The 288,358-nt window shown below is 43.6% G+C and overlaps 10 protein-coding genes across 14 annotated transcripts; 5 read left to right on the top strand and 5 right to left on the bottom strand.

The window, feature by feature from the left end:
- Positions 1–56,123: 56,123 nt before the first annotated feature.
- LOC109867545 (potassium voltage-gated channel subfamily G member 4) lies at positions 56,124–60,891 on the top strand. The gene is made up of 2 exons (XM_031802166.1): positions 56,124–56,212; positions 58,972–60,891. The coding sequence occupies exon 2, from the start codon at positions 58,999–59,001 to the stop codon at positions 59,848–59,850; it is 852 nt and encodes a 283-aa protein (XP_031658026.1). The 5' UTR covers positions 56,124–56,212; positions 58,972–58,998; the 3' UTR covers positions 59,851–60,891.
- Positions 60,892–87,130: 26,239 nt separating this feature from the next.
- Positions 87,131–106,447, top strand: si:dkey-246g23.4 (monocarboxylate transporter 2). Its single transcript, XM_031802134.1, has 5 exons — positions 87,131–87,254; positions 89,376–89,648; positions 94,284–94,427; positions 95,367–96,236; positions 105,025–106,447. The coding sequence occupies exons 2-5, from the start codon at positions 89,411–89,413 to the stop codon at positions 105,165–105,167; spliced, it is 1,395 nt and encodes a 464-aa protein (XP_031657994.1). The 5' UTR covers positions 87,131–87,254; positions 89,376–89,410; the 3' UTR covers positions 105,168–106,447.
- A 14,858-nt stretch (positions 106,448–121,305) lies between these two features.
- Positions 121,306–133,541, top strand: LOC109867756 (WAP four-disulfide core domain protein 1). 2 transcript variants are annotated; one of them, XM_020457033.2, is made up of 7 exons: positions 121,306–121,923; positions 130,684–130,882; positions 131,057–131,140; positions 131,231–131,371; positions 131,455–131,505; positions 131,607–131,672; positions 132,147–133,541. In XM_020457033.2, exons 1-6 carry the CDS (start codon positions 121,813–121,815, stop codon positions 131,669–131,671), a joined length of 651 nt encoding a protein of 216 aa, XP_020312622.1. In that variant the 5' UTR covers positions 121,306–121,812; the 3' UTR covers position 131,672; positions 132,147–133,541. The 2 variants fall into 2 exon arrangements, with proteins under 2 accessions (XP_020312622.1, XP_020312623.1); XM_020457034.2 differs by having other exon boundaries at positions 121,330–121,923; positions 132,129–133,541.
- Positions 133,542–133,783: 242 nt separating this feature from the next.
- Positions 133,784–142,771, bottom strand: LOC109867249 (U3 small nucleolar RNA-associated protein 4 homolog). The gene is made up of 17 exons (XM_020456305.2): positions 142,641–142,771; positions 142,110–142,278; positions 141,728–141,916; positions 141,530–141,614; positions 139,513–139,602; positions 139,127–139,338; positions 138,752–138,926; positions 138,552–138,643; positions 138,280–138,376; positions 138,064–138,128; positions 136,762–136,884; positions 135,394–135,550; positions 135,154–135,260; positions 134,941–135,036; positions 134,581–134,766; positions 134,278–134,388; positions 133,784–134,111 (listed from the first exon to the last, which is right to left on the bottom strand). The coding sequence occupies exons 2-17, from the start codon at positions 142,266–142,268 to the stop codon at positions 133,995–133,997; spliced, it is 2,061 nt and encodes a 686-aa protein (XP_020311894.1). The 5' UTR covers positions 142,269–142,278; positions 142,641–142,771; the 3' UTR covers positions 133,784–133,994.
- chtf8 (CTF8, chromosome transmission fidelity factor 8 homolog (S. cerevisiae)) lies at positions 142,769–145,264 on the top strand. Its single transcript, XM_020456306.2, has 3 exons — positions 142,769–142,991; positions 143,723–143,840; positions 143,948–145,264. The coding sequence occupies exons 1-3, from the start codon at positions 142,966–142,968 to the stop codon at positions 144,179–144,181; spliced, it is 378 nt and encodes a 125-aa protein (XP_020311895.1). The 5' UTR covers positions 142,769–142,965; the 3' UTR covers positions 144,182–145,264.
- Positions 144,615–158,283, bottom strand: has3 (hyaluronan synthase 3). The gene is made up of 4 exons (XM_020455771.2): positions 157,504–158,283; positions 149,012–149,662; positions 148,107–148,208; positions 144,615–147,984 (listed from the first exon to the last, which is right to left on the bottom strand). The coding sequence occupies exons 2-4, from the start codon at positions 149,660–149,662 to the stop codon at positions 147,055–147,057; spliced, it is 1,683 nt and encodes a 560-aa protein (XP_020311360.1). The 5' UTR covers positions 157,504–158,283; the 3' UTR covers positions 144,615–147,054.
- Positions 158,284–160,795: 2,512 nt separating this feature from the next.
- On the bottom strand, positions 160,796–193,071 carry tango6 (transport and golgi organization 6 homolog (Drosophila)). Its single transcript, XM_020456031.2, has 18 exons — positions 192,895–193,071; positions 191,987–192,636; positions 191,612–191,728; positions 190,488–190,644; positions 190,234–190,340; positions 189,965–190,127; positions 188,313–188,380; positions 188,107–188,219; positions 187,739–187,915; positions 187,361–187,487; positions 187,032–187,226; positions 186,223–186,363; positions 185,432–186,082; positions 184,673–184,730; positions 184,243–184,392; positions 181,894–182,045; positions 179,644–179,757; positions 160,796–161,486 (listed from the first exon to the last, which is right to left on the bottom strand). Exons 1-18 carry the CDS (start codon positions 192,944–192,946, stop codon positions 161,310–161,312), a joined length of 3,369 nt encoding a protein of 1,122 aa, XP_020311620.1. The 5' UTR covers positions 192,947–193,071; the 3' UTR covers positions 160,796–161,309.
- An 883-nt stretch (positions 193,072–193,954) lies between these two features.
- Positions 193,955–194,837, bottom strand: LOC109867109 (interleukin-17C-like). The gene is made up of 3 exons (XM_020456030.1): positions 194,811–194,837; positions 194,411–194,664; positions 193,955–194,204 (listed from the first exon to the last, which is right to left on the bottom strand). Exons 1-3 carry the CDS (start codon positions 194,835–194,837, stop codon positions 193,955–193,957), a joined length of 531 nt encoding a protein of 176 aa, XP_020311619.1.
- Positions 194,838–201,440: 6,603 nt separating this feature from the next.
- LOC109866925 (zinc finger CCCH domain-containing protein 18) lies at positions 201,441–238,757 on the bottom strand. 4 transcript variants are annotated; one of them, XM_031801759.1, is made up of 20 exons: positions 238,596–238,757; positions 229,281–230,191; positions 226,821–226,905; positions 226,172–226,323; positions 225,975–226,070; positions 225,554–225,711; positions 225,419–225,448; positions 225,021–225,138; positions 224,522–224,808; positions 218,630–218,818; positions 218,339–218,464; positions 218,050–218,145; positions 215,186–216,178; positions 205,903–206,013; positions 204,884–204,892; positions 204,421–204,620; positions 204,063–204,292; positions 203,557–203,656; positions 203,208–203,307; positions 201,441–202,499 (listed from the first exon to the last, which is right to left on the bottom strand). In XM_031801759.1, exons 2-20 carry the CDS (start codon positions 230,175–230,177, stop codon positions 202,298–202,300), a joined length of 4,179 nt encoding a protein of 1,392 aa, XP_031657619.1. In that variant the 5' UTR covers positions 230,178–230,191; positions 238,596–238,757; the 3' UTR covers positions 201,441–202,297. The 4 variants fall into 4 exon arrangements, with proteins under 4 accessions (XP_031657619.1, XP_031657620.1, XP_031657621.1 ...); XM_031801760.1 differs by having other exon boundaries at positions 203,557–203,653; XM_031801761.1 differs by lacking the exon at positions 204,884–204,892.
- A 24,560-nt stretch (positions 238,758–263,317) lies between these two features.
- On the top strand, positions 263,318–287,350 carry trhr2 (thyrotropin releasing hormone receptor 2). The gene is made up of 3 exons (XM_020455624.2): positions 263,318–263,703; positions 267,776–268,199; positions 286,487–287,350. Exons 1-3 carry the CDS (start codon positions 263,318–263,320, stop codon positions 287,078–287,080), a joined length of 1,404 nt encoding a protein of 467 aa, XP_020311213.1. The 3' UTR covers positions 287,081–287,350.
- Positions 287,351–288,358: the final 1,008 nt, after the last annotated feature.

Below are 288,358 nucleotides of genomic sequence, written 5' to 3'. Positions count from 1 at the left end.
GCATATAATCTATTTAACTGTGTGTTATTTGCATAGCTCTTTTCCTTTGTCACAAAATACTGACATGAAACTTACAGTATGTGTGTGATTAGTCAAGTGTTTCCTATACTAACCCCCCGGACACATGGAGGGGACAATAAGCTGTGCCTTGGTCACTGTCTGTCTTCCCCACTCTCACTTCTCATCTCTCCCACTAATGTCTCCACTCCCCAGCTCAGCCTGTCAGCCATGAGAATGTATAAATTTTTTTTGCTTGTTTTAGCATTTCCTCAGGCATTCACAACCTAATGAGCCTTCTCAAAGACAAAGTGGGTTTGGGCACAATTTCCCCTGCAACACTTTGTTTGTAAAACTGCACCTTGTGCATGCATAGGCTACTATACTAAACGGAATTATAAACATAACATGTAAAGTGTTGGTCCAATGTTTGACCTGAAATAAAAGATCCCAGAAATGTTCCATATGCACAAAAACGTATTTCTCTAAAATGTTGTGCAGAAATTTGTTTACATCCCTGTTAGTTAGCAATTCTCCTTTGCCAAGATAATTCATCCACTTGACAGGTGTGGCATATCAAGAAGCTGATTAAACAGCATGATCATTACACAGGTGCACCTTGTGCTGGGGAAAATAAAAGGCCACTCTAAGATGTGCAGTTTTGTCAGCAACACAATACCACAGATCTCTCTCAAGTTTTGAGGGAGTGTGCAATTGGCATGCTGACTGCAGGAATGTCCGCCTGATCTGTTGCCAGATAATTTAATGTTAATTTCTCTACCATAAACCGCCTCCAACGCCATCTTAGAGAATTTGTCAGTACGTCCAACTGGCCTAACAACCGCAGATCACGTGTAACCCCGCCAGCCTAGGACCTCCATATCCGTCTTCTTCACCTGCGGGATCGTCCAGAGACCAGCCCCCCGGACAGCTGATGAAACTGTGGGTTTTCACAACCAAAGAATTTCTGCACAAACTGTTTCAGGAAGCTCATCTGCGTGCAGTTCGGTGTCGTAACCAACTTCAGGGCAAATGCTCACGCTGGAGAAGTGTGCTCTTCATCGATAAATCCCAGTTTCAACTGTACCGAGCAGATGGCAGACAGCGTGCATGGCACAGTGTTGGCGAGCGGTTTGCTGATGTCAATGTTGTGAACAGAGTGCCCCATTGTGTGGTTTATGGTATGGGCAGGCATAAGCTACGGGCAGGGAACACAATTGCATTTTATAAATGGCAATTTGAATGCGCAGAGATACCGTGACGAGATCCTGAGGCCCATTGTCCTGCCATTCATCCGCCGCCATCACCTCATGTCTCAGCATGATAATGCACTGCCCCATGTTGCAAGGATCTGTACACAATTTCTGGAAGCTGAAAATGTCCCAGTTCTTCCATGGCCTGCATACTCACCAGACATGTCACCACCCATTGAGCATGTTAGGGATGCTCTGGATCGACATGTGTTCCAGTTCTTGTCGATATCCAATAACTTTGCACAGCCAATGAAGGGGAATGGGATAACATTCCACAGGCCACAATCAACAGCCTGATCAACTCTATGCGAAGGAGATGTGTCTCGCTGAATGGGGCAAATGGTGGTCACACCAGATACTGACTGGTTTTCTGATCTACATCCCTACCTTTTCTTAAGGTATCTGTGACCAACAGATGCATATCTGTATTCCCAGTTATGTGAAATCCATAGATTAGGGTCTAATGAATTTATTTAAATTGACTGATTTACTTATCTGAACTGTAACTCAGTAAAATCTTTGAAATTGTTGCATGTTGCATTTATATCTTTCTGTTCTGTTGGGGAACAGTGCTGATGTTGATACACTGACAAGTGACTCAACTAACTGTATAACCCATGTTGACTGTAATAAAGACACATCCTAAAACATAGGTGGCAAGACATGATGAAACCCTTTACCAGAACTCACCACATTGACCATTCCTTTAGAATGATTTGATGATCGTAGGCTACCTCATACTCCTGCTAAATATGTTACATTTGATATGAGCTTATCTGTACCTATAGGTCTATATCAGATTAATGCCTAGTATTATCAGACTAAGGACCTTATTTCCCACTGCGACCATGATCCACCGCTGCATAAAAACATTATTGGGATCGAAATGATCCGCGCTCCCCAGTGGGAGGTATGAAGAGTAACAAAGCAGCAGAACCGCTTGCTGGCTACGGGATGGGAAATGTTAGCTTGGCGCCGGATTTTGTCAGTCGATGGAATAACCCTATTGCCCGCAGAACAAGACTAGCATAGGCAGTGCTGCACTGAAAACCAAACACTACATCAGGATAGCCTACATTTGTTTTGTTTTTTGCTGGGGCTGTATGGTACGAGAGGGTCCATCGGATCTATCGCATTGTATTATCGTAGCAATTAGCAGTAAAGGGAAAGGTGAAATGTGGTACTCAAAGTTAGTCTTTGTGAGGTGACTTATCTGGTAAGGGAAAGGCACTTAAGCTACTCACGACACTCACCTACTCTTCGCAAACTTGGGGTAAGCTATTCCCTACCCGTGCTCATCTGTGGAGCGCGCGCATCGCAACGCCTCTGCAGTACGGATCTTGTAACGGGACACTCCGCTTGTCTCATTTTCTCTCTTCGTATTTTGAATACTTTTTAATCGCGTTTACAGGTTGGGACACTGTGGATCCCGTGGATACAATATGTAGCATCTGGTATTTTTCGGTGAGAGTGACTGATGTTGAATGATCAAACGGACTGCGAACTAGAGAGCTCTTCTCTTCACTAATATGGTACGTGACAAGTTTATTCAGTCTTCATTCTTATTATTCAAAGTTCACGGTCAAATAATGTAGGCCTATTTGTCATGGTCATTGTGCTTATTGGAGTTTAATGTCAACTACAAATCTGATCATATCTTGGAAGTAATAACATGATTATGATAGAATAGTAAGTAGCTTAGATGTTATATAAAGTACAATCACCTTTAACCTCCTCGTTTGATAAATTGGAATAACCAAAACAGCTGTTTGATCTGTTTAAAAATAAATAACCTATAGTCTATATGATATATAGTGAGAGCAGCCTCCGCTGTTTAACATGATGTAGCCTACAGTATTGCACAGTGACAGCCAATGATTTAGTAGGACGTTCAAGACAATAAGACAAGGCATTCAACACATATCCGATAAGCTTTATAATAAAACATTAAAAGACGATTAGGCTATGGGTTCCATAAAATAGGCTACTTGTTATAATAGTCTGTAATAGCCTATTATTGTCGCCATGTAGCTTTGTAACTTGACGTAGAAATTCCTTTACTTTTTAAAGATTACTTCTATGCAGAATCACCCGTGTGTGTGTGTGTGTGTGTGTGTGTGTGTGTGTGTGTGTGTGTGTGTGTGTGTGTGTGTGTGTGTGTGTGTGTGTGTGTGTGGGACACCTCCGCAGCCCCCGCTAGGCGGGTGGGCCCACGAGTTCTGGGGGCCCATGCGCCTATCATCGTTGTACATTTATTTTACATAGGCTATATATAAATAATTTTGATAGTAACCCTCCAAAAACGAATTCATAAACCTTTTTATTTTCCATATGTAGGCTACTAGAAAAATAGGTGTTTGTTTCTTGGGCTTCAGGAATGTGACTGAAAAAGTGACTCGGGCCTTTCAAAAGAAACAATTCAACAGTTTGAAAGAATAGGGGGATATTGGTGAAGAAATGCCGTGGTCAAGGTTATGACGGCGCCAGTGCAATGAGCGGAGTTTACTCACGTGGTCAAAGTACATATCAGACTGATAGACTCATCCTTTTTAGGTAGGCCTAGTTCTTTATGAGTTTTAGTTTATAAAACGATCAGTTCGCAGAAGCGACAGTTACGGTGATGTAAAAACAGTTTGATTGCCATAGCAACATCAGGTAAACTGGGTTGTGCTTCAAATACAGCGTCTCATTCTCTTAACTGCCGGCCTCAACACGTTACAGAAAGAGATTACATGTATAGGAAGCTCTGGGGACAGGTCGTCTGGGTTCTGGACAGACATTAAATTGGCAGATGCAAACAGATTATATTTAGCGGACAACAGTTCTTGAAGGCTTGAACAAAAAAAGCGGTTTGTGCTTTCGTGCATAGGCTACTGGTGAATCGGAGTTTGAGTTGTGTGGTTGCAGTATCAACAGTCTATGCTATATCTTAGCATGCATCATGCAAGACTACCTTTACATTTTGCGCAGTGCAATGGACATATAATGCACAATGTCTCAGGAAAGACCGTCTGGGTCTACATTATTGCCACCTGCCCACAGTCTAAAAATGGCAGCATTGCGAGACAGTTTCGTGAAATGTTAGGCTTAACATTAGAAAATGTTGACCAAATAGGCCTACCAATAAACATGTATCCGTTAACTAATGTATCCGTTAACTAAAGCAAGTATATACGTGCAGTGGCAACAGAAAGCCTATAATCCATTCAATTTCAGCACCTTGGACAGCGATTGGTGGTCTATACGGGCCTAACTTCGACCTCACAGGATTCCAGAGAAACTGTGTTATGCCGGTGGTGTGTGTGTGTGTGTGTGTGTGTGTGTGTGTGTGTGTCTCAGGCTACATGGTTCTTAGGCTATTTCATGAAATGGCACGCAATGGATTTGTAATGGACCTATAGCAGATGGGAACTTGTGTCTCCTGTGTCTGTCACTAGTGAGCGCAGTGGAGGGAATGTTCCTGATAATGCCACTGCGCCGCTAAAACACTTATTTCAATTAACTTTCCACTCGGCAAAGCAACCAACCATCAGACGGGAATACTGTATTGCCAGTTATTCTATTAATAAACAGTGTATAATTCTCTCCCACCACGATGGAAATGAAACACCTTGACAGGAGTGATTTATTGAATCCCCTATGCAGAACTAGAGGAGTTACATTATGTAGCCCACCGCTGATTTAAACTGTAATTATCCACCAACTATTATCCACCTCCCTAATGTTCTCGAATGTATATGCTAATAGCCCCACATGCTAAATCAACGGTGGCATTTTATATCACAATTAAAATGTGCAGTAGTAGAGTTGTGAAAAGCACTCCACTGTGCAGCAAATCTAAGTAGTAGTCAGATCAGTTGGAGTCATAAACATCTTGAGAAAAGAGTAGCCCTGTTAGATATCTGTCACTATACCATATGGCATAAACATGACCACACATTTCAAGCTTAATCCTCAGCTTTACTCATCCTCACAGGTAGAGATTCACACCCATTCATTATGACAGGTGATGTGTCTGGGCTAGTTTGACGGGAAGAGTAGAGGTGTTCTCTGAAGGGTGATGTCTGATGAGGATAGTCAGTGACTCTACTGACCATTTTCTTACATTCAGCAAGTCAGTTAAGAACAAATTCTTATTTTCAATGATGCCCTAGGAACAGTGGGTTAACTGCCTGTTCAGGGGCAGAACGAGAGATTTGTACATTGTCAGCTCAGGGAGTTGAACTTGCAACCTTTCAATTACTAGTCCAACACTCTAACCACTAGGCTACACTGCCACCCCACACCATACTGCTGTACTGTACTGTACTACAGGAAACGGAGGGCAGAGCACACCACCATCCACATCGTCAGTGCTATAGTGGAGCGCGTCAAGAGTTTCAAGTTCCTCGATGTCCACATCACTAAGGAATGGTCCACACACACCAACACAGTAGTGAAGAAGGCACGACAACGCCTCTACCCCCTCAGGAGTCTGAAAAGATTTGGCATGGGCCCTCAGATCCTCAAATAGTTCTACAGCTGCACCATTGAGAGCATCTTGACTGGCTGCATCATCGCTTGGTATGCAACTGCTTGGCATCCTACCGCAAGGCGCTACAGAGGGTAGTGGGGATGGCCCAATAAATCACGGGGGCCGAGCTCCCTGCCATCCAGGACTTCTATACCAGGCGGTGTCAGGGGAAGTCCCTAAAAATGGTCATCCAAGTCACAGACTGTTCTTTCTGCTCCCGCATGGCAAGTGATACTGATGCACCAAGTCTAGAACCAACAGGATCCTGAGCTTCTACCCCCAAGACTACTAAATAGCTAACCAAATAGCTACCCGGACCCCCTGCATTGACCCTCTTTGCACTAACTCGTTTGACTCATCACATACGCTGCTGCAACTGTTTATTATCTATCATTATCTAGCATAGTCACTTTACCCTTACCTATATGTACATATCTACCTCAATTACCTTGTACCCCTGCACCTCAACTTGGTACTGGTACCCCGTGTATAAAGCCAAGTTATAATTACTCATTGTGTATTTATTCCTTGTGCTATTAATATATTTTTTTTCTCTGAACTTTGGGAAGGGCCCATAAGTAAGCATTTCACGGTTAGTCTACACCTATTGTTTACGAAGCATGTGACAAATACAATTGTATTTTATTTGACAGTGCAGTACTGAGCTCTGATCCATTACGGAGTCACTGATGTCAGTCTCTGGACTAGGGATGTACTGTAGATGAGGAGGAGCCTCTACACCACTGCAGTCTAACTGAGATTTAATGTCCTTCTTCTCTTCTCTCTCTCTCTCAGTGTCTGCATGACGCCACCAGCCTGGGACCCACTTGATCCTTCTGCAGAGCCTGAAGGGACTCACCTGATCCCCAGCCCCGGGATGCCCAACACCAAGACCAGCCACTGAGCCCCCAGTGTGACCAGCCCAGCCGGCCACCCACCCCGATGCCGCCATGCCTATCATCAGCAATGCAAACCACGACTTCAGCAACCTCTCGGCCAGCGATGATAGCAGCCTCGATGCCATCTTCACCCAGATCCCTGAGACGGAGACGGTCAAGGGTGTCTACTACCAGAGGGCCCAGTTCATCAGACGACCAGAAGACCTACTGTCGGTGGACCACGGTCTACTAGCGGTCATCAACGTGGGAGGCAACCGCTACACTTTTCCCTGGAGCACGCTGGAGCAGTTTCCCTTGACCCGGCTGGGACGGCTCTGTGGCCTCAGCAGCCCAGAGGAGATTGCCGGCGTGTGTGACGACTACGACGAGACACGGCGAGAGTTCTTCTTTGACCGCAGCCCCTCTGCCTTCCGCGTCATCCTCAACTTCCTGGCGGCGGGGAAGCTGCGCATGCTGAGGGAGATGTGTGTGCTGTCGCTACATGATGAGCTGCTCTACTGGGGCGTGGAGATGACCTACATGGAGCGCTGCTGCAAGAGGAAGATGTACACGCGCATCGAGGAGATGAAGGAACACGAGCGGCAGGAGGAAGAGCAAAGGCAGAGGCACGCCATGCTGCGCCCCCCAGTTGAGGAGACACGCTATCGAAAGTTCATGAACCAGCTGAGGGATATGGTGGAGAATCCCCAGTCTGGCCTGCCAGGAAAGATCTTTGCCTGCCTGTCGGTGGTGATGGTAGCAGTGACCGTCATCAGCCTGTGTATCAGCACCATGCCAGACCTCAGGGAGGAGGAGGACAGGGTGAGTGAGGCCAATCCCCCGCAACCCCCCGCAACCCTCAAAACATTAACAATGACCTCCATAGTGCCGTTAAGGCTGTAGCTTTAGAAATATCCACCAAGGTAACTTACATTTGTCACCCTCACTGGAGTGTGTCTCGTTTATGTGTGTGTGTGTGTGTGTGTGTGTGTGTGTGTGTGTGTGTGTGTGTGTGTGTGTGTGTGTGTGTGTGTGTGTGTGTGTGTGTGTGTGTGTGTGTGTGTGTGTGTGTGTGTGTGTGTGTGTGTGTGTGTGTGTGTGTGTGTGTGTGTGTGTTTGGGGCCTCCTTGACAGGTTAGTTTTCCTTGGACTCATGATTCCTTGTGATTAAGGACATTGCTTAAAGCCACAGTGATTCATCCTCACATCAGATTTATTCTGAAATACAGTATGTCCATTAACAACAATTATCAATATGCTGGCCATAGCACAAACAGGGCATGAACAAGCTCCGAAATTACTTCTCACTTTATTACCCTGCACCCAATGTCAGGTGTGTGTGTGTGTGTGTGTATGTGTGCGCGTGTGTGTATGCATGCGTGTGTGTGTGCAGTATGTGTATAGTTTTTGTCGTGTTTGTGTGCGTTTCAACTGATTCATATTCTTCTCAGTTGGCTGCATACAGTATAATGCAGCTAAATTGGTCTTTCAGTCACTGACCATCAAAAGTTGCATGCAGGACACGCTTTCCTTCACACACACACAGGCACACACTCTCCCTCTCACACACATATTGACACACACTCTCCCTCTCACACACACGCATTGACACATGCTCTCCCGCACGCACACACACACAAACACACACACACAAGCTCTCTCTCTCACACACACACACACGGACTGGGATATGTTCTGGGTTGCCTCTGAGAATAACATTGACGTATACACTGACACGGTGACTGAGTTCATCAGGAAGTGTATAGGGGATGTTGGCAGGGAGTCCAGACAATCAGGGATTACAAGTGGAAAACCAGCCACATCGCGGACACCGACGTCTTGCACCCAGAAAGGCTAAACACCTACTTTGCCTTTTATTGAGGATAACACAGTGCCAACGACGCGGGCCGCTCCCGAGGACTGTGGGCTCTTGTTCTCTGTGGCTGAATTGAGTAAGATGTTTAAGTGTGTTAACCCTTGCAAGGCTGCTGGCCCAGACAGCATCCCTAGCCTCGTCCTCAGAGCATGTGTAAACCATCTGGCTGTAGTGTTTACGGAGATTATATAGATCTCTCCCTATCCCAGTCTACTTGCTTCAAGATGTCCACCATTGTTCCTGTCACAAAGAAAGCGAAGGTAACTGAACTAAATGACCATCGCCTCGTAGCACTCACTTCTGTCAACATGAAGTGCTTTGAGAGACTAGTTAAAGATCATATCACTTTGTCGTGACTTTACTTTCATTAATCTGATGACTGTTATTTATCATATCAACTAACTATGTTTAATTGTTACCTGATTAACTTGTTGAGTGTAGGGGGGCAGTATTTTGATGTTTGGATGAAAAACGTACCCAAATGAAACTGCCTATTTCTCAGGCCCAGAATCTAGAATATGCATATAATTGTCAGATTAGGATAGAAAACATTCTAAAACTGTCAAAATATTGTCTGTGAGTATAACAGAACTGATATTGCAGGTGAAAACCTGAGGAAAATCCAACCAGGAAGTGCTGTTTTTCCTGAAAGTTCTCTGTTCCATTGCATGCCTTCCCTCCATTTAAAGGTATATCAACCAGATTCCTTTTCCTATGGCTTCCACATGGTGTGAACAGTCTTTAGACATAGTTTCAGGCTTTTATTCTGAAAAAATGAGCGAGAAAGATCACATCGCGTCATTGGATGGCTGGGTGCCAGCAGCGTTTTGCATGTGCCAACAGAGTGGAGCAGACATTTTCTCTCTCTCTCCTATTGAAGAAGCTACAGTCCGGTTGAAATATTATCGATTATATATTGTAAAAACAACCTGAGGATTGATTATAAAAAACGTTTGACATGTTTCTACGAACTTTACGGATACTATTTGGAATTTTCGTCTGCCCGGTTGTGACTGCTCGAGCCTGTGTATTTCTGAACATAACGCGCCAACCAAATGGATGTATTTTGGATATAAAAATAATCTTTATTGAACAAAAGGAACATTTATTGTGTAACTGGGAGTCTCGTGAGTGCAAACATCCGAAGAAAGGTAAGCGATTCATTTTATTGCTTTTCTGAATTTCGTGACCAATCTACTTTGCTGCTAGCTGTTTTTTTGAAATCTGACATGCCAGGTGGATTAACAACAAGCTAAACTGTGTTTTGCTATATTGCACTTGTGATTTCATGACATTTAAATATTTTTAGTAATTTAATTTGAATTTGGCGCTCTGCATTTCAGCGGATGTTGACGAAAAAAGATCCCGCTAACGGGATGGGTGCATCAAGAAGTTAAATTAATCATGTAACAATTAACTCATTAGGAATTTGGGGCACTACAAGAGCGATTCTTTAAAGAGTTACCCATCTCCCAAATTAAACTCTAAAAGGTCTTTACCTATCACATCCATCAAACAGTCAAGGTATTAAATCATAACCTCTTATCATATCATTCTGAACAGTCGTAATCTTCTAAGATCTGCAAAATCCCTAGACTTACTCATGATTCAGTACTACACAGATTGGTTTAATTATTTATTTACTAGCTAACTAAATAATAACACACAATAAACATACACACATAATACTTGAGAAATAGGTCCCAAATAGACTGACAACATATGGCGGCTTGTTACACAGAAAGAAGAAGAGAGAGAAAAAAAGGACACTTATTGTTGATACATTTTAGAACTATTCCCACAGTAATCATATACTTTGCACACGAACCGCCGCCCATTTTAAGTATGAAATCATGAATGTATTTAACGTTAAGTGTGAATGCCTTCGTTCGCCGTTTATCTCTGTCGGAACCAGCCCTCCTTAGGAAGGTTGTTGGCCTTTCAGTGACAAGCTTGTATGTCTCCGAATGTCCGAAAGAGGTCTCCCCTTTTCTACTGTTGTTCACTCTGGAAGATAGCTAGCCAGCCGTGTCGACGGTTCCCATTGGTGATGAGCGTAGTAAGATACTGTGATTTAAGAAAAGCAATACAGTAGGATGGTCCAACTTAGATGAGCTTTTCTAGATATTTGACTTAGGAACAGCTGATCAGCCGTACCAGTGATTGTCTGTTCTAATGTTAATATCTGTTGGCAATCCTTCTATGCACTCTGGCCAAATCTCCGTCAGTCTGACACGCTCTCTGACCTCACTCGGGGTGCGGCTACTTACTATGCACAGTTTTTAAGGGATAGATTCTCTTATGGCTCCTAAAATCACATTCATATCTTAACAAAAATACTTTCAAAATTGTTCATATTTCATGTACAGTATTTCCTTTATACCCTTTTTAAAGACATCACAAAATAAAAACCAATAGGACATTATTTTTCTTTAGATCCCCTCTGAACATTCCCCACATTCTTATGTTAGAAATATATTTCCAGTATTCACTTTTTGAACGTGTTAGAGTTTCAGCGGGAACAGCCAAAGTCATTCCTTTGGATCACACTGGAGGGGAAAGAGAGGGCCTGGCTACTGTCATCCACCGCCAAGCTGATCTGACCCATCCTGATCCTCACAGGACAGTCATTACAGTCCTCCTCTGGTGGGTTCAATCTTGGAAGGATTCTGCAAGTTGCAACTTACCATAAAAATGACCACGGGATGTCCTGTTTTGTGGATCATCGTAGCAGTCCCCCTCTGGTGGTTTACCCTGGTAGGATTTCTGCAAGCTGCAAACCCCCACAAGAATGGCCATGGGATGTCAAGGTTGTGGATTGTCATTCCGGACCTGTCGTCCGGTTGTCCAGGCTGGTGGATCTAGGCAGTAACTTAGACAGACGTTATTAACACACAACATTAACATTGGGGCAGCATTGGGGATGCAGGTAGCCTAATGGTTAGAGCGTTGGGCCAGTAACCAAAAGGTTGTTAAATCAAATCCCTGAGCTGACAAAGTCAAAATCGGTCATTCTGCCCCTGAACAAGGGACTTAACCCACTGTTCCTAGGCCATCATTGTAAAAATAATTTGTTCTTAAACTTGTTATGGCTGCAATCCCGATACCGGGATCGATATGACAACTACCAGTGAAAATAGAGGGCGCCAAATTAATTTCTTTGTATTTTCTTCTACCAGATCTATTGTGTTATATTCTCCTACATTCAACTCACATTTCCACAAAAGTCAGAGTGTTTCCTTTCAAATGATACCAAGAATATGCATATCCTTGCTTCTGGGCCTGAGCTACAGGCAGTTAGATTAGGGTATGTCTTTAGGCGGAAATTGAGAAGAAGGGGGGTACCCCGAATAAGTTAACTATAAATAGTAATTGCTATTAGCATATTGTAGCTTCTGTCAGCTGAGTGTTATAAAAATATGACTGCTTGTGTTGTCAATCTTTCCTCAGTTAGCGCTAGGACAAATGTAGCCTACATTTTTCCGGTTTGGATGATTGTGTTATGCTGAAGCTACTTCTGTGAATGTCTGAACATTGCATCCAAAAATAAACTGCTCACATTCTGGATATAACTTTGTAAGGACTGTGTTTGTGAAAATGTTTGTGAAAAAACAGTGTGGCCAGCTCAAATGCTGATTGTTGAGTCATTCGAAACTGGACGTTCTAATCACACCGGTTTGATCTTACGCTACAGGGACCACTGTAGAATGATCACACCCATGTGTTGGTACGTGTGAAAAGGTTAACCATCAGAAGAGTGTTTTGGAGATTCCTTTCTATGTGTTGCAATCTGAGTGACTACTACCTCCTCTGTCGCTGTTATCAAGGGCAATTTGTTCGGTCTCTAACCTTCTTACTGACTGTGGCCGGACTGACCGTTGCTGGCATTGGTACTGGTACCCAAGGGGACCAGCTATCCTACCAATTCATTCAGAAATGTTATCCTATCGGAACACATGATGAGAGCATTTTACTAGTTGCATTATAGTTAAGACTACGCATGGCAAGGAATGTTACCATTTGTTTTTGGAGGTGGAAAGTCCACTGGACTTCTTTAACGACCAGTGTGGTACACATCAGTGATATCTCAGGTGTATTTTAATGTTATCCCCATTAAGGGACTTGTCGGCCCGCTCCTCTCTGTTCTCGTGGGGAAGTTTACACCTTGATTTGTTTCCTGATCGGGTGGCCTCGTAAAGTGTTGCACGTAGTCTCGACCCCCCCACCCCCACTGGCCTAGTATTCCCCCCTCCCTTTGTGCTAGTATTCCCCCCACCAGTGGTTGGTGTTGGTGTCCAAGGCACAAACAAAACAGTTGAACCCTTTGTACGAGTTGTCAGCAGCCGAGGTGTTCGTAGATTGGCTGTAACCTTTCAACCAAATCTCCTGGTGTTTGTGCTTCAAAACGTTCAGTGGCTGTTGTGGCCTGCCAGTCACCACAGCGTCCACGTGTGGCAACCATTCCAGTACCTGCCGAACTGAGACAAGGATATTTGTCTGCGATATCGACAGTGTTTCACCAGTGGGAGTCATCGGGTCAGTGGTGGGACTGACGTCATTAGTTTAGTAGAAAGGGGTTTCAGTCCCTCTCAAAGCAGAAAATGTATAATCGGAAGCAGAGTCCACTCTGTACGTTGATTCTTTGTTTCTTGAGACGGACGGGGCGCATGCGGATATGTGTAAAGGACAAGAGAAGTTAATCTTAGCAACAGCATCGCATGACTCCAAGGAGGATGGAAGTTGCTCACTCACAGTGACTGCTGGCTCGAAATCATGAAAAGAATAGTCAATCAGGTTTGCTGATTGAATGTAACGAGATATAGTAGTATTCTGCACCAAGAGCTGTTGAAACGTCTGTTTCCCAAGAGGTCCTGTCGACAGATACTCCTTGTGGATGACTGTGTTGCAGCCAGTTAGGAGAAGACAGTGTGGTCAGTGGCGACGGCACGGTTACCTGTGACCACAATTGGTTGTTTTTTCAATCCATCAGTGGGATCAACCGATCCATCAAGTCTACTTCAAGTAGCAGGTGTTCAGTTTCAAGTCTGCTAACATACACAGGATGAACAAGCGATACGTCTTGGGAGTGTAGTTTCAGCATGAATTGCATTGTGAGAGGCAAGGTAGTCTGAGTGAAACCTTGAAGTGTAGTGTCGCATCGTTACATTTTTAACTGACGTTTTGCTGGGTGCAAAGCCCTTTTGAGATCATTGAACAAAGTTTTAGAGATGAGCGATATTGTCGAACCGGAATCAATTAGCGCATCACGGGATATGCAGTCCTCCAGGACTGTTTCCAGGTATGGCCTCTTTGAGTTGCATTTTGTGGTCATATTCCCCACAAAGTGGAGTGATTGTTCGCAATGACGAGATGTGTCATTTGTGTTCATGGTTAGAACAGATCGACTTATTGGAGTTTGAGTGGAATTAGCTATTGCGATGTTTACCTTGTGCGTCGCAACATTTGCAGTCTATAGTCAAAGCCCATCCAAAACCGCCATTAAAAAAGACAGACTACGGTTTGCAACTGCACATGGGGACAAAGATTGTACTTTGAGAAATTTCCTCTGGTCTGATGAAACAAAAATAGAACTGTTTGGCCATAATGATCATCGTTATGTTTGGAGGAAAAAGGAGGAGGCTTGTAAGCCGAAGAACACCATCCCAACCGTGAAGCACAGGGGTGGCAGTATCATATTGTGGGAGTGCTTTGTGGCAGGAGGGACTGGTGCACTTCACAAAATAGATGGCTTCATGAGGGAGGAAAATAATGTGGATATATTGGAGCAACATCTCAAGACATCAGTCACGAAGTTAGAGCTTGGTCGCAATTGGGTCTTCCAAATGGACAATGACCCCAAGCATACTTCCAAAGTTGTGGCAAAATGGCTTAAGGACAACAAAGTAAAGGTATTGGAGTGGCCATCACAAAGCCCTGACCTCAATCCTATAGAAAATTTGTGGGCAGAACAGAACAAGCGTGTGCGAGCAAGGAGGCCTAAAAAAGCTGACTCAGTTACACCAGCTGTGTCAGGAGGAATGGGCCAATATTCACCCAACTTATTGTGGGAAGCTTGCGGAAGGCTACCCAAAACATTTGACCCAAGTTAAACAATGTAAAGGCAATGCTACCAAATACTAATTGAGTGTATGTCAACTTCTGACCCACTGGGAATGTGATGAAAGAAATAAAAGCTGAAATAAATCATTCTCTCTACTATTATTCTGACATTTCACATTCTTAAAATAAGGTGGTGATCCTAACTGACCTAAGACAGATAATTTTTACTACGATTAAATGTCAAAAATTTTGAAAAACTGAGTTTAAATGTATTTGGCTAAGGTGTATGTAAACTTCCGACTTCAACTGTATTTACACACAGTGCATTCGGAAAGTATTCAGAACCCTTCCCTTTTTCCACATTTTGATAAGTAACCAAATTGTACCCTAAAATGGATTTAATAAAAAATAAAAATAAATCATAAATAGACACACAATTACCCCATAATGACAAAGCAAAAACCTATTTTTTTTTTTTTTTTGCAAAAGTATAAAACAAAAAAACCTGAAATATCACATTGACATGAATATTCAGACACTTTACTCAGTACTTTGATGAAGCACTTTTGGCAGCGATCTTCTTGGGTACAAGCTTAGCACACCTGTGTTTGGGGATATTCTCCCATTCTTCTCTGCAGATCCTCTCAAACCAGGTTGGATGGGGAGCGTTGCTGTACAGCTATTTTCAGGTCTCTCCAGAGATGTTAGATTGGGCTCAAGTCCAGGCTCTGGCTTGTCCCAAAGCCACTCCTGCCTTGTCTTGTGTTTGTGTTTGTCCTGTTGAAAGGTGAACCTTTGCCCCAGTCTGAAGTCCTGAGTCCTCTGGAGCAGGTTTTCATCAAGGATGTCTCTGAACTTTGCTCCGTTCACTTTTCCCTCAATCGTGACTAGTCTCCCAGTCCCTGCCGCTAAAAAACATCCCCACAGCATGATTCTGCCACCCCCATGTTTCGCCGTAGGGATGGTGCCAGGTTTCCTCCGGACGTGACGCTTTGCATTCAGGCCAAAGAGTTCAATCTTGGTTTCAGCAGGCCAGAGAATCTTGTTTCTCATGGTCTGAGAGTCCTTTAGGTGCCTTTTGGCAAACTCCAAGCGGTCTGTCATGTGCCTTTTACTGAGGAGAGGCTTCCATCTGGCCACTCTACCATAAAGGCCTGATTAGTGGAGTGCTGCATAGATGGTTGTCCTTGTGGAAGGTTCTCCCATCTACACAGAGGAACTCTGAAGTGCTGTCAGAGTGACCATCGGGTTCTTGGTCACATCCCTGACCAAGACCCTTTCCCCAGATTGATCAGTTTGGCCGGGCGGCCAGCTCTAGGAAGAGTCTTGGTGGTTCCAATCTTCTTCCATTTAATAATGATGGAGGCCACTGTGTTCTTAGGGACCTTTAATGCTGCAGAATATTTTTGGTACCCTTCCCCGGATTTGTGCCTCGACACAATTCCTTCAACCTCATGGCTTGTTTTTTGCCTTTCCAGATCATGCTCAATCAATTGAAATGACCACAAGTGGACTCCAAGTTGTGGAAACATCTCAAGGATGATCAATTGAATTTTTAGAAACAGGCTGTAACAAAATGTGGAAAAAGTCAAGGAGTCTGAATACTTTCCGAAGGCACTGTATATACTCCGGACTCCGACACTGCTCGTGCAGTTTATATATTTATATATTTCTTAATACCTTTCTTTTACTTTTAGACTTGTGTGAATTGTTAGATATTACTGCACTGTTGGAGCTAGGAATACAAGCATTTCGATACACCTGCAATAACATCTGCTAAATATGTGTATGCGACCAATAAAATGGAATTTCATTTTGACACACACGCCACTCTAATGCCCCAGGAAGATTGCCTGTGGAGGTCTGTTCCCTAGCTTAGCGTGTGCTCCCATCTGTGTCTGCTCATAGCAGCAGGGAATAATAAAGTCAGCCCAGCGAGACCTCCCCAATGTCAGTCAACAGTGGGAAGTAATGAACTGGGCCCAGCCAGACCTTCCAATGTCAGCTAACACACACACGGCTAATAATGAACTCGCTGCATTGTAACCAGCGGGTGCTGACACACTGTGGTTTCCTCAGACACTGGAGCTCTATGGGCAAAACTATCACATCATCACGGCAGAAGTCACATTCACAATCATATCATAGTATTCTCTGGCAGTGACCCCAGTATTGTTCAGAGAGCGAGAGAGAGAGAAAGAAAGAGAGAATGTTCAGTGTGTGTGTGTGGTGTGTATGCTTGTGTGCCAGCGGGGTGTGACGTACTGTACACGTGAGTGAAGTTGTTTGTTTGTCTATCTATATGGAAAAGATCTGCAGTCTCATTTATATTTCCAATTGAGGGAGGCTAGAGAAGGTCCAGCAAGATTGGTCTTGCAGGAGCTGCCGGCATGTAATATTTAATTCACACAGTAGGGCTGTTAGTCACTGTCTCTGGCTGGCGTGGTGGCATGGGCCAAACTACCCTATTCACTCAGGCATCTCTACTCTGTGTGTATGTGTGAGTGTGCTATTGAGGGTAGTGTGTGTGTGTGTGTGTGTGTGTGTGTGTGTGTGTGTGTGTGTGTGTGTGTGTGCTATTGAGGGTAGTGTGTGTGTGTGTGTGTGTGTGTGTGCTATTGAGGGTAGTGTGTGTGTGTGTGTGTGTGAGAGAGAGAGAGAGAGAGAGAGAGAGAGAGAGAGAGAGAGAGAGAAGAGAGAGAGAGAGAGAGAGAGAGAGAGAGAGAGAGAGAGAGAGAGAGAGAGAGAGAGAGAGAGAGAGAGAGAGAGAGAGAGAGAGAGAGAGAGAGAGAGAGAGAGAGAGAGAGAGAGAGGGAGGGAGGGAGGGAGAAAATCATACACAAAATTATTAATCATTTGACCAAATATTTAGGAAACCATATGGAAAATGTGGTAAGCAAGTAATGTCGAAAAAAAAAGATTTTCAAATTAATGTATTGTGTTAAGAGTTTTGATCATGCTTGCATCTAAACCAAAGTAGATACTTTTAAGTTTGTTATATATCCATCATTTGGGGTCTCTATAAGCTTGAATATGAGGTCCTAAACCTAGCATGAAAGTGCATCCTTGTATTTTTTGGGGCTAATATAGTCCAAATGTTTGCCTTGGGGTAAGTTGAGCCCACTGGAGGCTCCTCGGAGGAAGAAGGGGAGAACCATCCACCTCAGTAAATTTCATAAAAATACAAAGAGTGAAACATTAAAAAAGTTATCCTTTCTAGATAAAACTATACTAAATATATTCACATCACCAAATAATTGATTAAAACACTGTTTTGCAATGAAGGTCTACAGTAGCCTCAACAGCACTCTGTGTGGCAGCACCATGGTGTAGGCAGAGGACAGCTAGCTTCTGTCCTTCTCTGGATACATTGACTTCATTACAAAACCTAGGAGGCTCATGGTTCTCACCCCCTTCCATAGACTTACACAATAATGATGACAACTTCCGGAGGACATTCTCCAACCTATCAGGGCTCTTGCAGCATGAACTGACATGTGGTCCACCCAATCAAAGGATCAGAGAATGAATCTAGTACTGAAAACATAAGCTACAGCTAGCTAGCACTGCAATGCAAAAACTGTGAGTAGTGTGTGTACCTAAGTGTATGTAAACTCCCGACTTTAACTGTAGCTAGCAAATGCAACTAGCTAGTTTAGCCTACTCAAACACCTGGCGTAAAGAGCGGGATGCTATGTTAGCTAGCCGGCTATGGCTATGCAACACTGGAACTCTTCCAAGTCAAGGTAAGCTTTTGGTTTATTTGTAAAACGGGCCCGCCGGTGTAACTGCTAAACTGCACACTGTACCACATGATTGTAGCGGGTTTACTAACACATTAGTTCTATTTGCTATGTTGACTATGATGTTACTTTAGCTAATATGGTGACAACGATGTAGGCTGTGTGTAGCGTTCAGCTGTTATGATATGGTTTGGCTTGGAAAGGTTTTTTCGCCTTGTGTTGTGCATTGAAGTCCACAAGTGAAGGGAAAAAGAGCGCGTAGATGGAGAAGAGCGCGTAGATGTGAGAAGGAATACAACATGGCTGCTATGAAAGTGAACTGTGCTTACGTGTAATCCGGGGGGGTATTCATTCCACCGATTCTGTTGAAAAACTTTTCTTAATTGGAAGGAAACGGAACAAAACGGGGATAGACATAGCTGAATTTGGCCAATAGAAACTGTCGTTTGTAACTGTTGGTCTAATGATTATACCCTAGATCAGCTAGATTCAGGCAAGAGTGTGCAAGGTGACTGTGTCAATGTTTGACCATGTGTCACTGTCTTTCACCTCAACTTTTTCTCTCAACCTGTGTGCACCTACGTTCATAGGCTAGGTTGTAGCAACCTCATGATGGGATGGGGACAATTTGAGTATCATGTTGCAGTCTAAAGCTTTCGATGTAACATTGAACTGGATGAATGGAATATGAATGACAGTCATCTAGTATGCTATAATAGAAATAAAGCCATATTCATAAAACAATTATCGTCCTCCCTCAACTTAAAAGGTGCCGACCGCCACTGGTTGAGCCAATGGCCAAGTTGAGCCAATGGTTTAGCCAATGGCAAGTTGAGCAAATGTTCTCTTCCCAGGCGTAATGCAATGCATTATCTCTGGGATATGAGGTAACAACAGGGCCTGACCTATATTAGGTGTTAAAAAAAGTACAAAGTGTTAAAATATGCTCAAAATGACAAAATGACAAGAAAGTGATTGTGATTGTGTTGAATTGTGTTTGGGAAATAAAGATAGACATGAAAAAGGTAGTAGAAATATTTCATTCAGTACAGAAATGTGTAGGTGGCTTGACTTACCTTGTCTCGTGGTTCAACCTATACCATACCAGTGTAAATTGTGCCAAGAGACACTTTTTCTGGACAACCTATGTTTTCAAAACGAATGTTTACATGAATTCGGATTATTTCAGGGAAACATAACATCCTAAAATATATACAGATATGTTTGTTAGAAAAAAATACTACATTTCCCTTGAAAGAATGATGCTGAATTTAAAGAATTGCTCAATTTAACAAGGCAAGTCAGTTAAGAACAAATACTTATTTACAATGACAGCCTACTCCGGACAACGCTGGGTCAATTGTGTACTGCCCTATGGGACTCCCAATCACTGCCAGATGGGATACAGCCTGGAATCGAACCAGGGACTGTAGTGACGCGTCTTGCACTGAGATGCAGTGTCTTAGACCGCTGCGCCACTCGGGAGCCCAGAAATTCAACATAGACCAAATATTTAGGAAACCATATGGAAAATGTGGTAAGCAAGTAATGTCGAAAAAAAAAGATTTTCAAATTAATGTATTGTGTTAAGAGTTTTGATCATGCTTGCATCTAAACCAAAGTAGATACTTTTAAGTTTGTTATATATCCATCATTTGGGGTCTCTATAAGCTTGAATATGAGGTCCTAAACCTAGCATGAAAGTGCATCCTTGTATTTTTTGGGGCTAATATAGTCCAAATGTTTGCCTTGGGGTAAGTTGAGCCCACTGGAGGCTCCTCGGAGGAAGAAGGGGAGAACCATCCACCTCAGTAAATTTCATAAAAATACAAAGAGTGAAACATTAAAAAAGTTATCCTTTCTAGATAAAACTATACTAAATATATTCACATCACCAAATAATTGATTAAAACACTGTTTTGCAATGAAGGTCTACAGTAGCCTCAACAGCACTCTGTGTGGCAGCACCATGGTGTAGGCAGAGGACAGCTAGCTTCTGTCCTTCTCTGGATACATTGACTTCATTACAAAACCTAGGAGGCTCATGGTTCTCACCCCCTTCCATAGACTTACACAATAATGATGACAACTTCCGGAGGACATTCTCCAACCTATCAGGGCTCTTGCAGCATGAACTGACATGTGGTCCACCCAATCAAAGGATCAGAGAATGAATCTAGTACTGAAAACATAAGCTACAGCTAGCTAGCACTGCAATGCAAAAACTGTGAGTAGTGTGTGTACCTAAGTGTATGTAAACTCCCGACTTTAACTGTAGCTAGCAAATGCAACTAGCTAGTTTAGCCTACTCAAACACCTGGCGTAAAGAGCGGGATGCTATGTTAGCTAGCCGGCTATGGCTATGCAACACTGGAACTCTTCCAAGTCAAGGTAAGCTTTTGGTTTATTTGTAAAACGGGCCCGCCGGTGTAACTGCTAAACTGCACACTGTACCACATGATTGTAGCGGGTTTACTAACACATTAGTTCTATTTGCTATGTTGACTATGATGTTACTTTAGCTAATATGGTGACAACGATGTAGGCTGTGTGTAGCGTTCAGCTGTTATGATATGGTTTGGCTTGGAAAGGTTTTTTCGCCTTGTGTTGTGCATTGAAGTCCACAAGTGAAGGGAAAAAGAGCGCGTAGATGGAGAAGAGCGCGTAGATGTGAGAAGGAATACAACATGGCTGCTATGAAAGTGAACTGTGCTTACGTGTAATCCGGGGGGGTATTCATTCCACCGATTCTGTTGAAAAACTTTTCTTAATTGGAAGGAAACGGAACAAAACGGGGATAGACATAGCTGAATTTGGCCAATAGAAACTGTCGTTTGTAACTGTTGGTCTAATGATTATACCCTAGATCAGCTAGATTCAGGCAAGAGTGTGCAAGGTGACTGTGTCAATGTTTGACCATGTGTCACTGTCTTTCACCTCAACTTTTTCTCTCAACCTGTGTGCACCTACGTTCATAGGCTAGGTTGTAGCAACCTCATGATGGGATGGGGACAATTTGAGTATCATGTTGCAGTCTAAAGCTTTCGATGTAACATTGAACTGGATGAATGGAATATGAATGACAGTCATCTAGTATGCTATAATAGAAATAAAGCCATATTCATAAAACAATTATCGTCCTCCCTCAACTTAAAAGGTGCCGACCGCCACTGGTTGAGCCAATGGCCAAGTTGAGCCAATGGTTTAGCCAATGGCAAGTTGAGCAAATGTTCTCTTCCCAGGCGTAATGCAATGCATTATCTCTGGGATATGAGGTAACAACAGGGCCTGACCTATATTAGGTGTTAAAAAAAGTACAAAGTGTTAAAATATGCTCAAAATGACAAAATGACAAGAAAGTGATTGTGATTGTGTTGAATTGTGTTTGGGAAATAAAGATAGACATGAAAAAGGTAGTAGAAATATTTCATTCAGTACAGAAATGTGTAGGTGGCTTGACTTACCTTGTCTCGTGGTTCAACCTATACCATACCAGTGTAAATTGTGCCAAGAGACACTTTTTCTGGACAACCTATGTTTTCAAAACGAATGTTTACATGAATTCGGATTATTTCAGGGAAACATAACATCCTAAAATATATACAGATATGTTTGTTAGAAAAAAATACTACATTTCCCTTGAAAGAATGATGCTGAATTTAAAGAATTGCTCAATTTAACAAGGCAAGTCAGTTAAGAACAAATACTTATTTACAATGACAGCCTACTCCGGACAACGCTGGGTCAATTGTGTACTGCCCTATGGGACTCCCAATCACTGCCAGATGGGATACAGCCTGGAATCGAACCAGGGACTGTAGTGACGCGTCTTGCACTGAGATGCAGTGTCTTAGACCGCTGCGCCACTCGGGAGCCCAGAAATTCAACATAGTAAGACTTTGAGGAAGAGGCGGGCATTCCCTGATGTATTTATTAAATGCAAATGCATAGTGTATAAATTCAGGGAGAGTAAATTGAGTGTGGTTGTGTAAACCCCCAGTGAGTGCGTAGCAGCAAAATAAAAAATCCCAACAACACCCACAGGGCCAGAATGCTTAACCACGCTCTGACCCCAACAACACAAACCTTGATTGAATCCCACTTTGTCAGACAATGTTGGAATGCTTTGGATTATACTGAAAAACTATTATAATTTGATCACACGGACAAAGAACTAGGTCTATTCTCAGCATGTCCAAGTGAACATTTTATTTCCTATGTCAGACAACTATTGGCCTTTTCTCGAGTTGTGTGTAGGACACTAAAGTATCTCTCTGATTCATGTCTCCTAACTTCATGGCCTTGTAGCACCAGAAAAGCTTCTAAAATATGCTCCTGTATTTAATTCAGCAACTCAGACAGAGGGAGTAATTGAATGGTGGTTTATGTTCTTATTTGCAGTATATTTGAGTGGGATTATATGTGATGTTTAATAGCATCCCTCCCAGGACATTAATCAGAAGAGGCCAGTGTAAACCAGACGTGCATCTCTCCATCTCCGCAGAGCAGTTTTTTTTAACGACTGTCTCTATCAGAAATAGCCTTCTATCACCTGTGCACCACAAGCTCTATGGTAGTAACTCTGACCTGAGCGAGAAGCAAGCGTCAAAGCACACTTACAGTCACTGAACAAAAACATAAACACAACCATTTCAAAGTTTTTACTGAGTTACAGTTCATTTCAGGAAATCATTCAATTGAAATAAATGAATTAGGCCCTAATCTATGGATTTCACATGACTGGGAATACAGATATGCATCTCTTGGTTGCAGATACCTTGGAAAAAGGGTAGGGGCTTGGATCAGAAAACTAGTCAGTATCTGGTAGGACCACCATTTGCCTCATGCAGCGCGACACATCTCCTTCCCATAGAGTTGATCAGGCTGTTGATTGTGGTCTGTGGTGTGTTGTCCCACACCTCTTTGCAGTGCATAGTTGATGGATATCGTCAGGAACTGGAACATGTCGATCCAGAGCATCCTTAACATGCTCAGGGAAGTCAGGAACCAATACACACAGTCGGTTAGGAAAGCAAAGGCTAGCTCATTCAAACTGAAATGTGCATCCTGTAGCTCTAACTCCAAAAACCTTTGGGACACTAAAGCCCATGAAGAGTAAGAGCACCTCCTCCCAGCGGCCCACTGCTCTGAAGCTAGGTAATCGAGAATTTCAATAAGAATTTCTCTACGGCTGGCCATGCATTCCTCCTGGCTCCGCACCCCCCGCAGCTATTCGCCCAAGCCTCCCCAGCTTTTCCTTCACCCAGATCCAGATAGCAGATGTTCTGAAAGAGCTGCAAAACCTGGACCCGTACAAATCAGCTGGGCTAGACAATCTGGACCCTCTCTTTCTAAAATTATCCGCCACCATTGTTGCAACCCCTATTACCAGTCTGTTCAACCTCTCTTTCATATCGTCCGAGATCCCTAAAGATTGGAAAGCTGCCGCAGTCATCCCCCTCTTCAAATGGGGTGACACTCTAGACCCAAACTGTTATAGACCTATATCCATCCGTCCCTGCCTTTCTAAAGTCTTCAAAAGCCAAGTTAATAAGCAGATCACTGACCATTTCGAATTCCATTGTACCTTCTCCACTGTGCAATCCGGTTTCCGAGCTGGTCACGGTTGCACCTCAGCCACGCTCAAGGTGCTAAACCATATCATAACCGCCATCGATAAAAGACAATACTGTGCAGCCGTCTTCATCGACCTGGCCAAGGCTTTCGACTCTGTCAATCACCGTATTCTTATCGGCAGACTCAACTGCCTTGGTTTCTCAAATGACTGCCTTGCCTGGTTCACCAACTACTTCTCAGACAGAGCTCAGTGTGTCAAATTGGAGGGCCTGTTGTCCGGACCTCTGGCAGTCTATATGGGGGTACCACAGGGTTCAATTCTGTATACATCTGGCCCTTCTTTAGACACTGTGTTAACTAACCTCCAAACGAGCTTTAATGTCATACAACACTCCTTCCGTGGCCTCCAACTGCTCTTAGACGCTAGTAAAACCAAATGCATGCTTTTCAAGCGTTCGCTGCCCGCACCAGCCCGCCCGACTAGCATCACTACTCTGGACGGTTCTGACTTAGAATATGTGGACAACTACAAATACCTAGGTGTCTGGCTAGACTGTAAAATCTCCTTCCAGACTCATATTAAACATCTCCAATCCAAAATCAAATCTAGAATCGGCTTCCTATTTCGCAAACAAAGGCTCCTTCACTCACGCCGACAAACTTACCCTCGTAAAACTGACTATCCTACCAATCCTCGACTTCGGTAATGTCATTTACAAATAGCTTCCAATAATCTACTCAGCAAACTGGATGCAGTCTATCACAGTGCCATCCGTTTTGTCACCAAAGCCCCTTATACCACCTACCACTGCGACCTGTATGCTCTATTTGGATGGACCACGCTACATATTTATCTCCAGACCCACTGGCTCCAGGTCATCTATAAGTCTATGCTAGGTAAAGCTCCGCCTTATCTCAGCTCACTGGTCACGATAACAACACCCACCCGTAGCCCGCGCTCCAGCAGGTATATCTCACTGGTCATCCGCAAAGCCAACACCTCCTTTGGCCACCTATCCTTCCAGTTCTCTGCTGCCAATGACTGGAACGAATTGCAAAAATCGCTGAAGCTGGAAACGTATATTTCCCTCACTAACTTTAAACATCAGCTATTTGAGCAGCTAACCGATCGCTGCAGCTGTACATAGCCTGTAAATAGCCCACCCAATCTACCTACCTCATCCCCATATTGTTTTTATGTACTTTTCTGCTCTTTTGCACACCAGTATTTCTACTTGCACATCACCATCTGCTGATCTATCACTCCAGTGTTAATTTGCTAAATTGTAATTACCTCGCTACTATGGCCAATTTATTGCCTTACCTCCTCATGCCATTTGCACACACTGTATGTTATCTTTCTTTTTTTCCCTATTGTGTTATTGACTGTACACTTGTTTATTCCATGTGTAAGCCTGTGTTGTTGTTTGTGTCACACTGCTTTGCTTTATCTTGGCCAGGTCGCAGTTGTAAATGAGAACTTGTTCTCAACTAGCCTACCTGGTTAAATAAAAGTGAAATAAATACAAATAAATACATAAAACACACAAACAGTAAATCCTCCATATGATCTCATAGGACTTATAGTAGAACTCTTTTTACTTGAACACAATATATATATATTTTTTTAAACGTCCTCACTGTCAACTGGGTTTATTTTCAGCAAACTTAACATGTGTAATTATTTGTATAAACATAAAAAGATCAACAACTGAGACATAAACTGAACAAGTTCCACAGACATGTGACAAACAGAAATGGAATAATGTGTCCCTGAACAAAGGGGGCGTCCAAATCAAAAGTAACAGTCAGTATCTGGTCTGGCCACCAGCTCTTCCACCAAAGCACCTGTAAGTTCCCGGACATCACCCTCCGAGACCAACAGGTCCCAGACGTGCTCAATGGGCTCGAGATCCGGCTCTTCGCTGGCCATGGCAGAACACTGACATTCCTGTCTTGCAGGAAATCATGCACAGAACGAGCAGTATGGCTGGTGGCATTGTCATACTGGAGGGTCATGTCAGGATGAGTCTGCAGGAAGGGTACCACATGAGGGAGGAGGATGTTTTCAATGTAACACACAGCATTGAGATTGCCTGCAATGACAACAAGCTCAGTCCGATGATGCTGTGAGACACCGCCCCAGACCATGGCGGACCCTCCACCTTCAAATCGATCCCGCTCCAGAGTACAGGCCTCTGTGTAACGCTCATTCCGTCGACAATAAAGGCGAATCCGACCATCACCCCTGGTGAGACAAAACCGTGACTCGTCAGTGAAGAGCACTTTTTGCAGGTCCTGTCTGGTCCAGTGACGGTGGGTTTATGCCCATAGGCGACGTTGTTGCCGGTGATGTCTGGTGAGGACCTGCCTTACAACAGGCCTACAAGCCCTCAGTCCAGCCTCTCTCAGCCTATTGCGGACAGTCTGAGCACTGATGGAGGGATTGTGCGTTCCTGGTGTAACTCGGGCAGTTATTGTTGCCACCCTGTACCAACCTGTGATGTTTGGATGTTCGGATCCTTTGCCGGTGTTGTTACACATGGTCTGCCACTGCTGTCCGTCCTTTCTCATTGTAGCGCTGTCTTAGGCATCTCACAGTACAGACATTGCAATTTATTGCCCTGGCCACATCTGCAGTCCTCATGCCTCCTTGCAGCATGCCTGGCGCATTCACACAGATGAGCAGGGACCCTGTGCATCTTTCTTTTGGTGTTATTCAGAATCAGCAGAAAGGCCTCTTTAGTGTCCTAAGTTTTCATAACTGCGACTTTAATTGCCTACTGTCTGTAAGCTGTTAGTGTCTTAACGACCATTCCACAGGCGCATGTTCATCAATTGTTTATGGTTCATTGAACAAGCATGGGAAACAGTGTTTAAACCCTTTACAATGAAGATCTGTGAAGTTATTTGGATTTTTATGAATTATCTTTGAAAGACAGGGTCCTGAAAAGAGGACTTTTCTTTTTTTGCTGAGTTTAGATGGGTCGCCCTGTCCTGTCCCTCGGGGTCCACCACCCTGCAGCGCCCAAGCCCAACACACCCCACTCAGCTTAAGGATCTTAGTGAAACATTCATTATTGGTTCGGGTGTGTTAGGCCAAGGCCAGAGTGACAACACAGAGGACGGCAGAACTCCAGGGCCAGGACCGAGCAGCCCAGCAGCTAGGTATCTCCCCTGACGTGGGCATGTTTTCAATACAGACTTCTTTAGTCGTCCTGTATTCCATACAAGGTCTGTCACATACACCTAAAAAAAGAACATTGCAGGACTGCGGTCTGGTTTGGGCGGACAGAAAGCCAGAAGGTGGGGGTGTAGAGGGATGAAGAAATTGGTCCAGCTTAGACCTCTACTGTGCACCATGACAGTGAAGACTGTAAAGTTAGAGCTGTTTATTACTGTGTCAGTGTGAAAAGTAAGGAATTAGCTTGGGAAACTGCCAGATCAACAATGTTACATTGCCATTCTGACTCTTAAACTCACATTGCACTGAAAAAACGTCATAATATCTATTTTCAATCGTTTGGCCGATGGTTTCATCGTTTGATTCGGGTCTATTGTGATTGAGGCAAAAAGAATAGCTAACGTTAGCCAACTTTTGACCAGATCTCTCTCTAATGGTACATCAACTGGCGAAAGCTAGCCAAGTTCATTTACCTCTGAAACGGGACAAAACATTTCCATACAAACAACAGCTGTTAGATAGTAATAATAGCCACCTCATATCGCTATCTGACAGATAACTAGAGGCTAGAGCTGACCTGGATGAGGTAGCTACTAGCTAGTGTAGCTTATTCATTCACCTCATTCGAGAGGAGATGAAACATTAGCTAACGTTACATGTCAGTTACAATACTAGCTCTGCACTACAAATAAAATGTTGTTTATCTCTGTTAAATTAAACAGCAGATACTTTGCTAGCTACATCAGTAAACTAAATAGTAGCCGTTTTTTTCTCTGCTTTCTATTACAACTTGGTGAAAGAGCGCAACACATACACACTGAATTATGCTCAACTCTCCCATTCTGGTCCAGTCAGTGTCACATGCGTTGAAATGAGTGGACCAAGCCGCAGCGTGTGTAGAGTTCCACATATTTTAATCCATCGAAACTCACCAAACAAAACAAACAAGCACAAACGAAACGTGACGTTCTGGGCTGCTCACAGGCAGCTACACAAAAACAAGACCCCACAATCTAAGGTGGGAAAAAGGGCTGCCCAAGTAAAAGACTCCATTTTACACTCCGTTTGACTCTCCTGCGCCTGACTTCCCTGCCACCTATTCACATGTCTCTGACAGAATCTCTGACCAAAATATATGAAGTCAGCAGGAGAGGACACTACTCTCATGGAGGTGGAGGAATGCGTCCGGGAACAAGCGGAGGAGATTGACTGTTTGAGCGCCGTCATGGATCGCATTGTCCAGAATATGGACCGCTGGGAGAAGACAGGGCGTTTCTCCAGCACCTCCACCACAACAACCGGGATCTCCCTTGAACGCTTTTTCCCCTCCTGAACCGAACATGATCCATTTACCCCTACCCACGGGATACAACGGAGATGCTGCCAGGGTTTCTCCTTAAACTGAGTTTGTATCTGGCCACGGTCTCCCCAGTACCATCGGACCGTGAGAAGAGTTGCGCCCTCGTCTCTTGCTTCACCGGGAAAGCCCGGGAGTGGGCCAGCGCTGTGTGTAGAGAGGAGGATGCGGCGTTGGACCATTTTGAGGAGTTCACCCGCCATTTCCCACCTGAAATGGTGGGAAACGCCACCACCCACCCGAAGGCAAAGCGGCGGGTGAGCGCCTCTATCATCTGAGGCAGGAGACGAGGAGTGCACAGGAGTTTCCTTTGGAGTTTAGGACCTTGGCTGCCGGTGCTGGATGGAGCGACAGGGCCCTGATCGACCATTACCGTTGTAGTCTAAGCGAGGACGTCTGTCGGGAGCTGGCCTGTAGAGACACCACCCTCAACTTTGACCAGCTGGTGGACATGTCCATCAGGCTGGACAACATGCTGGCTACTCGTGGACGTCTAGATCGGGGTGTTCCATCCTCCCGCACCCTCTCTCCCGAACCTATGGAATTGGGAGGGATGGTGCGCAGGGAGACCGGAGGGGGTTCCCGCTCAAGCACCATCTATGGACGCAGAGATCACACTGCTGGTCAGTGCCGGGTTGGTTCCTCTGGGAATAGAGAAGGCAGGCAGGGCACTCTGGCATCACCCCAGGTGAGTAGGCACCATTCTCATCCAGAGTCCTCTGTTGCACTAATGTTTGTCTTTTCCTGATTTTTCCCTGCATTCCCAGTATAAGGCGCTAGTAGATTCAGGCGCGGCTGGGAATTTCATTAATAAAAATGTAGATCATAGTTTAGGGATCCCTATTGTTTCTGTGGATATGCCTTTCCCTATTCATGCATTAGATAGTCAACCATTAGGGTCAGGGTTTATCAGGGAGGTCACCGCAACTTTGTGTATGATAACGCAGGAGGGTCACAAGGAGAAGATGACACTTTTCCTTATTGATTCACCTACGTATTCTGTGGTGCTAGGCCTACCCTGGTTAGCTTGTCATAACCCCACTGTTTCTTCGCACCAGGGGACAGGGTCTGGCTCTCGACCCAAAACCTGCCCCTCCGCCTGCTCTGCCGGACATTTATTAAAAGACTCCATTTTACACTCCGTTTGACTCTCCTGCGCCTGACTTCCCTGCCACCTATACACACACGTCTCTGACAGGTTGCTACAATTTTATCACAATGCAATGAAAAAACTGTGGGGGGGGGGGGGAATTGCAACTTCAGAATGTGTGAAAGTTGCGCCCCTGCTAAACAGTGCCAAAGTGGAAAAAGCGACATGCTGGGAGCTCGACTGTAGTTTAATTTCCTCATTGATCAGCGATGATTCGCTAATTGAACATCAATATGCATGCAATATGATAACATAATGTATAGCAAGACGCGTGGTCAAATAAAAAAAATGCATGGATAAAAGCGACAATCAATAAAAAGGAGAATGCATGTTAGCAAATTGCTTTATGAATTAATAAAGTGTCAATATCCTGTAAAAGTAGCCTAAAGAGTATTTTGTATTGAAGCCTACATTATATTGGGCATTGGCTTCGCTCATGCTTACAGAAAGCCATGTGCCTTTATTTACAGTTTGGACATTCAATCACAGTGCCAGTAGGCACTTAGTTTCTAATGAAGAACTATGATCTTAACTTAACGTGCCAATCTGATTGTTTTGAGAGGACTTGCCAACTGTGACATTGGCCAAATATACAGTTGAAGTCAGAAGTTTACGTACACTTCGGTTGGAGCCATTAAAACTTAAAATTTTTCAACCTCTTCACAAATTTCTTGTTAACAAACTATAGTTTTGGCAAGTCGGTTAGGACATCTACTTTGTGCAAGACACAAGTAATTTTTCAAAAAATTGGTTAGACAGATTATTTAACTTATAATTCACTGTATCACAATTCCAGTGGGTCAGAAGTTTACATACACTAAGTATGCCTTTAAACAGCTTGGAAAATTCCATACAATTATATCAAGGCTTTAGAAGCTTCTGAAAGGCTAATTGACATAATTTGAGTCAATTGGAGGAGTACCTGTGGATGTATGTAATGCCCGGGGTGTAGTGGAGGAAGAAGTCAGGCGCAGGAAACAGAGAGTTCAGGGTAGCGATACTTTTAATTTACCACACAGGTGAAATCGACGCCAACCCAAACAAATGCTCCAACACACGGGGAACTAAACAGTCCAGAAAATACACACATACACAGACAACCGTGACCTACAGTCGTGCACAAAATATACACAGTGAATAATCCCACACCCAGTAGGCGGGCCGGCTGGATAATAAAGCCCCACCAATAAACCTAATTAAACACAGGTGTAACTAATAAACAGACAAGGGGGGAAAAAGGATTAGTGGCAGCTAGTAGGCCGGTGACGACCGCCGAGCGCCACCCGAATGGGAAGGGGAGCCACCTTCGGTAGGAGTCGTACCCCACCCTGACGCATGGCTCCCACAGCGCGCCGACACCAGCCTCGAGGGTGAGGCGCATGGCGATCCGGATGGAGGCGATGGAAATCCCTCAGCATTGACGGATCCAAGATGTCCCCCACTGGTACCCAGCACCTCTCCTCCGGACCGTACCTCTCCCAGTCCACGAGGTACTGCAGGCCCCTCACCCAGCGTCTCAAGTCCAGAATGGCCAGTATCGTGTACGCCGGGGACCCCTCGATGTCCAGAGGGGGAACAGGGACCTCCGGCACCTCACCGTCCTGCAGGGGACCAGCTACCACTGGCCTGAGGAGAGACACATGAAACGAGGGGATAATACGATAATAGGGAGGGAGTTGTAATCGATAACACACCTCATTTATCCTCCTCAGGACTTTGAAGGGCCCCACACACTGCGGCCCCAGCTTCCGGCAGGGCAAGCGGAGGGGTAGGTTTCGGTTCAAGAGCCAGACCCTGTCCCCCGGTACAAACACGGGGGCCTCACTGCAGTGGCGGTCAGCACTCCTCTTCTGCCATCCACTGGCTTGTCTGAGGGATTCCTGGATGGCCCTCCAGGTCTCCTGGGAGCGCTGCACCCACTCCTCCACCGCAGGAGCCTTGGTCTGACTCGGATGCCAAGGTGCCAGGACCGGCTGGTAGCCCAACACACACTGTAACGGAGATAGGTTTGTCGAGGAGTGACGGAGTGAGGTTTGTCGAGGAGTGACAGAGTGAGTTTTGGGCCATCTCCGCCCATGGGACGTACCTAGACCACTCGCTGGGCCGGTCCTGGAAATACGACCGCAGAAACCTACCCACCTCCTGGTTCACTCTCTCCCCCTGCCCATTACTCTCGGGGTGATAACCGGAGGTCAGGCTGACTGAGACCCCCAGACGCTCCATGAACGCACTCAATACCCGGGACGTGAACTGGGGACCCCGATCAGAGAAAACGTGGGTGAATAACGCCTCCGCAGTCTGTAGGGATGTAGGCAGACCGGGCAACGGGAGGAGACGGCAGGACTTAGAAAACCGATCCACAACCACCAAAACCGTAGTGTTCCCCTGAGACGGGGTAAGATCGGTCAGGAAATCCACTGATAAGTGAGACCATAGCCGTTGTGGAACGGGGAGGGGGTGTAACTTCCCTCTAGGAAGGTGCCTAGGAGCTTTACTCTGGGAGCACACTGAACAGGAAGAGACATAAACCCTAACGTCCCTAGCCAAAGTGGGCCACCAATACTTCCCCCGGAGGCCCCGCACTGTCCTCGCCACCCCAGGATGACCCGAGGAGGGTAGGGTGTGAGCCCACCGAATCAGTTGGTCCCGAACACCAAGCGACACGTACTTACGCCTAGCCGGACACTGAGGAGGCGCAGGCTCCGCCCGTAACGCCCGCTCGATGTCCGAGTCCACCTCCCATACCACTGGTGCCATGGAAGGATGGGAGTAGGCTCGGTGAACTGCTCCTCCATGTCATAAAGACAGGACAGTGCGTCGGCCTTTACGTTCAGGGAGCGTGGTCTATACGACAGAGTAAACCTGAATCGGGTGACGTACATGGCCCACCTTGCCTGACGTGGATTCAGTCTCCTAGCTGCCCGAATATACTCCAGATTCTGGTGGTCGGTCAAGATGAGAAAGGGGTGCTTAGCCCCCTCAAGCCAGTGTCTCCACACCCTCAGGGCCTTTACCACCGCTAACAACTCCCGGTCCCCCACATCATAGAGGAGGAGACGGGTGAGATGGAGGGCCGAATGTACCCCTGTCCCAGAGATTCCGTGACATATGTCTCCATAGCCAAAGTCTCCTCCTGGGACAATGGTTACACGTGACTCTTGGGAAGCACAGCGTTTACCTGGAGATCTGTCGCACAACCCCCCCCCCACTCCTCTGACCACCCCTGGAGAACCCCCTGACTCCACGAAATCTTAGGATTGTGACTAGCCAGCCAGGGAATCCCCAGCACCACTGGAAACGCAGGCGAATCGATAATGAAAAGACTCATTCGCTCCCTATGATTCCCCTGCGTCACCATGTCCAGTGGAACCATGGCCTCCCTGACCAACCCTGACCCTAATGGCCAGCTATCTAGGGATTGCAGTTTAAATGTAGTATTTGGCTAAGGTGTATGTAAACGTCCGACTTCAACTGTATATGCTTTCATTGTCCAGATTTGTTTTCACTTCAAGGATATACATGCAAGATGTGTCTTCGACTACCTCCGGAAGATCTCATTACAATCATATCACAATGCATCTTTTGAATGTCTACACCTGTCAACCAATGTGGGCACAATCAGAATGTGGACGAGATCAGGACAACAGACATGTTAGAACCAGGTATAAACAGGGCTTAATAATAAGACCCTGGTTAGGGTCCTGTCCACCTCCCATGCTATCATTTTCCATTTTCCAAATGTAGAAATACTCACTGAAGCAAACAGTATCATCAATCAACAGCCTCATTTTACATGTAAAAACAGCACCTAATTAAAGATGCATGTTTAAATTTTACATGAAATTGGGTATAAACAAGTCTCCCTCTTAACTTTCTGTGCCGTGCTGGGATGTGGGAGTCGAGCAGACTAAACTGGTGGATGGGACGGCTGAGATAGGACAGAGTAAACACACACTGGGCTGACCTCTTCTACCTCTCCTCCACAGAGGTGTTTATGAGTCATTCTCTTATGAGTCACACACGCATACACACACGTACACCTACAGAGGCACTCAGGCCTGCTCGGTGTCTGCATGTCTGGGTTTAAGAGCTGAGATGGAGCTGGAACAGGGGATTTAACCCTCTATAGAGCCGTGGAGAGCCACAGAGGAGTAGAGGAATGAGGTGCCTTAGAGAGAGGCAGAGCTGTATGGAAGGACTATTATGGATATTACAGCCTATCTGGTCATACATTCAGTATGTAAATGTGTTTTACGGTTGTCAAGTTGTGTTTAGATAAAGCGTAGTAGCACATGACGTGTCTATTCACAAACAGTACAGGCACTGCACATATTTCTGCAGACAAGCAGTCATACACAGACAGACACTATAGAAGTAATAGTGGATGTACTGTGGTTTGAAGGTGACCCTGGTCGTGGAGGCCCAGGCTCAGGCAGGTGTATTACACTTGTGTTCACTGAGACAGATAGGGTAGACAATGAGAGAGTTGTTCCCCATGTCGCCTTCTCTCCCTCGGGCCATACTCAACAGCAGGCAGCCCCCCTGTAGTGCTGCTGTCCCCAGCTAACCAGAGCAGCACATTAGAATCTCATTCCGCCAGGAGCTAGACCGAACTAGACCGCAACCAAGCGCCTCCTCATTCTGCCAGCAGGGCGCCCTAATGCCCCTGTGGTGATGTAGTGTGTGTGTGCGATTGCTCAAGGGTGTGTGTGTGTGTGTGCGCATGTGTGTGATTGTGTTGAGAAAAAAAATCCACGTGCCTGATGAGTGTTTGGTAAAAAAAAAAAAATAGATAACTTCCAGAAGTGTGCTTCTATTTGAGGAGATTGTACATAAAAGAGAACAGAAGTTTCAGGTAAGGCACCTGCTACTGCTGTTGCTACTGCTTCCGCCGCTGCTGCTGCATGACTGAGTGTCAAAACAGAAATGGAGACTTATGTGTGAAGGGGACCACATGCTTTCCATGTCACCTCATCTTTATCCATCCCCTCATCCCACTTCTCACCCTGAACGAGCCATTTTTCTCCATTAAGACACAAAAGGCTGTTGTTAAGGGGAATGCTGTTCTCTCCTGTGGGAGCCCGGATGCTCTCCAGCCTCCCAAACAAGGGAGATTGAGATGAATGCCTATGAGGCTGGGCTACTATACGCTACGCTCCAGGTTAACATAAATTCTACACTACACTGACAGACAGGAAAGTATAGAGGCATTAGTGTCGGTCTGCCTCATCTCCTGTACACTGCGTCAAGTCGGGATTATAAATATTCAAGATTTTAAGATGGGTATGTGTGTGCTCAGTCTCTCAGTGTGTGATGATATTTGTCTGTTGAGTTGGTCATGTAACAGTTTGTCATCTGGCTGTAGTATTTCCTGTGTGTGATGCTAACCTAGGAAGTGAACAGACGAGTGGGGACATGAGACATTAGGGCACTCAAACCCCCTCCTCTTTGTGCTTTGGAGATTGAAAAAAGAGCACAATACAGTGAAGTCTATAGATGACACCCATGATAAAAACGAGCAAAAACAGACTGTGTAAAATAAATAATTCAAAAACTGAGCTATTGTATGCTATACTAATACAATTGCTCAGAGAAAGAGATTTTGTTTAATAATTAATTTAAATTATTGGCACCCGTTTTCAATACTAGCAGCTTCCCTTGCGAGGATAAGAACACTAAGGATTTTTTCTGAAATGGTTTATGAGATTGGAGAATACATTGAGAGGGATCTTAGACCATTCCTCTATGCAGAATCTTTCCAGAACCTTGATATTCTTCGTCTGCGCTTTTGGACTTCAATTCAAACCACAGGTTTTTAATGGGGTTCAACTCCGGAGACTGAGATGGCCATTGCAACATGTTGATTTTGTGGTCAATTAACCACTTCTTAAATGTGGATTTTGATTAGTGCTTAACGTTATTGTCTTGCTGGAAGATCCTCTTGCGGCCAAGTGTCAGCCTCCTGGTAGAAGCAACCAGGTTCTTGGCTAAAATGTCCTGATACTAGGTAAAGTTCATGATGCCGTTGACCTTAACAAGGACCCCAGGACCAGTTGAAGCATAACATCAAAGATCCACCACCATATTTTCCCTAGTAAAAAAATCCTCTATAAAATCCAATCAGATTTTGGAATCTATCCTATAGGACTGGTTACAAAATCTGATAGGATTATTCTACTAGGTATCTACCAGAAATCATGAAAACGTGGTTTATTTACCTATAATAAAAAGGCACATATATTTAGTAATAACAAACCAGAAAAAACATTTAGCATCTGCTATAACCATACAGTGACTCAAAAACATATAAAGCTAGTCAGATGACAGGCAAAATGTGGCAAAAAGATAAGTACTTGAAACAATAGAACACTATGAAAAATCCAGGAAACCAGGTCTGTTAGACTTTTGATAAAGTACAAATAGAAGTTATATATAAATGCCTGGACTATTTAAATTTTGGAGAATCTCTTATACAATGGGTTAAAGTTATGTATAGTAACCCCAGGTGTAAAATAGTAAATCATGGCTACTTCTCAGAAAGTATTAAATTGTCAAGAGGAGTAAAACAAGGTTGTCCACTTTCAGCATATCGATTTACGGCAATTGAAATGTTAGCTATTAAAACCAGATCCAACCATATGAGGGGCTAGAAATCCAGGGCTTAAAAACAAAAGTGTCATTGTACGCTGATGACTAAAATGTCATCAGGATCGGGATCCCTGCACACCCTAATAGAGGATCTAGATCATTTCTCTAACCTCTCTGGATTACAACCGAACTATGATAAGTACCATATTATGTATTGGATCACAAAAATACTTAACTTGTACATTACCGTGCAGTTTACCAATAAAATATATTAATGGTCTGACAATGAAGTGGACATACTCAGTATTCATACCCCTTATGAAATAAAGGAACTTAATATAACACATTTTTACAGAAAGTTAACAAAAATAGATATATTGGTGCCATGTATGGGAAAAAATAATAATCACCCTGATATATACACACACACACACACACACACACACACACACACACACACACACACACACACACACACACACACACAGTACCAGTAAAAAGAGGAACATCTTGGCGCCGTAGAGAGAACACGGTGTTTCAGCGAGCTCTCGTGGCATTCGTAAATTTCTATTCTTACATTAATCTCCTAGCTTGAAAAAGTGGTAGAATTGGCTAAATAAGATTAAAAAAAGACTATTTCGCAAAAATCTCCGACAACATGCCCAATAGAACTACTAAGAAGTCGACCAAAACCACCACCCCTGTGGATGTGCATGAGGAGCTAGCTAACGTTAGCGAAGCTAACACCATTGCGGATCCAGGCACAATGTACCTGATGATTCAGATGACTGATAACATTACTAAAGTGATCGATGCTAAGATAAGAACGGTCTTGGAAGCAATAGCAGGCCATTCAGCTGAAATACAGAGGGTTGTGAAACGTGTTGTTGAGGCGGAAGGAAGAATTGCTGCAGTGGAAACTTCAACTACATCTATGGACGCTAAGATAAAAGAACTTGAGAAACAGGTGCGCGAAATGGCGGAGCACATTGACGACTTGGATAATCGAGGACGCAGATGCAATATTCGTGTTGTGGGACTCCCGGAAAATTCTGAAGGGACACGTTCAGTTAAATTCTTTGAGGAATGGATCCCTGGCTACCTACAAATGGACACTAAGGCCGGTGGTTATAAAGTTCCACAACTTCACCGACAAGCAGCGCGTCATGGATGCGGCTAGAAACATCGGCTCTGATGGTAGTCAACATAAAGGTCCAAAGGTCTCATTCTTCAATGATTATTCCACAGCGGTTGTACGAAGATGCAAAGCGTTTGATGAGGCGAAGGCTCAACTCAGGAGAATTAAGATGGACTACGCACTGTTGTACCCGGCCACATTGAAGATTATGGTCAACGGATCAACTAAAAAGCTCTACACACCTGAAGAGGCTGCTGCGTTTATTGACTCTCTCGAGTAAATAACTTTAAGCTGCACCTCCACAGCATTGGATAACTTTGTTTATTTTTGGTTGAATCGGATCATGAAACAGTGGTGTGAGTCCTCACGTACTCCGGCTCAGTAATATTCGTATCTTTATTATTTTTCTTGCTAAAGTAATAGCCACTATAGCTCAGGCTGAGATATGTGTGAATCCATATTGGTGCCCAGGCTTGGTTTTAGGTGGAAGAACCTCAATCTTCTTCTATTGATTTTCTTTTCCATACATATAAAGGATGAGGCTATTGAGCGGCAATGCGGACTTAAGAGTCTACATTGGAGAGTTGAAATCCCCTGCATGTTAGCTAGTGGGAAAACACCCTTTTGGATCTTTACATGTTTAATTTTTGGGTTTAGTATAGTTCGAGTTAAGGGTTCATATCGTTTGTTTATGCTCAGTGTGATAGAGGAGAGTTCAACACATGGAAAAAGGTACCACCCCACTTTTACAGTAGGATCCAGTCTGGATATTGAATAGTGAAGATACAATGGCATGTAACAGACTGCGTGTATGTACATGGAACATTAGAGGGAGCCATAACCCCAGGAAGAAGATACTGTCTTTTTTGAAAAAAGAAAATATTGCCCTGTTGCAAGAAACTCATTTGGATGATAAGGAGCACCTGAAATTACAACAAGGGGGGTTAGGTCAAGTGTTTTTCTCATCATTTACATCCAGAAGTAGAGGTGTAGCAATTCTGGTGAAAAATAACTTACCACTTGAGGTCTTGAATTGTGTGAAAGATAAATTTGGTCGCTTTGTTATAATTAATGGTACTTTACAAGGGCAGAACATTTCCATAATGAATATTTACTTCCCCCCCTGCTCACCCCCCTGATTTCCTCACTTAGGAATTTCTAGACTTTTCAGATTTAAACTCGGACACTGCAGTGGTTGGAGGAGATTTTAACTGCTTGTTGAACCCCCTTATTGATAAGTTTCCCAGCGGTATAGATTCACTCTCTCCTCAAGTCACTTAAAGCTATTTGTGATGATCTGGGGTATGCGGATGTCTGGAGAGCTTTTCATCCCTCCAACAGAGAGTTCACTTTTTTCTTTGCACCTCATGGATGTCAGACTAGAATAGATTATTTTTTTATGCCCAGGACGTCTTTGCAGTCTGTTTTATCCGCTAGGATAGGAAGCATAGTCATATCTGATCATGCTGAGGTGATCCTGGACATAAAACTCAACGGGGCATTCAATCGGTCAAGACATTGGAGGTTGAACACAACCATTCTTAAAGACCATACATTCACATCATATTTTATTACAGAGTTTAAAGCATTTTTCTCTAATAACTCTCAATCAACAGATAACCCCTCGCTCCTTTGGGAGACCTGTAAAGCGTATGCCAGGGATCTGATTATGTCATTCACAGCTACTAAGAGACGGAAAAAGCGGGAAAAGCAAAAAATGTTAGAGGGTGAATTAGTAACTAAAGAGAAGGACTACATTAAAACGCCCACTCCTGCCCTATTAAAGGAAATATCAGTCATTAGATCAACGTTAGACTCTCTCCTAACACAGGACGCTGAAAAGAAAATGAGATTTGTCAGGCAAAGGCTATATGAACATGGCGATAAGCCAGGAAAGTACTTGGCATACCTAGCTAAAAAGAGGGCTGACTCTCAGTCAATTGCTACTATTACTGATTCTGATGGTAATCATTTATATGAAAATAAATTGATAAGTGACTCATTTAAGAAATTTTATACAAACCTGTATGCCTCAGAACTGCCAAAGGATGCACCCAAATTAATGGAGAACTTATTTTGTAAGATTGAGCTCCCTACTATCTCCGAAGAGCAGAGGTCCCTCCTTAATGCCCCTATTACCAAGGAAGAGATAATGTAGAAGGGACACGTTCAGTTAAATTAAGAATCTGCAAAATGGTAAGGCCCCAGGACCAGACGGGTTTTGTAGTGAGTTCTATAAAGAGTTCATGGCCTGATCCTTGAGCCATTGCGTGATATGTTTAACCACTCATTTTCAAATGACCAACTCCCTCAAATGCTGAGAGAAGCCAACATTTCACTTATTCTCAAAAAGGGAAAATGTCCAGAGTCTTGTTCCTCGTACAGACCAATTTCCCTTCTGAATGTGGATAGAAAATTGCTTTCTAAAATTCTAGCCACAAGATTAGAGGACTCACTGCCACTAATTGTGAAAGGAGACCAAACTGGCTTCATTAGGGGCCGTAAAGTCATGCAACAATGTCAGGCGGCTTCTTAATGTAATTCAAGCCTACCAACAAAGTGCTGTGGATGGTCTTGTGCTCTCCCTAGATGCTGAGAAAGCATTTGATTGTGTGGAGTGGTCTTACCTATTATTTGGTCTAAATAAATTTGGTCTGGGGGACAACTTTATAAAATGGGTGAAAGTTTTATATGATGATCCTCAGGCTGATGTCCTTACTAATGGGCTAAGGTCAAATAGCTTCTCTATACACAGAGGTACCAGACAGGGCTGTCCTTTATCCCCCCTCCTCTTTGCACTCGTTATGGAACCACTGGCCGAGGCCATCAGGGTAACGCCTGCTATACAGGGGCTGCTCATTGGTGATGTTCACCATAAAATAAGCCTGATGATGTCCTGATATTCATCTCTAGTCCCGAGACTTCAATTACATCTCTTATTAATATTATTGAATTATTCAGCGAATTCTCAGGCTACAAGATTAATCTTACTAAGTCAGAGGCTATGCCACTTGGTAGCCTACACTCTGTACCTAATACTTCTCCCCCCTTCCCTTTTAAATGGTCTCCCTCAGGTTTCATGTATCTGGGTATATTTGTAACTCCTAAATTCCAGCTAATGTACAAAGCCAATTTTGTTCCCTTGTTTGATACAATAAGACAGGAACTGGAGCGCTGGAACTCTCTCCCGATTTCTTGGTTGGGTAGAATATCCCTCTTGAAACTGAACATTTGACCTAGTCTACTTTACCCAATCCAAATGATCCCAGTATTACTCTCCAATAAGGTAATAAAGGATGTAAATGGATGGCTAAGTTCCTTTATATGGAGTAAACGCAATCCAAGACTTAAGATGGCAATATTGCAGCTGCCAAGTTCTATGGGCGGCTTGGACCTGCCCAATATCAGGTTCTATCAATGGTGTGCTCACCTTTGTTATATTTCTGACTGGATCACAAATGATGACTCCTCTATTTGGTTAGACATTGAGACTTCTCTTTCAAAATACCCCTTACAGGATCTTTTATTTTTCAGAAGTTTCAAGTCTGTAGAAGATCACTGCAATAATCGCGTTACACTTAACACACTCAAAGTATGGAGGTCAGTTCAACGCTTCCTGGGAAGGTCCAAACTAACCTCTGCTCTTTACCCCAATTCTTAACAACCCAGATTTCAGTCCAGGATTGCTGGATGCTGGCTTTAACTTATGTCTTAATAAGGGCATACACAGGCTAAATGACTTATTTGCTGATAAGATTTTGTTGTCATTTGAGCAGATGGTCGAGAAATATTGACTCCCAAAGCAGGACTTTTTCCGCTTCCTACAAGTAAGACATTATATTCTGAAGAGCACCACCTTAATTGGTAACCTAGATGTGTCTGTCATTGAAAGAATGCTTTTTTTCCCACAAAGGAAAATGTCTGTAAGTCTGTTTTATGATACTTTAAGGTCCTTTTCTGCTGTCAACACACAGAGGGTGAAACAAGTGTGGGAGAAAGAATTGTCTGTTACTATTGACGAAGAGATGTGGGAGGACATTTGGAGATATGCAAAAACAATATCTATATGTAACCGTACTAGAGCAATCCAATTAAGAATAATACACAGATTGCATATATCCCCAAATCGCAGACAGGCTTTTAGCCCCACTTCCTCTTCCCCTCAGTGTCTTAAATGCAAAACTGATACAGGCACCCTAACACATTGTTTATGGTCATGTACCAAAATACAAAGAAGTCTGGTGTTCTGCAAGAAATTGAAAAGATCCTAGGGGTTGATCTAGAATTGGACCCAGTTTCTTTACTGTTAGGTCTCCCTAGTAGGCATGTTACTTCTGTGGGTAAAAGGAGGCTTTACAACATCCTTACCGTCGCAGCGAGGAAAAACATCCTTTTACAGTGGATTAATGATAAGGTTCCTTCTATTAAAGATTGGCATAAGATACTATTTGAATGGGTGCCTCTGGAATATCTGACATATACATTGCATTCTAAAACAGACCAGTTCTACAAAGTATGGGAACCTTATCTAAATTACCTAGAACCTGAGGTATCAGCTATTATGCTGCAAGGATTCTCTTAGAATGGCGGGGATCTATGTATTTCAGAACTACACTGTACGTTCCATGTGTGGAACCTAACCTCTTGGTTTAAACTGAGCTTTTTTGTTTAATTTCTGTTTGTTTAAAATGTATGTATTGAGAGACGCAATGATGGTGATGGGGTGAAAGAAGCACCAACCGGGAAGAGGAAAATGGTGTACGTATGTATGGGTGTGGTATTGTGGTACACACAGTGATACAAAACAGGGGAATGAGTATTTTCTCTATTCAAGCCAGTTGAATTAATGATTTTTATATTGCAGGTGCCTGCAACACAATTCCAAAGTAAAGGAGAATCACCTGCTTGAGATCTTCCTTTCCTGTGGAGGTCCTCATGAGAGCCGGTTTCATCATAGCACTTGATGGTTTTTAGACTGCACTTGAAAAAACTTTCAAAGTTCTTGAAATTTTCCGCATTGACTAACCTTCATGTTTTAAAGTAATGGACTGTCCTTTCTCTTTGCTTATTTGAGCTGTTCTTGCCATAATATGGAGTTGGTCTTTTACCAGGGTAGCGGCAGGGTAGCCTAGTGGTTAGAGCGTTGGACTAGTAACCGCAAGGTTGCAAGTTCAAACCCCGAGTTGACAAGGTACAAATCTGTCGTTCTGCCCCTGAACAGGCAGTTAACCTACTGGCTGTCATTGAAAATAAGAATTTGTTCTTAACTGACTTGCCTTGTTAAATAAAGGTAAAATAATAAATAAAAATAGGGATCATTTCTGTATACCACTCCATACTTTGTCACAAACACATTATGCCCAAAAACATTAAGGAAAGATATAACACAAATTAACTTAACAAGGCACACCTGTGAATTGAAACACATTCCAGGTGATTACTTCATGAAGCTGGTTGAGAGAATGCCAAGAGTGTGCAAAGCTGTGATTTCTTTAACACTGTTTTGGTTACTACATGATTCCATGTGGTGCTGAAACTTGAAGCAGTAGCTGCACAATCAATCGGAAATGGACAGCTCATTTCAACCATCTTCAATTTAATTAGAATTTTACTAACAGCAAGAGGGCTTTTTGTTGGAGCCTTTTTCTTCCTATTTAAGATATAAGAGGTAAGCCTACCTGTTCGACACGAAAGTAGGATATAGGCTGCTATAGCCATAGATTTGTCGGTCAATTCCCCGACCCACCATGGACTCTTTAAATAACAGCCCTTCACTGACACAGAGGTAGGCCAAGTTAAAACCAAGACTCTAATTGAGGGTGAATAAGAGTGTACGCCATAGGTCTACCTTTTATTAAAGAAAATGTCTAAAAGCACAGGCCTACCCCTTGTTAGCTTAAGATTGAAGAAAATAAAATGGATCCGATTATAAACTCAGCAAAAAAAAAACAACGTCCCTTTTTCAGGACCCTGTCTTTTAAAGATAAAAATCTAAAAATAACTTCACAGATCTTCATCGTAAAGGGTTTAAACACTGTTTCCCATGCTTGTTCCAATGAACCATAAATAATTCATGAACATGCACCTGTGGAACGGTTGTTAAGACACTAACAGCTTACAGACGGTAGGCAATTAAGATCACAGTCATGAAAGACTAAAGAGGCCTTTCTACTGACTGAAAAACACCAAAAGAAAGATGCCCAGGGCCCTGCTCATCTGCGTCAACGTGCCTTAGGTATGCTGCAAGGAGGCAGGAGGACTGCAGGGCAATAACTTGCCATGTCCGTACTGTGAGACGCCTAAGACAGCGCTACAGGGAGACAGGATGGACAGCTGATCGTCCTCGCAGTGGCAGACCACGTGTAACAACACCGGCACAGGATCGGTACATCCGAACATCACACATGCGGGACAGGTACAGGATGGCAACAACAACTTCCCAAGTTACACCAGGAAGGCACAATCCCTCCATCAGTGCTCAGACTGTCCGCAATAGGCTCAGAGAGGCTGGACTGAGGGATTGTAGGCCTGTTGTAAGGCAGGTCCTCACCAGAAATCACCAGCAACAACGTCGCCTATGGGCACAAACCCACCATCGCTGGACCAGACAGGACTGGCAAAAAGTGCTCTTCACTGACAAATCGCGGTTTTATCTCACCAGGGGTGATGGTCGGATTCGCGTTTATCGTCGATGGAATGAGCGTTACACCGAAGCCTGTACCCTGGAGCGGGATCGATTTGGAGTTGGAGGGTCTGTCATGGTCTGGGGTGGTGTGTCACAGCATCATCGGACTGAGCGTGTTGTCATTGCAAGCAATCAATGCTGTGCGTTACAGGGAAGACATCCTCCTCCATGTGGTACCCTTCCTGTAGGCTCATCCTGACATGACCCTCTAGCATGACAATGCCACCAGCCATACTGCTCGTTCTGTGCGTGATTTCCTGCAAGACAGGAATGTCACTGTTCTGCCATGGCCAGCGATGAGCCCGGATCTCAATCCCATTGAGCACGTCTGGGACCTGTTGGATCAGAGGGTGAGGGCTAGGGCCATACCCCACAGAAATGTCTGGGAACTTGCAGGTGCCTCGGTGGAAGAGTGGGGTAACATCTCACAGCAAGAACTGGCAAATCTGGTACAGTCCAAGAGGAGGAGATGCACTGCAGTACCTAATGCAGTGGTGGCCACACCAGATACTGACTGTTACTTTTTGACCCCCTTCCTTTGTTCAGGGACACATTATTACATTTCTCTGGAACTATATCTGGAACTATATCTCAGTTGTTGAATCTTATGTTCATACAAATATTTACACATGTTCAGTTTGCTGAAAATGAACGCAGTTGACAGTGAGAGGACAATTCTTTTTTTGCTGAATTTATAAAGTTATCTATAACAGCACTTTGGTCAGCAGTGCTTTAAGCTAGAAACAAGCAGTAAAATATTGGGGAAATTGGTGACTCCAATGTAATTGGGGATATTATGGTTTCGTTTCTTTGACATTCAGAGCATGATTTTGCTTGGGAAGTAATTTCATTCGGTCACAATTGTACTTTCTGTACAATACACAAAAAAGTATTGTTTCAACTTATTATATATCCAGTGATCTAGTTGCGTGGCCTTTTTCAAGCTCAGAGTACTTCACATTTCACGTTATCCTAGCTTTATTACATTTATTCTGACTAACAAGAGATTATTAATTTGATGTTTGTTAATTTAACATTATTTGAAGCAACTTAAAACCTTTGTTATGTTAACAGTAAATGTGGAGTTCTAATAACTAAAGCTACATTATTGTTGACAAATAAAAGACAGTTAAGTCCACTGCTTCATTTCAGTGTAACTTCTCACAGCAAGAACTGGCAAATATGGTGTAGTCCAAGAGGAGGAGATGCTGGTGGCTGCATTAGGTACTTGTATTACATTAACAATAAATGTTGAGTTATCATAACTAAAGCAACATTTATGTTGACAAATAAGAAATTTAATTCCACATCATGACAGTATAACCGGCCATTTTAGTTGAATTAATTTCACATTTTGTTAAGTCAAGTTTAAATTAAGCTATTGTAACTAGTAACACAGTTATCATACCTATATTTAAAGTTTACATAACAAAATGGTCTAAGCCAGGATAACGTGACATGTTCAGTGCTCTGCGCTTGAAAAAGGCTACTCAACTGGATGACTGGAAATAACAAGTTGAAACAACCTTAAAGCTTGAGTTCTGAACTAAAGCCAATTACTTCAATTCATAAGAGTTAACCATTTGCCATAAGTTACTATTCTAAGTTGAATCTTTTTCCAATTTCAACTGTCAACTGTTAATAACGTTAACATACAGTGAGGGGAAAAAAGTATTTGATCCCCTGCTGACTTTGTACGTTTGCCCACTGACAAAGAAATTATCAGTCTATAATTTTAATGGTAGGTTTATTTGAACAGGGAGAGACAGAATAACAACAACAAAATCCAGAAAAATACATGTCAAAAATGTTATAAATTGATTTGCATTTTAATGAGGGAAATAAGTATTTGACACCTCTGAAAAAATAAATTGTTCTTTGCGCACTGAACTTGATTTCTTATGTTTACAGTTTTTATTGAGTTGAAGTCAATTTAAATTAACGTGATTTGTCAAATCAACACATTTTGCACATTTAGTTGACTTGAATATATTAAATAAATTATGTTGATTTAATCCCCAAAACTTTTTTACAGTGTAGATGATGTTTAAACCCAGACAGTTTTTAGAGAAACACTTGTGACCTTCTCTCGTTGGGTTAAGCCATGGAAGAAGAGTAGCCAGCAGTTAAAGCTTACCTTTTTCTGTGTCGGTAGGCCTGCTCTGTCTAGGGTGGAAAGGTAGGCATAACTTTTGAAAATACCGGGCTCAGATTAAATCTGTCGCTGTTTTCATTTCAGAGGTCGATTTTTGTATGAATAAAGTTCACTGCCTTATGGGTAGGGCTGTTACAGTGAGTCATGACCACAGTCAAGTTCCATGTCATGAATCAGGTCAACTAAGCTATTTGAGTAGGATCAACTGTTGTGCAGCGAGAACTAGCTCCTCATTGCTGGTTAATGCATGCAATGAAATAAACGTTCCTATAAGCCCATGTTGCGCAACATTTCTACAGGCTATGCTATGCAACGGTATGAGAAAACAGTGTTTTTGATGGCCTCTATTAGAGGTCGACCGATTATGATTTTTCAACGCCGATACCGATTGTTGGAGGACCAAAAAAGTCGATATCGATTAATCGGCCGATATATAAAAAAAAATGTATTTATTTATTTGTAATAATGACAATTACAACAATACTGAATGAACATTTATTTTAACTTAATATAATACATCAATAAAAACCAATTTAGCCTCAAATAAATAATGAAACCTGTTCAATTTGGTTCAGCATTTTACGGCTAGGGGTTCCGCTAGACAACATCCTGTGAAATTGCAGCGCACGAAATTCGAAATAAATTATTAGAAATATTTAACTTTCATAAAATTGCAATACACCAAAATACAGCTTAACTTCTTGTTAATCCAGCCACCATGTCCGATTTCAAAAAGGCTTTACGGCGAAAGCAGACCATGGTATTATCTGAGGACAGCACCCCATCAAACAAACACATGACAATCATATTTCAACCCGCCAGGTGCGACACAAAACTCAGAAATAACTATATAATTCTTGCCTTACCTTTGAAGATCTTTTTCTTTTGGCACTCCAATATGTCCCATAAATGTCACAAATGGTCCCTTTGTTCGATTAATTCATCGTTATATCCCCAGAATGTCCATTTATTTGGCGTGTTTGATTCAGAAAAACACCGGTTCCAACTCGCCCAACATGACTACACATTATCTAATAAATTACCCTTAATCTTTGTCCAAACATTTCAAACAACTTTCCTAATACAACTTTAGGTATTTTAAAACGTAATTAATGTATAAAATTTAAGACGGAATAAGCCGTGTTCAATAGCGGATAAAATGAAAGTGGAGCGAGCGCTAGGTCGCATGCCCCAAACACAACAGTACACTAGACTCAACACTCATTCTGAACAGCCGTACTTCTTCATTACTCAAAAGAAAAACATCAACCAATTTCTAAAGACTGTTGACATCTAGTGGAAGCCCTACTGCAACCAGATGCCTCCGAAATCTAGATTCCCATAGAAAATTAATTGAAAACAGTCACCTCAACAACAACAAAGATTCCTGGATGGTTTGTCCTCGGGGTTTCCCCTGACAAATACGTTCTGTTGTACTCACAGACATAATTTTAACTGTTTTATAAACTTAGAGTGTTTTCTATCCAAATCTACCAATTATATGCATATCCTAGCTTCTGGGCCTGAGTAGCAGGCAGTTTACTTTTGGCATGCTTTTCATCCGGACGCCCCCTATCCCAAACAGGTTAAATAATGCAAAAACAAAGTGTTGGAGAAGAAAGTAAAAGTGCAATATGTGCCATGTAAATAAGCTAACGTTTAAGTTCCTTTCTCAGAACATGAGAACATATGAAAGCTGGTGGTTCCTTTTAACATGAGTCTTCAATATTCCCAGGTAAGAAGTTTGTATTTATTATAGGAATTATAGGACTATTTCTCTCTATACCATTTGTATTTCATATACCTTTGACTATTGGATTTTCTTATAGGCACTTTAGTATTGCCAGTGTAACAGTATAGCTTCCGTCTCTCTCCTGGCTCAAACCAGGAACACATCGACAACAGCCACCCTCAAAGCATTGTTACCCATCGCTCCACAAAAGCCACAGCCCTTGCAGAGCAAGGGGAACTACTACTTCAAGGTCTCAGAGCGAGTGACATCACAGATTGAAACGCTATTAGCGCGCACCCCGCTTACTAGCTAGCCATTTCACATCGGTTACACCAGCCTAATCTCTGGAGTTGATAGGCTTGAAGTCATAAACATAAATGGTTAAAGCACAGCGAAGAGCTGCTGGCAAAACACACGCAAGTGCTGTTTGAATGAATGCTTATGAGCCTGCTGCTGCCTACCACTCAGTCAGACTGCTCTATCAAAGAGCATAGACTTAATTATAACATAATAACACACAGAAATACGAGCCTTGGGTCATTAATATGGTCAAATCCGGAAACTATCATTTCCAAACCAAAACGTTTATTCTTTCAGTGAAATACGGAACCGTTCCGTATTTTATCTAAGGGGTGGCATCCCTAAGTCTAAATATTGCTGTTACATTGTACAACCTTCAATGTTATGTCATGATTATGTACAATTCTGGCAAATAAATTACGGTCTTTGTTAGGAATAAATGGTCTTCACACAGTTCGCAATGAGCCAGGTGGCCCAAACTGCTGCATATACCCTGACTGCTTGCACGGAACGCAAGAAAAGTGACACAATTTACCTAGTTTAAAAGAAATTCATGTTAGCAGGCAATATTAACTAAATATGCAGGTTTAAAAATATATACTTGTGTATTGATTTTAAAGAAAGGCATTGATGTTTATGGTTGGGTACACATTGGTGCAACGACAGGGCTTTTTTCGTGAATGCGCTTGTTAAATCATCACCCGTATGGCGAAGTAGGCTGTGATTCGATGAGAAATTAACAGGCACCGCATCGATTGTATGCAACGCAGGAGCTAGATAACTAGTGATTATGTTAAGATTGATTGTTTTTAATAAGATAAGTTTAATGCTAGCTAGCAACTTACATTGGCTTCTTGCTGCACACGTGTAACAGGTAGTCAGCCTGCCATGCAGGCTCCTCGTGGAGTGCAATGTAAGGCAGGTGGTTAGAGCATTGGACTAGTAACCGGAAGGTTGCAAGATCAAATCCCTGAACTGACAAGGTGAAAATCTGTCGTTCTGCCCCTGAACAAGGCAGTTAACCCACGGTTGTAAAGGCGTTATTCGTTTGTAGAAAGAGAGGACCGAAATGCAGGTGGTGGTTACTCATGATTTTAATGGAAAAAATGACTGTACATGAAATAACTATAAATACAAAAAACAACAAATGGAACGTGAAACCTAATTACAGCCTATCTGGTGAAACTACACAGAGACAGGAACAATCACCCACGAAATACAAAGTGAAACTCAGGCTACCTAAATACGGTTCCCAATCAGAGACCACGAGAATCACCTGACTCTGATTGAGAACTGCCTCAGGCAGCCAAGCCTATGCTAGACACACCCCTAATCAGCCACAATCCCAATGCCTACAAAAACCCCAATACGACAACACAATAACCCATGTCACACCCTGGCCTGAACAAATAATTAAAGAAAACACAAAATACTAAGACCAAGGCGTGACAACGGTTCCTAGGTCATCATTGAAAATAAGAATGTGTTCTTAACTGAATTGCCTAGTTAACTAAAGGTTTAAAAATATATATTTTAAAAAAATTGGCCAATGTGACCAAAAATGCCGAATACCAATTGTTATGAAAACTTGAAATCGGCCCTAATTAATCGGCCATTCCGATTAATCGGTTGACCTCTAATTCAAATGCATACAGATGACATCTTTTCCCCCTGTTCCAACAGGTGCATTATATTATTTAGTAGGCTATATGTAAATACAAGATTAAATTGAGAATAGTCTGATGGGTGAGAATATCATCACTTGTGAATGATGCCCAGCTTGTGCAGTCTAAGGCAAGAAACAGCAAATGCATTTTTTTGCCACTTTTTCAAATCATAGTCACATGCATCATGTAGCCTTAGCCCATAGGCCTATATGTTTTGATAAGGTTAGTGTTACAGCAAAAGTGGCCAAATAACTCCAAGCAAATAGGCCTAGGGCCCCTGGAACAGGGTTGGAGAGCCCATAGCCGGTACAGAGCCTATTGAAACATGTTTTGACTGGACACTATTTAAATGATGATCCTAGCTTTCTCTGCTGCTATATTTATTACTCAATTCATAAAAGTAAGCACATTAGTCTGCTTTAAAACTTGTGTAGCCTATCTGGCATATTAAAAATGTAACCTCGCCTCCCAGGTTGCGCAGGGGTGAAGGGCACTGTACTGCAGCGCCAGCTGTGCCACCAGAGACTCTGGGTTCGCGCCCAGGCTCTGTTGTAACCGGCCGCGACCGGGAGGTCCATGGGGCGACGCACAATTGGCCTAGCGTCGTCCGGGTTAGGGAGGGTTTGGCCGGTAGGGATGTCCTTGTCTCATCGCGCACCAGCAACTCCTGTGGCAGGCCGGGCGCAGTGCGCGCTAACCAAGGTTGCCAGGTGCACTGTGTTTCCTCCGACACATTGGTGCGGCTGGCTTCCGGGTTGGATGCGCGGAGGACGCATGACTTTCAACCTTCGTCTCTCCCGAGCCCGTAAGGGAGTTGTAGCGATGAGACAAGATAGTAGCTACTAACAATTGGGTAACATGAAATTGGGGAGAAAAAGGAGTTAAAAAACAAACAAACAATTTAAATAAATAATACAAAAACGTAACCTCCATTCGCTATTATAGTGCAGGCAACAGATTACATGTTGTTGTTTTTTTGTGGCCCATTCCAAATAAAAAATTATTCCACACATGTAGGCTATATCTAAAGACCAGATTAAATTCAGAATAGACTGATGGGTTAGAATGTTATAAAGTGCTTGTCAAATTGTGAAGAGACTGATTAGGTGTGTGTAGCCTGTTCAAGAAACAGAGCCAAGCATATGCCTTTCATGCAACATCATTAGTTGCATCATGCAGCCTTAGAATACATTAGAAATCAAAACATATAGTTTAAGGTTTGTATCACAATTTAAGTTCCATAAATATTTCTAAATTAACCATATAAGAGGACCTGTTTCAAATGATCACTTTGTTAACTGCTCAACACAGAATAGTTACATGTGCACTCCCTCGGAAATCGTTTGGGGAAAAATATCCTTTCTTTTTTATTCAGCTATGTTCAATTGTATTCTTGTTACTATAAAATAATTCCATGGCAATTATAAGAAAATCTTGTCTGCTAAATTAACTAATGTAGCCCACTGCCATATGGCATAGACAGAACAGGGCCCAACATAAGGAGGAATTCCAGGTCTGTATCAGTGACTTGTAGGCTATGCACTAGCCCAGAGATGCTAAACGTTTTTATGTTAATTAACGGTCAATTACCGTGAGACCCGCAGTTATATACATGACAGTTACCAGCTGACAAAAAGAGTAGAGGCAGAAGCCAAAGTATAGACATTCTTACAAGACCTTCTTCTAAGATAAAGCAGCAGCCCCTGGTTTGTGATCTATCCACTGTGCTTCCGGCCCTGTCTACTGTCTTCACTTATTTATACTGCAGTCTTACTTCAATAAGAGGAGCTTGTTACTCAGGGTGTCTCTGCACAGAAACACGCACGCACGCACATACACAGCTCTTTGACAATCTGCCCAAATACAGTACTGTATTCACATTCACATACTGTATGTACACAGCCATAGACACAGACAGTTATAATAGCAGACAAGATAATTTCACTGCAAATTTCCTTGTTAGGGCCAGAGAACCTGTGAAGACAAATGATAGAGGGAGAGAGAAATATGGACAGAATCATACAGTAAATCTACATGAGCAATCACAAAATCAATACCTCAGAATATTTTATTTCTCTTACACTACTCAAGCTTCTATTTCAATGGGTAATTACTTTGTGGAAGTCTTGACTGTGACAATGAGACTTGAATGTTTTTACAGGTGTTTTGCAATAGCCACAGAGAAATTAGGCTAGTTTTACCCAATGATTTAAACACATCTTTACACCCAGAACTGAATCAGCTAAGGCTGTCACAAGAGACTATATACAGTTGAAGTCAGAAGTTCACATACACCTTAGCCAAATACATTTAAACTCCGTTTTTCACAATTCCTGATATTAGAATCTTTCGCGCATCATGTTCAAGTAATTTATAAGTGATTTTGTTGAGGTTCACAATCAATTTGAAATACTTTTTAATGATTTGGACATGATGCACGAAACATGCTAATATCGGTCCCATGATTTGAATGGGATTTGCGGCACAAATGCTAAAATGTTAGCATGTGGATACAATGCCAGGGAAACTAAACCAAAGCATGAATTGTTGTCATATGTTGTATAATTCAAGATGAGCTGCTGTTCAGGAAAACCTGTTTTTTAACATCTGAGGTTAAGAGACAGTGAGACAATTCTGATCATGTTCAATGTATTTATTAAGCCTTTAAGCCTTTAAGCAATGGAGAGATGATGAATTCAATCTTCATCCACATGGCTATAGAATCTATAGTATAGCGAGTGAGGAGAATAAATAGGAAACCTTGTAATTTTGTAATTTGGGTGAACTATACCTTTAATTTTTTTTTTAAATGGTTTTGATCCAAAGCCTTGGAAATGAGTAGACACATTTCACACTAGAAATTGTGGTGCCATTGAGTGATACAACACTGCTATTCTGTTAGAAGCATCTCTGAGAATGTTGCTAACCCTTTCTGACTGAAGCCAAGTAAGCTGTCATACATGTCAGGCAGTTGGTTGTACACTATGTTACTCCCATTGGCCCTTTTTAATTATTCAATTCCGTCACTACTTGTTACATTCTGACTTTGGAATTTGTCAATACTGATCTTGATGATTTGTTTTCCAGTCAGAGGCAAGTTGGCAGTAGCCGCATTGAATTGACTGCTGCTGTTAAAATGAGATGTCATTGACATTTGTTACAGAACAAGTCAGTGAGATAAGATTAGAGGGAATGCCTTAGCTCTGAGAAATCAAGCATCATGCAGATGAATGGGAGGGCATCCCTCTGCCTTAATGTGCTCAAAACCCCAGAGCAATATTAAGGAATATTTATTTACCTCTTAGCCCAGGTCAGCCCTCTGGAAAGAGAGGAGGGGGGAGAATGAGTGAGGGATGAATAGATAGGGTAGAGGTTGAGAAGTCCCAGGGGTTGAGAAATGGGCAAGAGATGGACTGAATGTGAGTGAGAGACAGGAGGAGTAGAGATTAAATATCCATTAGTTGGGAAAGATTCCCAGATCCCTTTGGCTTAGGAAAGGTAAAAGTTCTACTGAGAGAAGTACAAATCTCCCCTCCAGTGGCCAGGTGCATGATCGCCTGTAGGAGCGGGAGGGACAGTGAGTAACCTCTCTACATTGAGGCTAATAACCCTACAGCAAGCTTCGGGTTAAAGCAGCTCTAACTCTACCGCCACTGTACTGACTGAAGAAGGCACGAAGTACACACAGAAAGATAACAATGACTCCCGCTCTGAGAGAGCGAGAGAGAGAGGGAAAGAGATTAGGGGGAGGGATGTGTGAGAAGGAGAGAAAGTAAGGGAGGGAGGTGAAAAATGAGGGTGAGAAAACAAGTGTTTGTGTGAGGGATAAAACAGGGAATGTGTGTGTGTGAGAGGGATGGTGGGAGAGAGATGGTAGGAAGAGAGGAAGAGGGATAGAAGCCAGCCAGGGAGGGAATGAGGGATGAGAGGGCTGCTGGGAGAGGCAGGGACAGGTGAGAGTGAGGAATGAGGCGTGTGTGTGTGTGTGTGTGTGTGTGTGTGTGTGTGTGTGTGTGTGTGTGTGTGTGTGTGTGTGTGTGTGTGTGTGTGTGTGTGTGTGTGTGTGTGTGTGTGTGTGTGTGTGTGTGTGTGTGTGTGTGATCAGTGGATATAGCTGGTGGCAGTTTTTTTCCATTTGGCCTATGGGTGTTTAATTACCTGCCCCTCTTAAGGCGGTTAAAGGGGATTCTGGCTTTTTTGTCTTTTGGGGTCATGCCCAGTGTGTCGAATTAATCTTTGATCCTGCGTAATTAATTGATTGTGTCCCACTTAGCTATCAGTGTAGCATGCAGAGTAGGTGTTAGCTGAAGATTTATTAATTACTAGGGGCCCAGTTCAGAATTCTAGGACTTTTTTTACCATTCTTCAACCCATGGTTATGATGGACTGTACATTGAATAATAATAGGGAGCATAGTGTACAATAGTATAAATACAGTGCATTTGGAAAGTATTCAGACCCCTTCCCTTTTACCACATTTTGTTACGTTTACAGCCTAAAATTGATTAAATTACTAGTTTTCCTCATCAATCTACACACAAATCCCCATAATAAAAGCGAAAACAGTAAAAAAATATATTTAAAAAAATACCTTATTTACATATGTATTCAGACCCTTCGCTATGAGACTCAAAATTGAGCTCAGTGCATCCTGTTTCCATGACCCTAAGCACAGGGCCAACGAAATGCAGGAGTGGCTTCGGGACAAGTCTCTGTATGTCCTTGAGTGGCCCAGCCAGAGCCCGGACTTGAACCCGATCAAACATCTCCGAAGAGACCTTCGAATAGATTTGCAGCAACACTCCCCATCCAACCTGACAGAGCTTGAGAGGATCTGCAGAAAATAATGTGAAAACCTCCCCAAATACAGGTGTGCCAATCTTGTAGCGTCATACCCAAGAAGACTCGAGGCTGTAATCGCTGCCAAAAGTACTGAGTAAAGGATCAGAATACTTATGTAAATTATATTTCAACATTTTCTAAAAACCTGTTTTTGCTTCGTCATTATGGGGTATTGTGTATAGATTGATGAGGGATTTTAAAAAACATTTTAGAGTAAGGCTGTAACGTGGAAAATGCTGTGGAAAAGGTCAAGGGGTCTGAATACTTTCTGAATGCACTGCATATACCGTATTGCCCGCACTGATCATGGAACTGTGTAATGACAACCACCAAGTATTGCACCCTGCGTCAGGTTCAAACTGGAATAACAGTTTGGTTTGCGCTCCATAATGATTTAATATAATTTTTCCATTTAGAAAAAGCTCTTATCTAGAGCGACTTACACAGTGCACTCATCTTAAGCTAGCTAGGTGGGACAACCACATATCACAGACATAGTAAGTACATTTTTCCTCAATAAAGTAGCAATCAACAAGGTCAGAGCTAGTAAAGGGGAAAGTACGAGTGTTAGTTCACGAAAGGCTTATTTTTTTTAAGGTGGGGGAGGGTAGCTCTTCAAAGAGTTAGGGTTTCAGATGTTTACGGAAGATGGCCAGGGACTCTGCTGTCCAAGCTTCAGGGGGAAGCTGGTTCCACCGTTGGGGTGCCAGAACAGACAAGAGCTTGGACTGGGCTGAGCAGGAACTGGGGTGGGGTGGGAGGGCCAAGAGACCAGAGGTGTACTTAGTACTTAGTACTCGGGTTAGGGTGTAGGGTTTGAGCATAGCCTGAAGGTAGGGAAGTGCAGTTCTTGTTTCTGCTTCGTAGGCCTTCATGTACAATTTTTATTGCGTTAAAATATTATCCACTATTACTAGTGATCCTCAGCAACAACCACATGGCTGTGTGTCACGTAGAGTAGGCCAGATGGCTAAACTGGATATCCTAACCTCTATAAAAATAAAAAGATGGCGGAACCGCAAAAGTTCTTCTGTGCAAAGGTGTTTATTTACAAGTGATTCCGGAACAGAAAACAACAGTACTGCCATCAACGTCTACCTTATGGGACAGCTTAACAACAATGCTGCCCCATCCACAGCTCAATCCAAAAAATCCCCCCTTAGAGACTGGAGAGAGGCTCCTTTTGTAGGGCTAGCCCCTCCCCTCAGAACAATTAACCCTAATTAATTAATCAATTAACAATACAAACCTACATTTTCCATGAACTAAACATACTAAAGGATATACATTGCAACACGGTTTTAAACAATATCACAACATAACATTTACAACATTACATCACTACTGATAATATCTTTCAATATGCCCATATGCATTAATGAGCCATTTGGGACAGGCACTATAAAGCCAACCCAATTCCCTTAGCTCGGGTCCTTTTCCAGCATACCCAGAAGCTACAGAGATGGAGAGAGAGGAACAGAACAAACAAACAATGCGCTCATCCACAACATTGATAAGTATAATAATTATTGTATCTCTCAAATATGAACATTGACAAGTGTGAAATGCATGCACCAAGACAGAAGTTAAATTGTGTGTCGACCCACATTGTTAACTTATGGTATAATGGCGCAGGGAGGAGTGATGAATATGTGTATATATAAGAACCAAATGCTGCCCGCGGCCAGTGACGGACTTCTACGTCACACTGTGACAGAATTTACAGGGAAGCAAATTAAGTTAAACGAAACATTGAATGGAATGATACTAAATGTAGGCTACCAACTGAATGGGAACTAACACTAAATTGGCAGTTAAATGTGTGTTTATTACTCACAGTTGCTACTGATAGAGGCTAATAATATTTAGCATGACACAAATAGTAGGAAACAGAATGTCAGGGTATATAATTAGAACATTCAAGAGTGCACAAAGGTTACATTTGGCTTACACCATTGCCCACATTAAAACCACATTTTGTACTTCACTGTGGGAAAGGGGCAGAAATACAGTGCCTTGCGAAAGTATTCGGCCCCCCTGAACTTTGCGACCTTTTGCCACATTTCAGGCTTCAAACATAAAGATATAAAACTGTATTTTTTTGTGAAGAATCAACAACAAGTGGTACACAATCATGAAGTGGAACGACATTTATTGGATATTTCAAACTTTTTTAACAAATCAAAAACTGAAAAATTGGGCGTGCAAAATTATTCAGTCCCTTTACTTTCAGTGCAGCAAACTCTCTCCAGAAGTTCAGTGAGGATCTCTGAATGATCCAATGTTGACCTAAATGACTAATGATGATAAATACAATCCACCTGTGTGTAACAAGTCTCCGTATAAATGCACCTGCACTGTGATAGTCTCAGAGGTCCGTTAAAAGCGCAGAGAGCATCATGAAGAACAAGGAACACACCAGGCAGGTCCGAGATACTGTTGTGAAGAAGTTTAAAGCCGGATTTGGATACAAAAAGCTTTAAACATCCCAAGGAGCACTGTGCAAGCGATAATATTGAAATGGAAGGAGTATCAGACCACTGCAAATCTACCAAGACCTGGCCGTCCCTCTAAACTTTCAGCTCATACAAGGAGAAGACTGATCAGAGATGCAGCCAAGAGGCCCATGATCACTCTGGATGAACTGCAGAGATCTACAGCTGAGGTGGGAGACTCTGTCCATAGGACAACAATCAGTCGTATATTGCACAAATCTGGCGTTTATGGAAGAGTGGCAAGAAGAAAGCCATTTCTTAAAAATATACATAAAACGTGTCATTTAAGACACACCAAACATGTGGAAGAAGGTGCTCTGGTCAGATGAAACCAAAAGTGAACTTTTTGGCAACAATGCAAAAAGTTATGTTTGGCGTAAAAGCAACACAGCTCATCACCCTGAACACACCATCCCCACTGTCAAACATGGTGGTGGCAGCATCATGGTTTGGGCCTGCTTTTCTTCAGCAGGGACAGGGAAGATGGTTAAAATTGATGGGAAGATGGATGGAGCCAAAAATACAGGACCATTCTGGAAGAAAACCTGATGGAGTCTGCAAAAGACCTGAGACTGGGACGGAGATTTGTCTTCCAACAAGACAATGATCCAAAACATAAAGCAAAATCTACAATGGAATGGTTCAAAAATAAACATATCCAGGTGTTAGAATGGCCAAGTCAATGTCCAGACCTGAATCCAATCGAGAATCTGTGGAAAGAACTGAAAACTGCTGTTCACAAATGCTCTCCATCCAACCTCACTGAGCTCAAGCTGTTTTGCAAGGAGGAATGGGAAAAAATGTCAGTCTCTCAATGTGCAAAACTAATAGAGACATACCCCAAGCGACTTACAGCTGTAATCGCAGCAAAAGGTGGTGCTACAAAGTATTAACTTAAGGGAGCTGAATAATTTTGCACCCCCAATTTTTCCGTTTTTGATTTGTTAAAAAAGTTTGAAATATCCAATAAATGTCGTTCCACTTCATGATTGTGTCCCACTTGTTGTTGATTCTTCACCAAAAAATACAGTTTTATATCTTTATGTTTGAAACCTGAAATGTGGCAAAAGGTCGCAAAGTTCAAGGGGGTCGAATACTTTCGCAAGGCACTGTACGTGTCATGTTGATATGCTTTTCAGTTTTCTGCTGTATTCCTGGTTTCGCAATAGTCTCCAGCGTTCATAAGGAAAAATAATCTAAAACAACTGCTATTGTATTTGCAATCCCTTTCTTCTAGCGGATTACTCATTTAACTAGGGCTTATCAATAGCTCTTATCAATTCATACATTGCAGTGAATGGAGAATGCTGTTATTTCTCTCTGGAAAAGAAAGCAGATGTTTTTCCACTTGAAACCGACAGGGTTTGCTCTACCTTTTTCAGGGTTTCCTTGCACGTAAAGGTGGTGGAATTATTAGGGAATCAAGTCAAGATCAGATTATGCTTATCTGTAGACACACCTCTGCCACACCCCCATTTCTGTGATCTCCACCCCAAATGAATAGCTGACTGACACATGCGTTTCCCCATACTAAAGTTCAAGGTCAGAATGCTCGAAGAGAGGAAAGTGCATGAAAAAGGAATGAAGTTCCATTTAGGCACATGTAATTCCTCCCTAGATGATTATCTAACCTGCTGATTTCTGTCCCTCCCCTTGTGTGTGCCTTTCTCTCTCTCTTCCTCTTCAACACTCTCTACCTACTCCTCTCTCTGTTTGTCCAAATCTCCCCCCCTCTCTCTCCCCAATCTCTTAATCTCTCTCTCTGTCTATCTGTGCCACAGGGTGAGTGTTCTCAGAAGTGTCGCCATATGTTCATCGTGGAGACGGTGTGCGTGGCCTGGTTCTCCCTGGAGTGGATCCTGCGCTTCATTCAGGCTCGCAGCAAGCTGGATTTCATCCGAGGGCCCCTCAACGTCATCGATGCCATGGCCATCCTGCCCTACTATGTGTCCCTGGCGGTGGATGAGGATGATCCGGCCCTGGACCATGAGAAGGCCGGGGGGACCAGCTACCTGGACAAGCTGGGCCTGGTGCTCCGGATCCTGAGGGCCCTGAGGATCCTGTATGTGATGAGGCTGGCCCGTCACTCTCTGGGACTGCAGACCCTGGGCCTGACGGTGAGGAAGAGCACCAGAGAGTTTGGCCTTCTGCTGCTCTTCCTGTGTGTGGCCGTCACCCTCTTCTCCCCGCTGGTTCACCTGGCCGAGAGCGAGCTGACCGGAGCCCAGGACTTCAGCAGCATACCCGCCTCTTATTGGTGGGCCATTATCTCCATGACAACAGTGGGCTACGGCGACATGGTGCCACGCAGCATCCCTGGCCAGGTGGTTGCGCTGAGCAGCATTCTGAGTGGCATCCTCATCATGGCCTTCCCAGCCACCTCCATCTTCCACATGTTCTCTAAGAGCTACCAGGAGCTCAAGCAGGAGCACAACCGCCTGTTCAAAGAGGAGTGTGCGGCTGCAGCGGCCCTGGCGGCAACCAGCAGGGAAGGTCAGGAGGGGAGCGAGGACTTCCCTCCCCCAGGGCTGCGCCACATGTGCCCAGACACGGAGAGCACTCGCTCTCTGGAGTCCCTGTCCCTTCTTGAGAACGGTGGCGTGGTCTCAGGGAATAACCAGCATAGCCACAGCCCCAGGCTGCCAGCTGGAGCCTTCTAGACAGACGGACAGACAGGCCTCACCTGCCCTGGCCCACAAACCTCACAGCACACTAGGAACAGGGAGGCCTCAGCAGGCTTACTAATCACAGACTTAATAGAAGATGCAGTAAAAGATCCAATCCAAAGTAATTTTTTCCATGGCTGTCTTTATCTCTCCCACAACATAATTGTTTAAATTTTAGTCTCAATCTCTATCTGAGATCAGAATGTGCAGACCTGGGCCAATGGAAGCCATAGCCATCTGTCTACCCTAGACCCATCTGTACTGAGCTCAACTCTGCTGATTTTATTTCTGAGAGGCTTCGAAAGCTGTACTTAAAAAAAATCTCAAATGGATGCTTCTGACTCTCCCATGCTGAATAAACCCTCTCTCTTTCTCCCTTTGCAACAAATGCAAAGACACACACAGACTAACACTGGATTTGGCTGCTTGAGTGTCTGGAGTCATGGACATGGAGTTATTTGCCACTCCACCACCGTCGTGACCGGCAGGAAGAGGATATTGGATGAGCAGTGATCATAGTCCTTTTATAATCTACAGGAGACAGAGAGCCATCGGCATAGAATTAACTTTGTTAGGCTCCAAATAAAAACACAAGTAATCTCAACTACGCAATTGTCGTAGTTTTTTGTCTTTCTGGGAAGATATATCCTATCTTATTCCCTGAAAAGATCAATCAGAGAGGGTATGTGCAGGGTTGAAACATTAGTCCGCGTAAGTGAGATAAAGCTGCCAAGACGCAGCATCATATGATGCAAAATGCATCAATACCAGCTGTATTTCTGTGTTTTGAAACTTATATATCTTGAAAACTTGACTGCTGACATGCAAAACATTTTGGGACTATATCAACAATGGACTAATGAAACAAATACCAAAAGATAGATGTTGTTTCTTTCTTTAAGGGCCCTCCCTACACACCCTACATAAACAGCCTACGTAAACAGAGTGATGGAGCATCATCAAATCAAACTTTATTTGTCACATGCGCCGAATACAAGTCTAGACCTTACCATGAAATGCTTACTTACAAGCCCTTAACCAACAGTGTAGTTCAAGAAGAGTTAAGAAAAATATTTACCAAATAAACTAAAGTTTAAAAAAATGATAAAAAGTAACACAATAACATAACAATAACGAGGCTATATACAGGGGGCACCGGTACTGAGTCAGTGTGCAGGGGTACAGGTTAGTCGAGGTAAGTTGTACATGTAAGTAGGGGTGAAGTTATGCATAGATAATAAACAGTGAGTAGCAGCAGTGTACAAAACAAACGGAGGGGGGGGTCAATGTAATGGTCCAGTCATATACTGTCCATTCCAAAATCTTTGCGACACAATAGTACATACAGTTGAAGTCGAAAGTTTAGGTTGGAGTCATTAAAACTTGTTTTTCAACCATTCCACCAATTTCTTGCAAACAAACTATAGTTTTGGCAAGTCGGTTAGGACATCTACTTTGTGCATGACACAAGTAATTTTTTACATACAACTTAGCCAAACATTTTATTTATCACAATAGTTTATCACAATTCCTGATATATAATCCTAGTAAAAATTCCCTGTTTTAGGTCAGTTAGGAATACTACTTTACTTTAAGAATGTGAAATGTCAGAATAATAGTATAGAGAAGGATTTATTTCAGCTTTTATTTCTTTCATCACATTCCCAGTGGGTCAGAAGTTTACATACACTCAATTAGTATTTGGTAGCATTGCCGTTAAATTGTTTACCCTGGGTCAAACGTTCCAGGTATCCTTCCACAAGCTTCCCACAATAAGTTGAGTAAAATTTGGCCCATACCTCCTGACAGAGCTGGTGTAACTGAGTCAGGTTTGTAGGCCTCCTTGCTCGTACACGCTTTTTCAGTTCGGCCCACAAATTGTCTATAGAATTGAGGTCAGGGTTTTGTGATGGCCACTCCAATCTCTTGACTTTGTTGTCCTTAAGCCAATTTGACACAACTTTGGAGGTATGCTTGTGGTCATTCACCATTTGGAAGGCCCATTTGTGACCAAGCTTTAACTTCGTGACTGATGTCTTGAGTTGTTGCTTCAATATATCCACATCATTTTCCTCCCCTCATGATGCCATCTATTTTATGAAGTGCAGCAGTCCCTCCAGCAGCAAAGCACCCCATAACATGATGCTGCCACCCACGTGCTTCATGGTTGGGATGGTGTTCTTCGACTTGCAAGCCTCCCCCTTTTTTCCTCCAAACATAACGATGGTCAATATGGCCTTACCGTTCAATTTTTGTTTCATCAGACCAGAGTACGTTTCTCCAAAAAGTATGATCTTTGTTCCCATGTGCAGTTGCAAACCATAGTCTGGCTTTTTTATGGCGGTTTTGGAGCAGTGGCTTCTTCCTTGCTGAGCGGCCTTTCAGGTTATGTCGATATAGGACTTGCTTTACTGTACCTGTTTCCTCCAGCATTTTCACAAGGTCCTTTGCTGTTGTTCTGGGATTGATTTACACTTTTTGTACCAAAGTACATTCATCTCTAGGAGACAGAACACGTCTCCTTCCTGAGCGGTATGACGGCTGCCTGGTCCCATGGTGTTTCCACTTGCGTTCTATTGTTTGTACATATGAACATGGTACCTTCACGCATTTGGAAATTGCTCCCAAGGATGAACCAGACTTGTGGAGGTCTTGGCTGATTTCTTTTGATTTTCCCATGATGTCAAGCAAAGAGGCACTGAGTTTGAAGGTAGGCCTTGAAATACATCCACAGATACACCTCCAATTGACTCAAATTATGTCAATTAGCCTATCAGATGCTTATAAAGCCATGACATAATTTTCTGGAATTTTCCAAGCTGTTTAAAGGCACAGTCAACTTGGTGTATGTAAACTTCTGACCCACTGGAATTGTGATACAGTGAATTATAAGTGAAGTAATCTGTCTGTAAACAATTGTTGGAAAAATGACTTGTGTCATGCACAAAGTAGATGTTACCGACTTGCCAAAACTATAGTTTGTTAACAAGAATTTGGTCGAGTGGTTGAAAAACGAGTTTTAATGACTCCAACCGAAGTGTATGTAAACTTCCGAATTCAACTGTCGACAACGATGCTCCTTTGCTGTGTTTGCGTAGTTTCCCGAAAAGTGTGTAGGGGCCTTTACCTATACAAATCATTAATGTAGCATTACTCTGTTGACAGACATCCTATGTGGCTTTTCTTAATACCTGTCTTTACATACATAATAAAGATCACATCCTCCAAGCCCTAGGTCATCTAGCATGAATGAAGCAGCATGGCCATAGCTTTGTTTTGACCTCGCTACCACTCTTTAACCTGATCTCTTTGTGGCAGAAAGTATGTCTAGGTTAGGTGACCCTCTTCTCCAAGAACTGAGTCCATGGGTTAAAGGGCCACCAAATCTCCTTAAACCCTGGGTGCGGAGAGCAGAGGGCAGGAGTCAGCTAGGGCCCCCTAGACAGCTGTGGCTGTAATCTAGATGATACAGGGGATTAACAGGCAGATCATAAGGACAGGTACTTAGTTACAGTACACTACTGAAATGCACCCTCTGTTGTTTTGAATTGTTTTAGGATCCAATCCACTTCAATCACACGGGACTCTTGTAATCATAGAATTCCTTGTATATGGTCTATCATTTAGAATGATGTAAGACATTTTATAATGTAACAAACTTGCATAGTTGGCATATTATCCTAAATTTGAGTAATGGCATAATGTAATCATAATGGTTCACTTGGGCTTATTTGATCTAGTCTTTTAACTGCACTGGTAGATGGATGCCTCTCTGCATGCACAAAACCTAGCTCTAAAGATTATTTTAGTAGTATATCTCATGAGGTATTGCTCGATAAGGCTATTGACGTAGCACTTCTTCACATTATTTGGTCTATCAAACGTAATAATTTACGTCCAAAGCCCCAGTCATTTAGCATATTGTCCCTCTCTACTCCAGACTTGGAACCATTTGATTGTGTCTGCCTCCATTTTACCTATCTCTTAAAAAGGTCATTTTAATTAATCACCTTTAACCATTTTATTTAATTGGAGTCAACATATAAAGATTGATTGGAAAGTTGGGAAATGAAGGTTGAATGGAGAGGAGAACCCACTAACCGAGGTATGACGTTGGATTTGAAATGTGAAGTGAAAAGTCAAGCTACTTCGGTATTAATCGATGCATGTCGTTCTGTTTCTTTTAATGACACTTCATTACGTTGAGATGTGCCGTCTCATAAGGTGGCTGGCATTGATCCAAACTGTACTGTATATAACACCAGATTTATTTGAAAATCAAACTATTCCTAGTTAAATTGCATTCAATTAGGAGAAACTGATTTCTGCAATCCCCAGTGGCATAACATTCTATGGAGTGGGAGGAGGTCAACCAAATTCCAAGCTCTTTCAACATCTCTACTGTACAGTAGAATAAATGCAATACTTGTTAATGCAATACTTGTACCTCAAATGTAATTGTAATTGTGAGCAGCAGCTTGTATGTATAACGACACAATCGGAAAGCCAAGAAGCTGACACTTTAATGTGTATCTTTTATACTTTATACTTAATCTTACAGTAGAGGAGGATGAACTGAGTGAGTGATATACACTGAGCGTACAAAACAAGAACACCTTCTTAATAATGAGTTGCACCTTTTGCCCCTCAGAACTGCCTCAATTTGTCGGGGCATGGACTCTACAAGGTGTCAAAAGCGTTCCACAGGGATGCTGGCCCATGTTGACTCCAATGCTTCCCACAGTTGTGTCAAGTTGGCTGGATGTCCTTTGGGTGGTGGACCGTTCTTGATACACACGGGACACTGTTGAGCTTGAAATACACAGCAGTGTTGCAGTTCTTGACACACCCCGGTGAGCCTGGCACTTACTACCATACCCCGTTCAAAGGCACTTAAATCGTCTTGCCCATTCACCCTCTGAATGGCAGACATACACAATCCATGTCTCAATAGTCTAAATTCTTTAACCTGTCTCCTCCCCTTAATCTACACCGATTTAAGTGGATTTAACAAGTGACATCTATAAGGGATCATACTTTTCATCTGCATTCACCTGCTCAGTCTATGTCATGTAAAGAGCAGGTGTTCTTAATGTTTTGTATACTCAGTGTATAAGTGCCAAGTGACTTGTCCACATGCCATGTCATGTTTAGACCAGCTGGGGGTGTTATCATGAAGAAAATTTGCCAATGGACTTCTGGTTACTGACAGAAGTAATCAAATGCACCAAAATCAACCAGTAGAAAGCTATTGGAGATATTAGTGGCTCAAGCAATAAACAAAAACTGTATTTAGACTGTAGTTATTATTTTGAGTTAGGTCAACTTAATAACTCTACTCAATGGGACTATTTATACATTTACGCTGAGATTTAAACGTAACAATAACCCTAGCTTCATATCTCATCCTGGTTCCACTCTAACCCGAGTCTCAACCCTAATTCTAATCCTAAACCTAACCCTATCTTCATGTCCACACCCCGGCTGAACCCTAACCATTAACCCTAGCCTGTAACAATGAGTAAATGCAATACGTGTACCTAAACTGTAATTGAAATCTCATTTAAATGTAATTGAGTGCACTATAATGACAGTAGCTTGTTATGATGTGTCCTTATGATAGACTGAGAGGTCTGTACAAGGGATGGAAAGATCCTTGCCAGATCCTGTGAGTGATTACATTTCCCAAAGACAGAGGCAAATAGACAGACAGAGAGACAGGCAATTTATTGCAGTTTATTTCACTTTTGTATTTTATCTACTTCACTTGCTTTGGCAATGTTAACATATGTTTCCCATGCCAATAAAGCCCCTTGAATTGAATTGAATTGAATTGACAGGCAATTATCAGACGTGTGAAACCTCAGCCAGGAAGAGAGATTGGAGACATGAGCAGGTTGTAAAGAGAGATTACAGATTTATGTGAACAATGTCATTGCAAAAGACAGGTAATTAGTTTTAACTCAGAACCCCTAGGTGAGACTTATCAATCAATACTATGTCATTAACTCCTTTGATTGGATATAGGACAGTTCAAACAAGGATATATAGTCAGACACTGCAATGCTGCACATAACATTCTGAGAACAATATGTGTTTTAGAGCTTGGTGAGAGCGGGGTTGTCCTATGGTTATTTTGCATACAACCTTCCCAAAACTTTCTGGGAATGGTGCAGGATAGTTGATTGACTTTGGAGCATTCTCAGCACATTTATAGAACTGCACAAAAAAAAGTGACTTTCTTGGTACAGTGTGTTTCATGACTTTAACAGGAAGTTTTCCTATAAGTTCAAATATGGTTATATTTCATTTCAATGTTGGTAATGTTCTAGGAATGTTCTCCAACTGGTTTGACATTGGGAATGTTATCAAATAGTTCTGACAATGGTCTTCTGTTTTAATTGCAGTATTTCAGCATAACCTTTTCTACAGGTTTCATCGTGGTTCTATTTCAAGTCATGTCTCAAATTGATCAGAGAACTTTAAGAAAACCTTCCATAAAAACCACAAGAAAACTCTATCTGTTTGTTAAGTGTGTTCAGGTGTGTTGGCCCCGAGCCCACTAATTGGCCACACCTGATCTTAATGAGTGCTTGTTTCCTTTGAAATGGGGTCATTTTGAATAGACAAAAATGAGCAGCTTTGTATTAGTAAAAAACATACTATACTGTGTAAGGTTAGAGGTGATTGTTTTAGTGTCAACATACAATCGCATAAGATACAAGTGTTTCCACGGCTATAAGTGGGGACGCTGATATGTTGAGTAAGAACTAATCTCATTAGCCACGGGTCAGGAAACTGAGAAGAAACCTTCTGTCAGAGTATGCATCCCAGTTGGTCTGACTGAGGCTGGAGAGGCTTGCCTCTGTCTGCCCCTGCACCACGAAGACTGACTCTGACATGTTTCTCAACATGCACAGCCTGGTCAACATGCTGATAGACCCAACCACCTAAGCGTAAACACAACACTGGGCAGATGGGAATGATCAGACCATTTCTAAAGGACACCAACTCTTAATAATACACTATATGTGAATACTGTATATATATATATGCCATTTAGCAGATGCTTTTATTCCTAGCGACTCACAGTCATGCGTGCATACATTTTATGTACAGGTGGTCCCGGGAATCACACCCATTATTGATATAGCTTCTCCGTCGACCTGCCCAAGGTGATTTTGTAGGCCTAAAGGACGTCTATCTGGGTGTGTATGCCTTAGTCATACAGGTATTATGCCGACTGACCCTCCAAGTCCCTCTCTGTTCAACACCCGCATCATCTCTTACAGCAGCTGGATAACTGTAGTGAATGACAGAAGACTGGACCACATTGTGTTTTACCACCAGACTTTGGTTTGTTGAAATGTGGTTTCAAAAAACCCTAAAACGTTTGAAAATGTGTTTATGATCAAAAACATTCACATGTACATGTATTAAATTCCCTTACTCTAGAACTGTTAATGAAACAGCATGAGACCAGCTAGCTATAGAACTCAACCTTTGGACCTGTGCTCTTTTGAAGGTCACCTCTTTTTCTCTCCTGGTTTCTTTTCACACAACTATCTGTCTGTTTTCTCTCCTAAATTCCATTATCATCTGTTCTGTCCTCAGAGAGATATTATCTCACAGTGTTTACTCTGGCCTGTTTGCCTATGCTGAAAGAATCAAATGAAAATGGCACGGAATCTTGGAGAATCTGTCTATTGGGATTGTGGCTCACTACAGGGATTCATAACTTTGTACATGAAACTACACAACCACAGTTTGAACTGCGACACAATTACAGGAGTAGAGAGATGAATATCAACAAGTTGATTGAACATGTTCTCTACCTTCAGAGATAAAGGTGAAGGAAAGGAAGGGAGAGATACAGAAATAGAGCGAGGGAGAGAGGTGCAGTAAGAAGAGAGAAAAACTGGGCCCAATTGCATCTTAATCAGCTGCAAATTGTTTGAGACGGAGTATTTACCCCTAATGGGGCTCTAATTTCCCATGATGGAAATGCAGAGAAACCCTATCAGCTTACATTAGACTCTCACAGTGTGCATGCACACGCGCGCACACACACACACACACACACACACACACACACACACACACACACACACACACACACACACACACACACACACACACACACACACACACACACACACACACACACACACACACACACACAAAGCATTGGGGTGAGAAGAGCCACTATGAATTTTCAACGATGTTCCGGTTGAGTGCAAGTAGCCTATGGCAGTCCAGTAAGACCCACTCAGACAGTGTAGTCCAGGAGTGGGATGGATACAGGATGACAATCAATGTAAACCATCAGGGAGGCTTGTCCCTTTTCTGATATGTTATGAAAATAATGAGAATAACCCATGGCTGACTTTGTCATGAATAATACATACAGAAAAAACACAGCGCCACCCAGTAAAGGAGAAGGGCGAGTACAGTAATATACAATGCATTCGGAAAGTATTCAGACGCCTTGACTTGTTCCACATTTTGTTACGTTAAAGCCTTATTCTAAAATCGATTAAATAAATGTTTTGGCTCATCAATCTGCACACAATACCATATAATGAGAAAGCGAAAACAGATTTATAGAAATGTTTGCTAAAGTATTAATCATAAAAAAACAGAAATAGCTTATTTACACACGTAATTCAGACCCTTTGCTATGGAACTCGAAATTGAGCTCAGGTGCATCCTGTTTCCATTGATCATGCTTCAGATGTTTCTACAACTTCATTGGAGTCCACCTGTGGTAAATTCAATTGATAAGACATGATTTGCAAAGGCACACACCTGTCTATATAAGATCCCACAGGTGACCGAGCATGTCAGAGCAAAAACCAAGCCATGAGGTCAAAGGAATTATCCGTAGAGCTCCGAGACAGGATTGGGTCGAAGCACATATCTGGGGAAGGATAACAAAACATGTATGCTGAAGATCTCCATGAACACAGTGGCCTCCATCATTCTTAAATGGAAGAAGTTTGTAACACACAAGACTCTTCCTAGAGCTGGCCACCCGCCTGCCCAAACTGAGCTATCGGGGGGGGAAGGGCCTTGGTCAGGGAGGTGACCAAGAACCCAATGGTCACTCTGACAGAGTTCCTCTGTGGAGATGGGAGAACCTTCCAGAAGGAAAACAACCTCTGCAGCACTCCACCAATCAGACCTTTATGATAGAGTGGCCAGATGGAAGCCACTCCTCAATAAAAGGCACATGACAGCCCGCTTGGAGTTTGCCAAAAGCCACCTAAAGGACTCTCAGACCAATAGAAACAATATTCTCTGGTCTGATGAAACCAAGATTGAACTCTTTGACCTGAATGCCAAGCCTCACATCTGGAGGAAACCCGGCACCATTCCTACGGTGAAGCATGGTGGCGGTGGCAGCATCATGCTGTGGGGATGTTTTTCAGTGGCAGGGACTGGAAGACTAGTCAGGATTGAGGGGAAGATGAACGGAGCAAAGTACAGAGAGATCCTTGATGAAAACCTGCTCCAGAGCACTCAGGACCTCAGACTGGGCAAAGGTTCACCTTCCAACAGGTCAACGACCCTAAGCACACAGCCAAGACAGCGCAGGAGTTGCTTCAGGACAAGTCTCTGAATGTCCTTGAGTGGCACAGACAGAGCCCGGACTTGAAACCCATCAAACATCTCTGGAGAGACCTGAAAATAGCTGTGCAGCAACGCTCCCCATCCAACCGGACAGAGCTTGAGAGGATCTGCAGAGAAGAATAGGAGAAACTCCTCAAATACAGGTGTGCCAAGCTTTTGGTGTCATTCTCAAGAAGATTGTAATCGCTGCCAAAGGTGCTACAACAAAGTACTAAGGGTCTGAATACTTATGGGGATGTGATATTTCTGATTTTTTATTTTTAATAAATGTGCAAGCATTTCTAAAAACCTGTTTTGCTTTGTCATTATGGGGTATTGTGTGTAGGCTTGATTACCAACAACGACGAGACGGCCTACAGGGAGGAGGTGAGGGCCCTCGGAGTGTGGTGTCAGGAAAATAACCTCACACTCAACGTCAACAAAACTAAGGAGATGATTGTGGACTTCAGGAAACAGCAGAGGGAACACCCCCCCATCCACATCGATGGAACAGTAGTGGAGAGGGTAGCAAGTTTTAAGTTCCTCGGCATACACATCACAGACAAACTGAATTGGTCCACTCACACAGACAGCATCGTGAAGAAGGCGCAGCAGCGCCTCTTCAACCTCAGGAGGCTGAAGAAATTCGGCTTGTCACCAAAAGCACTCACAAACTTCTACAGATGCACAATCGAGAGCATCCTGGCGGGCTGTATCACCGCCTGGTATGGCAACTGCACCGCCCTCAACCGTAAGGCTCTCCAGAGGGTAGTGAGGTCTGCACAATGCATCACCGGGGGCAAACTACCTGCCCTCCAGGACACCTACACCACCCGATGCTACAGGAAGGCCATAAAGATCATCAAGGACATCAACCACCCGAGCCACTGCCTGTTCACCCCGCTGTCATCCAGAAGGCGAGGTCAGTACAGGTGCATCAAAGCTGGGACCGAGAGACTGAAAAACAGCTTCTATCTCAAGGCCATCAGACTGTTAAACAGCCACCACTAACATTGAGTGGCTACTGCCAACACACTGTCAATGCCACTGACTCTACTCCAGCCACTTTAATCATGGGAATTGATGGGAAATGATGTAAATATATCACTAGCCACTTTAAACAATGCTACCTTATATAATGTTACTTACCCTACATTATTCATCTCATATGCATACGTAGATACTGTACTCTATATCATCGACTGCATCCTTATGTAATACATGTATCACTAGCCACTTTAACTATGCCACTTGGTTTACATACTCATCTCATATGTATATACTGTACTCGATATCATCTACTGTATCTTGCCTATGCTGCTCTGTACCATCACTCATTCATATATCCTTATGTACATATTCTTTATCCCCTTACACTGTGTATAAGACAGTAGTTTTTTTTGGAATTGTTAGTTAGATTACTTGTTCGTTATTACTGCATTGTTGGAACTAGAAGCACAAGCATTTCGCTACACTCGCATTAACATCTGCTAACCATGTGTATGTGACAAATAACATTTGATTTGATTTGATTTAGATTGATGAGGGGGGGGGGGATTATTGAATCCATTTTAGAATAAGGCTGTAATGTAACAAAATGTGGAAAAAGTCAAGGGGTCTGAATGCTTTCCGAATGCACTGTACAACGAACATTTAACATTATAACATTTGGCAGTGTTTTATGAAATACATTCTCTAAAATGTGAACCACCTCAGGGCTGAGTGGGATGGAAATGATACTCTGGAATATTACCTCCATTTGTCAACTAGATTTACATTAGATCCCGTTTCCATCAATAAGATGAAATTGAATTGAGGTTCCGTTTGAACGGACATAATGATTCATATTTGCTGCTCTCATAACACTCAGATGGCTTGTCTAAAGTAAAAAGCAAATAGTGGAAAAGATGCCTTTTGGGTGGTCAGAAAAGGTCAGACAAACTCATTTCAAATCAAAATGAATGTTTCAGTTGGTGTTCTACCTTCCTACATGGCTGGTTATGTCTTCAAAATGCCATATGCACAATTTAAATGTAAAAGTCATTTCCTATTGAGCCGACATAGGGTAACGTGAGCTTACTAGCCCACCGGTTTAACAATTCTCACAGAAACCACTTTATGTCACCAATTTATTTTTCAATTCTTTCCCTGACTGCCACTGCTCTTGCTCAGCTAAAAATGTAATGTAGCCTTTAGCCGCACCCTCATACTACTCCTTCTCTGTTCCGCGGGTGATGTGGAGGTAAACCCAGGCCCTGCATGTCCCCAGGCACCCTCATTTGTTGACTTCTGTGATCGAAAAAGCCTTGGTTTCATGCATGTCAACATCAGAAGCCTCCTCCCTAAGTTTGTTTTACTCACTGCTTTAGCACACTCTGCTAACCCTGATGTCCTTGCTGTGTCTGAATCCTGGCTCAGGAAGGCCACCAAAAATTCAGAGATTTCCATACCCAACTATAACATCTTCCGTCAAGATAGAACTGCCAAAGGGGGAGGAGTTGCAGTTTACTGCAGAGATAGCCTGCAAAGTAATGTCATACTTTCCAGGTCCATACCCAAACAGTTCGAACTACTAATTTTAAAAATTACGCTCTCCAGAAATAAGTCTCTCACGGTTGCCGCCTGCTACCGACCCCATTCAGCTCCCAGCTGTGCCCTGGACACCATTTGTGAATTGATCGCCCCCCATCTAGCTTCAGAGTTTGTTCTGTTAGGTGACCTAAACTGGGATATGCTTAACACCCCGCCAGTCCTACAATCTAAGCTAGATGCCCTCAATCTCACACAAATCATCAAGGAACCCACCAGGTACAACCCTAACTCTGTAAACAAGGGCACCCTCATAGACGTCATCCTGACCAACTGGCCCTCCAAATACACCTCCGCTGTCTTCAACCAGGATCTCAGCGATCACTGCCTCATTGCCTGTATCCGCTACGGAGCCGCAGTCAAACGACCACCCCTCATCACTGTCAAACGCTCCCTAAAACACTTCTGTGAGCAGGCCTTTCTAATCGACCTGGCCCGGGTATCCTGGAAGGACATTGACCTCATCCCGTCAGTTGAGGATGCCTGGTCATTCTTTAAAAGTAACTTCCTCACCATTTTAGATAAGCATGCTCCGTTCAAAAAATGCAGAACTAAGAACAGATACAGCCCTTGGTTCACCCCAGACCTGACTGCCCTCGACCAGCACAAAAACATCCTGTGGCGGACTGCAATAGCATCGAATAGTCCCCGTGATATGCAACTGTTCAGGGAAGTCCGGAACCAATACACGCAGTCAGTCAGGAAAGCTAAGGCCAGCTTCTTCAGGCAGAAGTTTGCATCCTGTAGCTCCAACTCCAAAAAGTTCTGGGACACCGTGAAGTCCATGGAGAACAAGAGCACCTCCTCCTAGCTGCCCACTGCACTGAGGCTAGGTAACACGGTCACCACTGATAAATCCATGATTATCGAAAACTTCAATAAGCATTTCTCAACGGCTGGCCATGCCTTCCGCCTGGCTACTTCAACCTCGGCCAACAGCTCCGCCCCCCCCTCCGCAGCTCCTCTCCCAAGCCTCTCCAGGTTCTCCTTTAACCAAATCCAGATAGCAGATGTTCTGAAAGAGCTGCAAAACCTGGACCCGTACAAATCAGCTGGGCTTGACAATCTGGACCCTCTATTTCTGAAACTATCTGCCACCATTGTCGCAACCCCTATTACCAGCCTGTTCAACCTCTCTTTCATATCGTCTGAGATCCCCAAGGATTGGAAAGCTGCCGCAGTCATCAACCCTCTTCAAAGGGGGAGACACCCTGGACCCAAACTGTTACAGACCTATATCCATCCTGCCCTGCCTATCTAAGGTTTTCGAAAGCCAAGTCAACAAACAGGTCACTGACCATCTCGAATCCCACCGCACCTTCTCCGCTGTGCAATCTGGTTTCCGAGCCGGTCATGGGTGCACCTCAGCCACACTCAAGGTACTCAACGATATCATAACCGCCATCGATAAAAGACAGTACTGTGCAGCCGTCTTCATCGACCTTGCCAAGGCTTTCGACTCTGTCAATCACCATATTCTTATCGGCAGACTCAGGAGCCTCGGTTTTTCAGATGACTGCCTTGCCTGGTTCACCAATTACTTTGCAGACAGAGTTCAGTGCGTCAAATCGGAGGGCATGCTGTCTGGTCCTCTGGCAGTCTCTATGGGGGTGCCACAGGGTTCAATTCTCGGGCCGACTCTTTTCTCTGTGTATATCAATGAAGTTGCTCTTGCTGCGGGCGATTCCCTGATCCACCTCTACGCAGACGACACCATTCTATATACTTTCGGCCCGTCTTTGGACACTGTGCTATCTAACCTCCAAACAAGCTTCAATGCCATACAACACTCCTTCCGTGGCCTCCAACTGCTCTTAAACGCTAGTAAAACCAAATACATGCTTTTCAACCGGTCGCTGCCTGCACCCGCATGCCCGACTAGCATCACCACCCTGGATGGTTCCGACCTAGAATATGTGGACGTCTATAAGTACCTAGGTGTCTGGCTAGACTGCAAACTCTCCTTCCAGACTCATATCAAACATCTCCAATCGAAAATCAAATCAAGAGTCGGCTTTCTATTCCGCAACAAAGCCTCCTTCACTCACGCCGCCAAGCTTACCCTAGTAAAACTGACTATCCTACCGATCCTCGACTTCGGCGATGTCATCTACAAAATGGCTTCCAACACTCTACTCAGCAAACTGGATGCAGTCTATCACAGTGCCATCCGTTTTGTCACTAAAGCACCTTATACCACCCACCACTGCGACTTGTATGCTCTAGTCGGCTGGCCCTCGCTACATATTCGTCGCCAGACCCACTGGCTCCAGGTCATCTACAAGTCCATGCTAGGTAAAGCTCCGCCTTATCTCAGCTCACTGGTCACGATGGCAACACCCATCCGTAGCACGCGCTCCAGCAGGTGTATCTCACTGATCATCCCTAAAGCCAACACCTCATTTGGCCGCCTTTCGTTCCAGTACTCTGCTGCCTGTGACTGGAACGAATTGCAAAAATCGCTGAAGTTGGAGACTTGTATCTCCCTCACCAACTTCAAACATCAGCTATCTGAGCAGCTAACCGATCGCTGCAGCTGTACATAGTCTATTGGTAAATAGCCCACCCTTTTTCACCTACCTCATCCCCATACTGTTTTTATTTATTTACTTTTCTTCTCTTTTGCACACCAATATCTCTACCTGTACATGACCATCTGATCATTCATCACTCCAGTGTTAATCTGCAAAATTGTAATTATTTGCCTACCTCCTCATGCCTTTTGCACACATTGTATATAGACTCCCCCTTTGGTTTCTACTGTGTTATTGACTTGTTAATTGTTTACTCCATGTGTAACTCTTTGTTGTCTGCTCACACTGCTATGCTTTATCTTGGCCAGGTCGCAGTTGCAAATGAGAACTTGTTCTCAACTAGCCTACCTGGTTAAATAAAGGTGTTCTCAACTAGCCTACCTGGTTAAATAAAGGTGTTCTCAACTAGCCTACCTGGTTAAATAAAGGTGTTCTCAACTAGCCTACCTGGTTAAATAAAGGTGTTCTCAACTAGCCTACCTGGTTAAATAAAGGTGTTCTCAACTAGCCTACCTGGTTAAATAAAGGTGTTCTCAACTAGCCTACCTGGTTAAATAAAGGTGTTCTCAACTAGCCTACCTGGTTAAATAAAGGTGTTCTCAACTAGCCTACCTGGTTAAATAAAGGTGTTCTCAACTAGCCTACCTGGTTAAATAAAGGTGTTCTCAACTAGCCTACCTGGTTAAATAAAGGTGTTCTCAACTAGCCTACCTGGTTAAATAAAGGTGTTCTCAACTAGCCTACCTGGTTAAATAAAGGTGTTCTCAACTAGCCTACCTGGTTAAATAAAGGTGTTCTCAACTAGCCTACCTGGTTAAATAAAGGTGTTCTCAACTAGCCTACCTGGTTAAATAAAGGTGTTCTCAACTAGCCTACCTGGTTAAATAAAGGTGTTCTCAACTAGCCTACCTGGTTAAATAAAGGTGTTCTCAACTAGCCTACCTGGTTAAATAAAGGTGTTCTCAACTAGCCTACCTGGTTAAATAAAGGTGTTCTCAACTAGCCTACCTGGTTAAATAAAGGTGTTCTCAACTAGCCTACCTGGTTAAATAAAGGTGTTCTCAACTAGCCTACCTGGTTAAATAAAGGTGTTCTCAACTAGCCTACCTGGTTAAATAAAGGTGTTCTCAACTAGCCTACCTGGTTAAATAAAGGTGTTCTCAACTAGCCTACCTGGTTAAATAAAGGTGTTCTCAACTAGCCTACCTGGTTAAATAAAGGTGTTCTCAACTAGCCTACCTGGTTAAATAAAGGTGTTCTCAACTAGCCTACCTGGTTAAATAAAGGTGTTCTCAACTAGCCTACCTGGTTAAATAAAGGTGTTCTCAACTAGCCTACCTGGTTAAATAAAGGTGTTCTCAACTAGCCTACCTGGTTAAATAAAGGTGTTCTCAACTAGCCTACCTGGTTAAATAAAGGTGTTCTCAACTAGCCTACCTGGTTAAATAAAGGTGTTCTCAACTAGCCTACCTGGTTAAATAAAGGTGTTCTCAACTAGCCTACCTGGTTAAATAAAGGTGTTCTCAACTAGCCTACCTGGTTAAATAAAGGTGTTCTCAACTAGCCTACCTGGTTAAATAAAGGTGTTCTCAACTAGCCTACCTGGTTAAATAAAGGTGTTCTCAACTAGCCTACCTGGTTAAATAAAGGTGTTCTCAACTAGCCTACCTGGTTAAATAAAGGTGTTCTCAACTAGCCTACCTGGTTAAATAAAGGTGTTCTCAACTAGCCTACCTGGTTAAATAAAGGTGTTCTCAACTAGCCTACCTGGTTAAATAAAGGTGTTCTCAACTAGCCTACCTGGTTAAATAAAGGTGTTCTCAACTAGCCTACCTGGTTAAATAAAGGTGTTCTCAACTAGCCTACCTGGTTAAATAAAGGTGTTCTCAACTAGCCTACCTGGTTAAATAAAGGTGTTCTCAACTAGCCTACCTGGTTAAATAAAGGTGTTCTCAACTAGCCTACCTGGTTAAATAAAGGTGTTCTCAACTAGCCTACCTGGTTAAATAAAGGTGTTCTCAACTAGCCTACCTGGTTAAATAAAGGTGTTCTCAACTAGCCTACCTGGTTAAATAAAGGTGTTCTCAACTAGCCTACCTGGTTAAATAAAGGTGTTCTCAACTAGCCTACCTGGTTAAATAAAGGTGTTCTCAACTAGCCTACCTGGTTAAATAAAGGTGTTCTCAACTAGCCTACCTGGTTAAATAAAGGTGTTCTCAACTAGCCTACCTGGTTAAATAAAGGTGTTCTCAACTAGCCTACCTGGTTAAATAAAGGTGTTCTCAACTAGCCTACCTGGTTAAATAAAGGTGTTCTCAACTAGCCTACCTGGTTAAATAAAGGTGTTCTCAACTAGCCTACCTGGTTAAATAAAGGTGTTCTCAACTAGCCTACCTGGTTAAATAAAGGTGTTCTCAACTAGCCTACCTGGTTAAATAAAGGTGTTCTCAACTAGCCTACCTGGTTAAATAAAGGTGTTCTCAACTAGCCTACCTGGTTAAATAAAGGTGTTCTCAACTAGCCTACCTGGTTAAATAAAGGTGTTCTCAACTAGCCTACCTGGTTAAATAAAGGTGTTCTCAACTAGCCTACCTGGTTAAATAAAGGTGTTCTCAACTAGCCTACCTGGTTAAATAAAGGTGTTCTCAACTAGCCTACCTGGTTAAATAAAGGTGAAATAAAAAATTAAAAAATACAAATCTGTCTCATCTAAAAAAAAACGTCACTCCAACTAAATGATTCTGAGGTAAGTTTAACTGATATTTCCTCATTTAGAAAAGTTACTTACATGTTTACATGTATATACAGTACCAGTCAAAAGTTTGTATACACCTACTCATTCAAGGGGTTTTCTTTATTTGTAGTATTTTATACATTGTAGAATAATAGTGAAGACATCAAAACTATGAACTAACACGTATGGAATCATGTAGTAACCAAAGAAGTGTTACACAAATCAAAATATATTTTTGATTTTAGATTCTTCAAAGTAGCCACCTTTTGCATTGATGACAGCTTTGCACACTCTTGGCATTCTCTCCCAAGCTTCACCTGGAATGCTATTCCAACGGTCTTAAAGGAGTTCGTACATATTCTGAGCACTTGTTGGTTGCTTTTCCTACACTCTGCAGTCCAACACATCCCAAACCATCTCAATTGGGTTGAGGTCGGGTGATTGTGGAGGCCAAGTGATCTGATGCAGCACTCCATCGCTCTCCGTCTAGGTCAAATAGCCCTTACACAGCCTAGAGAGGTGTGTTGGGTCATTGGACTGTTGAAAAACAAATGATAGTCCCACTAAGCGCAAATCAGATGGGATAGCGTATCGCTGTAGAATGCTGTGGTAGCCATGCTGGTTAAGTGTGCCTTGAATTCTAAATATATCACTGACAGTGTCACCAGCATGCATTCCAGGTGACTACCTCCTGAAGCTGGTGGAGAGAATGCCAAGAGTGTGCAAAACTGTCATCAAGGCAAAGGGTGACTACTTTGAAGAACACTTTTTTGAGTACTACATGATTCCATATGTGTTATTTCATTGTTTTGATGTCTTCACAATTATTCTACAATGTAGACAATAGTAAAAATAAAGAAAAACCCACCAGTCTCAACGTCAACGTTGAAGAGGCGACTCCGGGATGCTGACCTTCGAGGCAGAGTTGCAAAGAAAAAGCCATATCTCAGACTGGCTAATAAGAAGAAAATATTAAGATGGGCAAAAGAACACAGACAGAGGACCTGTGAGGTGTCTGTTTCTCAAACTAGACATTCTAATGTACTTGTCCTCTTGCTCAGTTGTGCACCGGGGCCTCCCACTCCTCTTTCTATTCTGGTTAGAGCCAGTTTACACTGTTCTGTGAAGGAAGTAGTACACAGTGTTGTACAAGATCTTCAGTTTCTTGGCAATTTCTCGCATGGAATAGCCTTAATTTCTCAGAACAAGAATAGGCTGACGAGTTTCAGAAGAAAGGCCTTTGTTTCTAGCCATTTTGAGCCTGTAATCGAACCCACAAATGCTTGATGGTGTATATATGCATTATTGCATTTAGATTACTGATACATTATTATTTATGCTGTTATTTGGATTTGTTCTACATTCTTGATGACTTGTTTCCAGTTTTAAATTATTTTTTATTTGCGTACTTGTTTGACATTTTACTGCACTGTTAGGAACTAGTTACACAAGCATTTTGCCGGACCCACTATAACATCTACTAAATTGTGTACGCAACCAAAAAACTTTGATTTGACTTGAAGTTAGATCTACAGTGCCTTCAGAAAGTATTTATACCCCTTCACTTATTCCACATTTTGCTGTGTTACAGCCTGAATTCAAAATTGATTAAATAGGTATTTTCTCCCACATCGACACACACTACTCCATAATGACACAGTAAAAACATTTTTATTTGGATTGTTTGCAAATTTATTGCAAATTAAATTTAACAATTAAATACGTATTCACACTCATAAGTCAATACTTTGTAGAAGCCCTTTTGTTAGCGATTACAGATGTGAGTCTTTCTGGGTACGTCCCTAAGAGCTTTCCACACCTGGATTATTATTTTCAAAATTCTTCAAGCTCTGTCAAATTGGTTATTGATCATTGCTAGACAAACATTTTCAGTAGATCAGTCAAAACTTGAACTTGGCCACTCAGGAACATTCACTGTCTTCTTGGGAAGCTACTCCAGTGTACATTTGGCCTTGTGTTTTAGGTTATTCTCTCCCAAAGTCTGGTGGAAAGTAGACTGAACCAGGTTTTCCTCTAGGATTTTGTCTGTGCTTAGCTCCATTCTGTTTCTTTTTTATCCTGAAAAACTCACAAGTCCTTTAACAATTACACGCATACCCATAACATGATGCAGGCACCGCTATGCTTGAAAATATGGAAAGTGGTACTCAGCAATGTGTTGTATTGGATTTGCCCCAAACCTAACCATTTGTATTCAGGACAAAAAGTTCATTGCTTTGCCACATTATTTTCTGTATTACTTTAGTGCCTTGTTGCAAACAGGATAGGGAATATTTTGATTCTGTACAGGCTTCCTTCTTTTCACTCTGTCAATTATGTTAGTATTGTGGAATAACTACAATGTTGTTGATCCTCCTCAGTTTTCGCCTATGACAACAATTATACTCTGTAACTGTTTTAAAGTCACTAATTGGCCTCATGGTGAAATCCCTGAGTGGTTTCCTTCCTCTTCGGCCACTGAGTTAGGAAGGACACCTGTATCTTTGTAATGACATCCAAAGTGTAATCAACAATATTCAATGTCTGTTTTTTATTTTTTTATCTACCAATAGGTGCCCTTCATTGCGAGGCAATGGAAAACCTCCCTGGTCCTTGTGGTTGAATCATTGTTTGAAATGCACTGCTCGACTAAGGGACCTTAATTGTATGTGTTGGTTACAGAGATGAGGTAGTCATTAAACAGAATGTCTAATCGCTGACACAAAAAAAGCTAAGTTACGCTTTTTCCACATTTTGTTGAGTTACAACCTGAATTGAAAATGGATTAAATGTAGATCTTTTGTCACTGGGCTACACAATACCCCATCATGGCAAAGTGGAATTATGTTTGTTTTTAAAATACAAATTAATAAGAAATAAATAGCTGAAATATCTTGAGTCAATAAGTATTCAACCCCTTTGTTATGGCAAGCCTATATAGGTTCAGGAGTAAAATTGTGCTTAAGAAGTCATATCTTTCTGCAATAACAGTGTTCAACATTATTTTTTAAGGGGGGCTAGTTGACCCGAACTACCCTATTCAGCGTTTACCGTGAGTGCAGTCTGTGCGAATACGTCAACATTGCCTTTAAATTTCAATCGTGCTATAGCACTGGACTTCCTCAAATACGGATAGAATCAAGCCTTAAGGAGTAATATGGCTCATCCAAAGAGAGTTATAATCATTATGCACAAGGAATTGTTAGTTTAGAAAACCTATTTTGTACCTACCTTGCTATGGGCCCAGACGCCACAACCACAACTCCTGATAAATTTGGTGGTTATGGACAGTGCCGGGATTAAATTCATAGCACCGGAAAATTTGGTTTACACTTCAAGTTCCCTATTTAGGGGACTTTAAACTGTTCTGGACCGGTTCCGACCAACCTTTTTGTGTAGGCCAGAATTTAATCCAATCACCAGTAGATCCAATTTAACGTGTGCTTGAAACATTTTTCATTTTCTATTGAGCCGACATATGCAGTGTTTACTGTGAATATGCTCTCCGCAATCGCAGAAACATTGCCTTTAAAATGTGCATCGTCCACAAAGCATGATCGTTTTGAATCCCAGCCTCATAATGAACTCAGAGCAGAGATCCCCACAGGGACTTTACTCTACCTGAGCCACCTTCATTAGGCTCCTTCCCAACCCCTCTGCTGTTAACCTGTAAACACTCTTCTACCATCAGGACACTTAGTGGGAGGACAACTCTTGAGGATACACATGGAGGGCAACGGTGAGCATCTACAGGTAAGACTTATTGTCCGAAACATTTACACAGTGTCAATTTGACTCTAATCTAGTCCCAAATTTCTTACCATGAGATTTCAGATATAGATTTTCTGGCTCAAAATGAATGTTTTGTTTCTTGGTTCGATTGATAACTAAATAACCATGTACCTTTTCCCCAAAGTTGACACCGTTTGTATTTGAATGTGCATGAATGTTATCTCAACTGATGGAAGTGAATTGTGACTACCTACCCTGATGCTCTTAGACGTGTTTTAATGGAAATCCTGCAACAGATTCAAGAAATGGCAACTGTCACCATGGTCACCAAGAGCTGAGCACCTGCAACAGACACACGCACACAACCCATCAAAATCCCCTGTGTGCCCACTGTATCTGTGAGCCAATGAGAGAGTGCTAATTAACTCTAGATGGGGGTGAAAAGATCATCATAGAATCTTACAGCGATGCATAGTTTAGGCTAAAATCTCAGACTTCGTTAACACACCATGGCTTTGTGTTATGTAAGGACAAATGAAAACACAGTAGGGGGGAAGCAAGACAATTCTCCAGTGTCTGTGTGCTCGACCAACAAAGAAGGGAGATCCACATTTAGACTCCTCATCAACAGCAGCTGGCTAACCTTTTCTTTTTGTGTCAAAGGCACATCATCAATTCTTTGAAAATGAACTGTTTCCATATTTGTCATGAGATGAATAGGAGTCACTTAGATACCTCTTATTTTTCAGTGTATAAATGCATGGACAATAGATCTGATATACATGTACAGTGCCTTCGGAAAGTATTCAGACCCCTTGACTTTCTCCACAGTTTGTTACGTTACAGCCTTATTTTAAAATGGATTAAATAAATGTTTTTCCTCATCAATCAACACAATACCCATAATGACAAAGCAAAAACAGGTTTTTAGACATTTTAGAAAACACAGTTGAAGTTGGAAGTTTACATACACTTAGGTTGGAGTCATTAAAACTCGTTTTTCAACCACTCCACAAATTTCTTGTTAACAAACTATAGTTTTGGCAAGTCGGTTAGGACATCTACTTTGTGCATGACACAAGTATTTTTTTCAACAATTGTTTACAGACAGATTACTTCACTTATAATTCACTGTATCTCAATTCCAGTGGGTCAGAAGTTTACATACACTAAGTTGACTGTGCCTTTAAACAGCCTGGAAAACTCCAGAAAATTATGTCTTGGCTTTAGAAGCTTCTGATAGGCTAATTGACATCATTTGAGTCAATTAGAGGTGTACCTGTGGATGTATTTCAAGGCCGAACTTCAAACTCTGTGTCTCTGCTTGACATCATGGGAAAATCTAAAGAAATCAGCCAAGACCTCAGAAAAAAATGGTAGACCTCCACAAGTCTGGTTCATCCTTCATCCATCCGATTTCCAAATGCCTGAAGGTACCACGTTCATCTGTACAAATGCAAGTATAAATAGTACGCAAGTATAAACACCATGGGACCACGCAACCGTCATACCGCTCAGGAAGGAGATGCATTCTGTCTCTTAGAGACGAACGTACTTCGGTGCGAAAAGTGCAAATCAATCCCAGAACAACAGCAAAGGACCTTGTGAAGATGCTGGAGGAAACAGGTTTGACCCGAGTTAAACAATTTAAAGGCAATGCTACCAAATACTAATTAAGTGTATGTCAACCTTTGACCCACTGGGAATGTGATGAAAGCTGAAAAAAAAAAGCAGAGAAAAATCATTCTCTCTACTATTATTCGAACATTTCACATTCTTAAAATAAAGTGGTGATCCTAACTGACATAAAACAGGGAATTTTAAATGTCAGGAATTATTTAAAACTGAGTTTAAATGTATTTCTTCATTGGAAGAACTTCATTGGAGTCCACCTGTGGTAAATTCAATTGATTGGACATGATTTGGAAAGGCACACACCTGTATATAAGGTCCCACAGTTGACAGTGTAGGAGCAAAAATAAACCTTGAGGTCGAAGGAATTGTCTGTAGAGCTCAGAGACAGGGTTGTGTTGAGGCACAGATCTGGGGAAGGGTACCAAAACATTTCCACAGCATTGAAGGTCCCCAGAACACAGTGGCCTCCATTATTCTTAAATGAAAGAAGTTTGGAACCACCAAGACTCTTCCTAGAGCTGCCGCCCAGCCAAACTGTGCAATCAGGGGAGATGGGCCTTGGTCAGGGAGGTGACCAAGTACCCGATGGTCACGCTGACAGAGCTCTGTGGAGACGGTAGAACCTTCCAGAAGGACAACCATCTTTGCAGCACTCCACCAATCAGGTGGCAGTGTCCAGACGGAAGCCACTCCTCAGTAAAAGGCACATGACAGCCCGCTTGGAGTTTACCAAAAGGCACCTAAAGGAGTCAGACCATGAGAAACAAATGTATCTGGTCTGATGAAACTAAGATGGAACTCTTTGTCCTGAATGCATCTAACAGGTCTGAATATTTTCCGAATGCACTGTGTATTTGTCTTTCTATAATCTTGCATTGTAAAACATTGTATGTTAGAGTATTACCAGTCCAACAGCATCTGTCTGGTCCAGCATGATAATATGGAATGCTCTTAGATCAGGTACAGACGAACATGACATGACCCTGACAGGTTATCCAAGTTTGTCTGTACTTCTGGTTTTCCTACACAGCATCTAACAGTAGAACCACCTCTATAAACCGGGAGAAACCTGTGCTTTTTGATATAATGTCACAGGAGTTGAAGGGCTGCCAGACGAGAATGCCCCAGAATGCCCCAGAATGCCCCAGAATATCCAGCTCATTCTCATCCGGAGCGGATAAAAGAGTTTATGACAGGACAGACAGAGGCATTAGTTTTACCATTTCACTTTACAATAGTTACAGGTCATGGTTGTGACACGTGGCTGCTCTCCCTGTCCACCCCTCCCCTCGGAGGGCACGTTCAAAGTTTTGCCATGGATTAATGGTTAACCGCGTCAAAGGTCAAATCCGTTTCCAGAGCCTCAATCCAAGTCTTCCCTGAAGATGCCTGAGTCAGCAGAATTTCTGACAGGGCTGTGGCTGGCGCTGTCAGCAGCCCCGAGCGCTGCAAGTCTTCTCTTCGCTGGCTGGGTGGAATAATTCACACTCTGCTAAAAAACAAATCTGATCTATGAACACACTATGGGTTAGACGAAGCAGAGCAGAAGTATCAGGCTGCTCTGTGTGCTCTGATTATTAAACAGGCATCGGGATGCCGTGGGACCTTCTTGATTGATCAAGGCATTGACTTAGACATTCTGGGGGAGGAAGTGAAAGAGGTGGGGCTCAGATGAGCAGATCAGACTGTAAGCACAAGAACATGGTCATCACAAACACATTGACTGCCCACTGTAACTGATGGGGTGGGAAGAAATACCCTGCTGTCCAAATCTGTATGTTCCAATAATGAAGGGTAATTATCAGATAGGATTTTTCAATTACACATTTGGACTGAATCCAATTTGAGAGCTAATCAAGGATTGTGGATTGTGGAATAACCTGTGAGTCATTAACTCCTCATTGTTCTGTTATCGTGACCTTCTTTTATTAGCCCATGTTCAAGGTTTCCTCGTTGATTGGCTGGAGGTTGGACATTGATGAAGGTTGGACAGCTATTACAATGAGCCTGTCCTCCTATAGCTCCGCCCACCAGCCTCCTCTGTTCTACATGGAACAAAGGAGTTGTACTTGGAACCAAAACTAAAAAGGGTTCTTTAAAGGGTTCTCCTATGTGGACAGCTGAAGAAGTCTTTTAGGTACTAGATAGCCCCTTTTCTTCTAAGAGTGTAGAAATGAATGTGTAGATTCATGATTGAATAGGGCTCTTAGTGATTAGAGCTGACTAAGCAAACCCAAACAGATATGTAGGAATAATGTAATGACATACATGTTTGCACTGCTGATAGAAGACTGCTGATATTATCCTAAACAAAAAATACATATGACCAAGGGTGATCTTGATGTACCACTCAGTACTATAACATGCATTACATTTGATCCCATGAGAACAGGACACCAGCAACATCTGGATACAGAAAACAACCATCAGTTCACAATAATGAACACTGTAGGGGAATAAGACAGAGCTATCCAGTAGCACACATACAGACAACCGGACACCACCACAGGTCCTTTAGTACAGTATATTGCCTCTCCTCCTCCATATTCACCAGGAGGTCATGGGTTTCACCAACATGGATCCATTATTCAGGGTTCGTCCTGTATATGACCACTATCAATCAACTGTATTATTCAGCAGATGTATCCCCACCATATATGTATAATTCAATAATGTCTCACCACTATCAACCTTTTAGTATACTGACCAGCAGTTGAGATGTATTATTTACTGTCCCATCACCATGACCAAACAAGCTTTTCTGCAAAAGCTATTACTATGGAGCCACACAGACTTTCGCTTACGAGAAATCTTGTGTAATATTCAGTAATATGTAAAGATCTGTTGCCATAATACAGGCAGAGAGATCTGTTCCTTTCTAAATTACTATCCAACTGGGGAAGCAGCAGATGTATTTATTTCTCCATTCAAAGCTTTAAACCCCAAAACAGGAGATTCCAGAATAACTTTTACAAGAATTTAGAGGAGACTATCGAAATCCCTCATAGCTAATTATGACATAATTACATAATTACATAAAATATTTTGTTACCAGAATCCCTTGGAGTGAGAAATGATGCTATTTTAGCACTAGTCTGGCTCAGTGGGTTAAGTAAAAGATGTGAGACAGTGGAACAAAGCAAAGATTGACAAAAACAAACTATTTAGCAAAAGCTTCATTAATCAATACTGAAAATACTTAAAATACTAACATAATTACATAAAATATTTTGTTACCAGAATCCCTTGGAGTGAGAAATGATGCTATTTTAGCACTAGTCTGGCTCAGTGGGTTAAGTAAAAGATGTGAGACAGTGGAACAAAGCAAAGTTCGACAAAAACAAACTATTTAGCAAAAGCTTCATTAATCAATACTGAAAATACGAACTTTCTCATCCAGTTCAAAGCTGTATGTTTTCTTGGGGACAGATTTGGCCTTCCTTCCCAGCACACCACGTCACAGTCCCCCTCTGAGGTACAGGTAAACTGCTAGGGTCTAATCTGTGATTAAATATAGCTGGTCTCACAACTGTACAGTCAGTGCTACCAGTAACCCAGTAACTCAGTCTCTATTGCTCATTCAGCTTACAGAACACCATATTATCAGAGGAGAGAGGATCTCTTTCCCTCTGGCGCAAACAGGATAACAGAGTAGAAAAATCTGAAGGCACAGACTTATGCATGCGAGTGTCCTTACACAAAGATATGCTAGGAATGGGTTGAATATGTCTGGCCTGGTTATGAGAGTCCTCTTGTTTGGCTGAGTTACATGAGGTTACAGTTACCGTGCGTAGGGACATTACCAGTGCTTGTGACAGAGGCCCTGGTTTTGTAATCATCAACCTGTGATACAACACCTTTGGAATCATTGGGTTGAATAACAGAGTAGTATGCAAAAGTTATGAAAACACAGGAAAACACTGTACCGATAAAAATACAACAAAATGACTGAACAGGAATGCAAAATGAGACCAATCAATGTCCCTGAGACAGTATACTGACATATTGCATTGCACTTTGGTACTGTGGCAGTCTACACATGGCCTAGCTGTGATCATAACATGTCTCTCTGCCAAGTTTGTATGAACCTGAGGATGACAATATCATTTGCCCATACTGATATACATGTACATGTAAATAACGACCGGCATTTGACTCATTTTTACTAGTGTTAGGCAGCAGAGTGAGAGACTGGTTAAAAAGTAATGGTCACACTGGCCTGATAAACCCCTTATTCCTTTTATAATGCAAAGTTGCCCCTACCATATATGAAGTCCTCTGCAGATGATCTTTGCATGCTCAACTATGTTCATGAACTATATTAGTCCAACTCCTTGTAGAGTGAGGTATTGCAACCCCCCCCCCCCCCCCCCCCCCCCCCTCTGCCCCATCTTTAACCTTTGTATCCTAGCGGAGAATTAATGTGGTGTCTGTGCTAGTGAGTGTCAGTGTGATCTTTCTACCTACAAATCAGGACTGACTGAGCCAACCACTCATCAGACCACTATGACAGCTAAACCATCCATACAGTAGCTCTCATACTGTACTTCTGGTAACGGCAGGTCAGTGACTTTTTCAGGGGGTGTATGTTATCTCATAACACCTGTTGCAACAATTAAAATAAATTGCAATGTAATATTTCAGCTATTTAAAGTTCTGGCAATATCTCTGGAGTTCAGCGAAGCTGGCAACTATTTCAGATGGCAATAATAATGCTGTGTTGAAGGCTGCACTTCACACATCTGTTGTACTCTGGTGTAGATTACTTAAAGGTCGCGAACAGGGAAACCGTGATGTATGACAGGACTGGATGTTGCAATTTCAATTTGTTTGAGTTCTTTGTGTATCAGCAAATTTGCTTGAGGCGATCTTACTGCAGCGTCGAGCACACATTGCTTGACGTAGGCAATTCAAAGAACTGTTAGTAAAGAGTTGAGCTCCCCGCCCATTCAGACTATTTGCTCCCCTCCCACTTCCTGATAGTTTGACATGAAAAAGTACATGAAAATATTATGGGTGATGTTTTGGTCACTCAAAGGCTAATTTACGTGGGAATCAGCATGACTGTGAGAAAGCTTTAACAACAAGACTGATAATTCCACAAAATGGACATTGTAAGGTGTGATAATGATTCATTCAAGTCTTGCTATTGTGAGGCAATAAGTGATGAAACTAAGGTCAAGTTACATGTGTAATAGCACTGAGATCATTGTCTGAGACCACCGTACCTTCTCCGCTATGCAATCTGGTTTCCGAGCTGGTGCACCTCAGCCACGCTCAAGGACCTAAATGATATCATAACCTCCATCGAAAGGTTAGACAATACTGTGCAGCCGTCTTCATCAGCCTGGCCAGGCTTTCGACTCTGTCAATCACCGCATTCTTATCGGCAGACTCAACAGCCTTTGTTTCTCAAATGATTCTCGCCTGGATCACAAACTTCTTGTCAGATAGAGTTCAGTGTGTCAAATCGGAGGGCCTGTTGTCCGGACCTCTGGCAGTCTCTATGGGGGTGCCACAGGGTTCAAATCTCGGGCCAACTCTTTTATCTGTATACATCAATGATGTCGCTCTTGCTGCTGGTGATTCTCTAATCCACCTCTACGCAGATGACACCATTCTGTATACATCTGGCCCTTTTTTGGATATTGTGTTAACAAACCTCCAGACGAGGTTCAATGCCATACAACACTCCTTCCATGGCCTCCAACTGCTCTTAAATGCAAGTAAAATCAAATGCATGCTCTTTAACCAATCGATGCCTGCACCTGCCTGCCCGACTAGCATCACTACTCTGGAAGGTTCTGATTTAGAATATGTTGACAACTACAAATACCTAGGTGTCTGGTTACACTGTAAATTCTCCTTCCAGACTCACATTAAGCATCTCCAATCCAAAATTAAATCTAGAATATATCCTATTTTGCAACAAAGGCTCCTTCACTCATGCTGCCAAACATACCCTCGTAAAACTGATTATCCTACCGATCCTTGAATTCGGCGATGTCATTTACAAAATAGCCTCCAACACTCTACTCAGCAAATTGGATGCAGTCTATCACAGTGCCATCCGTTTTGTTACCAAAGCCCCATATACTACCCACCACTGCGACCTGTATGCTCTCGTTGGCTGGCCCTCGCATCATATTCATTGCGAAACCCACTGGTTCCAGGTCATCTATAACTCTTTGCTAGGTAAAGCCCCGCCTTATCTCAGCTCCCTGATCAGGATAGCAGCACCCACCCGTAGCACTCGCTCCAGCAGGTATATTTCATTGGTAATCCCCAAAGCCAACTCCTCCTTTGGCCGCCTTTCCTTACAGTTCTCTGTTGCCAATGACTGGAACGAATTGCAAAAATCACTGAAGTTGGAGACATATCTTATTCGATATTATGGTCTATTCATTGCCTTACCTCCCTAATCTTACTACATTTGCACACACTGTATATATACTTTTCTATTGTTTTTTGACTGTACATTTGTTTATCCCATTTGTAACTCTGTGTTGTTTGTGTCGCACTGCTTTACTTTATCTTGGCCAGGTCGCAGTTGTAAATGAGAACTTGTTCTCAACTGGCTTACCTGGTTAAATAAAGGTGAAATCACAACACCTGTTTAAACGGGATGGGCAGATATAAGAACAAATTGATATTATCTTATCTATTACTATATCTTACCATAGATGCTTGAGAAGAGCCTGTCAGCCTAAGGTTGGAGATGGACTCCCCAGTGAAGAGTGGGACTGTGCAGTACCGACAGCAGCTTACGGTGAGCCCCCCTGATGGAGGCTACGGATGGTTCATCCTGCTGGCCTGCTTCCTGGTGTTTGGGCTGACCTTTGGAGTGATCAAGGCCTTCGGAGTGTTCTACATGGAGATCCACGGCTACTTTGAGGCCACAGCAACAGGAACCTCCTGGATTACATCCATTGCTGTGGCAACCATACACTGTGGAGGTGAGAAACTTGATCGAAGGCAATTAAAACATGATTTTCCTTGAATTGTCCTTAACTTGTCCAATGAAATCGGACTTTCTTTAAAGTGAAATCTGAGTGAGTTAAACTAGTATTATTCAAGGCAAACATGGATCTAAATATAGGCTCCAACCCTTCTGGACATTTCTTTGACTATTACTACTATACTCATTTCTACTACATGTTTATGTCAGTTTATGTTTATGACATCATAACCGTCATCGATAAAAGACAGTACTGTGCAGCCGTCTTCATCGACCTGGCCAAGGCTGTCGACTCTGTCAATCATTGTATTCTTATCAGCAGACTCAAAAGCCTTGGTTTGTCTAATGACTGGCTCACGTGGTTCACTGTACACTCTCCTTCCAGACTCACATTAAGCATCTCCAATCCGGGCCTCCCGGGTGGTGCAGTGGTTAAGGGCGCTGTACTATCAGAGTCTCTGGGTTCGCGCCCAGGCTCTGTCGTAACCGGCCGTGACCGGGAGGTCCGTGGGGCGACGCACAATTGGCCTAGCGTTGTCCGGGTTAGGGAGGGCTTGGTCGGTAGGGATGTCCTTGTCTCATCGCGCACCAGCGACTCCTGTGGCGGGCCGGGCGCAGTGCGCGCTAACCAAGGTTGAAAAACTTGGTTGACACATTGGTTGACACATTGGTGCGGCTGGCTTCCGGGTTGGATGCACGCTGTGTTAAGAAGCAGTACGGCTGGTTGGGTTGTGTATCGGAGGACGCATGACTTTCAACCTTCGTCTCTCCCGAGCCCTTACGGGAGTTGTAGCGATGAGACAAGATTGTAGCTACTACAACAATTGGATACCACGAAAATTGGGGAGAAAAAGGGGGTAAAATAAAAAAATAAAAAAATAAAATAAAAAAAAGCATCTCCAATCCAAATCTCGAATCGGATTCCTATTTTGCAACAAAGCCTCCTTCACTCATGCTGCCAGACATACCCTTGTAAAACTGACCATCCTACCAATCCTTCGCTTCAGCGATGTCATTTACAAAATAGCCTCCAACACTCTACTCAGCAAATTGGATGCAGTCTATCACAATGCCATCCGTTTTGTCACCAAAGCCCCATATAGTACCCACCACTACAACCTGTATGCTCTCGTTGGCTGGTCCTCTCTACATATTCCCCAAACCCACTGGCTCCAGGTCATCTATAAGTCTTTGCTTGGTAAAGCTCCACCTTATCTCAGCTCACTGGTCACCATAGCAACACCCACCCGTAGCACGCACTCCAGCAGGTATATTTCACTGGTCATCCCTAAAGCCAACACCTCATTTGGCTGCCTTTCCTTCTAATTCTCTGCTGCCAATGACTGGAACGAATTGCAAAAACAACTGCAGTTGGAGACATAACTCCCTCACTAACTTCAAGCGTCAGCTGTCAGAGCAGCTTACTGATCGCTGCAACTGTACACAGCACACCTGTAAATAGCCCATCCAACCAACTACCTACCTTATCCCCATATTTGTTTTTGTTTTTCTGCTCTTTTGTACACCAGTAGTTCTACTTGCACATCCTCATCTGCACATATATCCCTGCAGTGTTCAATTGCTAAATTGTAATTACTTTGCCACAATTGGCCTATTTATTGCCTTACCTCCTTCCTTCATTTGTACAGATGTTTCTATTGTGTTGATGACTGTACGTCTGTTTAGCCCATTTGTAACTCTGTGTTGTTTTTGTTGCACTGCTTTGCTTTATCTTGGCCAAGTCGCAGTTGTAAATGAGAACTTCTCAACTGGCCTACCTGGTTAAATAAAGGTTAAATAAATATATAAACATTTCATGTCAGTCTTCTGAGATATTAGCCACCAGGTGTCAGTATAGAGTTGTAAGTAGCTGACAGCTTTAGCCAGGGTGATGTAGGGACACCTACAGTACCAGTCAAAAGTTTGGACAGACCTACTCATTCAAGGGTTTTTCTTTATTTTTACTGTTTTCTACATTGTATAATAATAGTGTAGACATCACAACTGAAATAACACGTATGGAATCATGTAGTAACCAAAGAAGTGTTAAACAAATCAAAATATATTTTATATTTGAGATTCTTCAAATAGCCACCCATCGCCTTGATGACAGCTTTGCACACTCTTGGCATTCTCTCAACCAGCTTCCCCTGGAATGTTTTTCCAACAGTCTTGAAGGAGTTCCCACATATGCTGAGCACTTGTTGGCTGCTTTTCCTTCACTCTGTGGTCCGACTCATCCCAAACCATCTCAATTTGGTTGAGGTTGGGGGATTGTGGAGGCCAGGTCATCTGATGCAGCACTCCATCACTCTCCTTTTTGGTTAAAAAGCCCAATGTAGAAAATAGTAAAAATAAAGAAAAACCCTTGAATGAGTAGGTGTTCTAAAACTTTGGACCGGTAGTGTAAATATAACTAGGAATAAAGTGACAGATAATTAACAGTATTAGCAGCGTATATAACGAGTCAAAACAGTTATTGCAAAAAGCGTCAGTGCAGATAGTCAGGGTAGCTATTTGATTAACTATTTAGCAGTCTTATGTATGTTCAGGGTCCTGTTTGATTCCAGACTTCGGTACAGTTTGCCAAACAGTAACAGAGAGAACGGTCTATGACTTGTGCGGCTGGAGTCGTTGACCATTTTTAGGGACTTCCTCTGACACCGCATGGTATAAATGTCCTGAATGGCAGGGAGCTTGGACCCCGTGATGTACTGGGCCATCCGCATTACCCTCTATAGCACCTTGCGGTAGGATACCAAGCCGTTGCCATACCATGTGGTGATGCAGCCAGTCAAGATGCTCTCAATGGTGCAGCTGTAGAACTTTTTGAGGATCTGAGGGCCCATGCCAAACATTTTCCTCCTCCTGAGTGGGAAGAGGCGTTGTTATGCCCTCTTCACAATTGTGTTGGTGTGTTTGGACCACGATAGATTCTTAGTGATGTGGACACCAAGGAACTTGAAGCTCTCAACCCGCTCCATTGCACCCCTGTCGATGTGAATGGGGGCATGCTCAGCCCTCCATTTCCTGTGCTCACAATCAACTCCTTTGTTTTGCTGACGTTGAGGGAGAGGTTGTTGTCCTGGCACCACACTGCCAGGTCTCTGACGTCCTTCCTATAGGCTGTCTCATCGTTGTCGGTGATCAGGCCTACCACCGTAGTGTCGTCGGGCAAACTTAATAATGGTGTTGGAGTCGTGCTTGGCCACGCAGTTGTGGGGTAACAGTCAGCACCCTTAAGAGGCCCCCGTATTGATGGTCAGCGTGGCGGATAAGTTGTTGCCTACCCTCACCACCTGGGGTTATCCTGTCAGGAAGTCCAGGATCCAGTTGCAGAGGGAGGTTTTCAGTCCCAGGGTCCTTAGCTTAGTAATGAGCTTGGAAGGCACTATGGTGTTGAATGTTGAGCTGGATAAGGACATCTTCAACAGACCCAACAATCTGTGTTAATTAAACTAGTTAGTTTTGAAATAGAGTACAAAATGGTTTGTTATTTTTTTAACGTTACATTGAAATGCCGGCATGATGCTCTGACTAAGCTATGATCAGAAAGTGGACATGTGCATATCGATGCATTATGAATATCTGAGTATGCAGTGTTGGAAGATAGAATGTAATCTATTCTGGAGTAGGATTTATGTCTAGCAGAGTAAAAACGAAATTGTCTAGACGTAGGGATATGTCAGTGAGATTAAAATCCCTGACCAGGTTGCTAAATGCCACCGACACGGGTGTGAAAGCCAAAGTTAATAAAATGGCATTCATATCCGCACGTATGATCAGAGAAAAACCTGTAATATTTGCCACCAACACGGTTAGATTTTAAAAAATAAATACATTTTAAGTAGGCTCATACTGGGTTGGAGTATATACTGATGTGAAAGTCATTTTCCTACCTAAGATTGCAGTTTTGTTATATGATATACGATTTCCTACCGTCAGCGCTACCATATTTTCTCAGAACAGTCCATGTTAAACTACGTCTCATGACAACAAGGGAGCCACGAGTTTTGGGATCTACAGAAGATGACACTGCAACATAATGCCTTTTTGCAAATCTTTGGGCATCAGATTATTTTAGGTGCGACTCTTGAATGAATATAACATAAACGTTATGTCTACAAAAGGAATCTAAGCAGGCCGCTCGTTTATTTTGGCCATTCATCCTATTAACATTCCATCTTGCTAGCTGTAGTGTTGTTAAGTGATATATTAGAAAGTAATCTTGTGCATGAAATTTTAAGAAAAAGCTAAAATAAATCGCCTAGTCGCCTGACCCCCACTCTAGAAGCACAATGTTTTGCTGAAGCTCACCACTCTCATTTCTGACCTGAGTTTTTGGAGTGTGTAATTGATGCCACCTCAGTCAAAGAGTAAAAACCACAAGAAAACAAATCTATAAGAGAAATGGAGTGTACATGAAGAGCACGAAGATGTGTTGATGAGAAATGGATAAATGAATCAAACTAGTTGCAATCAGATGAGAGCGCAGACTAACAGGATTACAATAGAATATGGAAATGTAATCAGCACTGTAAACTTCACATCAGTTGAGAACTCTTGGCTGCATACGTCTTTCACAAAGTGTTGATGCTGAGTCTGACTGTCTGTCCTGTGTTTCCTTGTCTAGCCCCCATGGCGTCTGCTCTGAGTGCTCGCTACAGCCACCGGGCCGTGGTGATGATAGGGGGTCTACTGAGCTGTGTGGGGATGGTGGCTGGGGCTTTCGCACAGAACCTGGTTCAACTTTACATCACTGTTGGGCTCCTAACCGGTAAGTACAAACACACATAGATCAGGTATGCAAATTATTTAGGACCCAAAAAGTGATAAAACATTTTTTTTTCACTTTTTTTGTTTTTCGTTGTTGTTGTGAATAACAAGTAGATAATACGCCTTTAATTAATCTCAAAACTCCTTACTTTCTAAACCGCAATAGATAGAGAAAATAGTGTCCTAGGGCAGGGGGAGTTGGGCTCTTTAGTCTGCATTTAAGGTTTATCATGACATATAATGTTAATCTCAGTCTCCCCAGACAGGAATACATAGAACATGGTAATTAACATTATTTATAATTTGTTTGCCAAATTCCATTTTCTCAGATTCGTTATTCCAGGTCTGGGATTTTTCCAATTTTTTTTCTGTTTTTCACTTTAACAACATACTTTTTAAAAATGGAAAAATAACCACATTTGATATTATAAGGCCACAAGAATGTTTACACTAAATCAGGAGACTACTTTTGAGGTCTGGGGGGGGGGGTAAAGGTGAAGATGACCTTTAATTCAACTGTGCACCAGCTAGAGACCATTGAGTTTGGAGCTAGCGGTTCTTGCAGCGATGTTTCATGTGATGGGAAGAGTTTGCAAAGCAAATGCCCACCCGATGATACAAATACTCATGATATCATTCTGCTAGGTAGGCCTAGTCAACATTTCATTGAGAAGGTTTTCGGGGAAAGTATTTTTAGAAATGCCTGTTTAGGCATGCTAACTGGCTACACAACTTCACACAGGCGCATTGAAACAGACATTACTTCTTCAGAAAGTTGAAGGAAATACGAATCATTGATGAATTCTGTTCATGATTTATGAGAATTGACTGCAATTTAACTATGTTTCTAATAAGTTCAATCCCCCAATCCCAATCTTTCCTTAAATTAATTATTTCTCCAGTCCCACACACAGTGCTGTGGTCTTTACTTGCCCTGTAGGTTTTGGTTATGCCCTGACCTGGACCCCCACAGTGACCATGGTGGGCTGGTATTTTGAGAAGAGGAGGCCCATGGCCAACGCCTTGGCCAGCGCAGGAGAGTGCATCATCACCTTCCTGTTTACTCCACTGTTCCAGCTGCTGGTGGACCACTACTCCTGGAGGGGGGCCATGTTGGTGCTGGGGGGCCTGCAGCTCAACCTGTGTGTTTGTGGGATGTTACTGCGCCCCCTGAACACCCCCACTAAGCTGCCTCCCAAGGAGGTCAGAGAGGAGGAAGGAGACTTGACGTTGGATGCCTTGCCCCAGACTAAATCCAGCTCTGAGGGGACAGTGGAGCGGACAGGCAAGGCCCAAGCCCAGAAGGCCAGAAAGGCTGAGCTATGGAGCAAAGTCCTGCGCTACGTGGACTACACACTCATCACCAACCCCCGCTTCATGGTCTACTCCATGTTCGGAGTGTTTGCTGCTTTGGGCTTTTTTGCCCCGGCCCTCTTCCTTGTGCCCTATGCCCGGAGCCAGGGAGTGGATGAGTATCAGGCGACTGCCCTCATGTCCATCTCAGCAGTTCTGGACCTGACGGGCCGGGTGTTCTTCGGCTGGGTGGCCAACCTGCATCTAGTGGAGATGGTGCAGCAGCTGACTGCCACTGTGATCTTGCTGGGTATAGTCCTGCTGCTGTGTCCCCTCGCCTCCTCCTTCCTTGAGCTGGCTGCCTTCAGTTCAGCCTATGGCCTGGTGTACGGGGCCACCGTCTCCATCCACATCACCGTGCTGGCTGAGGTGGTAGGCGTGCAGCGGCTGGGGAGTGCCCTCGGCTTCTTCATGCTCATCCGCAGCAGCGGTGGCCTCCTGGGGCCGCCCATCGCAGGTGAGCTCATCTGTCATTAGCTCAAGGGTATTCTCTATGACCTTGTCTCTGGTTGTGCAATTCCAAAAGGCATTTGCTTATAGAAAATGTAATCTTAAGTTATGAACTGTGTGATTACTGTAAACATGTTCTGGTTTTAATTGAACATAACTTCATGTAGCTAACCATTGAGGGATTTGAGCTCTTCCTTCGAATGGTCATCCTCCAGTAGATGATGGCTTTTACTAACATTCATATACAGAGATCCTATATTCAGAGACGGTGCACAAATATACAGTGGGGAGAACAAGTATTTGATACACTGCCGATTTTGCAGGTTTTCCTACTTACAAAGCATGTAGAGGACTGTAATCTGTATCATAGGTACACTTCAACTGTGAGAGACAGAATCTAAAACAAAATTCCAGAAAATCACATTTTATGATTTTTAAGTAATTAATTAGCATTTTATTGCATGACATAAGTATTTGATACATCAGAAAAGCAGAACTTAATATTTGGTACAGAAACCTTTGTTTGCAATTACAGAGATTATACGTTTCCTGTAGTTCTTGACCAGGTTTGCACACACTGCAGCAGGGATTTTGGCCCACTCCTCCATACAGACCTTCTCCAGATCCTTTAGGTTTCGGGGCTGTCGCTGGGCAATATGGACTTTCAGCTCCCTCCAAAGATTTTCTATTGAGTTCAGGTCTGGAGATGGGCTAGGCCACTCCAGGACCTTGAGATGCTGTTGCCCTGGCTGTGTGTTTCGGGTCGTTGTCATGCTGGAAGACCCAGCCACAACCCCTCTTCAATGTTCTTACTGAGGGAAGGAGGTTGTGGGCCAAGATCTCGCGATACATGGCCCCATCCATCCTCCCCGCAATATGGTGCAGTCGTCCTGTCCCCTTTGCAGAAAAGCATCCCCAAAGAATTATGTTTCCACCTCCATGCTTCACAGTTGGGATGGTGTTCTTGGGGTTGTACTCATCCTTCTTTTCCTCCAAACACGGCGTGTGGAGGTTGGACCAAAAAGCTCTATTTTTGTCTCATCAGACCACATGACCTCCTCCCATTCCTCCTCTGGGTCATCCAAATGGTCATTGGCAAACTTCAGACGGGCCTGGACATGCGATGGCTTGAGCAGGGGGACCTTGCGTGCGCTGCAGGATTTTAATCCATGATGACGTAGTGTGTAACTAATGTTTTAGACTGTGGTCCCAGCTCTCTTCAGGTCATTGACCAGGTCCTGCCGTGTAGATCTGGGCTGATTCCTCACCTTCCTCATGATCATTGATGCCCCACGAGGTGAGATCTTGCATGGAGCCCCAGACCGAGGGTGATTGACCGTCATCTTGAACTTCTTCCAGTTTCTAATAATTGTGCCAACAGTTGTTGCCTTCTCACCAAGATGCTTGCCTATTGTCCTGTAGCCCAATCCCAGCCTTGTGCAGGTCTACAATTTTATCCCTTATGTCCTTACACAGCTCTCTGGTCTTGGCCATTGTGGAAAGGTTGGAGTCTGTTTGATTGAGTGTGTGGACAAGTGTCTTTTATACAGGTAACGTGTTCAAACAGGTGCAGTTAATACAGGTAAGGAGTGGAGAACAGGAGGGTTCTTCAAGATAAACTAACAGGTCTGTGAGAGCCGGAATTCTTACTGGTCGGTAGGTGATCAAATACTTATGACATGCAATAAAATGCAAATTAATTACTTAAAAATCATACAGTGTGATTTTCTGGATTTTTTTTTGATTCCGTCTCTCACAGTTGAAGTGTACCTATGATAAAAATTACAGACCTCTACATGCTTTGTAAGTAGGAAAACCTGTAAAATCGGTGTGTCAAATACTTGTTCTCCCCACTGTATATCATTGTGCTTTACAGTTAATTTCATGGGCTATTGACCCCATAATAAATGTATTTCTCTGGGATGGGTTTCCTCTCCATTGACTTCCCCTTCTAGCACACACACTCCACTCCAGCTCTTTGTCTGAATGTAAAATAATGTTTCACAGATCATGATTCTTCAAAGACCTTGTGAACAACTGCATGCACAGCATTGGGTAAAAATATAAATAGCAAAGGTACTCTTAAATGATAACTCTGTTGGATCACAAACCAAAAACACACAATACAACATCGTGGAAGAATACCAACAGTATAATAGACGTGCCCCACTGACTTCAGAAAGGCTCTGATAACCATAGCATTTGGGGTTGATTACTAAGGTGGTGATATTTTGCCTCTCTGGTCTAAACAATAGCAGTAAATATAGGCTGCCAAATCAGGTCTTGGCTTAGCACCACACAGTTCGGGGCATGCCAGAAAGTGTTTTGCCTCAGAGCACCTTCAACACTACATCAGGTGGAAAAACCTCTTATGTCAAACTCTGGCCCGGTCACCAAAGAAAAAACATGACTTTAATTGTGGCTATAGCTATTCCAGGAGACAATTAACTGAGTTTCTAATTTTCCTGTCAGTAATAGAGAAGAGACATGAGTTGCTGAAGTTTGGAGAGGCTGGATTTCAGGAGGAAGGAATGTAGTTCTCACTGTATCATAACGATCCGTGTAATTGCTTTGTAAATTAATGTAGGCCTGATCCAGTTTGTAAGGGGGAACCATATTGTTTCTCGGACAGATTTCAGTTCCACCCAGATGCCGGAAGTCCTTTCTCTCTCTCTTTCTCCATTACTCCTTCCTCTGATTAAACACTACTGCTGAGAGAGAGGGGGGGGGGCTTAGCAGAGAGACTACAGCCCAGGAATCATTATCAACACAATTAAAGCTCTGGATTAGCACAGTATCAAAATATCAGATCACCAAATTTTGTTTCAAGTTAATTTACAAGGCTATTAAGATACAGAAAATGTAGCTAAATCAAAGTGTTATGTTGATTATCCCTTCCCTTATTTTCCGGGGAAATTTGACCTGGAACAGAGTTTGAAATCACTAAAATACTATTTTAAGTAATTATTCCACCAAATCAAACCAAATTTGATTTGTCACACAAAAAAGGTTTGCAGATGTTAATGCGAGTGTAGCGAAATGCTTGTGCTTCTACTCCCTCTGCTGTTTCCCGAAGTCCACGATAATCTCCTTTGTTTTGTTGATGTTGAGTGTGAGGTTATTTACCTGACACCACACTCCGAGGGCCCTCACCTCCTCCCTGTAGGCCGTCTCGTCGTTGTTGCTAATCAAGCCTACCACTGTAGTGTCGTCTGCAAACTTGATGATTGAGTTGGAGGCTTGCATGGCCATGCAGTCATGGGTGAACAGGGAGTACAGGAGAGGGCTGAGAACGCACCATTGTGGGGCCCCAATTTTGAGGATCAGCGGGGTGGAGATGTTGTATCCTACCCTCACCACCTGGGGGCGGCCCATCAGGAAGTCCAGGACCCAGTTGCACAGGGCGGGGTCGAGACCCTGGGTCTCGAGCTTAATGACGAGTTTGGAGGGTACTATGGTGTTAAATGCTGAGCTGTAGTCGATGAACAGCATTCTTACATTTTGATTTATTTGTTTATTTCACCTTTATTTAACCAGGTAGGCAAATGCGACCTGGCCAAGATAAAGTAAAGCAGTTCGACACATTCAACAGCACAGAGTTACACATGGAGTAACACAAACATACAGCCAATAATACAGTAGAAAAATAAGTCTATATACAATGTGAGCAAATGAGGTGAAATAAGGGAGGTAAAGGCAAAAAAGGCCATGGTGGCGAAGTAAATACAATATAGCAAGTGAAACACTGGAATGGTAGATTTGCAGTGGAAGAATGTGCAAGGTAGAGATAGAAATAATGGGGTGCAAAGGAGCAAAATAAATAAATAAATATAGTAAGGGGAGAGGTAGTTGTTTGGGCTAAATTATAGATGGGCTATGTACAGGTGCAGTAATCTGCGAGCTGCTCTGACAGCTGGTGCTTAAAGCTAGTGAGGGAGATAAGTGTTTCCAGTTTCAGAGATTTTTGTAATTCGTTCCAGTCATTGGCAGCAGAGAACTGGAAGGAGAGGCAGCCAAAGGAAGAATTGGTTTTTGGAGTGACCAGAGAGATATACCTGCTGGAGCGCATGCTACAGGTGGGTGCTGCTATGGTGACCAGTGAGTTGAGATAAGGGGGGACTTTAGCTAGCAGGGTCTTGTAGATGACCTGGAGCCAGTGGGTTTGGCGACGAGTGTGAAGCGAGGGCCAACCAACGAGAGTGTACATGTCGCAGTGGTGGGTACTATATGGGGCTTTGGTGACAAAACGGATGGCACTGTGATAGACTGCATCCAATTTATTGAGTAGGGTATTGGGGGGTATTGGCTATTTTGTAAATGACATCGCCGAAGTCGAGGATCAGTAGGATGGTCAGTTTTACAAGGGTATGTTTGGCAGCATGAGTGAATGATGCTTTGTTGCGAATTAGGAAGCCAATTCTAGATTTAACTTTGGATTGGAGATGTTTGATGTGAGTCTGGAAGGAGAGTTTACAGTCTAGCCAGACACCTAGGTATTTGTAGTTGTCCACATATTCTAAGTCAGAACCGTCCAGAGTAGTGATGTTGGATGGGCGGGCAGGTGCAGGCAGCGATCGGTTGAAGAGCATGCATTCAGTTTTACTTGTATTTAAGAGCAATTGGAGGCCACGGAAGGAGAGTTGTATGGCATTGAAACTCGTCTGGAGGGTTGTTAAAACCTGTTGGTGTTAGGGGGCAGTATTTTCATTTTTGGGAAAAAAACGTTCCCGTTTTAAACGGGATATTTTGTCAGGAAAAGATGCTAGAATATGCATATAATTGACAGCTTTGGATAGAAAACGTTTCCAAAAGTGTAAAGATATTGTCTGTGAGTATAACAGAACTGATGTAGCAAGCGAAAGCCTGAGAAAAATCCAATCCGGAAGTGCCCCAGGTTTTGAAAGCGCTGTGTTCCAATGACTCCCTATATGGCTGTGAATGTACCATCAACGAGCTTACGCATTCTACGTATTCCCCAAGGTGTCTACAGCATTGTGACGTAGTGTTACGCATTTCTGTTGAAGAATAGCCGTATGGGGGCACATTGCGTAAGTGGTCACATGGTGGCTCCGAGAGAGATTCTCGCGTAAAGTACAGAGGTAGCCATTACTCCAATCGGTCCTAGAGAAAAAGGAATTGTCCCGACGGATATATTATCAAATAGATACAGTGCCTTGCGAAAGTATTCGGCCCCCTTGAACTTTGCGACCTTTTGCCACATTTTAGGCTTCAAACATTAAGATATAAAACTGTATTTTTTTGTGAAGAATCAACAACAAGTGGGACACGATCATGAAGTGGAACGACATTTATTGGATATTTCAAACTTTTTTAACAAATCAAAAACTGAAAAATTGGGCGTGCAAAATTATTCAGCCCCTTTTCTTTCAGTGCAGCAAACTCTCTCCAGAAGTTCAGTGAGGATCTCTGAATGATCCAATGTTGACCTAAATGACTAATGATGATAAATACAATCCACCTGTGTGTAATCAAGTCTCCGTATAAATGCACCTGCACTGTGATAGTCTCAGAGGTCCGTTAAAAGCGCAGAGAGCATCATGAAGAACAAGGAACACACCAGGCAGGTCCGAGATACTGTTGTGAAGATGTTTAAAGCCGGATTTGGATACAAAAAGATTTCCCAAGCTTTAAACATCCCAAGGAGCACTGTGCAAGCGATAATATTGAAATGGAAGGAGTATCAGACCACTGCAAATCTACCAAGACCTGGCCGTCCCTCTAAACTTTCAGCTCATACAAGGAGAAGACTGATCAGAGATGCAGCCAAGAGGCCCATGATCACTCTGGATGAACTGCAGAGATCTACAGCTGAGGTGGGAGACTCTGTCCATAGGACAACAATCAGTCGTATATTGCACAAATCTGGCCTTTATGGAAGAGTGGCAAGAAGAAAGCCATTTCTTAAAGATATCCATAAAAAGTGTTGTTTAACGTTTGCCACAAGCCACCTTGGAGACACACCAAACATGTGGAAGAAGGTGCTCTGGTCAGATGGGCAGTGTGCAGTGTGATTGTGATTGCGTTGTCTGTGGGCCTATTGGGGCGGTAAGCAAATTGGAGTGGTCCGCGACGGGGATGGTTTTCCTTTTGTAGTCAGTGATTGACTGTAGACTTTGCCACATACCTCTCGTGTCTGAGCCGTTGAATTGCGACTTAACTTTGTCTCTATACTGACGCTTAGCTTGTTTGATTGCCTTGCGGAGGGAATAGCTACACTTGTTTGTCGGTCATGTTTCCGGTCACCTTGCCCTGATTAAAAGCAGTGGTTCACAATTTCAGTTTTGCACGAATGCTGCCATCAATCCACGGTTTCTGATTGGGGAAGGTTTTAATTGCTAATTAAGTCGCTCACTGAATCAGCGTATTCATCAATGTTATTGTCCAATGCTATGTGGAACATATCCCAGTCCATGTGATCGAAGCAATCTTGAAGCGTGGAATCCGATTGGTCGGACCAGCGTTGAACAGACCTGAGCACGGGTGCTTCCTGTTTTAGTTTCTGTCTATAGGCTGGGAGCATCAAAATGGAGTCGTGGTCAGATTTTCCGAAAGGAGTGCGGGGAAGGGCTTTGTATGCGTTGCGGAAGTTAGAATAATGATCCAGGGTTTTGCCAGCCCAGGTCGCGCATTCGATGTGCTGATAAAATTTAGGGAGCCTTGTTTTCAGATTAGCCTTGTTAAAATCCCCAGTTACAATAAATGCACCCTCAGGATATGTGGTTTCCAGTTTACATAGAGTCAAATGAAGTTCGTTCAGGGCCGTCGATGTGTCTGCTTGGGGGGATATACACGACTGTGATTATGATCGAAGAGAATTCTCTTGGTAGATAATGCGGTCAGCATTTGATTGTAAGGAATTCTAGGTCAGGTGAACAAAAATAATTGAGTTCCTGTATGTTGTTATGATCACACCACGTCTCGTTAATCATAAGGCATACATACCTTGTTGTCAAGAGACTGGACATTGGCAAGTACTCGGGAGCGGTGCGCGATGTGCCCGTCTACGGAGCCTGACCAGAAGACCGCGCCGCCTGCCCTTTCATGTTTTGGGTCGCCGGCTGGGATTCGATCCATTGTCCTGGGACCAAACAGAGGATTCGCTTCGGGAAAGTCGTATTCCTGTTGTAATGTTGTTGAGTTGACGTTGCTCTTATATCCAATATTTCCTCCCAATTGTTTGTAATAAACTTAAGATTTCCTGGGGTAACAATGTAAGAAATAACACATAAAAAAACGAAATACTGCATAGTTTCCTAGGAACGTGAAGCGAGGCTGCCATCTCTGTCGGCGCTGGAAGTAGTGACCCTTCGAAACTCAGCAAAAAAAGAAACGTCCTCTCACTGTCAACTGAGTTTATTTTCATCAAACTTAACAGGTGTAAATATTTGTATGAACATAACAAGATTCAACAACTGAGACAAAAACTAAACAAGTTCCACAGACATGTGACTAACAGAAATTGAATAATGTGTCCCTGAACAAAGGGGGGGGTCAAAATCAAAAGTAACAGTCAGTATATGGTGTGGGGAATGGCCCTAGCCCTCACCCTCTGATCCAACGGGTCCCAGACGTGCTCAATGGGATTGCGATTTGGGTTCTTTGCTGGCCATGGCAGAACACTGACATTCCCACCTTGCAGGAAATCATGTACAGAACGAGCAGTATGGCTGGTGGCATTGTCATGTCAGGATGAGCCTGCAGGAAGGGTACCACATGAGGGAGGAGGATGTCTTCCCTGTAACACAGCACTGAGATTGCCTGCAATGACAACAAGCTCAGTCAGATGATGCTGTGACACACCACCCCAGACCATGACGGACCCTCCACCTCCAAATCGATCCCGCTCCTTTATCTTTGAAAGACAGGGTATTTTCTTGCTGAGTTTACTTTCCTAAGTATGTCTCTCAAGCTTGTAAAACACATTATATATATATATTATATATATATATATATATATATATATATACAGTATGTATACAGTATATATATGTATACCGTATGTATATGTATACAGTATGTATATTTCTCTATGATGCTCAGAGGTTGAGCAACACAGATTTGAATTTGACCCACAAGTTTACCTTAGTGTACATAACATTTGAGCAGTGTGTCCTAGAAACAAGCTTCTTTCTGAGCAGGAATGTTGCAACCATGCTGATCACATAGATATATGTTTGATTTCCCTATGATGCTCAGAAGCTCAGCAACACTGATCTGAATCCAATTTTAAGTCAATTTGACCTTGACCTTTGTGCTAGAGACTAACGGTCTTATGTGCAGTAAAGATATATCCATGATGATCATACACATAAATAACTAAATAAGTATGTTTCCCTGTGATATTCAAAGGCCGAGGGACAGAAATTACATAGATGTCATAAAATGTTATAATTTGATTAATTTATGACTTTGGTACAGTAATCAAACATTTAGGAAAAATAATTGAACAACTGGTCTATCAACTCAGGGAAAAAAGCATATGAAAAAGGACATTCTCAGCTACCGGAAAATACATTTTAGGAGATTAAAATCATACATTTATGAGCTTGATGTACTTACTGTACGGGTCAAATTGACCGTAGGCCGAATCGGACATAAAGGAAGGGTTAATAGCAAGATATGCGTTGGCCTGTGGTGTTCTTTAACAGCTTAGTGTGTGGCAATAGAAAGCAATCCTTAGTGAGGGGAACAAATTCCTTATATCCCATAATTACGGAAGATGACAATACATGCATGGACATGGTAATAATTGTGTCCATCTTTCATTCACCCAGGATTCCTTATTGACAAGATGAGTGACTATGGGACAGGCTTCCTCATGGCAGGCGTGGCCCTCCTCATCTCTGCCCTCTTTCTGCTCCTGCTGCACCAGATGAACCGCAGGGCTCAGGGGTCAGCCAGGACGGGACATGTATGATTCGCCTATGGACAGGCAGAAGGGGGAGGAGCTGTGGAAGTGGACGGTATAGCACAGCAAAAAGGACTGTACAGACTGGGAGTACGAGGATGGAGATTGTCTTTGTAACTGTAGGTGAGAGAATGAGGTGGAGAGGAGAGAAGACGGGGGGGGGGGGGGGGGCTGAACAGACAAGGACCTCAACAGAATAGTGACAATCACATTCCTTCTTCTGAAGATTTATCATCTAAACTGTTTCTGCAGAAACTAGTGCCTTATTCACTCACACAACACTGGCAGACACCTCTTTTCTTCACAGAGTTTAAATGAGCTAATAAGGAAAACTCTACCAGATGGTCTCAAGTATCACAACAACTATGCAGTGATTCACTTTTGACTCATAACAAAACACAAAATGTGATAATGACCAAAAAGGTGCAATCCTCCACAACAATGCTTTGTAGGACATGTGTAGTGCTTCTGATATGACTCATTCAAATAGCTGGGACAGGTTTGATAACACTTACTCCCTCTAGTGGAGCTTAGACGTATTTTAAAGTAGAGTCTATGGCTAAACTCAGTGGGGATCATGTCTGAATATATTTATTGCTGGAGCTGGCACTAACTCAAATTAGTTAGATAATGAGTTTAGCAGTTGTAAATAGTTTAGTGGATCAGTAGTAATAGGGGGAATAACCTTTGCAGTAGTAAATTGTAAAATCTACAGCTGAACAAACAATGTACATACACATTAACTCATTGTCATCCTCCCAACATGAGACATTTAAGGGGAAATTAGATTGTGTACTGTGTACTGCAACAAATGAAGTGTTTTCCATTTACTCTGCTCTACAATGTTTTTTGCAAAATATACATCCAAGATAAGTAAACTCCACAAAACTGCAATAACACAGGCACTCTGATAAAAATCTTACCGCTGGACTAATACAAATACGCCTAAATAAACTAGAAACGGAGGTTTAGCTAAAGCCAGCTGTTCCATAAACACTTGCTTGGGAATCTCCCACCACATGCAAACAAACACACACATGCACGCACGTACAAAGGCATACCGTCACGTACACATGCACGCACGTTCACACACCAGGACCCTTTGGGTGCGTGAAATGGCCGACTGCCAAGTGATAGAGCCCACCTATTATCTTTTACAGAAGACTACCAGATCAAACAAACAAATTACCACAGCATTTCCATCCCATGGAACTAAAACTCCTATTCTCTGTTGTAAGTGTCTGTTTCATCTTTTGATCACTTTCCAGTATAAACTATCTAAACCCACATCTCCCTTTCTTGTTTGAGCATATTGTACGCATTGTAAAAATACACGTTGATACTGTATCAGGCAAACATTCTTCAAGGTCCCACATGTGAAAACTTTTCTGAGCATCATATTTCCTCATTCAACTACACAAGCCCTCAGTGCTGTTCTGGAAAAAATGGTACAGTAGGCTCATTCGGCAAATGAAGATAACTGTGGGAATCCGCTTGAATTGCATACAGCCGCTGAAAGGTATAGCGTGACACATATGCTTAAGTTATGATGAAGGGATGGTAAAAAGTAGGACAAATAAAGGCCTCCTGCCTTGTCATTACAGGGAGAGAGGAGAGAATGATACCTTGGGAAAGTGGGACATGGGACCTCAGGTGACCTCAGTCTTCAACTCTTATAAAGCAGGAAGACCGAGTCCTTTGGAGTCCTAAAGAACTCAATAGGATCTCCGATCCATCTCCCCTCCCATTCCCCCCAGTCCCTACCACATCCCCAACCCTAATCAACCCCCCTTCACTTTGACCTCACTGTTGGACTCCAGGGAAGAATGTCGCTATAGTAACTACAAGTTTAAATGTTTGCTTTGACCATGCTTTCAGGGGTCACATTGTGGAATTTCGGGCAGCTACCTGAGTTCAAAGGGCCCCCCGGCTGTAGCTGTAGGGTGAGGGTAGAGAGGGACAGCTGGAGGCAGAGAGAGAGGGGGGGGGGGGGGGGGAGTAAGAAACAGACAGAGAAGTTGGTAAGGAGATGAAAGGAAAATGATAGAGTGGAAAAAGGTGCGCAGAAAGGGAGGAAGGTTAATAAGGCGGAGGGTGAAAATGGTAGGTAGAGGCCTAGGTTAAAGGGGGAAAAGGATACTCCTCCAGCCCAGTGTGGATGGCTCCCTCTCGCCCTGGGGGTGGAAGAGCGGCACTGATTGGGGGAGGTCATGGGGAAATGGTCCTAATGAGTTGTGATTGGGCCAGCTGCAGGGGGTTAGGATAACGAGCTACAAGCACAAAGACCCTCCCAGATGAGCAGTTTAAAACCAGCTATAGTGTCTTTCATTAGTCAACTTGGGGGGAGTGTTCTAAACAAAGTTGTAAAAAATCTAAAATGCTAAAGTTCAAAATCCTAGACTCAAAGTGAATAAAGACTGAAAACTAAACAATCTTGAAAGCCAAGATGAAAAAATATTATTTTCCTATTTTGTTGCATTACAACCTGTAATTTAAATTGATTTTCATTTGGATTTCATGTAATCGACAAACACAAAATAGTCCAAATTGTTGAAGTGATATGAAAAAAAGAACTTGTTTAAAAAAAGTTAAAAATTAAAAGTTCTTGTGCAATCAATTACCTCTAGAAGTCACATAATTAGTTAAATAAAGCCCACCTGTGTGCAATCTAAGTGCCACATGGTGTCAGTATATATACACATGTTCTGAAAGAGTCCCAGAGTCTGCAACACCACTAAGCAAGGGGCACCACCAAGCAAGCGGCACCATGACGACCAAGGAGCTCTCCAAACAAGTCAGGGACAAAGTTGTGGAGAAGTACAGATTAGGGTTGGGTTATAAAAAAAATACCAGTAACTTCGAACATCTCACAGAGCACCATTAAATGCATTACTAAAAAATGGAAAGAATATGGCACCACAACAAACCTGCCAAGAGAGGGCCGCCCACCAAAACCCAGGCAAGGAGGGCATTGATCAGAGAGGCAACAAAGAGACCAAATATAACCCTGAAGGAGCTGCAAAGCTCCACAGCAGAGATTGGAGTATCTGTCCATAGGACAACTTTAAGCTGTACACTCCACAGAGCTGGGATTTATGGAAGAGTGGCCAGAAAAAAAGCCATTGCTAAAAGAAAAAAATAAGCAAACACATTTGGTGTTGGCCAAAAGGCATATGGGAGACTCCCCAAACATATGGAAGAAGGTACTCTGGTCAGATAAGACTAAAATTGAGCTTTTTGGCCATCAAGGAAAATGTATGTCTGACACAAACCCCAAACCTCTCATCCCCCCGAGAACACCATCTGCATGGGGGTGGCAGCATCATGCTGTGGGGATGTTTTTCATTGGCAGGGACTGGGAAACTGGTCAGAATTGAAGGAATGATGGATGGTGCTAAATACAGGGAAATTCTTTGAGAGATTTGAGACTGGGACGGAGGTTCACCTTCCAGCAGGACAATGACCCTGAAGCATACTGCTAAAGCAACACTTGAGTGGTTTAAGGGGAACATTTAAATGTCTTGCAATGGCTTAGTCAAAGCCCAGACCTCAATCCAATTGAGAATCTGTGGTATGACTTAAAGATTGCTGTACACCAGCGGAACCCATCCAACTTGAAGGCGCTGAAGCAGTTTTGCCTTGAAGGATGGGCAAAAATCCCAGTGTCTAGATGTGCCAAGCTTATAGAGACATTCCCCAAGAGACTTGGTGACTCTACAGGCGAATAGCTATGTACACACAAGTTTTCTGTTTTTTGTGTTATTTCTTGTTTGTTTCCCCATAAAAAAATATTTTGCATCTTCAAAGTGGTAGGCTTGTTGTGTAAATCAAATGATACAACCCCCCCCAAAAAATATATTTTAATTCCAGCTTGTAAGGCAACAAAATAGGAAAAATGCTAAGGGGGGTGAATACTTTCGCAAGCCACTGCATTTTCTAGTTGTCCCAGCAAAGATGTACTTAGTTCGGTGGAGACCCGAGGAACCTCGAGTTGATGTGAACAGGTTTCCTTATTTTACTTTTTTATACTTTATCAATGAATTTAGGTAAATTGGAAGCTTATGTAGTAGAGCGTAGAGCTTTGTAAACAAAACAGGAGTAATGAAGTGATCTACAGGACTTTAATGAGAACCTGCCAACCTTTTGATACAGGATGCAGTGGTGAGTATTAAAAGTGTCTCCTGTGATTGCAGTGAGACAGGAGCCCAACAGCTGTTTAGCCTCTGAGCACCACACCTTAGCAGTGTCGGAAATCTGTCTTGCCTGCTACTTACTTAAATGCCGAGTGCAGTCAAAAACATTATTTTCCTGTGTTATATATATATTTCCAGATTATGAGGTTGGAATAATACTGTGAAATTGTGAAATTGATGATAATGACCTTTTTGTGTAAGAGCTGTTTGAAAAGGCCGCCTGAAAGTGCAGTCTGTTGTGGTGGGATGTAGTTTAGGCCTGCCTGGTGACATCACCAGGTGCTAAATGAGTTAATAGACCAATAAGAAAGAGTTCCTTCCCCTCCCCACTCCAAGACAGTCCTAGCAAAATTCTTGAAGCTATTTCTTTTTTTTTACCATTTTAATTGAAAAACATTCAAAGTAAGGTACTTAATTGTCACTCAGAACTGATTTGATATTGAGATAAAAGCGGCTGCATTGAACCTTTAAACTGCTTGCTGTGTACTAATTATACTACACACTATTAGAATGTACTGCTTAGTACAAACTTATGCAGTAAGCAACAATTATCAACATACATACTGAGAAGGCATCATCGATTGCACAATCACGCTTGTTCCCTGCCATTCATTCATTCATTCTGATCATCAGCTGTTGTCGAACACACGTGGGTGTGAAAAGAAGATTCTCTTCCTCAATAGTATGCTGCAATTTCTACTGGATGAAAAGCTGAAATTAGTATGACATCTGATCTTTGAAATTTCACGTTCTATAAAACGTATTTTTTTGCATACTCAAACTGCCTTCTACTTAGGATGCAATATGGATATTCAGACACGGCCCTTGTCTGTCTCCACCTGTCCCCATCCCCTCCTATCTCACTGATCTGCACCGTCCTTCTCATCCAGCACCAGCCCAGCCTGGTCTTGTAGACTAGACGTAACATAGTAAACATAAATCCTGGAGACTCAAATTAATATGATATGTTACATTTGGTATGGTTACATAAGACAGATGGTTACTTAAGTCAAAAACAAAGCAGGGTGGGTGGTTGGTCGGGGTGGATGGGTTGGTGTATAACACAAACTTATAGCAACCCAAAGGTTGTGAGGTTGGATCTCATCACGGACAACTTTCAACTTTCAACTACTTACTACTTTTTAGCTACTTTGCAGCTATGTTATTCCCCTAACCCTTTTAGCTAACCCTCCCCCTAACCTTAACCCTTTTAGCTAACTCTAACCTTAACCCTTTAACCTAACTCCTAAACTTAACCCAACCTTAACCCCTAACCCTAACCCTTAGCCTAACTAACGTTAGCCACCTAGCCAGAATTCATAACATATCAAATGTTTAGCGAATTTGGAACATATTGCACATTTTGCAAATTTGTAACATATTGTACGTTTTGCAAATTTGTAACATATAATACAAATTGTAATTCGTAACATATCATACGAAACGGTTGACAGACATCCACAAATGTATACATATCATACGAAACGTAACATATCATACTAAATGGAGTGTCTCAGATTTACATACAGAATAATACGAAATCCTCTGAAGCCAGGCTGGCTAGCCTCAAAACAGATGTATTGCTCGGCCTCATCAGTGTTTTGGTGTTTCCAAGCTCTCCATCCATCCCAAACACACACACACACACACACACATAATAACCATAGCATAAGCACATAATAGAGCACTCTCACCATGCATACTGCAATCAAGGCATTTGTAGGGAGAAGGGAGAGAGGGGAGATAGAGATTTGTGCACACATTTTTGTTTTCATTACCAACTACGGAACATTTCCCATAGATTTATTTACTGTGAGCGTTGTAAAGCAGAAAGAATGGTGCCGGGCCTCTTGGTTCCTGTATAATCGATAATAAAATGACATATAACACACACATTATTACACCATACAGACTTACAATCTCTCTCTCAAAAACACAAGCACAAATAACATGACATTTCTCACAAATACACACTCAAAAGAGCTTGTAAATCTGTTCTGCTTAGTCTGCTTAGAGATTTACATCTCGGCACTGACATGCATATTAATTACACTTCCAGAATTGAATTCATGCCTGGAGAACTTCTAAATGTCAAAAACTAAAACAGAAGAATGCACGATTTTCATTCCTCCTGATTTAAAAGGTATTAGAAACAATAGTGTTGGAGTAAAGACCTCCAACACCTGGCTTCTTGACCTGAGGGATCGTCTGAGACCAGCCACCCGGTCAGCTGATGAAACTGTGGGTTTGCATAACCAAAGCATTTCTGCATAAACTGTCAGAAACCGTCTCAGGGAAGCTCATCTGCGTGCTCGTTGTACTCACCAGGGTCTTGACTCGTAACCGATTTCAGTTACGATGCTCTGGAATGTTCACCTTCTGGCACACTGGAGAAGTGTGCTCTTCACGGATGAATCCCGATTTCAACTGTAACAGGCAGATGGCAGACAGCATGTATGGCGTTGTGTGGGCGAGCAGTTTGCTGATGTCAACGTTGTGAACAGTGACCCATGGTGTGCCCCATGGTGGCAGTCGGGTTATGGGATGGGATGGCATAAGCTATGGACAACGAACATTTTATCGATGGCAATTTTAATGCGCAGACATACCGTGACGAGATCATGAGGCCCATTGTCGTGCCATTCATCCGCCTCCATCACCTCATGTTTCAGCATGATAATGCACGCCCCTATGTCACAAGGATCTGTACACAATTCCTTCCCAGAAGCTAAAAATGTCCCAGTTCTTCCATGGCCTGCATACTCACCAGATATGTCACCCATTGAGCATGTTTGGGATGCTCTGGATTGACATGTACGACCGTGTGTTCTAGTTCCCGCTCATATCCAGCAACTTTGCACAGCCATTGAAGAGGAATGGGACAACATTCCACAGGCCACAACCAACAGCCAAATCAACTCTATGGAAAGGAGATGTGATGCGCTGCATGAGGCAAATGGTGGTCACAGATACTGACTGGTTAAGGTATCTGTGACCAACAGATGCATATCTATATTCTCAGTCATGAAATCCATAGATTAGGGCCTAATGCATTTATTTCAATTGACTGATTTCCTTATGAATTGTAACTCAGTAGAATGTTGCGTTTATATTTTTTTCCGTGTAGTTTTGCAGAAATGATTTGCCTTCTATAAGTTGAAAAAATATTGCCCTAGTGTCTTGTCATTCTGTTACCAACCCCCCCCGCCATATCTTTAAGATATTTTTATGAAACTTCACAGAAGTAACAAGTAAAGGTAGACCTACCAATTAGTTGTCGTGTTTCTACTGATAACAATTTCGTTTTTGAATTATTAACTGATTAAAACATGTCACTCTGTAACCAAATCGCTAACTGAGTGACAGAAAAATCAGTAACAGAATGATTGCAATTGAATTGGCCACAATGGGAAATCATAGTGGTCACAAACCACAGTCGCAGTAGAGAACAACACAGTACAGTACAGTAGAGCACAATACTCAGGATTGTAAGTTGGTAAGTTGGTGGTTGAAGATATCCCTCTAGTGGTGTGGGGGCTGTGCTTTGGCAAAGTGGGTGGGGTTATATCCTTCCTGTTTGGCCCTGTCCGGGGGTGTCCTCGGATGGGGCCACAGTGTCTCCTGACCCCTCCTGTCTCAGCCTCCAGTATTTATGCTGCAGTAGTTTATGTGTCGGGGGGCTGGGGTCAGTTTGTTATATCTGGAGTACTTCTCCTGTCCTATTCGGTGTCCTGTGTGAATCTAAGTGTGCGTTCTCTAATTCTCTCCTTCTCTCTTTCTTTCTCTCTCTCGGAGGACCTGAGCCCTAGGACCATGCCCCAGGACTACCTGACATGATGACTCCTTGCTGTCCCCAGTCCACCTGGCCATGCTGCTGCTCCAGTTTCAACTTCCACCTGACTGTGCTGCTGCTCTAGTTTCAACTGTTCTGCCTTATTATTATTCGACCATGCTGGTCATTTATGAACATTTGAACATCTTGGCCATGTTCTGTTATAATCTCCACCCGGCACAGCCAGAAGAGGACTGGCCACCCCACATAGCCTGGTTCCTCTCTAGGTTTCTTCCTAGGTATTGGCCTTTCTAGGGAGTTTTTCCTAGCCACCGTGCTTCTACACCTGCATTGCTTGCTGTTTGGGGTTTTAGGCTGGGTTTCTGTACAGCACTTTGAGATATCAGCTGATGTACGAAGGGCTATATAAATAAATTTGATTTGATTTGATTTGAATAGAGAGCCGTACGGTAGAGTACCGTATAATAAAGTAAAGAAAAGTAGAGTATAGTTCTGTACAGTAGACTTGAATAGAGTTCAGTATAGTACAGTAGAGCACACATGAGTAGAGTACAGTAATGTATTATGCTCTATTGTACTGTACTGTGAGGTCCAAACTTGAGAAACATAGACTATGAATTGTACAGATTTCGTCTTGTTAGGGAGCAGAGCTCATTAGAATAATAAAATGTGTAGAATTATATCCAAACATGCAAAGGAAGATATTAAAATATTCTACCTTTGTGTACCTATTTAGGATACATCATCATGAAGAGAAGAACATTAATAATCATGCATTTATGTATAGTCAGCGAGGAAGAGGCGACGTGAGAGGAGTTACTCCGCCCAAAATCTGTCCACGAAAATAAGACCACGAAGTGAGGAATTTTTTTATGGAGGTCAATGAAAGAGTGTCGAATTTGGTCCAGAAATGTTTTTATTGCTTATAGAGCGCAATAGTAATGCATCTTTTTGTAGGCACTAACTCCGCCATGGTTCGTTGAACAAAGTCTATGGGGAAATGGATAAATGCTGAAAATAAGGTCTGTGGTAAACACAAGCTTAGGAGATCTTATATGTTTTGTTCTGAGATAATCTTCACTTTTTGTCAAATTTGAAGCGTTTATATAATTTAAAAAACACAACACACATACATTCATAAAGGTCATGTTAACTGACTGATACTGTCTCATAAAACAAAATGGATAAGATCTCATAAGCCTGTGTTAACCATATCAGCGTTTATTCCAACACCATATTCTTTCCCTATTCATTTTGTCAAAAGGAATGGCTGAATGAACCAGAGGTAAATCATTTCAGCTTTTTAAGGACTACAAGCTGGCGAGCTCTATTTGATCAAATGTACGTTTTGTATTGGTTAGGTTGTTACGAATGCACTGATATACAGTGAGGGAAAAAAAGTATTTGATCCCCTGCTGATTTTGTACGTTTGCCCACTGACAAAGAAATGATCAGTCTATAATTTCAATGGTAGGTTTATTTGAACAGTGAGAGACAGAATAACATAATTACAACGCTCACAGTAAACAAAGCATTTTAATGAGGGAAATAAGTATTTGACCCCTAAAAACATGACATAGTACTTGGTGGCAAAACCCTTGTTGGCAATCACAGAGGTCAGACGTTTCTTGTAGTTGGCCATCCGGTTTGCACACATCTCAGGAGGGATTTTGTCCCACTCCTCTTGGCAGATCTTCTCCAAGTCATTAAGGTTTCGGGGCTGAAGTTTGGCAACTCGAACCTTCAGCTCCCTCCACAGATTTTCTATGGGTTTAAGGTCTGGAGACTGACTAGACCACTCCAGAACCTTAATGTGCTTCTTCTTGAGCCACTCCTTTGTTGCCTTGGCCGTGTGTTTTGGGTCATTGTCATGCTGGAATACCCATCCACGACCCATTTTCCCATCCACGACCCAGTTGACCTGTCCACTTAGCAGAAAAACACCCCCAAAGCATAATGTTTCCACCTCCATGTTTGATGGTGGGGATGGTGTTCTTGGGGTCATAGGCAGCATTCCTCCTCCTCCAAACACGGCGAGTTGAGTTGATGCCAAAGAGCTCCATTTTGGTCTCATCTGACCACAACACTTTCACCCAGTTGTCCTCTGAATCATTCAGATGTTCATTCACAATCTTCAGACATGCTTTCTTGAGCAGGGGGACCTTGCGGGCACTGCAGGATTTCAGTACTTCACGACATAGTGTGTTACCAATTGTTTTCTTGGTGACTATGGTCCCAGCTGCCTTGAGATCATTGACTAGATCCTCCCGTGTAGTTCTGGGCTGATTCCTCACCGTTCTCGTGATCATTACAACTCCACAAGGTGAATGTAGCCCCAGGCCGAGGGAGATTGACAGTTATTTTGTGTTTCTTACATTTGCGAATAATCGCACCAACTGTTGTCACCTTCTCACCAAGCTGCTTGGCGATGGTCTTGTAGCCACTTCCAGCCTTGTGTAGGTCTACAATTATGTCCCTGACATCCTTGGAGAGCTCTTTGGTCTTGGCCATGGTGGAGAGTTTGGAATATGATTGATTGCTTCTGTGGACAGGTGTCTTTTATACAGGTAACAAGCTGAGATTAGGAGCACTCCCTTTCTCAGCTCATTACCTGTATAAAAGACACCTGGGAGCCAGAAATCTTTCTGATTGAGAGGGGGTCAAATACTTATTTAACATTTTTGACATGCATTTTTCTGGATCTTTTTGTTGTTATTCTGTCTCTCACTGTTCAAATAAACCTACCATTAAAATTATAGACTGATCATTTCCTTGTCAGTGGGCAAACGTGCTAAATCAGCAGGGGATCAAATACTTTTTTCCCTCACTGTAAGTGGATGCACGTGGCATTTCGGTAACTTTGAAAATAACTTTTTTCTTATATTGGAGTTGTGGCTGTCACACACGAATCTTCCCTCACATTGGCTAGAATGGTCCCATCTGATCTTACCTCCTCCCATCACAATGTTTTCAATATTATGGATAACCTTTGTTATAGTACAGATCATGTAATTATTTTACTGGGGGGTTGATCCGCTTCACTTACTGTAGTTCAATAACCAAAAGAGATTTGTTCAAACTCAAGGCATTATATCATAGCTGACACCCCATTATTTCTGCAGACATCTTTGAATCTTAATTAAGAGTAGATATTTAACAGAGTTTTTGGAAAACGTGGTCACATAAAAAACTGAGGAAGATTTTACTGTCCTTCTGGTATGCCCAACAGTTAATGTCAGGGGCTGCAATAGAAGCGGATTGGTTTACCAGCCCATCATTGCTAATCTCTGACCAGTGGGGACCAACCTGATTGGGTCTCCCATTTGGGGAACAATATATTAGACTACTGCTTTAACATCATCCCTTCCTCCCCTGTCTATTATATCACCTCCACCTTACCTGTCAACCTAGAGCCACTTCAATTTGCTGACCCCCCAATAGGTCCACAGATGATGCAATCGCCATAACACTGCGCACTGCCCTATCCAATCTGGACAAGAGAAATACCTATATAAGAATGCTGTTCGTTGACTATAGCTCAGCATTCAACACCATAGTACCCTCCAAGCTCATCATTAAGCTAGAGGCCCTGGGTCTCAACCCCGCCCTGTGCAATTGTGTCCTGGACTTCCTGACGGGCTGTCCCCACCCAGGTGGTGAAGGTAGGAAACAACATCTCCACTTCGCTGATCCTCACACTGGGGCCACACAAGGGTACATGCTCAGCCCCCTCCTGTACTCCCTGTTCACCCATGACTGCGTGGCCATGCATGCCTCCAACTCAATCATCAAGTTTGCAGACGACACAACAGTAGTAGGCTTGATTTCCAACAACGATGAGACAGCCTACAGGGAAGAGGTGCGAGCACTTGGAGTGTGGTGTCAGCAAACAACCTCTCACTCAATGTCAAGAAAACAAAGGATATGATCGTGGGCTTCAGGAAACAGCAGAGGGAGCACCCCCCTATCCTCATCGATGGGACAGCAGTGGAGAAGGTGGACATTTTAAATTAATCGGCGTACACATCACGGACAAACTGAAATGGTCCATCCACACAGAAAGTGTGGTGAAAAAGGCGCAACAGAGCCTCTTCAACCTCAGGAGGCTGAAGAAATTTGGCTTGTCACCTAAAACCTTCACAAACTTTTACAGATGCACAATTTAGAGGAGGTTCACTAGTCACTTCAATAATGCCACTTTAATAATGTTTCTATATCTTGCATTACTCATCTCATATGTATATAATGTATTTATACCATCTATTGCATCTTGCCTATGCCACTCTGTCATTGCTCATCCATAGATTTATATGTACAGTATATATTCTTATTCCATTCCTTTACTTAGATTTGTATGTATTAGTTAGTTGTTGTAGAATTGTTAGATTACGTTAGATATTGCTGCACTGTGGAACTAGAAGCACAAGCATTTCGCTACACTCACAATAACATCTGCTAACCATGTGTATGTGACCAATACATTTTGATTTGATTTGTCTCATCACCATACTCAGGTCCCTAATGCCCTGTGACATGGCTATCCACCGTGGTTGTAACGGAGACACAGGGAGTCAGGAAGCAGGTGCAGTTGGTGAGTTTAATAGGATTGAACATGGAGTGAATACAAAAACAGGAGCAGCGTCTAAACATGAAAACAGGAAACAATACTACCTAATGGGTGATACAACAGAGCGCTAGATAAAGGGGAAGTAATCAGGGAGTGATAAAGTCCAGGTGTGCCTCATGATGGGGCGCAGGTGTGCGTAATGATGGTTGCCAGGACCGGTGGTTAGTAGACCGGAGACGTCGAGTGCTGGAGAGGGGGAGCGGGAGTAGACGTGACAGTGGTCCATCTGGGCTGCATTAGAGCAGCAGCACACACTGAGATCTGAAGCATGTGATGTGTGCAAAAAGCCATCTCTGCTCTAACAGAAACATCCCAATCTCCAGAGAACACTGCCTCAGATCAAAGGAATGTATGCCTCTCTCTCTCTCTGTGTGTGTGTGTGTGTGTGTGTGTGTGTGTGTGTGTGTGTGTGTGTGTGTGTGTGTGTGTGTGTGTGTGTGTGTGTGTGTGTGTGTGTGTGTGTGTGTGTGTGTGTGTGTGTGTGTGTGTGTGTGTGTGTGTGTGTGTGTGTGTGTGTGTGTGTGTGTGTGTGTGTGTGTGTGTGTTGTCTTGCTTAATCAGCATGCATCACAGAATATCTGTTTGAGATATCTTTCTACACTGCCTGGGAAAACCAATACGGTCACACTGTAACTTCAAACTGCCACCCATATACATACACACTGTGTAACAAGACCGGATAAGAATCAATTTAACAAACACAGAGACACTCAACATAGTCAGGTCCTGTTGCATGTGAAGGGGGCGCCCAGGTTCCGTGTCAAGGTTATCAGAGTCAAGTTTCTCTGTGCCCTTGCTATAGAAGGGGACAAAGAGTTGCGCTGGTGGTTGGGTGGTAGACAGAGTGGAGTGTACTTGGGTTTAGGCTAGTGCAGGGATGGGCAAGTGACGAATGCAGGGGGGGATGTGGGGGAGGTTGGGCAGTCTGGGGTGACAGGTGACCGTGACAGGGGAAGTGACTCTCTAACCTAACCAGTGCAGAAATGAGAGTGACTGTCATCTGCATGGAGCACAGCCACATGTCTACACTTAGCTGTCTCTAGTCTGGCTATAATCACCATGCCAATAAACACCACTCAACAAGTTTACCACTGCTGTGTTACGTGGTTATAATCAGCTTAAAGCGACAATCAACATGACCAATCAACATGATCAACATATTGTTGCATTATGGTTCTCTGAGGTATGTTATCATAGTTTTAGTTCCTAGCTCCGTAATGTTTGGTTTCTGCTGTTATTACTGTAGCTACTGTATCACCTCCGCTATTGATGCAGTACCATTCCTGGCAGGGAACATCCCATGGTTACATCATCAGGGGTCTTTATAGTAAAGCTACTTTCCCGACCCCATGCCCCATCCAGGCCCCGCTGGCGACAGACAGGCATGTCTTTCTCTCGCTATTCTCTCTCTCTTCATTCTCTCTTTTGTGTTACTATAGCTTGGGCCCCATTGTGGCATGGGCCTTGCTCCTGTAAAACTAATAATGACTGCAGGCTTAGCATTCTTTCCCCCTTTCAATGCAGGATACGGGAATGACAGGGGTTAGGGGGAGTTAGGGAGTGAGAAGGATGAGGGGATATGTCCTAGCTTGAGAGGGAACATGTTTTTTCATAGACAAGTGGCTCCTTCCCTGGAACACGCAACATGCTTTTATTCTTTCTGGTTGACCGTCTACATCATCCTTTCAATATATAACCTTCTCAGGAATTTGCTGACCCCCCAATAGGTCAGTGTCTTTAGATATTTTTGTCAGATGTTACTATGGAACACTGAAGTATAATTACAAGCATTTCATAAGTGTCAAAGGCTTTTATTGACAATTACATGAAGTTGATGCAAAGAGTCAATATTTGCAGTGTTAACCCTTCTTTTTCAAGACCTCTGCAATCCGCCCTGGCATGCTGTCAATGAACTTCTGGGCCACATCCTGACTGATGGCAGCCCATTCTTGCATAATCAATGCTTGGAGTTTGTCAGAATTTGTGGGTTTTTGTTTGTCCACCCTTGAGGATTGACCACAAGTTCTCAATGGGATGAAGGTTTTTGGAGTTTCCTGGCTATGTACCCAAAATATTAATGTTTTGTTCCCCGAGCCACTTAGTTATCACTTTAGCCTATGTCAAAGTGCTCCATCATGCTGGAAAAGGCATTGTTCATCAACAAACTGTTCCTGGATGGTTGGGAGAAGTTGCTCTCGGAGGATGTGTACCATTCTTTACTCATGGCTGTGTTCTTAGGCAAATTTGTGAGTGAGCCCACTGCCTTGGCTGAGAAGCAACCCCACACATGAATGGTCTCAGGATGCTTTACTGTTGGCATGACACAGGACTGATGGTAGCGCTCACCTTGTCTTCTCTGGACAAGCTTTTTTCTGGATGCCCCAAACAATCGGAAAGGGGAGAGAATTACTTTACCCCGGTCCTCAGTAGTACCTTTTGCAGAATATCAGTCTGTCCCTGATGTATTCCTGGAGAGAAGTGGCTTCTTTGCGGCCCTTCTTGACACCAGGCCGTCCTCCAAAAGTCTTCGCCTCACTGTGCGTGCAGATGCACTCACACCTGCCTGCTGCCATTCCCGAGCAAGCTCTGTACTGGTGGTGCCCCGATCCCACAGCTGAATCACCTTTAGGAGACGGTCCTGGCGCTTGCTGGACATTCTTGGGCGCCCTGAAGCCTTCTTCACAACAATTGAACCACTCTCCTTGAAGTTCTTGATGATCCGATAAATGGTTGATTTAGATGCAATCTTACTGGTAGCAATATCCTTGCCTGTGAAGCCTTTTTTGTGAAACGCAATGATGACGGCACATGTTTCCTTGCAGGTAAACATGGTTGACAGAGGAAGAACAATGATTCCAAGCACCACCCTCTTTTTGAAGCTTCCAGTCTGTTATTCGAACTCAATCAGCATGACAGAGTGATCTCCAGCCTTGTCCTCGTCAACACTCACACCCGTGTTAACGAGAGAATCACTGACATGATGTCAGCTGGTCCTTTTGTGGCAGGGCTGAAATGCAGTGGAATTTTTTTGGGGGGGATTCTGTTAATTTGCATGGCAAAGAGGGACCTTGCAATTAATTGCAATTCATCTGATCACTCTTCATAACATTCTGGAGTATATGCAAATTGTCATCCTACAAACTGAGGCAGCAGACTTTGTGAAAATTAATATTTGTGTCATTATCAAAACTTTTGGCCACGACTGTATATCATGCATTTCCTATCTCCACAAATTAAACTCATTATGTACAATGTATGCAACAATATATACAACAATGTATACAACAATCATAACTGAATACAAGCATACATACACATTAACTCTAACATACAGTCCATACTGGAAATGTACTATATGCTGTTAGAATATATGCTGTATGCTGTTACCCAAACTCAAGGATGGATGTCTCTCTCTCCCTCTCTCTAGTTACAGACACATGGGGCAACAATATCTCATTCTACACATCTTTCGGTCTTCTGTTCTCTCCCCTCCCTCCTTAGGGCTCCCTCCTCCCGCTCCCTCCCTCCCTCCCTCCCTCCTTCCTTCCCTCAGTCATAGGCAGACGTGCTTGTCGTGCCAGCAGACCGATTTAACCCTCTCCTCAGAATAACTGATGCACAGACAGCTGCATTTCACTTCCTCTCCTTGACTCCCCTAACTATCTCCCTCTTTCCTTTTCTCTCCACAGTAGCTCTATTCATTCTTTCTCCTCCTTTCCGTTCCTCTTCCTGATTTTCCCTTGCAGTTTTCCCTGCTCAGATGGCTATAAAGACTTGTCCTGTAGCAGAGCTTGTGTAATCGCTGGCTTCACAGGAACACGAGAACAGGAGCCCCTGCCTCAATACCGGCCCAATAAGGAATACCAAGCACTGGACTGAACAACACAGCGTTGGAGGGAAGGATAAAACATAAGACATACAAAGAAAAACAGGCCACCTTTTCTAAACTCCAAGGAAGAAGGATACAATACAGAATACAAGGAGTGGCAGAAGAAGAGACGAAACAGTGTGAGGAGTACAGGAAGAGTTCCGTGTTAGACCATGCCTGGCTGTCATGTCCGGACACCGCTGGTGCTGGTGCTCTGCATGCTGGTGCTGTCCTGTGGGTCAGGAGGCGCCCGGCGGATCAGGAAGAGAGGACTTAACCAAAAGGTGGGGGTTAGTTAGAGCTGATATGAGTACCTACACTGTTTCTGCAGCAATATGTGTGTGTGTGTGTGTGTGTGTGTGTGTGTGTGTGTGTGTGTGTGTGTGTGTGTGTGTGTGTGTGTGTGTGTGTGTGTGTGTGTGTGTGTGTGTGTGTGTGTGTGTGTGTGTGTGTGTGTGTGTGTAGAGAGAGGGAAAGGCTGGTGTAAATACAATACATACTCTGTTTTAGCAGGGTGGCAGAGGGGTGTAGTTTGAAGGTTTCACACTGAAAACAGTTTTGGCGCTGAGGTGAGAGGAGGGTGTTAACAGTGATGTGACTATGTCTCTGTTGAAGAGCTCAGTAGAGGTGTGTATGTCTGAAGATAAACGTACTGAGTAATGTGCTTGAACTCTATCAAAAAAACTTTCACAAGACTACAAAATAGAAGATACAGAGCAGGATGCGTGTGTGTGCGGTACGAGTGTATGTGTTTGTGTGAACCTGGTGTAAAGGATGTTAGGGTTATTGGGGCAGGAATTCAGTGGGCCTTAGCTCGTTAACTCAGCTCAGTGCAGGTTTGATTGATCATAGTTAACGAGGGCCGGTGCACTATGGTGCCCCCCCCCCCTCTCTCTCTCTCCCCCTCCCTCCCTCTCCCCCTCTCTCTCTCTCTCTCCGTCCTTCTTTCTTTCTCTCTCTCTCCCTCTCTCTCTCTCCCTCCCTCTTTCCTTCTCTCCCTCCCTCCCTCCCTCTCTCTCCCTCTCTCTCTCTCTCTCTCTCCCTCCCTCCCCCTCTCTCTCTCTCCCTCCCTCACGACCGATGGCCAAACTGACATTCTTCAAGGACGCTGCTTCAAAGCCACTTTAATTGGAACATGCTGAGGTGGCCGTGACCTAATGCTTTATTCTCCAAGCCTTCCACCTCTTTCACTTCCTTCACTCTTCATTCACAACTCCATGTCACCAGCATGTGCAACACCTGTTGCCTTCCCTTGCCTTTCTTTTTTGTCTGAATAAGCCATTAATGGTTGCAGGATGTTAGGTGAGCTTATCCGACTAGTTTAAATATTTGAGTTGTCTAACCGTACAGTGGATGGGAGTTGGTTTCAGGTTTCAAGTTGTATTAGTCGTTCAGTATGTATGGGATACGCATAGTATACAACGTCCAACAAAATGGTTCCTTCTGTAGAATCGAATATTATAATAGAGGAAGGCACAATATATAGTCCAATATTTACACGTGTCTTGGGGAGGGTGGGGGGTCAGTATAAACTGAGCAGTGTAATAAGTGTCTGGTAACAGCAGTTGTGATGTGTGTGTAGCACAGGAGACGCCCGGTGTATCAGGAAGAGAAGGCTTAACCAAAAGGTGGGGGATAGTTAGAGCTGATATGAGTACCTACATTGTTGCTGCAGCAGTGTGTGTGTGTGTGTGTGTGTGTGTGTGTGTGTGTGTGTGTGTGTGTGTGTGTGTGTGTGTGTGTGTGTGTGTGTGTGTGTGTGTGTGTGTGTGTGTGTGTGTGTGTGTGTGTGTGTGTGTGTGTGTGTGTGTGTGTGTGTGTGTGTGTGTGTGTGTGTGTGGTGATGGCTTGTTGATAGAAACTGTCTCTGATGGCTTGTTGATAGAAACTGTCTCAGATGGCTTGTTGATAGAAACTGTCTCTGAGCCTGTTTGTGTCAGACCTCATCCTTTGATACCTTCTGCCCAATGGTAAGGGATCCAGAAGTGCTTGTCGGTCAAAGGAAATTATTGCCCGGACATTCTGAGCAAACAAATTCGAACAGGAACCGACAAGACGCACACACTCCTCAGTGCTGCAATCTTATCTTTTCCCATTAAGTCGGTAGTCGTGGTGTAGTGTTGGCTCAGATTAGTCCAGAACTGGGGCACTGGGTCACCTCAGGTCAGTAGTCGTAGTGTAGTGTTGGCTCAGATTAGTCCAGAACTGGGGCACTGGGTCACCTCAGGTCAGTAGTCGTGGTGTAGTGTTGTCTCAGATTAGTCCAGAACTGGGGCACTGGGTCACCTCAGGTCAGTAGTCGTAGTGTAGTGTTGGCTCAGATTAGTCCAGAACTGGGGCACTGGGTCACCTCAGGTCAGTAGTCGTAGTGTAGTGTTGGCTCAGATTAGTCCAGAACTGGGGCACTGGGTCACCTCAGGTCAGTAGTCGTAGTGTAGTGTTGTCTCAGATTAGTCCAGAACTGGGGCACTGGGTCACCCCAGGTCAGTAGTCGTAGTGTAGTGTTGGCTCAGATTAGTCCAGAACTGGGGCACTGGGTCACCTCAGGTCAGTAGTCGTAGTGTAGTGTTGGCTCAGATTAGTCCAGAACTGGGGCACTGGGTCACCTCAGGTCAGTAGTCGTAGTGTAGTGTTGGCTCAGATTAGTCCAGAACTGGGGCACTGGGTCACCTCAGGTCAGTAGTCGTAGTGTAGTGTTGGCTCAGATTAGTCCAGAACTGGGGCACTGGGTCACCTCAGGTCAGTAGTCGTGGTGTAGTGTTGGCTCAGATTAGTCCAGAACTGGGGCACTGGGTCACCTCAGGTCAGTAGTCGTGGTGTAGTGTTGTCTCAGATTAGTCCAGAACTGGGGCACTGGGTCACCTCAGGTCAGTAGTCGTAGTGTAGTGTTGGCTCAGATTAGTCCAGAACTGGGGCACTGGGTCACCTCAGGTCAGTAGTCGTAGTGTAGTGTTGGCTCAGATTAGTCCAGAACTGGGGCACTGGGTCACCTCAGGTCAGTAGTCGTAGTGTAGTGTTGGCTCAGATTAGTCCAGAACTGGGGCACTGGGTCACCCCAGGTCAGTAGTCGTAGTGTAGTGTTGGCTCAGATTAGTCCAGAACTGGGGCACTGGGTCACCTCAGGTCAGTAGTCGTAGTGTAGTGTTGGCTCAGATTAGTCCAGAACTGGGGCACTGGGTCACCTCAGGTCAGTAGTCGTAGTGTAGTGTTGGCTCAGATTAGTCCAGAACTGGGGCACTGGGTCACCTCAGGTCAGTAGTCGTAGTGTAGTGTTGGCTCAGATTAGTCCAGAACTGGGGTACTGGGTCACCTCAGGTCAGTAGTCGTAGTATAGTGTTGGCTCAGATTAGTCCAGAACTGGGGCCCTGGGTCACCTCAGGTCAGTAGTCGTAGTGTAGTGTTGGCTCAGATTAGTCCAGAACTGGGGCACTGGGTCACCTCAGGTCAGTAGTCGTGGTGTAGTGTTGGCTCAGATTATTCCAGAACTGGGGCACCGGGTCACCTCAGGTCAGTAGTCGTAGTGTAGTGTTGGCTCAGATTAGTCCAGAACTGGGGCACTGGGTCACCTCAGGTCAGTAGTCGTAGTGTAGTGTAGGCTCAGATTAGTCCAGAACTGGGGCACTGGGTCACCTCAGGTCAGTAGTCGTGGTGTAGTGTTGGCTCAGATTAGTCCAGAACTGGGGCACTGGGTCACCTCAGGTCAGTAGTCGTGGTGTAGTGTTGGCTCAGATTAGTCCAGAACTGGGGTACTGGGTCACCTCAGGTCAGTAGTCGTAGTATAGTGTTGGCTCAGATTAGTCCAGAACTGGGGCCCTGGGTCACCTCAGGTCAGTAGTCGTAGTGTAGTGTTGGCTCAGATTAGTCCAGAACTGGGGCACTGGGTCACCTCAGGTCAGTAGTCGTGGTGTAGTGTTGGCTCAGATTATTCCAGAACTGGGGCACCGGGTCACCTCAGGTCAGTAGTCGTAGTGTAGTGTTGGCTCAGATTAGTCCAGAACTGGGGCACTGGGTCACCTCAGGTCAGTAGTCGTAGTGTAGTGTTGGCTCAGATTAGTCCAGAACTGGGGCACTGGGTCACCTCAGGTCAGTAGTCGTAGTGTAGTGTTGGCTCAGATTAGTCCAGAACTGGGGCACTGGGTCACCTCAGGTCAGTAGTCGTAGTGTTGGCTCAGATTAGTCCAGAACTGGGGCACTGGGTCAAATCCTTCTGGCACTTTGCTCCGCTGTAATTGCAGCTTAAACTGCAAAGTTCATAAGTGCCAAAGTTCTTGAGTGAGATGACTCAAATTAATTGGACTGTTTAATTAAATGATTTCATCCCATTGCCAGGCAGCCCCAAGTGACCCCTCTCCATTAGAGTGCCCACAGAGTGGTGTTTAATGGATGAGGCATGAACTCAGTATTGACTGCATGGACACCTTGTTGTGAGGCCATTTATAAGCTATTGTCAATATCATTGCCCTCGTCATTCAATCATTACACAGCTTTTAAAAGCCCAGGCATCTTATTCATGTAAACCACTCCAGTGTGCTCAGTCTTAGCAATAGCAGCATTATGGTTTCATGAAGGCTGTGTGAGGAGTGGAGGAGTGACAGACAGTCATGCAGAAGACAGACCACAGAGAAACAGAGCATGGCCATTGTCACAGAGGGGCTCCTGTGTGAGAGCAGCAGACAGAGGGAGGGGAGGAGGGAGGGGAAAGATGGGAGAGGTGCAGGGGGCAGAGGGGCACAAGGTGCAGCTCTCTTTCTCCCTCCAGACCAGCAAAGTAGAATGAGCAGCCAGCCAGCACAGCCGGACAGCACAGCCGGCCAGCACAGCCGGCCAGCACAGCCGGCCAGCACAGCCGGCCAGCACAGCCAGAAACATGCAAACATTCTGCTAGCGTGGGGGGGGCATTTCAATAACCACAGCTGCCACTGCTTAGACAGCACCCAGAGAATGTTGATGCAAATTTTGGAGTAACACTCCTCTTATTGTGTCCCATCCAGGGGGATATAGGAATGTTCGTGATGTTCTCAACTGTACTAAATCTGTACAGTTCCATTAATTTCCCTCGATGGGGACAGGCTTTTGTCAGGCTCTGAAATTAGATTGGGCCTGCAGATGCTCAGCAAATCCTTGGCCTTCCTGTTCTGTTTCTGCTCTGGCCCATCTGCCTTGGCCTCTCTCAGCATTTTATGTCCTCCCCAGGTGATTCTCACACCTCTGTTTACCATCTTACAGCTATAGCTCTTTATCCATGGGAGCTATAAGGGAATGAATCCCATGGAATTGGGCTGTCTGTGTGCTAAAACATCAGAACGAACCGAATTGGAACAGGCATCCTAACTTTGCACATTCCAGCATGGTGGCCAAGTTCATTACAGTATAGGCTATCCCCAGATGGCTGGACTCAATATAGCAGACAATCCCTCTATTGTAGCCAGTAAATACCATTCTGTCTATGAGTAGGACAAAAATTGAAAATATTCGTAACAAATACAAAACATATGGCCTTGCCATACAGTAATATATTGGAAAAAATATTCTGGAAGAAATCCACAGGAGGTAAGGTATGTTTTATACTCAGTCCGCTGGCAGAGGTGGTCAGGTGATGTGGACTTTAATAGGCATTCTGAACGTTAATCCCAGTCAGATGATGTGAGCATGGTCTGTACGTTACTGTACACCATCAACTAGATTCAGCCGCAGGCCAATTTTTTCATGAGTGGATGTTCAGGGTGCCGGAACATGGCTACAATTAATTTGTAGACTGCAAATTGAACGCAGGAAGCCCAAACACATATAATATCTGACTAAAACATAATTTCACCCCCTCCCCAGTATTTGTCTGGCTACACTCCATCTCTTTATAGACTAAGGTCAGACCCTGCCAGCTGTCAGTCAGAGTCAGTGCAGGAAATGAACTAAGTGCCCAGGGGCCACACAAAGTCTAGAGCAAGGCTGGTCTAGAGACCTTTCACAGCACAGGAGAACTCTGCATGTAAAGGAGGCGGGATAATGCATGTAGTTATATTACATGAGAAAGGAGGAGATACCGATCCATATAGCATGGCCATACGTATGACTAGTATGAAATAATCAGTGCAATCCATTTGAGCTGTATGACAGTATCACATTACACATAGTCACTGGAGAGGCTGCATGGTGTGCTTCCTGGAGTTCTCGGAATCAGGAAGTGTCAGATCTAAGAACTAGATACAATACAGACCTCAATGGCCTGATCACAGTTTACATCGCAGTCTGCAGCCAAATTTGGTTTCTGATTGCTTTAGACCACAGCTGCAGCGCTCAGCTTTGAAAACCCTGCCCTGGAAGACAATGCTCCCAGTAAACACCAGTATAACAGGGCTGCCGGCATCTCTGTGGCCCAGCAGGAAGATACCAATAAACAATAAATAAACAATGTGGGACTGAACATCAAACAGACACATGCAGCACGGCACAGTGCATCGCAGGGTAGGGCAACTTGGCACTCAGACAGGTAGACTGATAGACTGACAGATAGGATCCAGACACTACTTCCTCTGTTACTGAGATCTGAGGGGAAACGATGGGAACTGAGCATATAATGAACCATGGTCACTGTAACTCATATTATCCATTCACAGAGATAATCAGTCTCACTCTTGTACTTTAAACCTGGAGTTGCATTTGTAAAGATATAGGATGACATGAGGATGAAAGTGAATGGCCTACTTTGCATCCCATAATCATGTGTTTATAGGATTAGAATCATTTTGTAGACTGAACAGCATTATGACATTTGATTAGCTTCTCTTTCACCTTTCCACTGGTTTTGAGATACTATAGGTTAGGTTAATATGACTAGGCCTAGAAACCCTCAGGAGACAGACAGTCAGAAGATCTGAGAGATGCTTGTTCCAATCTGGCCAATGTAGACCATGGCTGCTAAAAGCACACATTCTCAGTATGAAGAGAACCCTGATGAAGTCAAGAGCTCAAAAGATTCACTTTGAGGAAGGTGAATCACTGTAAAAAAAAATCTGGAAGTGGTCCTAAGACGTAGTCAATTGGCGTCAAATCAAGATCAATACCCTAACCAAGGCACAGCCTGAGGACGCAATGTGGTCACACTGACAGGGAGGGCCAAAAAGTAGTGCCTCTGTGTGTTGCCACGCCAACGCCACAAGTTGATTCAGTCACTAAGCCATGGTGAGACCCGGCACCCCACCCACCAGGCTGGCAGCTGATGAAGCAAACGATTTGTGTGTTTATTACAAATATGCATTCTGTGTGTCACAAACACCCATACCAAACATTTGCTTTAATTTTTACAGTTGATTTGGAAGAGTCTGCCATATAAACAGTGCAGTTTTAACAATTTTGATCAGTCTGCAAGCACATTAACTAATTAGTGAGAGGGTATCCACTACGTGAGTAGCAGGATGCACACCTGAGTTTACAGTATCTGCTATGGAGCTCCATGCTATAGATGGGTTTTGGTTCTCTCTAGGCCAGACAATGCAGAATATTTGCATTCTGATTAACTACTGCTTGATGAAGGATGATAGAGGAATTTGTATTGGCAGAATGAGCCTCCCAGATTGTGTCTGGTTGGCACTGTATAATACCTCAACCGGAAACATGACCTCACTGGATCTGCTGCTGGGCCAGAGCAGCTCCTCTGTGGAATAACACTAGAAAATATGAGGAAAGTGGTGTGGTTGAATGCACATCACTTACAGTGACCACAAACTTAAATAAACCTGTGTTTGACCTATGACCTCCTCCAGAGTTTACAGGAAGTGCAGCCTCTAATGGGTGAAGTTCACCACATGGGTGCATGGAAATAGTTGTAGCTTATTGAACCAAGCAAATCAGTAAGCACAGTCATGGCTGTATTACAGATATGATTATGTAAGTGTTTCACAAGCTCTTTACGAGCAATCACAGACCACCACTGTTCCAGAGAGGGGGAGAATGTGTGTGGGTTTGAGGCACAATCACAGACCACCACTGTTCAGGAGAGGTGGGGAATGTGTGTGGGTTTGAGGCACAATCACAGACCACAACTGTTCAGGAGAGGTGGAGAATGTGTGTGGGTTTGAGGCACAATCACAGACCACCACTGTTCCAGAGAGGGGGAGAATGTGTGTGGGTTTGAGGCACAATCACAGACCACCACTGTTCAGGAGAGGTGGGGAATGTGTGTGGGTTTGAGGCACAATCACAGACCACAACTGTTCAGGAGAGGTGGAGAATGTGTGTGGGTTTGAGGCACAATCACAGACCACCACTGTTCCGGAGAGGGGGAGAATGTGTGTGGGTTTGAGGCACAATCACAGACCACCACTGTTCCGGAGAGGGGGAGAATGTGTGTGGGTTTGAGGCACAATCACAGACCACCACTGATCAGGAGGTGGGCAATGTGTGTGGGTTTGAGGCACAATCACAGACCACCACTGTTCAGGAGGTGAAGAATGTGTGTGGGTTTGAGGCACAATCACAGACCACCACTGTTCAGGAGAGGTGGAGAATGTGTGTGGGTTTGAGGCACAATCACAGACCACCACTGTTCAGGAGAGGTAGAGAATGTGTGTGGGTTTGAGGCACAATCACAGACCACCACTGTTCAGGAGAGGTGGAGAATATGTGTGGGTTTGAGTCACAATCACAGACCACCACTGGTCAGGAGAGGTGGAGAATGTGTGTGGGTTTGAGGCAGGCAGGACGTCCTTGACAGTGTATCACTTGTGGAGATCTCTATTTCCCTGCATATTGAGTTACTCTTCAATTCTTCATCCCCCCACATTTTTTGAGTACTGGCAGGCATGACAGCTACATTACACTGAAAACATAAGAAATAGAAGAAGCTGATGGATAATGTTGCAACAAGTATGATACATAAATCAGTTACTGCCACCTGCTGGTCAAAAGGATAGGACAAGCACACTTACCATTATTCATCTTTGTAGGCCTACAATAGCTATTATGTTGGAAAGGATCCAGGTCTCTTTATATTTCAGCAAATTTCTGTGCAAACAATAAAGTAATTATCTCATCTCATCTCCTCTCAGGACTATGAGTATCCGAACCAGCAGTCCCAGTCCACCCAGCACCAGAAGAACGACCGCTGCCCACCCCCACCTCAGATGCTACCGGAGCGGGCCTGCGAGGTGCCCGGCTGCCGCTCTGACTCAGAGTGTGAGCGCCACAAACGCTGCTGTTACAACGGTTGCATCTACGCCTGTCTGGAGTCAGTGCAGCCACCACCAGGTGAGCACCATAGATCTAGTATACAGTAAACTAAATCATACTTATCGACCCATTTGACAACACACATGGTCATATATAGCATGGGCATGGTTCTAACCACAAGGATATGCATTAAAGTCCTGACGATATAATTAGGATCAAACTTTTCAAATGACGTGTGTTTGTGTTGACCAGTGCTGGACTGGCTGGTTCAACCCAAGCCTCGGTGGCTGGGAGGGAATGGCTGGCTTCTAGACGGTCCAGAGGAGGTACTGCAGGGTGAGTAGCCTGGAACCATTAAACCCACCTGAAGTCTACATCATCAGTATGTTTAGTTGACCTCTGACCTGTGTGTCCCCTTCCCAATAGCGGAGGCATGCAGCACCACAGAGGATGGTGACGAGCCCCTTCACTGTCCCACGGGCTACGAGTGCCACATCATCAACCAAGGAAACCCCGCCGTTGGCATCCCCAACAGGGGACAGTGCATCAAGTCGCGTGGTAACTCTGGTAAGGTCAGATTCAGTCAACACCCATTCAATGTCATTCTAAAAACTGCCATAAACTAACTGGAGGTGCTCTCTCTCTTCCAGACGGACGTCCCATGAGGCAAAAGTCCTACAAGGACTATAAGGATTACTTGGGTAGGTGTGATGACCAACTGTCCTGTATACTCAATCATTATTACTGCATTTGGATCAACTACTGGGGTCTCTTTTATACACCTGTCATTTCTCCACCATAGGAACTGGAAGCAGCTCTAATAATGCTGTGGCCTATGAGAAACACCACCACAAACATCTGGGATGAGGTAGGTCTTACTGGGACAGAAAACTAGATCTAGATGGAATTTAGAAAAACAAAAGGGACATAATATAGCCTATATTATTTGCTAGGGCTGAGAATGACCAGGGATTTGATGTTCCAAAGATATTGCTCTCTGTGTCTGCTGCAGAGAGACTAGAGAGAGCATAAGTACATTTGTTTTGATCAATCATGGAAATGAAATACCTGAAAACATGTTGGCTCACTATTTTAAAAGATGGAGAAGAAGCTATAGGATGAAAAATACAAGCATTTTGGCACAGGTAGTCAATTTAGCACCAGCTAAAAATATATATTGTCCAAAATAATATTGCTCTATGTAACAGTATCGATTTTCCCCTCATCAAAATGTTTTGCCTATGCCAGAGCTATCAGAGGACAATCTAACAATCTATAATAACAATTTCTGACAGATAGTAAATGCTCATACTCATCACAACAGATCAATGTCTTTCCTTAGAGCATCGGATACCTCTCCACAGAACCTCAGCTATCAAAGCCCAGATACCAAACCTCTCGGCAACAGAACACAACCAGACCAGGTCAACAGAACACAACCAAACCAGACCTGGTAACCTCACGGTGCGTTACATTTCTCACGTCTGGCCTGGGAAAAGGACGAAAACAAGCCTACATTTCCTACCTCTTCTCTAACTGGTATACTCACTTTTGTTGTAATAATGGTCCAGGCAGGATTAACACATAATACACTACTTTGAGAGATTCTCACACACACACACACACACACACACAGAGAATCGTGTTGTGATTTAGTCATGGGTAAAGAATAATGGCATTATGGTTGAAGCAGAGAAAGGTATAAGACAGTAAACATCAAAGCACTTTTCTTTCCATCTCAAACTGGGAAATTAAAATTAAAACATGCCATTATTCTATACATAATATCTAAGTAGATCCACTGCAAAACACTCCACAACTAGACGCACACACACACCCGCCACCTAGGCAGACCAATGTTTCTCCAACTAATAAGTATTTTCACCAATCAGATCAGCTCTGAAAAAGATCTGTGAAAAGAAATGAGATTGCTCAAAACTAGTGGAAAAAATATCAAAATGGGGCTGCCTGTGTAAACCCAGACATTGAATCCTAACCTGAGGCCCATTGAGGGCTGGTCAATAGAAAATAAGAACCATGTGCTGCTGTTGGCCCACTCACCCTTCAGGCGAGCAGGATGAAGGTCCCATAAACACACAGGATTTATGGTTATCAGACTGAAACCCTGAAACAGACCCAGAAACAGCTGGGGGTCAACCAGAACCACAAACAGACTCCTTACATTCATGTAATAACTTCACAACTACCCTCCACTCTACTGACAGCTTGAACAAAGCCGGTCTGTCTATCATAGTGGGAGAGCAAGCTAGGCCTTACACCAATGATCACATCACTTTCAGAACATCAAACAGTTCAAACTATCGAAAGTGAATCAAATTGATCCTATTCCATCCAGTATTTTCACAAAAATGTGCTTTAGTATAATAAACAGTGAGTGGTTAGGAGTCCACGTCTGTATTTGAGTACTAAATGAAATGGTGCTCAGTTCCAAGGCTGCCTCTTCTAACAGGACAATAAGCGGGTCTACACACAAAGACTGAATTACACAACTAATAAGCTAGAGGTATGAACAAGATGTAACTCTGAGTGAAACAGTGATATCCAAATGTTGTCAAACTGGTGCTGTAATGTTGCTTTGTGTATTCTAAATAAACTTAGTTTGAGGCATGGTCTGCTATTCACATTATTGTACAGACCTAAATAAACTTGGTTTGGGGCATGGTCTGCTATTCACATTATTGTACAGACCTAAATAAACTTGGTTTGGGGCATGGTCTGCTATTCACATTATTGTACAGACCTAAATAAACTTGGTTTGGGGCATGGTCTGCTATTCACATTATTGTACAGACCTAAATAAACTTGGTTTGGGGCATGTCTGCTATTCACATTATTGTACAGACCTAAATAACTGGGAAACGTTACACTAAAACCTAACCATTAACGCAAAAGCACGACTTACCATTCTTACTAACCTTAGGTGACTACCTTGGGGTGGATGACAAAACAGTCTGTACATCACAGTAAATATTTCATTTATTAACGTATCAAACAGTCTTTACAAAGCATGGGTCAGGGGTGAAGACACAGGCTGTGTTCCGATTCCCTCCCCTGCTCCCTGAAATGCCATTCTTTTTAAATCCAATGAATGTATGTCCACCTCAGGGAGAAGGTTAGAGAATTGAAGTGCAGCCACAGACAAACATAAAAACACACTTCTCGGCCATGTTTATGTTGCAAACTTTTTCTGTCGGACTGGAGCAGGCAGCTGAGATGTGATGGCCAGGAGAGGGCGCTCCACCACCACCAGAGACTGGTCATCCAACAGGCTCACACACAGCAGGTCCTACACAGGACATATCATAGGAGCAGACCCATGAATAAAACATACTGATTTGACCTGTTATATTTACAGAATTTAAACATCACTGTATATAGGTTATATCCAACAGAATCCTGATATTGTCCCAGTTTGGGGTTGGGTTCTACCTGGCCAAAAAGAGGAGACTCACCTGGAAGGTTTTGCATATTTTGAAAGCATGGAGGTGACTGGGCCTCTCCTGCTCTGATAGGCTCCTGAGGGTCATCTGATTGTAAAACTGTGTCTTCTGGTCAGGGAGGGGCTGAGGGGGGAAAAGGGGACAGCGTTAACCTCACAGGCCACTTACAGCAGGTGTATTTCTAAACGATACATTCAGTATGATCCATACTAGGCCACTAAAACCAATAAGGCCATTATGACAAGGACATTGATGAATAAACACTTGAAAGAAAAACTAAAAGGAGGATGCCTTTGGGAAATGCAGGTTTCTTACCAGACTTTGGTCGATTATGCAGAACATGTGCATGTCGTGCAGGACAACTTGATTTGGGTTTTTCGAGTTGAAGGTCACGTGGGTGACGGGTGTGTCCCGGTCCAACCACACGTTGTGGAGCCCCTGCTTCTGCAGCTTTCGGCTCCAGTCTGTGTACTGCTTCTCCACTATAGAGTACTCAAATAACTACAGACATGCACCACAGAACAGTCAGCATAACTACACGTGTCAAGAGTACTAAATCCTAAACCTACAGGGGAAATGACAACAACCAGATCAACCCTGTAAAAGGTATAATTGAGAGATACTAATATCTACAACTGCAGTGGCAGCAATGTGAGGGGATGGCATGGTGTTTACCTGTTGGTCAGCGTGCACCACTGTCAGGTTGTTGGTGGTGGGGTGGATCCCCATGGCACTGGGACAGGAACCATAAACAGGTACTATACAATGGAGCTGGAACACAAGAACAGGGCCATGAGCGGCTGTCATTGGTAGAAGGTTATACAACTTTTACAATGTTACTTGTAGTCTAACAAGCAGCTGTAGAGCTTGGCTGGAAAACCCACCCACCTTTAGTTTCTGTAGATTGTAGACGTGAATCTCACAGTCACTATTTGCGGCCGCCAGCCACTTCCCATCTACACTGGTAGTCATTAGGTGAATGGGCTGTCTGGACCCTGGAGAAGGAAACGTCAGAGTGAGACCATGCTGCCACAATCAGAGTTTACAATCGGAATTATACAAAAGAAACCTATGGTTTTCCAGTGAAGAACAACCAAACTGAGGTGACATATCGGAGGATCCACTGACCTGACTTGGGCTTGAGGGTGTGCACATACTTGCACTCAGACTGGGTAAGAGCAATAACGAGGACTGATGATTGGCTGGAGGCAGCAAACATTTTGGAGGAGTCCGAGGAGAAGCAGAGCTGGTGTGCAGAGTGTAGAGCCTTTGGGAGTTTGGATACCTGAGAGGGGGTGACAAGTGAGGTAGTTCAAATATATTCTAAAAATTAAATATTGCTGAACCTACACTATATATACACACACAAAGGTATGCGGACACCCCTTCAAATCAGTGGATTCGGCTACTTCAGCCACACCCGTTGCTGACAGGTGTATAAAATCGAGCACACAGCCATACAATCGCCAGAGACAAACATGGCAGTAGAATGGCCTTACTGAAGAGCTCAGTGACTTTCAACGTGGCACCGTCATAGGATGCCAAGTCAGCTTGTCAAATTTCTGTCCTAGAGCTGTCCCGGTGAACTGTAAGTGCTGTTATTGTGAAGTGGAAATGTGTAAAAATGTGTCTGTCCTCAGTCGCAACACTCACTACAGAGTTCTAAACTGCCTTTGGAAGTAACTTCAGCACAAGAACTGTGTCAATAGCTTATCATAGCCAAGCAGCCGCACACACTCCTAAGATCACCATGCGCAATGCCAAGCGTTGGCTGGAGTGGTGTGAAACTGTGGAAATGCGTTCTCTGGAGCGATGAACCATAGTTCATCATCTGGCAGTCCAACGGACGAATCACAGGAGAACGCTACCTGCCCGAATGCATAGTGCCAACTGTAAAGTTTGGTGGAGGAGGAATAATGGTCTAATTGTTTTTTTGTTTTCATTGTTCAGACTAGGGCCATTAGTTCCAATGAAGGAAAATCTTAATGCTACAGCATAGAATGACATTCTAGACAATTCTGTGCTTCCAACTTCATGTCAACAGTTTGAGGTAGGCCAGTTCCTGTTTCACCATGGCAATGACACCATGAACAAAGTGAGGTCCAAAAAGAAATAGTTTTTCGAAATCGGGCTGGAAGAACTGACCTCAACCCCGTCGAACACCCCTGGGATGAATTAATAATGGCATAGAAATAATGGCTGGTCCATTTGAATGATTGCAAATATCACCATCCATTGAACACAATCCATGATCAGATTCCACAAAATCAAATGACAATCAACAAGAACAGGATCTTATGAATTAGTCAAACAATGAGAAATCAATCCTGGAATATTGACTTAAGATCACAATCAGGGAAATCAGTTCATAACCAGAGATCAAATAGTAGAAGAAATATCTCACATTTTGTTGTCATTGCCACTACTGCCAGAGCGACATGCATGATACAGTAGGTGAGGAAGCTGACTTTATCCACATTCAGGATTTGGTAATACCTTGGTAATACTGATGTTATTATTGTCCGTCTGCAGCCTGTAGATACGCACGCAGGACACGGTGGAATAAGCTAGCCATCCTCCACAGGAGGACAGGGCACTGCAGCAGATATGATCTTCACCCTGGGGGCAAAGGTCACAACAATACTACAGTTAAACAGCATTTCTTTAACATGATAAACTCAGCAAAAAAAGAAACGTCCTCTTTTCAGGACCCTGTCTTTCAAAGATAAGATACTTGAATTTTTACAAGTCATCAGTGCTCAGACTGTCCGCAATAGGCTGAGAGAGGCTGGACTGAGGGCTTGTAGGCCTGTTGTAAGGCAGGTCTTCACCAGACATCAAAGGTAACAAAGTCACCTATGGGCACAAACCCACCGTCACTGGACCAGACAGCACTGGAAAAAAGTGCTCTTCACTGACGAGTCGTGGTTTTGTCTCACCGGGGGTGATGGTCAGACTCGCATTTATCTTAGAAGGAATGAGTGTTACACCGAGGCCTGTACTCTGGAGAGGGATCGATTTGAAGGTAGAGGGTCCGTCATGGTCTGGGGCTGTGTGTCACAGCATCATCTGACTGAGCTTGTTGTCATTGCAGGCAATCTCAACGCAGTGCGTTACATCCTCCTCCCTCATGTGGTACCCTTCATGCAGGCTCATACTGAAATGACCCTCCAGCATGACAACGCCACCAGCCATACTGCTCGTTCTGTGCGTGATTTCCTGCAAGATAGGAATGTCAGTGTTCTGCCATGGCCAGCGAAGAGCCCGGATCTCAATCCCATTGAGCACGTCCGGGACCTGTTGGATCGGAGGGTGAGGACTAGGGCCACCCCCCCCCAGAAATGTCCGGGAACTTGCAGGTGCCTTGGTGCAAGAACTGGCAAATCTGGTGCAGTCCACGAGGAGGAGATGCGCTGCAGTACTTAATGCAGCTGGTGGCCACACCAGATACTGACTGTTACTTTTGATTTTGACCCCCCCCCCCCTTTGTTCAGGGACACATTATTACATTTATGTTAGTCACATGTCTGTGGAACTGGTTCAGTTTGTCTCAGTTGTTGAATCTTATGTTTATACAAATATTTGGTTTGATGGAAAAATTACTTAAAATAGTATTTTAAGCCTTGTATAGCCTTTTACAGAGGACGTTTATTTTTTTGCTGAGTTTATAAACTCGAGACTATGTCACTCAGATTCACTGTATACTGTGCTCAGATAAGCTAAGAGGAAAGGCTAGAGGGTCGGGTGATCTTAGATGGTTCTACTGATCAAGTTGATATGCAGGAGCCACGTAGCTACCTTTCTCTTCAGAAGGAGGAGTTTCTCCGGCATCCTCTCCAGAGGCAAGCGGTCTCCTGGCTTCCCTGAAAGGAAGACATGAGTTGTAAAATACTACACACAACAACTATACCTACTAGACAAGTGTGATGACCACTGCCTTTTGTTTGAAAAGAGTCAACGATATTGACTGTATTTCTCCCATCTTCCTAGACAGTGTGTGTGTGTGGTTCTCACCATGTCCATCACTATCTCCCAGTCTCCACAGCTCCAGCTGACCAGGGAACTGGAAGAGCAGTAGTCCTACCTTCTTCGCACAGGATACTAGATTCCGCTGGGGAAAAAACAACAATAAAACAGGATCGAGCCCAGCCTTAAGGCAATTCTATAAAAAAAACATGTTCCTAGTTAATAGGAATATTCCATTGAATTCACTATTCAGAATCAATGCAATTGATATTATTTGCAACAACTGACACCAGAGTAATTTCTGCCATTTCTGCACTCACATGGGGAAAGTGGATCTTCCGAAGTCCTGAAGCGTGTGACTTCTCATCAAACTTCTCCAAGAGGGGTCTCACTACAAGGTGGGTATCCATGCCTGAGAAAATAATGTATCCAGAATGAGTCTTTATGCAGTCAATATAAAGCAACATTTATTGTACTACAGTAGCATATCATCTTCCTCCATTTGAGCATTAGTACTGACCTCCAGAGACTATGGCAGTCTCGATCTCAGCCAGGGCTCTGACATCATGCGTGTGGTTCTTGAAGGTCCTGGTTCTGACCCACTCCTTGCCCTGCTGCTGATGCAGAGTAGGAGCAATGAACTGGAACTGGATCACAGTGCCTTCTGACGTCCCTGCCACCACACTGCTCTCGTCCTGTCAATCACACACAGCCAAGTCAGGAAGGAAGCTCCATTCTAGTGAAACATAAACAGTAGTTGTGTCAAACAAATACATGCCTTCAGACATGTCACCCTGCTCTCTCCCCTCTGAATAAAAATAGAGTGCACCAATCCGGAAGGAGAGATAAGATATTTGTTAACACCAGGTGTCCATCACAGAGAATATCCTCTCACCTTAGAGACAGACAGTGCCAGCACATCCCACTTGGTCACCAGGTGTGTTTTGACAAGAGTGCCGGTGTGTCCGTCCCAAACTTGGACCTTCCCAGCAGAGTCCCCGCTGACGACAGTATGGTCTGACAGGAAGGCCACGCTCCAGACTACTGTCTCCCGACTCTTAGAGCCTCCAAAGCCCCGGTCCACCAGGAGCCTCTGTACAGCATGACCTGAGACAACAAACACTAGGGGTCAGGATCAAACTACAAGTGGCTACATGGACATCAGAGTACTGACAAAGACTGCAACATAACACCACAACCTCACTGACCCATTGGAACAAGTATGAATTCAACACTACTTTTCGAATGTAAATTGATTATTCAAAGCAGATCATAGCTCACCAGTTGGAACATCAAAGACACGGATCATGTCCATCATGCCAGCAGCGATGTGTGTGCCAGAGGGGTGCCAGGAGAGGGATATGATGCGACCTGAAAGACAGGATTAGAATGTTTAACAGGGCTGCACTACAACAAGAGGTTTAGTTCTCAACACCCATGGGAGATGTCCCTAATCCCATTGACAGTGTGAGTGAGGATGCCCATATTTTACCTTTATAGGCATGTCAGTTAAGAACAAATTCTTATTTTCAATGACGGCCTGGGAACAGTGGGTTAACTGCCTGTTCAGGGGCAGAACGACAGATGTGTACCATGTCAGCTCGTGGGTTTGAACTTGCAACCTTCCGGTTGCTAATCCATCGCTCTAACAACTAGGCTACCCTGCCGCCCCTTGCAATGCTCTATTTTCCGGCTACCCGGATAAAGCACTAAATAAACTTCAGTTAGTGCTAAATACGGCTGCTAGAATCCTGACTAGAACCAAAAAATTTGATCATATTACTCCAGTGCTAGCCTCTCTACACTGGCTTCCTGTCAAAGCAAGGGCTGATTTCAAGGTTTTACTGCTAACCTACAAAGCATTACATGGGCTTGCTCCTACCTATCTCTCTGATTTGGTCCTGCCGTACATACCTATACGTACGCTACGGTCACAAGACGCAGGCCTCCTAATTGTCCCTAGAATTTCTAAGCAAACAGCTGGAGGCAAGGCTTTCTCCTATAGAGCTCCATTTTTATGGAACGGTCTGCCTACCCATGTCAGAGACGCAAACTCGGTCTCAACCTTTAAGTCTTTACTGAAGACTCATCTCTTCAGTGGGTCATATGATTGAGTGTAGTCTGGCCCAGGAGTGGGAAGGTGAACGGAAAGGCTCTGGAGCAACGAACCGCCCTTGCTGTCTCTGCCTGGCCGGTTCCCCTCTTTCCACTGGGATTCTCTGCCTCTAACCCTATTACAGGGGCTGAGTCACTGGCTTGCTGGGGCTCTCTCATGCCGTCCCTGGAGGGGGTGCGTCACCTGAGTGGGTTGATTCACTGTTGTGGTCATCCTGTCTGGGTTGGCGCCCCCCCCCCCTTGGGTTGTGCCGTGGCGGAGATCTTTGTGGGCTATACTCAGCCTTGTCTCAGGATGGTAAGTTGGTGGTTGAAGATATCCCTCTAGTGGTGTGGGGGCTGTGCTTTGGCAAAGTGGGTGGGGTTATATCCTTCCTGTTTGGCCCTGTCCGGGGGTGTCCTCGGATGGGGCCACAGTGTCTCCTGACCCCTCCTGTCTCAGCCTCCAGTATTTATGCTGCAGTAGTTTATGTGCCGGGGGGCTGGGGTCAGTTTGTTATATCTGGAGTACTTCTCCTGTCCTATTCGGTGTCCTGTGTGAATCTAAGTGTGCGTTCTCTAATTCTCTCCTTCTCTCTTTCTTTCTCTCTCTCGGAGGACCTGAGCCCTAGGACCATGCCCCAGGACTACCTGACATGATGACTCCTTGCTGTCCCCAGTCCACCTGGCCATGCTGCTGTTCCAGTTTCAACTGACCTGAGCCCTAGGACCATGCCCCAGGACTACCTGACATGATGACTCCTTGCTGTCCCCAGTCTACCTGGCCATGCTGCTGCTCCAGTTTCAACTTCCACCTGACTGTGCTGCTGCTCTAGTTTCAACTGTTCTGCCTTATTATTATTCGACCATGCTGGTCATTTATGAACATTGAACATCTTGACCATGTTCTGTTATAATCTCCACCCGGCACAGCCAGAAGAGGACTGGCCACCCCACATAGCCTGGTTCCTCTCTAGGTTTCTTCCTAGGTATTGGCCTTTCTAGGGAGTTTTTCCTAGCCACCGTGCTTCTCCACCTGCATTGCTTGCTGTTTGGGGTTTTAGGCTGGGTTTCTGTACAGCACTTTGAGATATCAGCTGATGTACGAAGGGCTATATAAATAAATTTGATTTGATTTGAAGGCAGCAATCTAAGGAAGGAACACATTTTTTGACAATTAAATCAGAAGGACCGTTTCTCTTACCTTTCTGTCTGTCCAGATTGCGCTCAAACTGTATGTGCTCTTCAAGTACTTCAAACAACTTCACTGTCCCATCTTCACATCCAATCTAACAGGTGAATAACACACATTTACATTGTTTTAATAGCAAAATAAATACACCTACAGCAGACATACTTTGAATATTACTGAAAATACATTGATTCTAGAGGGGTAACTGACCGCTAATTGTGTCCCTTGAGTATTGCTGATTATGGTCCAAATGGGGCCCCCATACGCCTCCAGGGAGTACTTGGGTCTTAGGTTTTCCAGGTCATATTCTGCGATCTCTCCATTCAGGCCAGCACTGAAAAGGCGTCCTCCAACCCAACACAGAGACTCAATGGATCGGGAGTCTTTCCCTGGGATAACCTGCAGATCCAAAACAAGTGTTAATGGCAAGTTTAGCAACCCCACACTGAGGCAATTTCTGTCAACAATGTCAATCAACAATGGCCAAAGGAGAGAGGTTCGAAGTTTTTAAAATGTGCTAGAATGTAATGGCCAAACAAAATGTTTCTTTACATTCTGAACATGCCATAAAATAATTAAGTAAGCAACTAACTTTTTCCTGGAAATAGTGGTCAGTGAAGTTGAAAATCTCGACACTCCCATCCATACGTGCAAGGGCTAGTCTCTCTGTGTGGGCATTGAATGCCATGGCTCTGATCGCTGTGGGCATGTAGTCGAAAAACCGAACCCGGTGCACTTTGAACTCCCCCATTGTTGCGTATCTAAGAAAACAGATACATGTTCAAATGAAAAAGAGGAGGAATAGTTTTGCATGGAAAACAGTCATGTTAGCTAACGTTGATGGACTTAGTTACAATAACTTGTTAGCGGATAAACGACCATGTTAAATATATAATTTGAAATGTAAGCCGCAACAAGATAACTATCAACTACAAAACTAGCCTACTTGGATAAAGATAGCTAGCTAAAGTTAGCTTGCTAGCTCACAATTTGGCCGGTTAGCTAGCTACGCTCGCTGTAACGTTACACTGAAAGACAAGCACATGTACATCAACAAATAATTACATTATTGGCAAGTACCGATATATATTGAACATAGAAAGAGTAAAACAAATACGCTCACTTGTAGCACCCCCTTCTTTAGTATTTTCTTCACTTTCACCAAACGTACATTGCTAAGAGTTTCAAACGTTGAATTACAGCAAACACCACGTTGGACACCTTTGAACCGGAAATTCTAGAAGTGAGTGACGCGCCTGTGCGCCGGAAGAAGGTGGTACATGTTGCTGGCGGGAAAAACATGAAAACATTCAGGATTTGTCAAAGACAGAATAAGCGTTAACGCATCATTATATGTACCTAACAATGTCTAGTTAAGTGCCTATGTTGCATCTCCCTTCTTCTCCTCACCCCCTCTGTGTTTTAGTTATATTTCTACGAGCAGTACGATGGTTCAAATAATCATAAATTCAAGGTAAGACTTGTCAATCATCTGAAATTCTTATTACACGGGTTCTGTCTGTCTCGTCGCAGTATAAAACATTGATTCAGAGTAGTGTACCTTACCTAGCTATGTATTTAATTTCATAAGATGTTAATGAACAGAGTTAGATCTGTCAGCAGTATACCACCCTGCATCCCACTGCTGGCTTTCTTCTGGAGCTAAGCAGAGCTGGTCCTGGTCTGTCCAAGTATGGGAGACCAGATGCTGCTGGGAGTGGTGTTGGAGGCACACTTTCCTCTGGTTTAAAAAAAATATCCCAATGCCCCAGGGCAGTGATTGGAGACATTGCCCTGTGTTGAGTGCTGTCTTTCAGATGGGAGGTTAAACAGGTGTCCTGACTCTCTGTGGTCACTAAAGATCCCATGGCACTTATTGTAAGAGTAGGGGTGTTAATCCTGGTGTTCTGGCTAAATTCCCAGTCTGGCCTTCATACCATCATGGCCACCTAATCATCCCCTGTTTACAATTGGCTCATTCAAACCCCTCCTCTCCCCAGTAACTATTCCCCAGGTTTATTGCTGCAAATGATTGTGTTCTTAGTCAAATTACCTGGTAAAATAAGGGTTAAAATAATAAAACATGCGTGTCAATCAGTCTGTTGTAGTGTGTTAAAGATGAATTTATGTTTAGTGACTGCTTGATGTCTAGTTATGTAATTGGTGAGTATGTCTGTTTCTACTCCCCTATCCATCCCTGTCCAGTGTGGATGGGGCTGGTCCTGCTGAGTGGCTTCTGGTTGAACTCCAGGGGGAGATGGTGTCCAGGCAGAACTCTGGACTGGCTGGGAACCTGATGGGAGATCTGCTCTACACCAAAGAGGTACAAGACTACATGGCACTATAATATAGTGTTAGTACACTCTTCTCTTACCTCACCTCTTTCCACTCCGAGATGTTGTTTGTCTTCACCTGTATCCCCTCCCCCAGGGTGTGCCTGTGCTCATCGTGGGACACCACATCCTCTATGGAAAGGTGGTCAAACTGGAGAAGCCCTTCGCTGTCCTGATGAAACACTCCGGCCTCCCGCAGGGGGACGAGGTTCCCATGGACACCAACCATCAGAACCCCACCACCTACTCTGTCGCCGCCCTCATCAAGAAGAAGCTAATCTTCAAGACTCGCCCAAAGCCCATCATCACTAATGTGCCCAAGAAAGTGTAGTAAAGTACTTGGTCGTATGCATTAGGGCTCACTGTCGCAAAACCCTTTTTACTGAAAAAATTGACAAGTTCAGATTGTCCCTCTTTGTTTCAGTGTTCCGTTTTGTGCCTAATTACCCTAGTCACCTCTGTGGGAGGAAAGTACATGCTGCTCTCTTAATGACTTCAAATCCACAAGTATGGAGCACACAGTGCAAGACTGTATTTGGGACACACTCCTCTGGCTTGAGGTTATCGACCACTGGAATTAGACTGTGTACATATTTGTTTAGATATGTCAGTGGTTATGCTCCTCGAATTTGCTGTATGCGGTGGTGAATTAGTAAAAATCAAGATATTTCAATCATTTTTGCATTTTTGTGACATGATTTAATGTGTTGATATGCCATTTGTACTGTGTTTATTTTCAGATGGGAAAGAAATCAGTACAATAGTGGAATGAGCATGTTTTTATTCAGATACAAAAACATACAGTTTTTCAACCGCTGTACAAGTGTAAAAAATAAATGCTCTGATTGAAATTTAAATACAAAACCTTTTTCCAAAAACATGTCTTTTATACTGTATTTAAATATGTTCATAATGAAACACATGGGTGGTTACAATACTTTATTTTCAGCTATTCTATACCAATAAAACTATATGTGTTATGTTATGTTGTGTATCAATAGCCATATGCTGTTGCTTGATTCTGAGAGTTTTTTAAAGTATTTTTTTTAACCATGCTACTGTTAGAAATGTTAACTGTTGGTTAATTACTTCTACATGACAGTTATACCTACCTGTTCTAAATCTACATATCATCCCTAAATGGTCATATAAAATAAGTCTTATCTCTCATCCATGTAACTTCACAAATACCAGTGTAGCAATGTTGAGCTCTAGAGACCAAACCACACTGAATTCACTGACCATGATGCGCTCGCTACATCATACTATAAACATGATGTAAACAGCTGTTTCATGAAATCAGAACTCCATCATTCCTTTTAAATATAAGCCTGTTCTTCACCCCATCATTCTTAATGCATCTTCAAAATATCTTTGTAAATGTTCAATACAGAAAATATATTACTTTGCAATATTCTTTGAAACATTGCCTTTTGTAAACATTTGAATGATGTATGAGCTGAGCTGCCATGGCTTTTTGGTTAGGCTCAACAGTCGTTCTGCGGCATTGAGAGAATGCCTAGAACATTCTGGTATCGATTTTAAGTCACGTTAAGACTTATTGAATAGTTCTATAATTATATTCAAACGAGTTCTATTATAAGAATGTTTTTCCATGTAAGATATGCCTACAAAATATGGGTGGACATCTACTGTCACTCAGCGTTATGAGACCCATTGATTTATTGTCAAACGAGTGGTCGGAAACTGTCACAGCTCAAGGTTCTGAGTGTACATCAGAGGCAGGAAGTATCAAGGAAATCAAAAACGGCATGAACGACAATAGTGTAGACAGCAGATGTTCAGCCTGATAGATACGCTACTATAACAAATATTGTATATGATATCTATTTTATCTCTCTATTTTATTTATGCCTCTAATTTTTTTTATGTAATCCCAATATCTATACCACTGTGAGTCCTATTACACAGTCACATTACATACACCCTTGAAAGTAGAGGGAAACATTATTCCTGTGGCTAATGTTGAGGTTGCAGTTTTGAGCCCCAACAACAGCAAACTCTGATTTACAGCCAAGACAACACTGCAAATGCATATAGATGGCCGACCTACCAAGTTTGTCCTTTAATATCCACTCAGACTGAAAAGGGAAAGAAAGTCATATCACCTTTGATCTCCTCTGTGTGGTCATGGAAATATACTGTACCGTCAAATTGACCTACTGCGCCAGAGGCTGAGCAACCCTGTAAACAAGCGTTGTTTCTTGTGTCTTGTTTGCACTTTCAAGTTATGCAATTCTCACTTAAAAAGCACAAGAGTGGAAACTTCAACGACAGTGTCTCCATTCTCCAACAACAAAAACATGTCAACTTAGACATGGCACCTACACTAATACCAATGGCCTTGTTAAAAGGGGATCATGCTTTTCTATTTCCTTATTCTGGATTTAACAACTAATAACAGCAATTTGGAGTTAGTACTTGTATTATACTAATGGTCAGGCATGCGGTAAAAAAAACAAGTGGTCTTTGGTCATAGCGGTTTACATGATGGAATGAATGATGGATTATCCTCAGTTGGTAAATTATATCCTGTAATGAGCATTGATACTGTATGTAATGTGTATACAATGTGGCACTCATACAATAAAATGCCCACACAAAATTATCTGACTCATTTAATTGGATTTAAATATCCTTGCAGGCATTGGAAGATTGGACTATTACCATATGAGCTAAACTTTTATCTTGGGCACTGTTCAACAGCACCAAAAATGTATTTATGATTTATGTATAAATGTTGGATTGTCTTTAAAATAATGTATTAAAGAAATACAACTGTAGATCATTGTGTCACCTGATTGAGGCAAAGAGGGCCCTCCGTACAAGTGTCTTACTGTCTCTATGTTCAGTCATTCAACTCAGGCTGGAGACATATCAACACTGCTTCATACTGACACATATACTTGTTTTGATAAGCCCAAACCCCCAGGCCTGTGTCATAGCTCTTACAATCTCTTGTAAACGGGTTGTATGATAATGTGCTTTATATCTATGGAAATCACCATGCCCTTGTAACTCATGACCACTGGTAGAGCACTCTACAACACATTCATACCACATATGTCCCTTAGAACCAGAGGTTTAGCACCATGGAGACAGAATGGCATGAGAGGGGTGGGGCCAAAGACTGGCTCAGCTGTTCCAGCAGCACCATTGAAACACTGATAATTGATTCATGTCTTATGCCTCAGCATACGGCAGGTGGTATTGCTCCTCCCTCTTGTTGCAGCGTTTGGCTACTATAGCCAGGTAAAGAACCAGCAGGATGACCCAGTAGCAGGCGTACAGGATGGCCCCAGCGATGAGCAGGGCTTTCTCTGTCTCACTGAAGGGCTCCTGGGTCTCACAGTATATGGTGTATGCCACCCCACCCAGCAGCACAGCCCCCCACACTGTGACAGGCACTGCCCCAATGAAGTTCACCACAATCTTCCTCCGCCCTGATGTGCCCCAGCCAGCCTTGTTGATAGTGAGCAGGGCAAATATTTTGGCTGGCAGCAGGCTGGACATGTAGAGGAGGGAGTAGAGAGACATGAAGATCATGACCAGACTGCCCCTCAGGAAGCAGGCGTAGGTAGCCTTCACCATGCCAACCAGCTGCACTGTCAACAGGAAGAGAAGGATGTTCCACAGGCGCCCACGGTAGAACAGGTGGATCACTGTGGCAACCAGGAAGAAGGGGAAGAAGCCTGTCACCACAGACTCGTAGGTCATCCAGAGGCTGTGCTTGTGGAACCAGAGAGCGTTGTATAGCCACTCCCTGAAGTAGGACTTGCTCCAGCGGGTCTGTTGGTTGAGCCAGCGGAGGTAGCGCGTTGGCGTTTCAGTCTGGCACTGGGAGCGAGCGGTGAACTTGGTCTTGTAGCCGAAGCTGAGCACGCGGTTGGTGAGGTGGCGGTCGTCACCGAAGCTGCACTTGCTGCCCAGGAAGGTCTGGTGATACCAGGGCTCCAGGAACTGCTGCAGCAGGGAGTTACGGTACATGCCCAGGGGACCACTGATACACTGCACACAGCCAAAGTAGGACTGGCAGGCCCGCTCCACGTTGAAGGCCATCCAGTAACGCACACTGCTCAGGAAGGAGAGCCACGAGTCATACTTATTCAGGATCTGAAGAGAAACAATAAGAGGACAGGAGAAACTGTTGCAGATGATTGATTCAGTGTACTAGTATAGGAAGGAAGACAATAACACCATTGTGAAGGGTCTTCTTGGAGAAAGAAGTCTCTCACCTGAACATCTCCACCTACTCCCCCCACCTTTGCATCCTCTTCTAGAATCTTCAGCATCTCTATGGTGCACGCTGGGTCCAGAACTGTGTCTGAGTCACACACCTGCAATAGCACACACATGGGGGCCTTATTTCTACCCTTATAATATAACTGACATGAAGCCAAGTTGGTGGTAATGTGTATTGGTTTAGACAGTGGATTAATCTGATTTGCTTATCCATCACACAATAGGCCATTGATCTTACTATTGACGTTACGATAGCTGTTGGGATCATACAGTATGTTTACAATACACACTGGTCTACATTAACAAACGAGTGATTAACTGTCTATTGATGATTGAGAAATACTCAAGACGGCAGCCTGGGGCCACAGCAGGTGTTTTAGTTCCATTGTGTTTCATCAGATGCCACTCAAGTTACCTGAGATAATTTAGAGACTGCTGACAGCACACAGGTGTTCCAGAAGCACACAGGTGAGGGTCAGCTGAACAACTGAACTTCGACCCTGACAATGCACTAATGCACTGTGTATGGCTCAATGTGCATCTTTGTTTTTATAACAATCCACAAGCCCAGGAGCAACACAGAAATATCAGTCCATTGCTATAATATGTAATAAAAGGGTGTGTGTGTGTGTGTGTGTGTGTGTGTGTGTGTGTGTGTGTGTGTGTGTGTGTGTGTGTGTGTGTGTGTGTGTGTGTGTGTGTGTGAGTATATGTGTGTGTCTGCATGTGTGTACGTGTTCGCAGATTTGTGATATTGTTCTCTAATCGAAGAGCATCAAAACAAGGCCTTGTGCCAATGTCTGTGGAGACTCAGTCCCAATGAGGTTAGATGACCTATTTCTATCAAGCAGGACAGATGAAACACTGATGCAAAATTCAACCACTGAGAGAGACTTACCTGCATATAGTCCACAGAGTCTCCCAGGGCTTTGAAAGCTGTGTACATCACCTCTCTCTTCCCTCCCCACTCCTGCATGATACAGGAGTAGCGACAGTTCCTCACCAGCCTGGCCACACGTGCAGCCTCCTCCACATGCAGGGACGCTGCTCTGGCCCCCCCTCCGCCCACCCCTCCACCCCCGCCCCCGTCACTGTGGTAGTTCCCCTTCCACACCACACTGCCGGCCTGGTCCGCTCCACCCATCACCTCCTGGAAGATGTCCATCATGTAGCCATCCTCCGGCCTGTTCCCGTCCACCACCAGCACCACCTTCAGGCCGGGGAAAGAGATGCGGCGCACGCTGCGGAGGCACTTCCTCAGGTAGTCTGGGTCCTCCTGGTAGGCAGCGATGCACAGGGCCACAGAGCGCCGCAGGTGCTGGGGCTGGGCGGGGCTGCGCATGTGTCTGTGCTCCAGGAAGGCAAACAGGCTCTGGAGGAAGAGGTGCAGAGATAGGATGGCTCCGTACAGGCCGAAAGACAGGTGGTGCTGCTCTGTGTGGATGAACTGGTAGCCAGTCACGTAAGCGAGCAGGATCCCAAAAAGGACCACAGCGGCAAAGAGGGTGGTCGTCACGATATGCAGCACAGTCCTACAGCGAGAGGGCATCTGGAGGGAACAAGAGAGGGAATGGATTCATGATTCCAGAAAGAACGGATGGACGAAAGACAGAGCTCATCCACTGTGCACAGACGTTCAACGTCTAGTTTTTATTTACATTTGGTTGAGTTGTCAACTAACGTGAATTCAATGTGAAAGAAAAAAAATGTAACCACATCAATGGATTTAGGTTCAAAAAGACTACATTTACATTTTAGTCATTTAGCAAACGCTCTGATGCAGAGCGACTTACAGTGCATTCATCTTAAGACAAGCACATTTTTCATCAATAAAGTGTCTATCAGCAAAGTCAGACCTATTAAGGGGGAAAGAATGCCAGTGTTAGTTCACAAGTCTGGGGGGCTGTGGGATTATTTAAGATATCCTTTGAAGAGGTAGGGTTGTTGCAGATGTTTTCAGAAGATGGGCAGGGACTCTGCTGTCCTAGCTTCAGGGGGAAGCTGGTTCCACCATTTGGGTGCCAGGACAGAGAAGAGCTTGGACTGGGCTGAGCGGGAGCTGCCCTCCCGTAGGGGTGGGAGGGCCAAGAGACTAGAGGTTGCAGAACAGAGTGCTTGGGTTGGGGTGTAGGGTTTGAGCATAGCCTGAAGGTAGAGAGGAGAAGTTCCTCTTGCTGCTCTGTAGGCAAGTACCATGGTCCTTTAGTGGAGTTGTCAACCGTGATGGAGAGGTCTTGGAACAGGCAGGCCTTCCCTGGGAGGAAGAGCAGCTCAATCTTGTCGAGGTTGAGCTTGAGGTGTTGGGCCGACATCCAAGCTGAGATATGTGCCAGGAATGCAGAGATGTGTGACGCCACCTGGGTGTCAGAAGGGGGGAAAGAGAAAGTAGTTGTGTGTCATCCCTTACTTAAATGACTTTTTTACAAATTCAATAAGTTCTCAACTTTGATTCAACGTCATCACATTGAATTTTCCCGTCTTATCTGTCACACTCTTCATAACCAGTCTTCTTCTGAAACATAAATAACTATATGCATTGTTTTAACACTAAACATGTAAATATGAAGATCTAAACATTATCTCAAAAATTCCAAATGCATTGACCCCACCTACAGAAAGCTGAATAAACATGGGGAAACAACATAGCCATTTACAACCTTTAAACATTAAATGGAAATGAGACCAGTTCACTGAGTTAGACATCTGCTGTCCCCCTCCCCCCAGGTTAATTACTTTAATTAAAGACCAGGCAGGGCTTGGAAGGCACTCAGGAGTGGCCAGAATGGAGAACAATCCCCCCTTTCATTGATAAAATTACCTCCCTGTGCCCCCTGCTTCGGTTCTGCTGGGGAAAGACGGCCTTCATTCACAGACCTCATATAATAACATCCACTTGTAGGGAAAGCATTGGCAGAAATGGAATTCATAAAGTGAATTTACATCATGGTCCTCAGGCAGTTTACCACTCATCTTTTCTATACAACCTGCATTCAATGTAATAATACTCTGTAAGCTACTTGTAGGCATTGTCAATACTGTACACCACCAGGATAAGTAATACACTACCTGAACAGAATTTCCATAATATTACGTTATTCCATTAATATTCCACCATGCCTGATATTGCATCTAGAATTGCTTATGTGAAAGTGAGTGCAGATTAATTCAGTGTCCACTGACAACACATATACAGTAACTATTCCCCTCTGAGGGTCCAGTCTATGATCTGGAGACCATGGGGGACAATAAGGGTGAGGCAGCCAGCACGCCATTAATGCCCCCTGGGCATACAGGAGATGACAGGCAGGCAAGACAGACTAATTAGAGGGCCACATTCACTTTTGTGGGGGGGGGGGGGGGGGGGGGGGAGGCTGTTAGCAAGCAGGATTAGAGAAGAATGGACTGAAAATCAAACGCTATGGACTGAAAATCATGTTTCAGGTAGAAAGATGGACTTCCAAGTTGGACTGCACAGCCGATGAATAAAACAATGAATAAATGAAACAAAGAGTAGTTACTGTTTTTATGGCATCTTGAAAATGTAGAGCAGTTGAGTAGTGTCACTGATCACTGATGCAGAACTCCATAGAATTCCAGCCTTTGCAGTGGCACATCACCAAACATACTGTATAATCACCTGGAATTTCTGGACCCCCACCCTCTTATTCAATCTCTCATTAACATCTCCTAAATGAAAAGAGAGAGAGAGAGAGAGACGGCACTGGGCACAAACTGATTAAATCATATGTTCTTTCAACGTAATATGTCAACGCATTGTGACGTGGAATCTACATGGAAAATACATTGGATTTGAAAAAATGTCTTCAATGTAAACTGTTGGGAGGGTGAAATTTCAACCATAGCATTATGCCATCATTGGTAACCAATTGACAAACCTTCTATAAAATATGTTGAATTTGTACCTTTGAAACAAAGTCAGATCTTCAATGTAATATCTGCTAAAAGCAAAAAACGATAGGCTGGGAAGCACCTCCTACTGAATCTATCTACAGCCACCCTTTGGTCTCCTATCCAGGGTTTAACCAATCCCAGCTTTGCTTTAATATGTATCACTGACTTGTGAGGATGATTGATGAGAAATATCCACTTATTCACTGTTGCTATCAAAGTCCTTCCAAAAGGTAGATTTAACAGAGCAAATTAAATGTAACTATACTTTATCACTCATATATCATCAATGATGCTATTAATCCTACATAGCATTTGGAAAGTCATCAACAGCTATTGTATAAATTCAACCCAGGGTTCAACTAAAAAGAGACAAGACAGATAGGCCTAAGTTTTCAAGCTTTGGCTGATTTCAAATGGAATCTAAAAGTTAGTAGTAATCTACAAGTTAGTAGTCAAAGTAATTTATGAGACTCTTTACTCAGAGCGACTTACAGGGGCAATTAGGGTTAACCTTTACTGCAGTGGGCTAAGTCAAGGTCACATAGAGTGATTCTTGGTAGTCCTAAACACATCTACTTTGAAACACACCTCACACACATGGTTATAGGCAACAACAACAAAATAACACATCTGTACCATGTCAGATATGGAGTTAAAAATGTATTACATTTTGGGTTTGCATCCCAATATTACACTTTATGTGCAGTGTCAGTCAAAAGTTTGGAAACACCTACTCATTCAAGGGTTTTTCTTAATTTTTTGTATTTAATAATAGTGAAGATAGCGAAACTATGAAATAACAAATATATGGAATCATGTTGTAACCAAAAAAGTATTAAACAAATCAAAATATATTTTATATTTGAGATTCTTCAAAGTAACCACCCTTTGCCTTGATGACAGCTTTGCACACTTTTGACATTCTCTCAACCAGCTTCATGAGGAATGCTTTTCCAACGGTCTTGAAGGAGTTCCCACATATGTTGAGCACTTGTTGGCTGCTTTTCTTTCACTCTGCGGTCCAACTCATCACAAACCATCTCAATGGGGTTGAGGTCGGGTGATTGTGGAAGCCAGGTTATCTGATGCAGCGCTCCATCACTCTCCTTGGTCAAATAGCCCTTACACAGCCTGGAGGTGTGTTGGGTCATTGTCCTGTTGAAAAACAAATGATAGTCCAACTAAACGCAAACCAGATGCGAATGCGTATCGCTGAAGAATGCTGTGGTAGCCATGCTGGTTAAGTGTGCCTTGAATTCTAAATAAATCACTGACAGTGTCACCAGCAAAGCACCCCCACACCATCACTCCTCCTCCTCCATGCTTCACGGTGGGAACCACACATGCAGAGATCATCCGTTCACCTACTTTGTGTCTCACAAAGACACGGCGGTTGGAACCAGAAATCGCAAATTTGGACTCATCAGACCAAAGAACAGATTTCCACCAGTCTAATGTCCATTGCTCGTGTTTCTTCGTCCAAGCTAGTCTCTTATTATTATTGGTGTCCTTTAGTAGTGGTTTCTTTGCAGCAATTCGACCATGAAGGCCTGATTCACAGTCTCCTCTGAAAAGTTGTGTCTGTTACTTGAACTCTGTGAAGTATTTATTTGGGCTGCAATCTGAGGTGCAGTTAACTCTGATGAACTTATCCTCTGCAGCAGAGGTAACTCTAGGTCTTCCTTTCCTGTGGCGGTCCTCATGAGAGACAGTTTCATCATTGCACTTGATGTTTTTTTAGGTCTGCACTTAAACAAACGTTCAAAGTTCTTGAGATTTTCCACATTGACTGACCTTCATGTCTTAAAGTAATGAAGGACTGTCACTTCTCTTTGCTTATTTGAGCTGGTCTTGCCATAATATGGACTTGGTCTTTTACAAAATAGGGCTATCTAATGTATACCACCCCTAACTTGTCGCAATTGCTCAAATGCATTAAGAAGGAAAGAACAAGGCACACCTGACTACCTCATGAAGCTGGTTGAGAGAATGCCAAGAGTGTGCAAAGCTGTCATCAAGGCAAAGGGTGGCTACTTTGAAGAATATCAAATATTTAAAAAAAATTGATTTGTTGAACACTTTTTTGCTTACTACGTGATTCCATATGTGTTATTTCATAGTTTTGATGTCTTCACTATTATTCTACAATGTAGAAAATAGCAAACAGAAAGAAAAACCCTGAAATGAGTCGGTGTGTCCAAACTGTACGGTACCAGTCCAGACTGGTACCGTACATCACAGAAAACTGAAATAAAACGAAACCATTTGACATAGAAACACTGGATTTTTCAGAGGGTTTAATTATTATTTATTTATTTATTTGATTAATTATGAATAACATTCCACATGTGAGGCCACTAGAGAGAGATTTGGTCATTTTACTATGGCCTATGTGCCTTGCTCAAGGGCACATTAACAGATTTTTCATCTAGTCTGAATAGGGGTTCAAACCAGCCTCCTTTTGGTTACTGACCCAATGCTCTTAACTGCTAGGCTACCTGCCACTAGGTAACCTGCCACCCCGTTTAAAGTTTGATTTGATTTAGTCCTATTAATTAACTTAGATGTTTGGTTGGAGACGTGAATCTAACATACTGTACAAATTATTAATTTGTAGACAAACTGGAGTTCAGTGGCACAGACGGAACTATCCAAGGATACATATCCTTCAATTGATGATATTTGGTTGCATTGACAACCAAACACAATTCAAAATCACTTTTGCAGTAGAGTAAATATTAACTTGTCGACCAGTTAACAAACAATATGTTGGATTCAGGTGGAACTATCCAAGCAGTAGATACATCTCCATTGTCAACCAAACACAATTCAATGTTACTCTGTAATACAATAAATAGCCTAAAGTTAGGTCTATTTTACAAACTAACATAAAACTATTTATTCAACTTTAAAATGAATAATACATCCTGGCCACATTTGGAGGCTGTTCTGACAATAAATGTGTTACGTAATCATAGAAAGCGTGCATGTTCAAGTGCATGTAGGTCTCTGGAAATCTTCACAATTGCTATACCAATCTGCGCAGAATCTCAAACGACATTGATCACTTGCACAATGTACTTAAATAATCTCAACTGCAATTCAAGTCATTTAGTTGTGCTAGTAGATGAAGCACAGTGGTAAAACATTAAGTTGTTGTTTTAACAAAATATCTAACATTGTATTCCCATTTGAACTTTGTTGTGCTTTTAATTGGTTGAAAGCGCAGTGATTATCGCATTCAACTGACAACTAAACCAAAAATCTGACATAGATTTTCCGTTGGAATTAGTGTTTTTAGGTGCTTGAAAGCATACAGTACTGATAACACATTGGGAATTCAACAAATTTTTGACTGTCTTTGTGAGTGGATGAAAATAGTTTGTAATCTCATTGATCAAAGTATCAACCAAATATTACCCAATTATTGACATGGTGTGCCCAGTGGGACCCTTCTACTACAATGCACTTTCAAGCACTGAGTATAATTCTACATTTCGACAACAGAGTTGAGGGAATACCTGAACAATATTGTTAAGTCCTTAAGAGTAGTCAGTGGTCAAAGGCAAGTACTCACTGTGGTGGTAATGGTGACAGCTGGAGAAGCAGGATTTCAGTTCATGATCAAGGATTTTTCTGTCCCTGCTACCTAAACATACATCTCCTGGAGTATCTCCTCTATCTTGGATGTCCCATTCAAATGAAGAATCTGCTATGTAATCCAGTGGCTCTAGGGTGAGCTGCAGTTCAGCATTCACAGAGGAGAGCCAAGCATGGGCACAGGTAGCTATTCCCAGGTGAGTCCCAGGTCCCAGGTAGGTATTTGCAGGTGTAATGTGCCCCTCCAACAGAATGAATGGATTGTATTCTCAGGTGTGATGGCAGGCTGGTGCAGACTGAATGAGCATTTGGGCTGTGGGACAGGGGACATCTACAGAGGCTAGTGAAGAAGGGTAGGAGGGAGGGAGGAGGGAGGGATGACAGCAAGCAAAGGAGGGGGAGTGGATGACCATTGTGAAGGGAGAGATGGATGGGGCAAGTGAGTGGAGTCTCTTGATTGCTGGGTTTCAACTTGACTCTTCATCAATCTACTCTATCAATACTGTAACTCCCACAGCCTTGCTTTCATGAGTCATGGTTCATCCAATCAGATACAAGCCTGTGAATCAAAGCCCTGGAGTTTTCTCTGAGAAACCCAGAGATTTTTCTGCTTTCCATGCACAGGAGACTCAGCTTCTTGCAGTATGTATTTCGTAATATTGTCACCATGACTCAGAATATAATAATATATCATCTTCAGTTAGGCCAATGTATAACAATGCACATCTATTCCCCACTAGAGGGCTCTCTTTAAATCTCACAACACATTTACAATGACTGAGGCACTTTCAAGGAGTACACAAAAAGCAGAGACTATATGGCAAAAATACTAATGGAAAATACATTGATCTCTTTTCTTAAATTATTAGATAAAAAGTCATCTTTCACGTTCCCCCATACAAAGAAACATGTGGTTGCAGAGAGTTTTGGTAAAGCAGCTTAAGCACCTCTGTGGCAGACTGAGCTGAGGTAGTTGGTAACTGGGCCAGTTAGTCAAATAGAAACCACTGAGAAACCAGCACCGCTTCCCATAAGGCCTGATGGCAAATCCCAACAGGGCCTTTTCAAATGGCCACCAGACCCCAATTTGGAGTCAACCAGTGATGCCATGGAAAGTCAAACAATCAACGTTTTCCTTGGAGAGGTCACTTCTTCAAACAGAAGTCTGAGGCGTTGCTGTCGTTTCTTTCTAACGTTCCGCCAGCCACAGGGAACCAACCACTGTGCTCGAACACAAAATACATAATTCTGTACCCTACACTTTCAAAACACTAAACTGACACAAGCCGACACGCACGCACGCACGCACGCACGCACGCACGCACGCACGCACGCACGCACGCACGCACGCACGCACACACACACACACACACACACACACACACACACACACACACACACACACACACACACACACACACACACACACACACACACACACACACACACACACACACACACACACACACACACACACACACACACACACACACACACACACACACACACACACACACACACACACAAAGAGACATTCATCTCCTCATAAACAGAATGTGACTCATTCTTTACCCCATGACATACTCCCTCTATTTCTAATACTTACATACAATTAAACATACATATATTCTGAGATGGTAATGTTTGTTTCAAACCAAATGTTACTTTCTACCTTTCGTCTGACATCCTTTTTGGCCATTAGCACAGTGAACAAGCTAATTTTCTCCACAAAATATTCTGCATACATTTGCTATACACAAGGCTCTCTCTAAATGTTTATGTTCTTACTTACACAGAGGTTTCACAAACGTACCACTCTTTCTTTCTTTCTTTCTTTCTTTCACACATAGTAACATAAAACATAGTATTGTCCCATACCTTCCTGATCCAGTGGACCGCTCAGGCTCTGTCTCCCCCACTGGAGTCACCCCTGCAGCTCCGTCAGGCCGCCTGTGTGTCCGTCAGTCCACCCCCTGCTCCCGGTCTGCCCCACTCCACCACACTCTGCAGCACAGCACACTACTTGTTCTGCTTCCCACTCACACTACATCTTTATTCCAGCTCGCTTATTTCGGGAGTCCTTCATCCAAAAATACAGCTCTACCTCACCCTCAGCCTCCTTCTCCCCCACCTCCCCTGTCCCACCTCCCCCTGCCCCTCCTCCTCTCCCTCTCCTCTATCTACCTGGACAGTCTCAGGGCATGAAGGCCCTCAGATCCCAGTCTCACCCAACAGATGAGAGTGTTAGGCAGAGATAAGTGTACAAGAGGATAGCAGATGAGCTGATCCCATCCCTGATCCTGGTTGGATCTCACCCATCCGGTCTTGAGTCCATGTCTGCTCGGTGGTCTCTCCCATGGGCAAGCGGTCGGGCCACAATGTGGTAGAGGTTGGAGGTCTGATACTGGGTCTCCGTAGCCTCCTGCTTGCCTGTCCTTCAGTCACCCTCTCTGTTTCGATCTCGCTTCCCTGCTGCAGTGGAAGCTCCACTCTGCATCCCTTTGCAGCACAGCCCAAATCCCTGCTCCGCTCTCCTCTGTCACACTGTCCCGGCTCGGTGCATAGCTGCCCAGACTGATGCTGCTTTTCCTCCTCTCACCTTCAAGACCCCTCTACCCTCTCACTAGCTCCCCCTCCCTGTCCTAGCTCACTGCAGTGTAGCCAGCCTCCAACAAGACTCGGGACTGTTCAGGCAGACCCCCTCTCCCCTCCTCCACACTGCCTGGCTCAAAGCATCCTTTATGGGCTTATTTATTTACCCACCCCTCCTCTCCTGCGCCGGTGCTGCCGACAGCCTGCAGGTCTGACACAGGCTGATAGACTGAGGGAGAGAAACTGCAGAAAGCTCTGACACACACACTCAGTACATCCTGTAATCACATACACTACTCAAGTCATACCCTGAACACCAAGTTACCAATTATCTTATAACACATACGGTATACAACTGTGTCTGGTCCCACTTACTCTCTCACCCCATCTCCTGCTCAGAGGGCGTGGCAGTACTGTAATTAGTGTAAGAGCTATTTCATGGATAGCAATGGCATGGGGCCTGTGGGGTGGTACGCCACTTGGCTGGCTGTGTTTCAGGGTTACTGTCCTGCGGTGAGCTGAGGTGAATCAGAGCATAGCATCACACTATCAGAGAATCCCACTCACTGTGTGGATGTCCTTGGCAGTCAAGCTGAGGAGACAAACCCTGGCAGGCTGGCACACACATCATTTCTGCATTTCTATGTCCAGCTGCACTAGTATGACTTACCTGAACCTCATGTTGCTTAAAAAGGTAAACTCAGCAAAAAAAAGAAACGTCCCTTTATCAGGACCCCGTCTTTCAAAGATAATTTGTAAAAATCCAAATAACTTCACAGATCTTCATTGTAATGGATTTGAACACTGTTTCCCATGCTTGTTCAATGAACCATAAACAATTAATGAACATGCACACTTGGAACAGTCGTTAAGACACTAACAGCTTATAGATGGTAGACAATTAAGGTCACCGTTATGAAAAGTTAGGACACTACAGAGGCCTTTCTGCTGACTCTGAAAAACTCCAAAAGAAAGATGCCCAGGGCCCCTGCTTATCTGCATGAACGTGCCTTAGGCATGCTGCAAGGAGGCATGAGGACTGCAGATGTGGCCAGGGCAATAAATTGCAATGCCCGTAATGTGAGACGCCAAAGACAGCGCTACAGAGACAGGACGGACAGCTGATCGTCCTCGCAGTGGCAGACCATGTGTAACAACACCTGCACAGGATCGGTACATCCGAACATCACACCTGCGGGACATGTACAGGATGGCAACAACAACTGCCCGAGTTACACCAGGAACGCACAATCCCTCCATCAGTGCTGACTGTCCGCAATAGGCTGAGAGAGGCTGTACTGAGGGCTTGTAGGCCTGTTGTAAGGCAGGTCCTCACCAGACATCAAAGGTAACAATGAATGGGCACAAACACACCGTCACTGGACCAGACAGGACTGGCAAAAAGTGCTCTTCACTGACGAGTTGCGGTTTCGTCTCACCGGGGGTGATGGTCGGATTCGCGTTTGTCGTCGAAGGAATGAGCGTTACTCTGGAGCAGGATCGATTTGGAGGTGGAGGGTCCGTCATGGTCTGGGACGGTGTCTCACAGCATCATCGGACTGAGCTTGTTGTCATTGCAGGCAATCTCAATGTTGTGCGTTACAGGGAAGACATCCTCCTCCCTCATGTGGTACCCTTCCTGCAGGCTCATCCTGACATAACCCTCCAGCATGACAATGCCACCAGCCATACTGCTCGTTCTGTGCACGATTTCCTGCGAGACAGGAATGTCACTGTTCTGCCATGGCCAGCGAAGAGCCCGGATTTCAATTTCATTGAGCACCTCTGGGATCTGTTGGATCGGAGGGTGAGGGCTAGGGCCATTCCCCCCAGAAATGTCAGGGAACTTGCCTTGGTGGAAGAGTGGGATAACATCCCACAGCAAGAATAGGCAAATCTGGTGCAGTCCAAGAGGAGGAGATGCACTGCAGTACTTAATGCAGCTGGTGGCCACACCATACACTGACTGTTAATTTTGATTTTGACCCACCCTTGTTCAGGGACAGATTATTCCATTTGTTAGTCACATGTCTGTGGAACTTGTTCAGTTTGTCTCAGTTGTTGAATCTTATGTTCATACAAATATTTACACAAATTTGCTGAAAATAAATGCAAATTCATTACAGTATTAATGTAACATCCCTCTCTCCATAGAGAATGATAAGCTATTTGATTAAGTGCCTCACGACATAACCATAACTGTATACATGAACATTGATCTAAATAAAGATATGAAAACATATCGTCATGGCATGTTTAGATCGAAAGTATTTTCAGTACAGTCCTCAATTCTATACACTTATAATGGCAAGGATCACATAACTAGCCAACTGCTTACAAGAATTGACCTTGTTTATGGTTATGAATATGGGACTACAGTGCAAGCAGGGTAAGCTCATTGCTGGAAGCTAAAAGTGCTGTGCTGGTGAATTCATGGTTAGTCCCTAGTGGCTCGGAGTCCCTGCTCCTGAGCTACTTTCAGCTCCACTGGGCCATCTGCCTAGAACACAAACTACAACAGCCTGAGGTCACCGTAAAGAACAACACTCAAAAGAACATGCACTTGTTCATACAAAAGGAAACTCATATCCGTTTATTTTATTTCACTGTAATGGGATTTTATTCAGAGGCACACACACATTATCAGCTGATCATCATCACCTCTAATAACCTCTAACCTCTGTTTATAATATTCACAGGCACATACAGGTGTGGTTTCCAGAGAGGGAAAGTTTGGTGCCTCTGCAGAAGGCCTAGATCTGTCATTGTGATAAAATACCCTTCATTCCCTATGGTCACAATAATAGCATGACACAGACTGGCTTGGGGGAACTCCATGTACTGCAAACACTGAGAAAATGACCAAGAGAGATAACTCTCGTGTTTGTTGAGAAAGTCATGTTTTACACACAGTTCAGCTATCATTCAATGCCTGCCCTTTCACCTTCAGCGGGAATTTGGACAAAAAGGTGGAATGTTGTGCCCAGTCTGAAACGATCCCCTAGTTCCTACTCCTGGATACTCCTAAAAATATCTCGTAACACTGGTTAGTTGGTGTGTGTGCTGTTCTGTGGGCTCATGTTCCTAAAATCTCATGGCAAAACCACTATCTTCTTCTCCAGCTTCTGTGCAGGGAAGATGAACCTCCTCATGATATCGTCAAGGTCCTCCAGAGCCAGCTGAGCATGGAGCACTGTGACATCATCAGTGTCTGAGCGCACCACCCACTTCAATGCCCGGTACAGGTCCAGCAGAACATCACTTAGGACCTGGGAGATTAAGAGAGACAAGAAAAGGTGAGAGAAAAAGATGGAGGGAGAGAGATTACAGGGATGTATACAGAACTGAATAAGAGAGTGATCTCACAGAGCCATAATGAGTGTGGTGTAGGTAGGTGATCAGTGTTCCTGGGAGCACAAGGTAGACACAGGTCTTCAGCCATCAGCTGTTTCTTCTCAATCACCAGGTTTGAGTCATCAGGTTTAAGGTCATGTCTGGTCTACCTAACTGATATTTTCACATGGACTCAGTGGTATTGCCACCACAACAGCTGCACACACAGATACAGCAATTAACCAAATAACAGGCCTGAGAAAGGCCTGAGAAACTTAACCAAGGGAAAAGTGTGTTGTGAAGACCAGTTACAGATTTGAAAAGTCATACGACCAAAAGACAGCTAACTAGATATTGGCTAGCCTAGTCGAGAACCAGGCATCTCTAAAATCGGTAAGCCTGGTCAAGTCAATGGCAGAAAGTAGCTCCAATGGGTTGGAAACCAGGTGTAAAATCAGTGGGGGGGGGGGGGGGGGGGGTCCTTGACATTTAACATTCAGTCAAAATGTAGCGACTGGACTATTCTAGCTGTTTCGGCTAATACACAATTCTTCAGACTTCCAAAAGGAGTGGACAACGTGGTTTGGAACTATGCTACGCGGGACTAGATATTGGCCTATACGAAGGAATCAAATGGTCAGTAATGCAAAGGTCGGACAAGCAGCCTAGATAGAATGGAGAGTGAATAACCCTATAAAACAAGGGAGTAAAGTTAACAGGTTCTTTGTCCAGACTGTACTGACCCGTAGCAACACATCAGTGTCCAGTCCTGACTCTCTGGTTGGACAGAGAGTATGTCATACAAGATGAGCATGGACTTTCCCCAGATAACATGGTTGTTACAATGCAAGTCCAAAACAGGATGCTTTTACTAAGTCTCCTTCCTGTTCTTGGTGAGAATCTGCCAACAGTCTGTAATCACACTGTGGAGCATGGTGACACAAGATTAGAGGACCAATTGTTTCAAAGAACAGGCTCTGAACCGATTCTACTGTTGAACACACCTAATGTTTTCACACTTCTACTAGTGTTTTCAGTATGCCGGCCAGTGTAGAGCACCAGAGGTGATAATATGGACATTGTTTTCTTCCTCCACAGAAAGGGTTCCTCTACTAGCCTACATAGTTTTCAGGAATGCCCATATTTGGTGTACACATTCTGAGGCCCTGGCTACACAGGGATGTTGTCTACATGACATCTCTGAACTTTTGGCCTTTTGGGTCTACTGATACAATGAAACGAAGTGTACACACACAAACATTTTCACACACGGTTAGCAGAGAACCAACTATTGAGCGATCAAAAGAACCAGTATTGCCTGTAACCCCTTGAGTCTTTTGCCCAACGTTTTTGTGTACAGTCAATCAATTTAAGATATGGAACTCTCAAAATTCTGAAAGTGTCACAGCATTAACGCACCATTTTAAGACTTTCCCAGACAACTCATCAACAGTGGCCAGTCCCATCACACATTGTGGAAAATCCCTGGCTATTATCATCTATCATTCTGTATTAGTGTGGCCTCGCCATTAGAGCCTGACCAATATATCGGTTCGCTGATATTATCAAACAATATTGGCTTGTTAACGATCTCGGACGATATTTCCACCGATAACCAAAATTCAATCGATAGGATGGAAAAAAGGGAATCTCATGCTTATCTGAACACTTATGGCCATTCTCATAATGTGTCAATATAGTCACAATGTAAGAAATCAACATTTGAAGCATATTTCTTTGACAATTGCTCTTTTGGATGGCAATTTTGAGAAGCCTGTGTTGACAAATTTTACTTATTAAAATCAGAATCAGTCCAAAACCCCCATATCAGTCGGGCTCTGTTCTCCATAAGCAGACTGCTCACTCAGTTTAAACAATCAGGTTAGGGGGGGTGGAGGGGCATCTACCAATGGAAACCAATGTGAGTCACAGTGGCACAGACTGGCACCAAGGTAACATACCTACCACATCAAACACACACCTCCTGAGTGTGGAACCAGGATGGCCACAGTGCAATGAAATCAGTTTGTGTGGAAGCAAACCTACCACACCTGATTCGCATGCTCTAGGGTCACAGAGTGCAGCACACACCAAAATACTAACTAAAAATATCCTGCCTGGGCAGTAACTCCATATTTATAACCGTGCATGACATAATAACAGTTGAATTCAGGGAGCTGTACTGTGGAACACTGGTACTTGCTGTAAACTGTGGTGTGTGTATTGAAGGTTGTGTGAGTGAGAGAATCATGATGTCTACAGAAAGGTATTCAGGGATAAACTATAAAAAGGTGGCTGTCAGACTGGTGTTCCAAATAAGGGAAGAGGAAAAGACAGATCCACTGTTTTCTTGAACTGCTTTCACATAGGAGTTAAAGGGCAATGTTTCTTTCTCCCCCTTAAAAACAGGCCTACTTTTATCACAGACATTATTAATGTTGTAAATGACTATTGTAGCTGGAAACGGCTATTTCTTTTAATGGAATATCTACATAGGCGTACAGAGGCCCATTATCAATAACTATCACTCCTGTGTTCCAATGGCACATTGTGTTAGCTAATCCAAGTTTATAATTTTAAAAGTCTAATTGATCATTAGAAAACCTTTTTGCAATTATGTTAGCACAGCTGAAACCTGTTGTCCTGATTAAAGAAGCAACAAAACTGGCCTTCTTTAGACTAGTTGAGTATCTGGAGCATCAGCATTTGTGGGTTCGATTACAGGCTCAAAATGGCCAGAAAGTAAAAACTTAATTCCGAAACTCATCAGTCTATTTTTGTTCAGAGAAATGAAGGCTATTCCATGCGAGAAATTGCCAAGTAACTGAAGATCTTGTACAACGCTGTGTACTACTTCCTAAAAAGAACAGCGCAAACTGTCTCTAACCAGAATAGAAAGAGGAGCGGGAGGCCCCGGTACACAACTGAGCAAGAGGACAATGACATGGGAGTGTCTAGTTTGAGAAACAGATGCCTCACAAATCCTCAACTGGCAGCTTCATGAAATAGTACCCGCAAAACACCAGTCTCAACATGAACATTGAAGAGGCGACTCTGGGATGCTGGAGCCAGAAACCGATTAACCAAATAGCCTATACAGACGGAGATTCAGTGAAACAAAATCACATTGATTTATTATCAGACAAGTCAGTGAGTGAAGTCACAGGGTTTTGGTTGGGAGTAGGCCTAGGCTACTTACTAAGCGACCGCGAGAAGAGCAAAGTAATAAACTTGTTAAACTACATAACATGGCAAAATGTTCTAATAAATTAAACAAGATGATCATGGGCAGCATTCACCTCAACTTACCATTTCCCATCCCAATATCCCAATTGTAGCCTAACTAATATACAAACTGAGATTTTTCGAAGTCACCGACCTAGCCATCGCTGATCCTCTTTCCATTTTCCTTTGGTTTTGTCTTCAATCACACCTGGTTCCAATCCCATCAATTACATGTTGTGTATTTAACCCTCTGTTTTATTGCTAGAGCGTTAGCCCATAGTTTAGGGATCCCCATTGTTCCCGTGGATGTGCCCTTCCCCGTTCATGCCTTAGATAGTCGACCATTAGGGTCAGAGTTGATTAGGGAGGTCACTGCTCCTTTGGGCATGGTGACACCTCCTTTGGGGGTCACACGGAGAGAATTAGTCTCTTCCTTATTGACTCTCCTGCATTACCCGTGGTGCTGGGCCTACCCTGGTTAGCTTGTCATAACCCCACTGTTTCTTGGCCACAGAGGGCTCTCACGGGGTGGTCGCGAGAGTGCTCAGGTAGGTGTTTAGGGGTTTCCGTTGGTGCTACTACGGTGGAGAGTTCAGACCAGGTCTCCACCGTCAGCATTCCCCCTGAATATGCCGATTTGTCTCTCGCCCTCTCCAAAAAGAAGGCGACTCAATTACCACCTCATCGATGGGGCGATTGATCTCCTGGTAGGCGCTGCACTTCCCAGGAGTCACGTGTATCCCCTCTCACAGGCAGAGATGGAGGCTATGGAAACATATGTCTCCGAATCCCTACATCAGGTGTACATTCGGTCCTCCACTCACCCGCCTTCACTGCACCCGTGTATTGACTATCGGGTTCTGAATCAGATCACTGTGAGGTATAGTTACCCGCTACCGCTCATAGCCACAGCGAAAGAGTCTATGCACAGGGCGCACTTCTTCACCAAACTAGATCTCAGGAGAGCTTACAACCTGGTGCATATCCGAGAGGGAGACGGCTTTCAGTACCACCTCGGAGTACCTCGTCATGCCGTACGGGTTGATGAATGCGCCATCTGTCTTCCAAGCCTTTGTAGATGAGATTTTCAGGGATGTAGTGGTGTAGTGGTGTAGTGGTGTCTATTGATGACATTTTGATATACTCCGCTACACGCGCCGAGCATGTGTCTCCTTCCTAGGGTACCGCATTTCCACCTCAGGGGTGGAGATGGAGAGTGACCGCATTGCAGCCGTGCGTAATTGGCCGACTCCCACCACGGTAAAGGAGGTGCAGCGGTTCTTAGGGTTTGCCAACTACTACTGGAGGTTTATCCAGGGTTTTGGTCAGGTAGCGGCTCCCATTACCTCACTGCTGAAGGGGGGCCGGTACGCTTGCAGTGGTCACCTGAGGGCTCCGTTTACCTCGGCTCCCGTGCTGGCCCAACCGGATCCCTCTTTGGCGTTCATAGTGGAGGTGGACGCATCCGAGGCTGGGATAGGAGCTGTGCTCTCTCAGCGCTTGGGTACGCCACCGAAGCTCCGCCCCTGTGCCTTGTCGAAGAAGCTCAGCCCGGCGGAGCGAAACTATGACGTGGGGGACCGGGAGCTGTTTGCTGTCGTCAAGGCCTTGAACGCATGGAGACATTGGCTTGAGGGGGCTAGACACCTTTTTCTCATCTGGACTGACCACCGCAATCTGGAGTACATCCGGGCAGCGAGGAGACTGAACCCTCGCCAGGCAAGGTGGGCCATGTTTTGCACCCGTTTTGTGTTTACCCTTTCTTACAGACCAGGCTCCCAGAATGTGAAGGCAGATGCATTGTCCCGGCTTTATGACACAGAGGAGTGGCCCATGGATCCCACCCCCATACTCCCGCCTCCTGCCTGGTGGTGCCAGTAGTGTGGGAGCTGGACAAGGACATTGAGCAGGCGTTACGTGCAGAGCCCGCTCCCGTCCAGTGTCCCGCTGGGTGTCTGTTCGTGGCCGGTTCATCTATTGGGCCCACACGTCACCCTCCTCTGGTCATCCTGGGATTGGTCGGACAGTGCGCTGTTTGAGCGGGAGGTGCTGGTGGCCTACCTTGGCTAAGGACATGAGGGTTTATGTTTCCTCCTGCTTGGTGTGGGCACAGTGTAAGGCTCCTAGGCACCTGCCCAGAGGTAAGCTACACCCCTTACCCGTTCCGCAGCGGCCTTGATCGCACCTGTTGGTGGATTTTCTGACTGATCTTCCACTCTCACAGGGTAACACTGCGAACCTGGTCATTGTGGATCGTTTCTCTAAGTTCTGTCAACTCCTCCTTCTGCCCGTTATCCCTACGGCCCTACAGACTGCGGAGGCCTTGTTTACACACGTCTTCCTGCACTACGGGGTGCCTGAGGATATAGTGTCTGATCGGGGTCCCCAGTTCACGTCTAGGGGCTGGAAGGCATTCATGGAACGTCTGGGGGTCTCGATCAGCCTTACTTCAGGGCTTCATCCCTAGAGTAATGGGCAGGTGGCGAGAGTTAACCAGGATGTGGGCAGGTTTCTGCGGTCCTATTGCCAGGACCGGCCGGGGGAGTGGGCGGCGTTTGTGCCCTGGGCCGAGATGGCACAGAACTTGCTCCGCCATTACTCCACTAACCTCTCTCCCTTCTTGTGCGTACCAGGGTACCAGCTGGTTCTGGCGCCTTGGCATCAGGGTCAGACCAAGTTTCCTGCGGTGGACGACTGGTTCAGGCGCGCGGAGGAGACATGGGAAGCCGTCCGTGACACGCCAAATATCGTCCATATGTATATAGTCTTAATTAATTCCTACTTAGATTTATGTGTATTGGGTATATGTTGTGTAATATGTTAGATATTACTGCACTGTCGGAGCTAGAAGCACAAGCATTGCTACACCCGCAATAACATCTGCTAATCACGAGTATGTGACCAATAAAATTGGATTTGATTTGAAGCGGGTATGTTATTGCTTCAAATGTTATACAAGGATTGAAATGCTTTGGGAGTTTCAGTAAGCAACAATTTGATACAAGCCTTCAATTGCATTAGCCTACTGATTGGACTGATCAAACCTGTCTAGGACATACATCCCGCTAGGGGAACGTTTGGCCGGAAATTGCCTGATATGTCATTATTAAAAGTAGGGGGGTAGCCTTAACAGGGTACATCATATTTTCAAAATCTTCGATAGCAAGCAGTCACCATCATGAATCAAATTTGCCCACAGAGATCGCCACACCACCTTCCTGTTCAAGTGAGCACAGCACAAGGTGAGTCCAAAAATGTATTGTATGCTGCTGCATAAATTATGTAATATGCCAGGGAGATATCCATACTGTAGCTAAGAAAGTAAGACTAAATGTTAGTTATGTAGTAATATGTTAGTAGCCCGTGTGCCTCACACTAATCATTTGGTCCCTTTCCCCCTCATAACTTAGCCTACTGTTCTGACTTGGTGGTGCACATGTAGCCTGTTTTCTAGAAATGTAATCATTGAATATTGTAAGAGCTTCCACTGTCTGATTATATGCCCCCTTTATTTCTGACTTGTGTGCAGGGAGAACACTGTAAGAATGGTCCATGTTCTGAATTCTGTCACTGTACGTTTCAAAAGTGCTGAACAAATAGTTATATTGACTACGTCCATCCAAGCTCGCTAATTAATGTTTTAATCTAAATTACGGATGGCCTCTTATTCGCTCATCGCCCCCTTATGCCATAGTTTGTACATCTCAATTGTCAGTAGAAACCACATTTGTTTAAGTAAATCAGCCATAAATCTGCCTTTTAAAATATATTATTTTAAAAGGCAGTAAATGAGGCAGAATTAACTGTTTCGCTGCCAGATAAGGCTCTGCTGAAAGCCAGGTGTAGCGGTGGTAAGGATTCACTCCATGGTGCTGAAAATCAAGCTCTGCTGTTGGAACAGCTTTATGTAGGTCCTAACAGTTGTGGGCACCGTTTATCACCGTTATAGTGCAATTAATGTATTGTTTAGTGTTGTGTTGTGTAGTTGCTTTGCTGGCATGCATCAACAATTTTTGTGGGGAATTTGCCCCACCAAGATTTACATGCTAAAATCACCACTGACTGGGATATTTGTTTCTCCATTCCAGTTGGCTCCAGGATTGCACATGTAGCCTAAACACAGTGATGTTCACCAAGACACACAGAGGTCTGCGCGGGACTGAGTTCTTCATCCAGATCCCACCCACAGCTTTTCATACCGCTCCTGCCTGCTCTCGCTGGCTTTCTGTCCAACTCCCACCCGCTCCTGCAAGAACTAGTCCTGCAATGTTATTTAGGTGTATGTGACGCAGCTCGCTTGCCAGCCATGGTCCCAATAATTTTGTACCCTCTAGGCAATTTCAAATGCTAAAAAAATAACCAAAGAAATAGGTTACATTCAGTGGCGGTCGGTGCAGTTTAAGATGAGGGAGGACAATTATTTTTTTAATGAGCATGGCCTTATTTCTATTACAGCGTATTGGATGACAAAGGAGCTGATCGTGAACTACAGGAAAAGGAGTGCCGAACAGGCCCCCATTAACATCGACAGGGCTGTTGTGGAGTGGGCCGAGAGTTTCAAGTTCCTTGGTGTCCACATCAACAAATTATCATGGTCCAAACACACATTTGGACCATGATTGGTCTACACCTGTTGTATTCGGCGCATGTGACCAATGACATTTGATTTGTCATTCATATTCCATTCACCCAATTCAATGTTGCGTCGATAGGTTTAGGCTACTACATGATTTTAAAAAAAAATCCCTACACCCAACATGAGGTTACTACAACCTAGCCTATGAATGAAAGTTTACAACGTAGGTGCACAGGTTGAAAGAAATTTGAGTAATCAAGGTGACAGACATTGACAAATACCGCCTGCACACTCTTGCCTGCATCTAGCTGATCTAGTGTGTAATTATTAGTCCAACAGTTTGAAACGAGAGTTACTATTGGACAAATTTAGGTCTGTTTATCCCTTTGCTTACATTAAAGAAAAGTTTATCAACAGAATCAGCAGAATGAATACATGTAAACACAGTTCACTTTCAAAGCAGCCAAACAAAAACAGCATGATCCATTTAATCATTGTATAATTCCTTCTCAAATCTACACGTTCTTCTCCTCTCACCCTTTCACTTCGCTTGTGGACTTCGGTGGACTTCACACATCAGCTGTCTGACCAGGCGAAAAAAACTTCTGCTAACCGCTACACACAGCTTACATTGTCAACATATTAATGTCATTGTCAACATAGCTAATTGAACTAACAGTGTTAGTAAACCAGCTACAATCATGCAGTACAGTCAGCAGCAAACAGTTTAGCAGTTACACCAGCAGGCCCCTGTGGCAATACATTTATAAAACCAAAAGCTAACCTTGATGAGTTCCAGTGTTGGATAGCCATAGCCAGCTAGCTCTCATCCCTCACTCTTTAAGCCAGGTGTTTGAATAGGCTAAACTAGTTAGCTGCATTCACTAGCTAAGTAAGTGAAAGTAAACACCCCACTCAAACAGAGGGATGCTATGTAAGCTAGCTGGCTATCCTTCTCCCTCTCGCGTCTCCCTCATTTTGAAGAGATGAATTTGTTCAAAACTGTTCAACTATTGTCTTTCTCTCTCTTTGAGTCAACTACTCACCACATGTTATGCACTGCAGTGCTAGCTATCTGTAGCTTATGCTTTCAGTACTAGATTAATTGTCTGACCCTTTGATTGGGTGGACAACATGTCAGTTCGTGCTGCAAGAGCTCTGATAGGTTGGAGGACAATCTCATAATTACTGTGCAAGTCTATGGAAGAGGATGAGAACCACGAGCCTCCTAGGTTTTTGTATTGAAGTCAATGTACACAGAGGAGGACGGAAACTAGCTATCATCCGGTTACACCATGGTCCTACCCTACAGAGTGCTGTTGAGGCTACTGTAGACCATCATTGCAAAACAGTGTGTTTTAATCAATTATTTGGTGACGTGAATATATTTACTATAGTTTTATCAAAAAAGGGTACATTTTTTAATGATTCACTATTTTTATTTATATGAAATTCCTCCTCTGAGGAGCCTGTCGTGGAATTATCAGAATATGTTGGTAACATTTGTATGATGTTTAATATTCATCAAATGTGTGTAAGTTACTTCTCATCAGAATGGTATTTTTATTTTTAAACCACCCATTCGTAGACGTACGTAGGTTTTGAGTTGATATCTTAAATGGATAATTTGATAAAGATTACGTTTTTAAGCACTATTAAAATAATCTTTTACATCTGGGAAATTGAGCTCTAGAAACTGATTAGAGTGTGTCCACTTTTGGTTATCTTACCCTAATGATGTAACTATAGAACGCATATTGGATTATCTCCGTCTGGATGAAACATGTTAAATTAAACTGCCCTTAAAGTCTGAACATGTTATAATTTTTCTTCCCAGTATGAGAGAAGTTGCGGGATTTATTGAATAACCTGTTTTCCATAAAGTTAAAGAGAATTCGAGGGATGCTCGATGTAATTTATAATGTTGTACAAAGCCTAAGGTTTTCCATCAAACTAATTATCATTGCGTGATTAATGTGATGTAGTAAAATAATTGAAATACGTTGCCAAAGTAAACAATCTACTTTTACTGTTTCCTAGTCATTAGTGTCGATTTTATTATTATGCTAATATGTGTAATTTGGAATTTGACAATCATGGCTGGAATTTGAGAATCATAGCTGGAGTAACGTTTGTACTATTAAAATTGGGCTATTATTCTTCTGGGAATTACCGATAATGACGTGTTTTGATTTTACTTTGTAAATGGGGTTATGGAGTAATTTTAGAGTAATGGAGTAATTTTAGTTATTCGCAATAGCATTGGTGGTTTAGTGGTAGAATTCTCGCCTGCCACGCTGGAGGCCCGAGTTCCGTTCCCAGTCATGGCGCTGGCTGAATTCAGAGTTTTTGATTGTAAATAATCTATTTGAATGTTTGCCTGGAAAGTTGTGTTTGTATAAGAGATAAATTGAACGTTTTCAATAGATTGTTTAGGTTAAATTGATAGGCTAATTAAATTTAAAATAATAACGAAGCGAATTCTGATGCAAGACGATGTCTGTTCACTAAATGATCTGCTGGAATAATGTATTGAGAATTGGCTCGTATTTAAATTACTGTGTCAATGGAGAAGACAGTTACCTAAATTAAAGACATTCTGAATAATAGCGGGGAGAGAATGGCGATAAGAAAGTGGTTACCGAAGTGTTTTTCATTCTTATAGATTGACTGACGCATGTTATGATTTTAGCGCTGCGTGTGTTATTTTTAAAGAAGAAGGATACAATTTCATAAGTGTGGAGAGCAGAAGAGGAAGTTATAAAGTTGGGTTTTAATCTTACGATAGAGGTAAGGGAAAAACGTTGAAATGAGAGGGGTTATATTTTTGCCCACTGGGGGAAAAAGAGGTATGAAAATTTAGTTGAGAGATATAGGAAGAGAGTAAGTTGTTATGTTGGCTACTAATTGTCAGGGAAAGTTGCTGGAGGCAGGTAGATTGTTGTAGAATAACGTAAATTTGGTTATTAGTTTGAATATACAATAACCTTACTCTAATTGTTTTGACCGTTGTTCAGGTACATTTTTTCTGTATTTATAACAGCTGATTCGCTAGGTGGGCAACAGAGATTTGTGGGAGACTGGTTGTCTGGATCATAAAACATCGTAAGGATAGATTCTGATGGTTATTAATTTTTGGTTTGATTGTTTAAGTAACACCAGTTAATTTGAGCAGGAAAGTTCATGTAGTCTAACATTATAGTATGTTTCCATTATGTGGAACAATGTCAGGTCATTAAAGGTGATTGCTGGATTGAATAGTATGAGAGCCTGTTGACAGAAGACTGAATGGGTATGAATGTTGAAAAGCAAGCTTGGGCCAAACTAGTAAAGTAGTATGTTAAGTGGGGGAGTATCATAGATTTGAATTATAGTGTTGTTACCTCAATAGTCAAAACAATTTCATATGTTTTGGGAAATTAGCGAGGTTGAATTTTGTATTTGAGTTCCTTGATAATTTGGTTTTTAAAAGAGAGGTTGGAATCAAGTATGATGCCTTGGCACTTAAAGTCAGATACCACCAGGAGCTGATGCCTTGGCACTTAAAATCAGATACCACCAGGAGCTTTTTAGTAGTAGTTGTTTTTTTGAGGAACATGCAGACTGTGTTTTATTTTATTGAGATGTACACATGAGTCTCTGAGCAATTTTGTCATCTGAATCATTATAGTAGTGAGTTCTTATGTAGTCTGTTATTTGCATGAATTTATCAATGTATCATCTGCATACATTGGAATTTCAAACCCTGTACAGAATAAAAGAAGATCATTAATGGATGTGCTGAACAGTATTGACCTTTGTGGATATCAGTGGGGGAAAGAAAAACAAGTTTATTTGTATTTTTACGATGAAGAGACAGCACCGACTTTTGAAGGATTTTAGATTTGTTTAAAAAAAATCAGGATTGGTTTTTACAAAATGTATATCAACAGATTGAAATTATTAGGTTGCTGATTAAAATGTTTTTTAGGAGTTGATTTAACTTAATTAAACATTGTATCATACATATACATTGATTTGATTAAAACTTATGATTAATGATTTGAGGTACAGTGGAATTATCGTTAGGTTTGGTTTATAGTTTCACGTTTGAGTTTTTGAATCGATGTAGTGTAAATGAATAATAAGTGTTTTTGTGTTTTCTCCGGGAAAATTGATTTTTCACTGTCTCTTTCTGGAGTGTGTCCAGGGAAGATACTCTTGGGGAGAGTGAGTGAAGGGAGGCCATAAACTACCACATTGGAGGGGGCCGGGAAGTTTTTTGTAGTAGTGCAAAGGTATTATTTTCTGACTTTTCATTACACGCGCAAATTCTTTTGATAAAGGAATGTTCTGGGAACATGGAAATACGAAAATGTTTGGAACTAGTTGATTATTGTTTGCAAATTGTTTCATATAGTGCAAAACACTGCTTTGGAGGGTTTAGTATGACCTATGACCTTCTGATGACTTTCCGTTGTGGCTTGATCACCCGCATTGGAAAGCCATTTGGATAATGAAATTATGGTCATTTGTAATACTGCTTTCAAAATAATGTGTAATTGGTAAATATGTTTCTTAACCATATGTGTAATTTGGACCAGTGTGAAGAGGGAGTAGGGCATTGCTTTTAACTAAGGGTATGCTGCTTTAAGTCTATTTTCCTATGACCATAGGGTAAAATAATTTTTCTTTGTGGAGTTTTTTTCAGTTTAGTGATTTTAATTTGATTAGGTTAGTTGAAGTTTTGTTTTACATTACTCTCATACGGAGAGATGTGTGTAAAACATGGGGGAGGATTAAGTTTTTTGAGGGTTTGAATTGAAGTTATACAATTTAAGTGTTTGAATTAAAGTTATACAATTTAAGTGATATGTGAATGAGTGTATTATATTGTTGAGTGTATTGTATTGTTGTGTTTGTTTTGTTCTATTCCCGAGGGGTATAGGTCTAATTTCTTGATCCTTGGATCTACGATGGAGTTGACAGTGAGATGGGGAGTATAAACCAATTTGAAAGAATAGTTTCAATAGAATGTTTTGATATTCTCTGTGAAATATGTTTAGATATGTGTGTTAAGAATAATTGGTAAAAGTAATCATTTATCATGTAGTTAATGAACTGAACTAAACTGTTGTTCTGATCTGTTCTTTCGAGGTTATCATGAAAAGCGACATCAGACGGTATCTTAATGCATGGAAGAGATCATTTGGACCGAATGGTGTGTGTACCTCAAAACCCCCTCTAACTGGCTGAAGAAGGGTGACAGAGGCATTGAAGGAGGCTTTCCAAACCACTTCTACCGAGAGAAAAGAACCAAGCCAGAAATTGGTGTACAGTATCAGATCTAAGCTATCAACTGCTTTTCTTTCATGGTTCTGTCATACTGTGATGAGTCCACTTGGAGTGATCATGGAGAAAGATCTGTTCTAACATTTTCTTATGATGCTGGTATATTGGTTGACGAATGGACAAGACATGAGTGGTAAAGATGAGACATTGAAATTGGGACATTATCATGGGCCGTCCACTTTGAACTGTAAAGCTATCTGAAGAAAAACGAAGATGCCAGAAGATGCCGTGCCTGTGTAGGGGGGGTTTAATCAAACTGTGCCATTAAAATTGTTTATATTTTTGTGGTAGCAGATTGATTGAAGAGGTCTACACCATGCAAATTGAAGTAATTTAGATTAAGAATGCATTGAGATACTGATCTGTATTAAAATCATGATTAAAAAAGTTAGTAGTAGAATTATGGGATAATTATACTGAATGTATGTAAATCTGCTAATATTGATGTGTGTTAAATTGAGGTTTTTACTTTGAGTGATAAGACTAATTTGATTCACTGAGGAGTGCTATTCTAAATATTGGTTGGATAAATAGTTGGGTTGTTACTTATGATTTGTAATATGAATGATTTCAATGACCTATTCTCTATTCCTGAGTATATTTCTGAGCATGAGTACTTAGAGGGATGTCTGTCCTATATGTTGTGAGGAGGCCTGTGTTTAGACACTGTTTCTCATGTAATTTAAAGAGCATTTATATGTTATGTTTTAATTTTTCCTCAAATGGATTATTCTGTGTTATTAAAACATGTGCAAGGTTGTCTTGTAGAATAAGGGTTGTAATCTTAGTTTCAGAAGGGAGAAAGCTTACATATAAGCTAAGGTATTTGACATTAAGGGGATTTGAATTTTTAAATATTGAGTATGTAATTAATATTCTGATTCTTCAAAAAGGAACTTAGTCCCTTGAGAGGGGGATGTCGTGGAATTATCAAAATATGTTGGTAACATTTGTATGATGTTTAATATTCATCAAATGTGTGTAAGTTACTTCCCATCAGAATGGTATTTTTGTGTAATTCTGATGTGAGGTTGCAGTTATCTGTTCTATGTCAAAACTAAGTTGCCTGGGCCGATGAAAGGGGAGAGGTCAAAGTGTCATCATGTGTAAACATATCTTTTACTCCTTACCTTTCCCGGTGGGGAAAGGAGGGGTTGCAGTGTCTGGAATCATTCTATGCTCCCTCTTTGTTGACCTGTAGGGTCAGTCTCCTATCTGTGAGTTTGTCCAGGAGGTTGTATTTTGAGTTGGTTGTATATAAATGACAATTTGATATATGCCTGTTGATATCGAGGATTTGGTTTATGGTTCTGAGGTTTGGGAAAGGAGACAAAAGCTGAACGATGAATTATGTCTGTGCGGTCTGACTATGGGTGTCTTTGCTATTAAAGGAACTCAGTTGCATTGTAAGGGGACTCTCAGAGAATTCACTGGGGAGACACTGAATTTATCTGAGAGTCACAGGATTGTGATAGAGCTCATATAATTAAAGATGGAGTTTTATAACTAACTCTGACGTGTGTGTGTGTGGTTTGCTCCCATGATTTGGTAAATAGAGGAAATTTCCACGACAAGCCTCCACTGGTTACATTACCAGAGATTCTCACATGGCCCATTACTGGGCTATATCTACAGCAATGGGAAGTAGGGGTGTTGAAACATCTGAATTAATCAAATATATATTCATAGAAAAACATATGGAGACTTTTTTCTCTCACAAAAGTAGTGCACTGGGCCTTTACTAGTCCTGTACTAGCAGACCGATATAGTCATCTGTAGAGAGGGCAAACATCTTGCTGCGGCTATGGCTATATCAGCCAGAAGGCTAGACATCGTTTGAAGAGATCAGAGTTTAACTTTCTCTTGAGCTACATTATACATATAGCCTACCTTTTAGGAGTGGGATGATTTTCAGACAGACAAATATGAGTGAGCAATATTTATTTTTAGGCAACGTAGTAAACTATAGCCTCATATTTAGGAAGTAGATTCCCTTGGAAAGATACCTGCCTATTGCTTCTCTTCCCATGAATACTCTATTTAATTGTGGCCACGCGGACACCTGATCTCACACGCTCAATTTAGGAGCGTAGAGGTACGGCTACTGAACTTGAAGCAGCCTGGATGATGAAAGCAGACACTAACCTTTTCTTGAGCCACACTTTGCATATAGGGTAAGGGTACCTATTAAGTCCACCAAAATCTAAGTCCACACATTTCTAACATATGGTGGTGCATTCAAAAGTATTCAGACCCCTTGACTTTTTCCCACTTTGTTACGTTACAGCCTTATTACTCAAAAATGGTTGTTGTTTTTCCTCATCAGTCTACACACAATACACCCAGAATGTATTAAAAATTTAAATATCACATTTACAAGTACTATCAAAGAAAGAACAAAAACAACTCTACTTTCCTGGACTGAGAACTAACAGAGGGAGACGTGGAAATCCTTCTAATATAAAATGTATCTCCCCTAAAGTCATTAGAATAAACTGATCATTGCTATTCATCCTGACAGTCCACAGAGATCATGTGGACTTTTGTTCTTGCAAACCAGTACACACCTGATTCAACTAATCATTGACTTCAATTAGTTGAATCAGGTGTGTTACTGATTGGTTAGAACACAAATCTTCCTCCCTACTGTGTATTAAAAAAAGGTACAGGTGGTGGACCCAAAAACAGAATCACCTGGATGAATGAAAGACAACAATATGACAATTCCCCCACCCAAAAGTGCATGAGCAGTCTTCAAATTGTCATCTTCCTGTCCCTCATTTGTTTGCATTTTTGTCACCGCTTGTAGGTCTTCTATCCTTCAACCCTGATCTTATTCTTCTCTCTCTGCATCAAGGACTACCTGTCCACTCCAAAAGTCTTGGAGAGAGTACATAGGTTTCTATCTTGGTAAAGGCACCATAGCTAGATGCATAATATGCATACCTGTAGTTTTTGTGTGTTTTAACCAACAAATCTGAGAAAAAAAAAGAATGTTTTTTTGGTAATTGAATATTAGGGATATCAACACACTATCCCCATGTGTTTCAATATAAACCAGGCTTAATAGGAGCATACTGGGCCTAAAAGGAGCATACTGGGCTTACAAACAGTGATTTATGGTGAAAAAGACAGAATAGCAAAGTCTACTCATAAAATATTTGGAAACGAATGGGCTGGGCTATAAATATACACTATAGACTACAATATTATGCAAAATTAGTATTGATCATATTGAACAATATTTCTTTGTCGTTTACACTCTGTAATAGAGGGAGTGCTTTTTGTGCTACTGTCCCTTTAAGCCCAACTAAATGTCAATGGCATCTACAGTGGGGCAAAAAAGTATTTAGTCAGCCACCAATTGTGCAAGTTCTCCCACTTAAAAAGATGAGAGGCCTGTAATTTTCATCATAGGTACACTTAAAAAATCCAAAATGAAAATGAAAAAAAAAATCCAGAAAAATCACATTGTAGGATTTCTAATGAATTTATTAGCAAATTATGGTGGAAAATAAGTATTTGGTCACCTACAAACAAGCAAGATTTCTGACTGATTGGCTTCGAATAAAAAAGTTGGGTGTAACAACCAAATTAATTAGTTGAAACGTTAAATAGCAGAAAAGTTGATTTATTTTATTACATTTTTGGCATCCAAAGATGGAAGTGGGCTAAAATGGGAAAGTGGGTTTAATAGGTATGCTTACCCTACCTTTTACAATGATTTGCAGATAGAGACAACTAAATGGGCAAACAATGTTTATTGAAAAGGCGCAACGTTCGCTCACCATGGTATGCACATTGCATCTTTTCCTTTTTAATGATAATCACAATTTTTGACTGTACCTCGACTCACGTTGGTTAAGTGCCCCTCCACTTGTTTCCATTATCAATATTTATTCACAGACACCGTAGTAAACTATAGTGTAATCATATTTAAGTTAATTTCCTTGGAAAGATAACTGCCATGTGATTCTCTGCCTATGCATAGGCGGTGGACACATCAATTCAGGCTACAAGTGAAGGCATAATGACAACCGCAGAATGTCATTACAAAACACATAGGTGTTTTGTAACAGATGTCTCTTTTCATTCATTAAATTGCATATTTACAGCGCACTGTTGGGGTTTGGATGATGGAATGACTTAGTGAGTGGACGAACATGCACAGGAAGCCTACAGGAGCACCTTTTTTAAGTGATTGTTTGACAATCAGATTAAAACATCATGACTGGTTGTGTTTATGCCACATTAAAAAGGTCATACATTGTTTTACTAGGCCTAGGCTAAGACCAAATGATTAGGGTTTTTATTGGCCTATGTAATTCTATGATTAAACCTAGCCTATATAAAAATACAAATAAAAGTGTGTCCCGTACCGGTAAGAAATAAAATCTACTTTTACCCCTACTTTTAATACAATAGGTGGTCAAAAGTTAATGCATACAAAGCAGAATGACAACCGTTTCAAAATATTCTTCAGGACAAAAAAAACCTCCAAAGTTGTCTGACCGCCCGCAGTATGATGACCGCAGTATGATGACCGCAACGATCTCTGTTGTAACCCGCCGGCCCTCCAACACACATCTCCACGCACTAATGTCAACTATATTAGATTACATTCTGTAGGAGGCCATACCAATGACCATTTTTTATGACGGTTCAACAAATGTGTGTAGGAGTGGTCAACAAATGTGTGTAGGAGTGGTCAACAAATGTGTGTAGGAGTGCTCAACAAATGTGTGTAGGAGTGGTCAACAAATGTGTGTAGGAGTGGTCAACAAATGTGTGTAGGAGTGGTCAACAAATGTGTGTAGGAGTGCTCAACAAATGTGTGTAGGAGTGCTCAACAAATGTGTGTAGGAGTGCTCAACAAATGTGTGTAGGAGTGCTCAACAAATTTGTGTATCCGTGTGGTTCTTGTACCTGTACGGGTACAGACAACTGCTCTAGTACTGTACCTCGGTGGCTTTGTCGCTCAGGCCCCTGAGCAGCAGAGCAATGACGTGGACAGCAGCTCGCCGCACCTCTGCCTCCTTCTCGGTCTTTATCAGTGCCGTCAAACAGGTGCTCAACTAAGGAAGAACAAACACATACACAGATAAATACACACTCTCAGAGGATCTATAAAGGAGCAGTGACCTTGCCAAGGTCCACAGTGCTGTGGTTACCGCTAGCACTGGGTTGATTAACATATTGTTAGGATAGACACACACCGACGGCAGGCTGTGATGGACTGAGAGGGATTAGGCTGTAGCAGAGAGCAGAGGGCCATGGCTCTCATGAATAGGCATCCCTGTTACTCAGCCTGACAGAGATGCGTATTCATGAAGCAGAGTCTGCAATGCACAGACCTCGCTGACAGACCCCTGGTCGTCAAAGCAGCTTTATTTAGGACCCTGACCACTGCAGCAGGCAGACAGGCCTTCCACAAGCTGCCCTGACACACACACATTTCTGTCAACTCAAACATAGACTAGAGCGGACAAGCTTTTGAGTAAAGTGATTCCGGCCCCTCCCCCTCATGCTCTCCCCACCAGTGAAAAGCCTGATCTCAGCACTGAGGGAGGGGCTCTTTAGGAGAGGACACTCCAATACACAATACTGCTGAGCTGGGAAAAATGTGTCATGGGCAGAGGCACAGGCTGAGAGAGGGGCAGTAGGACAAGACAGTCAAAGCTCCCTCTGAAGAAAGTGAACCGTGACCTTTAACCTTGGGCAATACCTGCTGTTCCCTGACCCCGGACCCCTAGATGAATCCCACCCTGACCCCAACCATCCTATGGCTATAAGTGTAGCCATACGCCAAGACAGGGGACATCTGGACTCATTGACAGATTTAAGAGAGGGAGTAGTTACGTCACTATATAATGAGTGATTGGCAAATTCAGGATGATTCATTGACAGATTATTTTATTAGTCACATGCACAGGGTCACAGATGCATTTGGAGGGTACAGTGAAATTCTTACGCTCCGAGCTACAACAGTGCAGGTACAACAGAAGTGAATGAAACAATACAAATAATAATACACTACGTGTACAAAACATTATGACATAGACTGACCATGTGAATCCAGGTGAATGATCCCTTATTAATGTCACTTGTTAAATCCACTTCAATCAGTGTAGATGAAGGTGAGGAGACCGGTCAAAGAAGGATTGTTAAGCCTTGAGACATGGATTGTGTACGAGTGCCATTCAGAGGGTGAATGGGCAAGACAAAAGTTATTTTGAACAGGGTATGGTAGTAGGTGCATGGAGCACCAGTTTGTATCAAGAACTGCAATACTGCTGGGGTTTTCACACTCAACAGTTTCCTGTGTGTATCAAGAATGGTCCACCACCAAAATGACATCCAGCCAACTTGACACAACTGTGGGAAGCACTGGAGTCAACATGGGCCAGCATCAGTGGAATGCTTTCGTGATGGCGTATCGCTGCAGAATGCTGTGGTAGCCATGCTGGTTGTGTGCCTTGAATTCAAAATAAATCACTGACAGTGTCACCAGCAAAGCACCCACACACCATCACACCTCCACCTCCATGCTTCACGGTGGGAACCACACATGCGGAGATCAACCGTTAACCTACTCTGCGTCTCACAAAGACACAGAGGTTGGAACCAGAAATCTCAAATTGGGACGCATCAGACAGATTTCCACCAGTCTAATGTCCATTGTTCGAGTTTCTTGGCCCGAGCAAGTCTCTTCTTCTTATTGATGTCTTTTAGTAGTGGTTCCTTTGCAGCAATTCGACCATGAATGCCTGATTCACGCAGTCTCCTCTGAACAGTTGATGTTGAGATGTGTCTGTTACATGAATTCTGAAGCATTTATTTGGGCTGCAATTTCTGAGGCTGGTAACTCTAATGAACATATCCTCTGTGGCAGAGGTAACTCTGGGTCTTCCTTTCCTGTGGTGGTCCTCATGAGGGCCAGTTTCATCATTGCGCTTGATGTTTTTTGTGACTGCACTTGACGAAACTTTCAACTTTCTTGTTTGGTTACTACAAGATTCCATATGTGTTATTTCATAGTTTTGATGTCTTCACTATTATTCTATAATGTAGAAAACAGTAAAAGTAAAGAAAAACCCTGGAATGAGTAGGTGTATCCAAACTTTTGACTGGTACTGTACTTAGAAACTATAGGCAAATAAACTGACAGACATTTGTTTAACCATATGACATGGTTTACTAGTGGTCCTCACCTCCTGAGCCCAAGGCCCCAGGGCATAGTTGAGTCTCTGGCAGAGCTCTCCCAGGTTGGACAGGCAGCTAGCGCGGACACTGCAGTCCTCGTCCCTCGTCCCCCTCAGGAAGACCCCGATCAGAGGCCGGCCATGGTGGGGAGCCAGATCACCTGAAACACAGGAAGGAAGATGATAAAGTTTGTATTCTTATTAATGATTATCAATACTGTACTATTGGCTGCCAGCAAAACTGACTACTGGCTGCTGACAGTGCTGAGGAAACTTCCCCACATCTGGTCTGACCTCCAATGCACCTCAGGAGGACATGGCATCACACTACCTGCCTATTGGTCCAGCTGGTGAAGTTGTTTTAATCTATACAAAGAGCTGACTCGTGTTTTTTTTTTTTTTTACAAAGGTGGTTGCTAAATCTGCAAAGAAACTAAAATAGAGAAGACGCTTTACTCCTTTCAGTGTGTGTAAATCTGTCTTACTAAGACAGCCCCCCACTGACAGTGCAAAACCTGCTCTATTCCACAACATAAAGCAGTGGAGCCATGGAGTTGGCCAGGTGACTGGGTGTCCAAGTAAGACCCAGATGGGTGGACTGGGCCGTGGTCCCTGCAGCTGAGTCTGCTGGCCCAGTCAGATAGACCCACCATGAGAGATATCATTCAGCCTGGCCTCCACCTTCCAGATACCCATACACACCAGTTCAGCTGGCCACTCCTCAGTCAGAGCCATGTTTCAAAGGATGGTATTTTATTAACCGCCTTAATAAAAGAGAAAACGGGTGTCGGTTTGTGAATGATTGTGTGTTTTATCCAGGTCAGCAGGCCTGTATTCGTCTAGTTGCTCCTCTCATGCTTCCCTTACCCATTTACTACTATCTGTTCCTGACTCATTCTAGCTCCTTTGTCCAGTCAAAACTGTAACTGTACATTGACATCACTCTCAGACCAAGATCTGACCTGGGCCAAAGAATCTCAACAATTCTTTTGATGGAAATGTATTCATGTGCAATACACTGAAAAAGCAAAGGTAAAGTGGCCTTTTGTGCACTGGGGATACAGTACGTGGTAGGGATGGGCATGGTTAATCGAATATCCTAATGGATGTTAGTATTCGCTTACTTGAGTGAGTGTTAAATTATTTTTAGGCCTATTTAAACAGCGAAAAAGCTTTACCTGCAAGGATACGGCACAACATTTTAAATTCTTTAAAAAAATACAAATAAATGTACACTTTGTTTTTATCCTTCATTGGTATGCTATGTTCCGCACGTCAAATAGCAATTACAGGCGCGCACCTAACAGTTTCCACAGGACCTGACACAGATCAATACAAAATACTCACCAGAAAACCTTTTTGTATTATAATCAGTTCTATCATGGCGAAAATCTGACTTCTCTTTCGCTGTTGTTGTTAGCCAAAACTACCTGAGAAAAGCAGTCTGTCTGCTGTTGACCTCTGCCATAATTTTGCATTGTAGAGCAAATTCTGTATTATGATTTTGCATTCCGGCTATCCGGATATCCCAGAAAAATATAATGATATTACTTGAATAGTAAAGGAATTTAAAAATGCCCATCTGTTGTATGTGGGGGGACACAAAAAAAGATGGGGTGCTAATATGGTTCGATTCAGAATATAGGGTTTGGCAGACGGGGGTATTTTCCCAGATGCATAAGAAAGGGGAGAATGATCCAGAGGAGTGACAAAAGATTCCTGTGGGTATCTAATGGGACGACAAACCAGCTGAGATGATGTTCTGTTATTCTAGTGGAGCAGGGCCAATTAGAGACCGTCGCTGGTCTGTCTGGGGGACTTTCACATCCAAGATAAGGGAGGGGAAGGGGGGCATGCCGAATAACCCCTCACTTGTCCCGAGAAAATGGTACTATCGAGATCTGGCAGACAAAACCAGGGAGAGGGAAAAACCACAAACAAGGAATTCTAACAGAGGGATAGGTTTCGATATAGTCCCTTCAGTGTGGAACAAGCATGCACTGTCTGTTTTACGACCGTTTTAGGACTTTATAACTATAATTGGGCCCCATACACCGTTAACATAGACCAACACACATGTACGCATAATTAAAATGGAAACACTATCATGAGTAAGCAAATTCACAATCATTCATACACATCCCTCACAAAACAGCCTATGAATCTGTCAAAACCTAACCTCAAAACTGTGTCATTGAGGCTAGCTGCAGGCGCTTCCTTCTCTGTGTGGTCAAATCTACACCCCAAAATATAATAATCTCATTGAGTTAATGAGTGTATTGCTGGAGCCTCTCCCAGGATGTGTGGTGAGCAGGTTTTTAGTAGGTCAGTTAGTTGTGTTGATAATAGTCCACTCACCCATAGCCCTGCTAGCCCTCATCAGCACCTCTCCAACTTTCAGCCGTGTCTCCAGGGACCTCTCCTTCTGTGAGGATGGAACATTCTGGTACTCTTCCTGCAGCCGCAGCAGGATCCTCTCAGGGAAGAAGTCCGCCAACACCGCCAGGCCTGCAGGGAGGAGAGGGACACAGAATAGGTCACTGAGAAACTCTAAGCCCAGCAAAACCTACATACCATGAAGAAGATGCCACTGCAAGTTAATGTCATTCCAGTTTCTAGGGCAAATTAATGAGATACAACAGTTATATCCTAGTTATACTTGCTACAACTTGCTAAAGGAAAGCTAGCCCGAAGCCAAAGGTTAATATCAGCCCACAAAACTAAAGTAAAAGACCAAAGGTTTACACATGTAAGGTTAAGCACCACCTGGAGACCATCGACTTCCTACCTTGAATGGCTGACAGATACACAAACGTGTCCTCATGTTCCAAGTTCTCCAGGAAGAGCTGGAAGACAAAGCCATCACATGACACATTATACCAAAGCTGCTCAACTTTCCCATCTGACATCCTATAAAAATGATAATTTCACCACTACATAATTTTCTTCATAGTGCTTGTAATTTGTCCCAAAACTACCCAACACAAAGAGAAGTACAATAGGATGGAGATTAAGGATGAGGATCCCCACCCCCCACTGGACCCTCTGGCTGAGACGGGATGGGGGGAGGGTCGTGGAAAGTGCACACAGAAGGGGTGCTCATTACACTGAATACTAAATGAGATCCAGACCCAGTGTGATAATCCAGTTCCCTCAACCTCACCACCCCTCAACCAGATTAACAAGTCCCCATAGACCACACTGCATTCCCCCAGGGTCTCTGATCAACTCCCCTCATCTATTAAACATCCTCTCCACCCAAACAGACAGTAACCCCCACAGAGACAGGTTCTGCTGCTACTGTCCACGCCTCCAGGGCCTGCATGAGGCTATGGTGTTAGAGGAAGACCCCTCTCAAGGGAGATGGAGACCCTGGAAGTCAGCGATGGAGGTAGAAAGATAGGTTCCCTCTGATTCAGTGTTATCTATTAAACCCATGACTGCAATGGGTCCCCTGGTTGATACACAGTCAAACCACTGAGTCATATTCTATAAGCTATATTTATTTATTTAGCAATATTTACTGGTTCTCCACCGCTCTACTCACCGTGAGGACTTTCTCCTGATTCTGAAGAGCCTCCCGGTCTCTGTTCTGTATGGCCCGTGTTAAGGTTCTCAGGGCCACTGCTCTGGTGGGGACCTCAGGATCACATGCCCCGAGCATGCAGTCTGAGAAGGCCCTACTGGGGGTACCACTGGAGGGCTCAGTGCTGCTACTGCTGCCACCCCTCCCACCTGATTGCCCCCCATCAGGAGCAGACACCCCTGCAGGACCCTGGCCAGCCCCAGATGATACCCTCTGGGATAGATGAGTTTTCTGGGCCAGACTATCACCAGAGCTGCTCTGTGTTCTGAGGTTGGGGATACAGGTCTGAATTGAGGCTCGAGTGTTAGGCGTTTGAGTAGTGTCTGTGCTGGGGTTGTTATGAAGGGTGGGTGAGCAGAGTCTTGTTAGGGAGACTTGCGAGGGACTTGTTTGGGTCTTGAAGTTTTTCTTAGTAGGCACGTTATTGTCCGTTTTGGGACATTGATATCGAGTGGCTCGTGTCACGTTGTCAGGTTGGTAGGCACCGTGTGTGGCAATGGCGGCTCGCAGGTCTGAGGCCAGCTCCTGGATGGCCACCTCAGGGTGCCTCTGGGAAATCTCCTCCAGAGGTGGGAGGAGCCTGGACATCGAGGAGTAGTCCTCAGCACTCAGCTGCGACAAGGAGAGAGAGACATCAAAACAAAATGCCGCATATCAAACAGTAGGATACCATACTCATCTACAGTAGTATCAAAGGTAAAGCCTGTTGCCTGAACAGAATGGTGTGTGTTCCCTAGCTGTGTGTGCAGTACCGGTAAGGGTCCTGACAGCAGGGTGGCCACCAGGCCCATTCCCATGCTGAGTGTCTGAGTCTCAACTGGACTTGCAGCAGCCCGGACCTGGTCCAAACCCACACAGGCCCTCTGCAGCATGGCCACGATGAACTCCACCACCTGGGAGAGAACACACAGACAGACATATCAGTTCCAAGACGGACAGACAGACAGCTGCATGTATACAAACCACACATTTCCTACCAAGAGGTGCATATTAACTAGTGCTATTAAATTCTCACACCCACAGATTTAAACATAAAAAAAACTTTAAAATGTCTCTGCAAAAACCCCTGGCTGAGGGCCCTCAAGATAAAATGGCTAAAAATACTGCTTATCAACTGAACTGAAGCCAGTTTATCAGAGAAGTTTCCTAATCTGAGAGTGAATGGTTTTCCTCTGGCAAAATGGCACAGGACTAGCCCTGGGTCTTTTACCTAATCAGAGATAGACCACACTATTCTTAGAGCTCTTAAAGTATTACTCATCATGTCCTCATTCCTCAATAAGGAGGCCCAGAGGACCAGTGTTCTGTAAAGCCCTGATGCGGAGAAAGACTTAAAGTTTGATAAAAGCTCATCACAAAACTACAGGCGGAAAAATGGTGAACATAAACTGAGATAATAACGTAAACGATGGGAGACTGAAACTTTAGAGCTGGAGATAAATAGTTAAGCAGTGGAAAAAAAAAAAACTCAAGTCAATCAACTGTTGGCATCTGACATGATCCAATCTTGAACAGGAGCAAGGTCATGGAGTTTAGCTGTGGAGTGTATACCAGTAGTTACCTGGGTCGGCTTGCGCAGCAGTAGAGTGTGTGGTAGGCCCTCACACATGACAGCCAGCACCTGCAGTAGGGCCAGCTTCTGACCCCTCCCTGTGACTTTCCCTAACAGATGCTGCTCCAGCTGCAGTAGTGTCATGGCTGACGTGTCCACTTCCTGCTCCTCTTCCTCCTCCTCTGCAGCCCAGCAAGTCAGCGCCTGCCAGGGAAGAGAGCATCCATATTTACACACCAACCCCACCTGGGGAACGCAGCAGGACAATACTGGCCAAAGCCATAGGCTGTCTCTTTGTCTGTGTCTGTCTGTGTCTCGGTGTGTGGTACATTAGATACCTGCAGCAGCTCCAGGAAGAAGTCTCCAGGCAGGTCGCTATCCTTCATCTCAGCCAGCAGCTGGGCCAGACACTCCACCCTCCACTGCTCCCCAGACACCTTCTCATACAGAGCATCATCCTCATCACTGAGACATGAAGGGTAGAAGAGACCAACACACATGATGGGAGAGACTTGGTGCATGATTGTATATTTAAATGTTTTTTCTAACATGACTGGATAGGTGCACTTGCAGTTTCCACTACATTACATCCATCAATCCCAGTCATCAGATCAGTGATAACAACCCCTCCGCCCAATGAAGGGGTTTTACTAGCATCTTCTTCTCATATGGGAGCATTGGAGACCAGTAACTGTGTGATGCTGAATGCCAGTCACCTGATGGTCTCTGAGGGGTTAAGCTGTGCCCCTCCGTCACTACCAGGGGTGAAGTGGAAGCCAGAGGCCACCCCGCCTGCCCCTCCATCCATGGCACACAGCTGCTGTAGGGTTGAGAGGGCGACAGAAAGCTCAGAGTTGCCAAAGTACCAGAGCAGGATCTCCTGACAGGGGGCGCTGTGGAGCACACAGCATACACATACACAGGGAAAAGTTAGAAACTACCTAAAAAGCAGAGACTGATACAGGTGAAACCATTGTTATATCACTGAAGTAACCATCACAAATAGGGCTTATTGAGACTATTCAGTAATAGCCAGATATTGAAATGCTTCAACTGCTCAGTATTTCTCTAACAGAGAACTGACCGTAGGTGGGAAGCATTCTTCTTGGTAAAGCAGTACAGATCGAAGAGAACAGGAACCACTTCTCCCAGAGCCTTCAGCAAAGGAGCAGACGGGCTGTTCCCCACCACACAGATCTGAGAGAACGAGAGATGGAAGGAGAGAGTGATACAGTAAATCTCTAGGTTTGGCCTATACATGGTTGAGTTAATCGTCTGTGTTCCACTCACCTTAAACACGTCCTCTGCACAGCGCGTCAGCTCCCATTCCTCCACTGTGACCCGGGTTTGACCCTCCCCTGACAAATACAGACATACTCAGTGCCTAGAGCCACCCAAGCTGTGTCTGAACCTAGAGGTTCATGTTCAGCATCACGTAAACAAGCACTCACAGCCAGCAGACATCTTTAATCGTGAGCCAGAATTTTGCGAGCTTAAAAAACACACGCTGAATTCAGCGAGGGACAATACCTACAGAATAGAGGAGAATTGTTTTCACACACACATAATACATGTTAAAAATATATAGTAACTGGGGCAGGATTTAAATAAAACGTAGATACTATTCAAAACAGAAAGAGGCTAAGGATGAGTCTCATAGGGTAGATGTGTCCTGTGTTGGTTAAGTGGATCAATGAGGAGTTCTTTGCTGATGCAGATTTGCTGCGTCTGCGTACTATCTGTCAGAGCAGCAGCCAGACAACAGGCCTGTTAACAGCAGGGGGACATCCATATTCAATTAGCCCAACTTTACAGAGTGCTCCTCAAGCAATACCACAATTTACACACACAGGCATGGATGGGCACCCATACATGTACAAGAAAACAAACACATACAGGCACATATTAAGATGCACGCACATACAAGTAAATAACAAGAGTCTAAAAGCCGGCGGAGTCAATCTCTGCAGCAGTGTCAATTTCCCTGATGCACAGACCAAATCATTTGATAGAAAGCGTTGAGCAGCTGCAATCAGCTCTGCAAGCTAACAACAGTGGTGGATATTTTTCAGTTATATAGCCTACAGAAGTTGTTATTTTTAACAAACCAACATACACCACATGACCAAAAGTATGTGAACACCTGCGCGAACATCTCATTGCAAAATCATGAGTATGAATATGGAGTTGGTCCCCCCTTTACTGCTATAACAGCCTCCACTCTTCGGTGACGGCTTCCCACTAGATGTTGGAACATTGCTGCAGGGACTTGCTTCCATTCAGCCACAAGAGCATGAGTGAGGTCGGGCACTGACATTGGGCAATTAGGACTGGCCTACAGTCTGCGTTCCAATTTTTCCCAAAGGTGTTCGATGGGGTTGAGGTCAGTGCTCTGTGCAGGTTAGTCAAGTTCTTCCACATCGATCTCGACAAACCATTTCTGTTTGGACCTCGCTTTGTGCACAAGAGCATTGTCGTGCTGAAACAGTGAAGGGCAAACTATTGCCACATAGTTGGAAGCACAGAATTGTCTAGAATGTCATTGTATGCTGTACCTCTAAGATTTCCCTTCACGCTACAGCATTTTGCTGAGCCATTGTTGCACCTAGATGTTTCGACTTCACAATAACAGCACTTACAGTTGACCGGGGAAGCTCTAGCAGGGCAGAAATTTGACAAACTGACTTGTTGGAAAGGTGGCATCCTATGACGGTGCCACATTGAAAATCACGGAGCACTTCAGTATGGCCATTCTACTGCCAATGTTGGACTATGGAGATTGCATGGCTGTGTGCTTGATTTTATATACCTGTCAGCAACGGTGTGGATGAAATAGCGGAATCCACTAATTTGAAGGGGTGTCCACACACATTTGCATATATAGTTTAGGCAACTAATTAGTACACTTGTTCTCTCAGAGATACTGCACAGCTTGCACTGACCTGTCATCCGGCCACAGCGGTGAAGGGAGCTGAAGAGGGGAGTGAGCAGGTACTGCAGGGCAAACATTGGGCAGTCCTGCACCATGGTGAGAGCCGCCCTGGTGGCCACACGCTGGAACTGCTGAGCTGTCAGCTTGTCTCTGAAGTGCAGGAGCTCCAGAATCTGACCATTAAGACAGAATATTATTACCAGAACGAATCTAGACTTTTATGCCGGTATGTACAGCAAGTTCAATTTCCATAAATCTTTAAAAACATGACAGGTTTACCTGGGGGCAAACCTGACTGTAGTAGCTGTCTGAAGATAGAGACTGCTGAGGGCAGGCTGCTAGGATCCTGGCTACACCATCACATTTCCTCCAATCAGACTCTCCTCCTATTAGAGAGAGAGGGAACAAAAAGTGAAACTGCATTATCACTCATCACAACAACTGATAATACCTAAGTGTTTGGTAGATGTTTCTTGCCCATCTCATGGCCAGGGTTTTCTAAATGTTCCCCCTACGTCTCCAGCGAAGCTCACCTGCGCCTCCCTCTAGGATAGCCCTCACCACAGACTGGACTCCATTGGGCTGCATCAGCCTCTCAGACAGCAGCTGCCCACACAGACGCCTCAGCCATGGGGGAGCCTGGCTCAGGGGGCTCCTATTGCCACCACTAGTACCATGGCCTGGAGGGGCCTGGAAGGGCAGAGAGACATTTACATTTGAGTCATTTAGCAGATTCTCTTATCCAGAGCGACTTTGTGCATTCATCTTACGATAGCTAGGTGAGACGACCACATATCACAGTAGTAGTAAGTAATGCCATTTTAGTGTAAGAGCTGTTTGGAATTTTGGCTTGACCTTAGTTAATAAACTAATAAGGAAGAGTTCTAAACCTCTTTGCCCAATAACAGATAGTTTTCAGTATCCCCTCCCCACTCAGACACTCAAATTATTGCTTGAGAAATGCTCTTTGCTAATGTAGCACATGGGGATGTGTGAAACTTACTCCTCAGCCTGAAGTGTCCCCACTGTTTAAAAAGACCAGCGCCAGATGACAGGTCAGTGCAAGCTGGTAAGATGCTTGAGGAGGGTGGTCACATGGGCTAGCAAGGCAGGGGTCCTGAGTTTGCGCCAGGTATGGCCCAATTCGGGAGGAAGTGGTACTCGCTAAGCAAGCAGCGTGACTTCCTTTACACTAAGAAGCTATTTGTGTTTATTTTTTACCATTTGAATTGAAAACACAGTAAGGTACTTAATTATTTCCCAGAAATAATTTGATATTGAGATAAAACATTTGCATTGGACTTTTAAGATACTCTTTGAAGATCATACCAGAGTTACCATCAGCAGTGTCAAAAACAACCAGATGTTTACGGTTTTCAGGAAAAATGTATTTCCGGCTTTCGGACGTTAACAAGGTGATACTCAATCTTAACTCCTCCTCCACATTTACTGGATTGGATGAATAGTGCATTAGATAATCTCCCTCTACAGTTTTTTCTCTCTTGTTATGATCAAAAAGAAAGAAAGGCCTCTCAGTTGTTTCTTTTACGCCTGCTACATTCAGTTACACCAGAGAAGACAGACAGCACCATATACAAGTACATAGAGGAAAACATACTGATATGTAATGGTGTACAGATACTTCACTGCGCTCTACCTGTTTGGGACCGCCTTGGAGAATAAGCAGCTCTTTGATAACGATTGGCTGGTAGACTTTCCCCAAGAGTTTTTGAAGAGCCTCCCTGCAGTTCTTGCGTTCCTCCTTACTGATCTCCTACATTATCAAAAGAGTGATCAAAAGAGTGAGCCTGCTTGTTCCTCCGCTTAATACTTCCACCATCTAGTGGCAAAAGGGTGTTATGACAATCCTATCTATCACAAGTTGAATAACCGACTTCATAATGGCAAATAGACAAAACAGGAAACTACATGGGCATCTTATTTTGCTGAAAAACTGATATCCAAATCCATGATATCAAGTTATAATAATACCATACATATTCAACATCGTCAGGCCGGAACAGTGAATTACCTTCTCTTCCTTAGTGGTGCCTTTCTCTGGGCGGTATCCTAGCTGGCATAGCGCTGCCATGACATCTCCCAGGTGGCGAGTGTAGACCATGGTGGCCAGTGATGACAGCACAGACAGCTCCAGCAGAACAGCAGTGGTGGTCAGGAGACGGCGCTCAGGGACAGGGGCCACATCATGACACACCAACCCCTCCACCAACTTCCCAAACGCTGACCTGCGCCCCAGTGGCACCCCCACCCCCAGGGCCAGGTAGGGACAGAGGCCCAGGGAGACAACAAATTGAAGAGCTGCACCAAGTGTCTTCTGTTGGGCCACGCTCAGCACGTCAGGGGGCAGAGGAGGGGCCATCTCAGGGGTCCGCAACCTGGACATAGCAGGACTGGGGGCTTGGTTGAAGAGCTCTAGTTGGAGAGTGAGGTTACGGGCCAGGCTTAGCAACAGCAGCAGACACTCTTGGACAAAGCTCCATGTGACGTCCTCTGTATCGATGCAGATCCAGGGAACCCCTGCCCTCACCTCTTCCCGCAGTCTCCGCACCTCGTACAGGCCCTTCTCCCCCTGCAGACGCTCCTCCAGCAGGGCCTGGTTGGCTTGGAGTGCAGCCAACAGGGCCTCCTGTTCAGTGTATTTAGTACCATGCACTGTGGTCTCTGGAGGGGACATATAGGGTCAGCAGACACACATACATCCAGACAGATTTAGTCAAAGCCAATTGATTGAGCTGATTTACCAAGCTAGCTAGTAACAGCGCTTTTTCTTCTGACATGGATAAAATTAAATGCAGTATAGCGGATCAAATTAAACGTAGACAGCGTTCCCGTATCATACGTGGCTAATCTAGCTAGCACTGTACACATATATATTAATGAGGAACATATTTGGCTAAATCACACTGAATATTAACTTACCTCCGATAGGTTTAGTGAGGACACAAAGTGCAGACAGTATGGCTGAAGTCATATTTATGTTTTATTTCGCTACAGCAGAGGTCCTGCAGTTTTCAATTCAAGACCCGCTAATCATTTTTAGCCATGCTGCTAAAAACACTTGTCGCCGAAAGTACACGTAATATTGTGAGTAGCTCAGGAGTGCATCCGATTGGTCATAATTTCAAAGATTTGAAAGCATAAAATAGGGATAAAGAAATGGCGGACGCCCAGAAGGAATTGCAGCCATGACGTTGGCTATAGATCAGGGACGTCAACTGCGCCGATTCTCAAATCTAAACAAATGTATGGCTATTAATGTAATGTAATAATGCAGCGTTTTCCATTGCGCGTTTTTTTTGTTTAGTCTATTTAATAACGTTAGTATACATTATGACCCCCATGAAGCTAAACCAATATTTAATCCTAAATTAATTAACCTTGTCTACTGATCAAGTGGTCAAATTTATTGGTCAAGTGTATAGAAAATCTGTCATTCTTGAATGTGTAGGCTGGACTAAATAAAGCAAGAGGGGCAGATATTTCATTATGCATCTTTATTAAGGAATCAACAATAAAATCCCATAAATGATGCTACATTTCTATAAATGCATCACTACCAATCAATATCCATGGATATATATATATATATATCCCAATTTTGGCCGGTTGTGATACAGCCTGGAATCGAACCAGGGTGTCTGGAGCAGCTGATGGGAAAACAACAACAGAAGAACACATTGATGTTGAAAGGAATAGGCAGGCCTATTAACAAAAGTCACCAAAATACCATATATAAATTAACAGCTTCAGAACATAGCTAGTTCAATAAATAGTCAATAGATCATTAAATAAATACAATCATGAAACATAAATACTGTACACAAATATTTTTGTCTCTGCATGTATTCTCTATAGCTTATTATCCATAAGCATATTAAGTGTAATACTTTCAATAGCGTAAGTGCATTTTAAAAACAAACAACAAAATGTGAAACATGTCACGACAGTTTGTCTAAAAACGGTCCTCTATGAGAGGCAATCATATCCTACTCCTGACACAGGTGCAGGCAATGGGTACTTTGACAAAGTGTGATGTAAGTGAGTATTTTTCTGGGTTGTTCAGGCATACGGTCTTCATCAATACCATCTGGGTTTGCTCTATAGGCACAGAGTTATATGCATGATGTTGGGCCCCGTGGTGTCCGGGCCCTTTAATGATGAGGCATCCCTCGCATAGACATTCAGCAACAACAATCTTTTCAGGGAATCGTCCCTCCACGCTATCGATGCTAAGGGAAAAGTGGCAATCCAGTTATCAAAATAGCCAATTATTAATCAATGAATAATGCTATCCAAAAATGTATTTCCAAACCATATGGCATGCACATTTACTCAAATTATGTTATTGTCAGACTGGCAATATTATGGATGCATGGTTAAAACAATGTTCGACCTATCAAAAGGTATTTACTTCGAGGAGAACGAGATGCCTTACCTATACCGCCAGGGGGAGACTGAACGATTGTTGTAGTCTACTGACTGTGAACGAAGCACGGTGGGGCAGGTCTTCTTCATACCCAGTTTGTGATACTGTGTTTCATCAATATGAACATCTGTCTGGTACCGGTTTCGTTGAAGGATCTTGAGAGCTCTATGCTCCAGTTTTTCTGTACTGAAGCATTTCTTATACTTGTGTGCCTCTGATGTCCATGTACATTTAGCAATAACAAGTCCAAGTAAAATTAGAGTCTGCAAAGGAATGATGAAATAAATTAAAAACATTTGGAAATTGCCATTTGAATAAGGCCTATCCATAATGATGGATTAGAAGGCAACCCAACATGAATTGAGGTGTATACACTTCATTCCATCAGGGCAGTCAATCTCTCACTTACCTGCATAATCTTGAATAGGCCTGGCATGTTAAAATATCAAATATCTTGGTAGTAGAGGAGCCCAGGTGCTTTTGCTCGGTTTGTGCCATCATGCCCATGATCCTACACAATTTATAGGCAAGTCTACTATCTGCTTGGGGAAATCCACATGTAGGAGGAAATGGAATATTGAGTTCCCTGCATCCTCTTTCCTACAGTGAGTGTCTACATTAAGATTACATTACCTGTTATTACATTCATTTATATGAGCTCATGTGATTTATACTACAGCTTATACACATGGATTTTTTTATCTGATGTAATTACTATATTGACGCTGACGATAGATCTAATATCAGACAACCTGCATCCCCTAGTCATTTATGACTGACAGTAATCTTACTGATATGTTCTCAGTCAAGACAGAAGCTAGGAATTATGAAGAAATGTAACAAAACTGTTCATTAATACATACAATGCTAAAACTGATTCGATCTGCATCCATCTATACATGTAGCCTAATTGTGGCTTATCCTACTACACCTTTTCACAGTTTTCTACTAATAATAAATGTAACATAATGTATTAAATGATAATTTTCTTATATTATGGTTAATTTAGCTGTTAGACCAATGGGCTTTTGCTTTGCTGATGATTTTGCTTTGTTCATCAGAGCATGATGCTTAAATTCTCATTACAGTATATTTAGCTGCTTCACTAGGAAACCTCATCAGCCTTCCCACAAGACCACAACTTTCTCCTGCAACCTGGGTCTTCCCACTCTGATGCAATCAATGGTTTTCATCAGGACGGCCAATTCATCGGGTTATTTTTGTGTGTTATTATAGAGAACAAATTAACATTGATGTGAAGTATTGCTTTTTTCCCTCCAGCTCTTCTCAAGTGATAAACTGTTTTATTTGTCCCACATTTTTAGTTGACACAGGAGTGTATGTTTGTGCTTTTGTGACAAAAGGCTTCTAAATAATCTATTTTGATAAAGCAAAACCATCTGAGCCTTTTCCTTCTCTCCAGGCCCCCCATCGGATCCTTTTCCTTCACTACCATCAAATCAAATCAAATTGTATTTGTCACATGCGCCGAATACAACAGTAAAATGCTTAGTTTACAAGCCCTTAACCAACAATGCAGTTCACACAGAGTCCCGAAAGTATTTTTTATCTGTGTTTTTCCTGATTGAATTCTTTCCAACAAAGGTGGCTCTTGAACAGCATTACGTGTTTGTACAGCAGTGAGAGATAGGCATACAATAATGCCTTATCAGTGCATTGTAATAAATTATCTGGTGAGATTGTCAAAATGCCAGGTATTCTCACCATCAAGCCAATACATAGGCAAAGAGAAATCTGGAAAGGACTCCACATGGTACAGTAAACTGTCAGAAGTCAACATGCTTCATTATAAATAGGTAGTTTTCTTTGTGAAAAAGTAGAAGTTCCCTCCATCTGCAAGCTAATGAGCTGTCATGCAGATAAACTACTAGTGTGTTTCTTCTAATACATTCTGGTCATGATGGAACTAACCCTAGACTATCAATCTGCCACTGAGTAACATGTCTAAGAGATACAAATCTGCCACTTTGAAAAGGCTCGGTGAAAAGATGAGTCTAGCCCAATAAGGGCAAGTACCATGAACTTTCCAATGATCAAATCCCTGCCCCAAAGAGCAAACATATTAAATCAATAGACTTGTACAATGGAACTTTCCAATGCTGGTACCTTGAACTTTCCAATGTCTGTTTCACTTTCCAATAATAAAATGTTAAATCAGTAGATTTGCACCATTTACCAGTTCAGCTGGGCTCACATTTCCACCTTACTAACTTTCAGTAAATTATCATGACATGTCACCTACATGGAAACACATTTAATCTTAACCCTCCCGCTGTCCTCTGGTCATTTTGACCCCACACAGTGTTGACCCTCCCTCTGTCCTTGGGTCATTTTGACCCGGCACTGTGTTGATTAACCCTCCCTCTGTCCTTGGGTAATTTTGACCCGACACTGTGTTGATTAACCCTCCCGCTGTCCTCAGGTCATTTTGACCCCACACAGTGTTGACCCTCCCGCTGCCCTCAGGTCATTTTGACCCCACACAGTGTTGACCCTCCCGCTGTCCTCAGGTCATTTTGACCCAACACAGTGTTGACCCTCCCGCTGCCCTCAGGTCATTTTGACCCCACACAGTGTTGACCCTCCCGCTGCCCTCAGGTCATTTTGACCCAACCCTACACTGTGTTGTTCTCGGGTCATTTCGAACCCACACAGTGTTGACCCTCCCGCTGTCCTCGGGTCATTTTGACCCGACACTGTGTTGATTAATCAACACAGTGCCGGGTCAAAATGACCTGAGGGCAGCGGGAGGGTCAACACTGTGTGGGGTCACAGAGACTGACATTTTTTCCCATTCCTCCTTGCAAAATAGCTCGAGCTCAGTGAGGTTGGATGGAGAGCATTTGTGAACAGCAGTTTTCAGTTCTTTCCACAGATTCTCGATTGGATTCAGGTCTGGACTTTGACTTGGCCATTCTAACACCTGGATATGTTTATTTTTGAACCATTCCATTGTAGATTTTGCTTTATGTTTTGGATCATTGTCTTGTTGGAAGACAAATCTCCGTCCCAATCTCAGGTCTTTTGCAGACTCCATCAGGTTTTCTTCCAGAATGGTCCTGTATTTGGCTCCATCCATCTTCCCATCAAGTTTAACCATCTTCCCTGTCCCTGCTGAAGAAAAGCAGGCCCAAACCATGATGCTGCCACCACCATGTTTGACAGTGGGGATGATGTGTTCAGGGTGATGAGCTGTGTTGCTTTTACGCCAAACATAACGTTTTGCATTGTTGCCAACAAGTTCAATTTTGGTTTCATCTGACCAGAGCACCTTGTTCCACATGTTTGGTGTGTCTCCCAGGTGGCTTGTGGAAAACTTTAAACAACACTTTTTATGGATATCTTTAAGAAATGGCTTTCTTCTTGCCACTCTTCCATAAAGGCCAGATTTGTGCAATATACGACTGATTGTTGTCCTATGGACAGAGTCTCCCACCTCAGCTGTAGATCTCTGCAGTTCATCCAGAGTGATCATGGGCCTCTTGGCTGCATCTCTGATCAGTCTTCTCCTTGTATGAGCTGAAAGTTTAGAGGGACGGCCAGGTCTTGGTAGATTTGCAGTGGTCTGATACTCCTTCCATTTCAATATTATCGCTTGCACAGTTGGGATGATTAAAGCTTGGGAAATCTTTTTGTATCAAAATCCGGGCTTTAAACTTCTTCACAACAGTATCTCGGACCTGCCTGGTGTGTTCCTTGTTCTTCATGATGCTCACTGCGCATTTAACGGACCTCTGAGACTATCACAGTGCAGGTGCATTTATACGGAGACTTGATTACACACAGGTGGATTGTATTTATCATCATTAGTCATGTAGGTCAACATTGGATCATTCAGAGATCCTCACTGAACTTCTGGAGAGAGTTTGCTGCACTGAAAGTAAAGGTGCTGAATAATTTTGCATGCCCAATTTTTCAGTTTTTGATTTGTTAAAAAAGTTTGAAATATCCAATAAATGTCGTTCCACTTCATGATTGTGTCCCACTTGTTGTTGATTCTTCACAAAAAAATACAGTTTTATATCTTTATGTTTGAAGCCTGAAATGTGGCAAAAGGTCGCAAAGTTCAAGGGGGCCGAATACTTTCGCAAGGCACTGTATATATATATATATATATATATATATATAATAAAAGTGATTTTCACTACTGACGTCCGTGGGAGGAGGTGAGGGCCCTCGGAGTGTGGTGTCAGGAAAATAACCTCACACTCAACGTCAACAAAACTAAGGAGATGATTGTGGACTTCAGGAAACAGCAGAGGGAACACCCCCCTATCCACATCGATGGAAGTAGTGGAGAGGGTAGCAAGTTTTAAGTTCCTTGGCATACACATCACAGACAAACTGAATTGGTCCACTCACACAGACAGCATCGTGAAGAAGGCGCAGCAGTGCCTCTTCAACCTCAGGAGGCTGAAGAAATTCGGCTTGTCACCAAAAGCACTCACAAACTTCTACAGATGCACAATCGAGAGCATCCTGGCGGGCTGTATCACCGCCTGGTACGGCAACTGCACCGCCCTCAACCGTAAGGCTCTCCAGAGGGTAGTGAGGTCTGCACAACGCATCACCGGGGGCAAACTACCTGCCCTCCAGGACACCTACACCACCCGATGTCACAGGAAGGCCATAAAGATCATCAAGGACATCAACCACCCGAGCCACTGCCTGTTCACCCCGCTGTCATCCAGAAGGCGAGGTCAGTACAGGTGCATCAAAGCTGGGACCGAGAGACTGAAAAACAGCTTCTATCTCAAGGCCATCAGACTGTTAAACAGCCACCACTAACATTGAGTGGCTGCTGCCAACACACTGACTCAACACCAGCCACTTTAATAATGGGAATTGATGGGAATTTATGTAAAATATATCACTAGCCACTTTAAACAATGCTACCTAATATAATGTTTACATACCCTACATTACTCATCTCATATGTATACATATATACTGTACTCTATATCATCTACTGCATCCTTATGTAATACATGTATCACTAGCCACTTTAACTATGCCACTTTGTTTACATACTCTTCTCATATGTATATACTGCACTCAATACCATCTACTGTATCTTGCCTATGCTGCTCTGTACCATCACTCATTCATATATCTTTATGTACATATTCTTTATCCCCTTACACTTGTGTCTATAAGGTAGTAGTAGGCCGTCTCGTCGTTGTTGGTACTCAAGCCTACCACTGTTGTGTCGTCCGCAAACTTGATGATTGAGTTGGGGGCGTGCGTGGCCACGCAGTCGTGGGTGAACAGGGAGTACAGGAGAGGGCTCAGAACGCACCCTTGTGGGGCCCCAGTGTTGAGGATCAGCGGGGAGGAGATGTTGTTGCCTACCCTCACCACCTGGGGGCGGCCCGTCAGGAAGTCCAGTACCCAGTTGCACAGGGCGGGGTCGAGACCCAGGGTCTCGAGCTTGATGACGAGCTTGGAGGGTACTATGGTGTTGAATGCCGAGCTGTAGTCGATGAACAGCATTCTCACATAGGTATTCCTCTTGTCCAGATGGGTTAGGGCAGTGTGCAGTGTGGTTGAGATTGCATCGTCTGTGGACCTATTTGGGCGGTAAGCAAATTGGAGTGGGTCTAGGGTGTCAGGTAGGGTGGAGGTGATATGGTCCTTGACTAGTCTCTCAAAGCACTTCATGATGACGGATGTGAGTGCTACGGGGCGGTAGTCGTTTAGCTCAGTTACCTTAGCTTTCTTGGGAACAGGAACAATGGTGGCCCTCTTGAAGCATGTGGGAACAGCAGACTGGTATAGGGATTGATTGAATATGTCCGTAAACACACCGGCCAGCTGGTCTGCGCATGCTCTGAGGGCGCGGCTGGGGATGCCGTCTGGGCCTGCAGCCTTGCGAGGGTTAACACGTTTAAATGTCTTACTCACCTCGGCTGCAGTGAAGAACAAAGAACAAGCCTGAGATCCCACCTGCACTACTTGCGTCAAAGGACAGAGAGGTCTTCTCATCAAGGTTTGCCTTCACGCCCACCACCACTCTAGTTTCCTACCTCCCAAAGAAAAACTAAAATGTGTTACTTCTGAGCACACTGCACACAGAGGCTGAAATTAGCCATTGCCAGGACAGGAAGCCAGCCATGATCCTAGACTACAACTGCAACAAAGGAGGTGTGGACCACCTAAATAAGGTGATTGGAACGTACAGCTGCAGAAGGATGACTGCTCGCTGGCCCCTGGTCATCTTCCACAACATCATTGATGTTTCCTCCTACAATACCTTTGTGATATGGAGAGAGAACAACTCTAGGTGGATAACTCATAAGCGCAACAAGAAGAGGGTGTTCCTGGAGCAGCTGGGAAAGGCACTTGTAACTCCATTCATCGAAAGAAGGGAGCGTCTCCCCCGCAGACGCATCTGCAGCAGTTGTGAAAGCTGTTCAGAGGGCCAGCTCTCATGATCAACCTGAGGAGCCACTAGCCACTGCCCCAGCTGGGGCAAGTAAGAGGTGTCAGATCTGTCCACCAAAGGACTCTAAAACGCATACTGTGTGCTGCAGGTGTAAGAAATATATCTGCAAAGGCTGTGCACATGCATACTGCCACACATGTGCTCATTGGGGGTTTAGTCAAGGCGGGTCAGTTTGACCCGGGGTGTATACAGAATATGAGGACAACCGGAGGGGTAAGATAGCTAGGTGGGACAACCACAAATCTCAGTCATTATTAAAGTCAGTGCTAGTAGGGGCAAAACAAGTTAATTGCGAAGCAGAATGCTTACGTGATGTCCTTGCCCCACCATTGAAAGCACCAAATTGTGTCCTCCCCATTGACATGCATACAATCTGCAGTAATCATGAGATAGTCAAGGTGTTTTAATTATATTTGGTAGTGAAAATGTATGTTAACATGCAGTACATGAAGCTCCATCTCTTGTGAGAAACAGTATGAAACAAGCAATTGAAGAATTGATTCATCAAAGTGATGTAGGATCGTGGAAACGTAGCAGAGTGAGGGTGTGGAGAGAAGGAATTGGCTCAGATGGTTTTGCTTTATCAAAATAGTTTATTTAGAAGCCTTTTGTCACAAAAGCACAAACATACACTCCTGTGTCAACTAAAAATGTGGGACAAATAAAACAGTTTATCACTTGAGAAGAGCTTGAGAAAAAAAAGAAGCAATTTGTCAATTTGTTCTCTATAATCATACACTTGAGAAAAAAAAGGGTGCTTGTCATATGCTCACTATGATTGAAAACAGTATGTAAAATACACACTGTAAGATAACACAATGCACAGACCTAGAAGAGGAAAAGTAATTGGTTAAGATGTGACCACCATGAACAAGAGGTCCTTTGAGCGTGTTCAATGTTTCTCAGTCTGAATGAATACAGAAGCTAAATGTTTGTACAGAGAACCAGATGGGAGCCTAGAAGCGGTTTCCAGGATTTTTAGAATCGAACAGGGCAAGACCAACTCCAACCCTAAAATAACAACAAAAAAATGGCTAAAAATAAGACATGAGATATGAGACAGTAAAAGGGGCAGACCGAGAGAGTGGATCAAAAGTATATAAATTCACCTTATCATTGAGACAATGTCAATATTCTCCTTTCTTATTAAACAGACAAGAGAGAGCAACAATGACACCCTGCCACTAAATTTCTTCAGTACTGTAAAATCATCAAGACAACCTCTCTCTGAGGGCAAACAAGCAAAAATGTTTTGGTGGCCATTTTGTTGAGGAACAATGACACAATAGCCTTTACATTTTGGGACAGAAACCTTTTTAAAATCTCCAGAGAACGCTAGGCGTCATGAATGGGATTGGTGATTTTATGTCCCTTGATGCTTGTAGTTGCCTGGGTGACTTGGGCAGACAGGCGGGCGAGCAGGGTGAGGGTTATTTCCCAGGGATCTTGGCCCTCTTGCGGGCGATGGCGTCCTCCACAGCTTTAAGCTGTTTCAGCAGCTCCTCACGGCGGGACAGTGTGCTGCTAGGCTTGGCTGAGCCCGGGCCGCCTGGGGGCTGCTTACCTGAGCCCGATGACAACCCCCCTGGACCTTTCCCGGACGACTTGGGTGGTGGGGACAAAGGACGTTTTCTAAACAGGGAAATAACAAGGTTGGGTTTAGAGCCACATGCCTATGACAATTTACAAGGGTTATCATGAGGATACATCTACCAGGGTAGAGACGATACCTGTAGATTTGGCTCACATTGTGTGAGTTTTCTACATGGTGTGGCACCATGGTCACATGCCCTGTGTATTATTGGTGTTTATAAACTGGATGGTTCGAGGCCTGAATGCTGATTGGCCACTAGATTTCCAACTAAGGAAGTCTCTTTAGCTTTACAGCATTGTGTCAGGTTCACTGTTGCCCTCCTTACACACTTGAACATAAAACAAGTATTGATTTGTCAAATCAGACCATTTCTATGACAAAACATGAAATTACGTGGGTAAACAGTTTATAATAGCAATAAGGCACCTCTGGGGTTTGTGGTTTATGGCCAATATACCACGGGTAAGGGCTGTGTCCAGGCACGCTGTGTCATGCATAAGAATAGCCCTTAGCCGTGGTATATTTGCCATATACCACACCCCCTCGGGCCTTATTGCTTAAATATCATATACTTCTGGGATTCCACTTTCGTGACTTGATCCACATTCAAAACAAAGGCTTGTGGTTGCTCTAAAATCTTAAAATGACATCACTACTGCAGTGGAGAAGGGCAGCACCAACAAAGAGGTGGCAGGTTGGGGTCGTGTGTGTGATCTGGGGTGAGATGCAGCACAGAGGGCACCTACCTTTCTCCCGGTGGGGGCATGGGACGAGGGCCCTGGCCTCTGGGCCGGTCCATTCTAGGAGAGAGTGGGGGCCGTCCAGGCATCCTCCTGTCACCACGACCTGCAGGACATTGAGGGGAAGTCGATTACCAACAATACAACAGGGACGTGTGGACAGATCATAGAGAATGCAGCCTATTGTGAGGTTTCTCTGGTGTTGGATTTCCACATTTGGGTTAACTGAACCACATATTTGTGTGTGTGTGTGTCTGCGTGTGTGTGTGTGTGTCTGCGTGTGTGTCTGTGTGTGTGATTTCCTTGGAAAGAACACATTCATCCCTGACTTTTCTGGACAGTTTGAGGCCCTCACCTCTCTCAGGAGACATTGCTATCCTCTTGCTGAGGGGAGAGGTCGGCCTGTCCTTGTCTGAAGGCATGTATCGCTTCCTGTTACCCCGCTCTGCCTGCTGCTACAGAGTGAGAGAGAGCCATGGTTCGTCAGACATTCAACAAGCACCAAATGCAAAATGGAGTACATTAAATTGAGATCAAATCACATCTTAAATGGTGGTATTCAAATAATGTTTGTTTTTCAGTTAACCTGAGAGTAAATGTTAGCGAAAACAAAAGTATTGTATACAGAGGCTTGATAATAATATATCTACTTATTCAGTCTCACTGATAACATCACACAAGTATGAGGAAGTCAGACACTGACTGTCCTTCCCCAAAGTCAAAACCCTGTAATGACATCAGTGTCACAGGGTGTGATATTAGTGTAACTCGTATCTACATACTCTTCAGAGAACTTCAAAGACTCATCACTTGTAGTCTACCTGGGTTGGGGACTTCCAACAGTAATCCAGTACTAGTCACCTTGTTGAGGAGCGTGAGTTTGATGTCTTTGTGCTGGCCGTAACCTCCAGGGGGACCCATGGGAGGTCCATGCGGCGGGTGCATGGGGTGCCCTCCAGGACCATGGCCCCTGCTGCCAGGCCCAGACCTGGGCATGGGACCGTGAGTGTTTCTGGGAGGGAGGCCTGAGGGATCCATCTTCCTCCGGTCCTCCCTGGGGGGATGGGGCTCATCTTTCTTAGTGGGCTTCCCTGTGTGGAGAGCACTACGTATGTCACCAACAACCAATAAATGCTGCGATTCTGTTATAGCTGTGTCACACCAACCTAAACACAATACAGAGTGAGTCAAGAGTCTATAACAAAAGCCTGACCACTACCTTTGTCCTTGTTGGGGCCCCTGTCCCGTGGGGGGCCCCTCTCCTTGCGTGCATGGGGGTGTCCTGGGGTTGGGGAGCGGGAGCTGGCTGACGACACAGGGCTGGCCAGGTCGGCGTACATGTCATCTGAGTCAGCGCTCCTCACAGAGCTGCTGCTGGAGGCCGAGGACACGCTAGACACACTGCTCACACTCAGAGACCTGCACAGAGACCACACAGAACACAGGGAAAGAGACTTAGTGCTGCGCCACAAAAACACATTGTTTACACGTAGTTTAACTATATATATTTTAGAGTGAGAAAAAAGTTGATTACAACACACACGTACAGAGGGTAACTAATGAGTGAATGGTGGGGCAACATGGAGAAGAAATCAATCAAACAGATGAATTACAGTTAATAGGAATGAAGAGAAGCAGATGTACAGGGGGGGAAAAAGGCTGTGATAAAATTGACGTAGTACCTGGATTTTCTACAAAGTTGACCCGTGGATACATAGCAAGAAGAGAGAAAGGATTCAATACATGTCCGTTTCAAAGTGCTTTACTAAACACCATAATTGCCAGCTTTTAAAGCAATCATATCTGGCATTCTATATGTAGTTTGTTCAGTGTGGTATGAAAAGAAACCAAGTAACAATCATATCCACATCTTGTCGATTTGGAGGATTACCAATATCCTAATAATTAAGCTGTGGGCGAAGGAATACCCGTTCAGCATCACTTCCTCAGACGTTACGTTGTAGTTTATTCTGTATTTGTGTGTAAACCAGTGCAATGCTCATTTATCCTAAGGTGTAAAGTACTAAAAATATTTGAAAGTACTACTTAAGTAGTTTTTTTTGGGTATCTGTACTCGACTATTTAAATTTGACAACTTTTACATTAACACATTCCTAAAGAAAATGTTATTTTTACATTTTCCCGACACCCAAAAGTACTCGTTACATTTTGAATGATTGGCAAAGACAGGAAAATGGTCTAATTCACACACTTGCTTCGTTTGTAAATTCTGATTGAGTGTTGGTGTGCCCCTGGCAATCCGTAATTTAATAATAAATGGTGCCATCTGGTTTGCTTAATATACATTGTGTTTTACCTTTATTTAACTAGGCAAGTCAGTTAAGAACAAATTCTTATTTACAATGACGGCCTACCGGGGAACAGTGGGTTAACTGCCTTGTTCTGTGGCAGAACAACAGATTTTGACCTTGTCAGCTCAGGGATTCGATCCAGCAACCTGGCCCAACGTTCTAACCACCAGGCTACTTGCCGCCCCATTCCCAATATAAGGAATTTGAGTATATTTTACTTAAGTATATTTTAGCAATTACTTTTAGACTTTTACTCAAGTAGTATTTTAGTGGGTGACTTTCACTTTTACTTCTATTAAGGTATCTTTACTTTTACTCAAGTATGACACTTGGGTACTTTTCCACCACCGCATTTACCCAGTAGTGGAAGTAGGATCTGTTATTTCTACCTGGACTTCTTGGACCCGGAAGGTGAGATGGTTGCAGAGGAGGAATGGGATCTTGAGCGAGAGCTGGAGCCAGAGTAACTACTGCCACTCACACTGCCACTGACCGTCTGCCTGGAGCAGGGGAATAGAAAGACAGGAGAGGAAAGATCAGCATACTTTTAATAGCAGATTGTACATCACTGTAACAACGCATCAGTCCCATTGCATACTTGGCAAGGGTTTATAGGTCATATTCATATAATAGAAAACAAACTACTGTCCCTGCAGAGGAGGAATGGAGTGTGGTATCACATATGACGGAAGATTTTAGTCAGAGCAGGAGTGTTGTTGTAGAATGACTGTGAGAAGGCCACTTCTGGTGACTTTTTAAAAGGACATTCTACACCAAAATGCATGAACATTAATTATATTGCCACCAACTGAAATAGAACTGATGGGCGCCTCTTCACTGTAGGGAGATTATGAGGAGCAAGCGGTAGCTGTGCACTCGAGGCGCTCATTCGCGCCACTGCTCTCTGTTTACTTATATACATTGTAACTTGCCACTGATCTTAAAGGGATAATGTGAGATTTTTGCATGGCTCTGCGTGAAGTTCGAAGTATTTCTACCTGGACTTCTTGGACCCGGAAGGTGAGATGGTTGCAGAGGAGGAATGTTAGTGTTAGCGCAATGACTTGAGTCTAGCATAGCTAGCTGTTAGAAACAGTTAGAAACAGCGCTAACGCTCGTTAGCGCATCCCGGCAGATTTGTTATGTAAATATAGAAGAAACACTAACATAAACTGACTGACAATACAAGTTCACCCGAGAGGAAAAACCCAAGAAACAGCCTACAACAGCATGTCTTCAAGTCCTACTCATCTTATTAACAAGCTGTCCTACTCCACTTGCCAAACTAAGCAACATATAATATTTTGTTAAACCATGAACAGACAGAGTAGTGCCAGGTTGTGGAATACAATCTGCACTACGTGAATAGTTCCATTGAAGCTATTCTGATACCACATGAGATCTGTGCAATCAATCAATTATATTACTGTACTTCCTACTTCCGTGTCCTCAGAGCATGCGCAGACCAGCTGGCTGGAGTGTTTACAGAGATATTCAATCTCTCCCTATCCCAGTCTGCTGTCTCCACTTGCTTCAAGATGTCCACCACTGTACCCAAGAAAGCAAAAGGTAACTGAACTAAATGACTATTGCCCCGTAGCACTCACTTCTGCAATCATGAAGTGCTTTGAGAGGCTAGTTAAGGATCATATCACCTCCACCTTACCGGACACCCAAGACCCACTTCAATTTGCTTACCACCCCAATAGATCCACAGACGATGCAATCACCACCACACTGCCCTATCCCATCTGGACAAGCAGAATACCTATGTAAGAATACTGTTCATTGACTATAGCTCAGCCTTCAACACCATAGTACCCTCCAAGCTCATCATTAAGCTCGGAGCCTATCTCTGTGCAACTGGGTCCTGGACTTCCTGACGGTCCACCCCCGGGTGGTGAAGATAGGAAACAACACCGCCACTTTGCTGATCCTCAACACAGGGTACATGCACAGCCCCCTCCTGTACTCCAGACACCAGAGAGAGCATGCCCCTATACACATCAACGGGACCGCAGTGGAGAAGGTGAAAAGCTTCAAGTTCCTCTGCGTACATATCACTGATGATCTGAAATGGTCCACCCACATAGACAGTGTGGTGAAGAAAGCACAACAGCGTCTCTTCAACCTCAGGAAACTGAAGAAATTAATCTTCACCCCGTTACCATCCAGAAGAGGTGGGTCAGTACAGGTACATCAAAGCTGGGACCGAGAGACTGAAAAACAGCTTCTATTTCAAGGCCATTAGACTGTTAAATAGCCATCCCTAGCCGATTACCACCCAGTTACTCTACTCTGCACCTTAGAGGCTTTTGCCCTATATACATAGACAAGGGATCACTGACCACTTTTATAATGTTTACATACTGCTTTACTCATCTCAAATGTATATACTGTATTCTATTCTACTGTATTTTAGTCAATGCCACTCAGACATTGCTTGTCCTAATATTGATATATTTCTTAACTCCATTCTTTTACTTTAGATATGTGTGTATTGTTGTGAATTATTAGATATTACTGCACTGTCGGAGCTAGAACACAAGCATTACGCTAAACCCGCAATAACATCTGCTAAATATGTGTATGTGACGAATTCAATTTGATTTGCCTGTTCTTGTGCCAAGTAACCATGTATAGTCGTGGCCAAAAGTTTTGAGAATGAAACAAATATTAATTTTCACAAAGTCTGCTGCCTCAGTGTGTATGATGGCAATTTCCATATACTCCAGAATGTTATGAAGAGTGAACAGATGAATTGCAATTCATTGCAAAGTCCCTCTTTGCCATGCAAATGAACTGAATCCCCAAAAAACATTTCCACTGCATTTCAGCCCTGCCACTAAAGGACCAGCTGGCATCATGTCAGTGATTATCTCGATAACACAGGTGTGAGTGTTGATGAGGACACGGCTGGAGATCACTCTGTCATGCTGATTGAGTTCAAATAACAGACTGGAAGCTTCAAAAGGAGGGTGGTGCTTGGAATCATTGTTCTTCCTCTGTCAACCATGGTTACCTACAAGGAAACACGTGCCGTCATCATCGCGTTGCACAAAAAGGGCTTCACAGGCAAGGAAATTGCTGCCAGAAAAATTGCACCTAAATCAACAATTTTTTATTGAAACATCAAGAACTTCAAGGAGAGTAGTTCAATTGTTGTGAAGAAGGCTTCAGGGTGCCCAAGAAAGTCCAGCAAGCGCCAGGACCGTCTCCCAAAGTTGATTCAGCTGCGGAATTGGGGAACCACCAGTACAGAGCTTGCTCAGGAATGGCAGCAGGCAGGTGTGAGTGCATCTGCATGCACAGTGAGGCAAAGACTTTTGGAGGATGGCCTGGTGTCAAGAAGGGCTGCAAAGAAGTCACTTCTCTCCAGGAAAAACATCAGGGACAGACTGATATTCTGCAAAAGATACAGGGATTGAACTGCTAAGGACTGGGGTAAAGTCATTCTCTCTGATGAGTCCCCTTCCCGATTGTTTGGGGTATCCGGAAAAAAACTTGTCCGGAGAAGACAAGGTGAGCACTACCATCAGTCCTGTGTCATGCCAACAGTACAGCATCTTGAGACCATTCATGTGTGGGGTTGCTTCTCAGCCAAGGCAGTGGGCTCACTCACAAATTTGCCTAAAAACACAGCCATGAATAAAGAATGGTACCAACACATCCTCCGAGAGCAACTTCTTCCAACCATCCAGGAACAGTTTGGTGACGAACAATGCCCTTTCCGGCATGATGGAGCTCCTTGCCATAGGGCAAAAGTGATAACTAAGTGGCTCAGGGAACAAAACACAGATATTTTGGGTCTATGGCCAGGAAACTCCCCAGACCTTAATCCCATTGAGAACTTGTGGTCAATCCTCAAGAGGCAGGTGGACAAACAAAACCCCACAAATTCTGACAAACTTCAAGCATGGACTATGCAAGAATGGGCTGCCATCAGTCAGGATGTGGCCCAGAAGTTAATTGACAGCATGCCAGGGTGGATTGCAGAGGTCTTGAAAAAGATGGGTCAACACTGCAAATCTTGACTCTTTGCATCAACTTCATGTAATTGTCAATAAAAGCCTTTGGCACTTACGAAATGCTTGTAATTATACTTCAGTATTCTATAGTAACACCTGACAAAAATATCTAAAGACACTGAAGCAGCAAACTTTGTGGAAAGTAATATTTGTGTCATTCTCAAAACTTTTGGCCACGACTGTACATGGAGGTTGGTGATCAGTTCCAAAGCACTCTATGTAAATTAAATTAACATAAAAGCACAAATATTTGTACTTAACTACTTTTCCCATCCTTTCAATATTATAAACCACTAAAAGTGGAGATCAAAGAAAAGCATTCATACAGTAGCCTATTCAAAATGTATGCATGGTATGAATTTAAGTAATGGTTCATGTTCCACTAAATAGGAGTCAAGCAAAAGTATAAAACTGTCACCCTATTAACTATGAATCATTGCTGAACAAAATGACTAACATAAAAAGTGTGGTCAAGTCATTTTACATGGGAGGACAATGTGTCTTTAGAGCTGCAGGACCACTGGACAAAACGTTTTACATTATGTTTTCCACAGGGAACACCACGCCACACACATAGAGTGAGCCTAGTGTATTCTACCAAGGCAGGCAGAGAAACGAAAGCTAGTGGCTGTGCTTTCCTCCCCTTCTACAGCACAGCACCAGACTTAGGTTCTTTCCGATGAAGGCCCAGCCATAGTGTCACCTGACCCTCAGACAGAGGATAGCTCTTCCACCAACACACAGCAATGCTCACGGAAAAGGCCCCTCCTGATGCTAATCTAGCTACCATACAAAGTGTCTTTGTGAGCTGAGGGATACCGGTCATGCAAGTTCAATAAAAATAAAACACACCCACACAAATATGCCTGGTATTAGGCCTACCTGTGAAATACAGCCTGAAAATAATGAAAACAACTTGATTTGCAAAAGATCAAAATGAGACCCAGTGAAGTCTCTAGCTAGTGGAGCAGCAACGGAGTTCACTACCAACAAAAATATAAACGCAACATGCAACCATTTCAAAGACTTCACTGATTTACAGTTCATATAAGGAAATTATTCATTAGGCCCCAATCTATTGATTCCGCAACTGGGAATACAGATACCAGAAAACCAGTCGGTATCTGTTTTGACCACCATTTGCCTCATGCAGCGTGACACATCTCCTTCGCATAGAGTTGATTAGGCTGTTGATTGTGGCCTGTGGAATGTTGTTCCACTCTTCTTCAATGACTGTGCTAAGTTTCTGGATATTGGAAGGAACTGGAACACGCTGTTGTACATGTTGACCCAGAGCACCCCAAACATGCTCAATGGGTGATATGTCTGGTGAGTATGCAGGCCGTGGATGAACTGGGACATGTTCAGCTTCCAGGAATATTGTACAGATCCTCAAGAAATGGGGCCGTGCAGTATAATTCTGAAACATTAGGTGATAGCGGCAGATGAATGGCACTTTAGGAAACAGCAGTGGGAGCACCCCCCTATCCACATCGATGGGGCAGCAGTGGAGAAGGTGGAAAGTTAAGTTCCTCGGCATACACATTACTGACAAACTGAAATGGTCCACCCACACAGACAGTGGGTGAAGAAGGCGCAACAGGAGGCTGATAAATGCGGCTTGTCACCTAAAACCCTCACAAACTTTTACAGATGCACAATTGAGAGCATCCTGTCGGGCTGCATCACTGCCTGGTACGGCAACTGCACCACCCATAACCACAGGTGCGGTCTGCACAACGCATCACCGGGGGAAAACTACCTGCACTCCAGGACACCTACAGCACCCAATGTCACAGGAAGGCCAAAAAGAAAATCAAGGACAACAACCACCCGAGCCACTGCCTGTTCACCCCGCTATCATGCAGAAGGCAAGGTCAGTACAGGTGCATCAAAGCTGGGACCGAGAGACTGAAAAACTATCTCAAGGCTATCAGACTGTTAAATAGGCATCACTACCAGAGAGGCTGCTGCATATTAACACAGACTTCAAATCATTGTCCACTTTAATAATGTTTACATATTTTGCACTCATCTCATATGTACAGTGGGGCAAAAAAAGTATTTAGTCAGCCACCAATTGTGCAAGTTCTCCCACTTAAAAAGTTGAGAGAGGCCTGTAATTTTCATCATAGGTACACTTCAACTATGACAGACAAAATTATTTTTTTCTTCTGAAAATCACATTCTAGGTTTTTTAATGAATTCTTTGCAAATTATGGTGGAAAAGAAGTATTTCGTCATCTACAAACAAGCAAGATTTCTGGCTCTCACAGACCTGTAACTTCTTCTTTAAGAGGCTCCTCTGTCCTCCACTCGTTACCTGTATTAATGGCACCTGTTTGAACTTGTTATCAGTATAAAAGACACCTGTCCACAACCTCAAACAGTCACACTCCAAACTCCACTATGGCCAAGACCAAAGAGCTGTCAAAGGACACCAGAAACAAAATTGTAGACCTGCACCAGGCTGGGAAGACTGAATCTGCAATAGGTAAGCAGCTTGGTTTGAAGAAATCAACTGTGGGAGCAATTATTAGGAAATGGAAGACATACAAGACCACTGATAATCTCCCTGGATCTGGGGCTACACGCAAGATCTCACCCCGTGGGGTCAAAATGAAAATCCCAGAACCACACGGGGGGACCTACTGAATGACCTGCAGAGAGCTGGGACCAAAGTAACAAAGCCTACCATCAGTAACACACTACGCCGCCAGGGACTCAAATCCTGCAGTGCCAGACGTGTCCCCCTGCTTAAGCCAGTACATGTCCAGGCCCATCTGTTAGGCCCATCTCTAGTTTGATAGAGAGCATTTGGATGATCCAGAAGAAGAATGGGAGAATGTCATCAGTTCAAGGTCCTGGAATGGCCTAGCCAGTCTCCAGATCTCAACCCCATAGAAAATCTTTGGAGGGAGTTGAAAGTCCGTGTTGCCCAGCAACAGCCCCAAAACATCACTGCTCTAGAGGAGATCTGCATGGAGGAATGGGCCAAAATACCAGCAACAGTGTGTGAAAACCCTGTGAAGACACAGAAAACGTTTGACCTCTGTCATTGCCAACAAAGGGTATATAACAAAGTATTGAGATAAACTTTTGTTATTGACCAAATACTTATTTTCCACCATAATTTGCAAATAAATTCATAAAAAAATCCTACAATGTGGTTTTCGGGATTTTTCTCTCCCATTTTGTCGGTCATAGTTTAAGTGTACCTATGATGAAAATTACAGGCCTCTCTCATCTTTTTAAGTGGGAGAACTTGCACAATTGGTGGCTGACAAAATACTTTTTTGCCCCACAGTATATACTGTATTCTATACTATTCTACTGTATCTTAGTCTATGCTGCTCTGACATTGCTTGTCCATATATTTATATATTCATTCGATTCCTTTACTTCGATTTGCGTGTATATGTTGTGAAATTGTTAGATATGACTTGTTAGACATTGCTGCACTGTCAGAACTAGAAGAACAAGCATTTCGTTACACCCACAATAACATCTGCTAAACATGTGTATGTGACCAATACAATTTGATTTGATGACAATGGTCCTTTGGATCTCGTCCCGGTATCTCTGTGCTTTCAAATTGCCATCGATAAAATGTAATTGTGTTCATTGTTCATGGCTGCCCATACCATAACCCCACTGCCACCATGAAGCAAACTGTTCACAACGTTGACATCGGCAAAACGTTCACCCACACGAAGCCATACAGGTGGTCTGACATACTACCAAATTCTCAAAAACAACATTGTAGACAGCTTATGGAAGAGAAATGAAAATTATGTTCTCTGGCAACAGATCTGGTGGACATTCCTGCAGTCAGCATGCCAACTGCATGCTCCCTCAAAACTTGGGACATCTGTGGCATTGTGTTGCATGACAAAACTGCACATATAAACAAAACATGTAAAGTGTTTGTCCCATGTTTCATGAGCTGAAATAAAAGATCCCAGAAAATGTCCATATGCACAAAAAGCTCATTTCTCTCAAATTGTATGCACAAATTTGATTATATCCCTGCTAGAGAGCATTTCACCTTTGACAAAATAATCCACCCACCTGACAGGTGTGGCATATCAAGAAGCTGATAAAACAGCATGATCATTACACAGATGCACCGTGTGCCGGGGACAATAAAAGGCCACTCTTAAATGTGCAGTTGTCACAAAACACAATGCCACAGATGTCTCAATTTAGCTAACTGCAGGAATGTCCACCAGAGCTGTTGCCAGAGAATTTAATGTTGATTTCTCTACCATAAGCCACCTCCAACATTGTTTTGGAGAACATTTGTTATTACATTCAACCGGCCTCAACCGGAGCCCGGGACCTCCAAATCCGGCTTCTTTGGAGACCAGACATCCGGACAGCTGATGAAACTGAGGAGTATTTCTGTATGTAATAAAGCCCATTTGTGGGGAAAAACTCATTCTAATTGGCTGGGCCTGACTTCCAAGTGGGTAGGCCAATGTACTTACTTGTGGAATGCAGTGTTCAGTTTTCGCCAGGCATAATTTGACCCATCTCATCCAAAAAGTTCAATCAAGTTTGACAAAAAGCACCTGGAAGAACATCAAGACTCTTGGAAGAATGTTCTATGGACAGATGAGTCACACGTATAACTTTTTCGATGACATGGGTCTCATTATGCCTGGTGAAAACCAAACACCGCATTCCACAGTAAGAACCTTACACCCACGGTAAAGCATGGTGGTGGTAGTGTGATGGTTTGGGGATGACTTGCCTTAATAGAAGGAACCATGAATTCTGCCTGTATCAGAAAATTATACAGGAGAATGTCAGGCCCTCCGTCTGTAAGCTGAAGCCGAAGCGCAGCTGGGTCATGTAGCAAGACAATGATCCAAAACACACAATCAAGTCTACATGAAAATGGCTAAAAAGTATACACATTTGAAATTTTGCAATGGCCTACTCCCAATTGAGATGTGGCAGGACTTGACACAAGGCAGTTCATACTTGAAAACCCACAAATGTCGCTGGGTTAAAGTAGTTCTGCATGGAAGAGTGGGCCAAAATTCCTCCACAGCGGTGTGAGAGACTGATCAACAACTACAGGAAGTGTTTGGTTGGAGTCATTGCAGCTAAAGGTGGCACCACCAGTTATTGAGTGTAAGGGGCATTGGGTGTTGCATACCTTTGTTTACGAAATGAATGAAATAAGTATTTAACTGTTGCGTTATTTGTTCACTCATGTTCCGTTTATCTAACATTAGGTTTTGGTTGAAGATCTTTTAACATTCAGTATCAAAAATATACAAAAGTAGAGAAAATTAGAAAGGGCGTAAATACTTTTTCACAGCAATGTACATGAACTAACAGCTTCGGGGAATTAATGTAATTTTTAAATACATTTTATAGTCTAGACTGAAAATACCATTATTATGATATTTTTTTCACTGGCCAAAGCGGGCCACTGACATGAATGATTGACAGGCCCGGGGGGTTTCCAAAACATCCCTAGGCAAGTGGGCAGCCCTCTATGTCGAGCCCTGTTACACCTTTGTAGATCATTGGATAACCTTGAGATTTCAGGTTGGCTGTGTTGAATGTGACAAAGGAACTTGTGAAAGATAGATGGCCATCTCTGACCAAATGTGTACTTCTGTCCTACCTCCTGGGTGGATTGTGCTGCTGCCGCTCCTTCCGTCGGCCCTCCCGCAGGTTGAGGGGTTTGCCCCCCTCCCGAGGTGACATGGGTCGGCCCCCCTCCCGAGGAGGCATGGGTCGGCCCCCCTCCCGAGGCGGCATGGCTCGGCCCCCCTCCCGAGGCGGCATGGCTCGGCCCCCCTCCCGAGGCGGCATGGCTCGGCCTCCATCTCGAGGAGGCATGGGTCGGCCCCCCTCCCGAGGAGGCACGGGTCGGCCCCCCTCCCGAGGAGGCACGGGTCGGCCCCCCTCCCGAGGAGGCACGGGTCGGCCCCCCTCCCGAGGAGGCATGGGTCGGCCACCATCCCGAGGCGGCATGGGTCGGCCCCCTTCCCGAGGCGGCATGGGTCGGCCCCTCTCCCGAGGCGGCATGGGTCGGCCCCCCTCCCGAGGCGGCATGGGTCGGCCCCCCTCCCGAGGCGGCATGGGTCGGCCCCCCTCCCGAGGCGGCATGGGTCGGCCCCCCTGACCATCCCGAGGCGGCATGGGTCGGCCCCCCTGACCATCCCGAGGTGGCATGGGTCGGCCCCCCTGGCCCTCCCGAGGCGGCATGGGTCGGCCCCCCTCCCGAGGTGGCATGGGTCGGCCCCCCTGACCCTCCCGAGGTGGCACGGGTCGGCCCCCCTGACCCTCCCGAGGCGGCACGGGTCGGCCCCCCTGACCCTCCCGAGGCGGCACGGGTCGGCCCCCCTGACCCTCCCGAGGCGGCACGGGTCGGCCCCCCTCCCGAGGGGGCATGGGTCGGCCCCCCTCCTGAGGCGGCATGGGTCGGCCCACCTCCTGAGGCAGCATGGGTCGGCCCACCTCACGGGGCTCGCGGGAGTTGCCAGGCTTAGCCCCCTCTAGGGTGGGTTTGGGGGGTTTCCCAGGCTGGCCTGGCAGTGGTGGGCTTGGAGCCTTCTTGGGGGGAGCCTTCTCCCTACCAGGAGGGGAAGGCGCACCAGGTTTCGACGGGATGCTTGAGGATGATAAGACATTGGTTTGTTGTTTGGCATGCAGCATTTACACACGTCACATCCATGAGGGAAAAACACATGCTTTGTTCTAGAGACAGTGATGCTACAGACTAATACTAGAAGCATGCTAGCTACATGTCTAAGATGAACAATACATTACATGCAAACCACCATATTATTCTGTAAGACTATGAAGTATCAATATTGATTGACTAAGTATCTACAGTGGGGAGAACAAGTATTTGATACACTGCCGATTTTGCAGGTTTTCCTACTTACAAAGCATGTAGAGGTCTGTAATTTGTATCATAGGTACACTTCAACTGTGATATATGGAATCTAAAACAAAAATCCAGTAAATCACATTCTATGATTTTTAAGTAATTAATTTGCATTTTATTGCATGACATAAGTATTTGATCACCTACCAACGAGTAAGAATTCCGGCTCTCACAGACCTGTTAGTTTTTCTTTAAGAATCCCTCCTGTTCTCCACTCATTACCTGTATTAACTGCACCTGTTTGAACTCGTTACCTGTATAAAAGACACCTGTCCACACACTCAATCAAACAGATTCCAACCTCTCCACAATGGCCAAAACCAGAAAGCTGTGTAAGGACATCAGGGCCTGCACAAAGCCGGGATGGGCTACAGGACAATAGGCAAGCAGCCTGGTGAGAAGGTAACAACTGTTGGCGCAATTATTAGAAAATGGAAGAAGTTCAAGATGACGGTCAATGGGGTCTGGGGCTCCATGCAAGATCTCACCTCGTGGGCCATCAATGATCATGACGTAGGTGAGGGATCAGCCCAGAACTACACGGCAGGACCTGGTCAATGACCTGAAGAGAGCTGGTACCACAGTCTCAAAGAAAACCATTAGTAACACACTACGCCGTCATGGATTAAAATCCTGCAGTGCACACAAGGTCCCCCTGCTCAAGCCAGCACATGTCCAGGCCCGTCTGAAGTTTGCCAATGACCATCTGGATGATCCAGAGGAGGAATGTGAGAGCTTTTTGGTCTAAACTCCACTCGCTGTGTTTGGAGGAAGAAGGATGAGTACAACCGCAAGAACACCATCCCAACCGTAAAGCATGGAGGTGGAAACATCATTCTTTGGGGATGCTTTTCTGCAAAGGGGACAGGACGACTGCACCGTATTGAGGGGAAGATGGATGGGGCCATGTATCGCGAGATCTTGGCCAACAACCTCCTTCCCTCAGTAAGAGCATTGGAGATGGGTTGAGGCCAGGGCAACTAAGCCAGGGCAACTAAGGAGTGGCTCCGTAAGAAGCATCTCAAGGTCCTGGAGTGGCCTAGCCAGTCTCCAGACCTGAACCCAATAGAAAATCTTTGGAGGGAGCTGAAAGTCCGTATTGCCCAGCGACAGCCCCGAAACCTGAAGGATCTGGAGAAGGTCTGTATGGAGGAGTGGGCCAAAATCCCCACTGCAGTGTGTGCAAACCTGGTCAAGAACTACAGGAAACGTATGATCTCTGTAATTCCAAACAAAGGTTTCTGTACCAAATATTAAGTTCTGCTTTTGTGATGCATCAAATAATTATGTCATGCAATAAAATGCAAATTAATTACTTAAAAATCATACAATGTGATTTTCTGGATTTTTGTTTTAGATTCCGTCTCTCACAGTTGAAGTGTACCTATGATAAAAATGACAGACTTCTACATGCTTTGTAAGTAGGAAAACCTGCCAAATCGACAGTGTATCAAATACTTGTTCTCCCCACTGTATATTGACTCGAGCCATGAAAGGAAAAGTACATATGATCTGTGCGAGTTGTGTATGGAAGTGCACAGCACAACCGATGAATATACAGTATGTCTATGGACGGATGAGTATAGCTTTACCCTTTGGGCCCTAGGGCCAATGGGGCCGCTGCTTTATTCTTGGCGTTTCTCTGTGTTGAAGGGGTCGGAGAGGGAGACGAGGAGAACGATCTGGACCTGCAGTGAGACAAACAGAAGGCCACGTTTAATTACAACCAATTACAAGTCATCTCCGATCCATGATACATATCAGCTCTCTTATGGGAGACCTGAGATTACAGGTTACCATGCTCTCAGTGAATGGGTGTCCTACTCAACAGACAGTGTTGTGGGGGTGGACAGACAGACAGGCAGAGTGTGTGTTATGGACCTGGAGCGGCTGCCGCTGAAGGAGCTGTGCTGGGAGGAGTGGCTGGAGTACGAGCTGAAGGACGAGGTGCGAGAGCGAGACCGGGATGATCCGGAGCCTGTGTAGGAGGAAGAGCGGGACGAAGACCTGCAGAACAAAACCCACAGTTAACCTCACTCTTTAACACACACACAGAAACCCATAGTACTCAAGTAGATATAAATTACTGCAGAATAAAAACATTGTTTTAAAGTGTTGATTTAAGGTGTTACCAGAGTATCAGACTAGAGGTAAGGCTGAATTGAAAGCTACCTAGAGGAGTTGGACAGTGAGACAGAGGATCCAGAGGGCCGGTGACGCCGGCGGCCGCGCGGTGGTGACCCGGACATGCCCGGACGTGTCCTGGGGGATTTAGACCGGCGCCAGGGGTCCTTCCACTCATCTGGCCGCTTGGACATGGGCATCAGCTCTGTTTTGAGAGGCGGCTCCATCATCGGCCGACTGGGAAGAGGGGTTGAGAGAGGCAATAAAATCAATCACACATTTAGCAATAAAGCATCACAAACGAATGAGAGAGAAATACAAAATAAATTAGGTTCCATACACTGTTTTCATTCCTCAGTTTATGTTCATAACATAGTATGGCATGACCTCCCTTCAGTTATTCCCAGGTAAGAGAAACAAAGACACTGAAATCACAACATGATGTGTTGCAACATTCCTGGAGGAGATGAGCGCAGAACAAGCTGTCACGGACGGACCTTATCTGAATTATTCACACATTCAAAAACATTCTGCACAAAGGACTGTTCCTGTGATGGCAAAAGAATGTTCAGTGACAGCACCAGTCCAGTCACAGACTGATTGGAGGTTAAAGGGATGCGATGTTTCACCGTCCTCTCTGTAGAGTCTAAGATATGGATCAGAGCTGTTTCAACACTGGGAATCTCTCCCATTTCCTCAGCCAAATATTTGGACAGACGCTCAAACAGAAAGTCTCAACAAACCCAGAGCCAAATCTGATGCTGCAGTGTAAACACACAGCCTAGACTACATCATATGCTGATGCCATGTTATGCACTCATCTAGGCCATCATATCACAGTTCCAGTACTTGTATGGCTGGGTATAACCTAAATGTAGGCCTAACCTCTTTTGAACAGAAAGCCAACAGTTGTTTGTTGCTTCTTGTGTGTGGCGAAAATTTCGGTATAGGAGTTTCCCAACCTGAACATTTGCGCTTTCATACAAAGCTAGTAAATAAGGATTGTTACCCCAGAATGTTTAAAAATAGGTGTGGGGGGCTCTCGAGTGGTGCAGTGGTCTAAGGTCCTGCATCGCAGTGCTAGCTGTGTCCCTAGAGATCCTGGTTCGAGTCCAGGCTGTCGCAGCCAGCCTCGACCAGGAGACCCATGGGGCGGTACACAATTGGCCCAGCATCATCCGGGTTAGGGGAGGGTTTGGGCGGCCGGGATGTCCTTGTCCCATTGCGCTCTAGCGACTCCTGTGGCGGGCCGGGCACATGCACGCTGACATGGTTGCCAGGTGTTCAGTGTTCCTCCGACACATTGGTGCAGCTGGCTTCCGGGTTAAGCGGGCATTGTGTCAAGAAGCAGTGCGGCTTGACTGGGTCGTGTTTCGCAGGACGCACAATGCTCAACCTTTATTTTATTTTGCGTGCAGGGTTCAACATTAACACGATGGCAAGTGGATCTTGTCAGTCACTGGCTCGACAGGGCCACTAATTTTACAGAGCATTTTTGCATTCCAGTTCAACATTTACTGTTCATTCGGAACATATTCAGACCCTTTGACTTTTACCAGTTTGTTACTTTACAGCATTATTCTAAAATTGATTAAAAACAAATCCTCAATCTACAACACAATAGTGAAGGACTCTCAGACCATGAGAAACAAGATTCTCTGGTCTGATGAAACCAAGATCAAACTCTTTGGCCTGAATGTCAAGCGTCGCGTCTGGAGAAAACCTGGCACCATCCCTACGGTGAAGCATGGTGGTGGCAGCATCACGCCGTGGGGATGTTTTCAGCGGCAGGGACTGGGAGACTAGTCAGGATCAAGGGAAAGATGAACGGAGCATTGATGAAAACCTGCTCCAGAGTGCTCAGGACCTCAGACTGGGGGCGAGGTTCAACTTCCAACAGGACAACGACCATAAGCACACAGCCTAGACAGCGCAGGAGTGGCTTCGGGACAAGTCTCTGAGTGGCCCAGACAGAGCCTGGACATGAACCCGATCTAACGTTTTTGGAGGTACCTTAAAATAGCTGTGCAGCAACGCTGCCCATTCAAGCTTGATAGGATCTGCAGAGAAGAATGGGAAAAACTTCCCAAATACAGGTGTGCCAAACTTGTAGCGTCATACCCAAGAAGACTCGAGGCTGTAATCACTGCCAAAGGTGCTTCAACAAAGTACCGAGTAAGGGTCTGAATACTTATGTATATGTAAAATGTATTTTGCAAAAATTGGTTGGGATATTTCAAGAAAGCTTTTGCTAAATGTTTTGACATGATTTATAGGGCCGGGACGATACCCTTATCAGGATACTCGTTAGTGTTATGTCAAAGAAACAAAACAGATTTAATTTCTTTAGGAAAACAGCCCTAATGTTGGAAACAAACATCATTGTTATCATCCAGAGTCCAGTTTATTCATTTTCCAAGCACACAATATTTTACATACAGCAGGTTTTGAATGTTTTTGTTTTTGCCATACTGGTATCGTCCCGGCCCTAATGATTTATACATATCGGCTGACGAAGACTGTACTTTTGAATCCCCCTCTGCTTGTTAAGTTGTATACACTAGTGACCTGTCTGTATCCACCTGACTGGTGTAAATATGCTTCTCTGCTAAAATCTGGGTAAAAGATTGAAAGGAGCGTGAGTCTTATTCAGTACTTGCTTTTCTGTACTTGCGTAGCCATGGTAGCCATTATTTTGGCTACCATGGCTACGCCCCCATAGGATGACAATGCTCCCATCCACAGGGCATGAGTGGTCACTGAATAGTTTGATGAGCATGTAAACAATGTAAGCCATATGCCATCTCTGTCACCAGATCACAACCCAATTGAACACTTATTGAAGATTCTGGAGCGGCGCCTAAGACAGCGGTTTCCATCAACCAAACACCAAATTCTGGTATTTCTCGTGGAAGAATGGTCTCGCATCCCTCCAATAGAGTTCCATACACTTGGAGAATCTAAGCCAAGGTGCATTGAATTTGTTATGGCTCGTGTTTGCCCAACGCCTTATTAAGACACTATGTTTGTGTTTCCATTATTTTGTCCGTTTCAAATAAAATGTTTTTGGTCGCGTACACATTTTGCAGATGTTATCAGGACGAGCAATGTCTGAGCCCGGAAAATAAATATATATGTATATGATTGTGTGTATAGACTGTATGGACAATTATATGAATTGAAAAGTGTGTCCAGCAGTAGTTATATAGGATGAGCCTTGACTACAGATAACAACATCTGCCCATGGACATCTGCCCATGGACATAAGGAAGTGGATGGCTGCAAACTTTCTACTATTAAACTCGGACAAAACAGAGATGCTTGTTCTAGGTCCCAAGAAACAAAGAGATCTTCTGTTGAATCTGACAATTAATCTTAATGGTTGTACAGTCGTCTCAAATAAAACTGTGAAGGACCTCGGCGTTACTCTGGACCCTGATCTCTCTTTTGAAGAACATATCAAGACCATTTCAAGGACAGCTTTTTTCCATCTACGTAACATTGCAAAAATCAGAAACTTTCTGTCCAAAAATGATGCAGAAAAATTAATCCATGCTTTTGTCACTTCTAGGTTAGACTACAGCAATGCTCTATTTTCCGGCTACCCGGATAAAGCACTAAATAAACTTCAGTTAGTGCTAAATAAGGCTGCTAGAATCCTGACTAGAACCAAAAAATTTGATCATATTACTCCAGTGCTAGCCTCTCTACACTGGCTTCCTGTCAAGGCAAGGGCTGATTTCAAGGTTTTACTGCTAACCTACAAAGCATTACATGGGCTTGCTCCTACCTATCTCTCTGATTTGGTCCTGCCGTACATACCTACACGTACGGTACGGTCACAAGACGCAGGCCTCCTAATTGTCCCTAGAATTTCTAAGCAAACAGCTGGAGGCAGGGCTTTCTCCTATAGAGCTCCATTTTTATGGAACGGTCTGCCTACCCATGTCAGAGACGCAAACTCGGTCTCAACCTTTAAGTCTTTACTGAAGACTCATCTCTTCAGTGGGTCATATGATTGAGTGTAGTCTGGCCCAGGAGTGGGAAGGTGAACGGAAAGGCTCTGGAGCAACGAACCGCCCTTGCTGTCTCTGCCTGGCCGGTTCCCCTCTTTCCACTGGGATTCTCTGCCTCTAACCCTATTACAGGGGCTGAGTCACTGGCTTGCTGGGGCTCTCTCATGCCGTCCCTGGAGGGGGTGCGTCACCTGAGTGGGTTGATTCACTGTTGTGGTCATCCTGTCTGGGTTGGCGCCCCCCCCTTGGGTTGTGCCGTGGCGGAGATCTTTGTGGGCTGTACTCAGCCTTGTCTCAGGATGGTAAGTTGGTGGTTGAAGATATACCTCTAGTGGTGTGGGGGCTGTGCTTTGGCAAATTGGGTGGGGTTATATCCTTCCTGTTTGGTTGAAGATATCCCTCTAGTGGTGTGGGGGCTGTGCTTTGGCAAAGTGGGTGGGGTTATATCCTTCCTGTTTGGCCCTGTCCGGGGGTGTCCTCGGATGGGGCCACAGTGTCTCCTGACCCCTCCTGTCTCAGCCTCCAGTATTTATGCTGCAGTAGTTTATGTGTCGGGGGGCTGGGGTCAGTTTGTTATATCTGGAGTACTTCTCCTGTCCTATTCGGTGTCCTGTGTGAATCTAAGTGTGCGTTCTCTAATTCTCTCCTTCTCTCTTTCTTTCTCTCTCTCGGAGGACCTGAGCCCTAGGACCATGCCCCAGGACTACCTGACATGATGACTCCTTGCTGTCCCCAGTCCACCTGGCCATGCTGCTGTTCCAGTTTCAACTGACCTGAGCCCTAGGACCATGCCCCAGGACTACCTGACATGATGACTCCTTGCTGTCCCCAGTCCACCTGGCCATGCTGCTGCTCCAGTTTCAACTTCCACCTGACTGTGCTGCTGCTCCAGTTTCAACTGTTCTGCCTTATTATTATTCAACCATGCTGGTCATTTATGAACATTTGAACATCTTGGCCATGTTCTGTTATAATCTCCACCCGGCACAGCCAGAAGAGGACTGGCCACCCCACATAGCCTGGTTCCTCTCTAGGTTTCTTCCTAGGGAGTTTTTCCTAGCCACTGTGCTTCTACACCTGCATTGCTTGCAGTTTGGGGTTTTAGGCTGGGTTTCTGTACAGCACTTTGAGATATCAGCTGATGTACGAAGGGCTATATAAATACATTTGATTTGATTTGAACTAATCTGTCTGTAAACAATTGTTGGAAATTTTACTTGTGTCATGCACAAAGTAGACGCCCTAACCGACTTGCCAAAACTATAGTTTGTTAACAAGAAATGTGTGGAGTGGTTGAAAAACGAGATTTAATGACTCCAACCTAAGAGTATGTAAACTTCCGACTTCAACTGTATGTATGCATGCATATCATATATATGGGGCAAATCAGCAATTAGGATTTGTTATCTGTAATAGTCATGATAAATTAGGTATTGTTGCGATCTCTTGGCATATTGATAAATACAGTGCAAAAATGTAAAATGCCCATCCCTAGTTTCAAGGATTGAGGCTTTAAACTATGGGTTGGGACCCAGCATGTGATAGATGGGTCACGAGTTTTGAGAATATATCTATAAATCACACATCATTTCCTTTTCATTTAAGTCATTGGAGGACTATTTGAGTCATGGGAGAATAGTCCATTTGTCATTTGGGTCTCAAGCCGAAATAGTTTAAGAACCCCTGGTCTAGTGCAGAGTTTCCCAAACTTGGTCATTTCCCCCCGGTTCAAGTGTTTGGTTTTTGCCTGAGCACTACACAGCGGGTTTAAATAACCAAAGCGTGATGATGAGTTGGTTATTAGAATCCGCTGTGTATTGCTAGGGAAAAAAACAAAAACGTGCACGGGGGGGGGTCCAGGACCGAATTTGGGAACCCCTGGTCTAGAGGACATGCTACCTGTAATAAAGGACATGCTACTCACTTGGGGGGCATGTTGGTATCGATGGGGGACCTGGGGGGACCTTTAGGCTGCTTGTCCTCCCCCTCCTTCTTCTCCCGAGGTTCACGTGGAGGCCGCTCCCTGACGGGCCTCTCCTTCTCATCACGCTTCATGCGATCCCTCTCCCACTCCTCCTTTCTGCGCATTCTCTCCTTCTCTCGCTCCCTCTCTCTTTCCCTCTCGCGTTCTCTCTGCCGGCGTTCTCGCTCGCGGTGGTCCCGCTCACGGTCACGATGGCGCTCTCGCGGGTCCCGCTCACGTTCACGCTCCTAACATTCATACAGGTGGGTTTGTAAACACACTGCCATAGACCTCCAGCCAGGCTCAACCTGCTTTACGCTTCCAACGGCGCATTCAAGATTCTCTTTAACCAAAAGACTTACAAGTAAAATGCAAATCCGACAAAGTTAATATTGATTGTGCATTTGTGTTTAAAGTTGTGTAGTCCTTGGGTGGTGGATGTCGATCTGAGTGTACTTACACTGTAGTGGTAGGGCAGAGGGGTCTCTGTGTACTGCACTCTGAAGTTCTCATACTGTCCCCCTCTCCAGAAGGCCTCCATCTCATAGTCATAGTATGGATCAGCATAAGGGTCATTACTGAAATGACATCACAAACGAGGACAAATCGTACAAAATAGATAAATAGCTGTGCAGCTATATACACCATCTATATAATTTAGGGTTCATTTTATTTGTATATTTGAACAAACCCATAATTAGACATGTGAATCATAAGGCCTAGTGGAGTGGGCTGATCATTATAACTGACCAGCTGGATTCTCACAGCAGAGCAGGAGCTGATAATCAAGCAGGGAAACGTAGAGATAAGAGATGCATGAAAAGAGGACGTTACTACCGCCCCCTACATTGTACTTACGGATAGACTGGGTCTCTGAACTCCAAGTCACTACGGGGGAAGAAAAGGCCAAAAACAGTTTAAACAGAGACTTCTTGAAAACATCCACCATGGCAAGATATTTTCTCTCTTTTGAACCATAGCTCCTGAGCTTACCCCGGGTCTCTGATTTCTCTGGTGATGCGGTAGCTGCGTTCCCTAAAGAAATCATTCTCCTTGTCAAAGTCTCGCTCATCCTCTCCAATGGTCACGTTAAAGCGCTTCTCCTCAAAGTCTGGCTCCTGCTCTTTGCGTATGGTAGCTTTTTTCAACACCTAGGGGAATAGGGCAATTTTTACACGAGGAAAGTCTGGGATTTCACCATAACCTGCTGACTGAACAAACCCATAGAGGCTAAACACACATGGACACTTGTATTATTATAAAGACGCTTCACGAGCCAAATGTAGCAGGGTGACCCTCTCAGAAAACATGTCAATTAAAAAAATCAACATACTCAATATCAGCTGGTGCTGAAAAATAACCTGTACAGAAGAGGAGTACATATATGCTTGTAAGAGCTGAGAGGGTGTTGTACCTCTTTGGCATGTCTCAGACCCCTCTCCCAGGCACTCTCCACAGGAGGCTCCACTGGAGGAGGGGGTGGAGGGAGCTCCTCAACAGCAGGTCCACCCTGAGACAGGGAAACAGATGTAAACACAATACATTTACCCAATGCAGAAACACACACACACTCTTCAGGTCCAAATACAGCAGGCCAGAGGTGGTGCATACCCAGGGGTTGCTTCCAGGAATGAGAGGGTGGGGTGCTCCAGGTGGTGCCCCGTTGGGAGAGAAGGGGTCTGGCTTGGAGATGAGAGAGTAGTTGCCCTTGTCGTTGACCCCTGGATGGATGAACCTACAATTCATACTCCATGTGCAGTTACCTGGAAAAGAAAAACAGAGCTGTATCATTTTGAAAACAGACACATGGGAATTGGAAAAAGCATATTTTCATTGAATTCAAATACTTTGAAGTAAATGGTGTTTGGGTGTAAATTGACATCCATCATCGCTGTATGTGGCTTAGCTCCTAATAATATTCCATTACCACATTATCTTCATTTAAGTTATGAAGTACAATGCTTCCCCCTGCTGTCTGAAACAAGTGTCTTCAATATCACTGCTTCAAAAGGACCGTTACATTGAAGAAGAGAAACGCTACACAGGCCACAGAAGCAGAACATCAGTGAAGCAACAACACGCAAGGCTTGTGTTGCTGATCAAGTGGTTCACGTTTTTACCTTCGGTTTAACCTTCATGATTACGTCTCTGGTGTAGAATGGAATGCTCAAGTTGCACACGCAATGTTTGCACAGTGTAGTTTCGTCAAAAGACAGGTGTTGTACACGCGAGTGGTGCACAGGAGAGTACGTTGAGGTACCTTTCATGAAGAACCTGCAGACGGGCCTGGGTCTGACCTTCCTGTCCATGGGGTCCTTCACCTCTCCCTCCTCCAGGTCATCATCCTGCACAAATGGAACAGCTAAATATCAACTCACTTCCCCACGTGCATCCGTGAAGTAACCTTATGACTCTAGGTCAGTGGGACAGGGTGCAAGGCAGGTTATTTGTATTGCCACATGGTTCTGACTCTGGCTATGGCGGTCATTAAATGTTGTCAGATGGTAACTGTCATGCAAACGACTGCTGATCTCACTGTAATTTGCCTTTAAATTAACACGTTCAGCATCTTCAGGCCTTCACACATACAAGCCGCTGATGGGCGCCTTTGGAAAGTCTTCCCTTTAAAAAGTCAATCATTTTTTGCAACTTTAGCTGTGACTAATACAAACCTTAGAATGTCTTAGAAATCAAAACATATAAGGGCTGCATGATGCGAGTATATTGATGATTTGAGAAAGTCACAACAAAAAGCTTGTGCTCTGTTCCTTGCCTCAGGCTGCACACGCTGTTCTCTCAATCAAGTGATCACATTCGCACCCATCAGATTATTCTCAATATAATCTTGTCTTTAATAATATGTGGAATTAGTTTCGATTTAAAATGGGCCATTATCAAATGTGCAGAACTGGGGCAAGGGAAAAAAGACGTTATCCGTATGCACTCGAATAGCGACTGGAGGCTGCTTTTTTACCATAGCTCCTTTTTTCATCGTGCCGGGTAGGAGACTCTGGTTTTACAGCGGAGCAATGTGCTTCATTTAGCAGCTGAGAAATAAATATAGTTGCAGTAGAAAGCTGGAATCCTCTTTTAAGTGGCAATCATCAAAACTCTGCGTTCCACACAGGATTGTATCAGTGGAGGCTGCTGAGGGGAGGACGGCTCATAATAATGGCTGGAACGGAGCAAATGGAATGGCATCAAACACCTGGAAACCATGAGTTTGATATATTTGACACCGTTCCACTGATTCAGCTCCAGTCATTACCACGAACCCGTCCTCCCCAATTAAGGTGCCACCAGCCTCCTGTGGATTGCATATAGAAATGTTTGGGCTGTTTGAGGAGCTGGTGATATTCAAGGGGTCTCCAACCCTCTTCCTGCAGCTACACAGTGCTTCGTTTGGGAAAGCAACCAAGTGAAATCTGTTCAGGAACACCGATAGTAACATGTTTACACAATGAAACATATTTCTCTCTATGCGCTCACAAAAAGGAATGAAGGAGAGCAAGAGAGGAGATGGAAACACATGGTGGTGAGGCTAATCAAATAAATCAAATACTAATTCACTGTAATTGTAGGCTAACCAGCCTACTCTGTAGCCGCCCTGCACAATCAATGAACCAACAGCATCACCTAGGCCTGTAGGTTCTCTCCCAGACTCATGGATAGTAATGTTGGAGCGTAGCATAAGGTAAACCGTCCATCCAGTATGTATAATAATTCAGTCCACACTCAAAGGCAAATACTAGGATTGATTTAGTTTTGGATTATAGGCTAGACCAATTACGTACCAAAGAATATGTGGTAGGCTATTAGGCTATGTATTGTATAACGGCACAATCATTACATTAATTCAGACTTTTTTCCCAGGCGTGATCATATATAGGCGTATGCATAAGCTCTAATATGCCTATAGGCGTACTACATGCCACGTCAATTGCTTTTAATGAATCATCCCCTTAGAAAGTGCTGTCCATTTCCTTGTTTGGCTTTAAAACAAGATCCACAACGAACACGTTTTTCACTTAGTTTCAACTGGTTTTGAACTTATTTTTTCAAGTTGATCGATCACAGTGAATTTTTAAAGCACAATACTGTTTTGATGATGAGTGTTTGATGTGATTTTCCAGTGTATTTGCATTGATGTCCGAGTGGTTAGAGCAGGGTTCCTCAAATTCGGTCGTCGGGACCCCAAGGGGTGCACGTTTTGGTTTTTGCCCAAACACTACCCAGCTGATTCAAATAATCAACTAATCCTCAAGCTTTGATCATTTGAATCAGTTGTGTAGTGTTTGGGCAAAAAACGAAATTCCAGAGGACAGAGTTTGGGAAACGCTGGATTAGAGGGACAGTAGTGCACTACGTATCAAGTCATTAGCGGCCTGACGGTCGTTTAGTGGCCTGACGGTCGTTAGCGAGTTGTGTAGTCCCAACGCATCAGTGCCATTCATGTACAGAGTGCATAGGAGATTACCGTGACTCAACGGTCACGTGGAATTTGACTGTGGTCAATACACATACATGCCTGTTGGTGTGACGGTAATATGGTCACTGCAACAGCCCCAGTTCTGACATTGCAGTTCTGTACTTGATCTGTTCTCCTGTTTTGCTTCCTTCCCATATGTCAGTGTGAGTAGTCCTGCATACTCAAAGAAATCAGTTTCTTGATTAAAAGTATAATGCAGATTGAAGAGAGCATATAAATCACATTACTTACATCTATTTCTCCCTCATCAATCTCTCCATCATCCTCGTCCTTTTTGTCACGAAAGGAATCTCTCCTTCCTCTGTCCTGAGCCCTGGACTCTTCAGGCTTCTTAGGTGGACCGTCTTTCGGGGATGGAGGAAGGATTGGTATCTTCTCTTTCTTTTTGACGCTCTTGTCCTCTTTCTCATCCACTTCTCTGGGTCCTTTCTCCACCTCGTCATCTTCTTCAGGCGCTAGAACATTGGGCTCCTCAGGAACCTCCTCGTCATAGTCCAGCTCATGCTCATCAAGCTCTCTGGACACAGACGACAACTCCTCCTTCATCTGATTCACCACCACCCTCCTCCTCCTCAGTCTCTCTTCCTCCTCTTCATCATCTACTTCTGCTGTCTCCACTGGCAGCTTCACAGATGGTTCCCCACTCTCATCTTCCTTCTCATGGCTGGACATCTCCTCAGCTAAAGGGGATGACCTCTCCTGCTCTGGCTCAGAATCAGGGGACTTAGGAGTTTGGCTGATCCGGTCCTCCTCCTCATCTGATTGGCTTTCCTGTCGCTCCTGTCCCATCATCACCATCCCCACTGACTCCTCCTGCTCCTGTTCTAGAATAGTATGCCTATCCCTTCCACCTTCCCCATCAGCTTCATCATCCTCTGGGTCAGATATACGCTCCTGAACTACCCCCCCATCTTCGTCATCATCCAGCTCAGAGTCCCCACCCTCACCACCCTCTTCGTCTAAACCACCGTTGTCTTCATCATTCAGCAGCTCACTGTCAGAGAGCAGCCTGTCCTCCTCGGGGGATGCCAGGAACTCACTGTCAGAAATTCCCCTCTCTTCCTCTGGGGACTGGGGTGATTGGTTGGGGCTTTCAGGAGACTGGGTGGGACTCTCAGGGGTGTCCATTGGAGAATGATCCACTAAAACAGAAGAAAGAATTTACTTATAGAATTGTCTGTCAATAAAATAGATACATTTGGTTTAATACACAAAGACAACGTCTCTAGGCAATATACAGATAACTGCCAAAATAAACTGAAAGCGTGAACCACCGCATTTAAACACAGCAAGGTGACTGGGAAAATGGTTGAGTACAAACAGTCATGCCCTTCGTAAGGCAATCAAGTGGAGTCGCAATTCAACGGCTCAGATACGAGACATTTGTGGCAAGGACTCCAGACAATCACAGATTATAAAGGGAAACCAGCCACGTCGTGGACGCCAACGTCTTTCTCCCAGACAACCTAAACACCTTCTTTGTCTGCTTCGAGGAAAACACAGTGACGCCAACACGGGCCACCAACGCTCCCGTGGACTGTGAGCTCTCGTTCTCCGTGGCCGACATGAGTAAAACATTTAAGCGTGTTAACCCTCGCAAGGCTGCCGGCTCAGACGGCATCCCTAGCCGCGTCAGAGCATGCGCAGACCAGCTGGCTGGAGTGTTTACGGACATATTCAATCCCGATCCAAGTCTGTTGTCTGCACTTGCTTTAAGATGTCCACCATTGTTCCTGTTCCCAAGAAAGCAAAATAACTGAAGTAAATGACTATCGCTCCCCGTAGCACTCACTTCTGTCATCATGAAGTGCTTTGAGAGGCTAGTTAAGAATCATATCACCTCCACCTTACGACACCCTAGACCCACTGGAATTTGCATACCGCCCCAACAGATCTACAGATAACGCAATCATCATCACACTGCACCCTGCCCTATCCCATCTGGACAAGCGGAATACCTATGTAAGAATGCTGTTCATAGACTACAGCTCAGTCTTCAACACCATGTTACCCTAACAAACTCATCATCAAGCTTGGGGCCCTGGGTCTCAACCACACCCTGTGCAACTGGGCGCTGTACTTCCTGACAGGCCACCAAGTGGTGAAGGTAGGAAACAACATCTCCACTCTACTGATCTTCACCACAGGGTCCGCACAAGGGTGTGTGCTCAGCTCCCTCCTGTACTCCCTGTTCACCCATGACTGCGTGGCCATGCACGCCTCCAACTCAATCATCAAAGTTTGCAGACAATAATAGTGGTATGCCTGATTACCAACGACGACGAGACAGCCTACAGGGAGATGGTGAGGGCCCTGGCAGAGTGGTGCCAGGAAAATAACCTCTCCCTCAACGTCAACAAAACAAAAGAGCTGATCATGGATTTCAGGACAGAAGAGGGAGCATGCCCCCAACCACATCGATGAGCCGAAGTGCATGAATTGAAAAGCTTAAAGTTCCTCGACATACACGTCACTGACAATCTGAAATGGTCCACCCAAACAGACAGTGTGGGTAAAGAAGGCACAACAGCACCTCATCAACCTCAGGAGGCTGAATAAATTCAGCATGGCCCCTAAAACCATCAAACTTGCGCCACTGAGGGCATTCTGTCGGGCTTTATCACATGGTCTGCACAACGCATCACCGGGGGAACATTGCTCTCCAGGACATCTACAGCACCCGGTGTCACAGGAAGTCCAAGAAGATCAAGGACTTGAGCCACCCGAGCCACAGCCCGTTTACCTCGGTACCATGCAGAAGGCCAGTACAGGTGCATCAAAGCTGGGATCGAGAGGATGAAAAGCAACTTAATCTCAAGGCCATTGGACTGTTAAATAGTCACCACTAGCCAGCCTCCACTCAGTACCCTGCCCTGAACTTTAGTCACTGTCACTAGCCAGCTAGCACCCAGTTACTCTACCATGCACCTTAGAGGCTGCTGCCCTATGTACATCGTAATGGAATACTGGTCACTTTAATAATGTTTACACACTGTTTTAAGTATGTACTGTATTCTAGTCAAGGCCTATCCTATACAGTGCATTCGGAAAGTATTCAGACCTCTTTGACTTTTCCCATTTTGTTACCTTATGGCCTTATTCTAAAATGGATTAAATCTTTTTCCCCCCTCATCAATCTACACACAATACCCCATATTGACAAAGCAAAAATGGGTTTTTAGACATTTTGCAAAATTATTACAAATAAACTGAAATATCACATTTAAATAAGCATTCAGACTCTTTACTCAGTACCATGTTGAAGCACCTTTGGCAGCGATTACAGCATTGAGTCTTATTGGGTATGACACAAGCTTGGCACACCTGTATTTGGGGAGTTTCTCCCATTCTTCTCTGCAGATCCTCTCAAGCTCTGTCAGGTTGGATGAGAGTTGCTGCACAGCTATTTTCAGGTCTCTTCAGAAACGTTAGATTGGGTTCATGTCCAGGCTCTGTCTGGGCCACTCAGAGACTTGCCCCGAAGTCACTCCTGCATTGTCCAGGCTGTGTTTTTCGGGTCGTTGTCCTGTTGGAAGGTGAACCTTAGCCCCAGTCTGAGCGCTCTGGAGCTTTAATTCACTCAATTCATATTTTCCTCGATCCTGACTAGTCTCCCAGTCCCTGCCGCTGAAAAAGATCCTCAAAGCATGATGCTGCCACCACCACCATGCTTCACCGTAGGGATGGTGACCGGTGTCCTCCAGATGTGATGCTTGGCACTCTAAGCGGGCTGTCATGTAACGTTTACTGAGGAGTGGCATCTGTTTGGCGACTCTACCATAAAGGCCTGATTGGTGGAGTGCTGCAGAGATGGTTGTCCTTCTGGTAGGTTCTCCCATCTCCACAGAGGAACTCTAGAGCTCTGTCAGCGTGACCATCGGGTGCTTGGTCACCTCCCTGAGCAAGGCCCTTCTCCCCCGGTTGCTCAGTTTGGCCAGCTCTAGGAAGAGTCTTGGTGGTTCCAAACTTCTTCCATTGAAGAATGATGGAGTCCACTGTGTTCTTTGAGACCTTCAATGCTGCAGACATTTTTTGCTACCCTTCCCCAGATCTGTGCCTCAATACAATCATGTCTCAGAGCTCTACAGACAATTCCTTCAACCTCGTGGCTTGGTTTTGCTCTGACATGCACTGTCAACCTGTATATAGACAGGTGTGTGCCTTTCCAAATCATGTCCAATGAATTGAAATACCCTGATGAAAACAGCTTGTCTGTCGAAACATTAGATATTAGGTTATTTAATTATAGCATCTGAGCTCCTAGGGTGTGCAGCTCTCCTTTTCTTTTTCAATTAATTGAATTCACCACAGTTGGCCGCCAATCAAGTTGTAGAAACATCTCAAGGACAGGATGCACCCGAGTCTTATAGCAAAGGATCTGAATACTTATGTAAATAAATGAGCAAACATTTCTAATAATCTGTTTTCACTTCGTCATTGTGTGTAGATTGATGAGAATTTGTATTTATGTCAATCCTTTTTGGAATAAGGCTGAAAGGTATCAAAATGTGGAAAAAGGCAAGGGGTCTGAATACATTCCCGAATGCACTGTATAAATACTGCTGTACATATACCACTCTTCAGATATACTACATATTATATTCATATACTGTCCATAATGTCTATACTTCTTACCACACATACAGTTGAAGTCGGAAGTTTACATACACTTATGTTGGAGTCATTAAAACTCATTTTTCAACCACTGCACACATTTCTTGTTAACAAACCAAAGTTTTGGCAAGTCGTTTAGTACATCTACTTTGTGTATGACAAGTCATTTTTCCAACAATTGTTTACACACAGATGATTTCACTTATAATTCACTGTATCACAATTCCAGTGGGTTAGAAGTTTACATACACTAAGTTGACTGTGCCAATAAACAGCTTGGAAAATTCCAGAAAAGGATGTCATGGCTTTAGAAGCTTCTGATAGACTAATTGACATAATTTGAGTCAATTGGAGGTGTACCTGTGGATGCATTTCAAGGCCTTCCTTCAAACTAAGTGCCTCTTTGCTTGACATCATGGGAAAATCAAAAGAAATCAGCCAAGAGCCCAGGAAAAAAGTTTGAGACCTCCACAAGTCTGGTTCATCCTTGGGAGCAATTTCCAAATGCATGAAGGTACCATGTTCATCTGTACAAACAATAGTACGCAAGTATGAACACCATGGACTCACGCAGACATCATACTGCTCAGGAAGGAGATGCGTTCTGTCTCCTAGAGATGAACGTACTTTGGTGCGAAACGTGCTAATCAATCCCAGAACTGAAAAGGACCTTGTGAAGATGCTGGAGGAAGCAGGTACAAAAGTATATATATCCACAGTAAAACAAGTCCTATATCGACATAACCTGAAAGGCCGCTCAGCAAGGAAGACGCCACTGCTCCAAAACCGCCATAAAGACAGACTACGGTTTGCAACTGCACATGGGGACAAAGATCGTACTTTTTGGAGAAATGTCCTCTGATGAAACAAAAATAGAACTGTTTGGCCATAATGACCATCGTTATGTTTGGAGGAAAAAGGTGGATGCTTGCAAGCCGAAGAACACCATCCCAACTGTGAAGCACAGAGGTGGCAGCATCATGTTGTGGGGGTGCTTTGCTGCAGGAGGGACTGGTGCACTTCACAAAATAGATGGCGTCACGAGGAAGGAAGATTATGTGGACATATTGAAGCAACATCTCAAGACATCAGTCAGGAAGTTAAAGCTTGGTCGCAAATGGGTCTTACAAATGGACAATGACCCCAAGCATACTTCCTAAGTCGTGGAAAATTGGCTCAAGGACAACAAATTCAAGGTATTGGAGTGGCCATCACAAAGCCCTGACCTTAATCCCATATAACATTTGTGGGCAGAACTGAAAAAGTGTGTGCAAGCAAGGAGACCTACAAACCTGACTCGGGTACACCAGCTCTGTCAGGAGGAATGGGCCACAATTCACCCAACATATTGTGGGAAGCTTGTGGAAGGCTACCCGAAACGTTTGGCCCAATTAATCAATTTAAAGGCAATGCTACCAAGTACTAATTGAGTGTATGTCAACTTCTGACCCACTGGGAATGTGATGAAAGAAATAAAACCTGAAATAAATCCTTCTCTCTACTATGCTTCTGACATTCTTACAATAAAGTGGTGATCCTAAATGACCTAAAACAGGGAATTTTTATGAGGATTAAATGTCTGGAATTGTGAAACTGAGTTTAAATGTAGTTGGCTACGGTGTATCTAAACTTCCGACTTCAACTGTACATATACATAGTCCTGACTCCGACATTGCTCGTCCTAATACTTCTAAATTCCAATATTTTACATTAGTGTGTATCGTTAGATATTACTGCAACGTTGGCGCTAGGATCACAAGCATTTTGATACACCTGCAATAACATCAGATAAATATACAGAGAAAAAAATATAAATGCAACATGTAAAGTGTTGGTCCCATGTTTCATGAGCTGAAATAAAAGATCACAGAAATGTTCCATATTTCACTCCAATTTTGTGAACAAATTTGTTTACTCAGTTAGTGAGAATTTCTCCTTTTCCAAGATAATCCATCCACCTGACAGGTGTGGCATATCAAAAAGCTGATTAAACAGGACAATCATTACACAGGTGCACCATGTGCCGGGGACAAGAAAAGGACGCTATAAAATGTGCAGTTGTCGTCACACAACACAATGCCAAAGATGTCTCAATTTGAGGGAGCGTGCAACTGGCATGTTGACTGCAGGAATGTCCATCAGAGCTTTTGCCAGAGAATGGAATGTTAATTTCTCAAACATAAAGCAACATAATTTTAGAGAATTTGGCAGTATGTCCAACCAGGCCTCAAAATCGCAGATCACGTGTAACCACACCAGCCCAGGACCTCCACATCCAGCTTCTTCACCTGTGGGATCAACTGAGACCAACCATCCGGACAGCTGATGAAACTAGGCGCAGCCATAGGTGGGCATAGGCCCACCCACTTGGGAGCTAGGCCCATATGTTTGTCAGTAACTCTGATTGACAGGGCCTAGCTCCCAGGTTGGTGTGCCTATGTCCTCCCATGACTGCGCCCCTGCCCAGTTATGTGAAATCCATAGATTAGGGCCTAATGAACTTAGTTCAATTCAAATCAATTCTTACATCAGCTGATATCTCAAAGTGCTGTACAGAAACCCAGCCTAAAACCCCAAACAGCAAGCAATGCAGGTGAAGAAGCACGGTGGCAAGGAAAAACTCCCTATAAAGGCCAAAACCTAGGAAGAATCCTAGAGGAACCAGGCTATGAGGAGTGGCCAGTCCTCTTCTGGCTGTGCCGGGTGGAGATTATAACAGAACATTGACTGATTTCCTTATATGAACTCAGTAAAATCATTAATTGTTTCATGTTGGGTTTATATTTTTGTTCAGCATACAGTACCAGCCAAAATTTTGGACACAGCTACTCATTCAAGGGTTTTTATTTAATTATACTATTTTCTACATTGTAGAATAATAGTGAAGAAATAAACTATGAAATAACACATATGGAATCATGTAGTAACCAAAATGTATTTTATATTTGACATTCACCAAAGCAGCCACCCTTTGCCTTTATGACAGCTTTACACACTCCTGGCATTCTCTCAACAGGCTTCATGAGGTAGTCACCTGGAATGCATTTCAATTAACAGGTATGCCTTGTTAGAAGTTCATTTGTGGTATTTCTTTCCTTCTTAATGCATCTGAGCCAATCAGTTGGGATGCCATACAGAAGAGAGCCCTATTTGGTAAAATACCAAGTCCATATTATGGCAACAGCTCAAATTAGCAAAGAGATACAATAGTCCATACTTATTTTAAGACATGAAGGTCAGTCAATATAAAAAATTAAGAACTTTAAAAAGTTTCAAGTGCAGTCACAAAAACCATCAAGAAATATGATGGAACTGGCTCATGAGGACTGCCACAGGAAATAAAGACCCAGAGTTACCTCTGCTGAAGATGGTAAGTTCATTAGTTACCAGCCTCAAGAATTGCAGCCCAAGTAAATTATTCACAAAGTGCAAGTAACAGACACTTTTCAACATCCACTGTTCACAGGAGACTGTGTGAATCAGGCCTTCATGGTCAAATTATAGCAAAGGAACCACTACTAAAGGACACCAATATTAAGAAGACTTGCTTGGTCCAAGAAACACGAGCAACAGACATTAGACCAGTGGTCTGATGAGTCCAAAGTTCCGATTTTTGGTTCCAACCGCTGTGTCTTTGTGAAACGCAGAACTGGTGACCTTCACATGTGTGGTTCCCACCGTGAAGCATGGAGGTGGTGTGATGGTGCTTTGCTGGTGACACTGTCAGTGATTTATTTTGAATTCAAGGCACACTGAACCAGCATGGCTACCACAGAATTCTGCAGTGATACGCCATCCCATCTGGTTTGCACTTAGTGGGACTATAATTTGTTTTTACACCCCCAGGCAGTGTAAGGTCTATTTGACCAAGAAGGAGTGATGCACCTGATGACCTGGTCCCCACAATCACCCAACCTCAACCCAATTGAGATGGTTTGGGATGAGTTGGACAGCAGAGTGAAGGAAAAGTAGCCAACAAGTGCTCAGCATGTGGGAACTCATTCAAGACCGTTGGGAAAGCATTGCAGGTAAAGATGGTGGAGAGAATGCCAAGAGTGTGCAAAGCTGTCAAGGCAAAGGGTGGCTACTTTGAAGAATCAAAAATATGTTTTGATTTGTCTTTTTTTGGTTACTACATGATTCCATGTGTTATGTCATAGTTTTTCTACAATGTAGTAAAAAATAAAAGCCCTTAAATGAGTAAGTGTCAACTTGACTGGTACTGTATGTGACCAAGAAAATGTGATTTCATTTAAATCATCTCGATGGAAGACGTCAAAACGCGAATTGTAGCTAGTAATCTGATTGCATATGGCCCCAAAGTTCGTAATAAGATACATGCATGTAGCGAGTGCATCCGCCATATCTCGAGAATAGTAAACTTCACGCAGGTCAATAAGTCTGTCAGAGATGATTACATATTGATATTTTATATCAAATCACATTTTATTGGGAAATTACCTAGCGAAGTAAGCGAACGTTAACTAGTTGTGTTTCAACTAGAGAAGGTGATCATAGCTGCCTTCAACACAATTTTCTTATTAAAACTGGGGGACTCTGTGTTTTTAGTAGAACAATGACGTAGCTAGATATAAGCAAATTAAGAGGCAACTTCAGCGCAGTAGGACGAAAAGATGTCTCGTTAGCTTACAACAACAATGCTAACGTTAGCTAGTTACCGGGTGAAGCAGGCCCGAAAACTGCGAGGGCTATACCAGACAAGAGGCTAACGTCTGATTTGTATTTAGAAGATGCCACAATGAGTTAAAAAGGTTTAACCAACCAATGCAACTGAAAAGCAACTTTATACACGCAAAATAGCACTTTCTGGTCTGCTATCGAAGCATGCTTGTCTGTTCAATTAACAATGCAACCCTCCCCCTACAAACACCAGTAACGTTAGCTACATAAACTTGAAATATTTTCAGTCACCTTTCCAACCTGAACCTCGTTGAAGACAGGCGGCGTTAAGAACAACCCCGTCTCTCTTCCTCTTTGTCTGAGGCTCTACAATAAATAATGGTATGGTTATTTATCTGCTATGCTGGAGGAAATAAAAAAAACCTACACGATACAGTGAGAGCGGCCATTGCAGTGACGTCATCAAAATACGACACTGTCAGTTTAAGCCATAAACGGGCAACGTTATTGTCATTTGGCGCCATCGTGCGCTCAATATTAAACATGACTTCAATAACGTTAAAACAAAAAACTCTCCGCAGTGATTTTGTAATTTTTTATTTATTTCACCTTTATTTAAAGCTAGTTGAGAACAAGTTATCATTTACAACTGCGACCTGGCCAAGATAAAGCAAAGCAGTGCGACACAAACAACAACACAGAGTTACACATGGGATAAACAAACACAGTCAATAATACAATTGAAAACGTCTATATACAAGTGAATGCAAATGAGGTAGGATAAGGGAGGTAAGGCAATAAATGCAAAGGAGCAACAAATATAAGTAACAGTATGGGGATGAGGTTGTTGGATGGGATATTTACAGATGGGCTATGTACAGAGGCAGTAATCTGTAAGCTGCTCTGACAGCTGGCGCTTGAAGTTAGTGAGGGAGATATGAGTCTCCAGCTTCAGTGATTTTTGCAATTCGTTCCAGTCATTGGCAGCAGAGAACTAGAAGGAAAGGCTCCAAACAGAGAAATTGGCATTGGGGGTAACCAGTGAAATATACCTGCTGGAGTGCGTGCTGCGGGTGGGTGCTGCTATGGTGACCAGTGAGCTGAGATAAGGCGGGGCTTTACCGAGCAAAGACTTATAGATGACCTGGAAACAGTGGGTTTGATGAGGAATATGAAGTGAGGGCCAGCCAACAAGAGCATACAGGTCGCAGTGGTGGGTACTATATGGGGCTTTGGTGACAAAATGGATGGCACTGTGATAGACCGCATCCAATTTGTTGAGTAGAGTGCAGGAGGCTATTTTGTAAATGACATTGCCTGTCACCAAGGAAGTACCCCAAGGCTCAATCCTAGGCCCAACAGTCTTCTCAATTTACATCACAACATAGCTCAGGCAGTAGGAAGCTCTCTTATCCATTTATATGCAGATGATACAGCTGGCAAACAAAGCTTTCTTAGTGTCCAACAAGCTTTCTCTACCCTTAACCTTGTTTTGAATACCTCTAAAACAAAGTTCATGTGGTTTAACCTTTTTTTACGAGGATGGTGGTGTTAGATTTTTGACCTATTTGTTCATCTGGTTTATCTTTCTATATCCTATTTTAATATTTGGTTAAGTCTTTCCCTAACCTTAACCTTGTTCTGAACACCTCCTAAACAATGGTCATGTGGTTTGGTAAGAAGAATGCCCCTCCTCCCACAGGTGTTATTTCTACCTCTGAGGGTTTAGAGCTTGATGTAGTCACCTCATACAAGTACTTGGGAGTATGGCTAGACGGTGCACTGTCCTTCTCTCAGCACATATCAAAGCTGCAGGCTAAAGTTAAATCTAGACTTGGTTTCTTCTATCATATTCACTCCTCTTTTACCCCAGCTGCCAAACTAACCCTGATTCAGATGACTATCCTACCCAAGCTATAATGTTATCTTTATTTAACTAGGCAGGTCAGTTAAGAACAAATTCTTATTTTCAATGACAGCCTAGGAACAGTGGGTTAACTGCCTTGTTCAGGGGAAAAACAACAGATTTTTACCTTGGGGATTTGATCTTGCAACCTTATGGTTACTAGTCCAACACTCTAACCACTAGGCTACCTGCCACCCCTTGCAGATTACGGAGACATAATTTATAGGTCGGCAGGTAAGAGTGCTCTCGAGCGGCTAGATGTTCTTTACCTTTCGGCCATCAGATTTGCCACCAATGCTCCTTATAGGACACATCACTGCACTCTATACTCCTCTGTAAACGGGTAATCTCTGTATACCCGTCGCAAGACCCACTGGTTGATGCTTATTTATAAAAGGCCTCACTCCCCCATGTCTGAGATATCTACTGCAGCCCTCATCCTCCACATACAACACTCGTTCTGCCAGTCACATTCTGTTAAAGGTCCCCAAAGCACACACATCCCTAGGTCACTCCTCTTTTCAATTCGCTGCAGCTAGAACGAGCTGCTACAAACACTCAAACTGGACAGTTTTATCTCAATATCTTCATTCAAAGGCTCAATCGTGGACACTCTTACTGACAGTTGTGGCTGCTTTGTGTGATGTATTGTTGCCTCTACCTTGCCCTTTGTGCTGTTGTCTGTGCCCAATATTTTTTGTACCCTGTTTTGTGCTGCTACCATGTTGTGTTGCTACCATATTGTTGTTATGTTGTGTTGCTACCATGCTGTGTTGTCATGTGTTGCTGCCTTGCTTTGTTGTTGTCTTAGGTGTGTCTTTATGTAGTCTTGTGTTGTCTCTCTTGTTGTGATGTGTGTTTTGTCCTATTTATGTTTTATTTATTTTTAATCCCAGGCCTCCGTCCCCGCAGGAGGCCTTTGCCATTTGGTAGACAATAAGAATTTGTTCTTAACTGACTTGTCTAGTTAAATAAAGGTCAAAATATATATAAACTCGGCAAAAAAAGAAACTCTTTTTCAGGACCTTGTCTTTCAAAGATAATTGGTAAAAATCCAAATAACTTCACAGATCTTCATTGCAACAAATTTAAACACTGTTTCCAATGCTTGTTCAATGCATAAACAATTAATGAACATGGACCTGTGGAACGGTCGTTATGACAGAAACAACTTACAGACGGTAGACAATTAAGGTCACAGTTATGAAAACTTAGGACACTATAAAGAGGCCTTTTTACTGACTCTGAAAAACATCAAAAGAAAGATGCCCAGGGTCCCTGCTCATCTGCGTGAATGTGCCATAGGCATGCTGCAAGGAGGCATGAGGACTGCAGATGTGGCCAGGGCAATAAATTGCAATGTCCGTACTGTGAGACGTTTAAGACAGCGCTACAGGGAGACAGGATGAACAGTTGATTATCCTCACAGGGGCAGACCACGTGTAACAACACCTGCACAGGATCGGTACATCTGAACATCACACCTGCGGGACATGTACAGGATGGCAACAACAACTGCCCGAAGTTACGCCAGGAATGCACAATCCCTCCATCAGTGCTCAGACTGTCCGCAATAGGCTGAGAGAGGCTGGACTGAGGGCTTGTAGGCCTGTTGTAAGGCAGGTCCTCACCAGACATCATCGGCAACAACGTCGCCTATGGGCACAAAACCACCGTCGCTGGACCAGACAGGACTGGGAAAAAGTGCTCTTCACTGATGAGTCACGTTTTTTCCTGTCAGGGGTGATGGTGCGAATCGTTTTTATCGTCGAAGGAATGAGCGTTACAGCGAGGCCTGTACTCTGGAGCAGGATCGATTTGGAAGTGGAGGGTCTGTCATGGTCTGGGGTGGTGTGTCACAGCATCATCGGACAGAGCTTGTTGTCATTGCAGGCAATCTCAACGCTGTTACAGAGAAGACATCCTCCTCCCTCATGTGGTACCCTTCCTACAGTCTCATCCTGACATGACCCTCCAGCATGACAATGCCACCAGCCATAATGCTCGTTCCGTGCGTGATTTACTGCAAGACAGAAATGTTAGTGTTCTGCAATGGCCAGCGAGGAGCCCGGATCTTAATTCCATTGAGCACGTCTGGGACCTGTTGGATCAGAGGGTGAGGGCTAGGGCCATTCCCCCCAGAAATGTCCGGGAACTTGCAGGTGCCTTGGTGGAAGAGTGGGGTAACATCTCACAGCACGAACTGGCAAATTTGGTGCAGTCCATGAGGAGGAGATTAAAAAAATTTAAAAAGACTTTACCTTTATTTAACTAGGCAAGTCAGTTAAAAAGAAATTCTTATTTTCAATGACGGCCTAGGAACAGTATTCAGGGGCAGAATGACAGATTTGTGCCTTGTCAGCTCAGGGGTTAGAACTTGCAACCTTCCGGTTACTAATCCAACACTCTAACCACTAGGCTAACCTGCCGCCCCAATGCACTGCAGTACTTAATGCAGTACTTAATGCAGCTGGTGGCCACACCAGATACTAACTGTTACTTATAGGTAACTTATACACATTATTCCATTTCTGTTAGTCACATGTCTGTGGAACTTATTCAGTTTACATCTCAGTTGTGTAATCTTGTTATGTTCATAGAAATATTTACACATGTTAAGTTTGCTGAGAATAAACGCAGTTGACAGAGAGAGGAAGTTTCTTTTTTTGCTGAGTTTACATTTGAAGTAGGAAGTTTACATACACCTTAGAAAAATACATTTAAACTCAGTTTTTCACAATTCCTGACATTTAATCCTAGTAAAAATTCCCTGTTTTAGGTCATTTAGGATCACCACTTTATTTTAAGAATGTGAAATGTCAGAATAATAGTAGAGAAAATTATTTTATTACTTTTATTTCTTTCACCACATTCCCAGTTGGTCATAAGTTTACATACATTCACTTAGTATTTGGTAACATTGCCTTTAAATTGTTTAACTTGGGTCAGTTGTTTCGTCTTCCACAAGCTTCCCACAATAAGTTGGGTGAATTTTTGCCCATTCCCCCTGACAGAGCTGGTGTAACTGAGTCAGGTTTGTAGGTCTCCTTGCTTGCACACACTTTTTCAGTTCTGCCCACAAATGTTATATGGGATTAAGGTCAGGGCTTTGTGATGGCCACTCCAATACCTTGAATTTGTTGTCCTTAAGCCATTTTGCCACAACTTTGGAAGTATGCTTGGGGTCATTGTCCATTTGTAAGACCCACTTCTTGACTGATGTCTTGAGATGTTGCTTCAATATATCCATATAATTTTATTTTCTTATGATGCCATCTATTTTGTGAAGTGCACCAGTCCCTCCTGCAGCAAAGCACCCCCACAACATGATGCTGCCACCCCCGTACTTCACCGTTGGGATGGTGTTCTTCGGCTTGCAAGCTCCCCCCTTTTTCCTCCAAACATAACGATGGTCATTGTGGCCAAACAGTTCTATTTTTGTTTCATCAGACCAGAGGACATTTCTCCAAAAAGTAAGATCTTTGTCCCCATGTGAAGTTGCAAACCGTAGTCTTGCATTTTTATGGCGGTTTTGGAGCAGTGGCTTCTTCCTTGCTGAGTGACCTTTCAGGTTACGTCGATATCGGACTCGTTTTACTGTGGATATTGTTACTCTTGTACTTGTTTTCTCCAGCATCTTCACAATGTCCTTTGCTGTTGTTCTGGGATTGATTTTCACTTTTCGTACCAAAGTACATTCATATCTAGGAGACAGAACGCGTCTCCTTCCTGAGTGGTATGACGGCACCGTGGTCCCATGGTGTTTATAACTGCATAATATTGTTTGTACAGATAAATGTGGTAACTTCAGGCGTTTGGAAATTGCTCCCAAGGATGAACCAGACTTGTGGAGGTCTCAAACTTTTCTTTCTGAGGTCTTGGCTGATTTCTTTTGATTTTCCCATGGTGTCAAGCAAAGAGGCACTGAGTTTGAAGGTAGGCCTTGAAATACATCCACAGGTACATCTCCAATTGACACAGATTTTTCCAAGCTGTTTATTAAAGGCACATTCAACTTAGTATATGTAAACTTCTGACCCACTGGAATTGTGATACAGTGAATTATAAGTGAAATAATCTGTCTATTAAGAATTGTTGGAAAGATTACTTGTGTCATGCACAAAGTAGATGTCCTACCCGACTTGCAAAAACTATAGTTTGTCAACAAGAAATTTGTGGAGTGGTTTAAAAATGAGTTTTAATGAGTCCAACCTACGTGTATGTAAACTTCCGACTTTCAACTGTATACAAATAAAATCCTACATTGGTGTCAGGAGATGATTGTGGACTACAGGAAAAGGAGGACCGAGCATGCCCAATTCTCATCGTCGGGGCTGTAGTGGAGCAGGTTGAGAGCTTCAAGTTCCTTGGAGTCCACATCACCAACAAACTAACATGGTCCAAGCACCAAGACAGTCGTGAAGAGGGCACGTCAAAACCTATTCCCCCTCAGGAGACTGAAAAGATTTGGCATGGGTCCTCAGATCCTGCACCATCGAGAGCTTCCTGACTGGTTGCATCACTGCCTGGTCAAATCAAATCAAATGTATTTATATAGCCCTTCGTACATTAGCTGATATCTCAAAGTGCTGTACAGAAACCCAGCCTAAAACCCCAAACAGCAAGCAATGCAGGTGTAGAAGCACGGTTGCTAGGAAAAACTCCCTAGAAAGGCCAAAACCTAGGAAGAAACCTAGAGAGGAACCAGGCTATGTGGGGTGGCCAGTCCTCTTCTGGCTGTGCCGGGTGGAGATTGTAACAGAACATGGCCAAGATGTTCAAATGTTCATAAATGACCAGCATGGTCGAATAATAATAAGGCAGAACAGTTGAAACTGGAGCAGGAGCACGGTCAGGTGGACTGGGGACAGCAAGGAGTCATCATGTCAGGTAGTCCTGGGGCATGGTCCTAGGGCTCAGGTCCTCCGAGTCAGGAGACACTGTGGCCCCATCCGAGGACACCCCCGGACAGGGCCAAACAGGAAGGATATAACCCCACCCACTTTGCCAAAGCACAGCCCCCACACCACTAGAGGGATATTTTCAACCACCAACTTACCTTCCTGAGACAAGGCCGGGTATAGCCCACAAAGATCTCTGCCACGGCACAACCCAAGGGGGGGCGCCAACCCAGACAGGAAGATCACATCAGTGACTCAACCCACTCAAGTGACGCACCCCTCCTAGGGACGGCATGAAAGAGCACCAGTGACTCAGCCCCTGTAATAGGGTTAGAGGCAGAGAATCCCAGTGGAAACAGGGGAACCGGCCAGGCAGAGACAGCAAGGGCGGTTCGTTGCTCCAGAGCCTTTCCGTTCACCTTCACACTCCTGGGCCAGACTACACTCAATCATATGACCCACTGAAGAGATGAGTCTTCAGTAAAGACTTAAAGGTTGAGATCGAGTTTGCGTCTCTCACATGGGTAGGCAGACCATTACATAAAAATGGAGCTCTATAGGAGAAAGCCCTGCCTCCAGCTGTTTGCTTAGAAATTCTAGGGACAATTAGGAGGCCTGCGTCTTGTGACTGTAGCGTACGTGTAGGTATGTACGGCAGGACATACCAGAGAGATAGGTAGGAGCAAGACCATATAATGCTTTGTAGGTTAGCAGTAAAACCTTGAAATCAGCCCTTGCCTTGACAGGAAGCCAGTGTAGGGAGGCTAGCACTGGAGTAATATGATCAATTTTTTGGGTTCTAGTCAGGATTCTAGCAGCCGTATTTAGCACTAACTGAAGTTTATTTAGTGCCTTATCCGGGTAGCCTGCAGTAGTCTAACCTAGAAGTAACAAAAGCATGGGATACATTTTTCTGCATCATTTTTGGACTGAAAGTTTCAGATTTTTGCAATGTTACGTAGATGGGAAAAAAGCTGTCCTTGAAACAATCTTGATATGTTCGTCAAAAGAGAGATCAGGGTCCAGAGTAACGCCGAGTTCCTTCACAGTTTTATTTGAGACGACTGTACAACCATTAAGATTAATTGTCAGATTCAACAGAAGATCTCTTTGTTTCTTGGGACCTAGAACAAGCATCTCTGTTTTGTCCTGTGTCTGCAACACAGGCTTCTAGCGAGGGCAATTTTGCGGCTTCACCATGTTTCATTGAAATGTACAGCTGTGTGTCATCCGCATAGCAGTGAATGTTAACATTATGTTTTCAAATGACATCCCCAAGAAGTAAAATATATAGTGAAAACAATAATGGTCCTAAAACGGAACCTTGAGGAACACCGAAATTTACAGTTGATTTGTCAGAGGACAAACCATTCACAGAGACAAACTGATATCTAGACTCAGGACAACTGAGCTTAGAAGGAATAGGCAAATTTAAAGAGGAGTCTGTAATTTGCTTTCTAATAATCATGAGCTTTTCCTCAAAGAAGTTCATGAATTTATTACTGCTGAAGTGAAAGCCATCCTCTCTTGGGGAATGCTGCTTTTTTTCCGGATTGTTCTTATTTTCCTCAATTAAGTTGGAAAAATAGGATGATCGAGCAGCAGTAAGGGCTCTTCGATATTGCACGGTACTATCTTTCCAAGCTAGTCGGAAGACTTCCAGTTTGGTGTGGCGCCATTTCCGTTCCAATTTTATGGAAGCTTGCTTCAGAGCTCGGGTATTTTCTGTGTACCAGGGAGCTAGTTTCTTATGAGAAATGATTTTAGTTTTTAGGGGTGCAACTGCATCTAGGGTATTGCGCAAGGTTAAATTGAGTTCTTCAGTTAGGTGGTAAAATGTTTTTTTGTCCTCTGACGTCCTTGGGTAGACAGAGGGAGTCTGGAAGGACATCAAGGAATCTTTGTGTTGTCTGTGAATTTATAGCACGACTTTTGATGTTCCTTGGTTGGGGTCTGAGCAGATTATTTGTTGCAATTGCAAACGTAATAAAATGGTGGTCCGATAGTCCAGGATTATGAGGAAAAACATTAAGATCCACAACATTTATTCCATGGAACAAAACTAGGTCCAGAGTATGACTGTGACAGTGAGTAGGTCCAGAGACATGTTGGACAAAACCCACTGAGTCGATGATGGCTCCGAAAGCCTTTTGGAGTGGGTCTGTGGACTTTTCCATGTGAATATTAAAGTCACCAAAAATTAGAATATTATCTGCTATGAGTACAAGGTCCGATAGGAATTCAGGGAACTTAATGAGGAACGCTATATATGGCCCAGGAGGCCTGTAAACAGTAGCTATAAAAAAGTGATTAAGTAGGCTGCATAGATTTCATGACTAGAAGCTCAAAAGACGAAAACGTCATTTTTCTTTTTGTAAATTGAAATTTGCTATCGTAAATGTTTGCAACACCACCGCCTTTGCGGGATGCACGGGGGATATGAGCACTAGTGTAGCCAGGAGGTGAGGCCTCATTTAACACAGTAAATTCATCAGGCTTAAGCCATGTTTCAGTCAGGCCACATCACATCAAGATTATGATCAGTGATTAGTTCATTGACTATAATTGCCTTTGAAGTAAGGGATCTAACATTAAGTAGCCCTATTTTGAGATGTGAGGTATCACGATCTCTTTCAATAATGACAGGAATGGAGGAGGTCTTTATCCTAGTGAGATTGCTGAGGCAAAATTACTTCGACTAACCGGTGACCCCACATATTGTACCCCCTGTATATAGCTTTTCTATTGATATGTTACTGCTGCTCTTTTATTATTTGTTACTTTTATTTTGTATTTTTCTTTTATGTATTTTTTCAAAACTGCATTGTTGGTTAAGGGCTTGTAAGTAAGCATTTCACTGTAAGGTACCGAATACCTGTTGTATTTGACGCATGTGACAAATACGATTTGATTTCAGTGGGATGGTGCTGTCCCATAGGCGATGGACTTGTGAAGGTGAAGTGTAAGTGGAGGGCTAGACCTGCTGTGTTAATTTTAGGGAATAATGTACATTGTAGGCTACAGGCTAGTGATTACCATCAGAATAACAGAACCCTGTAAGAAGCCTCCATAGCTGAGTCAAAAATAATTATAGATCTTGATGACTGGCTGAATTATCTATAGGAGTCTGTATTCCTGCATGCAGAACAGCTTATTTTAGGATTACTGGGGTTAATGATTAACAAAACGGACCCCCACAACAGTTTAATGCAAGTGAAAGATGGAAGAACAGTAGTAGCCTAGGCTATGTGAATGACAGCACTTGGGAAGCGGTTCAACGCAAGGGGGAGACATGAGCCATGATGAAAGCATGCGGTACTTAGAGCGTTGAAGAGGCTGGGAAGGCGCATCATAGCCTCATTGCTGGTCCGTAAGAGACTGTAAATTCTCTTAGACAACAGAAACAATTATTAGCTACACAGTATTCAAGGTGAATAACAGAGCTGAAAATAATCTGAAGAAACAAGAAATTTGGGAAGTGTGTCCATGCACATCAATCATCAAGAATGGATATAAGGTAGGTGCGCAAATGTTGTGGAGGACTAGTGCCAGAGATGTGCAAGGGATCAAAGTTATTAACGCCATAATTCATTCACATTGTTTGCCTAATACTTTACTGCAATTTTCCTGCAAAATTCACCATACATTTTTAATAATGTCTGGGAGATGCCGCTACAGCAGGGTTCTGTGGAATATCTTTGTGGGTTTTGGTGACAGTATGATAGGCTATGCATTTGAGAATGACATGTAGTGGGAGATGGTAGCTGTTTATTATTTTGTGGATAAGTCTCTCAAATAGACATGACGAGCCTTTCACAATTAATTATCAGTAAAGTTAATGCTGAATATTGACTAATATTTATTTATGAGTTTGAGTATATATTAATGAGTTTGATGATTAGTTAATGTAATTGATTTCAGTAATTATGCAGATCTGTATGATAGTATTGTTTTAGTTAATTTACTTGGACATTTGAAGTGACAATACTCCTTGATGCCCAAAGACTGTGATAAGCCTCTATGAGCCACCTATTTTAAACAACTTATACTGGACTCCGTGGAATCTCATGCTGTTGTCACAGATACTGCTATTAAGCTCAGGCACAAAAACACTCACAGATTTACAAACAAGTTCCAAATAGTTTCTTCCATTTATGACCATACTGTCAGGGGACACAAAATCTGCAACAGCTTAATTCACATCACATGACTTCAGTTACCATCATGTCATTTCCAACACAATCAGAATTAAAGTTGCCATTCGTCATGACACAGCAAGGCAATTGAAGCCCAGAGCAATAATGACTCTCACGATTGTGTGTTTCGCAGGAATGAGCAGAGCAACCGATGGCAGCAGAGAGTTCAAACTGCAGAGAACACTGTAAAGATGTATGTCATTAGATGAATATGCAAAATTGAAACAATGAAATGAAGGCCTTTAAATGTAATAGTCACAGCAAGGTATCTGTTGTTAGCAGACAAGGCTTACTTCCATTTTCTTTAAGGTCAAACTTAGTAATTATTAAACAGTTCGTTAAAGGTACAGCCTGCAGCTGGTAGATGATGACCTACTGACCCCAATACAGAATTATTTTTCTTCCAATCATCTCTAGTCCATGAGCCAGTGGGTTTGGTCGGGCTCACTTGGGCCGATGATGTTTCATAGTGATTTTCTTGAACGTCCCTAAAGTTGGTAAATGTGTGATTGAGGTGAAGCAATGGTAGCATCCTCTGTGTTATCACACTTTCTTTCATCCCTCCATCCCATTCAGTTTTCCCATAAGAATTTTACCCTATTACAAACAATGTTGGTATATAACAAAATCAGAGGAGGCTGGTGGTGGGAGCTCTACGAGGACAGGCTCATTGTAATGGCTGGAGTCAAACATGTGGTTTCCATATGCTTGATGTGTTTGTTTCCATTATTCCATTCCAGCCATCACAATTAGCATGTCCTCTTATAGCTCCTCCCACCAGCCTCCTTTGCACAAGTTATTACTCACGTATACCCTTTAATTGTACAGTATATCATTGGAGAGCTTAGATTCACAGCTATCCATCAGACACATTTTTGGAATGTTCAGGTCAACAGAACCTTGAACTTTGATCTCTAGGGTACATATCATAATTACCTGTATAAGTAGTTTAAAAAAACGAAACCCTGATACATTTGAAGTGCTTCTGAAATGTCATGATGAAGGAAAAAGGAAAAAGGAAACTGAACACTGCTCTTGATAGTATGATTCAGTGACCTGAAGCATGACATTTCTACCTTTAGATTTTGTGGCATAGAGAAAGTTAAGATATCAGACAGGGGAGGTGATATCAATAATACTCTGAGTAAAAGAGAATGTTTTGGGATTTTCACCCTCCAGACATTATTTCCTAAAGGACTTAATGTTGAAATGCCTATGTATGTTATGTTGTGAATTTGAACATGAATTATGTGCCTATTTAAGATTACTATGTTTTTCGTACAATGTACCCAATGACTAATGAAAACATGTCCTCATTGTGGTTTTACAGACGTATTTCATACGTCTTATTTATACACGTGTGTAATATTTATGAAATGCATATTGTTATATTTGGTAGCACTTATTTGTTTTTCCTTTGCCTCCAACCCCCTTCGATGTGTGGAACGGATGTGGGTGGGGCTAGGTTTACATAAGGGCGATTTTTTTTTTTAAATCACAAAATCTCTGACGAAGGCCGTGATACTATCAAGAGCAGTGTGCGGTTTCTTTTTTCCTTCATCTTGTTCAATTGTTGCCATGCACCTGCAAATAAGATTGCTCAGATATGCAAGTTCCTTTTGAATTGAGTTCTGAAATGTCATAAAATTCCCTTTCAAATTATATGTAATGTAATCAACTTTGCTATCAGCTACAACTATTGTTTAAAAATAGAATATTAGCTATTGAATTCCATGTAGTTGGGCAGCTATGTTTTTGGATTATAAATTTGGTGATAGAGGCACAACATTTCACACACACAGCCAGAACAGGGTATTAAAAAGATTTGTAGAAACAGGGCCATCAAAGGATTCACGTATCCAATATGGCCGCCAAACAACTCAATTTTGTATGACCATAATTGTAGCTTGCCCAATAATATCTTAAAATGTTCATGGTGATGTAAAATACACAACCAAATGAACCAAGTGCGACAGATATGTAAAGATGTTCAATTATTCACAGAACTGTGGTAAGAATGTTCCCAAAAACCTGTCCGAATCACTCATTTCTGTATGTTTCGATCCGTAATTGCAATACTTCATCTTCAAACATGTGAAATGGATTTAAACGTCTAAATAATCATGGATTTGGGCTGATTAAAATGATAAACAATGTGATATGATAAACAAAATGTCTTGGGGGTATGTTCTTTGACACTCTGCAACTAATTATTCACGATTCATTCAGGATTATCCGTAATCTTGGTAGCATCATTTACATGTTTACAATTGTTGTCATTTAGCAGATGCTCATCTTAAATGCCTTGCTCATGGGCACATCAACATATTTTTTTCACATAGTCGGCTTGGCAATTCGAACCAGCGGCCTTTCGGCCACTGCCGCTCCTAGAGATCAAAGGTATCATGGTATCCTATAGCTCAATGCTCAAGGTTCTGTTGACCAGAACATTCCAAAAATGTGTCTGATGTATAGCTCTGAATCTCTCCAATGATATGCAGTTGAAGTCGGAAGTTTACATACACTTAGGTTGGAGTCAGTAAAACAAATTTTTCAACCACTCCACAAATTCTTGTTAACAAACTATAGTTTTGGAGGTGTACCTGTGGATCTATTTCAAGGCCTACCTTCAAACTCAGTGCCTCTTTGCTTGACACCATGGGAAAATCAAAAGAAATCAGCCAAGACCTCATAAAAACAATTGTAGACCTCAACACGTCTGGTTCATCCTTTGGAGCAATTTCCAAACGCCTGAATGTACCACATTCATTTGTACAAACAATAGTACGCAGTATAAATACTATGGGACCACACAGCTGTCATACCGCTCAGGAAGGAGATGTTTTCTGTATCCTAGAGATGAACGTACTTTAGTGCATTTTTTAAAAACTTTATTTAACTAGGCAAGTCAGTTAAGAACTAATTCTTATTTTCAACAGAACCTGAAAGGCCGCTCAGCAAGGAAGAAGCCACTGCTCCAAAAGCGCCATAAAAATGCCAGACTACGGATTGCAAATGCACATGCACATGGGGACATGGGGACAAAGATTGTACTTTTTTGGAGAAATGTCCTCTGATCTGATGAAACAAAATAGAACTGTTTGGCCATAATGATCATCATTATGTTTGGAGGAAAAAGGGGGAGGCTTGCAAGCTGAAGAACACCATCCCAACGGTGAAGCATGGGGGCGGCAGCATCATGTTGTGGGGGTGCTTTGCTGCAGGAGGGACTGGTGTATGTCACAAAATAGATGGCATCATAAGAAAAGAAAATTACGTGGATATATTGAAGCAACATCTCAAGATATCAGTCAGGAAGTTAAAGCTTGGTCGCAAATGGGTCTTACAAATGGACAATGACCCCAATCATACTTTCAAAGTTGTGGCAAAGTGACTTAAGGACAACAAAGTCAAGGTATTGGAGTGGCCATCACAAAGCCCTGACCTCAACCCTATAGAACATTTGTGGGCAGAACTGAAAAAGCGTGTGCGAGCAAGGAGGCCTACAAGCCTGACTCAGTTACACCAGCTCTGTCAGGAGGAATGGGCCAAATTCACCCAACTTATTGTGGGAAGCTTGTGGAAGACTACCAGAAACATTTGACCCAAGTTAAACAATTTGAAGGCAATGCTACCAAATACTAATTGAGTGAATGTAAACTTCTGACCCACTGGGAATGTGATGAATGAAATAAAAGCTGAAAGAAATAATTCTCTCTGCCATGCCCTGGCCATAGAGAGTCTTTTATTCTCTATTTTGGTTAGGCCAGGGTGTGACTAGGGTGGGCATTCTATGTTCATTTTCTATGTTTTGTATTTCTTTGTTGTTTGGCGGGTGTGGTTCTCAATCAGAGGCAGCTGTCTATCGTTGTCTCTGATTGAGAACCATACTTAGGTAGCTTTTTCCCACATGGGTTTTGTGGGTAGTTGTTTTCTGTTTTGTGTTTGCACCAGACAACTGTTTCGGTTTCGTTTGTTCTCTTTGTTATTTTTGTTATTTCAGTGTTCAATAAATAAATATGAACACGTACCACGCTGCACCTTGGTCTTCTTCCACCAACAGCCGTTACACTCTCTACTATTATTCTGACATTTCACATTCTTAAAATAAAGTGGTGATCCTAACTGACCTAAGACAGGGAATTTTTACTAGGATTAAATGTCAGGAATTGTGAAAACCTGAGTTAAATGTATTTTTCTAAGGTGTATGTAAACTTCCGACTTCAACAGTATGATTAAAGGTATATGTGAGCAATAACTTGTAATGTATACTGATATTTGATTTGATCTATGTGAATCCCCATTAGCCGGTGCCAATGGTGACAGCTAGTCTTACTGAGGTCCGACATTTAACGAAAAGACGTTACAGACAAAATACTTTACGATTTACATACATTTAACATGTTAATGTTACTACAATATTCCATCTGTGTTATTTCATAGTTTTGATGTCTTCACTATTATTCTACAATGTAGAAAATAGTACAAATAAAGAAAAACCCTGGAATGAGTAGGCGTGTTCAAACTATTGACTGATACTGTACATGTCAGTACACACAACAGGTAGGCCACATGGGGGAGAGACGTTGTGCCATGAGGTGTTGCTTTATTTGTTTATTTAAACCAGGTTTGCTGTTCACCTGCGCTATATAAGATACAATACAATGCTCTTAGAATTAGAGATGTTCAGGGGCAGTTTATTACTTGCCACCCATTTCAAAACAGACTGCAACTCTTTCAGGGTTTCAGTGATTTCATTAGCATACATGGACACACATGCTTTGTTTAATGCCAGTGGCAGGTCATTGGTAAAAATAGAAAATAGTAGAGGGCCTAGAGAGCTGCCCTAGAGTACACCACACTTTACATGCTTGACATTAGAGAAGCTTCCATTTAAGAAAACACTATTAGATAGATAGCTCTGAATCCACAATAGCGCAGAGGTGGAAAAGCCATAACACATACGTTTTCCCAACAACAGGTTATGGTCAATAATATTTAAAGGCTGCACTGAAATCTAACAGTACAGCTCCCACAGTCTTCTTATGAATTTATTTAAACCAATCATCAGTCAATTATGTCAGTGCAGTGCATTTTGAGTGCCTTTCTCTATAAGCATGCTGAACCATTTATTTACAGAGAAGTAGCATTGTATTTGGTCAAACACCATTTTTTCCAACAGTTTGCTATGAACTGGCAGCAAGCTGAAAGGTCTGCTGTTAGAACCAGTAAAGGCCGCTTTACCAATCTTGGGTAGCGGAATGACTTTGGCTTCCGTCCAGGCCTGAAGACAAAGAATTTCCTTTCGGCTCAGATTAAAGATATAACAGATAGGAGTGGGTATAGAGTCAACTATCATCCTCAGCAGCTTTCCATCTATGTTGTCAATGCCTGGAGGTGTGTCATTATTATCAACAATAATCAATACTTTTTCCACCTCTCCCACACTCCCTAACTTTACAAAATTCAAACCTGTATTGCTTTTCTTTCATATTTTTTATTTTTATGCATGAGTACGATGGCTCACTCTTCGTTGTTGGCATTTCCTGCCTAAGTTTGCTCACTTTGCCAATAAAGTAATCATTAAAATAGGAAACATCAAACGGTTTTGTGATGAAAAGCCATTGTTTGTCATAGGGTAAAATCCCTATGGGTAAAAGTAAAGATACTGTGGTAAACCGTGGGGTGTTGGGTTGAGCATGCAGAGATTGACACAGAGACAGGGAGGCTTTAGTCCGCAAAAACAACTTTACTAAGACAGAAAATAAATATAACAAGAAAATCACTTCGGTTTTGCTCAGTCCTTCTTCTCTAATTTTGCTTGGTGTCGGTCTCTCCCCCTTCTCTCCTGCGGTGTGCCATCGTGCTCCTTTTATTTGGCCTCCACGGCTGGTTGGAACGTTCCTCTAATTACCTCCACTTAGATCTGTCCGTGTCGGCGTGCCCAGCTCCCGTATTCCCAGCAGATGGAGCCAACGTCGCCTCACGCACCTCCCCTCCATTAACCCCCCCCCCCCCCCCTTAGCCCCGACTGGGAGGGAGGCATGCTCAGGGCTAGGTTTGCATCCCTCCTGGATAGGGCGTCCCAATATGCCGTGCTGGGCCCCCGACCTGTGGATGATAGAGAATCGTTGTAAGGACAGGAACCAGTGGGTGACACAGTCATTCGTGTCCTTACCTCTTGCCATCCACACAAGGGGGGCATGGTCAGTGATTAGGGTGAACTTCCTCCTGAGGAGGTAATACTTGAGGGTGTCCAGTGCCCACTTCATGGCGTGGCCCCCCTTCTCGACAATCAAGTATTTCTTCTCCCTCGGGAGGAGCTTCCTGCTGACATACATGATGGGGTGCTCCTCACCTTCCTGCTCCTGGGACAAAACAGCCCCTAGCCCTGTGTCAGACACGTCTCTCTGGACCAGGAGACACATCTACTGTAGTACCCTGCTAAACCCAGGAATGACTTCACCTGCCTCTTGGTTCGGGGGACCGGCCATCTCCTAATGGCAGGACATTTTGTTCTTGGGGTTTCACATTTCCCCTCCCGATCTGATATCCCAGGTACTCCACCTCGGCATAGTCCAGCTTGCACTTGTGGGGGTTTGCGGTCAGGCCTGCATCCCTTAGCGCATCAACCACGGCCTGTAACTTACAAAGATGACTCCCAACTGTCGCTGTGCACAATGATGTCATACAGATAAGCAGCTGCGTACTCACTGTGCGGCCACAGGATGCGGTCCATGAGTCGCTGAAAGGTCGCTGGTGCCCCGTGGAGCCCCCCCCCCCCCCCTGGGTGGAGAAGGCAGTCTTCTACCGGGAGGCCTCTGCCAGTGGTATCTGCCAGTACCCCTTCGTCATGTCCAAGGTGCTGACGTAACTCACCATCCCCAAGCGGTCGATCAGTTCGTCCATTCGGGGCATGGGGTAGGCATCAAACTTACTGACCTCGTTCAGGCCCCCGGAAGTCATTACAGAAGCGGACAGTAACGTCCGGTTTCGGGACCAGCACTATGGAGCTAGACCACTCACTGTGTGACTCCTCCAGTATCCCCATTTCTAGCATTGTCGTCACTTCCCCCTGGACCTCCACTGGTATGGCTTCTGGTATCCGGTATGGCTGTTTACGCACTTTTTCTCCCGGAGGGGTGTGGATCCGATGTTCCACGAAATCCGTGCGCCCTGGCACCTCGGAGAACATGGCCTCGCGTGCGTGCCATCTCTTCAGTAAGTTAACATGGTAAAGCTGGAGGGGTTTTCTCCACCCCGGTTGGTGGACCTTATAGTTGACGTCGCCTACCCGCTCAACAATGTCATAGGGCCCGTAGCCAGGAATTTACTCTCCATTGTAAGGATCAGCACCAAGACCTTCTCACCGGGAAGGAACTCTCGTGGTTGGGCCCCCGGGTTGTTGACATGCTCCTGGGCATGTGTTCTCTCATCACTGGCCAAATCGCCATCATCCTCTCCCTCATCTCCTCCACATGTTCTACTTCCCTGAGAAGGAGGGGGGGTCGGCTGCTCTTCCCAGACCTCCTTGGCTAGGTCCAGCAGCCCGCGAGGCCGACGGCCATACAGGAGCTCAAAGGGGGAGAACCCCGTGGATGCTTGGGATACCTCGCGCACTGGAAACATCATGTGGGGCAGCAGCTGGTCCCAGTTCCTCCCGTCTCTCTCAATGACCTTCTTCAGCATCTGTTTTAGGGTCTTATTGAAGCGTTCCACCAGCCCGTCCATTTGTGGATGGTACACACTGGTCCTCACCAACAGATTGCAGACATCTTTCATCACACGAGACATGAATGCAGTGCCCTGGTCCGTCAGAATTTCCTGCGGAATACCCACCTGGCTAAATAAATGGAAGAGATCCCGTGCGATACCTTTTACTGCCGCCATGCTTAGCGGGATTGCCTCAGGATACCGGGTGGTGTTAATCCATGATTACCAGGATGTATTGTCTCCCCTCACAGTCTTCACCAATGGACCCACCAGATCCATTGCCACCCACTCAAATGGCACTCCAATAATGGGCAAAGGAACCAAAGGGTTTCGATAATGCACCCTCGGAGCTGTGATCTGGCATGCCAGGCAACTATGGCAGTAGTCCTCCACGGCGCGCTTGACTCTGGGCCAGTGGAACCAGTTCCCGATCCGCTCCATGGTTTTCTCCATCCCCAGGTGGCCCCATGCAGGTGGGTGTAGGCAAGCTGCAACAGTCCTAACATACTGGCTGGGTATGAGTAACAAGTCTTTTGTCTCCCCATTATGCTTTACTACCTGATACAATAAATTATGCTTGATTGTGAAGTGGGGGTAGCACCAATCACTTACCCCAGGTAACAGTACCCCATCCACCACAATCACCTGGCCCCTAGCGTTCTGGAGATTGGGGTCTTCTAACTGGGCCGTCCCAAACTGACCTGTGAGGATTCCCATGTCGGGAGGTCCATCTAGGGCCTCCACCTCCATAAAGGGGAGCCTGAGGTCTTCCTCGTCCGGTGGCTCACTTGCCGGAGCAGGGTCGTCTCCCTCCTCCGGGTCCGACTCGGGCCCAGTGGACACCTCTTGTGGCGGGGGTTGGGATGCACAGGCCACCGTCCGTTTTTCTTTTCTTCCTACCTCCCGTGCTCGCCTCTCCAGGTCCCTCCTCCACAGTGCCTGGAAGAGAGGGCAGTTTCGACCTAGGAGAATGGACACGGATAGGTTATTAGGAACAGCTCCCACGTGCATCTGGCACTCCCCCCTTGGGGTGGTTATCCTCACTGGCACCGTTGGGTACCTCTTCGTGTCCCCAGGACACTGTCACCTCCTTGTCCCCCGGTTCCTCCTTCCCCTCTCGGGTGAGCCACTGCGGGTGGGCCAGGGTCACCATGCTGCCGGAGTCCAGCAGAGCACTGGTGTTGATGCCATTTATTCGCACAGGAACCATCGGAGGGGCTGTCTCGGTGTGCGCCCAACAGGAGGTGACGTAACTCGCCATCCGGGTTACCCTAGAGCTGGGAGATGCGGAGGGCATAGCCCCCTCCCGGGCCGGATAGCTCCACGTGAGGTATAACTCCACTGATCTGGGTCCAGCAGCCACCGGCTTCGGTTTGGGTCACCCTCCCGCTTTACAGCCTCGGCTGGTTCTGTCCGGGCCCTCTTCAGCTTCTCGCCTCTGTGTTGTTCGTCCCCCTCACAGCGTATCCTCTCTCCGCTTGGGCCCCTTTCAGCAGATCCTGGGTGTTCTGGTGAATTTCCACCGCGGTCAGCAATTCCTCCAGGCTCTGCATGCTCACCGTCTTCTTCATCTCATATGGCAGGGCCCGAAGGTATTTTTCCAGGACGAGCTTGTCGAGCATCGGGAGGGACGGTACTTTCGTCAGTAGCCAGCCCTTGGTCAGGCACACCAGGTCGCTCATCTGAGCCCGGGGGGAACGGTTGGGGTCAAAGGCCCAGTTGTGGACCAGTTGTTCACGGCGTGCGAGATTGAAATCATAACGGCTCAGTATCTCCTGTTTGAGTCCTCATAATTCGCAGCCTGGTCAGTTTTCAAATCAAAGTAGGCCTTCTGGGCCTTCCCAGAGTGGTAGTGTGCCAACAGGCTGGCCCTCTTGGGCCATCCTTCCCGCTGTGCCATCCTCTTGAAGGTGAACAAATACGACTCCAAGTCATCTTCCTCCCTTAACTGAACCAGGAACTGATTTGGGCCAGACTCCTGAGCTCTCCCAACCTTCAACTGGGCTACCTCCGCTACCAGTCTGCAGTTTTGTTGGTGTTGCTCCTCCAGTGCTTGGTCCTGGAGAGCCTGTGCTTCTGATGGCTGAGGATGAATTGAGCCACCAGCTCCTCCATGGTAATCTCCATACGCTCGACCCCACGGCACCCAAAGCTACTGAGATGCCAGCATTCTCCACCATATGTGGTAAACCGTGGGGTGTTGGGTTGAGCATGCAGAGATTGACACAGAGACAGGGCTTTTGTCCGCAAAAACAACTTTACTAAGACAGAAAATAAATATAGCAAAGAAAATCACTTCGGTTTCGCTCAGTCCTTCTTCTCTACTTTTACTTGGTGTCAGTCTCTCCCCCTTCTCTCCTGCGGTGTGCCACCGTGCTCCTTTTATTTGGCCTCCACGGCTGGTTGGCACTTTCCTCCAATTACCTCCACTTAGAGCTGTCTGTGTCGGGGTGCCCAGCTCCCGTATTCCCAGCAGAGGGAGCCAACGTCGCCTCACGTACCTCCCCTCTATTACCCTCCCCCGGGATAGACCTCCTGGGACACCACAATACCTTAATAGAAAATGACTCAAGTAAAAGTGAAAGTCACCCAGTAAAATACTACTTGAGTAAAAGTCTAAAAGTATTTTGTTTTAAATATATTTAAGTATCATTGTAGATGCAAAAATATATGCTTAAGTATCAAAAGTAAAAGTACAAATAATTTAAAATGGCTTATATTCAGCATACCATAGAGCACAATTTTCTTGTTTTTTAAATGTATTTATGGATAGCCAGGGACATAATACAACATGCAGACATAATTTACAAACTAAGCATTTGTGTTTAGTGAGTCCACCAGATCAGAGGCAGTAGGGATGACCATGGATGATCTCTTGATAGGTGAGTGAATTGGACCATTTGCATTTCCTGCTAAGCATTCAAAATATAAGTACTACTTTTGGTTGTCAGGGAAAAAGTATGGAGTAAAAAGTACATCATTTTCTTTAGGAATGTAGTGAAGTAAATAGTAAAGTACATACACACCAAAAAAACTACTTAAGTAGTACTTTATAGTATTTTTTATTAAGTATTTTACACCACTGGGAAAAATGAATGGGATGGAGGGATGAAAGAAAGAGTGATAACACAGATAAAGCTGCCATTGCCTCACTGCCATTGCCTCACACATGTTCCAACTCTAGGGACATAGACCTTCAAGAAAATCACTATGAGACATCGTCGGCCCATGTGTGCCCAACAGCCCAAACTTGGGGATCTGGCTCATGGACTACACTCTGCATAGTGATGATATGAAATTGCTTCAGCCAAACAGCCCAACATAATTAAAGGTAACCAAGGTAACCTGACTAAATGACTATTGCCCTGTAGCACTCATATCTGTAATTATTAAGTGCTTTGAAAGGCTGGTCATGACATACCTCAACACCATCATCTCAGACAATCTGGACCCACTCCAATTCACATACAGCCCCAACAGATCCACAAATGACGCTGTCTCAATTGCACTTCACACTGCCCACTCCCACCTGGACAAGAGGGGAAATAATTATGTGAGAATGCCGTTCATAGATTAAAGCTCAGCGTTCAACACCATAATCCCCTCCAAGCTCATCACCAAGCTGGGGACCCTGGGGCTGAACACCTCACTCTGCAACTGGATCCAGGATCTCCTGACAGGCCGGGCCCAGGTGGTGAGGGTAGACAACAACACCTCCGCCACGCTGACCCACAACATGAAGGACCCTCAGGGGTGTGTGCTTAGTCCTCTCCTGTACTCCGTGTTAACCCATGACTGCGTGGCCATGCAAGACTCATACATCATCATTAAGTTTGCTGACGACACAACGGTGGTAGGCCTGATCACCGACGGCGATAAGACAGCCTATAGAGAGGAGGTCAGGGACTTAGCAGTGTGGTGCCAGGCCAACAACCTCTCCCTCAATGTCAGGAAGACCAAAGAGCTAATTATGGTCTACAGGAGAAATAGGGGAGAGCACACCCCCATCCACGTTTACAGGGCTGTAGTGGAGCGGGTCGAGAGTTTAAGTTCCTTGGCATCCACATCACTAAGGACTTAACATGGTCCACACACACACTGCACAGTCGTGAAGAGGGCACGACAGTACCTCTTCCCCCTCAGGAGGCTGAACAGATTTGGAATAGGTCCTCGGATCCTTAAAAAGTTCTACAGCTGTACCATCGAGAGCATCTTGAATGGCTGCATCACCGCTTGGTATGGCAAATGCACCACCCTCGACCGCGAAGCGCTACAGACGGTGATGCGGACAGCCCAGTACATCATTGGGGCAAAGCTCGCTGCCATCCAGGGCCTCTATATCAGGCCGTGTCAGAAGAAGACCCCTAGCCTTGCTAAAGACTCAACTCACCCAAGCCAGAGTCTGTTCACTCTGCTACCCTCACTCTGCTACCCGCAAACGATACCGGAGGACCGGCTCTCAGACCAACAGGCTCCAAGACAGCTTCTACCCCCTAAGTCATAAGACTGCTAAATAGCCATAAGACTGCTAAATAGCCATAAGACTGCTAAATAGTTAATTAAATGATTACCTGCACTATCTGCACTGACCCTATCTTGCACTGACTCTATGCACACTCACATAACTATATATACACACTTTATACACATACACTCACACAACCCCCCCACCCCCACACACACGTCACACACTCTTAGAAAAAAAAGCTGCTATCTAAAACATGAAAGGGTTCTTTAGCTGTCCCCATAGGAGAACCCTTCGATGAAACATTTTTGGTTCCAGGTAGAACCCTTTTGGGTTCAATATAGAACCCATTCCACAGATAGTTCTACATGGGACCCAAAGGGGATCCACCTGTAACCAAAAATGTTTATCCTATGACAGCCTAATATCTCTTTTGGAACTTTTTTTCTAAGAGTGCACATGCATACCGACACAACACAAACACACACACACTTTTATACTCATCATATGCTGCTTCTACCCTGTTCTTTATACTTGTTTTATTATCTATGTCTCGTCAATTTACCCTGCTTTAATGTACATATCTGCCTTTTAACTCTGCATCGTTTGGAAGGGCTCATAAGAAGGCATTCCACAGTAAAGTCTACACCCATTGTATTCAGCGCATGTGACAAATACAATTTTGTTTTACTTTATTTGAAAATGTAGAACTGTGAGACGTGTGGGGGGGGGGGGGGGGGGGGTCTGATTGATGGTGGGCTTCAGTTAGATTACTTTTAATTTCCACCTCCATTTATTAAAGATAGCCCTCCGGAGAGAAAACCCGGATTTGAATTACAAGTGAAGGAGACTGAGAAGAGCAACAGATGTCTGGATGGCTTTCACTCAATGTGCACTCTGACTAAGCCTAAAGCAGATTTGAAACACTCATTCTCTGGAATGAGAGGAGGTTATTGGATTGATATTTGTGTAAATTATATTGATGTTTTTGTTGAATTGGATTGATATTGTGTTGAATATATGAGAATAGACGCTTCTATTGTACTTCACCCACTCATTAAGCTTTTAAACCTGTTTTCCTTAAGGTTAATAATATTCTATTTAATATTTATATGCTTTATGTGGTCTTCAAGTAAACATACGGTATGTTATTTAGACATGAATCCTTTTGGGAATGTGTCTGGAAAGCGCTGGCATGCTTTTTAGGAATTTCTTATGCTGAGCTAGTGCTGGGCAGAACTAAAATGTCTCATTTTAATAATTCTCTGTGGTAGCTTATCATGTTTCCCTGTTAGTAATGTTCAGTGCAGAGAATATACACCTAGCAGGTGTTCTTTAAAGATGGTTTATAACGTGTTGTTTAACCACCATATGTCGAGCCGATTGTTTGACTCCTAATGTCGACATTCAAACAAACAGCAAACTACCATGTCCAGCAATGCATGTCTTTCCAAAGGTAGATACCTTAGTAGTAGTATTCTTCCAATTAACTACAATTATTTTTCTATTTTCAGGCGGATCAATGGAATGCTCATTTGTTTAAAAGGGCTAAAGGCAGAGGAAAATTAGCTTCAACGTGCTAATTTGATTATTGAAGTCGAAGTAGATCCCTACAAGACTTTGAGGCTTTGAAGAGGAGAAACAAACAAAATATATCAATAGGTTGAAAGACAGACGGAACATAGTAAACCATTAAAAGGGATTACTATCATTAGCAACAAGTACAGAACACATACAGGGACACTTATTCCTACATTCCCACGCGTATCAGTTCATGTGTCATTCACTCTCTCTGTCTTACTCAAATAGAAACAAGCTCACTACCTGCAATCATGACAGAAAATGTAAGCTCAAGGATGGACACCCCAACCAACATTTCCTTGGTGGGCCCAGGGGACCCCATATCTCAGTCTCTGGAGTACAAGACTGTGGCAGTGTTCCTGGTTCTGCTGGTCTGTGGACTTGGCATTGTGGGTAATATCATGGTGGTTCTGGTGGTCCTCACCACGCGACACATGCGTACGCCCACCAACTGCTACCTGGTCAGCCTGGCCATAGCGGACCTGACCGTGCTGGTGGCCGCTGGTCTGCCTAATGTGTCAGACAGCCTGATGGGCACCTGGGTGTTTGGGCATGCTGGCTGCCTTGGTATCACCTACCTTCAGTATCTTGGCATCAATGTGTCCTCCTGCTCCATTACAGCCTTCACTGTGGAGAGGTAAGTGACACCTCAACTACTGTACCCCATTTACACATCATCAAGTACCAGCCATATACGGTGCATTCAGAAAGTATTCAGACCCCTTGACTTTTTCCAATTGTTGTTACATTATAGCCTCATTCTACAATGGATTAAATAGTTATTTTCCCCTCGTCAGTCTACACATAATAACCCATAATGAAAAAAAAGGGTTTTAGAAATGTATGCTAATTTATACAAAATGTAAAAAACGGAAATATCACATTTACATAAGTATTCAGACCCTTCACTCAGTACTTTAATGAAGAACCTTTGGCAGCGGTTACAGCCTCAAGTCTTCTTGAGTATGATGCTACAATCTTGGCACACCTGTATTTGTGGAGTTTCTCCCATTCTTCTCTGCAGATCCGTACTCCAGGTTGGATGGGGAGTGTCGCTACACCGTTATTTTCAGGTCAATCCAGAGATGTTCGACGGGGTTCAAGTCCGGGCTCTGGCTGGGTCACTCAAGGACATTCAAAGACTTGTCCCGAAGCCACTCCTGCATTGTCTTGGCTGTGTGCTTATGGTCGTTGCCCTGTTGGAAGGTGAACCTTCACCCCAGTCTGAAGTCCTGAGTGCTCTGAAGCAGGTTTTCATTAAGGATCTCTTTGTATTTTGCTCCGTTCATCAATCCTAACTAGTCTCTCAGTCCCTGTCGCTGAAAAACATCCCCACAGCATGATGCTGCCACCACCATGCTTCACCGTAGTGAAGGTGCCAGGTTTCCTCTAGATGTGACGCTTGGCATTCAGGATAAATACTTCAATCTTGGTTTCATCAGAACAGATAATCTTGTTTCTCATGGTCTGAAAGTCTTTTAGATGCCTTTTGACAAAGTAGGCTGTTGTGCCTTTTACTGAAGAGTGGCTTCCGTCTAGCCACTCTACGATAAAGGCTTGATTGGTGGAGTGCTGCAGAGATGTTTGTCCTTCTGGAAGGTACTCCCATCTCCACAGAGGAACTCTGGAGCTCTGTCAGAGTGACCATCAGGTTCTTGGCCACCTCCCTGACCAAGGCCCTTCTCCCCCGATTGCTCAATTTAGCCAGGCGGCCAGCTCTCGGAAGAGTCTTGGTGGTTCCAAACCTCTTCTGTTTAACAATGATGGAGGCCACTGTGTTCTTGGGGACCTTCAATGCTACAGACATTTTTTGTTACCCTTCCCAGATCTGTACCTCAAAACAATCCTGTCTTGGAGCTCTACAGAAAATTATTTTGACCTCATGTCTTGGTGTTTGCTCTGACATGCACTGTCAACTGTAGGACCTTACATAGACAGGTGTGTGACTTTCCAAATCATGTCCAATCAACTGAATTTACCACATGTGGTCTCCAATCAAATTGTAGAAACATCTCAAGGATGATCAATGGAAACAGGATACACCTGAGCTCAATTTCGAATGTCATAGTAAAAGGGTCTGTAGCAGTACCAGTCAAAAGTTTGGACACACCTACTCAATCAAGGGTCCTTCTTTATTTTTACTATTTTCTACATTGTATGGAATAACACATATGGAATTATGTAGTAACCAAAAAGTCTTAAACAAATGAAAATATATTTTAGATTTTTGATTATTCCAAGTAGCCACTCTCTGACTTGATGACAGCTTTGCATACTCTCAGCATTCTCTCCACCAGCTTTACCTTTAATGCTTTTCCAACAGTCTTTAAGGAGTACCCACATATGCTGAGCACTTGTTGGCATTTTCCTGTTTCCTGGTGATAAACAAATGATAGTCCCACTAAGTGCAAGCCAGATGGGATGCCATATTGCTGCAGAATGCTGTGGTATCCATGCTGGTTAAGTGTGCCTTAAATTCGAAATAAATCACAGACAATGTCACCAGCAAAGCAGCCCCACACCATCACACCTCCTCCTCCATGCTTCATGGTGTGAACCACACATGTGGAGATCATCCGTTCACCTACTCTGCTTCTCACAAAGAGAAGACGGGTGGAACCAAAAATCTCATATTCGGACTCATCAGACCAAAGGACAGATTTCCACGGGTCTAATGTCTATTGCTCGTGTTTCTTGGCCCAAGCAAGTTTCTTCTTCTTATTGGTGTCCTTTAGTAGTGGTTTCTTTGCAGCAATAAAAGCCTAATTCGACCATAAAGGCCTGATTCTCCTCTGAACAGTTGATGTTGAGATGTGTCTGTTAATTAAACTCTGTGAAGCATTTATTTCAGGTTGCAATTTCTGAGGCTGGTAACTCTAATGAACTTATCCTCTGCAGGAGAGGTAACTCTGGGTCTTTATTTCCTGTAGCGGTCCTCATGAGAGCCAGTTTCATCATAGCGCTTGATGGTTTTTGCGACTGCACTTGAAGAAACTTTCAAAGTTCTTGAAATGTTCCTGATTGCCTGATCTTCATGTTTTAAAGTAATGATGGACTGTAATTTCCCTTTGCTTATTTGAGCTGTTCTTGCCATAATATAGTCTTGGTTTTTTACCAAATAGTACTATCTTCTGTATACCACCCCGACCCTGTCACAACACAACTGATTGGCTCAAACGCATTAAGAAGGAATGAAATTCCACAAATGAACTTTTAACAAGGCACACCTGTTAATTGAAATGCATTCCAGGTGTCTGTCTCAACCAGCGGGGCAGTATTTTCACTTCCGGATGAAAAGCGTGCCTAAAGTAAACTGCCTGTTACTCAGGCCCAGAAGCTAGGATACGCATATAATTGGTAGACTTGGATATAATACACTCTAAAGTTTCTAAAACCGTTAAAATAATGTCTGTGAGTATAACAAGTGTCACTTGTAAGTGTCACTCCATGTGGACTCTACTGTTTGGTGCGCGTGAACTGGAACCGTTAAAATAATGTCTGTGAGTATAACAAGTGTCACTTGTAAGTGTCACTCCATGTGGACTCTACTGTTTGGTGCGCGTGAACTGGAACGCTTCACGCTTCACTTTGTTTTTATTCGGTATTGGAAACAGTTTATCCCTTCTTAAATTGTATCATTTATTTATGTTTTAGGATACCTGAGTTTGGATTAGGAACGTTGTTTGAAATGTTTGGACCAAGTTTACAGGTAACTTATTAGATACTTAGTAGTCATGTTGGGCGAGTTGGAACCGATGTATTTCTGAATCAAACGTGCCAAATAAATGGACATTGTGGGGATATAAAGAAGGACATTATCGAACAAAAGGACCATTTCTGGGACATTTTGGAGTGCCAACAGAAGAAGATCTTCAAAGGTAAGGCATTTATTATATCGTTATTTCTGACTTTTGTGTCGCCACCTGCCTGGTTGAAAATTATTTTCATGTGTTTGTATGCGGGGCGCTGACCTCAGATAATCGCATGGTCTGCTTTCGCCTTAAAGCCTTTTTGAAATCGGACACTGCGGCTGGATTAACAAGAAGTTAATATTTATTTTGATGCATTACACTTATATTTTCGTGAATCTTGAATATTGATATTTCTGTAGTTTGAATTTGGCGCACTGCAATTTCACTGGATGTTGTCAAATCGATCCCGCTAAAGGGATTGGCGCGCGAAGAGATCACTAACAGGTTCATGTCAAGAGTGTGTAAAGCTGTCATCAAGGCATAGAGTGGCTACTTTGATGAATCTCAAATATAAAATATATTTTGATTTGTTTAACACTTTTTTTGTTACTACATGTTTCCATATGTGTTATTTCGTAGTTTTGATGTCTTCACTATTATTCTACAATGTAGACAATAGTACAAATAAAGATAAACCCTTGAATGAGTAGGTGTGTCCAAACTGTATGTAAATAAGGTATTTCTGTTTTCAAATTTTTATACATTTGCAAAAATGTCTAAAAACTTATTTTGGCTTTGTCATTATCGGGTATTGTGTGGAGATTGATGAGGAAACATTTTTATTTAATAAATTTTAGAATAAGACCGTAACATAACAACATTTGGAAAAAGTGCCAAGGGGTTTGAATGTTTTCCTAATGCACTGTATACAAAAAAATATCTGAATAATTTACTGTATAAACGTCTCTGTAGAACAACATGCCGAAGAGTCTATTATTTGTTCTTCTCCATTTCCAGGTACATTGCTATCTGCCACCCAATGAGGGCCCAGACAGTGTGTACGTTGTCCCGGGCCAAGCGGATCATAGCAGGGGTGTGGGTGTTCACCTGTGTCTACTGCATGCTGTGGTTCTTCCTGGTGGACATCCAGGTAATGAAGGACAGCACCATCCAGTGTGGCTACAAGGTGTCCCGTGACCTCTACCTCCCCATTTACCTCATTGACTTTGCCATCTTCTACGTGATCCCTCTGCTCCTGGCCATAGTCCTGTACGGCCTCATTGCCCGCGTCCTGTACCTCAACCAACTCCCCAACCGGCCCGACGCGGGTACAGTCTCTGCTGGCGCCACCACACTCCGCAGGAGCTGCAAGGAACCAGCAGACGAAGGAAAAGGGGGTCGTCAGGGCCGCCCGAAGAGTGTGCTCTTCTCCAGGAAACAGGTGCGTGTGTCAACGAATATGGAGCACCCTTTATTTTATTTTATGTAACCATTATTTTGACAGAGAGTCATAGCTTACTGAGACCAAATTGTCTTCCACAGAGGAGCCTTGTAATTACAAAGAATATACAAATCACACTAAAAAAAGCAAAACAGAGAGACACAATTCAATCATAGAAAAACACATTCTTTAGTAAAAGGGTCCTCAATCAGCTGTCTGAATGGCCCTAGAGGCACCAAATCCTTCAGTTTCAGAGAGCTTTGGAGATTATTCCACAAGTAAGGTGCAAAAAACTAAAAGCAGATTGACCTACAGTAACTCAGTGGAGATCGAAGGGATCCCCAGTGCTAGCCATCCCTGAGACCGGGTCTGGCAGCTCGGACATTTGTATGTTAACAATGAAGGTACGGTGGAAGTTTGTGCAATGGATCGATTTACAAGACTTTAAAGAAGTCTAGCCTGTTTTCTGATACAAAATATTTTGCCCCACTCAATTTGCCATGTCAGCCAACAATTTTTTGATTTGTAGTGTGTCAGTGTCCTCTACTGTCTCCTTTCTCATTATTTTGTTCAAAATAGTAGATCATAAACACTTTGAGTTTCAATTATTCAAAAACAAATTCTTCACCCGGTAGTGGTTCTGAAAAGTTGTCTATAGTCATTTCCATGTTGATTACCAGAGTTTCTGTCAATGACCTAGAACAAGAATTCGATCAATTGATAAAAAAAAATGGTGTTGCTAAATTAGTCTAGCCAGCTATCTAAACTTGTAGTAATTATGGCCGAATACCAACCGGGCATGCAGGGCACATGCCCAGGGGCCCTGACCTCCAGGGGGCCCCCATTTATTTTGTCACTCTCACTCAGATATCATTCATCAATTCAGATGCCCAGATATTTATAATTGGCATGATCAATGTGGGCACCATCCAATGCAAAAATCATGAGATACATTTTTTTGTGTTTTGAAATATAATATACTTGGTTCAGACCGGATACACCACTCATTCATTCAACCATTAGAAAAAGATTACAATACATACAATATGTTAGTCTTAGCATTAGGCTCTGGTATCTCACTGGCTCATGTTAATTTTAAAGGCCCAGTGCAGTCAAAAACGTGTATTTATATATACAAAAGTATGTGGACACGCCTTCAAAATTTTGTGGATTTGGCTATTTCAGCCATACCCGTTGCTGACAGGTGTATAAAATCTGGCCCAGAGCAGTGCGATCACCATAGTCAAATATTGACAGTAAAATGGCCTTACTGAAGAGCTTAGTGACTTTCAAAGTGTAGTGGAAATTTCCTTAATTACCAAATGATGAGAGAGCAAATCACACACCAGTCAGAGTTATGCTTAATCTTCACCTTTAATAATAATTAAGCTTTTGCAATAGCATTTTGACTTTGAACAGTTCAGTATCTCTAATGAAAAGTTGAGAGTGCTCAACATACTGGGATCCTTTATAGCAAAGATCCCCCTCCCCTAGACGACATGACAAACCACAGGTCTTAGGAACTTACACAAAGAAAGACATTACTTCAGAGAGGAATATCTCCTAAAGTCTCCTAAACAATGCTCTTATCTCGTCCTTGGTACAAAATGGTACCAAGACATTACCCCCACCCAATAATATATATCAAATTGTCATTTTAGATACCCAATCCTAAATACAACCAATTCTGGACAAGCTCACGGAGAGGAAAGTGAGCTTCTAGGTCAGATAGGGCAACGAGAGAGGGAACATAGAATGGTTCCAGACACTGCCATCCTCCTCTCCCCGATGGGAAACGTAGGGAGTGACTGGCACACAGACACAGTGGAGCCAAAAGATAATTGGTTCCCCATCAATCATCCCTTCACATGGTTTAAAAGATATGTTTACACATGATGACACCTTGACCTCTCCCCTCTCTGCGGCCCAAGCAACTTAGTCTTGACAGAGAACAGATAATTGCAAATGGCCACCACTATAGTACAACAAAATACATTCTTATGAGAAATAACTCATAAGCATATCATGAAAATAAAACATCGTATCTATGTTACCCAACTAATTCTGATTAATCCCCAACAAACGTGACACCATCATAGGATGCCACCTTTCCAACAAGTCAGTTTGTCACGTTTATGCCCTGCTAGATTTCTAGCCGCCCCATGACAAAATGCGTAGAATTGCTGGAAAATAGATAAAACAAAGTTTTCCAGCTAATTTGTGTTTTCTTTATGTATTATTTCTTACATTGACAGAAAATCTTACATTGATGAAAATCTTAAGTGTTATTACATACAGCCGGAAATAACTATTGAATATCAGCGCGATGTCAATTGACAATTTACACTACGACCAGGAATACGACTTTCCCGAAGCGCATCCTTTGTCCGCACCACCCAGGGCATTTCAACTGATTCCAGAGGCCGACCCAAAACAACAGCGCGGAGAAGATGGAGACAGAGCGGCCTTCTGGTCAGACTTCGGAGTCGTGCACACCAACCACCACTTCCGAGTATATTACTCGCTAATGTCCGGTCTCTAGATAACAAGTTCGACAAAATCGGGGCAAGGGTTGCTTTCCAAAGAGACATCAGAGATTATAACATACTCTGTTTCACGGAAACATGCATATCCTCTCTCGGGATATGCTGTCATAGTCAATGCAGCCACTGGATTGTCAGTGCGTCACGTCGACAGGAATAAACATCAAGCCGACAGGAATAAACGACGCATGGTGTAATTGTAACAACATACAGGAACTCATGTTATTTTGTCCACCTGACCTAGAATTGCTCACAATCAAATGCAGACCATATTATCACCCAAGAGAATTCTCTTAGATTATTGTCACAGCCGTGTATTTCCCCCTTCAAGCCGATACCACAACGGCCCTCAAGGAACTTCACTGGACTTTATGCAAACTGGAAACCATATATCCTGAGTCTCCATTTATTGTAGCTGGGGATTTTAACAAAGCAAATTTGAGAACAAGGCTACTTAAATTCTATCAGCATATCGACTGTAGCACTCGCGCTGGAAAAACACTGGACCACTGTTACTCTAACTTCCGTTATTCGCTGAGTGAGTTTTTATAAGGAAGTGTATATGAGATGGTGTACCCACTGTGACTACTAAAACCTGCCCAAACCAGAAACCATTGATAGATGGCGGCATTCACGCAAAGCCACCACATTTAACCATGGAAAGATGACTGGGAATATGGCGAATACAAAGAGTATAGTTATTCCCTCTGCAAGGCAATCAAACAAGCAAAATGTGAGCACAGAGACAAAGTGGTGTCGCAATTCAACAGCTCAGACACAAGATGTATGTGACAGGGTCTAGAGACAATCACGGACTACATAAGGAAGCCAGCCACGTCACGGACACCGACATCTTGATTCCAGACAAACTAAACACCTTCTTTGCCCCCTTTGAAGATAATACAGTGCCACCGACATGGCCCGCTTCCAAGGACTGTGGGCTCTACTTCTCCGTGTTAACACTCGCAAGGCTGCCGGCCCAGACGGAATCCCTAGCCGCGTCCTCAGAGCCCGGGTAGACTCAAATCAAATCAAATCAAATGTATTTATATAGCCCTTCGTCCATCAGCTGATATCTCAAAGTGCTGTACAGAAACCCAGCCTAAAACCCCAAACAGCAAGCAATGCAGGTGTAGAAGCACGGTGGCTAGGAAAAACTCCCTAGAAAGGCCAAAACCTAGGAAGAAACCTAGAGAGAATCAGGCTATGTGGGGTGGCCAGTCCTCTTCTGGCTGTGCCGGGTGGAGATTATAACAGAACATGGCCAAGATGTTCAAATGTTCATAAATGACCAGCATGGTCAAATAATAATAAGGCAGAACAGTTGAAACTGGAGCAGCAGCACGGTCAGATGGACTGGGGACAGCAAGGAGTCATCATGTCAGGTAGTCCTGGGGCATGGTCCTAGGGCTCAGGTCCTCAGAGAGAGAGAGAAAAAAGAGAGAATTAGAGAGAGCATATGTGGGGTGGCCAGTCCTCTTCTGGCTGTGCCGGGTGGAGATTATAACAGAACATGGCCAAGATGTTCAAATGTTCATAAGTGATCAGCATGTTCGAATAATAAGAAGGCAGAACAGTTGAAACTGGAGCAGCAGCACGGCCAGGTGGACTGGGGACAGCAAGGATTCATCATGTCAGGTAATCCTGGGGCATGGTCCTAGGGCTCAGGTCCTCCGAGAGAGAGAAAGAAAGAGAGAAGGAGAGAATTAGAGAACGCACACTTAGATTCACACAGGACACCGAATAGGACAGGAGAAGTACTCCAGATATAACAAAGCCCCCCGACACATAAACTACTGCAGCATAAATACTGGAGGCTGAGACAGGAGGGGTCAGGAGACACTGTGGACCCATCCGAGGACACCCCCGGACAGGGCCAACTGGCTGGTATGTACACGGACATTTTCAATCTCTCCCTATCCCAGTCTGCTGTCCCCAGCTGCTTCAAGATGTCCACCATTGTTCCTGTACCCAAGAAAGCAAAATGACCGTTTATTTTTAATTCACCTTTATTTAACCAGGCAGGCCAGTTGAGAACAAGTTCTCATTTACAACTGCAACCTGGCCAAGATAAAGCAAAGCAGTGTGACACAAACAGCACAGAGTTACACATGGGATATAACACAATAGAAAAATCTATATACAGTGTGTTCAAGTGTAGTGAGATTAGGGAGATAAGGCAATAAATAGGCCATAGTGGCAAAATAATTACAATTTAGCAATTAAACACTGGGGTTATAGATGTATAGAAGATGAATGTACAAGTAGAGATACTGCGGTGCAAAGGAGCAAAAAATAAATAATAATAATATGGGGATGAGGTAGTTGGGTGGGCTATTTACAGATGGGCTGTGTACAGGTGCAATGATCGGGAAGCTGCTCTGACAGCTGATGCTTAAACTCAGTGAGGGAAATATAAGGCTCCAGCTTCAGTGATTTTTGCAATTTGTTCCAGTCATTGGCAGCAGAGAACTGTAAGGAAAGGCGGCCAAAGGAGGTGTTGGCTTTGGGGATAACCAGTGAAATATACCTGCTGGAGCATGTGCTACGGGTGGGTGCTGCTATGCTGACCAGTGAGCTAAGATAAGGTGGGGCTTTAACTAGCAAAGACTTATAGATGACCTGGAGCCAGTGGGTTTGGTGACAAGTAGGAAGTGAGGGCCAGCCAACGAGAGCATACACATCGCATTGGTCGGTAGTATATGGGATTTGGTGACAAAATGGATGGCACTGTGATAGACTACATCCAATTTGCTGAGTAGATTGTTTGAGGCTATTTTGTAAATGACATCGCCGAAGTCAATGATCGGTAGGATAGTCAGTTTTACAAGGGTACGTTTGGCAGCATGAGTGAAGGATGCTTTGTTGCGAAATGAAGTGTTTTGAGAGACTAGTCAAAGATCATATCACCTCCACCCTACTTGCTACCCTAGACCCACTCCAATTTGCTTACCCCCCCAATCGGTTTACAGACAATGCAATTGCCATCACAATGCACTCTGCCCTATCCCATCTGGAAAAGAGGAATACCTATGTAAGAATGCTATTCATTGACTATATCTCAGCATTCAACATAGCACCCTTCAAGTTCATCATTAAGCTTGAGGCCCTGGGTCTCAACCCCTCCCTGAGCAATTGGGCCACCCCCAGTTGGTGAAGGTAGGAAACAACAACTCCACTTCGCTGATCCTCAACACTGGGGCCCCACAAGGGTGCGTGCTCAGCCCCCTCCTGTATTCCGTGTTCACACATGACTGCATGGCCATGCACGCCTCCAACTCAATCATCAAGTTTGCAGACAACACAACAGTAGTAGGCTTGATTACCAACAATGGCGAGACAGCCTACAGGGAGGAGGTGAGGGCTCACGGAGTGTGGTGTCAGGAAAATAACCTCTCACTCAACGTCAAAAAAAGAAAGGAGATGATCGTGGACTTCAGGAAACAGCAGAGGGTGCACCCCCCCATCCACATCAACGGGACAGCAGTGGAGAGGTGGAAAGTTTTAAGTTCCTCGGCATACACATCACAGACAAACTGAAATGGTCCACCCACACAGACAGTGTGTTGAAGAAGGTGCAACAGTGCCTCTTCAACCTCAGGAGGCTGAACAAATTTGGCTTGTCACCTATAACCCCCACAAACTTTTCCAGATGTACAATTGAGAGCATATCATCGCCTGGTACGGCAACTGCACTGTCCACAATGGCAGGGATCTCCAGAGGGTGGTGCGTTCTGCAAAATGCATCACCGGGGGTAAACTACCCGCCCTCCAGGACACCTACAGCACCCGATATCACAGGAAGGCCAAAAAGATCATCAAGGTCAACAACCACCCGAGCCACTGTTCACCCCACTACCATCCAGAAGGCGAGTTCAGTACAGGTGCATCAACGCTGGGACCGAGAGACAGCTTCTATCTCATGGCCATCAGACTGTTAAACTAGCCCAGACAGGCTGCTGCCTACATACAGACTTGAAATGATTGGCCACTTTAATAATGTCACTTTAATAACGTTTACATATCTTGCATTACTCATCTCATATGTATATACTGTATTCTATACTATCTATTGCATCTTAGTTTATGCCGCTCTGTCATTGCTCATCCATATATTTATATATTCTTATTCCATTCCTTTACTTAGATTTGTGTGTATTAGGTATTTGTTGTAGAATTGTTAGATATTACTGCAGTGTCTGAACTAGAAGCACAAGGATTTCGCTACACTTGCAATAACATATGTTAACCATGTGTATGTGACCAATAGAATTTGATTTGATTTAGAGTTTCCCCGGTCAACTGTTAGTGCTGTTATTGTGAAGTGGAAACGTCTAGGAGCAACAATGGCTCAGTTGTGAATTGGTAGGCCACACAAGCTCACAGAAATGGACACCAGAGTGCTGAAGCGTGTAGTGCATATAAATCTTCTGTCCTCAGTTGCAACACTCAATAACGAGTTCAAAACTGCCTCTGGAAGCAACGTCAGCACAATAACTTTTCATCTGAAGCTTCAATGAAATGGGTTTCCATGGCCGAGCAGCCACACACAAGCCTAAGATCACCATGCGCAATGCCAAGCATCAGTTGGAGTGGTGTAAAGCTCACCACCATTGGACTCAGTGGAAGTGGAAATGCATTCTCTGGAATGATGAATCATGCTTCACCATCTGGCAGTCCGACGACGAATCTGGGTTTGGTGGATGCCAGGAGAACGCTACCTGCCCGAATGCATAGTGACAACTGTAAAGTTTGGTGGAGGAGGAATAATGTTCTGGGGCTGCTTTTTATGGTTTGGGCTAGGTCCCTTAGTTCCAGTGAAGGGAAATCTTAGCTACAGCATGCAATGTCATTCTAGACAATTCTGTGCTTCCAACTTTGTTGCAACAGTTTCAGGAAGGCCCTTTCCTGTTTCAGCATGACAATTCCCCCATGCACAAAGTGAGGTCCATGGTTTGTCGAGATCGGTGTGGAAGAACTTGACTGGCCTGCACAGTGCCCTGACCTTAACCCTATCTTTCACCTTTGGGATGAATTGGAACACAAACTGCGAGCCAGGCTGTTAAAGCAGCAAAGGGGGGGACCAGCTTCATATTAATGCCCATGAGTTTGGAATGATATGTTCGGCGAGCAGGTGCCCACATAATTTGGGTCATGTTGTTTACATACAGTATATATATTATATTATGAGGTTGAAATAATACTGTGAAATTGTAAAAATTTAGATAATGCCATTTTAGTGTGATGCATGAAACACAACAAGAATCTCACTGCCAATAGGTACTCATCACAGTGGGAGGTTGATCCTTCTCTTGCTAGAACAAAAACAATACCTGCTGCGTGCCGTCCCGGTAGCAACATACCTATTGATTCTCCTAATAGAATCACAATTCTCGTTAGTGGCCAACAACTTGACTTTGAGCCAAACAAACCCATACATAGGGGAGCCCCCCAAAAAAGTGGGCACCTCCATACATCCACTGATGAGCCAGTCACACTTCATATGCAAAGTATGCTATGGGATGGTGGCTACTGCCACCTTCTAGTTTGGAGTATTTTAACAAGGTTGAGTGGCTGACGACTTCCAAGGTTTTTGCGGTTTGAACACAAAAGAGATTGATTGCCAACACTTTGTTCAGTGGTGCTAAGTACTGTTGACAGGCAAATGTTTGCCAACACTACCTGTGCGTCTGAGTTTTATGAGTCTATTGACAAGCTTTAAGTCTGAGCCTTAAAGCTTGTGCTTCAATCTAAGTAATGTATTCCAAAATGGCAATCAAAATTCGCCAATTTAAGCTAGAGATACCAGTTTTTTTTGCAATCCACCGTATCCGCCTTTGTCAGACTCCCTCATCTGCGGTGGAAGGTGGTCAAGCTACAGATGATGTTCGTCAGACCATGAGACATCCCGAAAATCAGTCTTCTCATCAAAATGTCTGTAGCATCCAAAATGTTTGGCCTACAAACTACTATGACCACTCTATGGAAAGAAGAGACTCTCATGAACACAATACTATTTTCTGTTTTGCTCCACGACTCCCAAGAAGTTGTTACCGCCGATGTGTCAACTTCTGTCTGTAGCGTACAAACTTTTAATACCACACTATGGAAAGGGGAGATTATCACAAATTATCACAAATACGATGGTGTTCTCTGTTTGCTCTATGACCCCCACAAGTTTCACGGGACTCGTCTGAAGGTAACTGGCTGAATCCCGGGCGATTCCTTTGGACACCACCGCCTGTAAGGGAATGGCCTCGGGATACCGGGTGGCATAGTCTACGATTACCAGGATGTACCGGTGTCCTCGTGCTGTTTTTACCAGGGGTCCCACTATGTCCATGTCAATGCGTTCAAAGGGCACCTCGATGATCGGTAGGGGGGACCAGTGGGTTTCGGAAGTGTGCCTTTGGGGCAGTCATTTGACACTCCGGAAGCTGCGACAGTAGTCTTCCACGGCCCTCCTCATCCCGAGCCAGTGGAACAGGGTGGCGATCTGTTCCCGGGTCATCACCATTCCCAGGTGCACCCCAACAGGTGGGTGTGGGCCAGCTGAAGAACAGTTCCCACGTACCATTGGGGTAGCAGCAATACCTCTCGAAGTTCCTCCTGTTGGCTTGACACCTGATACAAAAGGTTATTCTTGATTTGGAAATGGGAGTATCGCCAGTCACTCACCCCCGGAAGTAGCTGTCCATTTCCTGCTATCACTTGGGCTGCGGCGACTTTCAAGTTAGTGTCCTCCCACTGGGCCGTCCCAAATTGTCCCCACAGTTGGCCCCCAGAGGGTGTCTCGACTGGCCCCTCGAAATCGAGGAGAGGGAAGCTGAGCTCTTACTCCCGTGGTTCCCCAGGAGGGTCGGGTTCCGGCACCCCCTGACTCCGACTCCAGACCCGTAGATACAGGTTGGTCAACTGTTTGCTTCCGGGCCGCACAGGAGATGGGTCATCCTCGCTCTCGTCTCCAGACTGCTCGTACCTTCTTCCTCAGTTCGTGCCCCCACAGGGCCACGAACAGTGGACAATCTCGTCCCACTAGGAGAGGTACCGGCAACTCTGGTACTGCACCCACCATCATCTTGCATTTCCCTTGTGGCATCACGATGTTGGCCCATACGGTTGGTTACCGCTTTGTGTCCCCTTGAACAGAGGAAATGGACATCTCCCTACCACATTCAGTCTCCTGGTTCAGCAGGCTCATGGTTACGAGGGTAACCAGACTTCCAGAGTCTAATAGAGCTTCCGTGTCATGTCTCCACCACTTGTTGTAGCAGACCAGGGGGTTGGGTCAAAACGTTTACACAGATCAGACACAGACAGAGTAGGATTAGCTCAGCTTCAAAGGTCTTCTTCTTTAAGGGGCTCCTCTGTCCTCCACTCGTTACCTGTATTAATGGCACCTGTTTGAACTTGTTAACAGTATAAAAGACACCTGTCCACAACCTCAAACACTCACACTCCAAACTCCACTATGGCCAAGACCAAAGAGCTGTCAAAGGACACCAGAAACAAAATGGTAGACCTGCACCAGGCTGGGAAGACTGAATCTGCAATAGGTAAGCAGCTTGGTTTGAAGAAATCAACTGTGGGAGCAATTATTAGGAAATGGAAGACATACAAGACCACTGATAATCTCCCTCGATCTGGGGCTCCACGCAAGATCTCACCCCGTAGGGTCAAAATGATCACAAGAACGGTGAGCAAAAATCCCAGAACCACACAGGGGGACCTAGTGAATGACCTGCAGAGAGCTGGGACCAAAGTAACAAAGCCTACCATCAGTAACACACTACGCCGCCAGGGACTCAAATCCTGCAGTGCCAGACGTGTCCCCCTGCTTAAGCCAGTACATGTCCAGGCCCATCTGAAGTTTGCTAGAGAGCATTTGGATGATCCAGAAGAAGATTGGGAGAATGTCATATGGTCAGATGAAACCAAAATATAACTTTTTGGTAAAAACTCAACTCGTCGTGTTTGGAGGACAAAGAATGCTGAGTTACATCCAAAGAACACCATACCTACTGTGAAGCATGTGGGTGGAAACATCATGCTTTGGGGCTGTTTTTTTGCAAAGGGACCAGGACGACTGATCCGTGTAAAGGAAAGAATGAATGGGGCCATGTATCATGAGATTTTGAGTGAAAACCTCCTTCCACCAGCAAGGGCATTGAAGATGAAACGTGGCTAGGTCTTTCAGCATGACAATGATCCCAAACACACCGCCCGGGCAACGAAGGAGTGGCTTCGTAAGAAGCATTTCAAGGTCCTGGAGTGGCCTAGCCAGTCTCCAGATCTCAAATAGAAAATATTTGGAGGGAGTTGAAAGTCCATGTTGCCCAGCAACAGCCCCAAAACATCACTGCTCTAGAGGAGATCTGCATGGAGGAATGGGACAAAATACCAGCAACAGTGTGTGAAAACCTTGTGAACACTTACAGAAAACGTTTGACCTCTGTCATTGCCAACAAAGGGTATATAACAAAGTATTGAGATTAACTTTTGTTATTGACCAAATACTTATTTTCCACCATAATTGGCAAATAAATTCATTAAAATTCCTACAATGTGATTTTCTGGATTTTTTTCCCTCATTTTGTCTGTCATAGTTGAAGTGTACCTATGATGAAAATTATAGGCCTCTCTCATCTTTTTAAGTGAGGTAACTTGCACAATTGGTGGCTGACTAAATACTTTTTTGCCCCACTGTATATTAGGCCGTATTATTTTGCCATTTTAGGGGAAACACTTGAATGAAATACAGGCTTACTACTTCTAAGTCTCAAACGCCCCCAGGAGACAAACGCACAAGGAACACAATTCAAGCTTCAGCAAAGGACAACAGAAAACACACCTCTTTTAACAGGGAAATCATAATGAGTAAAAAGGACACACCTGAGTGTTGTTAATGTCTCTTGGATGTTCTCTGCTGCCCTCTGGTGACAGGTAGAACCATGACACTCTAACGCAGTTCCACCTCTGACACCGCCAAAACTGCTTTGCGGATGTCGGCTGGCGTGGATCTGATAGAATCTAGCCCAGTCATTCAAAAGTATACAGGAGTATACTTCAGACTTCCAATGAATAAAAGGGCAAAGAGTATCTGTTGGAGAACTGAGACTATAATCATCAGTTGCACTTTATAATAACACCATGTGCTAAAGCATTTATAATGAATTTGTCAATTATTTATCATGATAGTAATCTAGTTATTCACGCATTTATAAACAACTTTTAAAGTATTTAATAATGATTAATAACATCACTCATAAGATGTTCAGGTCCTTATAAACCATTTACTTACCATTAGTTAAGTCGTTTTATGTGTCCTCATCTAAAGTGTGGGATATTTATACGTTATAAATTCTTTATAAATGTTTTGAGCGGCCAGTGTAATTTCTCACAAAAAGATGGACATGCCATTGGTAGACATTCTAGCCCCGACCTCAACCACATCGAACACCTTTGGAATTCATTTGAATGCCGACTGCGAGCCAGGCCTAATCGCCCAACATCAGTGTCCGACCTCACTAATACTCTTGTGGCTGAATGGAAGCAAGTCCCCGCAGTAATTTTCCAACATCTAGTGGAAAGCCTTCCCAGAATAGTGGAGGATGTTATTCTGTAGCAGCAAAGGGGGGGGGATCAACTCCATATTAATGCTCATGATTTTGGAATGAAATGTTCGACGAGCAGGTGTCCGCATACTTTTGGCTATTTAATGTATCAATGGTTAAACAACAAGCACACAATACTGAGGGGGTGAATTGCAACCAACAGGCAGAATGTAGTGCTGTGCTACGCTTTACTAACGGATTTCTTAAAAAGCTACTACTGGGAGATTACATGCACCTGAGTGTTAAAGCAAACTTGCTTGCAACAAAGTGACTCCCCTGTCAAGGTATTTTGGTACTTTCCTTATACACTAGCCTATGCCAAAGTCCCCACATGAGTTGCCGCTGTCGGCTCCTGGCTTATGTTCGTCGCATCTTTGATATTTGCCTCTCCAAAGGTGAGGCATGATGAGGCTTTTTATCAGCGGTATTGACCTCACAATAAACCAGATTAGAGTAACTGCATGACAGCTTTGTGGTGCTGAAACATGAAGCGGCAGCCGCAGCGCAATCAATAAGAGGTAGGCCTACCTGTTTAACAGACTAAATTATGGACTGTCCACAGATTTGTCAGCCAACTCCTCCAATAGTGTCACCACTCTTTAAATACCTCTGTGTCCATGAAGAGCTTGATGTGTTAAGTTAAAACCAGTGCTTGAATGTGAGGGTATGCCATAGTCTATTTCTGTTAAAGAAAATGGCAAAAAGCAAACCCCTGTTTGTTAGCTTACATTTTTGAAAAACGAAACCGGATTCTGATTGTATAAAGCAATCTATAATGACGCTTTCCTCCGCAATACTTTACGCTAGAAATTAGCTGCAAAATGCACAAGAAAGATGCAACTCCGATCACAGGAGGTTGGTGACACCTTAATTGGTGAGGACAGGCTGATGGTAATGGATGAAGAGTAATAAGTGTAATTGTATCAAATACATCAAACACATGGATTACATGTTGTTGATGCCATTCCATTGGCTCAGTTCCATCCATTATTATGAGCCGTCATCCCCTCAGCAGCCTCCACTGACTCCGATGCATATTGGGATATCTTTAGCTTGTCTCTATGAAATTCAGAGGCTGAGCTACGAAGATCTATAGTTGAGAAAAACATAAAAAATACTTTGCTTGGGAAGTAATAGTCCTATGTTGCTATCAGTTGAGCTATTCACCTTCTGTTAAAAAGGTGTTTAACTAGAGTCGATGTGTGCGCCCACGGGGATAATGAGGATGAGGATAATAAAAAATCCCCATCAAAATCTCTGTTTATGTTAGAGGTTTCTATATTCTTGCATGGGCTGCATCTCAATCCACAGCATTTCAATCTGGGCTCCCGGGTGGCGCAGCGGTCTAAGGCACTGCATCTCAGTGCAAGAGGCATCACTGCAGTCCCTGGTTTGAATCCAGGCTGCATCACATCCAGCTGGGATTGGGAGTCCCATAGGTCGGTGCACAATTGGCCCTGCCGTGTCCAGATTTGGCTGGGGTAGGCTGTCATTGTAAATAAGAATTTGTTTTAGCTGACTTGCCTAGTTAAATAAACGTTACATGTCGGCCTTCCGCAACACATATTGGCATTTATTGTCATAACTCATGTACTGGAGGCAGCTCTGCAGAGGGGTCACTAGTTGGAACAGCCACAAAGTCATAAATCTGATTTAACCCAAACCTTAACCACACTGATAACCCTAAGGCCTAACCCTAACCTTAAATTTAGACCAAAAAGCAAATGTTTGTTTTCATTCATTTTTATGATAATAGCCAAGTTTGGAGCTCAGTTCTGCCTCCAGGTCAAGGTTCATGACAATAAACATCAACCTGCTTCTGTACCTGCGGTGGAAGGTGACAGAGCTACATCTGTGCTTGTCAGACCAGGTGACATCCCGAAAAACCAAATGCTTTGGGATAGCAACTAATATGACCCCACCATTCAAAAAGCTGAGACTCTCACGAACACATAGGCCTACATGTAGGTTGAATTGCACTATGACTCAAGCCTCGTCTTTAGGTAACCGAGTACGGGGCAGAAACATGAATGAAAGTGAATAGAGCATTTCAGTGTCAAAGGTATCCGGGTCAATCCACAGTAAAACATATATCCTTATACACTGAGTGTACAAAACATTATTAAAATCATTTCTCTGGGCTAATAGCATTAAGTCTTAATTCAAAGTTTCATCCAATATACAGTTGAAGTCGGAAGTTTACATACACATTAGCCAAATACATTTAAACTCAGTTTTTCACAATTCCTGACATTTAATCCAAGTAAAAGTTCCTGTTTTAGGTCAGTTAGGATCACCACTTTATTTTAAGAATGTGAAATGCCAGAATAATAGTAGAGAGAAGGATTTCTTTCTTTCATCACATTCCCAGTGGGTCAGAAGTTTACATACACTCAATTAGTATTTGCCTTTGCCTTTAAATTGATTAATTGGGCCAAACGTTTCGGGTAGCCTTCCACAAGTTTCTCACAATAAGTTGGGTGAATTTTGGCCCATTCCTCCTGACAGAGCTGGGGTAACTGAGTCAGCTTTTTTAGGCCTCCTTGCTCGCACACACTTTTTCAGTTCTGTCTATGGGATTGAGGTCAGGGCTTTGTGATGGCCTCTCCAAAACCTTGGCTTTGTTGTCCTTAAGCCATTTTGCCACAACTTTGGAAGTATGCTTGGGGTCATTGTCCATTTGTAAGACCCATTTGCGACCAAGCTTTAACTTCCTGACTGATGTCTTGAGATGTTGCTTCAATATATCCACATAATTTCCCTTCCTCATGCTGCCATCTATTTTGGGAAGTGCACCAGTCCCTCCTGCAGCAAATCACCACCACAACATGATGCTGCCACCCCCGTGCTTCACAGTTGGGATGGTGTTCTTCAGCTTGCAAGCATCCCCCTTTTTCCTCCAAACATAACAATGGTGATTATGGCCAGACAGCTATTTTTGTTTCATCAAGGAGGACATTTCTCCAAAAAGTACGATCTTTGTCCCCATGTGCAGTTGCAAACCGTAGTCTGGCATTTTTATGGCGGTTTTGGAGCAGTGGCTTCTTCCTTGCTGAGCGTCCTTTCAGGTTATGTCAATATAGGACTCGTTTTACTGTGAATATAGATACTCTTGTACCTGTTTCCTCCAGCATCAACACAAGGTCCTTTGCTGTTGTTCTGGGATTGATTTGCACTTTCCGCACCAAAGTACATTCATCTCAAGGAGACAGAACGCTTCTCCTTCCTGAGTGGTATGAAGGCTGCGTGGTCCCATGGTGTTTAGACTTGGGTACTATTGTATGTACAGATGAATGTGGTACCTTCAGGCATTTGGAAATTGCTCCCAAGGATTAACCTGACTTGTGGAGGTCTACACATTTTTCTGTCTGATTTCTTTTGATTTGTACATGATGTCAAGCAAAGAGGCACTGTGTTTGAATGTAGGCCTTGAAATACATCCACAGGTACACCTCCAATTGATTCAAATGATGTCAATTAGCCTATCAGAAGCTTCTAAAGCCATTACATACATTTCTGGAATTTTCCAAGCTGTTTAAAGGCACAGTCAACTTAGTGTATGTAAACTTCTGACCCACTGGAATTATGATACAGTGAATTATATGTGAAATAATCTGTCTGTAAACAATTGTTGGAAAAATGACTTGTGTCATGCACAAAGTAGATGTCCTAACCGACTTGCCAAAATGATAGTTTGTTAACAAGAAATTTGTGGAGTGGTTGAAAACATGTTTTAATGACTCCAACCTAAGTGTATGTAAACTTCCGACTTCAACTTTATATATATTTTTTATTGATACCTACAGGTGTCCTAAAATTCTAAATGATCCATGGTATGACCATCTTAAAACAATTCCATATGTCAGCTTAGTGGAACCTCCCCCTGTCGGGGCTCTGTCTGCGGTGTAAGGGTACGTTTTGAAAGTAGGCTACAATGCTTAGGCTCATACGAGGTCTCACATAGGCTACAAAATTCCTTTACTAGAGACATTGGTGATTTTATCTAAATTATTATATTATTGTCATTAAATAGAGTAGGTCTATTAATTGGACCGCCGACTATTAGCTCAGAATAATGGTGGTATAAAAAAATTATATTCTGCTAATGTCTTCAGTCATGTAACAAGACTGGAATTGCATGAATATGCCGAGATCTGGCATATTCAGGCTGGTATGGCCATAAGTGTCTCGTGTGATTTCGGAAGCTAAGCAGGGTTGTGCCTGGTTAGTACTTGGTTGGGAGACTGCTTGGGAACCCCAGGTGCTGTAAGCTTGCTGTGACATGGTGAGGTGAAGAGACCAGATGAGGAATCAGTGGTTAAAGATAACATAGTACTTTACTTAGAAATGGTAATGGAAGGATCACAGTAACACTGGGAAAACAACAAACACTAAGTCTCAAACTCGCTCAGGAGACAAATGCACATTCCACACAATTCAAGGTTCAGCAAAGGATAATAGAAAACACACTTGTTTCAACAGGGAAATCATAATGAGTAAATAGGACACACCTGAGTGTCGTTAATGTCTCTAGGGTGGCCTCTGCTGCCCTCTGTGGACAGTGGAACCATGACATAGAGCTGTCAAATCCACAAATGACGGACATTGACATTGTTTGGAACAAAACTACACCCAACTTTATATCCTTCAAATCCCATGCAACCACGTAAGTTCATGCAACCACATTACACGTTATATTGTCTACACCTCGATTAGACTGATAGGCTATAAATACCTCCATCGAAATTAACACAACACTGTCATTATTTCTATACTTAATAGAGCCTACACTTTATATTGCCCTTTTGAACTTCTAACGTGGTAAGGATAATAGGAAGGGAGTGGTTTTTGACACACGCAGCCGCTCACTGATTTGTTAGCTCATACACCTCCAAGAGCACCAAAACATGCGGTTGTCAGCTAACTCAGGTTAACGCTCGATCTGATTGCATCGAGGCCGTAGTATAAGTATATGATTTTTGACGACAATCTCCCAATGTACCTAATAAGAAAGGATGCTGCAAAGGGTGACTCTTTCTGCACTATTAGCTAGACCAGTGATTATCATTGTAGTGTATCCAAAGGTAAACTGGAGTTCTGTATTCAACCTAATGCAAACCTGAAGCTGTCTGTTTTGTTTTTGGCTTCATGTTGATAATCCCTCTACTGGTGATGCGTTAAGTGTCATCATCTCACCATTGGAAAATTAAAGCTTCCACCTCCCTACTTCTCTCGCCTCAATTAAACACTTTGTTGTATCATGAATTTCTTTATTTCAACCAGGATTGCTGTCAATGACTGCTGTTTAACAAGCGTACTTGATCTCGAATAGCATTAAGCTTAAATAGGTCATGTATGATAGGTTTATCAACTGCCCCTCTTTTGTGCAGGTTACCGTTTTTGTTCTGGAGGCAGCTCTGCAGTGTGGTCACTAGCTGGCACAGCAGCAAAGTCATAAAATCTGATTTTAAACTTAACCTTAACCACACTGCTAACCCAAATGCATAACCCTAACCTTAAATTAAGACCAAAAAGCTCATTATTATTTACATACATTTTTACAATAATAACCAATTTTGACTTTGGAGCTGGCCCATCTAGCGGAAATCGCTCAGTTCTGACACAAGGACAAGACTTATCCCAATAAATGTCAACCTGCCTCTTTTGTGTTGCCATGATCAAACGTAGGAAGACTAAAAAAAGGTGTCCATGCTTCAACAACACATGTTTAAAATTCATACAGACAGAAAGGTGAGCAGGGGATAAAAGAAAGCCTGTGCCATTGTTTGGAAGTGATAAGGTTAATGAGTGGTGGTTACGGTGGTTCTTTCCATCTGTCTCACCGGGGTTCTGGAATGTCTGCCTGTGTGCCGTCACCATGGTCACAAAGCCAGGGGCTGAGTGATCATACAGTACTCTCTCTCTGATTTATTTGAGGATGTGCCTAGCTCTGTTCTCCCTAAGTCACTCAGGGCAACTGGGGCCTCTTAGACCCAATCCACTCTGGCTGAGAGGGGCCAAAGTGTGTTTGTTTGCTTAAACCAAGCCTCACACAGATAAATACCAAATTGTGTTATAATGATACTGCAACACGTCTTCCCTGGTCTCACCTCTCCTGTCTCTCCCACAGGTCACCAAGATGCTGTCAGTGGTGGTGATCCTGTTCGCCTTACTGTGGATGCCCTACCGGACCTTGGTCCTTATTAACTCCTTCGTTGACACACCTTACCTGGACGCCTGGTTTGTACTGTTCTGTCGGATTTGTATGTATGCCAACAGTGCCATCAACCCTGTAGTGTACAACCTGATGTCTCAGAAGTTCCGTTCAGCATTCCGCGGGCTCTCCCAGTGCCAGAGGCTGGAGGCTCACTGTACACTCTCCATGAACCAGACCGGCTACAGCATGGCCAGGGACCCACGCACCTCCCAACAGACTAGCAACGAGACCAAACAGGGGGCAAGGAGAGTGACCTGCACTGACACAGTGACAGAGTGGCAGAGCAAAGACACCTCCTCAGCCCAAGAGAGGAAGGATCTGCATCACCTGAAGGAAGAGAGGAAAGACACAAGCTTTGGTGAGATCAACTCCACACCTGGGCAATCTGAGACCAACTCCACACCTGGGCAATCTGAGACCAACTCCACATCTGGGCAAACTGAGATCAAAGCCACACCTGGGCAACCTGAGATGAGTGAGGCAGGAATTAATCACACAGTGCTGTAGATAAAGCAAGCTTGTTTTAACATGAGTAAGTGAGTATTCTTCGTTCGCCAATCCCCAAAAAATGTGGTAACATATCAAGCCCAAAGTGGGTCCTGGGCATTATACATCTAGGTATATACAGTAATTCTTCTTTTAATTTGAGTTGTTGAAGGATGATTTGAGTAACATGAGGACGGTCAATTTCTCATTTGGGTTTCGAGCTGAAAAAGTTTAAGAACCCCTGCTTTATGGTATTGCAGGATGCATTAGAATGGAAAAGTAATCCATTAATTACCCTTGAATAAGCACTATCACCTATTGCAGAATGAAAAGATTCAGGCAATTAACAGTATTATAATTTAGGATTCTGGGTGTTTGGCTGATCGTAAAAACCATCATCAACACCTAACTCCTCTGCAGAGTGTTATGGGTCACTCCCAAGGATCACTGCAGGGCTACTCTGCTCTTGTTAGTGCATTTCATTAGGTACGCTTCTCATTAGGTTCTTATACTCAGAGGGAAAGAGGAATAACATGATGTTAAGAGAGAGAGCACTAACTGCCTTTAAAGGGCAATTTCACCACTTTTCAACCTAATTTTTATTATCCCAAGCACAATACCAGTGTCTACATATGTGAAAACAACACATTTCTAAGTTTGATATAAAAAAATATATAAAGCTAAAAAGTTCTACCCCTTGATCCAGGGACAACACTGTACAGCACCACCATTTGTTCTGCACAAAAGCCCCAGCTCAGAGCATAAGACATTTTGCTATTATTTTACCTCCACTTTGCCAAGAGATTAATTTGAATGTTCTGGGCCACATGAGAAAGTTGGAATGGGTGGGGTAACCGGAGTTAATGCCCATAGATGTTTAACGTTTGAGTTAATATCCGGAATAACGGATACATTACAGATCCTGAATAAAAGGGGAATGTGTGCAATTAACTAATACTGTAATGAGAATCCCACTTTAGTTTCAATAATTTCTAGCTAGTAGCAATCGAGATATGAGTAAGCTCTGTCAATATGAGTAAGCTCTGTCAATATGAGTAAGCTCTGTCAATATGAGTAAGCTCTGTCAATATGAGTAAGCGTTGCAGCTTTTTACTACGGATAGTTATAGTGTCAGAGAGTTATGGATGATCTGTGCCATTGTATTTTTCCTGCTAGAAGTCTACAGGTGGCTGACTGTGTCTCCCTCAGTGCCTGAGTGTCTGTATTTACTATAGAGAGTCCAGCCAACTCTGATCGCTCCCTGTAGTGCAGTTGCGCTGGATGGAGATACATGACCTA

The sequence above is a fragment of the Oncorhynchus kisutch genome, linkage group LG22, assembly GCF_002021735.2.
Source record: "Oncorhynchus kisutch isolate 150728-3 linkage group LG22, Okis_V2, whole genome shotgun sequence".
NCBI lineage: Eukaryota > Metazoa > Chordata > Actinopteri > Salmoniformes > Salmonidae > Oncorhynchus > Oncorhynchus kisutch.
This window is presented reverse-complemented; position numbering and strand designations above follow the sequence as displayed.

What these genes read in the sequence shown, in the direction of transcription:
- trhr2 (XM_020455624.2), top strand. Translation starts at nt 263,318, where the DNA reads ATGACAGAAAATGTAAGCTCAAGGATGGACACCCCAACCAACATTTCC. An exon ending in ACAGCCTTCACTGTGGAGAG is followed by an intron (nt 263,704 to 267,775) that starts GTAAGTGACACC and finishes CTCCATTTCCAG; the next exon opens with GTACATTGCTATCTGCCACC. An exon ending in TGCTCTTCTCCAGGAAACAG is followed by an intron (nt 268,200 to 286,486) that starts GTGCGTGTGTCA and finishes TCTCTCCCACAG; the next exon opens with GTCACCAAGATGCTGTCAGT.
- LOC109867756 (XM_020457033.2), top strand. Translation starts at nt 121,813, where the DNA reads ATGCCTGGCTGTCATGTCCGGACACCGCTGGTGCTGGTGCTCTGCATG. An exon ending in TCCAGAGGAGGTACTGCAGG is followed by an intron (nt 131,141 to 131,230) that starts GTGAGTAGCCTG and finishes CCTTCCCAATAG; the next exon opens with CGGAGGCATGCAGCACCACA. An exon ending in GGACTATAAGGATTACTTGG is followed by an intron (nt 131,506 to 131,606) that starts GTAGGTGTGATG and finishes TCTCCACCATAG; the next exon opens with GAACTGGAAGCAGCTCTAAT.
- LOC109866925 (XM_031801759.1), bottom strand. Translation starts at nt 230,177, where the DNA reads ATGGACACCCCTGAGAGTCCCACCCAGTCTCCTGAAAGCCCCAACCAA. An exon ending in TTCAGAGACCCAGTCTATCC is followed by an intron (nt 225,139 to 225,418) that starts GTAAGTACAATG and finishes ATGTCATTTCAG; the next exon opens with TAATGACCCTTATGCTGATC. An exon ending in GATACCAACATGCCCCCCAA is followed by an intron (nt 218,819 to 224,521) that starts GTGAGTAGCATG and finishes CCCTCTTCCCAG; the next exon opens with TCGGCCGATGATGGAGCCGC.
- si:dkey-246g23.4 (XM_031802134.1), top strand. Translation starts at nt 89,411, where the DNA reads ATGGACTCCCCAGTGAAGAGTGGGACTGTGCAGTACCGACAGCAGCTT. An exon ending in GGCAACCATACACTGTGGAG is followed by an intron (nt 89,649 to 94,283) that starts GTGAGAAACTTG and finishes TTCCTTGTCTAG; the next exon opens with CCCCCATGGCGTCTGCTCTG. An exon ending in CCTGGGGCCGCCCATCGCAG is followed by an intron (nt 96,237 to 105,024) that starts GTGAGCTCATCT and finishes TCATTCACCCAG; the next exon opens with GATTCCTTATTGACAAGATG.
- chtf8 (XM_020456306.2), top strand. Translation starts at nt 142,966, where the DNA reads ATGGTTCAAATAATCATAAATTCAAG. An exon ending in CAAATAATCATAAATTCAAG is followed by an intron (nt 142,992 to 143,722) that starts GTAAGACTTGTC and finishes ATCCCTGTCCAG; the next exon opens with TGTGGATGGGGCTGGTCCTG. An exon ending in ATCTGCTCTACACCAAAGAG is followed by an intron (nt 143,841 to 143,947) that starts GTACAAGACTAC and finishes CCCCTCCCCCAG; the next exon opens with GGTGTGCCTGTGCTCATCGT.
- tango6 (XM_020456031.2), bottom strand. Translation starts at nt 192,946, where the DNA reads ATGACTTCAGCCATACTGTCTGCACTTTGTGTCCTCACTAAACCTATC. An exon ending in TGCTGTCAGGACCCTTACCG is followed by an intron (nt 186,083 to 186,222) that starts GTACTGCACACA and finishes TCCTTGTCGCAG; the next exon opens with CTGAGTGCTGAGGACTACTC. An exon ending in TGAGCGACAAAGCCACCGAG is followed by an intron (nt 161,487 to 179,643) that starts GTACAGTACTAG and finishes TTAATCTCCCAG; the next exon opens with GTCCTAAGTGATGTTCTGCT.
- LOC109867545 (XM_031802166.1), top strand. Translation starts at nt 58,999, where the DNA reads ATGTTCATCGTGGAGACGGTGTGCGTGGCCTGGTTCTCCCTGGAGTGG.
- has3 (XM_020455771.2), bottom strand. Translation starts at nt 149,662, where the DNA reads ATGCCCTCTCGCTGTAGGACTGTGCTGCATATCGTGACGACCACCCTC. An exon ending in ACTCTGTGGACTATATGCAG is followed by an intron (nt 148,209 to 149,011) that starts GTAAGTCTCTCT and finishes GTGCTATTGCAG; the next exon opens with GTGTGTGACTCAGACACAGT. An exon ending in GAGTAGGTGGAGATGTTCAG is followed by an intron (nt 147,985 to 148,106) that starts GTGAGAGACTTC and finishes GTTTCTCTTCAG; the next exon opens with ATCCTGAATAAGTATGACTC.
- LOC109867249 (XM_020456305.2), bottom strand. Translation starts at nt 142,268, where the DNA reads ATGGGGGAGTTCAAAGTGCACCGGGTTCGGTTTTTCGACTACATGCCC. An exon ending in ACCACTATTTCCAGGAAAAA is followed by an intron (nt 141,917 to 142,109) that starts GTTAGTTGCTTA and finishes TTGGATCTGCAG; the next exon opens with GTTATCCCAGGGAAAGACTC. An exon ending in GGAAGATCCACTTTCCCCAT is followed by an intron (nt 138,377 to 138,551) that starts GTGAGTGCAGAA and finishes TTTTTTCCCCAG; the next exon opens with CGGAATCTAGTATCCTGTGC.
- LOC109867109 (XM_020456030.1), bottom strand. Translation starts at nt 194,837, where the DNA reads ATGCCAGGCCTATTCAAGATTATGCAG. An exon ending in GCCTATTCAAGATTATGCAG is followed by an intron (nt 194,665 to 194,810) that starts GTAAGTGAGAGA and finishes ATTCCTTTGCAG; the next exon opens with ACTCTAATTTTACTTGGACT. An exon ending in GTCTCCCCCTGGCGGTATAG is followed by an intron (nt 194,205 to 194,410) that starts GTAAGGCATCTC and finishes CTTTTCCCTTAG; the next exon opens with CATCGATAGCGTGGAGGGAC.